Source organism: Haemaphysalis longicornis, unplaced genomic scaffold, assembly GCF_048455015.1.
Source record: "Haemaphysalis longicornis isolate Haplotype H1 unplaced genomic scaffold, Haemaphysalis longicornis Haplotype H1 scaffold_29, whole genome shotgun sequence".
Classification (NCBI taxonomy): domain Eukaryota; kingdom Metazoa; phylum Arthropoda; class Arachnida; order Ixodida; family Ixodidae; genus Haemaphysalis; species Haemaphysalis longicornis.
Genome location: NW_027526331.1, coordinates 1,730,868 through 2,019,225, shown reverse-complemented (window position 1 = coordinate 2,019,225; position 288,358 = coordinate 1,730,868). Strand labels below are relative to the sequence as shown.

The 288,358-nt window shown below is 49.0% G+C and overlaps 3 protein-coding genes across 10 annotated transcripts in view; 1 reads left to right on the top strand and 2 right to left on the bottom strand.

Annotated features, from left to right (window-relative positions):
- Window positions 1-4,235, bottom strand: part of LOC144173132 (uncharacterized) — a 10,201-nt gene extending 5,966 nt beyond the window's left edge. The window contains exons 1-2 of the mRNA XM_077701648.1: window positions 4,125-4,235; window positions 2,850-3,056 (exon numbers count right to left, since the gene is read on the bottom strand). Of these exons, the coding sequence (XP_077557774.1) occupies window positions 2,850-3,056 (207 nt within the window). The 5' untranslated portion in view covers window positions 4,125-4,235. The remainder of the gene's footprint in view (window positions 1-2,849; window positions 3,057-4,124) is intronic.
- A 78,909-nt stretch (window positions 4,236-83,144) lies between these two features.
- Faf (ubiquitin carboxyl-terminal hydrolase-like faf) lies at window positions 83,145-195,629 on the top strand. Of its 7 annotated transcripts, none has more exons than XM_077701627.1 (38): window positions 83,145-83,462; window positions 95,884-95,956; window positions 99,069-99,193; window positions 99,669-100,008; window positions 103,035-103,147; window positions 103,495-103,607; window positions 105,221-105,326; window positions 106,061-106,176; window positions 108,970-109,221; window positions 114,233-114,389; window positions 114,465-114,974; window positions 117,320-118,371; window positions 131,628-131,756; window positions 133,154-133,265; window positions 134,412-134,552; window positions 134,630-134,750; window positions 138,780-138,892; window positions 140,409-140,560; window positions 143,548-143,749; window positions 145,823-145,915; window positions 149,865-150,004; window positions 154,127-154,235; window positions 155,205-155,351; window positions 157,752-157,910; window positions 161,538-161,888; window positions 163,105-163,206; window positions 164,364-165,172; window positions 169,349-169,605; window positions 171,242-171,414; window positions 173,785-173,876; window positions 178,097-178,238; window positions 178,755-178,845; window positions 181,377-181,549; window positions 185,952-186,125; window positions 186,405-186,508; window positions 189,411-189,843; window positions 191,916-192,062; window positions 194,787-195,629. In XM_077701627.1, exons 3-38 carry the CDS (start codon window positions 99,119-99,121, stop codon window positions 195,168-195,170), a joined length of 7,884 nt encoding a protein of 2,627 aa, XP_077557753.1. In that variant the 5' UTR covers window positions 83,145-83,462; window positions 95,884-95,956; window positions 99,069-99,118; the 3' UTR covers window positions 195,171-195,629. The 7 variants fall into 7 exon arrangements, with proteins under 7 accessions (XP_077557753.1, XP_077557750.1, XP_077557752.1 ...); XM_077701624.1 differs by having other exon boundaries at window positions 99,666-100,008; XM_077701626.1 differs by having other exon boundaries at window positions 99,064-99,193.
- Window positions 195,630-202,186: 6,557 nt separating this feature from the next.
- LOC144173112 (polypeptide N-acetylgalactosaminyltransferase 11-like) lies at window positions 202,187-251,426 on the bottom strand. 2 transcript variants are annotated; one of them, XM_077701620.1, is made up of 14 exons: window positions 251,261-251,426; window positions 247,054-247,127; window positions 245,265-245,454; window positions 242,505-242,585; window positions 236,364-236,452; window positions 233,821-233,990; window positions 231,311-231,441; window positions 229,587-229,825; window positions 224,508-224,625; window positions 219,896-220,048; window positions 217,568-217,822; window positions 214,793-214,894; window positions 209,890-210,021; window positions 202,187-208,885 (listed from the first exon to the last, which is right to left on the bottom strand). In XM_077701620.1, the coding sequence occupies exons 2-14, from the start codon at window positions 247,056-247,058 to the stop codon at window positions 208,742-208,744; spliced, it is 1,809 nt and encodes a 602-aa protein (XP_077557746.1). In that variant the 5' UTR covers window positions 247,059-247,127; window positions 251,261-251,426; the 3' UTR covers window positions 202,187-208,741. The 2 variants fall into 2 exon arrangements, with proteins under 2 accessions (XP_077557746.1, XP_077557747.1); XM_077701621.1 differs by having other exon boundaries at window positions 245,265-245,427.
- Between the last annotated feature and the right edge of the window lie 36,932 nt (window positions 251,427-288,358).

Genomic DNA, 288,358 nt, shown 5'->3' with positions numbered 1-288,358 from the left:
GCTAATTTCTGGAACAGTGATTTCCTTGTTAATCATGTACCTGCAAGACCATTACGACACCATATGCGCTTCGATGTACCCAGATGCTTCACCCGATTTGGACGCTTCGTTAGAAAATATTATGTTCCCGCCACCTTCAATTCACTTCCTGATGCCATATTTGCTGTGCAATCACTACGTTCTTTGAAATTATTTATCCGTGGAAACCTGTTTTGAAATGTGGAATGCTTGCTTTCCTACGTGTTAGTTCAGTTTTATATTTTTTTCTAGTTACCGGCGGGTTTCAGTGCACTGATGTATACGCCTTCTGTTTCTGCCTCTGACTGCCGGGTACAGCCCGACAAGCCTTTCTGGCTTGGGCTGACCCGACAATAACTGTATTCTCACTATGGATCAATAAACAAATTTATTATTATTATTTATTATTCGTCAGCACGGATAAAACGTTCAAAAAGTAATACCACAGATCACTTCTCGATGCATTTTCAGTAAATCGAAAGTAGTTGTGCCATTGTACCGCAAAGGCGGCGTAGATGCCACCACGTTCCAGCCGTAATGAAGGTGTGTTACGTTGGACAAGTTGCTTAACATTGAGTTCGTTGTACAGCGCGTTACTACTCAAAGGCTCACAGATAAACTCCCCCCCACCAACTGGCAACAAGAGCAGATGAAGGGTAACGCATGCGTCCTGCCCATGAAGGGCCATTGTCTCGTGCCGCTCGCTGTATATTGAAAGGAAGACTCGAACGCCAGGAAACTAGGTTGTCTGAAATCAGGGTCCCTGAACTAGTGCACTTCTGTACGTAGAAATTCCCCAGTACGGGCGCTAAATAATTCGGTAGAATGAGTCACTCAACGTTCCGTCAGTTGCGACGGTGGCACAGCGCGCCCAGCACATAACATTAAAAAAAAAACTTTCTGTTACGTCCTGTGGTGCCCCTGAAGAGCTTTTTTTAACGCGAAAGTGTTTTATTCCGGGATTCACGAAGATTTCACTTTTGTCATATCCGTCACGGAAATGACGCCAGTATAACGAAGCAGGCGGCCTGTAAAGGGTGCATTGCTGCAGACAGAGTCTTCTTGTGGGGAAGCAACCTTCAGTACAAAAGAGTACGTTATACTTAGGGTTGTTCGTTTTCGGGTTCTATATTTTAACACGAAAGTGTTTTTGCCGGGATACACCAAGATTCAACTGGCGTCATATCCGTCACGGAAATGACGCCAGTACACCTTTGCCGAAGTGACCCGGAAGCAGGACGTCGCTCACCAACACACGCACAAGATAGCCGCCGACGCGAAAATCATGCTCAGCTGCAGACTTCGCTGCAGATTTCACTTTCGTGTTGTACCGCTTCCTATGACAGAGGAATCAACCACAGTTTTTTTCTTCTAGAGGCCACCGAGGCTCGCATGAAAAAAAAAAATAAACTCCCAATGTTCGAATTTCCAATGCGCATGCATTTCCCGCCGTTTCGCGGGGGTATGCGAGTGCACTTTTTTTCTTTGTGCGCCTGTGTAATCCTGAATTTGGGGCCGCAAATGAACAGAGCGGAATCCATGACGTAGGAATTTTCCGTTACATCAAAAATAGTACAGCGGCTTTTTCCAGGACAATATCTCATCCCTCCTTCAGAATATCTAGGGTTATGCCGTCGTCACCGGCAGCTTTTTCTCTTTTCATGACCTTGAGAGTCTGTCTCACCTCCTCTTTAGTTACTAGTGGCATCTCAGGAGTACCCCTGGTATAACGTCGCCGGCATACATACTGGTGTACAATCGTTTTGCCACCTTTACATTATCTCATTCAAGTTGCGCGTTACGTTACCCTGCTCGTCTCTGAGTGCGTACATCCTGTCTCTGCCGATTGCTGGCTTTCTCTTAGTTTCTTTCAAGCTTCCCCATATTTGCAGCGTTTGCTCGATGATTGCCATGTTCTATGCGCGAATTCCGTTTGTGTTACACCTGTTAATCAGTTTGGAGAGCTCGGCTTGTTCAATCTCATCTGCCGTACTTGACTCTTTCGGGTTATGGCGTTTGGCAATTATTTTTGTTTTTTAGTTAGTTTTCCAGTTTGTTACCCTATATGTTGCTTCTCCCACATGCTGCTGCTGATTCACTGAGCGATCTTAGGTTCGCATTTAGCCTGTGCGCACTGACCTTGTTGTGTTCGTGGTTACTGTTTTTCCCGTTCTCTGTAACCCCATGGTTACAGAAAACGGCTTTTTACAGATGCGTTTTTCATTGCAACGAAAAATAATCACAGAAAAAATCTTGCTGTGTCAAAACTAACCCAACAAAAATTATATAGCAATTCTCCGATAAGACGTCTCTATAACCATGTGGTTACAGAAAACGGCTTTTTACAGAAACGATTTTTTTCGCTAAGGAAAATGGCCACTGGAAAAAATCTTGCTCTGTCAAAACTAACAAGACAAAACTTTTACAGCAACTGCCCGCAAATACGACTCTATCCTTACGTCGCACTTAATTTATTCACATAATTAGTTCACAACAAAGGAGTAAGCGTTCCAAATTCCTGTCTGCTGTCATTATATGGGCTGCTACTCGGGGGAAACGGATAGACTCATCTTTGTCCCATGTTTGTCGAAAACTTGTAGTACTTCCAACTTTCATTGAGAAAGCACAAGGCCACACTCCATTGCATTAATAAATTTTACGCTACAAAGCCTGGCGTTCCGCTTTTGTTATGAATAAAATACTGTGAGAGGTGGAGATGAGTGCAAGTATCTTGGATAGCTTGTCCTTCCTAGTCCCAACGCCTAAAAAGAAATCCGACGTAGAATAAAGTTGGCAGCCGCTCCCGATTGAGTGACGCCTGCTGCGCTCACCGTGGGTTGCACGTGGGGCACTTGTCCCCGCTGGGACACCTGGGGTCTCGGAGTGCGGAGAGCCGCCTCGTAGCCGTAGTCATCGGCGCTGGCGGTGGCTTCCGACTCGACAACAGCATGTTGCACCGTTGGGGTGCGGGTGTCGCCAGTGTCACCAAGCAGAACGTCCGCGTTGTTCAAGAAAAGGCCTCCCGGCTTTACCTGCATCTAGGATTGGAGCCACCGACGCTGTTACCTTCTGTTTGGCCACATCCCCGGCTCCGCTGATAAGCACTATCGCTTTCGATTGACATGCGTATCCAGACACCAGAAATGTTCCCGCCATGTTCTCAAAGTCTCGCGTAAAGAGCCCGCTAGCAGTATTCAATGAAAAAAATCAAACGTGTAGTATATTAAATACATAAATACAAATATTCATAAATATAAATAAGTAAATAAATAAATCCATAAATAAACGCACTGCAGACCGCTGCGCCGAAAACAACGTTTCGCTGTTGATTAGCTTCGCCTGAACCGAGCTGAACCGAGTTTAATGGCTTGACGCCAGAGGAAATATCACAGGCTGAACCTCCAAATCGACGCCGCCGATTGTTTTGGCCACTAATACGGCATGCTTTTCGCAAGCGCAAGCGAAGCGAAAGGGCTACAGCATTCGGGCGGGTAAAACGTCCTAACGCAGATCTTTGAAAACAAAAAGTAAACGAACAGTAAAAACGTAGCAAAAAAAAAAAAAAAAAAACGCCGCACCACCGTGCATGCAGTTCCCGATGAAACAAAACCAGATGCTTCTGTGTCTTTGTAGTGAAACTGCACAAAAAACAAAGACGGAGTTTCCAAAGTCTAAACCAGCTCTGATGTGCTCCGCCGATATCAACATTGCGAGCAAATAACAAGCGTAGGCTGTTGCTCAAAGGGGTCAGAAGACAAGTAGGGCAGGCGTTCGGGAGAGACGCAGCACTGGCCAGCCTCTCTCACAAAGAACCTTCAAAAAAAAATTTAAGCGTGCCCCCGGCCTGCTAACGAACTACCTCCTCGTGGCAGCGCATAGCCTCCTTTACAACCCCTGGGAAACGCCGAGAGACGACGCTGTGTTTCAAACAAACCAAAGAAAAAAGTATGCGGCATCAGGACATTAGGCTTAGGCCTATGCTCTCTGAGTTCGAGAGATGATCTGCTGCAAAAGGAAGCCCAGCGCAAAACACAGGTTGGTCGCCTGGGTGCTGAATAATACAAACGCGATTCGATGGGAAACATTGTAAGGCTCTCTACCGTTACCTTGAAAGCTCGCGGAAGGCGTCGGGCAGGTCGACTTCGTTCTCGGGTGGCAAGAACGCCGGGGCCAAGTGACTTCGAGAGCCGCGAACGCTTTCGGGCACGTGCGCTGGCTTGCGCCTTTTATTTGTGGTGTTGGTAATCTTTCGTGTTGATGATAGTATATATCCCCTTTCTGACTCTTACTGGCTACACACTGATCACTACCACCCAATTTGATCTTTTTAATTATGGTTTTAATTTATACAATTAGATGTAATAGTGTTAAACAGTGACATCCTTTCGGAGGGCAAAAATTTCGGCTGCCTCATGAGGCGAAAACCTCAGTCTTGCGAGCAGCGCATGTCCAAGTGTAGAAGTGCAGCGCAAAGAAACCAAAACAACCGCGGTCCCCTTACCACTCCACGAGCGCACGCTACTCGCGGCCCCAAAACGCTCAAGGGGGGAGGGGGGGTCGTCAGCCTGTCTGATGTTCGAAAAATCTGTCGGAGTGACTCCCGCCATGTCTAGTGACAGAACGAGCATCGACATCGGCTGTATCGCCAGTTTCTGCACCGGCTAATGCGCGGCCATCGCATCTTGGGGAATTGCGGTTACTGAAGCAAAGCTTTAGTGTCCTCAGTGATGCCGCTGAACGCCGATACGCAGTGCAGGAAAAACAACTTTCTCTGAAGATGAAGATGAACGGTCGTGGATGAAGTGAAAGAGAACAAAATGGTTGATCCATCTTTCATAGGAATCGGTAAAACATGAAAGTGGGATGTGCTTTCACAGGAGCAGTGGAATGTTTATTGTGCATCGATATGAACTTGTCCATCCCTATTTATATTTCGTCTGTATGGAACCGCTAGACGCATCGACAATAGACCCTGGATTACACGCGTCTGAACATTGCATAAATTCGATTGAAAATTCAGGAGCTCGCAAACCATGCGAACGAAACCGTGCGAACGGCCAGAGTTATCATGGGCTCGAATCCTGCGCCGCCGCGTCAATGGAACTTCTTCTGGCGATGTCGTTTCCGTGACCGATTTGATGTCGGTGAGGTCACGGATAACCCGTCATGTGTGCATGTATAAATCCTTATTAAGAAAAGGGGTGGCCAGTGGCCTAAGAAGGGGGGGGGGTTGTTTGGAAGGAGGTGCAGGGCTCCTCTAGGCCCTAAATTCTTCGGGCTACGCCTGCCTTTTTGGCGAACTCCCGAAGGGACAGCAATCTCTCCTTGGCATGACTAGGATTCATGGGCGTAGTCCACTCTTCGTATTATGACACCTGCTGGGCGTGTCGGGCTCGGAGTTCGCGGAGGCCCCCACAGTCCCACAGGGGGTGTCGAATGTCCTGCTCGACTGTGGAGTCCTTGCAGTACGGGCAGGGGTACGGTGGGTCGATGAGAGCGGCGGAGCCATTGCGTCTGTCTGGATTACTACGTGCCGCCACTTTAACGTAGCAGCGCCACTTGTACGACACATTCCCGGTAAGGGCGGCCCCTGTTTGGGCCTTGTAGGTCAGAACTTGAGCCCCTCATGGTAAGCCCTTTGGAAGAGGGGGCTCGTTTTGGGGAGTCATGTCTCTCAGGTTTGTCTTCCTTCTTTTTCTCTCTTCTTCGACTAGACTGGCCGGGTCGACGTCAATCAGTGGTGGCACCGGGCGTTCGGGAAGCGAGTGGAGTGTAGAGTTTTGCGCGCTCGCCATCGCGCGAGCAATCTCGTTTCCGAGCCTACCCTCATGTCCCGGCACCCATTCGATGCATACCTGGACGTCGCGGTTGTTTTTTAGTGCTCTGCACTCCTTCTTAAAGGCACTGAACTGATTTGTAAACATTGCGGGATTACTAGCGCAAATTGCAGTCCGGAGTCCATAGGCCATGTTTTGACCACTCTGAGTGCGTTTATGCGAATTTATTTACTAGAAAAATCTATTCGAAAATGCTGTTTTCCTCTTTGCATCCTCGCCCATTTTCTGTGGCGTTTTCGTGTGACGTCAGGAGGAAAGGACTTGGCTTGACTGCGCTTCTGCACGGCTCGCCGACCTTCCGATAGAGTCAGTCGGCCCAGCGTTTAGTCCGCTGGCCGCCGACGGGTCGTCGCAATTCGTTCGCTCAGTTGGAACTAGGCCATGACACGTTTGTGAATGGAAGAATGTGCTTTTCTTTACTTTGTTAGTTTGTACACTGTATCAAGCTCCAAGACCCGGTCGCTCCCCACAAGCGCTGCACAAGCGACGCGCACATGCGGCGCTTCGCGGACTGGTACGCTAGTAGGAAAATCTAAGGCCACTTGAAGGCGGGTGTTACGACTGAGCCCGTCGCTGGGCTTCGTCTTATCACTCCTCCTCGGCTGTGCGGCGAAGCCACTACGTGCGCATTTCAAACAAGCCCCACCGTGTGGGTGACTCATGTTTTCACATCTCGACAAAACCCGGGTCAGACGCTTCGCTTTCGGCGCGTTTCAAACTTCGACGGTTGCCGGCCCGGCGAGGCACGTCTCAACGCGCTTCAAGGACACAGAGGCCCCGAGATCGCAGCGGAGTCCTCCTCTCTCCCCTCTCTCGGACTCAGCGTACGCCCCTACTACCGACTGCTCACGAACTCTGGAATGAGCGTTGTGTGTGTCTGTGACGTTCGTGCACAATCTAGAGGGAACGCTGTTTCGACCGTTAGCGCTTTGGGTATAAATAGACCCCGCTCAAGCGCTATAACCCATTCCTGTTTGAGCAGTGAATCCATGCTGTTACTCTGCTCGAGTCCTGTACTGTTACCTCGCCCGTCAGGGCACTGTTCTTTGGCTTTGGCTCACCTCTCACTATGAAGTAAATAGTTACGTTAGCCTACGGCTTCTAAATTTCTTCACGGCTGCAACAGCGGCTGGCCGCTCACATCAAACCACGCTACCACACGTATGTTGGAGGTGACGGAGCTCGGCTCGGTTCGGCCCACACGGTCGCAACACGGGAAAAGAGTCAGCGAAGTCAATATAGGTACTAAGGAAATAAAATCAACTGAAACTTTCACAGTACAGTGTAAAACTAGTGAGCAGGAAGCACTTTTTTGCGCTGGGTGAACAAGCACAGCGGTCAGCAGCACGACCACAAACCTGCGAACGCTTTTCCGTCTAAGAAATGCAATTGCTAGACGAGATATATTGTGTAAATTTGGGGACGCTTACTGCACGAGCGCTATACAACAGTCACCGAAGCTGCTTGAAATGCTAAAACTAAACAGAAGTGTAAACTGGATATACATTATGAATTACGAAAATCGCGCTAAGTGGACAAGCAGAGGAAGGAAAACAGACAATGCGCATCTGTTATACATTATATACCTTATATTTCCAATGCTGGCAGCAGTGGCCCGCTCAATTGTAAAGGTGTATATGTGCCTCGGTCTGTTAACTGTCGTTTGTGTAACCAGCCGGAGACAATTGATCACTGCTTTGTTTTATGTCGGGATGCCGTGTTTTTTTTTTATGCTCTGCAGCGGATTCTTAAAAAGGATATAGACATCACCCCCGAGTATACGATTCCTGCCAGTGATTAAAAACTGTTCCGAGCCATATGACCTTTTCGTGCTGATAGGATTGTTTAGCCTATGGAAATGTTGCATGATTGACCGCCATGCCGAGGAACCTCATGGAACTAAGTCAATTTTTCGTGAACAATCCGGCGCACCAGCAGCCGCCGGACTGGTTGCATCTTCTTGAGGCGTTTGTGTGCCTGCCTGATTTCCAAAATGTGTTAGTGAATGTACCGTTATTGTAGTTAGGGTGGGACTTTAAGCTATTCGGGCTAGTTTTCCATGCAATAAAGAAAAAAAAGTGGCCCGTGGCCGGGTGGTCTGGAGCACAAGATAAGTCATTTTGCAAGGCGCAAGTTCAAAACGCCGAAGGTACTTTGTTTTTGTTTTTTCTAGTTGTTGTTTTTTTCGGCCGATGTTTTCTATACTGAGTTCACCATTTTTGGGCCGTAATTTTCACTGCTCCACGAGCGAGTTCGTAGAACGCGCACAGACCCGAACTACCGTCAAGGTCGCAGAGAAGCACGCGCAAAAACGCTGAATCAGATTTACTCCCGAGTCCCGACGACGACCTGCACCAACGCAGCCCACTACAACGGTAAAAGAGCCATGGTGGCCGTGGTGACGGACGGGTGGAAGCATTTGACCAGTGCATCCATTCCAAGAGCCACGGCCACAGAAACTGAAGAACTTGCCATCGCTTTCGCCCTCACGCAAAACAACACCACGACCGTTGTCACAGACTCACAAGAGGCATGCCGTAGCTTCATGTCGGGATGGGTGTCACCCGTGACGCTATGCGCATCCTGAAAAGCAAGACGCCGGGCAGGAAGGTCGCAATTGTGTGGACACCGGCCCACTCCTTCTTGAGAGGCAATGAACACGCCCATCTCATGGCCCGAGATCTCGCCCACCAGGCTGCGGAGGAATGAATGAATGAATAAAGCTTTATTGTGAAACTACCAGCCAGGTTAGGTACCCTCAGTTCAGGGCACCTCTAACAAATTTCTTTACGAAATCAGCAAGGCGGCGTTGGTCGTTTAGGGCTGGTGATTGGAGTGCTGCTCTCCCTCCGGGGAACCGGCTGCATCCTTCGAAGATGTGGTCCTGTTTGAGGGCCTTGGAGCACTTTGGGTAGGTGGGGGTTCCTTCCGTTGTAGAGGGCCACTCTGGCTTCTGTTAAGAGAGTACCCATTTGCGCTTGCCTAAAAAGTACTTGTCCGTGTTTCGATAGTTGTGGATGTGGGCGAACGTACGGGATAGGGTCATCGTGGAGGTCTTGGAGAGTAATGGGTTTCGGGGGCGTAGGTTCCTGGGGCTGGCTGCGGTTGCAGGGAGCCCGGAGAGCGAGGAGCGCAATTATTAAATTGCTGCAGAAGAATTGCAAATCTAAACCACGGCCTGAAGGAAGCTGATCTACTAAAACTGCAGGAAGCTCTTTTATCTCCCGAATTAGATACGCGCTACCGTACTGCACTCTCACAAATCAACATCACGAGACGATGAACGCCCTCATTCGAAAGAGTACTAAATTTACTTTAAGTGTTCCTATCTGCACGGCGAACACCCACATAGAGAACACCGGGCTCTATGTTACGTCCACAATCAACTAATACGGCTCCGGAACACCCAACCAGGCAGAGAATTTTCAGGTTCTTTGGGGTTTTCCGCTCATCAGGCTACCATGGCAAACCTAGCCATTCCCCGCGAAGAGCATGCCCGCATCACTGTAGCACCCATCCCTAGCCACATGGCGGCTCGCAAAAACGACGAAAGACGCCACATCCGAGTCAAATATTTTTTTCAAAAAAGATCACTAAAGCCCTTGATTAAAAATATGCTTTCACGTACGCGGCATGTCACCCTACTAAAAACATCTGGGCCTGGGAAGTAAGTACATGCGAGGCTCGCTTCTCCTCCTCCGACATATGCCCCTGCCTTAATAGCACAGAAGCAGAATCCTACGTTATTGGAAAAGCCATTGTCCACCATGCATCCCCACACAGTCACCTTAACATCTATACTGACTCATAAGAAGCATGCACCCGCATACTACACAATAACATCCCACTTAGCGCACACAGCCTCTTTCAAATCATCAAAGGATACGTAAGGATTTACTGGGGTCCTGGTCATGCCGGGCTGCAGGGCAATGAAGGAGTCAACCAGGCAGCGGAGGAGACACCGGAACCTACTGCACTCACAACGTTCCACGAAATTACCCAGCAGTACAGGCTCAGTAGAAGAACATCCCCGGCACCACACCCAGAGCTCTCAAGGAACCAAGAAACCACACTCAGACTAATACAGACAAATACGTTTCCAAACCCAGTCAGGATGCACCTGTTATTTCCTACAGAATTCCAAGCGCAATGTAAATTCTGTGCTAGACCAGGCACTCAACGGCACATAATATGGGAGTGTGTCAAGAACCCAGACCTGCCAGCCCCTTTTCCTTCCTCTACCACAGAGCAGCGGGAGATACTGCTGTCCAGCTCCCTCCCTCAAGATCAACTACTGCTGGTCGAGAGGGCCAGTCGAGCAGGGACGGCACATGCATGTTACCTGAAATGAGGAACCACCCCACCTAGACTTAGCTCAATAAAAAAGTTTTGTCTCTCTCTCTCGTTGGCGTGCTGTTGCCATAAGCACCGACTGCTTGAGGGCAGCAGGCACAGGCCAGAATCAGCAGGCCATTGGCCTGGTGCGAACATGCTTTTTACAACGCAGGCATGAGTGAGGCAAGCTCAAATATGGGGGGAAAGCGCACAACATTTGAGCGTCTGCGGTGACGCGGAGGGCGTTCATCCACTGCGTGGGCCTCGGCTATTGATTGCTACAATTCCAAGCCGTCCTGGGAGGCTTATCTTAGGAATTTTACAGCCGACAACATGGCAGAAGCGCGAATGACGGTTATTGAGATATCTAGAATGCCCATCCAACGATAACGTCAGATCACAAGCATGTTGTTTTACAGAACCGAAACCGAAACTTGTTTGAATGGTAATCTTGGACATCGTCCAATCACGGTGCACCTCCTCCCGACGCCACAACCTTTTTCTTCTTTCGGGCTTTATAAAATAATTACTGACTTATCAACCGGATAAACGATGAAAAGTGTGTTAATTTGAGCAGTCTACGCAGCGCAAGCAAAAACGGGAGCTTGACAAATTCACTTCAGTGTCCCATTAATGAGGTGGCACATTGAACCATCGATGCTTGGTCCTTGAAGCTGTTTGATGGCTGACTTTTTGTCGTGCCGTCCGCAGTGAGCGTGCCGCCTCGGTGCGTACCACGAGTGTCACAATCCACAAGGCATGGAGCTCTAGTTGTGTGGTCGCAGGTTCGTGATATTTGTAGTCCTGTGACCCTCTGAATGACCCAAAGGGTGGGACCACTGCAAGGGTGGCCTCCTGTGTATCCTCATTCCAAGCGGTATCTATGTACACAGCAGTTGCTATGCACACAGCAGTTGCGTGAAGCTCGGGGTCAGTGGTGCTGCGTGCACGAGCCTACCGTTCCTTCGCGTGACGCTCCTTGTTGCGTCTTCGTGGCAGCGGTTTTGGCCGAGTAATGAGTTGTCCTCCCACGGTGGTGTCAAAGCGGTAGTGGGGCAGCACGGGAGGGACTCATTCATCAGCAAGGCGTATGATACGCCTGCCAGCATTCATTAAGGTTCGCCTCGAGGCATTGATGTATCTTCTGACAGCGAGCGTGGCCGCCAAGGAAGGCAGTCGGGCGTACCTATACGTCCTGAACTTTTGCGTGGCGTGGGAGGCCGTTGACCACCCGAAGGCAGTCTAGGTTCAAGATTTCTAGCTTGAGCATTGTGCCTTGGTTAGGTCAATGGCCATGGCTCCATAGCACGTTTTAGCTGTGAGGAGCGTGGTGACGAGCGTTGGCAGTACTTCGGTGCAACCACCGCCGAAGCGGCTCTCGAGCCTCTGTGCTACGTGTAGTGTCTATTTCCGCGACTATCGGAGCGGCGATAGCCATTCGTTGGGAGTGCCATTCTCGTGGAAGGAAATTTCCAGTAATCGATTCCAGCCATCTGTCGGTCGCGATTTGGCATTTCCATTTAGGGTAAGGTGGACCTGGGCACACTCAGCTTCAGAGCCCCGAATGACCGGACACTGCGTCTTGGTTGGAGACACTTTCATGCCAGTTGGTCTGAGGTATTCTCAGAGCGTGTCGAGGCCTGTTTCAACAGCAGTCGCGGTGGCTCCGTCGGTGGCACACTGCTGTGGAATGGCCCAGATGGTGACGTCATCCGCGTAGGCAGTGGAGCCGAAACCCGGTATCTTCCTGAGTGCCCGGGCGGTCTTAGCCATCGCAATGTTAAAGAGGGTAGGAGATATGATGACTCCTTGAGGTACTCCAACTGCGGCAGCATGAAATACCTTGGGCGAGATGACACCTGTTGTTGAAGCCGCAAACTCTAAGGTTCGACGTCTCAAGAAAGCTCATACGAAGTTCTGGATACGGGACTCGAACCTGTCTCAGCCAGAGCCTCAAGCAGGTAGTCGTGTCCGACCATATCGAAAGCCTTCTGAAGATCGACAGCCACCAAAAGCCCGGGAACATGGTGGAGCCGCCCATGTCTAAGCTTCAAAGCTGCCTTTATCAGGTGTATGCTGTCATAGGTGCACAGTGCCTTGCGAAACCCAGTCTGGCCAGGATCAAAGAAATCTGTTTTCACATATTCCAAATGGTGGTTGAGTCTACTAAGCAGTTTGCACAGAGTAGACGTGAGTACGATGGGTCGCAAGTTGCCTAGTCTGTCGGTAGGCTTCCCTGGTTTAGGAATAGCGTGAACTACAGAGTGGCGCCAGTTGTCATGCATGAAGCAGCTTGCCCAGGCCATGTTGAGCTCGCCCAGCAAGTTTTTTTGTCGTTCGTCCACGTTGCGTAGCATCGCCCAGTTGATTCCGTCCTTGCCTGGTGCACTTCTTGCGTTAAGTGACTCGAGTGCCGCTGCGAGCTCTGCAAGGGTAAACAGCGAGTCTGGGCCTTCCTCGGAAGCAATGTGCATTGGGTCATATCCAGAGTCTTCACCCTCTTCGCTACCGTACGTGGCCTCGGGAAACAATGTGGTTGCCAGGTTCTGTTCATACGTTGCCGGGTCCATGTCGAGTTTCAGGCGAAGGTTGGGACCTGTGTTCTTGGCTTTGGACTTGCCGCACATAGAACGAAATGTTTGCCACAGTCGATGTGCACTGGTCTTTTCACCGAAGGACGCACGGTGGTCTCACCACCTATCACGAGTCAGGTGTTTGGTGTAGCGCCTAGCTTCGGCTGTTTTGCGTCTTAGACGGATAAGGTCTTTATGTCTCTTTTCAATACGAATGAAAATGTTTTGCAGACGTTTCCGTGCTGCCCACAGGTTGGCAATGTGTTTATCCGGGGTAGGAAGCTCTGGGTCGATATCCAAGGTGCGTGTGTCAAGGGATACTGCCTTCTATAGTGCCTCAGTGACAGGCCGGTTGTCTTCGTACAGACTGAGCAGCGTCCTAAACTTGTCCCAGTCCACACTCCCCGTCCTTCTCCGCAAGTCGCGCTTTCGACCATTTGGGGTCACTTCAATCTAGATAGGATAGTGGTCAGAGAGTAGAGGGTCAGGGTTTGTCCTCCACTCTTTCACCAGCGAGCGGATAGACGTTCATGTGAGGTCTGAGGTCGTACAGCACCGCCCTCCGTGGAGGCCGTACCGGGTAGGATAGTCGAGGTCATTGGCCAAATCCATTCCGCAGCTTGCCATCATCTCGAAAAGTGCTGTTCCCCTGCTGTTCTCATACGTGTAACCCCAGGCTGGGTGTTTTGCGTTAAAATCCCCCGATACTAGGAAGTCATCCTGTGGGTGTGCTGTCTGGAGTCGGCGAATCCACATGTAGTCTTGCTGCTGCTCAGAGGGTCGTCTCCCTTGGCGGTAGCCACTAGTGGCTGGCCTTGCGTAGTAGGAAACCGCCACAAGCGGCCGTGAGCGAGATGGGATGAGGCACCTCACTGCACAACCTCTTGCAGCGAGTCACAAAAGGCAGACGTGTCGATAAGGGTGTAGATTATGTCATTGCGGACGAACACAGTGCACTGCGCCTAAACATGATGTGCGTCTTGTCCCGGGAGTTTATGCCCAATGCTAGGTATAAAATATCCCTTATATCCACATGTTGGGACTTCCTCGCTGCTTGCAGACGACACTGATCATCATTATTCATGCTGCTTTTCACGAGCTGTCGCATGCTCCCGTGGCTGCGCCGGCTCGCGCTCTTCTTCTGATTCCATTAAAGCCTCATCGTATCACGACGTGTCACTCCGCTTTCTGAGCATCGCGCCGCAGCTGGAGGACCCAGAGGTCCAACACCACAGATTCCAGGGATTTCCCCGCACGTTTACTGCAGAATCAGGAGAGATGGGCACCCAACAGTCTGTAAAATGTCATTCAGCTCCGAAGTGCACATTTGGAGAGAGCAACAATTCCACTGAAACACGTCGGGGGTTGCTGAGTCTGGCATAGAAAGTATTGGTGGAGGAGGTGGCATATACCATCGGCGATGGTGTCCTGCGAGTGGCTGTTACTGGCTGAGAACTTGGCCATGCTGTTGCATCGACTGAACATGGGCGACCATTGGCTGTAGTTGCTGCAGTAGTTGTTGCTGCTGCATTAGCAGTTGCTGTATTTGCTGGAGCTGTAACTGCTGCTGCGGTATCTGCTCCATGAAAGGTTTTATCAATGTCGGCAGTGCGGAGTCATCAGTAGACGAATCATCCGGTGACGACGGGTTTTTTTTAATCTTCCGGCGATTAGCGCCCCCCTGTTGGCTTTCCGGATGAGTGACCAAGAGATTGAGTCGTTCAAAGCTTCCCCGCCTGCTCTTGTTCCTTGATTCTTGTTTGTAACTCCCGTATTCGGCGTCGTCGCGTTTTGATGCGTTCTTGGTATTCGTCTTTGCTCGTCTGGATCTTCTGTAGAAAGTCAGCCTCCGCTTGTTCACACTCAAGCTCCAGCTTCGCAAGCTTGGCGGTTAGATCGTGTGGCGACTGTGTGTTCTGCCACGCACCAATACCAAATTGCTCACTGCGGCGTGGTGCTCGGCTGTCACAACTTCCTGAAGTTGCTGATGTTTTAAGTGCGAAGCACTTCTTAGTCGGGCCTACTCCTGCTTCCACCGCCGTCCTCCGTCCGCAGCCTAGCAACGGAGCTAGCTACCGTGCCTAGCAACGGCGCCGGATTTCCGACGCGTGAGGGCGCTCGCATAGCGCCTCCTCTCCCCCCTCGCCTACTCTCCTAAAGCCCCTTTACTACTCTCCAGCTCGCAACACCCTCTCTCGGCGCGCCAGCCAGGCCACTACACTATATAAAAAAAAACAGCATCCGGCGCCAGGTTTCGATCCGAGGACTTTGCGGCCGCAGCGCGACGCTCTACCGACTAAGCCACGGACGCTTTTTTTTTTCTTCTTTATTGCCTGCTTTGGCACATACAGAACACAGACATTCATTCACAGACAGCCGTCAACCTGACTTTGGTTGACGTCATGTGTTTAAAAGTCCCTTAGGTGTACCAACGATTCCATGTCTGCAAGACATTCGGGCGGATTCGACACATATTTTTGATTTTCCACGTATTCACTCATTGCCTCTCTAAAATACTGTCTCGCGCTTCGCGCATCGATGTCAGAGTACCTTGCGGCCATTCTTGCTTTCCAAATAGAGCTCAATCCAACAAGCATGATCAGGTCGTAAGGCATACCATCCTCGTTATCAACAGGCAAGTACCGTATGCCTTGGGCATCCACAGGCAGATCCTTTTTCAGAGTTCGTTGGAGCACATCCCACAGGAACACAGCATCCCAACAATCGATGAATACATGCTCAATAGTTTCAGCTTTTTTGCATATGATACAGTCAATTCCCCATGGAACGAACAAGTCTTTTTCTGCCATCCACGTCTTAACAGACAGGGTTCCAGTATGCAGTTTGAAGAAAAAAGTCTTTACGCTAGGGGGTACCTGCATACGCTTAACTCTTTTAAGCACATCTTTACCCCTACCTACTCTATAAATCAACCGGTACATTGGTTCAGGGAAGACTACATCACACACGTCTTTATACAACTTTTTCCTATTTACTTGACACAAGTATTCCCAAGAAAATCGAACAGCCAAGAAACGGCATGACAGTACAACTTCTCTCATAAAACCATGCAGGCCGCCAGGTATAACATTGGACGTGACTATAATATCCGGTAACGCTCTACCCAAGCGCAATTGACAGATAGTTCTTAACGTTGGGTCCTTAACATCGCGGAGAAACAAGAAACGGTTTACAATTTGACGTACAAACAAGTGTGCTAGTCCCAAACCTCCGTCCCTGACCCTACGAAACAGGTTTGTCCGGCTTGTCCGTTCCCAGTTTGACCCCCATATAAACACAGCGAATACACGATGCAGTCTTTGAACATTTGCTCGGGAACAGTGAAGAACCTGAAGGACATACCACAGTCTGCTTACAAAAAATAAGTTGCACACAGTCGTTCTTGAAAATATTGATAAGCTCCACCCTTTCCACTTTTCTGCCCTTTCTTTCATTACTTCGGCTTCCTTCCTCCAATACGGATCACTGTCTTTATAAAATTCCAAAGGCACACCTAAGTACTTTGCCGGTGTGCTGACCCAATTCATGTTAGCGAAGATGCTAGGGGTTGATGGCCAATTTCCATGCCAAAACCCCAGGCATTTTTTCCAGTTTACGGCACTCCCATTCGCCGCACAGGATCGTTCGCCGATTTCCACTACCGCATTGATGCTTTCGACATCTGAACAAAAAACAGCAATATCGTCCGCATAAGCTAAGAGTTTAACTTCTGCCCCATGCAGCCGAAATCCGTGTACGCTGTCGCTGCGTATAATACTTAAACGAAGTGATTCAATGTATAAACAAAAAAGTAACGGGCTAAGTGGGCATCCCTGGCGCACAGAGCGCTGTACTTCTATGCTTTCTCCCACAACCTTATTTACTATTAACCGCGTCTTGCAACACCTGTACGTCATGGCCACACCTTCCCGAATAACAGAGCCAACATTCACATAGTCTAAAATGCACAGCAATATTTCGTGGGGAACTCTGTCGAATGCTTTTTCTAAGTCTAGTTGAAGCATCGCTACGTTGGTTCCTGTTGCACCGCAGCATTCCAACACACAACGGGCTGTGTGGATATTCGTGGAGATTGTGCGTCCCCTAATACCACACGTTTGGTGTGGTTCCACAAGTTCTGTCATTACTGTTTGGAGCCTTTTAGCTAGTATCTTCATGAATATTTTATAGTCAACATTGGTTAAACTTATTGGCCTATATGATGTGGACTGACGCAGCATTGCGGGGTCCTCGGTTTTAGGAATAAGAACTGTGTGTGAAACGGTAAAGGACGTTGGCACAACATTAATATCGTAAGCCTCATTATACACATCTGTCAAACTTGGCGCTAATTCATTTCTTAAGGCCTTGTAAAAGGCTGCACTGAGGCCGTCAGGCCCAGGTGACTTTCCATGGTTCAGATCTTTAATTGCATTCATAACCTCCTCTATTGAAATTGGGAGTTCTAACAGTTCTTTTGTTTCATCCCTAAGTCTGGGCAAAAGATGAAGGTAATCATTTTTGAAGCGCTCAACATCAACTGGGCTATATGCGAACAATTTTTTGTAGTGTTGGAGAAAACAGTTTTCTATTTCGTATTTATCACTTGTAACAACCCCTTGCCATTCAACTTCAGCAATGTGATTTCGACGCGCATGCCACTTTTCGGTGCCAAGCGCTCTCTTTGTCGGCGCTTCATCGGCGATAATTCTTTCGGCCCTTGCCCGTACCATCGCTCCGCGATAGCGCTCAGTCTCGAGTGCATCTAGCTTCTGTTTCACTGTTCGTATCTCGGCCGTGAACTCGCCTGGCATTCGGCACTCTTCCCGCGTTAATTTTTCTAGATTCTCGCGCAAAATAGTTTCTTTCTTTCTCTCATCTCTTTTTATTGCTACCGATCGTTCTATCGCGTCGATTTTAGTTTGCTCTTTGAACATTTCCCATTTCACACCGGGCCTTATTTTGTTGTCAGCGTTATGTTTTTCTATACGCATCATTAAGTTGCTACTGAAAACTTCATCCTCTAATAATTTAGAATTCATCTTCCACAGATCCCAATTAAATTTTTTGTCTTGCTTGTTCGAACCTTTTATCGAAAATACGACCAGACAATGGTCACTAAACGTGACCGGCCGCACACAATAATCCGCCGCAGCGCGGCCGCAGCGCGACGCGCTACCGACTAAGCCACGGACGCCAGGCTGATATCAGCGTGAGTAACGCGCCTTATATCTTTAACGCATTCAAACTACGTCGTCAGCGGCGTGCGTTGGCGACTCAGCGGCGTTATAGCGGCTTGATAACTGCGTGGTGTACACGTGATACTACAAACCCGATGGAAGAGATGGAAGAGAAGGCGGCGAGGCGGTGGGCTGCGGGGGCCGAGCGCAAGCGCCGCAAGCGGGCCGACAACCGTGCATTCGCACTTTCACATTCTCCCCCTCGGGGAAATGCGGGGGAATTTTTAAATGCAGAGCATTTCAGTAACTCACGATATCACCCGCGTTGGCGTCCGTAGTCCGCGTCCGCATCGCTCCCCCTACACTATATAAAAAAATAATACTTGCCGGCGCCAGGTTTCGATCCTACGACTCTGCGGGCGGAACGCAAGGTGCACGGTACTCTACCAACTGAGCCACAAAGCCGACACAGAACGGAAGGTTACGAACGTGCCTTATATCCTTGACTCATTCTACCGTCGGCCAGAGGTGCGCCCTCTCCCCCGCGTCCTCCTCGCCTTCTCTCCACTCGCAATGCCCTCTCTCGCCGCGTTCGGTTCGGGCGCACAACAGGTGGGGACGTGCGCAACACCCTCTCTCGCCGCGTTAGGTTCGCGCGCAAGAACAGGTGGGGCGCTCGCATCGCGCTCTCTCGCCGCGGTCGGTTCGCGCTTAAACCACATATGTCGTTCGCGCGCGCTGCGGTCGCTAACATCTGTGGCGTGATCGTGACGTCAGCATCACGCGTTCGCGTGGTGGCGATTTCGGCGCTATAACACTCTCTCGCGAGGGGCATTGGATTGGATTGGATTGGGTTGGCTTGGATTGGCTTGGATTTGGATTGGATTGGATTAAAGTGGATTGTGTTGGATTGTGTTGCGTCATAGCCGCGCCACGTTGCGTCATAGCCGCTCCACGTTGCGTCATAGCCGCGGCAGGGGGTTCACGGCACGTTTCACCATCGACTTCATCGACAATGTCTACGCTGGAAGACAACAATTACAACAACAACAACCAATACGTAATCCATACAACTTGCAGGCGCGCCCCCCGCGGAAATGCTCTGCATTCGATCGTGCCCCTCGCGAGGGGGATGTTTTTTCGTACAGGCTCCCATAATCATCTGCCTGGTTTGAACCGCAGAGTTTCTCACGAAAATGTGGAGAGGAAACTCACAATGCCAACACGTGTCATCGTGGTACTTATAGGAAGAGTACAGATTTGTATTTTTTGGCGTCATGATTTGCTAGGCTTGTTATATTTTTACGCCGGTTCTTGCGTCCTGTTTCAGCGCCCTTTATCTCCCGCATCACTGAAGGAGTCGCTGCTCTCGGACGACGCAGAGACGGCGATCGTGCAGTTAGTGACGTCGTGACTGGAGCTGGACTTCGTGTTGGCGAGGGGTGTCGTCTGGCGGCTGCACGAAATCTCCTGCACGCCTGTGTTATTTACCCTTGATGACGGTCAGAAGCTGACGCGCGACGTGGACGATCTTTTCCGTGATCGTGAACGGGTTCCGGAATGCGAGTCGGCGTCCGCTAATTTGTCCGTCGATTGCCGTGACTGCGAAAGGCGACGATGGCTGTGCCCCTGGCGTTCTTGGATCTGCAATTGTTTTCTCTCCTCGTAGGCCTTGTTTTTGGGGTCGGTAGGATCGACAGCGAAGGGACCATTGGCCTTACACTGCTTGCAGTACTGTTTCTCGGGGGTACGGCTATATGGGAATTCCTCAATGTGCGACGCATTTCCACATCCAGAACAGACAGAGTGCTGGGCGGGGCAAGTGATGTTCTTGTTTCCCAGGCATGTGGCAACTTCGGCGTACGAGGGATCTTGGTTGATACTGTTCCACCTGTCGAGTCTGCCCCCGTATACGACGGTTCTGGGTGGCACTGTAGCGGCGAAGGTGATAAGTGCCGCGCCGCGGTGTCCCATGCCTTGTGCTGCTAGGATGTCATCAAGTTCACACTGCAACGCTGTCATAAGTGTGTCATTTGACTCGTCGGGCGTGCAGTTGAAGATGACCCCACTCGAGAATTGGTTGTTAGGAACTTGGTATGCTCTCACCGGCAATGTAGGTCGCGTGTTGAGCGGAATGGCCGACATGCGCAGTAGTCGTAGCGCCTGCGCCTCGTCGCTTGTTCCCACCAGAATGGTGTTGGACCGCCAGCATGTCTTCATATTGAGAAGTGGGAGTAGTTCCGTTTCTTGGGCGGCGCCGCTTATTCCCCTGTAGAGATCCGCGGGTGGTATCCTTGTCACGTCGACTTTCTCACGGGGCTCGGGGCTCGAGACACCAGCCTGCCAAGAAAAAGCTCGGTATTACCATGCCCATAAGCCCCACAACTAGTCACGTACAAGCAGGCTCATAACCCGGCATAAAACAATTTCGTGTTAAAATAAATACGTGTCTTATCTATGTGCTGATGCTTATTTTGCACAGCTTAGCTGGGCGTCTATTTTTATGGGTGAAATGCCTCCCAATTGTCTTCGCTTACGTTTTACCGCCTAGCGCAATCCATTCTCTATCAGCCAGCTCGCAGCGGCGACCATGGAGACAGCGGCAAGTTTGAAATATGATTGAGAAATTGGCATAGTGCATTAGAGGCTAACGCGTTGTTGTGGTTCGATCCCGCCCGGGCGCAGTGGCTAGCTGCTTTTCTGGTGAAGTCGAAAGCGAAAACGCCAGTGTTCCGAGACTTAGGCGCACGCCAAAGATCCCCAGGTGGTTCAAGTTAATCCGGAGCTCTCCACTACAGCGTGCCTTATATCTTATGTGTTTGTTCGGGGAGTTCAACGCCGAAAATTAGAATTGCTATTTACTTTGTTTATTCTCATTAGGAAACTTTTCTGTGCGTCAGTTGCGGGAAGGGCTGGTGACCGTGTCTGGCGAGCACTGTGAGGTTACCGAAATAAGGACGCGGAAGGGCGCTTGTGGCATGAATGTCCAACAATACGAAAGATCTACCGAGTCGAAAGCTCTAATCCGTCACGTGATCGGCGAGACGAATGATCCCCCGAGAAGAAAGGTCTAATCAGTCACGTGATCGGTGAGACGAAACATCCACCGAGACGGAAGGTCCAATCAGTCTCTAACTCCCCCGAAATATACCACAAAACTACATTCTCCTCATTTCACTTCATGCCAATAGCAATAAAGTTTTTGCTAAAGAAAAAATAGCCTTGACAAAAGCGCAATAGCGTTTGCATGAAAGTTAGAACGCTAAATAGCGCCCAATCGTATTACAAGACAAGTTGGCCTCATAGTAAACGTCATGCGATGTGCTTGGACGATACCCAAGATTTTAAACTTTATGTATACGCGGTTGCTTTTTGTCAATGTTATTGTTTTAGAGGAAACTTTAGTACTACTGGCAACAAGAACATGTATCGCAACGTTGTTGTTGGCGTTTATTTTTGAAGAGTTGTTCAAACCAGTTTCGGTTTTGGTTCCCCGCAGCAACATGCTTGGCGTCCAACGTTATCGCTGGTTGGATGTCGTTGTCGGCTGCATGAGGTTAGATAAGGCTGCCAGCCACGCTTAAAATCGTAACGTTCCCTCGCTGAGGCGTTCGCAGTGGCTGCACGCCCACCGCACAATCAGGGAAGCTCAACTGCGAGGCGCTTCTCCCTAAACTTCGAAGCTTGCCTTGCTCGTCTCTGTGTCGCAAGAGGCGCGTTACCAGCAGTCGGCGGATTCGGCACTTTGCCTGCAAGCTTCCGGTGATATGTCAACACCACGCCAACGAAAACTCGCCAGCGCGTCAGTGTCTGTCTGCACGCAGTCTCTGAACTAGCTCGCTCATAATGCAATGATGATTGCAGCGCAAAATGAATGCAGTAGAGAAAACATTACCTATACAAAGAGTAATCAACTGCCAAAAAAATAAATTCAGTTGGAGATTCGAACCTCCTGCTACGATGCACTGCATCTAGTGCTTCAGACCACTTGTCCATGCCACATTTTTTTTTCTTTTCTAATGAAAAACTTGCGGTTATTATGCAATACAAAAGTTGGCAGTTATCCAAGAAGGATAACACTACAACAGCTACAGTAAGACAGCAGTCAAAACTTCAGCAAGCAGACACGCGTGTCCAACACGTGCAGCCACTCTGGAGGGTAACTTTCCGCCGCATAGATGCTCTGCACCAACGCAGCCAGCTCCAAAAAAACGGACTTCGTTGGGCGGGGCGATTCCGCATGGCCGTCAGCCATGCGACACTTCTGCAAGATCCCGTCACAAAAAAATATTCCAGTAGTCTCTCAAAAAGGCAAGAACCGCATTGTGTAAGGGTCCATGCTCCTTCTCACAATTTGTTGCAAAACATAAAAAAAAGCAACGTATAATGGTTTCTAGTTTATATAAGCAGCAATTATCCGAGCAAGAGATAGACATTCTTTTCTCACGCAAGCATGTTTTCACTAAGAGTTGTGATGTAAGCAGCTTAAAGGAAATTTTTTTTGCGTCCGTCAAATCCCCACTAATATGTTATCACTAGAGACTGCGTTCTTCAGGCGGGAAGAAAGAGATCGCAAATGTGCGATTAATTGTGCTTCTGACCTCGGTGCTAGCTCACCCTGCGGAAAACGTGTTTCCCGTACCTTGTATTTACGCCTTACAAAAACAGTATTGATTGATTTTTTGGCTTATTAACTACATTATATTCGCTGAATCTTCTCCCTTAGATTTTCTACTAGCGTATACCAGTTGCGCGGGGAGCTTACAGCTCCCGTGAAGCGAACTCAGCGAAGCGTCGTAAGCCAATATACGTATTGCATGTGTGCTAGCTTAGAGATACCTTGACTTGTACTTTATACAAACTAGCACAATAAAGCCAGATTCTTCCGGGCACAATTTTTGTCATGGCTTAGTTTTAGCTGAGCGAATGAATTGCGACGACCCGCCGGAAGCCGGCCTGGGGTCGCAGCAGTAGGCGCAGTCAAGCTGAGCCTACAAGAGTAAGCGCCATACGAAACGTCATAGAAAATCGGTTAGGAAGATTGAGAGGTTAGGACAGCCTTTTAAAATGGGTGTTTCTGCTAAGAAAGTCGTGTAAACGCACCCAGAGTGGTCGAAACCTCGTCTAGGGACTCCAGACTACAATCTCCACAAGTAATCCCGCCATGTTTACAAATCACTTCACCGGCCCCTTTAAAAGGTGATGTGTATGGAACAACGTCACAGGTGGTCCGCATACGTTTGAGGTCATTGCTGTTGTTAAGGGTGCGTATTCCTGCTTTCCGACCAAAATCCGTTCTCAGGTCATATTTGAACCGCGTTAGAACGGTGGTTTGGGCTAGTTGGTGCATAGAGTTAATACAGTTGGTGCATACTAACTGAATTAAAAACAGCGCGAAAAGACCTAAAAAAAACAGCGCCGTGTGTCGTCGTTTCTTGTCCCGTCTTTTTTCGCTGTTTTGAATTCAGTTAGTCACATTTAAATGCTTGATGAATTTGGCGGGTATTCGTAACCCTCGGCCGACACCATGGCCAACACAAAGCGTGCAGGTATTGCCGTCCGCTAAACCGTCGAACACGCGCTCACGTCCCACAGACCGCTTAAAACGTGCCGCCGCAATCCTACCACAAATATGTGCCTTCGGCTTTTACAAGAAGTCGGCAAAAATGAATCGCGAAGCTTCGTCTTGGAGCTGCAATAAAGAACTCGACAGGCTTTCACCGAATCGCCGTCCCAACCGCGTAACAGTCGATCGCTGGGGAATTGAGTCCCGAGAACAACACTTTTGTAAAAGGGTGGCGTAAATACACTGCACTGTCGCCCTTGAGGGTCAATACGCCACCGTGATTTAACTTACTCAATCCCTTAAAAAAGTTGAACAATCACCGAAGAACCAAACTCAGACTTCCATGCGTTATTCATTCACTCTGGTGAGGCCAGCATTGCCCGCAGTCTTGCGCGGGATCAAAAGGCGACACAGTAAAATGGGGTAATTTGTGATATTTATGAATAGTTAGGATGCCGGTGTGCTGAGGGGAAGCTCCCTCGCAGGTTCATTTCGGGTATTCTGTGCCAATTGGGACCTTCCACAGTGCCAATAATTAGACGAGGGCGCTTGACAACGGCACAAAAACATCTATTCTTAAACCAAACACACACACACACACACGGCAGGCAATTACAACTCAAAGCTAGGCAACCTGTACATAACTCTAAGAAACACCAAATCTACAAAAAGCACATAGGAAAGTCCCCACGAACTGTCCTGGGAGATGAAGCGCTGTCCGCAGGGCGTCCTGGGTGCTGGTGACGATGCGAGGTGTGGCGTTGCGGGGTTATGACGACGGCGTCGCACACGCCGGAGCATCGACGAGTAATACGCACCGTTGTCCTCGTATACAAGGGTCTCACGATATGGCGCCATGCCTGTAGCAGTGGGCAGGATGCAACCGTGCACTGCCGGTCGCCGACGGGCAGCAGGCGGCGGGTCGCCCCAGGGATGGAGCACGCCAACGTTGCGCGCCTCCACGAGTCAGGAGTCGCGCCTCGGCTCCAGGATTCCAAAGCGCCACGTAGACCCCTCTCGAGCTCGGGCCCCGAAAACCCGTGGAGCTTCGAGTCTTCCCCCTGGACGTCGTGCTCCCCGAACCTGCTCCTTCCCGTCCACTCCTCCCGGCGTTCTCCTCTGTTCTCGCCTGGCCACCCCAGATCTCGCCTGGCAACCCTGGCCACCCGTGTAGCCACTTCCCGTTGGCGCACGCCAGCCCCTCTTGTTGCTTGCCACTTCTTTCTTGCCGGCACAGCCACGCAATCGCCGCACGAGTACTGCGTGGTGTTACGAATCAGCCCACCGCAACACTCCTCGGCTGTGTGGCGAAGCCTCCACTACGTGCGCCTTTCAAGCAGGCCCCCCTGTCGGTGACTCACGCTTGCAGCCAACAATTCAAACGCATCGCTACACGTCTGGATCGGTGGCGCCTCGCTATCGGCGTGGTCAAACTTCCGTGGCGTGTCGACGCAACACGCAGAGACTTAGGGCCGCATTCTGAGTTTCTCCTGCACTCCATTTGCTCCCTCCACTCGGCTGAGGGGAGAATTCCACAATGCTTATGCATGAGAAAATTGATTTCAAGGACCTCCTCCACTGGAGGCTCGAGTGGAGGAGGTACTCAGAATACCAGGGTTAGTATGCGCAACAGCTTCGACGTCCGAAGGACCCGGAATCTGTTGCAGAGACCTCCTTTCTCCCCTCTCTCGGACTCAGCGTGCGCCGCTACTACTGACCGCTTACGAACTCTGGAAAGAGCGTTGGGTGTGTCTGTGCCATTCCTGTCGTGTGCAGAATCTAGAGGGAACGCTTGTTTTGACCGTTGGCGCTTTGGGTATAAATAAGACCCCCCAAGCGCTGTAGTTCATTCCTGTTAGAGCAGTGAATCAATGCTGTCACTCTACTCGAGTCCTGTACTTTAACCTCGCCCGTCCGGGCATTGTTCTTTACTAAAGCTTCGGCCATGGTCAGCCCCAGGCCCAGACCAGGTAACCAATAAAATGCTCAGGAATCTAGATGACAGCTCTATCACCTTTCTCACGGGATTCTTTAACCATTATTGGCAATAAGGCTCCCTACCGCAATCGTGGAAACACGCTAAAATTACATTTATCCCCAAACCCGGAAAATCATTGGCATTAGAACATCTTAGACCAATTTCCCTTACGTCCTGTTTGGGGAAGCTCTTTGAACACATTATCCTCACGCGGCTAGTCTCCCACCTTCGAGGCTCCTAGTATCTCCCACACTCCATGATAGGGTTCCGTGCTGGCCTGTCCACACAAGATGTCCTCCTCCAAATTTCCCGAGAAATAATAACAACACAAAATAACCTGGACACGGCAGCTATCCTTGCCTTAGATCTGACTAAGGCATTTGATAATGTATCCCACGAAGCCATAATGAACGGACTGCAGTCTATTAATCCGGGAGCCCGCACGCATAACTACATACGTAGCTTTCTGTCTGGTCGAACTGCAATTATCCAAATAGGGGGTATTACCTCTGACACTGTTGAACTTCCATCCAAAGGAACCCCCCAAGGAGCGGTGCTCTCTCCTCTACTATTCAACCTGGCCATTCTATACATTCCCAATCGATTAGAACAAATTCCCGACCTCTGGTTTAGCCTATACGCCGATGACATCACCTTATGGGTCACGGGCGGCAGTTATTCGCACATAGAGGAGATTCTGCAGGCAGGTGCTCAGGTCGTAGTCGAAGAAGCTGGACGTTCAGGGCTTTCCTGCTCCCCTAATAAGTCAGAACTGCTCCTATTACCCCCAAAAAGAAATGGTAAAGTTTCTCCAGACAATAAAATTCAGATAGCGAACAAGCCCATCCCAGAGGTGCCTGTCCTGAAAATATTGGGGATGACTATTCAGCGAAATCGGGCTAACACACAATTTCTCCATAAATTGGAACAGCATGTCACCCAAACTACTGGGCTCATTAGGCGAATATCGAATCGTAGCAAGGGGCTCAAGGAGGCGGAGAGGATCCGACTTATCCAGGCATTTGTTATCAGTAGGATCACTTACTCACTCCCCTACTTGAACCCCAGTAAAAGTGAATTAGATAAAGTCAATCGCCTCATCCGCCGGGCATACACAGCTGCCCTTCACCTCCCTCTTAATACGTCTACTGCCAGACTCGAGGGACTTGGGATACATAACACGGCAGAGGAGCTCATCGAAGCCCATTTATCCAATCAGGTGGTCCGCCTATCAAAAACTCTCACTGGGCATCACATTCTCAAACAATTAGGAATAACCACTCTCGACGACCTTCAAGCGAAATCTCCACTCTCTAGCGACATTCATTCTAATCTCACCATTAGACCGATCCCCCGCAACATGCATCCTACTCACAACGCGAGTCGTAGAGAACAAAGGGTACGAGCTCTACGCAAACGTCTCCAGGTACGACCCGATGTAGTATATGTGGATGCTGCCGAATATAGACACTACAATGCCTACGCATACCCGATAACCCCCACTCACCTCCCTGACCGTTAACTCTCCCCACCCAGCCACGGCGGAAGAGGCGGCCCTTGCGTTAGCACTCTCAATGAGGCCGACCCCATCAATCATAATCTCTGATTCTAAAACGGCCGTTCAAAATTTCGCCAGCGGCCTAATATCCACGCTGGCCTTCAAAATTCTGCAACAAAATCCACTAAGTTCCCCAGTAGAGATTATCTGGACTCCGGCACACGCTGGTCTCGAGGGAAATGAGGCTGCCCACAATACGGCTCGAGGGCTTACGATCCGAGCCGGGGCCAGTCACGTTCCCTACCACGGGGCCAGATCTGCCGGGGACCCACTAGTCACGTACAATGAAATTACTACCCATTACCACCTCTCCCGCCGTAGATACCCTCCCGCCCATGTTCAACTCGACCTTTCCCAAGAACACGCGTGGCGTCTTCTGCAGACGAACACTTTTCCTAATCCCGCAAAACTGAACCTCATCCACCCCTCTATATACCCCTCCCCATAATGCCCTGCATGCGGTGCCCTCGCCACCCTTCCTCACATCCTGTAGGGATGTCCTAAAGACCCGTTTCCTTCAATTTCTTGTGAAGAGCAGTGGGAGAAGGTGCTGGGGTGCTCAGACCAAGAAGTTCAAACCGGTGTGGTCAACAGAGCTACCGAAGTCGCCACTCGGCTCAAGCTGGGGGCCACTACAGACCCTTAGACCAAACAGAACGCTCAATAAAGTGATCCTCTCAATCTCTCTTTTCTGGCTTCGGCCCATCTCTCGCCATGCAGTATACAAGTTACGTTTGCCTTCGGCTTCTGGTCTTCTTCGAGGCAGCAACATTGGCTGGCCGCTCGCTTCACCACGCTACCACACGCATGTCGGAGGCAACGGAGCTCGGCTCGGGTACGCCTTCCCGTGTGCAACAACGGGTTGTTAGCGGTGGGATGACAACGTCGCAACAACTGGTTGGCAGCGGTCGGATGGCAACTTCGTAACACCTGGAGCCAGCGGTGCGAGATCCAATACCACGGACGTCAAGGCGGCTTCGGACTTCGCAGAATTCACGGCTGTCAATGGTGAGTGCGGGGCTTTTCTTTAATGAGTTTTACCAGGCTTCTGAGGATAGCTGGTAGGGCATGTGTTTTTGCCGCGTGGGTTATTCGCGCAAAACATTTTTGGAGCAGTGGGAATGCAGTACTCTAGACCGGCCATGAATTTGAAGGCGTTGAAAAAACCGCAGTTGGAGCTTGCAAAAGAGTTGTGCTTGGATGTTTCGGACACGCTGAGAAAGCCAGAGCTGATACAGGCTATACTCGCTGACGATGAGGAGCTGTCAGAGTGCATTGAGGTGATCAATAACAGGGAGACCGCTAAACGTCAGGCTGCAGAGGCAGAACGCAAGGAAAAAAAGCGAGAACGAGAGCGACAGCATGAGCTGGAAATGAAGCGTCTAGAGGTCGAGGCGTCTCGATCTAGGCGTGAGAGTGACAGCAGCACGCAGTCTCCGGCGACTGAGCCACCTACGTTGCGAATGAGTGACCTAATGCGACCCTACAAGGTAGGAGAAGACATCGGTCTTTTTTTGGTCACCTTCGAGCGTACGTGCGAGAGGGCCCACTTTAGCCGAGACTCGGCCGCAAAAGCTGCTTACGCTTTTGCCAGGTGAGGCATCCGACGTGACGGACCGCTTGCCAAAGTAGGAGGCGGAGGACTACGAGAAAGTCAAGTCGAGCCTTCTGCGTGAGTACAGGCTGTCGGCAGAGGCGTTTCGCCAGAAATTCCGTGAAGCCGAGAAAGCTAAGGGCGAGTCGTACTCGGAGTTTGCCTATAAGCTGAGGGATAACATGGAAGAGTGGCTCAAAGATGCAAAGGCTTTCAGGGAGCACCACAAGGTAGTTGAATGCTTAGGTCTCGAACAGTGTTACCGCCGACTACGAACAGTGTTACCGCCGACTACCGGAGAACCTGAGACTATGGGTGCAAGATAGTCCAGAGGTAAATACTGTGGATCATGCAGCTCAGCTAGCGGACGAGTTCGTCGCACGTCGAGGTGCGCAGAGGCCGAAGACGGCCAAAAAGTGTTCAGGCCGAGGCCTGATAAGTTAGGGCCTAAAGGCAGAGCTCCCCAGGAAGACGGTGGAGATAGCAAAGTTGTTTTCTTGGATAGTGAATCTGGCCGCGAAAATGAAAAGAGAGCAGAGGCTGAGGAGCAGCGCAGAAAGAAAGCTTTTGAAGCGCGCAAACAGGCTGCGTGTTACAACTCCGGCGAGACGGGGCATTTCGCGGCGAGTTTCAAAAAAGGCAAGCTTGTCTTTCACGTGCTAGATCAGAGTGAGGACAGCAGGCAGTTTCTAGAGCCGTACGTACGTGAGCTCGTGGTCGACGGTAAACCATGCTGAGTTCTTCGCGACTCCGCGGCGACGGTAGACATGGTCCACCCTTCGTACATAGGCCTCCTGCGCTGCCCAGGGGGCGCTGCGCAAGCGGCTTCCGGGCAGTACTTCCGGGTAGTACAAAGCTGCGTGGGTCCCATAGGATTCCGTGTTGACAGAAGCAAAATGAGCTCGACGCTCCCGATTATTTTGCGACGTGGTCACCAGCTCATCCCTGACGCGTCCGATCTATTTCAGCGATCAACTTGGCATTAGGGGAAAAAGCTTTGCAGCGCTAAACACGTTTACAGCTCCGACGAAAGTGCCGGGACCGTGACGGCGTCTGCTACTCGCAGGTTCACCGATCGATGGTCGTAAGAAGTGAAATTTTAAGTAAAATTTCTAGTTTAAACTAATACTCTAGGTGACAAAGACTTCTCAAAAACAGCCGATCAAAAAGAAGAGTGACGCAATCGGTGATGATCGCGCTTTAAAAAGCCAGCGAGTCCGGCGGACCGCAGGCTCGCGGTGCGCCGCTCTAATTTGCGTACCTGCACACTATGCGTGCACTTTCGTTGAACAGTGCTCGTTTGCGTCGCCGTTACGAATACATGGTGCAGCGTTAGCTTGCCGTTTTGTTGCGTGTCTGAGTGACAAAATGCCGCGACCGTCAGAAGCGTGAAATCTGTTTCGCGATTCCGAAATTAGTGGCCGTAAAAAGTGGTCGGGCGAACTGAGAGGCCGCTCGCTTTCCTTGTTTTCTCTCACTTTACTTAATTATGCTCTTGCAGCATACATTGCCAGTTCGCACTTAATAGCCTAGAATGAGGGTCAGCAACGGCCGAGTTCCATGCAGCCGACACGGCGGAGGGCTGGACGGCAAATCAGAAGGGGGGGGGGGAGGAAGAGGAGGAGGAGGAGGGGGGCTTTGAATGCAAAGGGAAAAAATTCAGCGAATTTCTAATAATATTTGACAATACTCTGGCGAAGTGAAAACATGGGGGAGGGGGGGGGGGCAATTCAACTGGAGGACGCCAATTCTCTGTTCTTGTCTCGCTGTCTAACTCCATATTTGAAGTCAAAACTGTCGTGTCGCCGTTCAGATTCGACGACCCCTGCACTAGAAAACCAACACAGTCAGTGATGATCGTACGTAAATATTCGGGGCCCCGCGCCGTGTATGCGGCTGTGCTATGTTATGCTGTGCGTGTGATTTGGTGCGTGTTTTGCGTCCTTTAATAGCGCTTAATTTGTTTATTTAATTGGCGGTATTGCCCCACCTACTCGCTAGTATACATGTACCCTGCCGTTCGTAAATCGTGCGGTGTAAAACGTTGCGCAAGAATCATTTAGTTTGCGAAAATACGAAACAAAATTTCCACTCGTTTCAAAGGCGGTGCCAGGCCAGCAGTGTCAGCTGAGTCGGCTGCGCAATTCTTGCGTTCGCTTAAAGCTCCCGATGAAGCAACCTATTGCAGTTACCTCAGGATGTAAGATGAGCAGCGTTCCGTGTTAATGCTACTCGTGAACTTTCCTTTGTCGACCGCACACAAAAAGAAAAAAACTGTAACTGCCGTCAAGCAGTTAAACCACCCGATCTAGCGATACTGTCCCACGCCGCGACCACCGCGACAGCTCGCTCAAAAGAAAGCCGACAAATCGGCTTCTTTTCGCGGATATTATTTTGTTTAGCCTCTGCAGCTACTTTAAGGGCTATTTCATACAGTATGCAGTCATTTAAACACGCCGCAAAGCGCCACAACCAACTTTCACTCTGGCTTGTAATTGAAAACACATGGAGGGCGGCGAGGGTCGTCTGCTTTTGTACTACCCAGAGGCGTCGGCCGCTAGGGGCGCTGCATGTCGCCAAAACTCCAGCGCAGGAGGCCTATTGAACCAGATCAGCTGACGGGACAGAGTGTTTGGATGAAGCAGGCCGTAGCAGCACGAAACGTGCGCCTGCCGATTGCTGAAGTCCGTATCGGAGGTCCGTTTGGTGAACTTGTCACGCAGGCGGCGGTATCCTCACAACTTCTTCCCGAATAAAGGTACCTATTCTCGAACAGGTCGGGGTACGCGAGAAGGGGTACAATTTTGAGAAACTGCCGAGGAAAGAATCAGCTGGGCTCGCTGCGAAGGGCTCAAGTAAGGTTAGTGTCGCCACCTCTGAGAGAAATGGTGAGACTCAGAAAGGTAGCGAGGATTGTGCATTTCAGGAGGCTCACGACAGAGGGCAGCGTAAGTACACTGTTTGTAAGGCCCGTACTGTGAACGGAGATATCAGATATGTCACCGTTGTTGGCGTCGTGTTCGGAGTGCTCACGTTCACAGAAGGCCTTGAAAACGGCTACCGACCCGAACGCGTGCAGTTCGCACGTTCGCAGGCTAACGACGTTCCGCGGGAAAGCCTAAACCGTGACGTTAGCGAAAGGAGGCAACACGAGTTTGTTGAAACGAAAGGTGTTTCTCCGGACGCGAGTTCAGAACCGAGCTAGGCTGGGGCAGAGCCGGCAGTGAAGACACTGAAGGGTTTTCACGGTGCAGCTAAGCTTAACGACGACGCCGCAACTGAGCGAGTCGCTAGCGTTCCACCTCCAAACGACATACTCGATGTCGAGCAACGGCCAGCCGTGCACGTAGCGATTCCGGTGTCGCCTGGGGTTGAGCCGTCTTCTGAGACAAGGCCGCCCGTACCTAGATTCGCCTTGAAAGCCGGAAACGAGAGCGAAAACACCCTTCGGTGTTCACACCGACAGTGTCGCAAAAAAAGTGTGGCAAGAGCTCCTACGCGGGCCTGCCGAGTGGCAGCGCCGCACGCACGCTTTGCGCCGGGTCTCAGCGGACCTCGGAGCGGCCGAGAACGAAAGCGCACGCCTTGCTCGAGCGGTGGAAATTAGGGCAGTTTTCTCCGCGCGCTCGAGATAGTCTCGGTAAAAGGCCGATGTCCTCTCGACCGGTCGCAGCAGCTTTCAGAGAATGGGCGCACCTAAGATGCGATTCAAAAAGGGGAAAGCTCAGGGCAATGACGAGAGCTGAAATCGCAGCTCTCAGCACGAGAAGTGGCCTGTGGACACCTGACTTTCTCAATCGCATTCTTTTTCCTGAAACAGGTTTCGCCCTTTACGATTACGTTTTTTTGTGTGTGGGACATTTCCAATCACGCTGAATGTCACCTTTCAAGTTTGTGTGCTTGGCTAAAGTACTGCTGGGCTAAAATATAACTAGTGTAGTTAGTTATTCGCGTGTTTCATCGCAAATAAAAGCCTGGTAGAGCTTCAGTGTGGATTTGTCTTCGCACTTGCAGGCGATGCAGTTGCGTCTTCCTGTGTTGTCATGTTGCTTGCCTGACCAAGCCAGAGTCGTTCTTCCCCGCACGGGGCACCTTGAGCAATCTTGGTGACGGTATTGGCGATACCGTGGACCTCGAGCCCTCAAAAGTGAGCTGGAACCAACCGTGGCGATGTGTTTGATGGTGAAGGGTTGAAACCACGAACGGTGGCCGTCGGAGCCCAGGTCAAGCTCCGGTGGATGGGCTGCCTGTCTGTTTACCAGGCAGGGAGCTCCGGGACCTCTTCAGCTACCAGGGTAAGGCTGACGAAGAAAGTACCCCCGTCTCCCTGCTTTTATAATGTGCTGTATGTTATTATCTAAACCCCAACACAAACGTTATCGGCCCCCGAAAAGGGACCACACCGAAGTTTCTTTTCCCCCTCTTCCTAACTTGAGTTTTCCAAAAACAAACAACTACTCGCGCTTATTAGCGACAGAATCGGTTGACCAGTTGAACACTCTTGCTTCAAAGTCAGTATTTCTCGTCTACAAATTTCTTTAATGTGTCATTGGCGAATCATATAAAGCCGAAAAACAAAGAACCGCTGAAAACTTAGTTGAAGTCAGTAGCCAGGATCAGGCTGATAAACTTCTTGTAGAAACCCGCATTGCAGATCTGGACATCCGAGTCACGCCCCACCGTAGCTTAAACAGCTCCCAAGGCGTGATCTTCGAATATGAACTCTTGAAAGAAACTGAAGCTGACCTGCTGGAGGGCCTTTGTGGTCAGGGCGTAACTGGTGTCAGGCGTATAACCATACGTAGAGATGACAAACAACTACCCACGTAGCACCTCATCCTAACCTTCGACAGGTCGACCCTCCCCGAATGTGTCAACGCAGGCTTTATCCGATGCCCAGTCCGGCCTTACATTCCGAACCCGCGGCGCTGTTTCAAGTGCCAACGGTTCCGGAACGGCACAAACTCCTGCCGTGGCAGACTTACCTGTGCAAAATGCGCCCAGCACGACCATCCATCCGAGAACTGCAAAACTGAGAATTTCACCTGCGCAAACTGCCAGTGTCCCCACATTGCATACTCACGAAAATGCGAGAAATTGAAACAAGAAAAGCAAATCATCAGTGTGAAGGTCACGGAAAACATCACCTTCCCAGAGGCGCGAAAGACGTTTGCCTCTTTCCCCCTGGGGAGGTACGACGGCGCAGCTCGCCGGAGGGTGAAGCGACGTCTGGTTTCCACAGGGACCCAGTTCAGCCAGTCTGACCTGGTCCCTCCCCCGCCCCCCGCTGGGTTGCTTCAGGCAGCCCAACCCGTCACCACACCGCTTGCTGAGGCAGCAATGGTTGTGGTGGCAACCACTTCCCTTGGGACTGGTGCTGCTCCCGCCCCTGCCTCCCCGTCCTCCAGTGCGTTGGAGGGTGCCGAGGGGATGGACACCGGGTTCCCCGCATCGGCTCCCACCGCCACCGCAAGACCGTGCCACCTCTGGCGCCCTGACGCCCTCGGCGGTGGCGGGTCAAACGAAGGGCCCCCGAAGGGGGGCCAAGTCTGGGGGCCTGGTCCTTCGGGAACCCCGTTGACATCTAACAAGGAGATGGACGTCGGGCCATTCCTGCCTGCAACGCATCGCAAGGAGCGGCCTCCGACGTCCAAGCCTACAGAAAGGCCCCAAAAGCCAAATCCTACAGTACAGCCCCGAAAGACTTATGAATACACATACACACCGACTCCAGTAGCTCCTAAATCTCCATAATGGGAAGAGAAAATATTATTCAGTGGAACTGTAGAGGCCTCCTTAAAAATCTTGATGATGTCTATGAGATATTGCATTCGAACCAGCCAAGTGCTATGTGTCTTCAGGAAACACATTTGAATTCCAATCACACAAATTTCTTGAATAGTTACATGGCATTCAGAAAGGACAGGGATGGCTGCACACATTCTTCTGGTGGTGTGGCCATAATCGCCCGCAAATAGTTAGCATGCCACCCTGTCACTTTGAACACTGTCCTTGAGGCTGTAGCGATCTATCGTAGGGTTTAACGCGCCGACGCAACGCAGGCGATGAGGCGCGCCGTAGTGGAGGGCTCCGGATTAATTTTGACCACCTGGGGATCTTTAACATGCGCCGAAATCTCTGATGCGCCTCCATCAGAAAAGCGGCCGCCGCGGCCGTGAATCGAACCCGTGATCTCGTGCTCTTGAGGCTGTAGCAGTTCGCACAATAATACTTTTAAAAGGTTGATAACGGTATGCTCCATATACATTCCTACTTATCTTGCACTTTCGAGTTCTGACTTCGAGGCTCTGGTTGACCAGCTGCCCGAACCATACATCCTCACAGGCAACCTTAATGCACGCAGTTTTCTTTGGGGCTCTTCTCGCACGGATGTCCGAGGTCGCCTGATAGAGAAGTTTTTAACATCCTTTGGAGCATGCCTTTTCAACAAGAAACAGCCTACATATCATAACATAGGACACAACACATAGTCATATCTTGACTTGGCTATTGGTTCCGCAGTTCTCTTTCCTTGTCTTGAGTGGGGCGTGGGCACGTACCCATATGGTAGTGACCACTTCCCCACCTCGATAACATATATAGGTAAAAGCCCATGCAGTCGATCTTCCCACAATAGGTTTAATGAATCAAAAGCAAACTGGTGTACATTCACAGAAACATCTAAACTACACAACTCAACCATAAAACACCTACACGTGGAGGAAGCAGTCCAACTTATCACGGCGCACATCCTCGACGCCGCCGAAAAGTCCATTCCCCACGCCTCCGGTGCTTCGCGCAACCAAAGGAGGCCGTGGTGGAATGAGGACTGTAGGCGGGAGTGAGAGGACCAGAACAAGGCCTGGGGTGTCCTTCGCCGGTACCCCACGTCAGATAATCTCATTTCTTTTAAACGGGCAAAGGCTTTTGGGAAGCGAGTGCGTCGTGAGGCGAAAAAGGAGAGTTGGCGCACCTTTCTCACTTCCATCAACTCTTACACCGACACGTGGAAAGTATGAACACGAATACGAAAACTAAACGGACAACAGACACACGGCCTGCCCCTGGTTAGTACAACAGAGGACACACTGGAAGACCAGGCTAACACACTAACACACTCGCACAACACTTCCAGCATGTGTCCAGTTCAGCGCACTACACCAACACTTTCATAAAACACAAAACATCCTGTGAGAAGAAGTCCTTGCGAGATAGTAATAAGTCGACCTCATCTTATAACACCCCTTTCTCACTTCATGAGCTGAAGATCGCACTCAGTACTTGTAAACCTTCAGCTCCAGGCGCAGACAACATTACATACACTATGATACAACACTTACACACAGACACACTTGAAACCCTCCTTCACCTCCACAACAAAATATTTTTTTCGGGGCGCCTTCCAGGGTCTTGGAGGAAGGCCATCGTAGTGGCCTTTCTGGAAGAGGGGAAGGACCCTTCCTCTCCCGCAAGTTATGGTCCCATTGCCCTGACAAGGGGCCTGTGTAAGCTGCTCGAAAAGATGATTAACAGACGACTGGTGTACTTTTTGGAGTACAATGGTCTCCTCGACAGCTGCCAGGCAGGCTACACGGTGGGGCGATCCATCAACGATCAACTTGTGAGCCTTGAATTATACATAAAAGATGCGTTTCTACATAATCAATAATGCATGACTGTATTTCTCGATATCGAAAACGCATATGATATAGCATGGCGCCATGGCATTCTTGGAGATTTGAAATCTTTTGGAATATCGGGTAACATGTTTTATACTCTAGAAAGCTACCTGTCTGACAGAACATTTCGGGTGAGAGTAGGCTCTCCGCTTTCCCGGGTTCACGTACAAGAAAATGGTGTGCCTCAGGGGGGAGTTTTGAGCTGCAAATTGTTAATTGTGAAGATGAACTCACTGGGAAAGGCACTGCCACCAACAATCTCTTATTCTATGTATGTGGATAATGTGCAGATATCCTTCAAATCTTGTAATCTGTCCATCTGTGAACGCCAAGTGCAGCTTGGCGTTAATAAGCTTGCTCGCTGGGCAGATCAAAATGGCTTTAAACTTAACCCCACGAAAAGTACCTGCGTCATATTTTCAAAGAGGCGTGGGATCCAACCGGACCCTGACATTAAACTTAATGGTGACTCAATTCCTGTAAAGAAGGAACAAAAGATCTTAGGCGTAGTTCTAGACAAAAAACTCACGTTCATTCCTTACATTAAGCAACTGAAACATAAATGTTTAAAAACAATGAACATCCTGAAAGTCCTCTCGCACCAGTCCTATGGTTCGGACAAGCAGCTACTCCTACGAGCTTTTACCAGCTTGGTGGGGTCTCGCTTGGATTATGGGAATGTGGTTTATGGGTCGGCAACAAAAACAGCGCTGAAAATACTGGACCTGGTGCTGCACTTCGGGCTTCGCCTTGCGTCGGGTACATTTCGCCCTAGTCCCGTGCAGAGCCTGTATGTCGAATGCGACAAATGGTCGTTGGATCACCAGAGAACATACATGGATCTTTTATACGCGTTTAAGGTTTCATCGATGGCAAACCATCCTTTTAAACCTGTAATCTCTGATACAAATACGCCCCAACTTCTTTCAAATCGCCCATCTATTCCTGCTCCATTCTCACACCGTTCAAGAGATGAAGCTTCTAATCTTTGTGTCACTTTTTCAGACACCTGAAAATCATCACTTTTTGACCTTTTACCACCATGGAAGCTTCGGGATGTGTCGTGTTACATGTCCTTTGTAGCTATGGATAGAAAACGAGTGCCAACAACTGCAATTCTGCAGCATTTCTTGTTTCTGCGAGAGAAAAACAGGTGTGCAGAATTTTATAGCAACGCAACCAAAACTGCCCTTACCGTGTCGTGTGCCGCGCACGGACCCGATTTTAGGGTCTCCAAGACCCTGAACTCGCAAAGCAGCATTTTTACGGTAGAAACCCAAGGAATTTTGCTTGTTTTAAATCACATAGTCAAACATGAAATACCCAAGTCTATCATTTTCACAGACTGAGTGTTGTACGTGCATTATCATCCAACAAGTCTTCCAAAAACCACGTTCTTAATGTAGTGTATAAAACCATTATGTCAGCGTATGCATTAAATCTCGAGGTGGTCATGTGTTGGGTTCCAGGCCACTCTGGGATCGCTGGAAATGAGCCTGCGGTCAGACGGCCGCTGCTGGTGCACTTACAAATACACCGGACATAGCAACAGTACTCTACACTGACCTCAAGCCACACATCAGACAACACCTTCGCAAAACATGGCAAGAACTCCGGAATCAACGGACGGACAACAAACTACACACAGTAAAGCCACTCTTGAGACCGTACCCCACTGGCGCACACAAAAGACACACTGAAGTTGCCCTTGCTAGGTTACGGATAGGCCACACCCATGTAACACACTCCCACCTGCTCACATGATCTCCAAGACCCCTGTGTAGCGTGTGTTGAAAGGCCCTATCCGTAATCAATGTACCCCCATGCAAAGCACTTGACACAACACGACACAAACACTTCACCCAACTTTACAGACAACACATCCCGTTACACCCACCGTTTTTCCTCTCTTATGATCCTACATTTTCTGTCAAGCGCGTTTTTATATATTTAGCAGAAGTTAAATTTTTAGACTTCATTTCATACCACGCATGATCACAATCTGGCCTTATACACCAGCCATCCTCACTGTCTTTTACCAATTTTACTTTTGCTCTTGCTCATTGATTTTAGTCTTTTCGTTTGCACCTCTCATATATGACCACTCTTCTGGCGCTCTTTGCCCCAGTTTGCCTTGCGCCATTAACATCCAACCATCATCATCATAAGAGTCGTTCTTGGCAAGCCACTATTCGTCCAGTGACCGGCCCGGAGAAGCTCCAGCACGGTGTCTTATAGCCTAGTCCTGCAGTCGACCATCTGCGAGCACTTCTCTCCGACAGCATCCCTCCGGACAACGGTTGAAAACCCCTATCCATCAGGATCTCGGACCCCCGGCGGAGAAGCTGTTACGAATCAGCCCGCCGCAACTGGATCGGTGGCGCCTCGCTATCGGTGTGATTAAACTTCGGTGGCGTGCCGACGCAACACGCAGAGTCTTGTCCGAAAGACGCGGAAGCTGTTGCAGAGACCTCCTCTCTCACCTCTCTCGGACTCATTGGCGGATCCAGAGGGGGGGTCCGGAAGTCCTGACCCCTCCCTTAATTTTTTAATTTAAACCTCCAAGAAGATGACCACTCAGGTCGCAGAAAAAGGTTAATTGATGACTTGTTGTATTTCTTGTGTTTTTGCTTTCCCGAAATTTCAGTGAATAAATAAGGCTCCTCCTCCTCCTCCACCTGCTCATCATCATCATCATCATAACTGATAGGAGCTGACCCCCCTCTCAGAAAAACCCTGGATCCGCCCCTGCTCGGACTCAGCGTGCGCCGCTACTACCGACCGCTTACGAACTCTGGAAAGAGCGTTGTGTGTGTCTGTGCCGTTCGTGTCGTGTGCAGAATCTAGAGGGTACGCTTGTTTTGAGCGTTGGCGCATTGGGTATAAATAACATCCCCCAAGCGCTGTAGTTCATTCCTGTTAGAGCAGTGAATCAATGCTGCCACTCTGCTCGAGTCCTGTGCTGTAATCTCGCCCGTCTGGGCATTGCTCTTGTCTGGCTTCGGCCCATTTCTCGCCATGCAGTAAACAAGTTACGTTGTCCTTCGGCTTCTGGTCTTATTCGACGCAGCAACATTGGCTGGCCGCTCGCTTCACCACGCTTCCACACGCATGTCGGAGGCGACAGAGCTCGTCTCGGGTACGCCTTCCCGTACGCAACAGTGGGTATAGTTCCGCAAGGTTGTCGTAGTTGTCGTCGTCACAACAGGAACCTCACCTCGCACCCTGGTAGAAAGTGTGAAATTATCTGAATGGTACAAAGGAGACTTGTGCGCTCCCGCAAATACACCTAAATTATAAATAAAAAGGGCAAAGTCCACATATGAGCAAGTGAATATTCACAATTTTCATTTACACTTGCCTAAGTGCTGCACGTCTTCATTCGGCGTGAAGGAACTTGAGTTTGTTCGTAGGAAGGTATTATATTTAGATCGGCGATTGGCGCTTTCTTCCTGAGGAAAATTTAATAAATCTCGCACACCCGAACACACGCACACAAAGGCATAAAGGAGAACCAAGCGCATCCGCAAAAATGTTTGCTGTGGGCGTTCTTCCGTCGATACGACAGTGATAGCATATATCGCGTAAACTAGTCATTTCATCTTCGTTAAGCTGTTGTTCGGAAATAGCGTTCCTGACCACGTGGAAAGGCCAATGCCGGGAGTACATTTAAATTTACATTATCGTTTACTTAGGCGAAGTTATATACTCGCACGTGAAACGCAGACGTTCTCGCTATTAATTCGCTGACATGGGTAGTGAAGGTGATTGTAGAGTGCTTCGGACGTTCATACAATAGGAAAGAGCCTCAATGTCCAACGAGACGAAAGATCCACCGAGTCGGAAGGTCCAATCGGGCCTGACTGTCCAACGAGATGAAAGGTAGAACGAGATGGAATATCCACTGTTCGACCTTTCGTCTCGCTGGACCTTTAGACGCTGAATCCGGAAGGGGGGTGGGAGGAGGGCAAACTTCGATTAAGCGTCTAAAGGTCCAATGAGACGAAAGATCCAACGAGACGAAAGGTCCAACCGTGGATATTCCATCTCGGCGGATCTTTCATCTCGTTGGACATTTAGGCCCGATTGTACCTTTCGACTTGGTGGATCTTACGTCTCGTTGGACATTCAGGCTCGATGGACCTTCGACTCAGTCGATCCTTCGTCTCGTTGGACATTCAGGCTCGATTGGACCGTCCGTCTCGGTGGATCTGTCGTCTCGCTGATCACGTGACGGATTGGACCTTCCGGCTCAGTGTATCTTTTGCCTCGTTGGGCATTCAGGCCACAAGCGTGAAACTTCACTGCGCAGGAACGGCCCTTGCGGAAACCACGTATCCTTTTTTCGTGTGCGTCGTGACGTATTGTCCTCTTTTCCACGCTCAATTGTCGGTGCGGCGGATGCCAGCTTCAGGCGAGCGGATGCTTCATGAGCACGACCTAAAGTGGACAGCTAGCGCCCATGAAACTTCGTGCAGTAAGCGTAATAACGCTATCGCGTTAAAATGCCTTCGAACCAATGCATTTTTGCTTAGAAATGGGGCCCACTTTACGGCGATCAATGTAAACTTGGTCGGCTTACAAAGAACAAGCTTACACTGATAAGATCCCGGGGACTTCATATTACCACATAAGATAGCTTACATTGCCCGAGAAAGATGGCTTCCCAGTAATGCATTTGTGTTTAGCAGTGAAGGCAATTTTAAAAAGATAAACTTAGTATGCTTACAAGTGAGAAGCCTACGTCGATAAGGTTATAGGGCCTAAATACTTTGATATAAAATTGCCCTTCGATATAAAAGTGTCTCCATTTTGCCATGAAAGGTGTCTTTCCACAAAAGCATTTTTACTGCAAAGCAGTATATGTCTAACTCCCCCAGTTTTCATTCCGGTGTCATCAATTTACTCGGCGCCGCTGCGGGGCTCCTCCTCACCACCACGTACACGTCTTTCACCTTCGCCTCCTGTATTTTTACAATGCCAAATGCATCAGCCCGGACCGGCCAACCAAGCCCTCTCCTTCTGCTTCGGCCACTCGCTCCCAATCACTAGCCTTCCCAGCGGTTTAGTCACGTGACCGGGTCATTTAAGGCGACGCGTGGTGGAAAGTGGCAACGCTGGCAAAACGTGCTCCGCCGCGAGTCTGAGTTTTCTAACGCTGCAGGGAGCGCCCTTCCTTCAGCATTCTCAAGCATCTGTTGTCTTGGCAACCAGGCACAAGCCGCTCTCGAATTCAGTTACAGTCGGGCGATCCCGGTTCAGCTCGGGGCCCCACCTTGCGACATATGGGCACTGCAGGCACTCACTCCCATTGGGAAGCGGGCGATGCGTTTGGCATTGTAAAATACAGGAGGCGATGCTTTCACAACTATTACTGCAAAGCAGTATATGTCTAACTCCCCCGGGTTTCATTCTGGTGTCATGGATATACTCGACGCCGCTTCGGGGCTCCTCCTCACCACCGCTTACACGTCTTTCACAACCATTTTTCCCCTCGCCTCCACCGATGCCCCTTTGGAAAGTTGCGCAGTCGGCAGCTAACAGCGGTTATCAGATGATTGCGAAAAATAAACAGAAGCACGGATGGGCGCAAAAAATGCACTGACCATTACTATACTCCCTAATATGAACTTTGCGCGCAGCGCGAGCAGAAGTTTTTTCGGTCACGGTGCATTTCTGCTGCGTCTCAGGAAGTGTTCGCGTGATCAGCGAACGCACGGCGGTGTGCGATACCCTGCTGCTACCACGTAGCGCGCCCCCGCCGCCGGCCAGAATGCTGCAAATCGTGTTTGAACCTCCCGCACAAATGTCACGTGGTTCGGATTAGCCCCGCACAAGGGAGCAGCGAGCATGTTGTTGCAAATCGTGTTTGAACCTCCCGCACGAATTTCACGGCGTTTGAATCAGCGGAGAATGGAACAGCGTCTGCGGAAAGTGTCAGGGGGAAGGCGCTCCCTGGTAGCGACTCATGAGAGATGTGTGAGCGAAAGGCAGTGAGAGCGATTACGCCGTAGCCGCAGGGGTGGTGCTCCACCTCACCCTTCGCTAGACGCTCCTCACCGTTTTCTTTCTTTCGTCGCTGCTGCGTTCACTCAAACGGTTACGCGGACATAAACAGAAACCGCTCCCGCGAAGCCCAGGTAACGGCTGCCAAAGGGCTGGCCCTAACACTACCGAAACCCGCCGTCACCATTTACGCTAAAATTGCACATCGCCACGTAGCTGCGAATCCCTCCCGATTGAAGAGAAACTTGCCAAGTTGGAAAGCCGGCGTGAGCCCATATTTCTTTTTCAATTTGGAAGGCCTTCCAAGCGACATTTTCACCGGTGTTTTTCATGCGCAATCACCCGTTGCCGGTTTTGCGTGCACGGTTTGCGGGTGGAAAAGGGAGGCGTGCACACACAGTTAGGCTTCATGCCGCTACCGATTAAATTCTGGTTGTGCTGGTAGGAGATTTAGATATCGAAGTTACATGGCTCAGTGGGCTTAGTCGGCTGTCCTCCTTAATCGAGTGGTTCCGGTGTGGGTTGATGAGTTACTCAGACAACTTACACAGACAGTAAGATGCCTACGAGGGGGAAGGGAAACGGGCAGCCACATGTTTGTACACGAGAATGGAGCTCAAGGGCTTCCAGGTTTTGAATCGTCATGGGACGGATGCATGCCGTTCGTTTGGAGGAAGAAGAGCAAGAACTGAAGCGTTGGCCCGAATACAAGCGCGAACGGAGGCAAAAACAACGAAAAGCTGCTGGCACCGGCGTTACCGCCTTATGTTCAGCTCGTCGAGTAGCGGCGAATCCCTCTCGGATGAACAGCAATTTGCCCGCTTGGAACGCGCGCGTGAGCCAATATCACTTCTTCAGAGTTTCAGGACATATTTTAGACCGCAAGATTTGTTGACGGGCTAGCTGGTCTGATACTTGAACAGCCATGAGGATTGCCCGGAACGACGACACGAAGAGGAGACAACAGGACGAGCGCATCTTGTCTCCATCTCGTCCTGTTGTCGCTCGTCCTGTTGTCTCCTCTTCGTGTCATCGTTCTGCGCAATCCTCATGGCTGTTCAAATTTTAGACCGCGTCTGTCACTTCTAAACACGCTCACATGAACGGTTGCTGGTTTATGCGTGCGCAGGTTTATAGAGGTGAATAGTGGGAGAGATGGGGACGTGCACGCGCAGCTGTAGGTTTCATGCCCGTACTGATGGATGGCATGTCCGTTGTGCTTGTGCGAGGTTTAAACGCGGACGCTAAACGGCCAAATGGGACCTTTGGCCAAACGGCCAAATGGCATGGGGGGGGGGGGGGGGGGGACACAGGCAGCTCCATGTTTGTCTGCAAGAACAAAGCCTGGATCCTTCAGAGGTTCATTCAGCAAATTAGCTAGCAAGTCTGCTCCATCGCAAATTACAAAAAACGTGCTTTGTTTCGTGCACTCCGTGGACTGCGTCCTGCTTTGCAGGTCATCCTTCTTTAAAGAGTGGAAGGGCACTAATTTTTTGCTTAGAAGTGAAGCCGGCATTAAGAAGATCGGTGTAAGCCTGGTCCTTGTAGGATGGGTATCCCACATTTAGTCTTGCATAGTGAAGTATACTCACAAAGAAAAATATAGGTGAACTGGGCCCGATAACAGCGACGCCAGTGTAATTGTCGATGGCGTGCAGATACTCACGCGGCGTCCAACGAGCGCGCCCGAGAGACAGCACGCAAGCGACGTGCTAGGACCGACGTTGCATACCATTGCCGTGAGTCAGAGAAAGTCGTAAAGCGCGTTGGGCGCCCAAGTGCCAACTTGTAAGCGGTTAAGAGCGCGTACGCTAGGTTCTTAAGATACTTTCTCGACTGTTATTTTGGCTCAACCTGTAACCTGTGCGACAGACAGTGATGTGCGAGAGTGTGCGACAGACAGACGGGTGACACAAACTTCAGAGTGGTCTTGAAGAAAGACATAAGCAAAATGTTACTTTGATTGTTACGGCCTTCATCTGGAGTGCCTGATAAATAAAAAGTGGCGCTTGTAACCAACTGCAGTCAAATTCATTAACGAATTTCTCACATTTACGAACATTTTTGAAATCCCCGCCAGATTGCCTATATTTTCACTGTAAAAATATTTAAGAACTACAATTTTCACTATAACGGATATTTCAGAATAACGCAAGTAATTTATTTCCTCCTTTACAGTCGAAGAACATAGGTATTACGTTCCGGTAAACTAACAGCGCTGCAAATCTTGCGTGAAATAGAAACCACCGTTTCTACGTGCGTTCCCCCAAGTGGAGTAGCTATCATCACCCCCATGCCGAGTGCCAATCGCTATACGCTACCCCAAAACTCCAGAGAGACAGAGGTCTGGTGCGACGTTTATTGCATACGTCCAAACGCTAGAATGTCCCACACAGCATCATGATGATTATGCACAGGAGTGAAGAGGAGGAAGAGCAGGCATAAGAAGTAGTGCTGATGATTATACAAAATGAATCATGTATTAGTGCGCCAGAAGCGAACACCAAACGTCGGCCAACTGGCCTCAATTGTATCGTGTGTCCACAGGAGCCGCCAGACATTACGTGGTAAGGCACGACAACGCATTAAATTTAAACAATGTGACGTCACTGTTTAGTGAGAAGTAATCATAGTTACAGCGCGAATAACTGTATCCACCGTCTGAATACATGGACCATACCACAACTCAATAAAACCAAGGATGCCAAGAGGTGTACGAAGAAGAAATTCCATGAAGTGTACTTGACCGCTTCTCTCCGGTGACACTGTGAAGGGCACTTAACCCTGATCGCCTCAATGAGAAGGTTTCTCGACCTCAGGGTCGTACGGGGCCGCCTCCGAGCGATGCGTCAGCGCCTTGCGCACGTTCTCGTCATTGAGAGCTTCGTTCCACACGGCCAAGTCCCACACTGCTCGGATCAGCGTGGAGAGGTCGGAAGTGTCCCGGAAGCGGAAGAAGACGAGCCAGCCGTCCAAAAACGAGTGCGCCTCCGAGCGCCTCCAAGACACCCGGCTGCTCAGGTCTACATGACCCAAGCCGGCCACGAGCGCCAGGTCCCCGGTCACGAAGTCTTCCCCCTCAGACCAGCGGGAAGTGGGCAAGAGAGACGAGGCCCTCAGGAGGTCGCGTACGATGGGCACGTTCATAATGATAACGCGCCCCAGGCAGTGCTGGCGCCGTCGAGGCAGCTTCGCCAACGACCGATTCGAGACAAGCTCGTGGCTCCAGGCCCATCCCGGACGTCGAGAAGTGCGCGGCCTCAGGGTGCAGTGAAGAAGGCGGCCCGTCGGTTCTACGTTCTCCACGAGGTGCTGCATCAGCGCGAAGGGCTCTACCAGCGTGTCGTCGTCCATCTTGATGACGTAAAGAGTTCGGGTGCAGTGCTGCCGAACCCAGCGCATAGCTAACAGAAGCTTGCTCGACCCGCTGGCTTGTTTACTACGCCGAAGCAGCACGGCGTCTCCGAGCGCGTCGGCTTCGATGTGTGCCCAGGCGGCTTCAGCTGGCGGGTCATCCGGCGTGCGATCAACGAGAAAGAGCGCCGTCCAGTTGAAGAAGCGCTTGCCGTCTTCACCAAACAGGGAGTCCCGTAGGGCCGCGCGGCGCCTCCAGTGGCGCGCATTGGAGTAAATAATAAAGATCACGCTGAGTGGATACGCGCACTCCCCGCGTACAGCCCAGCCAACAGCCAAGTCGGCGCCTTCGAGAGGGAGGCTCCGTTGGGGCACCGAGGGACCACGGGCGGGTGGCGCTTGCGCTGCTGCTTCTCGATTCCTCGCGTAAAGGGTGACGGCCGTGAAGGCGGAAACAAGCGAAAGCCAGTGTAACCTTCTGCGTATGGGGTGTCGAGCGGTCATTGATAGCCATGCCATCTTGGTTGGATTTCTCCTTCCTGACGACGTATTAATCGAAGGATACATCTTCAATCCTAGCCTGCTTGAGTGCAGATGGAAGATTATCGCAGGAGAGGGAAGCGCAACCAGGAACTATTCACCGGAGTGGAGGGCAGGAGATGAAGGCCATGACGATGACGATTAAAATGATGTTAATGATGATAATGGCGCATCTGAGAACGCGATGAAGACGTACGCTGAGCTCCAGCAAAATTCCCTTGGAGTGGTTATTCCTGTTGAGAAGGCCTGCAGCACCCTGTGAGTGATTCAAGCATGGCTATCACGTGCCAGCTCTGACAAGCGTTTGAAATGAAATTAAAAATCTACCAATTGTGGTTGCAGGTGATGCAGCGGCACTTGACCTGTGGTGATCGTAGGAGGGAGACCTCCGCAGTAATTCTGTTCATTGTAAAATGTTTCCACCGTTGATTATAAACAACACAACCGCGTGCTTACCGCGTCACCAGATGAGAGAGAAGAAGAGAAAGCCTTTAATGACAAAGCTGACTGTTTTCCCATCATTTACAGTCACCTACACGCTCATCTGCTCACCACAGCTCACATTTCCCAAGAATACCAGGGAGGCTACATGGAGGAACACATATGAGAACCTAGGCAGTGATCATTATATTCTAACTACCACAGTTCGTACCGGTCCCACCCGAGCGCAAGACCGGCCACTCAAGGTTAACTGGGACACCTTTCGACAGCTTCAAATGGTAGAACCCCGGCGGCGTGATTCCATACGCTTCGCTGCACAGAGCACCCACGTGACATGCGAGATGTCACTGCGCGTGCTATTCTTTTGAGCGCCGGCTAAAACGATCCCTCCGTTCGGCCTCTGTGGCCTTGATGTAGAGTACTGAGTTCTGGCGCTGAAGGCTTGAGTTCGAGCCCAGCAGGTCTATTTCTTAGTTTTTTTCCTCCATTGCCTCACTTTTTTTTTCTAAATATAATTTTTTTTCTAAACTCAAATGTACGGGTGGTTTTTGTTAATAATAGTGATTTGGTATGTTTTAGGTCGCTTTAGTTTTGGGGCGCAGCCAATGACGACGTTTAATTACCGTTCTGCATCGCACAAACAGACATGTCACGTTGGTGCTCTGTGCAGCGAAGCGTTTAGAAATACGCAACCCGGCGCCGAGGTCACCAGTATACAACAGATAGAAGACTGGATAGGTGAACTTCAGGAACATGTTCGTATCGCCACCGGCAGCATTCCGGAGGAGGCGGAATATAACAGGCGGACGCTAGGCTATTGCACCTGTGCGAAGCAAAATAAGGTATTCAGGCCTGCCTCCAGAAACAGAAACTCAATCGCTCCTTACGTCGCCGCTTGTCCACACTCAATCTGGATATTGAAGATCACGTCACCCGCCTCCCCCGCAGAACTGGGAAACCACCTGCGACCGCATGAGCCCGCAGATGGGCGTCACCCGGACTTGACACACCTTATCTCCTCGACCCAGAGAAGAACAAGATAACTCAGCGTAATAATCTTCGAGCTCTCCCCCAGTCATGTGATGGCAGGGACTATGAGCTACTTCGGGACCTGCACAAACGGTATATTACATCTGGCACCCACCCTCTGTGCCCCCCCCCCCATACCGGCGTTATGAATCCGGACATCGACCGCGCCATCACGATAGCGGAGGAGCGGGTGGCTATGCGTGAACTGCGTGTCAAGTCTTCCCCGGGCCCTGATGGGGTTACCAATATGACGCTCAGGAACCTGCATGGAGCTCCATTGAAGCTCTCGCAAGCTACTTTATTCATTGCTGGGAAACGGGAACTATCCCGCTGACTGGAAGACTGCAAATATAACGCTTATCACAAAGCCAGGGAAGCAGCTATACAGCTTGGAAACCTCCGGCCTCTCTCCCTCACCACGTGTGCGGGCAAATTGTTCGAACATGTAATATTAAGGCGGCTCAACAATTACATAAAGTCCTGCCAACTCTTCCCACATACAATGATCCGCTTCCGCTCGAAGTTATCCTCGCAAGACGTAATGCTTTGCCTTAAGCACCATATCATTGATAACCAGGGATTCTCACATTTCGACAACCAGGCCATTGTAGCTTAGGACCTTAGGAGAGCTTTCGACAACGTTCGTCATGAGGCCATCCTTCACACCCTAGCCGCTCTCGGGGTCGGAAAGCGGGTATACAATTACGTTCGAGACTTCCTCTCCAATCACACCGCTAAATTAACTGTCGGTGGTATTGAATCTCCGGTCATTAACACCGATAGTAAAGGCACCCCTGAAGGCTCGGTTTTGTCACCTTTTCTTTTTAACGTGCCTATGATCAACCTCCTTTCCCAGCTTGCCTCTCTGCCCGGCCTGCACCACAGCATTTATGCAGATTGTATCACTTTTTTTTGGCTCGGGGCCGCGACAGCGAGATAGAGCACATTATGCAAGAAGCCATCAACACCCTTACTGTCTACGTTATCCAACGGATAACGTTACCCCGCAAAAATCTGAGTTCTTGTATACCAACTTCATCTGCGAGGCTACAGCCGTGTGAGAACACCACCTAGTATTCAACTACATGGCGGGGCTCATCCAATCCCAAGGGGGACATGCCTCAGAGTGTTTGGCCTACGCATGCAAGCGAATGGCTCCAACACAGAAACTATTCGGGCACTTCAATCAAGTACGCAGCAGATAGCCCGGCTCATGTCCCGGATAGCCAACCGTCACCATGGTATGAATGAAGCGAACTTACTGCGCCTGGTGCAAGCCTTCCTCATTAGCCACATCACCTACGTAGCTTCATTGCCGGATCTCAAGAAAACTGAGAGAGACATGCTAGACTGCATTATCCGCTGAGCCTATAAACAGGCCCTAGGAATCCCTATCGCAGCTTCTACGGAACGCTTCCAATGGGCGTCCACAACTCTCTCGGTGAACTTGTGGAAGCGCAACGCATTGCGCAACCTTAACGCCTCACCGGGAGCACGATCGGCCGCTACATTGTGCAACAGCTAAACACCATGTGTCTCACACAGCAAGAAGGCAACGTAACGCTAACGGACGATCAGAGGACGCATATACACGTGCCCCCTTTCCCTCGAAATATGCGCCCCGAGCACAACGTCGAACGCCGCCTTGCACGAGCGCAAGCCTTAAAACGCCGCCTGCTTAATGAGGAACGCGTAATCTACGTCGATGCGGCCGACAACCCAGACGGGGAAGCCATGGCTATCGCAGTCGTTGACCGAAATGGTAACTCTGTCGTCTCTGGATCAATCGACACAATTCACCCGGAAACTGGGGAAGAAATGGCGCTCTCTTCTACATCTGCCAATATAATAGTCCGGGACTCCAAAACAGCTGTCCGAAACTTCGCTATGGGTAGAATCTCCCCAGAAGTTCCACGCGCACTTCGCGGATACGAGGGTTCCTACTTAGGTCATGTCCAACTTATATGGACGCCAGCCTATATAAGTTGGACATGACGTACTCGTTTCCTCTGCCGGGAAACGAGTACGCTCATGAGGTGGCCCGAGGGTTTAGCTGCCGGGACCACCTCGACTCTTCCGAGCATGTGCTCAACACAAAGGGCAGGTACAGGCTAGTCACATATAAGGAAATAACCAATCACTACCGTTTAGGCCGCCTAAAAATACCCGGCGCCACATCGCTCCCTCACTAGGTTGCGATCTGTGGCATGGAGGCTTTTACAGTCTAACACATTCCCCAACCCCGCCACCTACAACCTCCTGTATCCCGACCTCTATAAAGACTCCTGCCTCGAAAGCTAACCTCCATCATATCATTCCTGCCCACAGCACCCAGTTCGTACAACACCCACATCACCTAGATTTATCATAAATAATCTGGAGCAGTGGGAGGCAATGGTGCTCAGCTCCGACGAGGAGTCCCAACTACGAGCCGTCCGACTGGCTGAGGATGCCGCTAGGGCCCACGGGCTCCTGGCCGCCATCTAACGGGAAAGCACCCGTGGAACATCCCATTCTGCCCCTCTCCTCATCTAGGTTTAAGCACAATCAAGTTTATTCACTCACTCACTCATTCCCCCGCACGCGTTTTCCCTCTCGGGAAACCCGTACGGCGGCTGTGAAGAGACCATAAAAGCTAATGGCCTGGGTTTGGAGAGGGAGAGCACGCTTGCGCAAGTGCGTCGTTCTCCACACATGTGTTTCGCCCATTAAGCGGGTCTTGTGGATTCGGATAGATCAACATGCTGGACAGGAACAGCCCGAGGATATCACGCAGGTCGCACATTCACGTCAAGGTTTGTTGGACGGCGTCCAGGCACACCATGTCAGCTTCCTCGGCAGTGTTCGACAGTAAAATCCTGTTCACGATGTCGGTTGGCGGATGCTTGAGCGGAGAATGTTCGGATAGGCTCACTTTGACCTTCCACACGCCGCCTTCGTACTACATCCTCCGCTGCCCGTTCAACTTGACGATCAACTTGTTCTAGCCACAGGCCACAAGCCTCGTTGAGGCCATGCCCGTGCTTCTCGTCCCGGGGCCCTAGGAAGCTCTCTCGGATCATACAGTAGCACAAGAAGCGGAAAGCGGGTGGTGTCAGCTTTAAACTATAGCGAGGTTGATTATGTTTGGAAGCCTTTTTGACTGTGGTCGAAGCGAGTTCCGAAGTTCCGGGGTGGCCGGTCTCGGGCGCAGAACTCTCGTTAGTGATGTCGACGAGACTTGATCCAAGCACATCTGGGGCAAACGGTCCTTCGCACAGATAAGGCATCGTCTTTGCTTTGAGGGCGATCCTGGCGCTCGATCTCAAGGGAGCTTTTGACCACGTAACCCACGACAGCATAGTCCGTAACCTGCGAGACACAGGGTGCGGAGGGCGAACGTTCAAGTACGTCCGAGACTTTCTCGTAATAGAACGGCAAAGATTAAGATCGGTGACGAAACGTCGCGGCCGATAGCGCTGGGAGACAGGGGCACTCCGCAAGGGTCGGTCCTATCGCCCCTGCTGTTCAACCTGGCGCTACTCCCGCTCCCAGCCCTGCTCCAAGGCATAGAGGGCATTGACCATGACATCACCGTGTGGACGTCTAGAGCGGGGTCGGAGAGTTGGATGGAAGATACCCTTCAAAGAGCGGCCGACACCGCACACGACTATGCAAAGACATGCGGTCTCGACTGCTCAGCAAAAAAATCACAGCTCCTAATCATAAAACCCCGAAGAAAGAAAGAAGAGCAAGAGAAGGTGCGTATTACCATAGACGGGACGAACATAACGCCGGCCACGCAAGCCCAAATCCTGGGAGTGATCTTCCAGAACAACGGCAAGGTGGCAGCAGCGCTAAGCACGATCAAGACGACCACGGAACAGGTCACGAACAGGATACGAAGGGTCACAAACAGGAGAAGAGGATCGAAGGAAGACGACGCGCTCACGCAGGTCCAGGCCTTTGGGACGTACCGCGCATCGTGTCCGCAGCGCCGTACCTAGAGCTTCTCAAGAAAGACAGAGATCAACTGAACGCGATCTTGCGCAAAGCAACAAAGGTGGCGCTAGGTATCCCGCACCACTCGTCCACCGAGAAGCTGCTAGGCATGGCCAAACACAACACGGTGGAAGAATTGGTAGAAGCCCATCTGTCTACCCAGAGAGTGCGGCTCAGCCAACCTCGGCGGGCCGAATAGTACTGACCAAGCTAGGCTGGCAAGAGGCCGACTACAAGGAAATGGGACCTTTACCCAAGCTTTGGGCTCAGAAAATCGAAAGCAAACCCTCGCCCAGAAACATGAGACCGTGTCGCAACGACGGGCGCAGAGGGGCCAGGGTCAAGGCCCTCATCGAAATGCTAAGACAAGCGGAAGAACAAGAAGACGCAACGGGGGTCACCCACTACGGACGCCTCTCTACCCGAGTTTTCGACACGAGCCGCGATATCGGTCACGACGCAATACGTGCGCATCTGTCAAAACGGCGTTCCCGGAAGAAGCGAAAGAGGCGGCAATAGCCTTGGCGCTCACGCTGCCTAACGCGAGCAAAATAATCACGGACTCGCCAAAAACCGTATGCTAACTACAGAAAAGGGCAGGTGTCTCTGACGGCACTCAGAATACTAGAGGGAGGAATACACCGCATACCCGAGCAGAAAGTCGTACTGATATGGACACCGGCTCACTCAGGGCTGGAGGGCAACGAACTCGCCCACCAGCTTTGCCCGAGAACTTGAACATCGTGCAGATAGCACGAGCCGCAGGCCATAACGACCTACAAGGACATCACCAGCCACTACAGGGAAGGCAGAAGGCGGTACCCTGACCCGCACAAATCGCTCAGCAGAGCACAGCAAACGATCTATAGGTAAATACAAGCAGGATCCTTTCCGCACCTCTATCTCCAAAGCAGAATGTACCCCGAGAGATATGAGAAAGAGTGTAGCTTCTGTGGGCAATTGGGCACGCTCCGGCACGTCATCAGAGAGTGCGATTTCACCGAGACCATCCCCCCACCCCTTACCCAACCCTCCACCACCCTTCCCATACCCCTTAACGAGCGATGGGAGACCTTGCTTACCAGCCCCGCCTTGGAAGACCAGCTCGTCCTGATCTCCAGGGGCCAGGCAGCCGAGGAAGCATATGGGTTCCGTGAAGAGGGAACCACCCCATCCGGCACGTAGTCGCCGCAATTTTGTTTGGCTGAATAAAGTTGTTCTCTCTCTCTCTCTCTCTCTCTCTCTCTTGACCAGAAACACACCCAATTAGGGAAGTATTTCACGCTGGAAGTGTTGCATAATTTCTTCTTTTTTTTAGATGGTTCTTTCCGAAAAATTTGGTCGTACTGTGTTCGCCTTGTTTACTGCTTTTGTGCTCTTGCTCGCACACATTTATATAAACAAATTTGTATGTACACATTTGTTCCCTTTTTATACCTAGCAATGGGGTTGTATACCCACATCCCCCCCCCCTATGTAATGCCCTGACGGGCTTTTAGGGAACTGAAATAAATAAATAAATAAATAAATACATAAATAAAATATTTGGTGAACGTATTCCGGTGTTATAACAACTTCCAAGACATTAAACTGGTCACCTACCTGGTACGGAATGTGGTACAACTGACGGAAGGGGGGAGGCAAGTTTTTATGTTATGAGCACTCCCAGCCTGAGGCGTCACGTATAACGAGGCTCCCCGTTATACGTGAACGCACTCCAACGAGGATGCCATTCGTTGAACGTATGACGAGTTCAACGAATGGCATCCTCGGCATAGTTGGAGGTACAGCTAAAGTTGGTAGATAACGAATCAAAACAATGGATTCAGAAGTTGAAATATCAGGTTTTGCGCGTCTAATTTCCGTCTGGGCTACTAGGCCCACCGTTGTGGAAGGTTGCGGAATAATATTGTCACGAAGCCAAGGACGACGCAGTTGTCTTGAATTAGAAACAAGTTTATTGGAGCGAACTTGTGCTCCCCTAACAACTCAAAAGAATACAAAGGCGGCGAAGCAGCGGTCAACAAAGTGACTAGCACAGGCGAGTGTCATCGAATGAATGCCGCGGCGTCTGCTCTGCAGGCTTTTATCTTTCGGCGCAAGTCTTTCCGGAACCGTCGATTCACATCCAGAACATTCCCAGTAAACGCAAAACGTCCTGAGGACGTCCTCAAATGGTCTAAACGTCCTGGGTCCTTTACTGGGCGTCCAGGGGACATCCACAGGGTTAGATATTGTAAATGATCCCTCAGTAGTCCATCCTAGAGCTGATTTTGGACCACAATAGATTGCGAATGATCCATAAATGATCCGTTGTACTTCTTCTTTTGGATCACAATCCGTATGGACGTCTGACGCTGCCGTTACCATGGAGGAAAGGCTATTATACACTCGTATCCCTAGCAAAAATTCTGATAGAAACTTGTATTAGTCTTATACGTTTTTGTATTGGGTGTATAAGACGTGTATTATATACAAATACAAATAGATCTGATAGACCGTTCTATTAGTTTGTAGGAGTCTAATACGTAGAGATGTATTGGTTTAAATAAAAATGGACCCACAAAGTGCGATTTCGTGAATTTTATTTTTTCCCGAAAATCACGCGACAAAAGGTTGAAATGAAAGCCCTTAAGCAATAAAATTTATTTGGTATGACATTTTGAAGCGTATTGGTCAGTTTAAATCTCCGTAAATCTCTAACCAAATTATTATGTAAAATAGGTCAACATTTTTTTTTTCGCTCCTAAAAATTGCGCTGCTAGCAGACATGAAGGAAAGACTTCAACGAAGTCAAGCCAAGCCATGCCATGGCCTTCGTTAGGTAGCCAATATGGCGACAAACATCGAAGTGTGGTTGGCGTGTGTGAACGTTCAGGAAGAAGACGGCTAGAAGCAAACAGCTTGTAGCGTTATTTCACATCAGACGCGTGTGCAGCTCGTCATCGAGAAGTGTTGGAGATGTGTCTAACGCTCGCATAACCTTGGCAAGTATGAACCAGGCCGCCGCGCAACCCATCTTGGACCCGTCACCTCGCCGCTTCGAACATCTTTGCTCCTTCTGCTATGCTGTGTAACGAACGCCTGACATGGAAGAAAGCGCGTGCGCATCACGTCATCGAGAAGTGTTGGAGATGTGTAGCGCCCGCCACACATTTACAAATACAATCTGGGCCGCCGCCCGACCCATCTTTGACCCGTCACCTCGCCGCTGTGGACATTTTTGTTGATTCTCAAGGGAATGCCTCACGACGAAGAGATTCCTTTCTAATCGCGTGTTGCGGAAGGGTGAATGCCGTTTTGAAGTTGCATCACAATGGGAATGGTGTTCAATCGGCCATTAATGCGCTCGATGTGTGCCTATGACTGGACCGTGCAGGTTTGACTTGAGCTTTTTTGATTGCATGCTGCAGCTATTTTGTGGATTCGCATTGCAATTTATTTGTTCGTTCTTAATCAGGTTACGAAAGTATGCATCGTTAATATATTCAGCCAGGTTTATGTCAGCCAGAGGAATTTGCCTGTGTACAGGGGGGGATTAAAAGAAATCGAACGGAGCGCACAGCCTCCTACTCATGCCACACCGTCTGGCTGCGCTGTCAGTAAACGGCGCGCATGCGTAAGTCTTTCAGAGTGTTTTAGAGTGTGGCCTACTGTTAGTGGAAATGCTTGATAAAGAAGGGACGCCGCCCATTTATTTTGAGGCGTCTTCTTATGCTCTGTCGCCACTGAGCATATTGTTATCTACTACATTCAGGAGCCAAACTCGCAGCAGGCTGATTGCAGCTAGCATGATGTCCTTGAACGATCACCCTACTCAGTGGCGACGCAGCGTGAAAACGCCTCTCAATAAACGATCGGGGTCGCGTCTTGATCAAGCATTTCCCATAAATATAGGCTACACCCTCAAACGCTCTCAAAGAAATGCGTATGCGCGCAGTTTACTGACTTAGCAGCCAGACGGTGCAGCATGCGTCGGAATCTGTGTGCTCCGCTGTTCGCATTTCTTTTAATCCCCCCTGTACCCTGATAATAAAATGTGTTGCCATGTTTCATTGCTTTGTTTGAACTTGCCACTGGTTCTGATAGGACTAGTACACTCTGGTAGACCTACCAGACTAATACACACTGATAGATCTAATAGACGTACGAATACAGACTGGTAGGTCTATTAGCGGCAATAAGTATGTACGTGTATTAGAATTTGTGTCAGAATTTCGCCAATAAAAGAAAAACAGTTATAAGTTTATCAGGTTTTTTTTTTCAAAATTAGCCAAGTCCACTTTGGGTGGAATCTAGAAAAACGTCGTTTTTTTGCTCCCAAAATAACGGTGGCAACTGCTGAAATAATTTTTTGCTATGGTGTAGCAGCAAAAAAGGATGAAGTTGAACAGCACAGGGACGGGACTAAGGGCAGAGGCGACGAACACAGGCGCCTCTGCTCTTAGTCCCGTCCCTGCACTGTTCAACTTAATGCAATGAACCAACTAGCCCAGTTACAAACCCTCCTAAAGTAAAGGATCTTATTTGAGCACTGAAATTGAAATGTGGCTGCATTACTTCCCTCAATGGTAAGTACTTGTAAAGTTCGGATCTGGCACACATTGATGTGACATGCAGGATTTGACCCATTTAGGATGAAAAGTTGTTAATTGCACAGGTCTTTCCGAGTGAATAACGGCTGGAAACATATCACTTAAGGGCTTTTTAAAGTAACCTGCACAAAAGTAGTAATATGACTGTCATTTTTCAGCGGCAATGCCTTGCTGCTCTGGAACTGAGGTCACTGGGTGTCGAGAGCACGATTGATGCGGACAGAAGAAGTGTCTTCTTGGCAACATCCGCACTCTTCCTGTTCAACAGCTGCCATTTCTCTGTCTTGGAATATCCTCAAAAAGTCGGAAAAGTACTTCAACTCTTCATGCAGCTGCCATGATTCTTCAAAGCTTTTAGAGAAGTCCCGTGACGCCTTTCACCTTCAGGGGGCTTACGTTGTGCTCGTACAAGCCACGCCTCTCTGGGGCACCTGAAAGATTCTTCCCTTTGCCTGAAACTGAAAAAAAATTTGACACCGAGAACTGGTAATGTGGTTCTGCTCGAACTTCCAGGTTTCGTTTGTTGGGGTTCAGCTAGCATATATACTCCGCTTTAGTTTTCTTGGGTTACCCGTGCCGTCTTCTCAGATGCAGTGTTTTTGCCTCCCTTCCTAGCACGGCTTCCCCAGGTTCTACTGTAATCATTTAGGATGTGCCTGATTTCTGTAGTGAGGCCTGTTGCATTAGCTTGTGAAAAAAAGACCGAGAAAAAAGAACATTAGTTTGTGTCCTGGAAGTGTACGAAAATTGTCCAGCGGCATCATTTTGACGACGTTCTGAGGATGTACGCTGGACGGACAAACGGACCCCGATTGGACTGGCTGAGGATAAGATATGGACAACCTGAGGATGCTGAAATGTCCAGAGCCGGACATCCTGAGGATTTACCCAGGTTTGTTTTGCGTTATCTGGGTTGTAGATCACAGAGGATTATTCTGGGCTAGTTAGGGCGAAACAGTCTGCTTATCTGAATGTGATAGGCCGTGCGGCATAAAAGTAAAGAATGTAAGACGCGCTTCGTTTGGAACGCAGATAACACAGCCGGGCGTGGCCCGGCAGTAAAAAACAAACAATAAATAAACAAACCCATACATGGTTCGCGGCATTACCCCCCCTCTAAGAGTGCATCGACCCGATGCTAAAATAAAACACAGTCCGAACGCACAACAACAAAAAAGTCCGTCATCTTGCATAGTAAGGCTTCAAGCGAACCACGTGGACGACTTCGGGCCGCGTGCGTCGTCGTGATGTTCCGGAATCACCATCGGGAATCACCTCATAGGTAAGTTGGCCGACACGTCGTAGAATCTGGTAGGGTCCGAAATACCGTCGCAGAAGCTTCTCACTTAGTCCGCGTCGACGGATGGGAGTCCAAACCCACACACGATCCCCTGGTTGGTACTCGGCGTCTCGGCGTCGGAGGTTGTAGCGGCCGGCATCCACCAGCTGCTGGTCCGTTATACGAATTCGAGCGAGCTGGCGGGCCTCCTCCGCACGTTGAAGGTATCCTTGGACGTCGGCGTTGAGGTCGTCGTCTTCTACATGCGGAAGCATGGCGTCGAGCATCGTAGTCGGCCGTCCTCCGTAGACAAGCTCGAACGGTGTCATCTGCGTAGTTTCCTGCGTCGCTGTATTGTATACGCAAACGTGACATACGGGAGGACTTCGTCCCAAGTCTTATGTTCAACGTCGACGTACATGGACAGCATATCCGCAATCGTCTTGTTCAGACGTTCCGTTAGTCCGTTCGTTTGGGGGTGGTACGCCGTCGTTCTTCGGTGATCCGTGTTGCTGTAGCGTAAGATTCCTTGCATCAGCTCCGCGGTAAAGGCCGTTCCGCGATCCGTGATTACGACTTCAGGGGCTCCATGTCGCAGCACAACCTGGTTTATAAAGAAGTTGGCGACTTCTTGTGCTGTCCCCCTCGGAAGAGCGGCGGTCTCTGCGTAGCGCGTCATGTAGTCTGTCGCTACGACAATCCACTTGTTCTCTGATCGTGACGTAGGGAACGGGCCTAGAAGGTCCATTCCAATCTGTTGAAAGGGCCTCGACGGGACGGCGATCGGTTGCAGAAGTCCGGCGGGTCTTGTCGGCGGCGTTTTTCGTCGCTGGCAGTCACGGCAACTCCGAACGTAGTGGGTGACGTCAGATGTAAGGCGGGGCCAGAAGTACTTCGCCTTAATTTTTGCAATAGTGCGAGCTGTGCCGAGATGTCCGGAAGACGGGTCGTCGTGGGACGCTTCCAAAATTTCGTCACGAAGGTCTGCGGGGATGACAAGCAGATAATTCGTTCTCGTTGCGGGGCTGAAATTCTTCTTCACGAGGACGGAGTTTTTGAGGCTGAATGCTGGTAAGTTCCGATTGAACGCTCTAGGCACGGCAACGTTTCGTCCTTCGAGGTAGTCGATCATTACGCGCAAGTCGGGGTCGGCACGCTGCTGGGCGGCAAGGTCGCTCTCAGTAACAACTCCGAAGAACGTGCTGTCTTCATCGGAGTCTTGTGGTGGTGGGTCGACAGGGGTGCGGGACAAGCAGTCGGCGTCGGAGTGTTTCCTGCCGGATTTGTAGACGATTGTAACGTCGAACTCTTGCAGGCGCAAACTCCACCGCCCAAGACGGCCAGAAGGGTCCTTCAAATTGGCGAGCCAACACAGCGCATGGTGGTCTGTCACAACCTTGAATGGTCTACCATACACGTATGGGCGAAATTTTGAAATGGCCCATATGATAGCCAGGCACTGTTTCTCAGTGGCAGAGTAGTTTTCCTCCTCCTTCGATAGACCACGGCTGGCATAGGCGATTACCTTTTCGCAACCGCTTTGCTTTTGGACGAGGACAGCACCCAAGCCTATATCACTGGCGTCCGTGTGCATTTCCGTTTCGGCGTTTTCGTCGAAATGAGCGAGCACAGGCGGGCTTTGCAGGCGTTTTTGCAGCTCGCAGAATGCTTTTTCTTGGCCGTTTTTCCAGCTGAAAGGGGTGCTATCTTTCGTCAAGCGCGTGAGTGGCTCTGCAATGCGTGCGAAGTTTGCGACGAAGCGCCGGTAGTATGCGCACAGTCCGAGAAATATTCGCACGCCCTTCTTGTCTTTTGGCCTTGGGAAGTTCGCAATGGCTGAAGTTTTTGCCGGGTCAGGTAGGACTCCTGCGGCGTTGACGACGTGGCCCAAGAACTTGAGTTCCTCGTACACGAAACGGCACTTTTCAGGCTTCAGCGTTAACCCCGATGTACGAATGGCCTCGAGTACAGATTCCAACCTTGCGAGGTGTTCGTCGAAAGTTCGGGCGAATACCACAACGTCGTCGAGGTATACGAGGCAAGTGTGCCACTTCAGGCCGGCTAGCACAGTGTCCATGACTCTTTGGAACGTTGCTGGCGCCGTGCACAGCCCAAAAGGCATCACCTTGAACTCGTATAGACCATCCGGGGTTATAAATGCAGTCTTCTCTCGGTCTCTCTCGTCCACTTAAATTTGCCTGTAGCCGGTCTTCAGATCCATCGATGAGAAGTACTTCGCATGGCAGAGGTGGTCGAGGGCGTCGTCGATTCGTGGCAGGGGGTACACGTCCTTTTTGGTGATTTTGTTCAATCGCCGGTAATCAACGCAGAACCTTAATGTGCCGTCTTTTTTCTTCACGAGTACGACCGGCGCTGCCCAGGGGCTTTTCGATGGCTGTATAATGTCGTCGCTGAGCATGTCGTCGACTTGAGTCCGGATGGCTTCCCTCTCGTGTGCAGAGACGCGGTACGGTGATTGTCGGGTGGGTCGGGTTCCATCTTCGGTTATTATTCGGTGTTTCGCTAGAGGTGTCTGACGTAGTTTTGAGTTCGACGAAAAACATTCGCTGTAGCAACGCAGCAAAGCCAATAATTTGTTCCGTTGTTCTTGGGGTAGCGCCGGATTCACGTCGAAGGGCTGTGGAAGCTTGAAGGTGTCTTCGGGCGTGCGTTCAAAGTCGGCGACCGCGATCACGTCACTTGCGTCTTGCGTTTCTTCGAGGAACGCAATGGCAGCGCCCTTGTTTCGATGCTGGTACTCCTCGGTGAAATTAGTGACCAAAACGTGGGATTTGCATTGTTTAAAGCGCGCAATGCCTCTTGCGACGGAGACACCGCGGTTGAGAAGCAACCTTTGGTCACTCTCTACGACAGCGTTCGATGTCAGGAGCAACATCCTCACAGTGGACGGCGATCATCAAGCTTGCGCGGGGTGGCAGGGTGACGTGATCGTCGGCGATCCTTACCGTAGCACGGTGGTCGGGGTTCGGTGGCGGCGTCGTGGAGTGATCACAGGAAAAAGTTATCGACTTGGTCTGCAGATCAATTATTGCGCCGTTGTCCGTCAAAAAGTCAATTCCGAGAATTACGTCGCGGGAGCAGTTAGGTAAAATGACAAACGCAGCAGGGTACGTAGTGCAGTCTATGGTGACGCGTGATGTGCACGTTCCACTTGGCGTTACGAGATGGCCTCCTGCTGTGCGTATGTGCGGACCGTCCCATCTTGTCGTAACTTTCTTCAGTTTAGACGCGAATGACCCGCTCATCACCGAGTAGTCGGCTCCCGTGTTGATGAGGGCGACTACGTCAAAGCCGTCGATGGACAACTGGACGTCAGACGCTGCCTTCCTCGAGTTCCGGGTTCGTCGGGGCGTCGCATCTCGGCGTGTGCGGTTGGTTGGTTGGTTGGTTGCCTCCCACCATGGCACATACCCACGCGGGGGATTGGCCAAGAAGTGTTGTGCCTAATCAGGATGTGACCTATATTATTTTAGATCCCAAAATTTAGAAAAGGAAATACCAAACAATTTTTTAAATGTGTATAATATTGTCAAGAGGGCCGTGACATGTGGGATGGTACAATAATGCTGGCTAACCTACCTTACCATCTAAGAAACACAGCCAAATCCTGGTATGACACCAACGAGCACACGTTGACCAGCTGGGACGTTTGCAAAGAAAAGATGCGGAAAATATTTGGCAGCCCCGTGGGTCGCCAGCTCGCCGCACGTCAACAGCTCGCTTCGCGCGCCCAGTCCGCCACTGAATCGTATATCACGTATATACACGATGTTTTGGCCCTCTGCGCAAAGGTTGATCCCGAAATGTCGGAAGCCGACAAGGTAGGCCACGTCCTTAAAGGCATTGCAGATGACGCCTTCCATCTGCTGATGTGTAAGGATGCCGCTACAATCGACGCCATTCTTAACGAATGCCGACGCTTCCAGGAGGCCAAATGCCGCCGTATTGCCCACCAGTTTACTCGGCTGCCTCACACGGCGGCAACGTCGTCGTGTCAAGATGTGTCGGTGCCACCACGCACAACGCTGACGCCTAGCACGGAGGCCCAGACTGAGAGCCTGACGAAAATAGTACGCCGTGAGATCGAGGCTATGGCTCCAATCGCTCAGCACTGCGCGCACGACCGGAACGGCCCCACGATTTCTCTCATCCAAGCCGTCGTTAGAGACGAGATCACGTCCCTGGGCCTTCACTCAGTTTGTGCCTTGGGACGCCAGGATCCCTGCGACGGCTTCCGTACCCCTTCGCCCCGTACTGATGTCCCGCCGCGCTACGACGTTCTACCGCGCTACCGACGACGCAGTCCTGGTGAATGGAGAACAGCCGATGACCGCCCCATCTGTTTCAACTGCCATCGCGTTGGACACGTCGCCCGTTACTGCCGCAGCAGCTGGTCGCCATTTAGCCGTCAACGGTTTCCCGAGAACAGCTACTCCGACGACTACCCTCGACGTTTTCCGCCACGTCCTCAGCAGCCCTTCGCACCCGACAACACACGACGCAACCTATCTAGCCGCTCGCCGTCACCTCAGCGTCGCCAGTCGCGTTCGCCGCAGCCCCGCCGCCAGACTCCGCCGCCCACTTTCTCGGCCTCCCTCTCGGAAAACTAGCCAGTGCAGCTCCCGGAGGTGATGCTGCATTAACGACCCGGCCTGCAAATCCTCTGTTGACTTCGGTTTCAAGACCCAATTTGATAGATGTTCACGTTGACGGGGTTCGTGTTAGTGCTTTAGTCGACACAGGTGCCAATATTTCAGTCATGAGTTCGAATCTTCGCCGCACTCTTCGGAAAGTTATGACGCCCACGATATGCCGTGCTGTACGAGTCGCCAACGGAGGAACGACCACCGTAGCCGGAATGTGTACCGCCCGCGTCGCAATTGCCGGACACGACATCCCTGTCTTGTTCACCGTCATGGACACATGTCCTTACGACATAATATTCGGACTGGACTTTCTTACGGAACACGCCGCCCTCATTGACTGCGCCGCCGGGGTTTTACGTCTTGAGCTGCCCACAACACCCCTTGATGACACCACGCCCACTTACCGGCTTTGCGGCGCCGAACATGCTCGATTAGCTCCCAAGGCCATGACCTACGTGCGTTTATCGTCGTGCCCGCCAGTTCCAGATGGTGACTACCTTGTCTCGCCCGTCACCGATATACTCCTTGAACGCAACGTGACCCTTCCTTATACAGTCGTGACTGTCGCGAAGAACGAAATTGGCCTCCCATTTTTGAACTTCGGTTTCTCCACCCAAGTCCTTCCCCGTGGAATGTCGCTTGCTACACTGATCCCCTTGGCTGAATGCGAAATTTCCGTGGTGACAACTAACGACTCTGAATCCTCTACGGATAGCCAACGGGACATTTCACGAACTACCGCTGATTTTATGGACATGATAGCGCCGGACCTTCCACCTCCGGATGCCCATCAGCTCCGTTGTCTCCTAGCGTCATATCGGGACATTTTCGACTTGGACAACCGTCCGTTGGGCCAGACTTCCCATGTGACACATCGCATAAACACTGGTGATGCGACCCCTATCCGCCGACGTCCATATCGTGTCTCCCACGCCGAACGTACCGTCATTCAGCAGGAAGTCGAGAAGATGTTGCGGAAAGATGTTATTGAGCAGTCTTCTAGTCCATGGGCGTCTCCAGTCGTGCTGGTCAAAAAGAAAGACGGCTCATGGCGATTCTGTGTTGATTACAGACATTTAAACAAAATAACCAAGAAGGACGTTTATCCACTTCCTCGAATTGACGACGCCCTCGACTGCTTGCACGGCGCGTCGTATTTCTCGTCCATTGACCTGAGATCAGGGTACTGGCAAATTGCAGTCGACGCCATGGACCGCGAAAAGACCGCTTTTGTAACACCAGACGGACTGTACCAATTTAAGGTCATGCCGTTCGGGCTCTGCAATGCGCCAGCCACATTCGAAAGGATGATGGACTCTCTTCTCCAGGGATTTAAATGGACGACATGCTTATGCTACCTGGATGACGTTATCGTCTTTTCTCCCACGTTTGAGACACACTTGCATCGCCTTTCCGACATCCTGGCAGTTTTTCGCAGAGCTGGACTTCAGCTAAATTCGTCAAAGTGCCACTTCGGTTGTCGCCAAATAAAGATCCTTGGGCACCTCGTCGACGCTACCGGAGTCCAACCTGATCCAGACAAAATACGAGCCGTAAACGACTTCCCTGCTCCTCGATCGGTGAAAGAAGTTCGAAGCTTTGTGGGGCTCTGCTCCTACTTTCGGCGCTTCGTCAAGAACTTCGCTGAAATTGCCAGGCCCCTCACGGATCTGCTTCGGCACGATAACCCGTTTTCCTGGGGCCCTGAGCAAGCTTCCGCTTTTTCAACACTCGTCAATCATCTCACTAATCCACCTATTCTGGCGCACTTTGACCCTTCCGCTCCGACCGAAGTCCACACGGACGCGAGTGGACACGGCATAGGTGCTGTACTGGTTCAGAAACACGCCGGTCTCGAACGAGTGATAGCGTATGCCAGTCGCCTTTTGTCACCTTCCGAGAGGAACTACTCGATCACCGAGCGCGAATGCCTGGCTCTTGTATGGGCCGTGAACAAATTCCGCCCATATTTATACGGAAGGCCTTTTTCTGCGGTAACTGACCACCATGCCCTATGCTGGCTTGCTTCCTTGAAAGATCCCACTGGTCGTCTTGGTCGCTGGGCTTTACGCCTTCAGGAGTTTGACTACTCCGTGGCCTACAAGTCTGGTAGGCTCCACAGCGACGCCGACTGCCTGTCGCGTCAACCGGTCGACCAACCTGATACAGCTGACAACGACCTTGATTCTTGTGTCCTTGCACTAACTGACTTTCTCAACATCGCCGACCACCAGCGTCGCGACCAATCATTACAGTCGATCATTGCACGTCTCACCACCATGCCGTCAGACCCTGCATTGAACGCGTTTTTGCTCCGCGACGGCGTGCTGTTCCGCCGGAACTTTCGCGCAGACGGCCCTGACGAGCTTCTCGTTGTTCCTGAACACCTCCGATCGGACGTCCTCCATCAGCTGCACGACGAGCCGACGGCTGGCCACCTTGGCGTCGCACGAACTTACGACCGTGTACGTAAGCGATTTTACTGGCCCGGACTCTACCGATCAGTCCGCCGCTACGTAACGGCATGTGACCTGTGCCAGCGTCGGAAAACCCCTTCTTTGAGCCCAGCCGGACTGCTCCAACCGATAGAGATTCCTTCCGAACCTTTCTTTCGGGTCGGTTTGGACCTGCTCGGCCCTTTTCCTCTCTCTCGTTCGGGAAATCGCTGGATCGCTGTTGCGACCGATTACGCGACCCGCTACGCTATTACGCGTGCTCTCCCCACCAGTTGTGCCACCGACGTTGCTGATTTCTTGCTTCACAACGTCATCCTACAACACGGTGCTCCCCGTCAGCTCCTTACCGACCGTGGCCGGTACTTCCTGTCTCGGGTTGTTGACGACCTCCTCCGCTCTTGCCACACGAAGCACAAGCTGACCACCGCCTACCATCCCCAGACTAATGGCTTGACGGAAAGGCTTAACAAGACCATCACCGACATGCTCGCGATGTACGTTTCCGCAGACCATCTGGATTGGGACGTCACTTTGCCGTATGTTACATTCGCATACAACTCATCCCGCCATGACACCGCCGGTTATTCACCGTTCTTTCTTCTCTACGGCCGTGAACCCTCTCTTCCCTTAGATACCCTACTTCCTGGTGCGACACCTCTGGCTACCGAATATGCCCGCGATGCTGTCGCTCACGCTGATGTCGCCCGCCAGGTTGCCCGTGCCAAGCTCGCGGCTTCCCAGTCTTCCCAGAAACACCGCTATGATGAGCAACACCGCACCGCCCACTTTACGCCCGGCTCCTTGGTTCTTGTCAGCACCCCTTGCCGCCGCATTGGTCTCTCCGAGAAACTGCTGCCTCGCTTCAAAGGCCCCTATCGGATTAAGCGTATGGTCACACCTGTGACGTACGAAATTGTTCCCGCCGCTCCTTCCTCACCGTCACTGGACCCATCAGCTCAACTCGTCCACGTCGGCCGCCTCAAGGCGTATTACTCAGCGGCCCCACCTGTTCTCTGACCCTCGATTTCAATAAGCACCGAGACGGCGTTTCCCCGCCGGAGGGGGGTCATGTCACGGCCCTCTTGACATTTCACATGGCAATGCACTGGATCACCTGGTGGTCAATCCATCGTACATTTCATCTATGGGTACGTGCCGCATCAGTGGGTCGCGCAAGGCAAGCCGAAGCGAAGACGAAGAGGTCGCGCAGCGACAGAAAAGAATTTCATTCATTTTAAACATCCTCTGTTGATTGGCCGATCCCCTGATTGGGTATGTGCCACACCTAAAGGCGCAACAACAACAACAACAACAACAACAGACTGGCTCGAGCTACGCTGGTATCCTCGGCTTCGGACTATACGCCTCATTCTTTGAAAATAGATCGCTTTTAAGCACAGCGTGTAAATAGCCCGCATCTGCCTCGTAACAATATGAAAGTAGATTCAGGAAGAAAAATGAGGTATGTGTGAATGTTTAGCTGGCTAGCAGGAAAACCTGCCTGTCGCCACAACATAAGAATGAAGGGCAGACACAACATCCCTGTGGCAGACTCCTAGGGCGGAAGCGTGTAGACGGTCGGGCACTGCGCGTCGTCGTTGTCGTCGTCTTATCAGCGGCAGTCTCGGTCATGTCGGGTACGCGTCTCGCCGTGTAGTTGTCGTCGTTGTCGGGAGTCTCGTCAAGGTCCTGTCGGGTGGTCGGGATGAGGACATGTCGTGAATCACGGTGTTCGGTGCGTCCTTGCGTCGTTGGAGGGTTTTCGTTTTTCCGCCGTTGTGCAACTTCACCTCCAGAAGTTGCTGAAGGGAAGAAGACGACGACCAGGCGCGGCAACGCACCTCGCATCGGCTCCGCATGTTATAACCAATTTCGCAGTGCTAATTGATTCCTCCGACGGATTAATATCACCATTCGACGCAGCTTCGTCAGGAGCATCGACCGATACCACTCTTGGTCAGGTGCAGTGATTCTTTAACGATTTGTGGGAGTTCAACGGATTCCGGCGTGGTCGCCTCGCTAAGCCTAAGATAGGCTTGGCTCGGGTACGGCCTCAGGCGCGCCGGGAGCGGCCGCCGAGCTACGAGGATGGCATCTACCGCCGCCGACACGGCTGCCATGGATATTGGCGACTCTTCAGCCAGCGGTGAAGATCTACAGCCAACGAATGTGCTACTCAACCACGACATCGGGCGCACGGCCGTCGCAGCCAGCGGCACCGAACTCCTGCCGACCGACACCGAGGGCTGGCAAGCCGCCGGCAAGCGCCTGCGGCAGCGAGTCCCCACCACGGCAAGCGGTGAGCCTACCGGTTCTCAAGTGAACCCTACACCCAGCCGCGCGCCATACGCGAAAAGAGTAGCTGCACGAATTAGTAGAGCGGCCCGCATGCCCCGGGCATTGCCGCGGGAGGAGAGTAAGATTGTGTTACGACCACGTGGCGGCCTCAACGTAGCTCGCACGGAGGCGTCGAGGATAATGACGGCCATCTTTGCGGCGGCAGGTACTGCACTGCAAGAGTCTAAGGACGACACTATCTGTGCTAACGTAGCCCAGAATATCATCGTGGTTAGCACCCCGAGTGAGACCAGGGCTAACAAGTACGCAAGCATACGGCGCCTATGCGTCGGCGAGAGAGAGCACGAGGTGTGCGCATACTTATCGGCTCCAAATATGGCACGGCCAAGGGAGTAATCCGCGGCATCGCACTTACGGACACGTACCAAGACCTACAGAAGAACATTGTGAATGAGGCCAACCCGCTGGCACTGGACGCGCACAGGATTGGCAATACGACTACAGTAATAGTGGTGTTCGAAGGAACCAAGGTCCCAAACTGCGTCAAGTACGGAGCAATCCTAGTCAAGTGCAGCCTGTACCGCCAGCACTACGAGGTGTGTAGGTGCTGCGGAAAGATAGGTCATCGAACGGATGTGTGCCCCTTCCCGGAGACCAAAGTGTGTTATGCTTGTAACGCGCCGAATCCAGGCCCCGACCACAAAGGCGAATGTAAGCCACGATGTAAACTATGCAACGGCCCACACCCCACCGGGGCGACGGGGTGCAAGAACCGGTTCAAGGTCCCGTACGTGGTCACGCGCCGCCGGTGGGAACGAAAGCACGTGGAGCAGCAGCAGCGAGCATTAGGCTTAGCGGATTTTCCGCAGCTGCGGACGAGGGAACACGTGAGAGCGCCGGCGCAGATGCCGGCGCAAGCGAAGGAGCCAGCTGCGAACAGGCGCAGCCGCTCACGTCATCGCAGCAGCAGCCGCCGCCGCTCCAATAGCCGGCGCCGCAGCGCCAGTCGAAAGGGTCGGTAAGCACGATCGAAGGAGCGTGTCGCGTGGGCCGACATAATCACGCCGCAGACTCCCAAGCCGGCGCCCTCTAAGCTGCAACCTAGCCCACAGATGATGGCACTAAGGAACGAGAACGAGCGCCTGAAGAAGCGTATCGCCGAACAGGACGCGCGAATGTACGAGATGAACAGGAAGCTCAACTTGCTGATATCCGCCCAGCAAAGACCACAGCCACCAGTGCAAGAGGCACCCGCCGTCGTGGAGATGGTGGAAGGGGAACTAGAGGTGGACGAGTCGGAATCCCAGGCCAAGCGACGAGCAACGGACTCACCCACAGACGGCAAACGAATGACGGCCCTACAAAGACTAGAAGAGCGCTTCAACAGACATGAGGAACGATTCACCAGGTTCGAGGAATCCACCAACAGGCGCCTGGCGGCGCTAGAAGCCACAACGGCAAACATCAACGCCCGCCTCACGAAACTCGAGCAAACGTGCCAGGCAATGCAGGCCAGTATCCAGGCGATCCAGGAGTCGCTGTTACAAATGCAGGCAGCAATCGCAAGACTCAGCGCCGGACCTCACCACCCGCAACCCAGTCAACGACCAACATGGCCAGAGCAACATTAGCCCCCAATCAAGAACTGGTGATTTGGCAATGGAACTCGAACGGATTTCACAGCAAACGGGCATCCCTACAGCAGTACATCGGACAGCTACCCCGTCAACCGGACGTTATACTGCTGCAGGAAACACACAGCGAAACCCCTCCGACATTGCCGGGGTACCGCTCCCACGCCAGCCCGCCAAGCGCGAGGACAGTTGGGAGGGGCGCAGGCCAGGGAGTGTGTACCCTAGTGAAGAAGGGCATCACCTATATCGAGCACGCATTACTCAGCAACAGCGCCATCGAGCACTGCGCAGTGGAGATCGTCACGGGCAGAAGAAGGAAGGAGAGCACCTTCGTGGTCAACACGTACAGCAACCCTAAGCACTACCAGCAGAAGTTCCGGACCTTCGTTCACAAGGCGAATCAGCTGGCCAAGGACAACACCACGCTGCTCTGCGGAGATTTCAACGCACCCCACACGGACCTGGGCTACCCCAAGACGACCGCTAAGGGACGCACCCTACTCGAGGACGCTGCGGACGCGGGCTATCAACTGCTCAACGACCCGGCAGCGCACACTCGCCACGGCACGTCGGTGCAGCGGGACACCAACCCCGACCTAACCTTTTGCAAGGATTCCGGCAAGGGTGCCGGGACGCGGTGGAGGAACACCGGCGAGACGCTGGGAAGCGACCATTGCATCCTGGAAATCACCGTGCCGCTGAAGTCCAAGGCGCCGACGCCCAGAACACAAGGCATCACCGACTGGAACGCGTACCGCGAAGCTCTGGGAGGCATTCCGGAACACATCGAAGACATCGACAAGTGGACGCAAGCCCTCAACGAAGCAGTCCGATCGGCCACCACCAAAATCGAGCTGGACGACTCCGCACCCCAGGCTGACAGCCGGCTCGCACACCTCCTGGAGGCGAGGAACTCCATACGAGACAGATGGAAGAAGCAGCGCAGCAACCGAAAGCTTCGCAAGAGAGTGGCACTGCTCAACCGGGAGATAGAGAAACACTGCGCCGTCCTGTGCCGCCAGCAGTGGCACGCGGTCTGCCAAGAGGCCGACGGGCTGATCTGCTCGCCTGCAAAGTCGGAGCTCCTAATTCTGCCACCCAACGGAAGGTGCAAGGGTACAACCCCGGACATCACCCTGAGAACGCGGGACGGCACGGCCATCCCACACGTTAAGACCCTGAGGGTCCTCGGCCTCCACATAGACGCGCTCAGGCACAACGGCCTCGCAATCAGGAAGCTGGAAACTAAGATGGAAACGGCCACTAGACTCATCCGGAGAGTGTCCACCAGGCATGCGGGGATGAAGGAAGCAAGTCTGCTCCCGCTCGTCCAGTCATTCGCAGTCAGTCACGTAGCCTATGTAGCGGCTTTCCACAACTGAAAGGCGGCGGAGAGCAAAAAGCTCGACGCCATCATCCGCAAGGCGTATAAGGCGACACTCGGGCTATACACGCACACCAGCACGGACAAGCTCCTCGAGCTGGGAGTTCACAACACTCTTGACGAGATAGCCGAGGCCCAGCGCACGGCACAGCTAACGAGACTAAGGCAAACGAGAGCGGGACGCGCGATTCTACAGCGGCTCGGGCACCAGGGACAAGGAACGCAGGACGGCGCGGAGCGAGCCTCGCTCCCGCGGGACCTGCTCCGCAACCTCCACGTGCCACCCATCCCCCGGCACATGCATCCTGAGCACAATCAGGAACGACGGCTCGCCAGAGCCAAGGCACTCACGGCGACACACGCCACGGACACCGGAGCATATTACGTGGACGTAGCCAAGTACCCGGACCGGCCCAACACGTACGCCGCGGCGGTGGTAGCAGCCACCACCGGGGCGCTGTACACGGCCGGCAGCGTCAGGGCCAAGAGCACGGACCAGGCCGAAGAGATGGCGATCGCATTAGCCCTTGCGAACCCAGAGTGCACCACAGTCATCAGTGACGCTAGACAGGCGATCTCGCACTACGCTACGAATAGTGTCTCCCTCAGTGTTGTGAGGGTGTGCGGGGCCCTACTCCCCAGACGATCAGCGGTGACTATTAAGTGGTTCCCGGCGCACGCCGGCCCGTTGAGCACGGGCGAGAACCGCAACGAGGAGGCGGACCGGGCGGCGCGCGCGTTCACCAGCCGCGGCACGAACCCGAGCCCCCAACTTGCGGCGGCGGAAGACGACGAGGTGGTGCCACTCACCACCTACAAGGACACCCTGGAGTGGTACCGGACTAACCGCCGGACGCTACCCCCGCCCCACCCTAAGCTAACGCGACGCGAAGCAGTGGTGTTTAGGCAGCTGTAAACACGTGCGCTGATGACTCCAGTAATAGCTAAACACATATGCCCGGAGGTGTACCCCAGTGATGTGTGTGTGATGTGCAAGAAGGACAGGGCCACGGCGGCCCACATCCTGTGGGACTGCAGAAGATACCCGAGCGAGGCCAGTGCAGCAGAGACGTTCCCGCCGTACCTTGTCAGTGCGGCGGCGTGCAAAGGCTACGTCATACAACACATGGCCGTCCAGCAAGTGTCGGACGCCCTCGAGCTTCAACGCCCGAAAGTGTCACCCCACCCGGGGGTAGGCATGAGTAGGTGACGGAAGCCGAGTGGCCGGCTGACACGACGTGAGGCCGCGTCGCGTTTGCAGGACAAATAAAGATGTTTTCTCTCTCTCTCTCTCTCTCCAGAAGTTGCTGCTTTTAGTTTCCCCCCCCCGTGGGCTGGGGGACCTTCCACGTGCGAACTCAGCATTGCTACGGCGGTTCGGCGACTGGTATGGGTAGGGCGACGGCGAACGGTTGAAACGGGCGGGTCCACGGCTGGTGTTGGAAAGGTATTCGTCGATCTCAGATGGGCGCTGGCCGGGTAGGGGGCGTGGTGCGTCGACGGAGAACCCTCGCAAACCGAGCCTCTTGTAGGGGCAGCGACGGTAGATGTGGTTGGCCTCTCCGCAGTGGTAGCACAGCGGACGATTGTCGGGCGTTCGCCAGACGTCGGTCTTCCTTGGGACGGGGGGTTGCACCGCAGGTGGTCGGGTCGGCGACAGGGGACGACGGTACGGAGCCTCGCGACGATAGGGCGCAGGTGGGGGAGGGCGACGGACAGCAGCCGCGTAGGCCATGGCTTGCGGCTCGCGAGGTGCTTCTGGCGTCGTTGAAGTTCCCAGCGCTTGGTGGACTTCTTCTCTAATGACGTCGGTAAGGGAAGAGACTTGTGGTTGCGGCGGCGTTGGGAGCAGTTTCCGCAGTTCCTCTCTCACTATTTCGCGAATAGCCTCGCGTAGGCTATCTGCGGGAATGCGCATGCTCTCGACGCAATTCGTATTGGCCGCGCCAATAAAGCTGCGGTCATACTGCTTAGCGCGCATTTCCAGGGCTTTCTCAATGGTGCTGGCTTCGGTCACGAATTCGGCGACGTTTTTGGGTGGGTTGCGGACAAGTCCAGCAAACAGTTCCTCTTTCACACCGCGCATTAAGAAGCGTAGCTTCTTTTCTTTCGTCATTTCATACTGTCCCACTACAGGCACACACGAAGAATATACCCCCCGCCCCACCCCTCGCTCCCAACACACCACGCCACCCTTTATCGCCGCCTGCAAACTGAAACCTTCTATAATCACCCCATCCTACACCACATCTCGCCGTCCCTTTTCCCCTACAACTGCCCGCACTGTCACATACCTCTCACGACTTACCACCTTGTTTTCTCTTGTCCTCACCACCCTAACCCCATCCCATCCCCCAACCCTGAGCAGTGGGAGTCCGAGCTGACCAGCTCAGCACCAGAGCGACAGCAAGCCCTGGTGCAACCAGCTCTGGACGCAGCTCGGACTCGCGGCCTCCTGGACTTGGGAGGCTGAGCACATCGTGGTGTGCACAATAAACGTTTATTCCTCCTCCTCCTCATTTCGGGGTCCGCGCGGCGAAATAGTTGCTTCATCTCCTCAACGAAGATCACGACCCCTTCGTTGGGGTGCTGCGTTCGAGTTTCAAGCAAAAGCGCTGCGCGTTCTTTTCTGACCACGGTAGTAAAGGTCTTAGTGAACTCGCTTTTGAGCTGAGCCCAGTTTGTCAAGGAGCTCTCGTGATTCTCGAACCAAGTGCGAGCCGAATCTTCCAAGTAAAAGAAAACATGGCGGAACGTTTCTGCGTCGTCCCACCTGTTGAATTTCCGGACGCGCTCAAGTTTCTCCAACCATTCATCTGGGTCTTCTGAGGGGACTCCTCGGAATGATGGCGGTTTCCGTGGCTGCTGCAGAACGACGGGAGGATTGGCTTGATTGACCATGGTGCTGGTGGCGACGTCTTTCTTCTTCGCTTTCTCCTGTAGTAGGCGGAACTCAGGTGGTAAATCTTGCTGGCGGGGGCTGGCTCTTGTTGGACTGGCTTGGCGGCTTCCAGAGGTTGAAGTGGGCATGAAGGGTGCGTACCCAGCACCTCCACCAGATGTCACGAAGCCAAGGACGACGCAGTTGTCTTGTACTAGAAACAAGTTTATTGGAGCGAACTTGTGCTCCCCTAACAACTCAAAAGAATACAAAGGCGGCGAAGCAGCGGTCAACAAAGTGACTAGCACAGGCGAGTGTCGTCGAATGAATGCCGCGGCGTCTGCTCTGCAGGCTTTTATATTTCGGCGCAAGTCTTTCTGGAACCGTCGATTCACATCCAGAGCATTGTAGATCACAGAGGATTATTCTGGGCTAGTTAGGGCGAAACAGTCTGCTTAGCTGAATGTGATAGCCCGTGCGGCATAAAAGTAAAGAATGTAAGACGCGCTTCATTTGGAACGCAGATAACACAGCCGGGCGTGGCCCGGCAGTAAAAAACAAACAATAAACAAACCCATACATGGTTCGCGGCAATATTTAGACCACCTACTACTGGTTAACTCCAGCCGGAAATCTCGACAGATAGGTGTTTTTCGTCTTTAGCCTTGAAAGCAGACTGCAATGAGAATTCTGACTATTTGAAATCCTTATTTCCGTATATACTTTGACTAAAAAGACTGCAAGATGCAAAATATGACGGCTGAAATACGCGCATGCACACTGCAAGCGACCGGCAAGAATCGGCGATTTCACAACCGCGGTGATCTGAGGAGAGCGGCCATTACAACCAGGCTGAAATGGCGTTGTAGCCGGCGAGAGAGAGAGAGATAAACTTTATTTTGAGGAAGTGGCTCGAGGAGAATCGAAGTCCTATTGGTGGTGGCAGGTAACGGGCTGAAGGCCCGCCCCGTCCTGGTCGTCTTCTCCTTGGCTTAGGTTGGTGGTCCCGTGGTGGCCGTTGGCTGGTGCCTTCCGGCGACCTCTTCCGCCCTCTTGACCAGGCGGACCTGTAGGTCCGGGTCGGGGCTGCGAAGCGAGGCCTCCCACCTCTCCTCAGAGGGGATTTCGGGGAAAGGGTCCTGGGGGCATGCCCACATGATGTGGGCCAGGTTGGCATGGGCGCCACATAAGGGGCACGCCGAGGTTGGATAGTGGCTGGGGTGGACATGGGTCATGGTGGCCGGATTGGGAAAGACTCCCGTCTGGAGTTGGCGCCAGATGTGACTTTGCTGTAATGTCAGGGATTTGTCCGCCCGAGGATAGATCCGGCGGGAGAGGAGATAGTAGGTGGTAATATCGTGAAAACCGATCAGACGGCCCCGCGCGGACCGGGCTCCGTGGTAAGGATACGGGTTCGGCCCTCCCCGGATAGTAAATCCTCGGGCTAGGTCATGGGCCTCCTCGTCATCCTCGTTTCCCTCGAGCCCAGAATGCGCGGGGGTCCAGATCAGTTGTACTGGGGATTGCGGGGGGTTCCTGGGCAAAATTTTGAGCGCCGTTGGGGATATGCGACCAGCGGCAAAATTTTGGAGAGCAGTTTTAGAATCTGTAATGATTGTTGCGATTGTGGGGTGAGTGAAAGGGCGGGCGCTATTGCTGCCTCTTCCGCCGGTTCTGGGATGGGCGTCCGGATTGTTATAGAATCGAGAATGCTGGTGTTGGGGTAATTTTGTACGGCGATTGCGGTGAAAGCCTCCTTGTGTCTGTACTCTGCTGCATCGACGTACACGACTTGCGGATCATTTTTATACTTCTTGTGCAGGGCGCGGGCTCGTTGTTTCCTGCGCTCGGAGTGGGACGTGGGGTGCATGTTGCGGGGAAGCGGTTTGGCTACAATATGAGAGTGAATACTTGGGGGAACTGTTTTCGCGTCCTGATATAGTGAGTGATATCCTATTCCTAGTTTGCTGATTATGTGTCTCCCTGTGGGTGTGCGAGCGAGGCGTTCGTACTGTCCCATTAGGTGGGCTTCAACTAGTTCGCTGGCCTTGCTGTGAAGGCCTAACCCTTCCAGTTTGGCAGTAGACGTGCCGGGGGAAGACGTAGTGCTGCCTTGGAGGCGCGTCTAATGAGGACATCAATTTTGTTCGTTTCGGCAGCTGTTAGTTTAAGGTATGGAATCGAGTAAATTATTCTGCTCAGGACGAAGGCTTGGATTAGGCGAACCCTGTTCTGCTCGGTCAAACCTGAGTTCCTATTGGCGACCCTTTTGAGCAAACCAATGGTTTGGTTTATATGCCGTTCTATTGTTTGAATAAATTTGTGATTTAGTCTAGTGGATTGTATGTGCAGCCCTGGGACTCTGACGTCCGGGACGTCCGGGATCTCTCTACCTTCAATATGGAGATTGATGCTGGAGTAAAGCCGTTTTTTCTGGTTCGGGGGAATAACAAGTAGCTCAGACTTTGCCGGAGAGCAGGCCAAACCCGCTCTCCTGGCCTCCTCCACCACTACTTCTATGCCTCTTTGCAGTGTTTCTTCAATGTGCCCATCACTCCCCCGGTTCATCCAGAGGGTGATATCGTCTGCGTAGAGGCTGTGGTAGAGGTGGGGGATCCGTGCTAATTTCTTCGGTATGTCTATGATTGCAAGGTTAAAGAGTAATGGTGACAGTACGGCTCCTTGCGGAGTGCCATGACTGCCTAGCGGGAATGTATCTGAGACAAGGCTGTCTAGATGTATGGCGGCTGTCCGGTTTGACAAAAAGTCCCTGATGTAATTGTAGGTTCTCTCACCCGGATTGACCGATCCCAGACCCGACATTATGGCCTCGTGCGAGACGTTGTCAAATGCTTTTGTCAGGTCCAGGGCCAGTATCACCGATGTGTCTAGGCCGGTGGATGGTTTGATAATTTGTTCTGATAGCTGTATGAATATATATTGAGTTAAGAGACCAGGTCTGAAGCCAATCATTGTGTGGGGGAATTGTTCCGTGTCGTTTATGTGTGTTGTGAGCCGGGCTAGGATTACGTGTTCCATGAGTCTTGATAAGCACGACGTGAGGGAAATGTGGTGGAGGTGTTCGATTTTGAGGTAGCGGCGGTCAGGCCGTCAGCTCAAAAGCAAGGCGGCGCGCAAGCCCTACGCGCGCACCGGGCAGCGCCCACAACGGTGCTCGACCGGTTCCGAGGTTTCGGACCAGGTGCTAGTCACCTCCCGAGGCCTCCAGGTCGCTGCGGCCCTGTGGGCAGCCGCCACCGCCCCATGAGGGGAAGCTCTTTAAATAAATGTTATCTCTCTCTTTCTCTCTCTCTCTCTCTCTCTCTCTCTCTCTCTCTCTCTCTCCAGCAGCCTCGCTGGCCAGATAACGAGGTATCCGGCGGGCCAAAACGTCACATGCGCTAAATGGTTGTCTGCACAATCCTCTGGCAGTTGCAGCGTTATCTGCTACGGAGCTGTTTGAAACGCTTTTGACTGATTAATAGACGTGTCAAGGGGTTACCACTCATGTCCCAGTTGATATGATGGTAAGCACTGCACGTTCACGATAATTTGGCCAAAGTGAAATTTCGGTGCAGTTGGCCTTTAATGCGAATGACATCCGCCGAGGATGAGAAACGAACCCCGGAGTTAGCGTGAACATGCGCGCCGCCTTCCCGCCTAGGCACCACAGCGCGTTCAAAATTCCGGTTTCAAATCGGAAGTTTCAGTGGTGCACAGGCTAATGTTTTACTATTGAAATCGTGCTTCGTAAAAAAAACTGTTTTTTTTTTTTTTTGCAATACCACTCGTTAATAGCAAAGGCACATTAACGGCTCGTTTCTAATTCCTCTTTCCGTAGCTGGACATTTTTTGCTGTTTTACGTTACGTGTCACTGAAAGTAGGCCAGACGCTCGGAAACTTTGGTGCTATCTATGCGAGATTTTTTTTATGTCCGACAAGGGGACGATAACCCGCAAATGGCCCGATAGATGTTCCAGTCTCTTATGGGTTAATGCGGGAGTGCTCGCAAATCCTGAAATGAATTTTTTTTTTGCTGGTGCAGCTTGGAATGCGACGCGACTCAGTACAGTTCATACGTTTCAACAACTTAAGGACTGAGTATACTGATCAAAAATAGCTCAGGTTTAACACTTGTAAACCAAGGTATCACGGGTGAAGACAAGGGCTATGCACGCAGTGTTTCGTGAAAGTTGCCTTTTGTAGCGTGAGCTACACTGACCGAGGTTGAGCAGTTTCCCGTGGCTCCTGGCGAGCCGTGCTATGCATGCGCGAGGAGCAGTGACGTCTCACGGTGCTGTTACGAATCGGCCAGCGCCGCAGTACTTCCCCGCATCACTCCTCGGCTGTGCGGCGAAGCCACTGTGCGCCTTTTAAAACACGCGCCACCATGTCGGTGACAAGTTGCGACAAGCCGCGTCAGACGCTTCGCTTTGGTCGCATTTCAAAACTTCGGCGGCTACCGGCGAGGCTCGTCTCCACGCTCTTCAAGGAAACAGAGGCCCTGCGAACTCAGCGAAGTCCTCCTCTCTCCCCTCTCCCGGACTCAACGCGCGCCGAGGCTATGAACGGCTTACGAACTCTGGAAAGAGCGTTGTGTGTGTCTGTGACGTTCGTGGCGTGTTCCAGCTTGTTGGCGTTTTGACCGTTATCGCTTTTGGGTATAAATAGAGCTGCCCAAGCGTTGTAACTCATTCCTGTTTGAGCAGTTAATCGATGTTGTCGCTCTGCTCGAGTCCTGTATTGTAACCTCGCCCGTCGGGGCATTGTTCTTTGGCTTCGGCTCACCTCTCGCTATGAAGTAAACAGTTACGTTAGCCTACGGCTTCTGGACTTCTTCACGGCTGCAACAGCGGCTGGCCGTTCGCATCATACACGCTACCACTCGTATGTCGGAGGCCACGGAGCTCGGATCGGGTGTCCCCACTCGGTCGCAACAGTGCACACCTGGCGCGCCGGAGCCGGCGCCGCCGCGACTGGACTGGATTGGATTGCATTGGATTAAATTGGATTGGATTGTAAAACTTTTAGCAGCAGTAAGCATGCTAATCAGCTAATCCTAGACAATGAGGAAACCTAAGAGTAACCAGCTGAACCTTAGCTCACGCTATTATATCCTGGCATAGCCAAGCTAAGCCGCTGCTATTTTTTTTTTCTTAGATTTCGCGGCCTGCCGTCTAGCCTTATCCACCGGATTCATGTTTCCGCTTGCGCTGGATGGCACGTACACACAGCCCAGACGGCGCGCCATCGCTGGTGGGACTGAGGGGACAAACGCCGGCGAAGCAGCCGTTGCACCCTCACCCGTTGTAGCTAAGTTGCGAGGCTCCGAGCAAGCGAAGCGATAAGAAAGAGAGGTGCAGCTTGCACGCCGGCAGCTGAACGTCACTCGAGAGGCGATAAATGGCCTTGAAAGGTGCATCTTAGTAGAGCTTTCGCTCAAGCTTCCACGCTCAGTTTATAGTGTCCGCTGCCCTGTGTCCGCGCCAAGTATCACCCGTGAACGATGAATCGAGATTCTGTGAAGCATAAGGAAAATCGAGCGCTACAATCGAGGACAGAAAAAACGAAGAACGACGAGACAGTGAAGCATGACTGATCCGTCCTTCACCCTACGAAACAATGTTAGATATTGTTACGCTTCAACGCGCCGCTATCCTCTGCGCGCGTGCTGCAAGCACTGCAAGTTTTGTGTCAAGCTCCGGTGCTGTGTAAGAAAGCCTGCCTTCCTCACACAGGCTACGATTTTCAGTAGAATGGCAGCCGCGTTGGCGCCTCGCTGTCAGGGACTCAACCTCGGCGGCTGCAAATTACATAGTGACTTCGCTGTGTGGGAGAGATGTATCAGGTGCATATTTTTGTTTTTTTTTAAGTTCGCTTTCCTAATTTTTTTCTATTTTTGTATTTCTGTTTCTTTTTAAGTTCCGTTCATTCACCTTAATTCGCGTTATTAATCACTAATCAGTGGGTTAACTCCTCCGATTTCGCCAATTATGCATTCTTGTGCACACGCAGGGCGTTACAAGGTAGGGTCGGGGTAGTGGGGTACTCGGCAAAGAATGATAGAAGAGAAAGGGAGAGAAGGAAACAACATTTATTCGCCCAACATGGTTTTCAAGGAAAGGAGACGGAGCGCCTTCACCCCCTCAGCTACGCAGGCGTTCTCGGCCATCCAGACATTCCGGATTTGTACGCATTAAAGGAAAGGTAGGTGGCTTTTTCTCACTCCAGAAAACCGCGAGCTCTCGCAGCTGGTCGGGCCCGTGTGACCAGGTGTTCTTGACCCCCAAGCCGTAAGCGTGTCAGCTTGCACTCCCATTGGGGCCTTGTGTAGTAAGGGCATTTCCACGCAAGGTGGCATGTGGTGCAGGGAGTTTAACGAAAGGGGCACTTGTAGGGGTGTCGGCTCGAAGAGGTGTGGTAGCGATTGCTGGTGCTGAAGCTATTTCCCGTTTGGAGCCTGCGCCAAAGGTGGGCGTCGTGAGCGTTCTAGAGACGGGGTAGGCTGGCGATACTGGAGACGGCTGCGTGGGTAGTTGTGGGGAATGTAGGTACAGCAAGAGGGAAGGGGCGGAATCAAAGGGAGTACGGCCGAGTCGTCTACCCTCGCTGGGATCGAATTCCCGGGAAAGGCTGTCGCGGGCAGCAGTATGCGCGGCCTCATTCCCTGGGAGAGAGGCGTGCCCCGACGTCCACACAATTTGTATGTAGGGGAAGGGTGAAGGGTTGAATTGTCTGCAGAAGCTCGAAGGCTGGGTGGATATGCAGCAGTTAATTACGACATGATTGTTGGCAGGGAAGAGCGGCGATATTATTGAGCAGACGCTGATGTCAGGGGCTTCGCTACGCGGAGGCCATCCCTAGTCCGGTATTCATTTGCTTAGACTGGAAGTCCGCGCTCGAGTCGCCTGGTTGAGCTGTACATACGGGTCGGGGTTGGCCAGAGAATCCCTCTACTGCTTGAAGGAGGGATTGGGGAGGGGGAGCAAATCTTGGGTGCGTTGGCAAGCCCATACCAGGCGGGGGACATAACGCACTGAGGGAAGGCCGTTGAGAGGGGAAGACAAGGTGGAGGCGGGTGGGATAGGAGTAGGTGCTTGCCCGGGGTCGCCGTTAAACTATATCTTCCTCCCGGGAGAGGCGACAGTGTGTTGATGGGACGCTGCAGACAGTTTGCCGGTATTGTAATGCCCGCGGGCACCTCTGCGTACCCCGTCAGCTGATAGGACCAATCCTGTACGGGTGGTGATTGGTCATCGCGCCGGAAAGGGCTCGGAGTACCATATCGCGGTCAAATACCTGGGGCTCCTAATCGACTGCCGGCTGACCTGGATCCCAGCGGTGAGGGCCCTCCAGCAGCGCACGGTGGGAGTCCAGCGGGGTGTGCGGAGGCTGCTGGCACGAGGCCAGGTCTGCTCGCACTCCGTGGCCCTGCGAGTGTTTCATGAAATGGAGTCCTCGGCCGCCTTGTATGCTCTGGTATACAAGGTACACTGGTACACTGGTATACCCGCAGCCACTGCGGTGGAAGGAGCTGGAGATGGACCAGCGCCGGGCCTTACGCCTCTGCCTGGGCCTACCGAGCACGTTCCCGGCTGCGGCTACTTACACAGAGGCCGGCACCTGGACCATCCAGATGCGGGCCCTGCAGACCGGGCTACACGACATCCACCGCCTGCATAGCACACCGGACGGGGCAGCCCTTCTGCAGCGCTACCGTAGCCGCCCCTACTCGCAGATGGGCATGCTGGCGTCCATCTACGAGGGTCACATTGAGCTGCCGTAGCTTCCTCCCCCCCCCCCCTCGAGACACCACCACCTGGCACCGGGCGAGCTCTTCGCATCAGCACCACACTCCCGGGGATTCGCAACAAGCGGTCAACACCAACCCAGGCTACACATCAGGAGGTTGCTGCCCTGCTGCAGGACGAGACGACCGGCCTTCTGCAGCTCTACACAGACGGCTCCGTGCAACCGTCCATGGGCAGAGCTGGAGCCGCCTGCACGGCAATGGAGCTTGGCACCAGTCGTGTGTGCTGCCTGTCCTTCCCCGCCTCCTCCACCCATGCAGCGCTGGCTGGGCTGCACCTTGCTGCCGACCTGCTCCTGGAGAAGGGCAACCAGATTCAGGGGGCCGCGCGTCATCTTCACCGACTCCTGGCCCGCCCTCTTGCGACTGCGAGCGGCGGACCAGCCATCGAGCTCCAGCGGCTACGTGGCGCGGTCGCTGGCGGCGAAGTTTACCTGGTGGAGTCCCGCGGCTGTGACTTGCGGCTCCACTGGTTGCCATCTCATTTCGGAATCACCGGCTGACGCCCTGGGCAGAGGTGCTGCTCGACAGGATGGGGTCCCTGCAGGGACCTGAGGCCCTTCCTGGCGCGGGAGGTGGAGACGATGCACCCGGACCCCAGAGCCATCAGCGGTCAAGCTCCACAGGTCCTGCCTGGCCGCATGCATCAGCAGGGACGCCTGATTCATATTCCTCATGCGGCTCGACTTCTGCGACGTGGCAGCCCGCTTGCACCGACAAGGCCGCCGGTCGGCGCCCACATGTGCTGACTGCCCAGAGCCCGACACCCTGGAGCACCTGCTCTGCTCCTGCCGCCAGCACGATGCCCCGCGAGCAGAGCTTCGGGTCGCACTGCAGCGTCTCGGGCTGCCCAGCCACACCCTGATGGGCCTGCTTTTCCCGACAGGCCCCAACTCCATCCGGCGGGAAGCATTCCGACTTCTCCTGGCCTTCATCGAGGAGACCAACCTCATACTACGGCTGTAGCCCGACGCCTGCCGGCCAGACTTACGCACTCGTTATCTCTTTCTTTCTCTCTCTCCCTCTTTCTCTGTCCCCATTTGTTCTCACCTATCCCCTTTCATTCCCCCTCTTCCCTTCCCCCGGACTGGGTTGTATGCTGGTGAACTCCCAAATAAGTTCAAAATATCCCCAGTCCACTTCTTTTCCTATTTCTATATCAATAAAGCACTCACTTTCTCACTCACTCACCTACTCACTCACTCACTCACTCACTCACTCACTCGGTACCATATCGCGAGCGGTCTTTGTGGGGCGTCCCCGAATGAGAGACATGAAATAATGACCGCTATCTAAAATCCTCAACTCAAATTTATTGTGCGGTATTCATAAGCATAATATTTAAATACGTAAATGATAGACGCGCTTCTCATTTGCACATTTGTAGGATCTTCTTCGCTGATGTTTTAGCCGGTATTTTATTCAAAAAGCTACATTCTAAGCATCTGTACTGCTGTAGAGGTTATTAATTAATAGCATGCAACTGTTTAACGAAGACGGTGCAAAGGCCCACTGCAGCGACATGATGACAGCTGTTTGAGTCCGTACCACGCGGGAGAGGTGATGCCCGCTCTACGAGCACCGACCAGCATTTCCACAGCTGTCAGTGGCCGCTGTGTGTGATGAATTGAGGGATTTGTCAGGGAGTGGCAAGGGAAGCCGTTTGATGCACTGGCCTCAGTCCGCCTTCGAAGCCTGCTGCAGTAGGGGAACGTTTCACGTTCAAGGGGAACGAGAACGTACTTACACGGTCACTATAGGTGAGGCCGGCTTCGGCGGGCCCTGATCGTGTGTACATCGCCTCCTGTATGGTGTGTACCAGGACACTCCTGGAAAGCCTTTCCGGCTGCGGTCATGCGCCGTACGTGGTGGTGTCGAATGACAATCCGCAATTTCGCTTGGTGGTGGCTTCTAGTTTCTGGAACAGTACGAGCACCGTACGGCTACTCCAACTCTACGAATAAGATCGCTTCCTGTTAAGTTATTGATGCCAACGTTCCTGAACTTTTAGCATCATCGGTAAAGACCACAAATTCTGATTTGTGCGCAAGAAAATAAAGACGAACAGCTGTTCGCTCTCGTTGAGACCTGGCTCTCGCGTTAGTCACTCCAGCCCATAAAGTTTTGTATGAAACCATTCACTCCACTGCCAACTCTGGTTATGGTCTCTAAAGAACCAGAAAATCTGCCTCGGAATACCCAGGCCTCTTTGGAGTCGTATCGATCGAGGTGAATCAGCGACGCTGCACTCAATTAAAGTACGCGCGCTAGTGAACAAGAACGAAACAAATAAACGGGGCTGTTGCTTTTCACCATGAGCATAAATCTCGCGTAAATATAAATAATACGGCGGCCTTTACGAAGTGCCCGTCGGCCGCGCTCCTCAACAGCTGTCACGAAGCTGGCCGGCGAAGCCTGAAAGCGGGCGGGCCGCAGCCATTTCCCAAATGGCGTCTGGCCACAGCGTCCGTCTGGCTACCAGGGGCGGTTGAGCGAAAAAAAAGCCTTCTCTGGGCGACGGCAACCCTGACGATACTTTGCGAGATCTGGAATTTCCGATCAGGCCTACGTCCCGTGCCCGGCGTCCCTGTGAGTTGTGCCCGTGTGTCCCTGAAGAGGCAGCCGCCGCACAGCTAAGGACGCGACCGACAGTGTCAGTGACGCTACCGTGCGCCTCCCCCGCCGCGGCAACGGGCGAGCGGCCGTCGGCGGCCGCGATCGAGCGGCAGCTAGCGGCGCGGCTGACGGCAGCGCAAGGCTGACAAGCAGGAGGCAGCTGATACCGCTGGTAAGGGCCTTCTCTCGCTCGGCTGCGGCTCTCGGCGGAGCACGGGACCGAGCGTAGCTGGCAGCCGACCCGTGCGAAGAGCGAGCCCCGGCGAATGAAGTGAACACACCCCAGCCCAAGCCGGCCGTCGACGCTCACCGCCGCCACATCAGGAGGCCTGTCATTTGCCGTCGGGAGTGCGTGCCGTGCGTGCTGGTAACGCGAGCTGACGTAATGATCACCGTTTGTATGGCGCTGGGGCAGAATCCGTTGGGCGGACATGTCCGCACCAGGCGTGTTTGGCCGACCGCGGTCTAATCGCATTACCATTGACGGCGCAACACCGGCGCGGGGGCGTCTTGGCTCGTGAGCGATCCGCGGGGCCCCCCCAAGCTCGTGAGCACAAAAGCTGCGAAACAGCCTGGCACGCGAGTGAGCCACGGCTGCAGGCATTTCTGCGGGCCCGCCGGTGCCGGGGGTGCTTGTTGTGAACCGCCGACGGTGATTGCAATCTTTCCTGGCGTATCGTTGTAGAAACACCGCGGTATCTCTTAATATAACTACAACCCTTTCATCTCTAGGCAGAGTCGTACCGTGTGCAGTATCAGTGTGCATTTTAACGTCGGATGTGTCTGTAATGGTGCTTTTTAGCTCGCTGGCAGTCGCTATTCGCCCGGAGCCGCACGACATTGGCAGCTCCGCTTGTGTTCGTGTCGAGCGTGTGTAGCGTAAGTCTTTGCGGTGACATTGGCTCGTTGAATGAAACTTTCGGATGGGTCGCATTGCAGTACGGATTGCTAAACTACTATTGAACGGGGCGTGGGATCGCTAATTGAAACTGCGATAAGGGCTGTTTTACGAGTCAGACTTTTTATCATCTTTGTGATTCTCGTAGCTGCCTAAGATAGGTCGATGGGGTATCGTCTGCGCAAGATGTGGCCGAAAGTTGCAGCGGGCTGTGCACGCATAGCAGTGCTGACTTGGCAAAGGGTAATGTAGGGAATTCCTGTTTCTTGGTTGGACTGCTGCATGTTTTGAGCAGTGCTTTGTGTTTGTTGCAGCCTTGTGTACTCAAAGGCTCACAGTTCAGAGCACCCTTGAGGTCAGAGGTCAAGAGAAATGCATCCCAGTAGCCTTTGCAGCTCAGTCTTGCCGCTGTTTTGGATAATCAGTCTCGCCTTAGTTGTGAAAACTCTGATGGCTGCGTCCTTAGAAAGGGGTATCTTGGAGGCAGGCGCAGTTGTTGCTCTTCTGTTGATAAACTTTCACGGCTGTGGCCAAATTTAGTTGAACATGTCCGACAGTCTACAAAGCCCTTTAAAAGCACTGTTGGTGTGAAAAAAACTATTACAAACAATCTGCAATGCTTTATTCTGTGTTTCCTTCACTTGGTGTGTGGGTCGAATGTTGTACTCTGCGGTCAGCTGCTACGAAAATCCAAGTTCAAGTTTTGCTTTAGGTTTAGGGCCTCTTTGTAGCGGTAAGAAAATATGGAATGGTACTAACGGATTGCTTCTCATTGCACGGCTGCAAGTAACGCTGCCAGATCTTGCTCAGTGTAAACAGGGGTGAAGCAAGAGCAGCACTAGTGTCTCGTGGAACCCAGTGCAACCCACTCAGTGTAGGTGTTATTGGAGGATGAAGCTGACTTGCAGGAACCAGGCCCAGTGTGCGAGCAAGGGCTGAGTTATGCATGTTGTGACTGCTTTTACTAGTGATAGCATTGCTGAATCTCAGAGTAGTGGGGGTTGCCCGCAAACTTAAATGTTTCGCCCATACTTTTCGAGGCATGTTATGGGTAGTGTTACTGTAGTTGAGGTGTGAATCTGCCTCTGTAAATGTTTCAGTTGTACTAGGAGTGGCACTGAGTTGTTTGCAGGTAGTACGAATTCGAACGAGGTTGTCATTGCGCTAAGTGTATTTGGTCAAGCACGTAAACAGGGAGGGCAGGCTTCGCACTGTGGTCTCCTGTTGGAATGTAGTGTCGGGCGACATATCTCGCAACAAACCTAAAATGAAACCGAGGGGTGGCTGGAGGACTTCAATTCATCACTAGGCCCTTGGAACAGGATTTAATTTGCGTTGTGAGGAGCATGTGTGTGCGTGTGTACATAGACATACACAAATGCTCATTTAAATGTGCGTGTGTATAATGCGTAAAATACGTACATGTATCTGTGTGTACTCTGTGTGTGAATCAGCTTCATTTATATTTGGTGTCTTCCTGGGGGATTCTTTCAAAAGCTTACGTAACTTTGCGAATGATGCTCAAGAAGAGTGGTCTTCTTTTTCAAGCAAACATTGCTTTCCCTCGGTTCCCAAGTTTCACCAACTCTGCAGACTATTTGAGAGAATGGCAAACAATGTACGGATAATTCCCTGTGCCTAATACGAAAGGTCAAAACCACAGAGAACGCCTGCGGATTGCAGGGGGCATTTTTTCGTTCCTTCATGGCTAACACCAGCAGCCTTGTCTTATTTGTATTCTGTTCTTCCCACCATTTCTTCTTTCTTGAGTTTGCTGGATTTTCGCTCTTGGCGAGTAATTCATTTTCTTGTTATTTAGTCGGTACCAACTTTCCCTATGGCATTTACGGAGCTTAGTCGTACCTACTTGTCATTGCAATTGTTCTGTATTTGGAAGAACACGCACAAAAAAGAATGAAGCAATTTAGGCTTCACATCATCAAAAAGGAATTATGAGGCCTTGGCATTTCCTCTATAATACATGATATGTGTTTCTAACCCTGAGGGGCGACTTGGGGACTCCTACTCTAGGGGTCTGCTTTTAGTGGTCTGTTTTTTTTCCTAGGAGGCTCTTCAATGGCTTGTTTTTTGCCCGTAAGGGAAATAGGCATTGATTGTATGCCTTTGTTTTTAGTGAGACGTGTAGGCAGTGGTCCCTATTGGGGAGTACTTTCTTAACGCGCTCCGGCCCACATTAATTCCCGGTTTTTCTTTCTTGTGACTTGGGTTTCAGCCAGGTAGCAGTCCAGGATAATGTCAGTCGATTAGTTGTACATCTATTATCTCATTACCTGTTATTAAGGGTTGTTTCACTGCCTGGCTGTGTGCCATGCACTTGATTTCATGGTGCTTATCTTAAAACCTGCTAGTAGGCCTCCATGCTTGACATTGCAAATTATTTTTTTGAAGTGTCATCTCAAGGATAGTGATCACTTTGATATTGTTGCGTAGTTGGTACGTTTGGGGCCCCAACGATTGATGTAGAGCAACAATGAATGAAAATGGACTTTGAAATTAGATGGAAAGGCAGCCACTGGGAGCGAGAGTGCACAGAGGAGGACGAGAGTAAACGCGCATCACGTGATGGAAGGCATGCAATACGTCAGTAGTCAAGAACAATGCAAGGTCCCTGTGCTAGATAAACTTGATTGGAGCAAAGTTGTGCTCCACAAAGCTAGAGCAATAGCGCAAATGTTGAAAAAGCTGTCAACAAAGCGACGTGCTCGTATGTCAGCAATGAAGCAGTCAACAAAGTAGTGCAGTAGCATTGAAATAGCGCAAATGTTGAAAAAGCAGTCAACAAAGCACTTGAATGTCAGCGAATCAAATACTGTGGCATTATGTCCGCGTGGTTTTGTCCAGAGGCAGTGTTTTTCCAGAAACATTCAATCAGGTCAAGAACATTGTCAAAGAGGATCAGTCTAGGTGAAGGCCGAATAAATTATGCTATTTCCCTCCCAGACAAGATAGCCGGGCCGGGCCTAGTGATCTAAGGAACAAACGGGTGCCCCACTTTGAGCATGGGATAAGATAATCTTGCATGGTGAAGCGCTGGGAACAAAAGATACGCAAAATGATAAAGCATGATTCGCTCAATGCTGCCCGTCAGTTCGTATTTCTGACATTTCTCAACCTAGCTTCTTATATTAGGCAAGCCACATAAGCTAGCCGGGAGTAACTTTGGAGTGGTCATGCCTCCCAGACCTTCTCCACTTCCATGTCTTGTTTAGGCATGGTCGCTTGCATGTGAACTCCCCTTGCGAGCCACGCGTGGGGCGCTCTTCCCACAATACCACGCGTGATTTGGGAGTGAGGACACCGGAGGACAGACTGTCGTTGGTCTCTCACCGACAGTCTTGCTCCCAGAGCAACTTCCTTTCCACCAGCCCAGTTGTAATGCACTCGCTGATTTGGCAAGGTCCCTGCTGGCAGACTTCGTTGGGTCTGGTTGCCCGGGGTACCTCATCCCTGCGCCTAGAGTGACAGGTACCCGAGTCTGAGCGAGGAGAGTGCTGTGACAGTTGTACCTCTCTTGCAATCCTGCCACTTTTAGATGCGAAGCATCTCGTGCTCGGGGCTGTGTCCCTCCCTCCCTACCTCGTTGTCGTTGTCCGCCGTCCGCACTCTACTGTGCATGCGTGTCTCTTCAGCCCCGTCAGCGCAGTCCACTATAAAAAGAAATGGTTAGGCGGCACCCGGTATCGATCCCACGACTCTCTGGCCGCAACGGGAGGTACGTGGCACTCTGCCCACTGCGTTACAAACCGAGACGGGAGCATGTGCTACTAACGCGCCTTATGTCCTTCACTCATTCCAACTACGTCAAGAAGCTACTGATACAACGAAGGCACGCGAAGCTGAACGTCAACGGAAACGACGAACTGAAAACTAATGGGAACTTCAGTCGCCCCCATGGCTGCTTCACATACTACTCAGGGTTCCCCTATGGGAAGATGGTGTAATTTTTGTTATTGAAGCTTTGAAGTCTTGTCTAATGTGGATAAGCACTCAGACCTTTGCTGGGGTCTTTAGACACCGCTATGCTGCTATTATGGCTTGTTAGCTCTTGCTCTAGCATAGCTAGTCAAGTTCGTTTCCTTGAGATCCTGTAAGCTAGTCCACCATGCACTCTATGTGTTATCCTGATAAGAAATGTGTGGGTTCCGTCATGAAGTGCCGTGCGTACGAGATTTCGGTGCACAATAAAGATCCCCAGGTGGTCAAAATTAATCCGGAGCCCTCCACTATGGCGCACCTCATTGTCTGCGTTGTATCGGCCCCTTTAATCAATCAAATCAGTCATGAAGTGCTATGTCTTTGCTTTTGTATCTCAGTTTATCAGTCGCCCTTGCCTGTGGTGTTGTTGGCTTCTGCAGATTTTTTAACTACTTTGTGATGTGAATGGGATTGATCAAGTAACGTTTTCCTACTTCTAGCTTGCTTTCTAGGTTGATGGAAGTGCTGTTTCAGTCATCCTGTGTAACATTGTTTTAGGAAATAACTTGAATGCTATGGACAATGGTTGTATGAGCTTACAGTTTATTTCTTTGGAATTACTTTTTGGGGGTTAAATTTATTTTGAGGGTTTTACAAGCATTTATGTACTTCAGAGAGGAAAAGCAATAAATGAAGCCCTGATACTATATGATACCATATAATATAGAAAGGTATCACAGTAGCTTATTCAAAAATTTAAACTGTGTCGGGCCACATAGGGGAGCAGTTCCAATCAGTGAATTTTTCTGGAGAAAAAGATGAACGTGGGTAATTGGGCTGCAGTGAAGCATTTTCTCGTTGCCATGTCATTGCCAGTCATTGCCATGCGGGCAACTAAGGGCGCTGGTTTTCCGTACTTCAGTGATTGCTAAATCTAATTTCTACCAATACAAAGGTTGTGTTTAGTATCTTCTTTTGTCAGTGATTCCTTGAGCTTGTTTTTTTTTTCTTTTAAATTTCGAAAGCTTGAATGTCTCTTACCGTTTCCCTTAAAGGAGTACTGACACGAAATTTTCATGTTACGTTTTTTTCGCTGCTATGCGCGCCTACCAGCCCACTAATCATAGAATGACAGATTAGACAGTCGAGCGCAGCGTAAACATTCATTTACGGCGTCGTTTATTCGGGCCAGTTTCGGTTTCGACAAAAAAATGCCGAGCGGCCGCCATGACAGGATATATCACATGGCGTCACCATTCTTGCCGTATCGCTGCCTCTATGGAAGCGCGAGCGAGCGAGCGCACGCGCGCGCCCAGACCGACCGAGGTCTTCGCCGTCCCCACAGGCCCGGGCAGCATGACGTCAGTCCCAAAACCATGACGTGTACACACGCCCGAGCAGCGCGCGCCAACCACAGCCAGCGCGTCGGCTTCGTCACGGGAGCCCCGACGTCGGCAGTTTGGGGCATGTAGCAGATGATGTCACGTCGGCCCGCTCTGGGCTTTCTCGTGCGGGCGCAGATTAAAATGGATTTTAAATATGTTCCGCTGAACGGTTGCTGTTGAAACTTGCTGGGAGATATCTCCTGATAAAAAGGAAGCGTTTTACATAGTTATCTCAGCTTTGAAATTTCGTGTCAGTACTCCTTTAAGCTCATGCTAGAGGTACGTGAATATAAATTCTAGACTATAAACAAATGTAAATATGAAATTTGACTGGCAATCAAACATTACTGAATGAAAATATTTTAAGCTTTGTTTGTATGAAGTTTCTCTATGGGATCGAATCAGTTTTCTCTCAAGGAACAGCGAACTTGCTGCAATGCGACGTTTCTTACATAATTGGATTTTCATGTAGTTCTGCTTCTGTGAAAACATTACAAAGAGTCATAAGAAAGATTGCGAGATGGGAAACGTGAGACATCTAGAAAATAGGTGAACATTATTGCAAAAACAATATGAACTGCCTTGCATGCCTTGAATGTAGAGAAACTCCTAGTACCCGAGATGTGTGCTTACTTGAGCTGATACCTTGTTGGAGGCATGTTAGGCTAACGCTTGCCTTCTAAATCATTGTGGTTAAGTCTGTGGACGAGACTTCCTTTTTGGTCCGGATATGGTGGAGAGGGAAGGGACATGCGGCTTTTAACTTTCAAAAAGCTTTTGTGCAGAAGTGTTTCACAACGCTAACATTAACGCCACTGTCTGCCCATTTGCCAGCACCTTGTGGGCTCCCGCTCCTTGTTCTGCTGCAGTGACAAACCGGTTTTTGATAACGGACTCGAGATACCACTCATCAAGACAGTGATGCATGCATGTACAGGACAAATTTTCACTGGGAGCTGAGTACATATAAGATGATAAAGTAATTCTTGCAATTTCTTTTTCTCGTACCTGGGTTGCAATACGCTTGTGCCAGCTAGTTTTTTTTTAAAAGGACCTTTCAGCTCTTTTCAAAATCTGAAATGCTTTCAGAGCAAAATCTACAAGTGCATCAGATACTTTAAATAAGGAGTCACAAAAGGCATCCGTAAAATATACTGCTTTAGGCCCATTGGGTAACTCGGAAAATATTTTTCTCTTTTTCTCGGTCTGGGCGCCGTGTGCGTGCCCAAACGGTATCATTCGAGGGATGTTTGGGTTTATGTCGCATTCGGTAGCGACATTAAAGAAAATCGCAGTAAAAGTAAGGCGTGAACTGGGAAGCCTACCTGTCGCGGCAAGCCAATCACGCCGTTCCACTCTGTGCTGGTGATAACTGCAGCTTTTGCAGTGCTGCGGCGTCCCTTTAATGCCTGTTAGGCTTTTCAACATAGCTCCAGTGTCGCGTGGAGAAGCCAGCCCAAAAGCCACAGTGTTGATCGAAAGAGTCGGTCAGTCATCTGGCTGTGCTCAACTGCTACCTTGCAAACTACTGCACGTGTTGCATCACACTGCTGCTGTCTCATTCGGGAGAATGTAAATTTTTTTTACCTATTTCACTTTGTTGTTGTGTTTGTACAGAGGCTATACAGGATCAATATTTATGTAATCTTCTAGACATCGACGTGTAGTCTTGCGAGTCTACAGTTGTAGCTAATGTTGGAAAGTCGGTGGAGAGGGGACGGTGCAATGGAAACAGCACTTTAAATCAGCCTTAAAAACTTGGAACACAGCCTTCGCATTCTGGACTTTAATCTGGTGAAATATAACTATTCAGCGTCCCTTTAACGCTGTCAGTGTAATTGAAGTAGAGGTATGTTTTTGCATTTTCGTCGAGCCATGTCACTGTTACACTCGCAGGATTTCTGCTTCCATTAAAAAAATGTTTGGATAGAGAAAATACTTGACATGCAATGCATCACCCCGTGGGAAGTTTTGACCCTGAAACAGTTAAACGAGTGTTAAAACTTGGCTTCGTTAGTTCAAACAGTATCTTCATGGTTTTGCACGGAACTGTGAAACCAAGGGACGGAAGAAATATGCATGGGGTGCCTTGGTAGGTGTAATTGTATATGCAGCCATGATAGAGGGCTAGGAGCTTTGTGTTCAATAACTGTCAAGAGACCAGCACAGTCTCTCTGAAGTTGTGGAGTGCTTGCTTAGAAAAAGTGCGTAGGAGAGCTTACTTTTGGGATGCTTTAGGTACAAATAAATGAGTGACCAAGAGCAGCTTCACATTTGTGGACAAAATGAAGGGCAAGTAATGACTGAGGTTTTGAGTTGGATTAGTATAGTAGCAGGGTTAAAGATGTTAAGTCATGTCAATAGTTCATGAGAACAGCCTTTATCTTAGATAAAAGAATAGAAAAAGGGTTAGAAAAATACAGCTACCTTATTTTCCAGTGTATAACCCCCAAGCAATACCTGACCTATCATAAATGTTGACTTGGGGTTGCAGGCAACATACAAAATTTTGCCCTGAAGTGCCACTTCACCTCACTGTGTGTCACGCTGTGATGAATGCGTCGTCACAGTCGTCATTGCATCTTTTCCCGTGCTCTATTCTAGCCAGTTTACTCCCAAAAGCAAAAAGGAATTTGAGTTCAGTTCAGGGTTACTGTTCGTACTTGAACATGGCGGTATCCTATCTTTATCATGCATGCTTTTCTGTTTGGTTTAAAGGTTAGGTGATATGTTTATTGTATGAGTATAAACATAATGTTATTGTACCACGGCAGTCCTTTTGTGTAAAGACAGACAGCTTTCATTACGGGGTCATTTGTGGGGATGGTTTGTAGGGACGATTTTTTTGTACTGTGTGGATGTGACATGAAGGTACTGATTATGTGTAAAAGTGGCTTATACTAGAGAAAATACGGTAAGTCAGGGCAGATCTGTAGCGTTGTACAAAAGAGGTGAAGTACATTTGGGAAGCACATATTTATAACAGATGTAACGTGACCATGTCACAAGGAGGAACGAAAAATGTATATACACAGCACTTGCTTCTGTCGCTTGCCTTCAGGCAGAAATATGTTTCGTTACGGCACACCGTGTAAGAAAACTGACGTGCGATGTAAACTGAAAACATCTTGGAAAAGAATGTGCAAGATTCTATGTGCAGGAATGGAAATTCAAATTAGTGAATTAAAGAACGCACTCAGCTGGCATGTTATACAGTGAAATTGCGTAACACAGGAATTGCTTAAATTCAGTGGCTGCTTAAATTAAAGGAAAAAAACACGAGGAGTGCTTTGTATTTTATATACACTATTTCAGCAAGTGCGCTCTGGTTCAGCGGAGCTCTTCTTACACGGAACTGATTTTGCTGGTCTCGTGTGGTTTCTGTTACGAGATTAGAAAGAGGAAGTGGGGCAAAGCTTGTGATGTGGAGCTGGGTTCCAAGAACGGATGTGACAGAGAGGCAGTGATTGCCTGTAGAGGCAATCACTGCCTCTTCACTTCACTACAATAATACACTTGACTAAAAAATACAGTTCAATAAAGTACACTTCACTACACTTCAGTCTAAACTTCACTAACATAAGCTATGTAATCACAAAAAAAGGAAATGGCCACGCGACACCTTAGCTACAAATCCCTCATGGAACTTGACGTATTAGGGGCAGCACGTTGTGATTGGTTGAGGCCATGAAATTCAATGCAAATTAAGCAGGATTTATAAGCTTGCAGGACAAGCTGTTGGCACTTAAATTTAGTCTTGTCCTTTTTATAGCTGTAAGAATGGTGGCTTAAACGATGAAAGTTCGAACAAACATGGTAACATAGAAGCATGAGTGCATACAGTGTGCACTGTGGCAGCCAAACCTGCACTGCCATTGGGCGCATTGGGCTTGTCTGACGCGACACTGGTCCGTTGGCGTAAGTGACATTGCCACTCAAGGGGGCACATGGGTCTTTGGGACCGAAAAATTGCCCAAAAAAGCATCTTTTTAGCTATCACTTTTCTCTTGGTTTGCACAGTTTTTCCTCCGACAATTCCGTACTTAGAACACTACCAGGTACTTATAAAAGCCATAGAGGCCCGATTTCAACAATGAAATAATTTTTCCATAATTCTCCACTTTTTTGCCACCAGTGGTGTTGCAGTGATAGGAAATTCTCGAGAGGTACATCCCAGCGTGTAGTGCAGCTGGAAAGATCATTTCTTTTGCACTGTGAAGCTGAATGTTTAAGCCATCCAATAAGGGAAGCAGATTTTGCATTTTGTGTTTTAGTAGTTGTTTAATTAGCATTGTTTTTAATTTGTTAGAAGGAGTCCTTCAAACCTAGAAGTTAGAATTGATGTAAACTTGTATTGTATCGCAAAACAAAACAAAAAAAACTTCTTCCCGCATTTTCTTCTGCACAACTTCTGGTATCTCTCTTCATGCCTTGCAGGTAATCTTTTGTTGAGTAGTTCTCAAAAACAGCTGTTTTCAAAAACAACCAAGGAAGATTTTTAATTAACTTGGAATCTAATGAACTCACATAAAAACTAATTGGATATTTTAAATCATCTAAAAGAACTGAGCAAGCCCATGAAGTTTCATCAAAATTGGTTTGGCAAAAAAACGTTTCTAAGACCACTGTGCCCCCCCCCCCCTTAAGTGACCCTGTGTATTGAGCATAGCCAATCTTTTATGTACGATTACTATAAACTGCAGCAAAAGTAAGCCAGGTATAAGTCCGGTCAGAAAAAGAGCAAGTGCGGACAGTGGTCTCAGTGGTATTGTAGCACCACCTATGAAGGTGGCCAGTAAACAAATGACAACCAAAGACACCTTTCGTGGTGTTCGCAGCAGCCTTAGCCAACATTCTAACTTCCGTTTTGGTTACCTTCCCTGGGCACATCCTCGCTGATGTAATGAAACACACGATTTAGCGGGAGAATTAAAATTTCGGCTAAAAACGTTAAATTTGTGAGGTAATAAAGCATGGTTTGCTGCAGGAGAAGTGCTGGGGGCACTACAAACATCAAGTCTTTTGAATGAAACAAACTGCATGGCTCCTTCAACCATTCCACAAATAACGTCTAGATTCCATTGATGTTTACAGTTTGGATGACTCACTACCACAGGTGTGACTTGAGTAGGCAAGTGGGCTTCCTGACTATTTCTGATGGATAATTCATGTTCCCTGTCTCTATCGCTAGTGCAACAGCCCATCTGGCAAGCGTAAGTTCTTTAGGAGGTAGTGGGATTTGGTAGACAACACTAACAGCACAACTGACATAGCGATTTCAGTGTTTTTTCCGACAGCCTTCCTTCTTATGTTCACTCGGTACGTGTGAGCTCAAGCGCACAAATTTACGCTGGGCTGAAATGGCAACGGTGGTCCCGTTGTGGTATCATGTGCGTTTTTTGCAGACCGCAGTTGTCTTTGGGCTTCTTCACTCCGTTCACATTTTTTAAGAACGTTTTGGCCACAGCGGCAATGACAGTGCCAGGGAGGCAGGTGTAATGTAGCCCGCGAATTGATTCGTGAAACGGCGGTGGCTCAGTGGCTAAGGCGTTGCGCTGCTGAGCACGAGGTCGCGGGTTCGATTCCCGGCCGCGGCGGCCGCTCTTCTGATGGAGGCGAAAAGCAAAAACGCCCGTGTGTACGAGATTTCGGCGCACGTTAAAGATCCCCAGGTGGTCAAAATTAATCCGGAGCCCTCCACTACGGCGCGCCTCATCGCCTGCGTTGCGTCGGCGCGTTAAAACCCCACAATCAATCGATTCGTGAAACGTTCCTGCATCTTGTCACTGCACAATTTTTGTAATGCTGATGCTAGAGTGAGTAAAGCAGGTGCCCTCTTTAGTGTTTTGGAATGTGCCGATTCAAAGGGTAGCAGTTCATTCTGCACATGTGGATTATTTAAGGGAGTTATGCACCTAACGTGTGGGGTGTACAAAGCGTTTTTGTACTCGCCATGAGATTCGATGCTGGTATTCCACTGAAGCGTTGCCCTGAACACATGTTTTGGTTGAACAGACTTGTGTCATAATTCTCCTACTGGGATGCTAGTGAGTCGGTTGGCAGGAGGGGGGGGGGATCTGAATTTGTGAATTTTTTTTGTGCAAATGTTTTCAACTGCTTTACTGTTTGTTCCTTGCGTGATTTTGTTTGGTGCGCCAGCAGTAAAGATTGTTCAGCTGTGGCAGGAAAAGAAGTGTAGCAGGAAAAATGAATTACAACTCGGACAGGGCTGAACAAGCATTGCAGCCGGTGGCCTTCCTGGCTGATTTACCATTTGAGCAGTCAGGAAATGCGGTTGCCGTGGCTGCACAAAAAGTTGCCTTGCGCATTTAGCTAATGACTGACCCCTCTCCCCTTTTGTGTTGTTGTTGCAGGCACGCAGTCTTCAGGGCACGACGACCGGCATGGCGGCCAGCTGAGCTCGTGTGGGGCTTTGCCGCACACCAAGTGGGTCCCGCTTTGCTTTCTTTCCCCGTTGGTGCGGCCAGGCACTAACCGCACTCCGTGTGTGTGTATAGCCAACTCTGTGCTGCACTGAGGAAGGTGGGGTGCGGAAAGACGAGCTGCCGACAGTTGGTCTCTCTCATTTGCCTGTTCAGAGCAGTTCTGAGCAGTCGAATCAACAGTTGGGCTAGTTGGCTGTTGTACATGAATAAACAGCGCTTGAAAACGAGGACTTTAAAGGAGGGGACACACGACCATGCTGGCAGTGTTGAGCAGTTCCTGGGCAGTCAAAAAGTGGGGAATATGTTGTTGGTAAAGTTGGCACTCAGCTGTGGAACACATTACAGCACTGTCGGTGCACGTTAAAGATCCCCAGGTGGTCAAAATTAATCCGAAGCCCTCCACTACGGCGCGCCCCATCGCCTGAGTTGCGTTGGCGCGCTAAACCCTACAATCAATCAATCACTGTAGAACGTATTACAACGCTTCTCCCGTGTCGTCTCGTAGTCTTCATCTACCTTCGTGCTGTAATGTGTTCCACAGTCCAAAACTGCTCTTACAATATAAAGTCTATGGGAAAATAAAATACAGAGCTACTTTGGAGCAGTTCTCAGCATTGCCAAAGTGGCAAGTAAAGGAGGCCTAGTGTGTGGCCCATTAACAGCCCTCCTCATAGCTTGACGTTGGCTGTACTTTACCAATGCCCCCCCCCCCCCCCCTCCCCTCCCCCGTGAAGTTTATGGAATGGAATGCAAAACGTTGTGAGAGTGGCACTGCCTAGGTGCGCCACACGTGGAAGTGCTTTTTGGCTGAAAAGTCGGTAGTCGGTCCAGGAGACAAGATGCTTGTTCAAGCCACGCTTATTTGCCGTATTGTCACACGTATAGCCCGCCTCTGCATATAACCCGCACCCGCACTTTCTGTCATCGAATAAAGAAAAATATATCCCCATGTATTGATCGCAAGTTTCTACGTAAAAGGATGGAACAAAGCTACTACTCAGGCAACATTACACATTTTTAATGCAAAAGAACTTTACTTAGCTGATTACGTAACTTGATGACTTGCTGCATATTTTTTCAGTTGGTATATTGTTGAGCTGTGTGTGCAAAATATGCACTGTAAACTGGATAACAGTGGCTTGGTCACTGTTACTGCTGTGGGGGGCATCACAGCCCAATGCACATTGCAGTGAAGCTGCGCCAAAGGAAATATCTCGCACATAATCCGCACCTCTACTTCACCCTTGAAATTTTTGCAATTTTGGTGCGGGTTTTATGCGGGTTTTATGAGGGAACTCGTTGAACTGTGAATGGGTTTGTAACGACTTAGTGAACATTCTGTATTAGGTTCCGTATGTGCCAATTCAGTGGAGACAGAAGTAGGACAACAAATGCAGATGTTATAGTCTAGAACATATTCACAGAGACACCTGTGCACTTGTGGCGAAACTGCTTGCGTTCGAATTAACAGGCTTTTTTATACACAGACTTCTGTGGCGCTGGACCAATACGTACAGTTCACATTATCCATAAATTCAAAATTATTGGAGTTTGATTTAATGAGCTTTTACTGTATATGATACATACATATACTTTATGGCAGTGAACTCGTGCTCCAGAATAATCTCTAGCGAAAGCACAAATATCAAAGCAGCAGTTGCGAAAGCGACATCTAGCATCGAGCATTGGTTGTCTGTATGTGTTCGTTTGGGAGTGCAGTGCTTTCCGAGAATACCCGACCTGACTGAGAACATTGTCGATCAAACAAGAACAGTCTATGCGAGTGAAGACTGGGTTGCACTCTTTCCTGTGAAATGAAGTCGGTAGGCACAGCTTAATGCCAGAAGAAACAAACGGGGGCCCCCGTTTTTGGCACGGGATAAGACAACTCTTCGTGGCCAGGCAGTTGCAACAAAACACAAAACAATTCACTAAGCATGAACTGCGCCAATGCTTACACATACACACACATGCACGCACACACTCACGTGCGCACACATTACACATTTATTTATACACACGCGCGATGTATTGTACAGTCATGCACAGTGTTGTTGCAGTTCACTTTGTGAATACGAGGGGTGAAAGATAGGCAGAAGTGAAGCACGCATGAATGTAGCAGGTGAGAGCTCTGGGGGCCCTTTGCAGCTTTGAAAGAAGTGGGAGAGAGAGAGAGAATAAACTTTATTTAATGAGAGGAGTCAAGCGGGCAGTTCCCTCAGTTCAGGACCCCGTTGGAGCGTCCAGCTGCCTCAGCCCGGTGGATAAGCCGAAGCTGCTCTTCGAGGCTAGAGCTGGCGGCTTGAGGCTGTTGCCACGCGGGATTCGGAGAGAAGGTCCCCACGTTTACTGCAGGGAGTTTTACAACCGTACGTGCACTGAAAATGCAGTATTGCAGTTCTTTTGCCCTTTGGAGTTCGCATTCTTTTTTCCTTAGCCAGAGCCATGTTTGCAGCACCCACGGTTTTCATGTTATGGAAGGCAGCCTTGATTCTTAGAGCTTTCGGCGGAATGTTATGCAGAATGTGGCTGTGAATTTGGATGTTAATTGTGCCTTTCCGTCATAGTGAAAATTTTAGAATTTCAGGGCAGTTTACAGGTGCAGTTACTGTATTAGTACGTGCTACACGAAGACACTTTGATGTACAAAAACGACTCTTGGCTGTACAGCTTCCTCAGCTCTTTCAAGGCAATATGGTGCAGAAAAGTACGGAGCTTTCATATTGTAGCAACAAACTCAAGCTTGAGTCCTGCTCTGTGATGAGTAAAGGTATTATTTACAGGGTGAATTTGTGCCCGCGGTCAGTGGTGATGCCACAGGTAGAACAAGCATCCAAAGGCTTCGTCTGCAGTAACTCCCCGCACCTCAAATGAGAAATAGCCTTGTAGACCAAGTGGGGAATTACACCTACAACATTAGGTAGTTGGGACAATGTACTTTTGAATCTACTATTATAGGGGTGCAGGTTATATGTAGGGGCAGGTTATGCGAGTGAAAATATAGTACTTGTCAGTATACAGATGAAGAGAAATCCGTGTCTATGAGCTGGATAGAGCTGTTCGTGATGGAGTGGTGGTGACACCCTCCTCCTCCTTTGTGCTGCGCAGAGCAGGGCCAGCAGCAGCAGCCTGTTGGGGTCCTGATGGGGTGGCCCCCGCGGCTATGACCGTCGAAGGAAGCCCCCTGGGTGGGGGTGACCAGGACCCCCCTCCCGCCGCCAACGCCAGCAACCATGAGGTGAGCGAGCCCCTGCCTCCCCCGTCTCTTTTGGGGCCGTTGGTCAGACAGATCAGCAGCGTTGGTCTTCTAATATTATTGCACATCTTCAGCTGTCAACGGGACAACTTACAACTTACTCACCGGGACAGGGTACAAATGACAACTTGGTAGACAGCCTGGTCTACAGTAGGGGTTTGTTTGGCCTTGACTCTCTCGAGCTTAAATGTTGGACCTAGCGTGGACTGTGGGCACTTTGCTCGCTTGGTCTCAGTGAGGTTGTATGTTCAGCCACCCCGTAATTTCACTTGTGCGGCAGTGACCAGTAGGCTGGTCAGCTTCCTCTGTGGTGCCAGGCTATCCACGAAGCCATTTGGTCTGCACAAGTACTTCGTGAACCAGTTTTTTTGTCCGTCTAGTTTACTCCACTGCTTGAAAGCGCATGTCTGATGACGAGTGATGTCTGTGCGCTTTCCCCTCTCCCCCTTTGCAGCAGCAGGAGCAGCAGCAACCGCAGCCACCGCCCCTCCCGCCGCCCGCGGCAGTGGAGGAAGGTGGCAGCAGCGAGCCCACTCCCCCTCCTCCTCCTCCTCCACCCTCGCTGCTGGCCCCCGCGGAGCCCCTCCCTCCTCCCGGAGGGGGGCCCGGGGAGCAGCCTCCCGCCCCTCCTGCCCCTCCGGTGGAGGAAGAGGAGGAGGGGGAAGAGGAGGAGTTCCCCCTGACGGAGCTGGCGCGGCTGGACGAGATGATCAACCGGCCGCGCTGGGTCATCCCGGTGCTGGCCAAGGGGGAGCTCGAGGTGCTCCTCGAGGCCTCCATACGCCTCTGCAGGCAGGGTGGGTGCTCTGCTCTCTCTCTACCCCCTCTCCCTTTCTCACTACTCAATAATCCATCCCCGCCAGCTTTATGATGTACCAATAACGTCAGGAAAGGACACCCCGGTTCCATAGCTTGCACTCTTGCTTGGCTGAGCACATTTTCCGCAAAGCAATTTCCCTTCTCTGTTCACAATACAAAGTCTGTCTGCTGCAGAGACTAGTTGCAGACAACCCCGTGTCAACTCGCCTGGGACTCAACTGCAGTAGGGGGCCAGCATACTGTGTTACAAGTGGAACGCCCGTCTGGGGATTGTGCACTGCACAGACAGAGTGGGGGCATGACACAAGTACAGTAGAACCTCGTTGATACGTTCCTGGTTCCTGTGATTTCCCAGCTACTAAGCTGTCAATTGTGAGCACTAAAAATGCCCCATAGTACTACGTTTCTTCCCGGCCAGTACGTTTTTCTCTTGTCATGTTTTTTTTTTACGTACCAACTAGGTTCTACTGTATAGCTGTGGGAGAAAAAATGCATGGGAGGGCACAAGTGCATCAAATGGCAGGTTGACTCTAAAGAAAGCTTGTGAAAAGCATGGCTGAGGCCAAGAGTGTAAGTGGGACACTGTGGCCGCAAGTGGGCAGGATATGGAGCGTTGGGGGGGACGTTGGCGTGAGGCCCAAAGAAGAGTCACACTGGGAGCCTCGTGTCCTTTACTTCGGAAAGAATCAGTGGACGCATTCAGGTAGCACATTTAATATACACAGTGCATTTCTGGGGTGTAAGTTAGAGCAGAGTGCACTGTGTATATTACGTTGACTCTGACTTTGGTCGACTCTGACTATAGGTTGACTTTGAAGTGGAAAAAGGTGACAAAAAGTAATTTGGCGGAGAAGCGCACTTTATTTTCAACGACCGTCCATAGTACGCTAACCGGAGTAACTCATCTGATCTGTCAGAGTCACGGCGTCCCACAGAGTCGTGTTCAGTGCCATCGAGCGCATTGTTCATGGAGCCTTTTCTCAACGCTCGTCCAACCACATCGTCGGAAAAGCGACTGCCAAGAGGAGGACACCCAGCTGGATATGGTTGTGAGGAATCTCTTCCGGGGGTTGCACGTTGGCAACTTATCTTTCTGGCTTCACCATTACTTTGTGCTGTTCCTCCGAACGCCAAACTGGTGCTGGCTTGCCATATTCTCGTTCTTTTCGGCGGTCTGCATCGCTTTTGTCTTAGACGTAGCACTAAGCTGGCATAGAGTTCCACCACTTACCTCGGAGCGGGCGTATACTGGTTTATATGGTAACTTGAATAATAATTCTGCCAATGATCGCTATATAAAACGAAGGGTGACTTTTGTATGGATCTTTTTTGGAAGAAAACTTTACCTATATGCTGGTTTATATGGTAATTTGATTAATACTTCTGCCAATAATCGCTATACAAAACGAAGGGTGACTTTTGTGTGGATTTTTTTTTATGAAAACTTTACCTGTATACTGGTATATATGGTAACTTGATTAATAATAACAGCATGCCAGAGGTGTGTTGTGGTTGGGGGTCAGATGTGCTCGGGTCACCACATAACTGATGTGTTGTCAGGTGTAAACAGTACATGTTATGCGAATCTTTCAGCAAACCATTTCTTGTGCTTGGTACAGTACTCTGCATCAGGGTTCGTTGTTACGGTAGTTAGCAGTGACCATTTTCATGTTGGAGGCAAAAAATGAGAACGCTCGTGTGTTGGGATTTCGGTGCAGGTCAGAGATGTCTGGGGGTCTAAATGTATCGGTAACCCTCCTCTGTGGCGCTACACAACCACGTTTGCTTGCACAAGCATTTGAAACCCATAAAGGGACCCTACAGCAATTACCATGGACTACTCGGTTTGTTCCTTCTCAACTTGACTGCCGACAACGCGACGAAAGCTGCGCGCTCTCTCCCGGAGAGGGGGCGGCTCGCGGTGTTCTTTTCGGCGACCTTCGATGTATCAATAGACCCCTCCACAATGTGGAGGGGTTTATTTTTGTCTGGGGCCACAAAAAGGCAGGCAAGCGCGCGCTCAGGCTGCTAGGGCGTTTTTGAAGTGATGATAGTTTGTTGTCGAGTGGTCTCGTTGAAAGGGGAGTATTGAGTTCTTCAATCAAACTCTGCACGCACTCAGAACACGAAAGAAACTCCAAAACTGTGTGTACAGGTTCAGACATAGAAGAAGTTGGTACACAGTGCCAACGACGGCGGATCGTCACAGGAAATGCGAGAAATGAGCCGCGAAGTTGACCAGCGACAGCCAACAGGACAGCCATGGCCACAATGATGTCGTTTAGGCCATGCCAGGGATGGTGATGAGAAAAATTAAAAAAATTCCCCCGCATTTCCCCGAGGGGGAGAATGTGAAAGTGCGAATGCACGGTTGTCGGCCCGCTTGCGGCGCTTGCGCTCGGCCCCCGCAGCCCACCGCCTCGCCGCCTTCTCTTCCATCTCTTCCATCGGGTTTGTAGTATCACGTGTACACCACGCAGTTATCAAGCCGCTATAACGCCGCTGAGTCGCCAACGCACGCCGCTGACGACGTAGTTTGAATGCGTTAAAGATATAAGGCGCGTCACTGACACTGATATCAGCGTCGCGTCCGTGGCTTGGTCGGTAGAGCGTCGCGCTGCGGCCGCAAAGTCCTCGGATCGCAACCTGGCGCCGGATGCTGTTTCTTTTTTTTTAAATATAGAGGAGCACTGCGGACGCCAACGCCGCCGCCGCCGCCGCCGGCGGTGGATGGTTTGGGGTCGCTTATAAAGTGCATTCGCACTTAAAAGAGGGCGATTGGTTTTTGTACGTCTTTCACAGTGATTTGCGTGCTCACCGCTTCACGTGCACGTGTAATATTTGGCTCGTGTATTCCTGGTAGTGTAATGTAAATGTCGCGCAGGTTTACTTGCGCTGCTCAGAGAGGGTTTGCAGGGTCCCTTTAAACATCAATCCTGGCTTCCTTGTGTCTGCTATTGAGATTCCCCCCCCCCCCCCCCCTTTTTTATTCTGCCCCCTGCAGGGCGGGACGTCCACAGTGAGCCGTGTCAGCGGTTTTTCCGGGAAGGGCTCACCATCTCGTTTACCAAAATTCTCACGGATGAAGCAGTCAGCGGCTGGAAGTTTGACATCCACGTGAGTTCTGGGGGAACTCCTCTCCCCTCCTTGGTCGCGCCTTATTTCGCCTCCTTTGACACAAAGCATCAGACTGGCGTTGGTGCCAGGTTCGTATTGGTGCCGTTAGTACCCCATGTGCTAAGTTTCTTGCCCATGCAAATGTGCGTGATGGACATCGTTTTTGTTTTTTTTCGGGTACATTCTCATTGTTGTAGCAGGAAGGGCATGCTTAGTCTTTGTCAGAAAGAAGATGCTTGAGTATGTATTTTTGCTAATGAAACGATGCCTAAGTGGTCTTTGTTTGTCAAACAAGGAAGTGGTGTTGCCCTGTTCGACCCGGAGTGTGTGTGTGCGTGCATGTGCAGCGCTGCATCATGAAGAACTGCGAGCGGCTCATTGAGCTGTGCGTGATAAAGCTGAACCAGGACTGGTTCCCCCTGCTCGACCTGCTGGCCATGGTGCTCAATCCGCACAACAAGTGAGTGGCCCTCCCTCCCCTTCCTTCCCCCTCTGTGGCCTGCGGCCCTGAGCCCGGAGGTCGCACCAGGATTGCATTTTCGAAAAGAATGCGCAGTGAATAACGGCTTTTGTTTGAATGGTTTAGAATTAAAGCGAATTACGGAAGCTACAATCAGAAGTTACAACCGTTTGAAGTTTGGGCTTTGAAAGTGGGAACCGGAAAAACCAATTTTGCCTTCCAGGCCCCAGCTTCAAATGGGCGTAACTTCTTCTACAGACCAGATAGAATGATAATGTTAGTCTTATTGCACTCCTTGATTTGTGCACAGTTCTCTAATACCTTGTTCGGCTGCGTCATTCTAGCAGTATTTATACAAAAACTGTCAAGAAATCAAATATAAGAATCCAAATAAATTTGAATGTAGTCATTTTACTCAAAAACGAAATTTTATATACCGTATTTACTCACGTAATGACATCAGGCGGGAAAATATTTCAACAGATTTTTAAAAGTTTAAATTTCATAGGACAAAGCTGCTAAGAGAGCGCTATCAGAGCCTTACCATTTTTGTAAAAACATGTAGGTAATTATGTAATCAAATTTCTTTCTTATTTTCAACATGCTAGTGGCCCCCTACTCGCCATGGAGCTGTCCTCACTCAAGTCGCTCACAGCTTCACATTTGTTGTTGGCCCGCCGCGCACGATTTTCTGCGCCGTCAAGGCATTCCAAAACTTTTTTTCCAACACCGGAAAACTTCTTTTCCTTGGGGCCACGAAACACACGGGGGATCCTTGTTCATCACCCAAAAATGTCTCGCACACAGTGGGTCAACACTGAAGTGCCACCCAGCCACGTGGTTTCCATGTGCATCAACGCATGCTCCACCACCGTCAGTTTAAAACCGGCTGTGTAGCTCATGTACTAGCCCATCGTACTGCGCACTCCAGGAGCACAAAAAAAGGTTGGGAACACAGCTGAACAAAAAACCACGGAGCGTAACCGCAGGAGAGCGAAAGCAGAGGAGTGCGGAGTACGTTTAGTGCTTTGTTTGCACGCCGCTAGAACTAACCAGTAGAGCAAAGAGCACGGAAGGAGTGCAGAGTACGTTTTCTGCTGTGTTCGCACGCCGCAACGTTTTCATGGCACAAGGTTCGTTTTGTGTGTTGAGAAGGTGGTGCTACGCAAGCACACAATTTTTAAATTGTGAGCCACGGCATTCGCGCTCACGTCTCCGGCTACCGTTGAGATTTCGTTTTGTTGGAATGCGTTTTTAGCATTTCTGCGCGTACTGTAGTGTGATATCAAGTTGCTGCGATCGTCTGTGGCATCAGCAACCATGCTTAGATAAAAGCATATTCTCGCTGCATTTTCTATTCAAAGTGACAAAAAAAGAAATTCTCAAGAACAAAAGTGGGGGGGAGGGTTCATTACGCAAGTGGGTTCATAACACGAGTAAATATGGTGTACAATCAGAATGAAAAGCTACATATGTCCTCGCATTTTTATCATCGTAACTCTGAAAATAACGTTTTTGATCAGAGACCCATGTGCCCCCTTTAAACTTGGTTGTTTGTGCTTACATGCGTGCTTGTTTTTGTTTTGTCCCGTTCCCCTCAACACCACCGCCAGGTTTCATTCGTACAACGGCACCCGGCCGTCCGACTCGGTGCCCCCCGGTTCCCAGATCTTTGACGAGGACGTCTATGCCCGCCCCACCGACACCAGGACACCCAAGGTACGCAAACTGGGTGGCAGGCAGCAGGGCTAGGCTAGCAAGCATGGTGCCAGTGGGTGCAAGTACTCCCCAAGTACGTTGTCATCAACTTGTGTACCGTGCACGTTTGGCAGCGCTGGGCCAGACTGGGAGGGAGGCTGCCTTGCCTTCCCAGTCATGCATTGCAGAGGTAAGGCCGGTATTATGTATGCGCAGGTAAGAAGTGCAGAAGCGCGGATAAATTCAACTAAAGCAACAAAACTTGGCTGCACAGTAATGCTCACTATATTTCCGCTGTTTTAACATGTGCTTGATCAATATGCACAGTTAATTTCTACGACCGTAAAAACAGAAGGTGGCGGAGATTTTTGCATCGAGGTAAGGTGCTACTGGAAGCTGGAACATTGCTTATTGCTGTAGGAGAGCTCAAATGAGTCAGTGTTCTGAAATCGCACCACAGAGTATCAATTGTATACCCCCCTCAATCTGGGTTCGAAAATTGCGGAAAGAAAATGCAACTGTGATTGCACTGCAGTGTCGGTAACATTAGGCACTCGCTAGGGGGCTTTTCACTCTTTTGCGAGCATATTCGCAAAATATTGTAAATATTCAAGGGACCGTACACTCGATATTCCATTGACGAACCGGATTGTTTGGTGACTGAAAGTTTGATTCACTCATGCCTACTTTTTTGTGGTCCGAGCTCAATGGGGCCTTGGTTGAGGGAAGGCAATGGTGGGATGTGTCTTTTTCAGGGCTGGGTGGTGGACCTGATCAACCGGTTCGGCGAGCTGGGCGGCTTCTCCATTCTGCTGGAGCGCTTCCGCTCGGGGCCCCCGCTCTCCGTGGCAGTCATTGCCGCACTCATCAGGTGGGTGGAGCTGCTGCTGCTGCTGCTGCTGCTGCTGTTGTTGGGTGGGAGGGAAAGGGGTTATGTGTTGAGTCTGGTTGCGCTTATGGCTGCGCTTAGTGCATTCGCTTTACCCCGTGTTTTTTTTCTTAACATTATTGTACATTTCTGGGTGTGCAATCGTTGAACGCTTGTCGCGGGCTTTTCACGTCTTCTTAGCTCTTTTACGTGAGCCCCTTCCCTCTGCAATGCTTGTATGCCCTAAGGGTAAAATAGATAAATAAATAATGCTGTAGTTTTGTTGTGAGAGCGGCTGAAATGAATAATGCATTGCTCCCCACAATAAATGCTACACTGCACTACAATGCATAAGACACTACGATGTATAGACACTAAAATTCACTTTATTGATACGTAAAAAAAAAAAAAAAAAACGTGAGGGAGAAATGTACTATGTGGGAAAACGTACTAGCCGGAAAGAAACGTACTACGGGGAATTTTTAGTGTGTATTATTGAGAGCGTCCTAACCGGGAAACCGTATGAACCGAGACCGTGTTAACGTGGTTCTACTGTACAAAGAATGCAATGCTGCAAACACACTTGAAATCGAACCATTATTACTGACTTCATAGCCAAATAAAGTGCAGTGTCTGTAGTGTGGCAGCTGAGCAGTAAAAAAAAAAAAAGCAAAAGGAAATGAAGTTTTTTATATTTAAAATAATCTGCTTGCAGCGTTGCAATCCCTACACACCGAGCTTAATTTTTTAAAGAGAATTGTAACACTAGCTGTTCTAGGTCTCGAGATAATGGCACATAAAAATGGGCTAGGTGGTAAAAAACAGTTTTTAGAAAACAAGGAAAGAAGACTTGGAATGTAGGCAGCCATGATGACTTTGCAGTGCGACAGCTCGGTAGGTGTTAATAATTGGATCGTTGCTTCGGAACGTGTATACGCCTCGAGCGCGGCCTATAGGGGCGCCACTGAAATCCCCCTAGCGGCCCGTTTCGAAAGCAGGCGCGGGAGTCCGCGCCCCGCTCCCCACTGCCGCCGCTGCTTTTGAGGCACGTTCACGACTGAGATTTACCATTTGTGGGCGTTTGAAATTCATGTTTGTGTGGAGCAGTCACTCTGTTCGCAAATGGGGTGTGTTTACGAGAGTGTAAATGTTTCCGACGCGATCTTAGTGTGGTATTTTCGGTCTGTATAAGCGCCAGGTGTGTGTCACAGGCTGAGGCCAGCGTCGCGGAACCGGCGTATGATGGAGCCGATTGTAGTTACACTGACCTGAATTTACTAGCCGTGTCTCCGTAACCACCGGTCCCTCAGATGTTCATGCTACGGCTATACACTACGATTTAAATCGGTTTTGTGCGCTTACATAATCAGCGGAGCACTCATACCTGACCGCACACCAGTTACGTTTGCCAATATTATACCTCAGATATTGATCACCACCATTTACAAGCCACTCTGTGATAAATTCGGGAATATTCAACAAAAGTACGATGGAAAATGCATAATTATACTCAGGGATCTGCACACGACAGAGTCGTCTTGTCGTGAGGTGCGCGCCCGCAAGCTTTCATCTGCTACATATATCCTCTGCGATCAGCGCGGAGACGGGCTTACAATATAATCCGCGTCCGTGACTAAATGCTTCTTCGAAATATCGTCATATGGCACAGGGAGCCTGCAGAATAAACCAGAAACTGAAATCAGAGGGCCTTATCACATACCACACTCTTCCAACGACACATTTCATCGCTTGTTGAACAGCCTACCCTGTATACTTCCAAAAATGCGTCAGCCGTACGATCAGCTCTTCGTTGAAGTAGAAAAACAAAAGGAAAGTGAACGCGAGATTTATGTGTGGGATTACTAAAACGTTCATTGCTTGATTCCGCTCCGCATTTGTACACGGCGTCCCCCTCCCCGCCCCCCCCCCCCCCCCCCCCCCCCCCCCCCCCACCGATTTCTCGCGAAATAGCAGTGCATTTCGCGTATAGTTGGTTCCGCTGAAACCTACCTGGCTTAAGTTTAGACGAACGTCTTTAGCATGCCAGAAGCTGCACTGTTTTTTTTTTTTTTTCATTTCCGTTAGAGCTATTATGTTTCTAAATTTCGCATTGGCACAGCATTTATTTTTCTGTGGTTTAATTTCCTTGGTTCTTGCTATATGGCGTGTATGGGCACATATTTAACGACGCACAGGCTTGGAAAATATTTTACATTTTCGCATGGTTTATATTCTTATAAAAGGCATAAGTTATTGTCCGGGATTGGGTAATCACATCCCCGAAACATATTTTTCTGCGGCGTATATATGCGAAACGAAGCCGCATTCGTTGTCCACGCTGCAAAATGAAGCCAACCTCTCATTGTGCCAGTATCAGGTCTAAACGAGGCGTCAGTAGAATTCATTTGTGCCTGATGTTTTGGAGGTGACAAGGGTGATATGTTGCTGCCGTCGCCGACGCCCGGAAGAGCGGCGACGAAGCGCGCAGAACCGCGTCCCCGGGTAGCTCTTCCAGGCGATCGCGTACTCTACGAAGACGCAGCTGCTTTTTAAGTGACCTAAACGTACTCTTTGCCTATAGTCGTTACCATAACAAGTTTTTTTTAGGGAGCGGAAAGGCGAAAAGAAGCGAAATAGAACCAAAACACTGCACGAACCCCTATCAGTCACGCAGCGCAAATCCCGTCAACGCCGCGGAGAAGCGGCGGCAGGCGGCGCAGCGATCGCGAAGCTCGAGGCGTATAGACTGGGAACGGAGACATAGTGAGTGAGGTTGGTCGTCTTGTGCATGTGCAGGCCGTTTGGGCTGTGCCATAGCCTGCTGACGGTGAACACGGTGGAGCGATACCTGATGCCCATCGTGCACATGGTGCCGGCCTTCCTGGAGCGGCTCTCGGACGAGGAGCTCAAGCGCGAGGCCAAGAACGAGAGCAAGAACGACGCCCTGGCGGCCATCGTGCGCGCCCTGCGCTCCCTGGCCGCCATGGTGCCCCGCCAGGAGGAGACCGTGCGCTCGCTCGAGATGTTCCGCCTGCGCATGATCCTCAGGTTGGTGGTCAAGGGGGGCTTGTCTTTCCCGTGTTTCTTTTTTGTTGTTGTTGTTGTTGTTGTGGTTGTGCTTTCGAGGGCCCGAAAAAATACTGGCCACATTCGTCGCACTTGCTTGGAGTCCTTGCGGTCTTCCTTCCTTTGCTCATGCACTGTCATATACTTCGCTGCAATACATACACTCGATGTGGCAAAGCCAACTTTACAAAAAGTCTTTGTCAGCTTGGTTGGCTCCACTGCTATACACGATTGCATTGCTGGGAAGAAGCTTTTGGGGCAGGATAAGCAGTCTTGCATCAAAATATGGAGGGCTTAAAAAAACTTGCTGAGCTAGTTGGTTCATGCTAACTGGAAAGAATAAAAGCGGGCGCAAAGCGGACGAAGACGAAGTAGACACAAAACACGGGCTTGTACGAGTTTTGTCTCTACTTCGTCTGCGTCCGCTTTGCACCCGCTTTTATTCTTTCCAGTGTAGAGGGCCTCTGGCCTTTTATTACATACCCCTATATGAGTGCGTTGCGTCATGTTTGTGGTGGTTAGAGGTGTACGAATGCTTATGCATCAATCAAGTAGGCACATGCAATGAGAGCGAGGAACAGGGTAATTTTATTGGGAGACCTCTGGTTACTGTTGTTGCTTGCTTGCGGTGTGTGCAGCACTCCTAGTGCAAACGCATTTGCAGCAAGTTCCCACCGTGGCTGTGATAACAAACCAGTCATGGTGTCTCTTTGACATCATCACAAATACCAAATGGCATTGATTTTGGCTCTACAACGCAAGACCCATATTTCAAAACCTTCATTGCTTGGTCAGGGTCGTTGGTTTGGCTTTTCTGCGTGGCGCCGAAGCTGCGCAGAAAGGAACTCTTGCAGATAGCCCCTGCTCAGGGGTGAGACAGCTGCGCATATTGCGCAGTTTTGATACAAATTTGTTTTCCTGCGCCAGGCTGCTCCAAAAGCTTGAAAATCGCAAAAATTGCGCCAAACTGCTCCAAAACAGTCTGAGAGCCAAGGATTTTAACGCTCCCGTCAGTCTCAGTGGGGAAAAATGCTTACTGACGGCATAATTTTTCAGCACCCCCAAGGTGATGCTGTTTGTAAAGGTTTGGTTGATTGATCATTCAATAAAACACCGCATGAAACTGCCTCAGAGAGTTTCTTTTTTTTTTTCGAAAGTCTCGTTAGGTTGCACATGTTACATTCTGCGAGTTTTAAAGTTTCCCTATCGAAAACCATTCCAAAGTCCTGTAGAAAAAATGCTTATGCGTACTGAGGCGACAAACTACTTGTGCAAGTTGACGAAAAAACGGCAATTTTTGGAGCGCCTTATCTCCGGAACGACATCAGCGAAAGTATAAAGGAGGCCATGCATCAGCGTTCAGCGGGCGCCGCCATCTTGGTCTGGGGAAGATTGGAAAACATGGCCACCGGGCGAAGCAGTTGCTCAGGCTGAGTGCTCTTCGCCGATTTGTACCGTGGTTTTGGTTATGGGGGTGGCTGGGTTTACATTTAGTCGTTTGATCTGTTGCGCGACTCGAAAGACGGGAGTTCATCAAAAACAACGTGGTGCTGGCGAATTCGCCGTGTTTCGGCGTTGAGTGTGAGGCGCGGTGCGTGCTTGAAGTGAAATTTCGCACTCGTTGCGGTGTTATAAAATGCTGATTTATGGCTGCCTCTGACAGCAAGCTTGCGAGCGGCGGGAATGGGACGATAGACGCTGCAGAAGTGGCGGCGCAGGCTACATCGCCGCAAAATATTCAAGCAGTGTCTGAGGACGGGCTATTATTGCACGCTAGTAATAATGGTTCATCTATCTGAAGTGAAATTTGGAGCCAAGGGGGAGGTGGCTGAACATACCAACGTTACTCAAATTACGATCGTAGTGAACGTGTACCTTGGGGATTGAAATGGGGAGAGGGGGGGGGGGGGGGGTGCGACGACTGTCACCTCGCTTTGCGCAACTTTTGCCGTGGCTCTACACTTGTGCGTAAAGCCGGGTCTGGGATTGCAAAAATAATAATTTAGGCATTCACATGATAATATTAATGCCTTGGAGTTGCTTAGTTTTTTAATTCGATATTCTCAACGGCGCTCCACGCTATCTATGCATAGAGCATAGAAATTTGAAAATGGTTTGTAAAAATGTCATACCAATTGTGATACTCTGACAGAAAAACTTTATTGATAGCTGTTTCAGAGTTATGTACGTTCAAAACCAATTAAAAGGTGCACTTCCCTCCACCCCCCCCCCCGATTTGCCAGAAATTTGTTTTTTTAGGCTCCTAAGGTGACATAATAAATCTCGTTCTTCTGCTCCAAATCAAGGTTCTCCTGCTCCAAAATTGAGATTTTGCTGCTCCGAAAACTGCTCCCAAATCTGGTTCAGCTGTCTCACCCCTGCCTGCTGGGCCCAGACATAGGAAGAGCAGCTAGAACAATGCTGTGCAGTGTGCCGGCTTTGTGTTCCCTTCTGCAAAGCTCCTGGCTGAACTTGTCAGCAACTTTTGCGACTGGAGTTGCAGGGGGTGGGACCCACATATGAGCGCGTATGGAAATTGTGATCTGAGAGCAGTTTAGAGCAGTCCGTGGACAGTAGTAAGTGAAGTTACAGCATCCGTAAACAGCTTATCTCTCGCTGAAAAATTTCGCAGTTGCAGAAGCTGCTTGTGAGGATTGGGGGTGCGGTGTAGCCGAGTAAATGCGGTATATTTGAACGGAATAGTTAAATATTTTACCTGTTGCACCCCATGCACTTTGATGACATATTCTGGAAACAGAGGTACTACACGGTACCTTTTAAAGGGGCCCTGAAAGGCGTTTTGAGCACACTAAATGAAGTAGCGCAATCGTTAGATTGGGTCGTCAAGTTCATCTGGGCCAAGTATTACTCTTTTACACGCAGCGGAAAGCTCACACTTTTGTTGCAAAGTTTGTCTCTTTTTTCTGACCCTTTCCTTCGTGTTTTTGGACGCCGCCATCTTCACATGTCTACATCATTCATTCCCAGATGTTCATCATGAGCTAGACATCCTGCTATTGGGCGGCTTTTTCACGCATTTCCGGCAAAGAGATGAGTCGTCTGCTCAGCGTCGGCTCGCCGGCTGATCTGCCAGCGGAGTGTCGGAGTGCTTGGACATTTTACGACAAACGAAACAAGTGTAAACAAACGCTTAACCATTCGTATTGAAGGCAACACGGCCATAACACGACATGCATATTCTCTTACCTGAGCACGTTTCATAAAGAAAGCGTTGAAGCCCCGTGGCACTTCTTTCGTGCAATCGCAGAGAACGCCCTGAGCCGAATGCCCGGGTTTGACGGATACATTTTATTCCACTTCAAAACAATCCAGAGATGCGTTTCGAACGAACACAACGTCACAACATGCGTTGCAAGTCTGAACCGCGATTGACAGACGATGGGTTGCCTCCTCCTGCCCGTCGTAAATTCGGCACTCACCTCGCGCGCGGTTGCGGGGACGAACAGCAAGTCACTTAACTCTGGCGCGCAAGCCAAGATGGCTTTTAGCCACGCACACTGCACATACCCCATGCGAGGTTGAGTCGTGCGTCGCTCGAGAAAGATAATCCAGACCATGGGAAGCACTATCCACCCGCAGAAGCACAACGTCGCATTTCATCGCGAAACAAAGGTGTCCACAGCACACACACCATCGCCTCCTGTAATGCCAAACGCATCTCACACTTCCCAATGGGAGTGAGTGGTACGCCTGCGGTGCCCACATGTCGCGAGGTGGGGCCCCGAGCTGAACCGGGATCACGCAACCGTAACTGACTTCTGGGGAGGTTTGTGCCTTGTTGCCAAGGCAACCGATGTTTGAGATTGTCAAAGAAATGGCGCTCGCTCCAGCACTAGAAAGCTCAGAGCCGCGCCGGAGCATGTTTTGCCAACGTTGCCGCTCTCCACCACGCGTCGCCCCAAGCTGAACTGGTCCAGAGCCTTCTATAGTTGTATAGAAGGCTCTGAACTGGTCACATGATTGAAGCGTTTTGTGCACGGGTTCTGTATCGGTTTAAAATGTCTTTTTCACATGCCACCGGCAGGAATTACCACCACCGCAAAATAAGACCCGGCACCAGCGGGGCCACATCTGATACGGCGCTTTTTGGATAAACAGTGCGCGGTGCATGAGGGGCATGAGGGACCGAGCGCACGATCGTCCTCGAGCGGCTGCGAGTTCGCCGCCGATTAAAAGTCACGTGCTGCCCTGCAGCAACGCACACCGCGAAAGGGCAAGGCCAGGCCACCGCACAAATGCGGCCAGATTTTTCGTTCGCTTTTCCAGCCTTGAGCGGAGTGAGGGATTCTAGGTGTCAACAAAGCTTGCCCGTAGCAGATGGCAGTATGAGCAGCGCGATAGCGGAAGTACGTCACCGCCGAGGAGCGCAGCATCACGGGAGGGAAGGCTGGCGCGCAGTCAACAGCGGAGAGTAAGTTGAAAGAAGGAAGAAACGCGGCGCGACGATAATGCGCAGTTTTTGATTTACGATTTCTCAGCTAATACTCATCGCTTTAACAAAATTCTTGCGGGAGGAGATTGCTAATACATTGTCTTATTTGGTTACATGTACATCCATGCATCGGCGGAAGGTATTTCAAGACCCCTTTAAATGCAGTTTATACATATGCAGTGTAATGCCCGGTAGAGAAACTTGTAGTCAACGAAAACCTTTATTATGTCATGGTGGCACAATAGCACAATTTGCAATGAGGACAGGAAGGAAGGAAACAGTGAAGAAAAAGAACACAGTGCTCATCCTGTTTTCTTCCTTTCTGTCTACATTACAAATTGTGCTGTTGTGCCACCATGATCAACATTCACCAACTCGCCGAGCTGTCCATACTTCTGCTCTTAATTATAGAAGCCCACACAACTTTGAAGTCTTTAGAAAGGCGATATCCTTGTCACAACATGTGAGGATTTGAAGGTTGTGGTAGCACTGTGAGGAGACGACAAAGTACTGTCTGTTGCTGCTGCTGCCCCGTTGCAGGCTTCTGCAGATCTCGTCGTTCAATGGCAAGATGAACGCCCTGAACGAAGTTAACAAGGTGATCGCCAACGTGTCCTACTACGCCCACCGGCACGCCGCCGCGGGGGGCGGGGGCGGCGCGGACGAGGAGGAGTGGCTCACGGCCGAGCGCATGGCGGTGAGTTCAGTGCCTCCTTCTCCTCTTCCTGGGCTTGAGGAACCGTTCCGTACTTGAACCGCCCATGACTCGCAGGAGTGGATCAAGGAGAACAAGGTGCTGCAGATCGTGCTGCGCGACAGCCTGCACCAGCCCCAGTACGTGGAGAAGCTGGAGAAGATTGTGCGCTTTGTGATCAAGGAGAAGGCGCTGACGCTGGGCGACCTAGACGACCTGTGGGCGGCGCAGAGCGGCAAGCACGAGGCCATCGTGCAGAACGTGCACGAGCTGCTGGCTAAGCTGGCGTGGGACTTCTCGGCCGAGCAGCTGGACCACCTGTTCGGCTGCTTCCAGGCGAGCTGGGCGTGCGCGGCCAAGCGGCAGCGCGAGAAGCTCCTCGAGCTGATCCGCCGCCTGGCCGAGGACGACAAGGAGGGCCTCATGGCCCACAAGGTCCTGCAGCTGCTCTGGAGCCTCGCCCACAGCCGCCAGGTGCCCACCGACACCATGGAGCTGGCCCTCAGCTTCCATGTCAAGATCCTCGACTACTCCTGCTCCCAGGACCGCGACGCCCAGAAGGCCCACTGGCTCGACCGATGCGTCCAGGTACGCCCCAGGGGCCCGCTTTGAGGCCTCTCCTGTTCGCGGTTTTAGGCCGCTCAGCACTGCTGCATGGCAGCTCCACGTTTTGTTTGCCTTTGGGATTTCTATTCCAAGAGCACTTTTGCGCTGCCTAGGAACTGCTCAGGGCTGCTGTGGACAGGCGAATAGAAGGGACCATTTGTTTGCAGAAATGGGTTTGAAACCGTCAGGGAAAATATGGTGAGGAGAGAGAGTTATCACAGCAACGGAATGTTTTCTTCTGGCCCCGCAAGTGTTCTTGGGGTTTATACATTTAGCCTTCCCCCTTCAAACCACAAAATGGTTGGACCGCATTGTAACAAAACGGGCTGTAACAAAGTGGTGGATGAGTTGAAGGAATCATGGTTACCCTAAGTAGTATTGGTAGTGCATTATACAGTGCTTACAGCAAAGTACAGAATCAACTCGACTGTAACGCAACCCCATGCTTGTAATGCAAGGGCAACTTTTTACTGTGGCCGAAAAAAGAAAATTAGGCTGTTATGCCTCGCTTCTTTGCGTGTTAATATTCGCTGGTTGAGGCGCCAAGCACATTTGCTGCTCGTACGACCGCATGTTGAAATGGACCTGCTTGCCTACTGCGCAGTGGTTCATGTGTCGTGTCGGTCATCACGAGAATGTGGTTTTAATCCTGGCCTTGGCCATCACTCTTGCTTTTTGTGGGTCTATTGAGAGGCCATTGCGCGACAACCAAGTCATTGCATGCAGTTTTCTTGTAACAAAATTACCGTTCTTCTGTACAGTCGAACCCGACAATATCGAACCTGTTTACATTGAATTATCCTTTATATCGAACTATTTCTGGTTATATATAAAAAAGTGCACTTATATCGAACAAAAATAGCAGTGACTGCTGATATGTTGAGCCCCAAATGACGCAGAAGTTGGCTTCCCAAGTTGGCTTTCTCTCAGGGCGGAGGAGAAATTCTGTTTGTACACCAGTGGTTTAGCCCGGTCGCTCTTGAGCAGTAGTGGGTGGGTCTTTCTCCTCCTTCCCTTCGCTCTCCCTATTGTGACTGCGACTGCACCACAGTGCCGTGCAGGGTGAGCCGTCGTCACCCCCGTTGCGAAAAGTGATCCTGGCCTGCTCGGCATACTTTTTTTTTCTTACGTTGTGTTTGCGGCGTTCGCGCATTTGCGGGCTTTTTTCCAAAGGGTAGTTGTGGTGGGTAGCGCTAGTGTCACTAAATAAAGGCTTATTTAGTGGCTCTAGCTAGCGGGAAGCGTCAGAATTTGCCTTTCACCGTGAAGCAGGCAATCGTAAATCAAGTCGAACTTGGTGAGGAGATGGCCGTCCCTGTGATGCATGAGATTCCCAAGAACACCTTCTCGAAGTAGGTTCTGGGCAGATGCCACTAAAGAAACCGCCTGAAATGGCATCAAACCCTGAGGAGTGCAACAAAGTTGCTGCCGGTGTTGCGAAAGTGTGGAGGGAGCTGTCGGAATTTCCAGACGCCATTGGCGGATCAATGGTCGGCGAGTTTGTGAGTGTGGATGAAGGTGTCGCGACCACGGGAGAGTTTGGAAGACTAAATTACTGACATGTACCGAGGGCAAGTGAAAGTGGGTGCAACGAGGAAAGCAACGATGATTCTTTGCCTACAACCTCCAAAGTGATTGGTGCACTCGCACTAGTCCGGCGCTTCTTTGCAAATTCGAAAGGTTGCAGCTCAGCTGCCCCGACTCTTCACAAAATGTGGAGAAGTGTGTGTACTGTGTCAGGCAGCAAGGTTGTTCAAGCAGAAGATACAGGTCTATTTCATGCGAAAGTACGGCAGTTTCATCAATAAAGTGTTCTTATAAATGGTATGTGCTTTTATGACTTCCAATTCCTTAGCTTGCTTATACAGAATTATCCGCTATGTCAAACTGATAGGTGTTTTATTGCGAGTTCGATATAACTGTTTGACTCTCTTGTGAGGAAGACTGCGTCGCGTCGATATTGAAAAACTGCTCAGTCTAGAAGCAGTTATTGGTAAATCATTGACAAAAATGTTTAACAATAGCGGGGACAAAATTGAACCCTGTGGCACTCCAGATTTCAAGAACAGCTTTTTACTAAGAGAGTATGTATGTAGGGTTACAACTTGACTCTTATTGTGAGTATTGTGAGCACTCTTTACTACACCGCCAGCGGTGGTTATGAAGAGCACCGTGTGGGAGAACTCCGGAGAACAGTACCTGCACTTTGTCTTTGTCTGTACAGAATCGTCAGCCGTCCCTGCATATGAGGGTTACAATAAGTGCCACTACGGACCCCCGGTCTCTCAGTGTTGTTGACAATGTTGTCCTTTTTTTTGCTGGCGCAGGAGCTTCGCCAGGACCCCCAGTGGGCGCTGCCTGCACTGCGCCATATGCAGGAGGTGGCCGGCCTGTACTCGGAGGCGCCCCTGGGGCCCGCGGGGGGCTCGTCCTCGTCGGGGGCACGGGGGGGCGCCGGTGTCGGGGGCGGGGGCTCGTCGTCGTCGGGGGCGCCCGGCGCGCAGGCCCTGTACCGGCACGAGGTGATCAACCGGCTGCAGCAGCAGCACTCGCTCGTCGTGCTGGTGGCCGACGGCCTGTCGGCCTACATGGCGCGCGCCCAGCGGCTGGTGGCGGAGCGGCCGGACCCGACGCGCGTCTACGCCGACTCGCGCTACTCGCACGTGCAGCAGGTGCAGGAGCGGCTCAAGTTCCTGCGCTTCCTGCTCAAGGACGGCCAGCTGTGGCTGTGCGCGGCGCAGGCCAAGCAGATCTGGCACTGCCTGGCGGAGAACGCGGCCTACCCAACGGACCGGGAGGCCTGCTTCCGCTGGTTCTCCAAGCTGATGGGCGACGAGCCCGACCTGGACCCCGAGATCAACCAGGAGTTCTTCGAGCAGAATGTGCTGCAGCTGGACCCCGCGCTGCTGACGGAGAGCGGCCTGCGCTGCTTCGAGCGCTTCTTCCGGGCGGTGAACTGCCGCCAGGGGCGGCTGCTGCTGCGGCGGCGCACGCACCTGCTCGAGGACCCCGAGCTGCTGGGCACGGACTACCTGTGGCGGGTGGTGATGCACGCCAGCGACCCCGTGGCCGACCGGGCCATCGAGCTGCTGCGCGAGACCTTCACCAACCTGGGGCCCCGGCTGCAGGGCTCGCGCACCGACATCCACGAGGACATGGTGCAGCAGTGCATGGACCGGCTCAAGGCCGCCTACGACACCGCCTGCGCGCTCGTCACGGGCAGGGGGGAGGGAGGGGAAGGGGGCGACAACGGGAACAATAGCCCGGACGTGCGGGAGTGCGGCACGCGCATGGTGCGGGCGCTGCGGGTGCTCTCGGAGTACGTGGCCCAGTGCGACGGAGACTACCCCCACGACCGGGCCATCCTGCCTATGTCTCGGTGAGTGGCTGGTGGGCTCGGTGGGGGCAAATGAAATGAACAAGGGGACCAGATAATGAAGTTGGGGGCTGGTCTCGAAGTGGTTTGTGTAACGAGTGCAGTTCTGTTGCATGCTGTGGTGTGCACTTTGAAGTGATCATATTCTCGGGACAAAGTAAGGAAGGACAGATAGACAAATAACAACATTCTTCAATGAAGCACCAGCAAAAACAGCAGTCGACCCTTTCTCGAGAAATTCGGAAAGCACTCAAGAGCAAGGGTAAAGAAGCAAGCTAGCAAGCGAGCAAGTTGGCAGTCGTTGCATGGGACAGGCATAATCTACCTTTCCTCGGTCATGCCCCAGTTTTGGCATGGGGTCAAATGTGTGTATGGGCATAAAACCGATCACTGTATTTACTCAATTCTAACATTCCCCCGACTCCCTTGCACATGTTTTTCTACTGGAAAAAGCTAAATGCGAAAATTTGCCTCTGAGAACTATCCATTAAACGGGCCCTGAAAGAGGTTTTGCCAATACCGTATTTCCGCGCGTATTACCCTCCCCTGCATGTAATCCACACCTCCACTTTCAGCTCGCCGGAAAAGGCAAAAAATCATCGCGTATTGCCCGCACATTTGGTACAGGAAAGGCTGCACCAAAGCTACTGCTCAAGCAACACATCACATACTATGTAGACAGAAAAAGCGTATATTTAGGAAGTAAAATACACTGACTGCAAGGCGGAAATCACAATTCACTCAGTGTTGCAGCTCTCGCTAGAGCTATCACTTGAGCCGCAGTTGTTGCTGTTGTACACAAGGTCATCTTCGCGGCACACCGCACATTGCAGTGAAGCTGCACTAAAAGAAAAACTCCGCGTATTATCCGCCCCCCTATTTTGTGAGTGAAATTTTCGCATTTTCGGTGCGGGTTATATGCGCGAAAATACGGTAAATGGGTGTTCACATTTTCAGGTAAATCACTGTCCCAGTAATCACCTCCTTCAAGAATTTTGTTAGAGTAATGAGTATTAGTGCAGATGTTGCAAATCAAAACATTGCATTATTGCCTGTGCTGCGATCCACCCTCGTTTCGTCCACCTCCTCGCCCCGTGTGGGCGTGACTGCCCATGATGCCTCACCTCTCAGTGACGTCTGCAAGAACATCCGGTTGTGGGTGTCGTCTGCTACGGCGATATTCTGCGTCCCAGCATCGCTATGGGATGGGGCCATCTCACTTTCAGTGTTCTGTTTTGCGCTGTTTTTTCTTTTATCATTATACTTATCAATCCCGCACTCCCCTCGTGGCTGGAAAAGCTGGCGGAAGGAAGGGGGCGGGACTTTTACACTTCGACACCACGCCGGAAGACCACGCAAAAAGAGAACGGCCCTGTAACCGCACTTTCGTGGCGATGACATGTCTTGGTACATATTCGAGTCTAAAATGACTAAAGAATCACCTCAAAATTTGCTAGAGTGAGCACGTACATGTGTTCCGAACGAACATCGGTTTATAGAGTGCTTAATTGGCCGCTCGTTCGTTCCAGTGTAGAGCTTGATCGTGTTCTGGGGAAGCCATGCACGCGTGTACACAGGCAGTTGTAATATTCCATTCCGCCATTCCATTCGGTTGTAAACCTTTATAACCGTCACAAACAAGCAGCCAAAAGGTTGCACGGTACGGCACAGGGACTTTTTAGAGCGCGTCATGCATTCCATTTCCCCCTTCCCGTTTACTTTCTGGGAAACTTCTATGCGACTATGCATTTATAACCTACTATACAAGTATGCCATAACAGATATTTCGAGCGGTCTTTGAAGAGTAACGTGAGTTTCGGGGCCGTGCGCGGCTCCCTCTTTGTTCGACTGTGCGTATGATTGCACAAAGCAATTATTCCACCCTCACTGTTTCTCCGGGTGGCCTGGAGCCCTTTTTATCTCTATAAAGGCTGTTCGTTCATATTTTTACGTGCTCAGTGCTGCTTATTGCGTTATGTGGAGGGTTTGGTTGCCGGCCGCGGCCCTATATTCCCCCCCCTTCTCCCCCTCCTCCCCCACACTCACCCCCAGGCCTACCTTGTGTCTTGTTTAAGTGGATGGAAGGAGGTTGTGTTTGCTCTATCTAAAGACATACCAATTTTTCAAAATACACACATTGGTATTTCTTCCTACGAAAGTACAATTGCCTTTTATAACAAAGCACAAGCTTAAAACTGAACAAATTGTGCCAGTTACTTAAACGATGCATTCATGTTTGGTATGGTAGTTCCACAGTTCAACTAGAAAGTTCTCTTTTGGATTCACGAATACGATTTGCAAACTGTGCCACTTAACCCTTTGAGGGTAGAATTTTTTCGCCAAATGCGACCCCTTAGGGTCGATTTTTTTTATTGCTGATTTAAATTCTTCAGATGAATCTATTCCAAGAAAAAATTATAGTAATTTTTTTAGGGTGACCATAAAGTGACAAAAAAATCGCTTATGTTGTTGCATATTTGTGGCTTATTCGTGACTAACACAAGAAAAATTCTAAATAAAAACGAGAGAGTAACAAGCCGGCGCCTTTTGAGTGAATCAAAATCAGATAGACATCACTTTCGCAGGCGCAAAAAGTGGGAAGCGCCCGGAGGCAAATACTGAAACCAGCCGCTGCGCGCGTGTGGCCAGATGCAGGAGCGATGGGCGGTGCACCGCTCATAAAATACAAAAAAGGAGAAAAGAGCCTTATCAGTTTCGCAGGCGACCTTGGTCTGTGGCGCAAAAAGCGAGAGGCACCCGGGTGCCAGGTGGGCGATACCTAGCGCGCCCCCTCGTTAGCAGATGCGCAAACGATAGCCGGCGCACCGCTGAAGTAAATCATAAAAAAATAAAAAGAAGAGCCATTGGCGCAGGAAAAGAAAAGCTGACGTATTTCCGAAGTGTGGCAGCACATGCCAAGCAAGAGAAGTTGGCGAAAAAGGCGCGCTTTTTAAAAATACAAGCAATGCCGTACATGTACACCGTTGACCATTTTGAAAGTTTGCCGATGCCGTACATGTACGGCCGTGACCCTCAAAGGGTTAAAAAAAAAATGCACAGGCAAAAAAAAAAGGGAAAAGCAAGACACTGCTGAGATTTGAATCGGCGACTTTAATTAAGTGAACGAGAGGCTTTCGCCCACTGCGTTGCAACATAACTGGAGATGGCGCGGAAATAACCTGCATGCTAGATTGAGGCCCACCCTTTGTGTCATATCTGTTTTCTACCTGATTTCAAGAATTTCCGGCTGGTCAACTGGACATTTCTTGAATAACAGTCTGGGCTATAAGGTTCCATGAAGCCCTCACCATAGCAGGTCTCCAGCAACAGCACTGTTTCGGGGAGATAAGTGATTGCAGATATGTGCCTGGCTGTGACTGCGATTTTGCCCCGCGGGAATAGTGCTTACCGTATTTTTGTTTTGCGTTTTACACTAAAAACTTTAGTCGATGTTGATTCTGCTCTTAATTAACTGAGCTTGTATTTTCTGCAAGCGTTGCCGGTCGCACGAGAATATGCAGTTTGCAACTCTGGGAAATGAATTGTCGCCAAAGCAAACGGCTGAAGCGTTTTAAACCGAAACAGGGATCACGTTAGTGCTAGTGTTAAGTTGTATGAGCTTCATGGACTTTATGGGCTTCATGGACACTCTATGAACTAACAGAACAGAGCTGTATTCAATTGGCGGTGAGATCTTTGAGTGGCGCCCCCTGGCTCTGACGTCGGCTTAGGGATTCGCGCCGCTGTCGTCTGCTACACTCCGCTTGTGAGGGGCAACAGTGCCTGGGCTCGAAATCGCCCGCTTCGTTGCTGTAGTGCGTTAAAAAGCGTATTTCTAGCGACTCAGTTATTTTGCCAGCTTCTGACGCATCTTAATAATTTGAAGCTGTATCCCCCACAAGTTTGCAACACACGAAGAGATAGAGAACAACTTTCTTCAGAGTATCGGTCAGAAGATCGTGTGTAACTCGTCCTTTCTTGCTTATTCGCGAGGATCAGCGATCAGAGCTTCTTGATAAGTATTCAAAATGCGTAGGCTTCCCTGCAGTGTTTTGAGATGCTCCTATGAAGACTCAACAGTCTAATACAACGTACCAAGCAGCGGCCTCTACACGCTCATCGCACAGCAGGAAATAAAACGGCTTTCTTCTGTTTCTTTGGTTGTGTTCTTGTATCGGATTAATGTTTCTTGCTTTTTTTTTCTGCCCAACACATTAATTTTTTCTGCTCCATCACCAACTGCTTATTAGGAGGCTTCGGGATGTTTGGGAGCCTCACAAAGGTCGTGTGGATATTTCCTTCATTTTGTATGGCATACATTCCCTTCTTCACAAATTGGCTTTCATTACGGCTGCGTGCAAGAAGGTGCATATCCGCAGCGTGCTTTGTTTATTCACATGCAAATACAATTAGAAGGTTTGTGCGACGCCACCGCGATCGCGCCCTAAACAACGTCGTCCATGCAGTACTCGAAAGTGCCTTTTGTGCTCCGAATTTCTATCGTAATTATATCGTTATCATAACGAATTGACTCTCAACTCGAACAATGATGACATGATTACGGTGTTGAAGGCATGATATACTCGCTAACTAACGTAATAAGTAGTATACCTGCATATATTACAAGACTCGACACCGAAGAAGAATTCCAAGTAGCTCTTTATTGCTTTACAAAAAACCCTTCCAGGCGCGAAGAACAAATCCTATTCTACTCGGGATGGCGTTCTATGATTTGAAGAAAATTACTTTTACTCTCTTGTCCTGAACTGAGGACCCGGCCCACTAACCAGATAGATTTAATTGTTAAACAGAGTTTCCCCCTCCTCCTCTTACCCCTCCTCCTCCTTTTGAGTGCAGTATTCCTATAACGCATACCCGAATATCGGGAAGATATGGCTGTGCAAAATGTTCCGAAATATCCCTCCAGGTCTTAACAAATATATATGTGTTACTATAAATTTAACGAAGACGTGACTCGTTTTGCTCAATAAACCTCCATACTGGTTAGATGCCTGGTATAGAATCAGCACGCGCGTATATACACACTCGGTTATTTGGAACTCAACCTGCAGTTTTTGCAGTCTATAGTGCATGTCGGCAAACATTCATGCCTTGACAACGTAAAGTGATGTGACAAAACGCGTTCGAGCGTTCGGCAAGGTTGCAAAAACTGTTTTACCTTACATATGATTACCGGGAATCGTGATGCCATCTGCCAAAGCCGACAGCCCTGAAAGCCTAGAATTTGTTTTGGTCTTCCATTTTCGCTGTTGTCGGTTATTAGCAGCTGACTGTTCCTTTTGTTCGAATGCTTACATGAGAAGCTGACGCCTAGCTCCGACTCTTCACGCTCCGCACAGGACCGGCTTCGCAAGGAATGGGGTGGCACCGGCAATGTTTCTCCCGTAGCGGTATCCAAAACTATACTTTAATTGACACCATGAGCTAGTGTATGCGATTTTAAGCCTATTATTATGATAAAAAGTTACCCACACGCCAATTCTGGTGCGGACAAGCATCAGACGTTGATTGAGCGCAAAGAAACAGCAGGGAGAGCGATCCTGAGTGAAGCAGACGACAAATGCGAGAATCCCTAAGCTGACGTCACGGACGCGCGCTTCGCAGCGCCGCCTGTGTTCGCGCTCACCGCCAATACGGCACGAATATTGTTGGAGCGCAGTTTTTACTTCTCGATAACAAAGTAGTGGTAACAGAGTAAAAAACATAAATATGGGCGAACACGATATTGTTAAGCGTGCTGCAAGAAGCGCTAATTAACCAAAGGTGCCACCGTGACCCGTTGACGCTGAGTAGATGACACTTCTCTTCGCCGGAAGTGAGAGAAAGGGCCACCCAATGCAATATTTCTGCCTCGTGATGCACATGGGAGAATGAATGACGTACATATAAGAAGATGGAAGAGCCCAAAAACATGCAGGAAAGGGTAGAAACGCGACAACAAACTTTGCAATGAAAGTATAAGCTTTTCGCTGCACGTAAAAATGTTATATACTTGGCACAGATGACGTTGACCACCCAACCTAACGATTGCACTATTAATTTAGTGTGCTCAAAATACCTTTGAGGTCTCTTTAAAGAGGCCCTAAAAAGGGTTGTGTGGACTGCTATTTTACGCATGCAAGTGTTGGAGGACTATCCAAGGAACCTACTCCCGCAAAAAGGTTTAAAAGTGCTAAGTACTCACTTAAGAGGGCTCTCGCTGTTTTATCCCACCTCAATTCACTGTTGGTGCTACAAGCTCACCAGTTTTAAGCAAGACCACAGGCCGTTGTTGCTCCAAGATATGTGCAGTCATTGGCCAAACTCGGCAATATGGCATGTTTATATATGCATTTTTAGCATCTGGTGTGCATGCTTTGCCGACTAATGGTTGTGCGTGGTCACTTTCCTTCTCATGCTCGCCGCGCCCACATGTGGGCATTAGTCTTAGAATAGGGTAACCCAGCATTTGAGGGGAAAGATTGGGGGTACCCTAAACACTGCAGGCGTAGCCACGGCAATTCTTGAAGATTTCCACCACTGACTAGCGGGGGGTTGCATGAACAGGGCTCTTCGTGGCCAGTTCACATGTGTTAATTCAGCTTGAGATCCCAGCAGTTATTCAATCGCTGCTTTCACTAGCAGCACGAATGACTATCCGCAGCGCAATTTTTCACCACACTATCATCCCTTTTACTGCATGTGTAATTTTGTTTTTGGTGATGATGAGTTCCATTCTGGCAGGCAGTGACAAGCTTTCGCTGCTGCAGCTTATGTCCACCCATTCGTGCACATCACCCGCCGTGCGAACAGCTGCTTGCACCAGTGGCACGTGGAGTGTTTCTGCCTGCAGAAAACACTCAATGCTTTGCAGTGTTGTCCGTTTCTTGTGACAGAACTCGGCCAAGGTCGTGCAACAGATGGCTGAGACCCCCGGCATTAGTCACTGTGGAGAGTCGCTCGCGCAGACATCTGCCCAAACTTCCCAACGGAAACGCACCCTGTGGCATTCTATTGTATAATATAGTGGCCGACTATTTTTTCAGACTCCAAAAATGAATTGCTGCATATTCCGGACTTTCCCAAGGAACCACCAGTTGTTGCACAGGAGTAATATATATGAACAATGAATATTTCGGACAAAATAAAGCCGAAAGTTTCATTTTCCGGACAAAAGTTTTCGTGACAGAGCCACGGTGTGACTCCAGGACGCCGCCATTTTGAATTTTAAGCCACCTGACTAGCTTCGGATTGGATGGGGATTGGCTTGACTCCCGCCGGGGTTACAAAATTTGATCTTGGAGGCCATAATTTTGCATCTATACTCGGTGACAACTTAAGAACGGCACCGGAAAGTGCCACTGTGCCTTATCACCGTAGCCGGATGTTTCTCCGCGCGGTGCAAGTAGGGCGTTCCTGGGAATATTTTGAACATGGCGTGAGCCATTGCTGTGATTTTTCGGAGGTAATATGCTTATAAACGACTCCAGTGACGACAAACAAACTGCGTGAGACAAGGCAGACGATATCCCACTTTCATAGCAAACACCTTTCAAAATGCGCGTGCACTGACGTCACGGGTCCGGCGCTTTGGCGGAGTGATACACTACATGAGGTGGTGCCGTTCTTGAGTTGTAACCGAGTGTAGTCTGCAGCGGAAGCCATGGCAAAAGCTTGGAACGGGTCATACGTGGTGGGATTCGCAGCTGCTTCAGTCCCATGTAAATGAAAGAAAATGCGTTTTTGCAACTCGTGGATTTTTCAGACTGCTCTTTTATTCGGACAATTTTTCGTCCCCCTCCAGGGCTGAAAAATTGGTTGGCTACTGTAATGCCTGTGAAATCACCACTCGCAAGAAGTACTTGGGTGTTTTCTGAGTTTTTTTTACAGCAAAGCCTTGGTTTTCACTTATAGGGGGCATGGATAAATCAGCTTAGATTGGACATTTTTTGCGCCTAAGGGCTAGCGTATTGTATTTCCTTCTGTGTGACGATTGAGCCAGTGTTTTTTTTTCGTCCTGCTTGAAGGGCTTCCGTAGCAACATTTTCGCTGTTGTGTTTCACGTCTAAGCACACACGTATCACTGGGTTGTTGTGTGTGCTTAAGGGGGTGCACAGCCATAGATGCCTCACGCCCAATGTGACCTGACGGCTGTCCTGAGTGGTTTGGGTTGGTGTGTTACACAGACGGTAGGATGCCCAGGACATGAAAGGGAAACGGAGAGCCCCATGCTTGTCTGCCAGAATAAAGCACGAGTCCTAAGTTTTATTGAGCTAATTAAATTAGCTTGGATGCATGCTCAATCACAAATTACAAACAAACATGTTTTGTTTTGTTTAGTCGTTGGACTGCTCTCAGCTTCACTGGCCATCCTTCTCCTCCTCCACAGAGTGGAAGGGCACTGATGTTTGTTTAGTCTTTTCAAGCTCCAAAGGTTTGTTCATGCAAAAAATTATTGTGGGAGGATAATTTTTAGATGATTCATTTATTAAATGAACTCAGTATTGCAGTCAAATCTGTTTTATGGAATTTTATGTATAATTTTTAGCTGATTTCCGATCTAATTTTTGTGCCTAGCGTGTTTCTTCAGAATCAGTTTTGTTTGGCACATTACAATGAACGATGTTATTACCAAAATCATACTAAACCTTACAAGTTAGGGTCTATTTGCTGCTACCTATATTAATCAGCAAACTTAATAGGAACCGACTGTAGTAGTGAAGCATAAGGGCTGTTACTTATTTCGCAGTAAACATCGTAGTCATCAGCACGCATGTGAGCAAGAACAGTCCCAGAACTGGGCCCTGTGGCACACCTTAGTAAGCATCGAGGGTTAGCAGCGAGAAATAAACATTTAACATTGCATTAAAACATAGTACCTTGTTGCACTAGTGCATCAAGTGCTGTGCATAATTTAACTCTTAATGAAGACACTCATTCAATATGTGTCTTTATTGGGTTGATCATAACTAACCCGATAGAGTAAATTCTGTTATACATCAAAAAGAAAAATGCTGAACTAAAAATACAGAATAAAGAAATCTCAGAGTGAACCACACATTAAAAGTATTGGTGTTTTTTCACCAGCATCTGGCCTCACCTGGCTGTCTTGTCTGTTTTCGAAGTGAAGAGCGTGTTCCCTTCTCTTGCGTTTGTTCACCACACAGGGTATCTAATTTGATAGGAAGAGTGTGTCGTCCTGTGGTCACTGAACTAGAATGTTCGTCTTTGATCTCCCATGTTCTGGATCTATGTCGATGCCTCCAGGAATAATCACATGGAAAGGGCAAATGCTGTGGCATTCGATTCGCTGACACCCATCTGTGCATGCAATGTTGAATGCGCTTTTGGCATTTGTGTATTTTTTAAGTTCTTTGTGGAGCACAAGTTCACTCCAAGAAATTTTTGTTCTTTGAAGAAACCTGCATCGTCCTTGGTTATGGGACAGTATTTGTGTTTCACGGCAACAAGCCAAACACTGAGGTAGTTATGCGGTATATGTATTGAACACAAAAATGCTGGGGTGAAAAATACACATAGAACGTAGCATTAACCATTTGAGGGTCGAATTTTTTCGCCAAATGCGTCCCCCCAGGGTCGATTTTTTTTTATTGCCGATTTGAATTCTTCGGATGAATCTATTTTGAGAAAAAATTATAATTTTTTTTAGTGTGACCATAAAGTGACAAAAGAAATTGTTGATGTTGTTATATATATGTGGCTGATTCATGAGTAACACAAGAAAAATTCTAAATAAAAATGAGAGTAACAAGCCGGTGCCTTTTGAGTTAATCAAATTCAGATAGACATCAGTTTCGCGGGCGCAAAAAGCGGGAAGCGCCCGGAGGACGATACCAAAATCAGCCGCAGCGCGCGCGCGGGTGCTCGCGTGCGCGCGGCCGGATGCGGGAGCAATAGATGGCGCACCGCTCATAAAATACAAAAAAAAAGGAGAAAAGAGCCTTGTCAGTTTTGCAGGCGACCTTGGTCTGTGGCAGGTGCAAGAAGCGAGAGGCGCCCGGGCGCGAGGTGGGCGATACTTAGCGCGCCCCCCTGTTAGCGGATGCGCAAACGAGAGCCGGCGCGTCGCTGAAGTAAATCATAAAAAAATAAAAAGAAGAACCACCGGCGCAAGAAAAAAATTTGACGTATTTCCGAAGTGTGGCAGCACATGCCAAGCAAGAGAAGTTGGCGAAAAGGCGCGCTTTTTAAAGGTACCAGCAGTGCCGTACATGTATGTCATTGACCATTTTGAAACTGTTTGCCGATGCCGTACATGTACGGCTGTGACCCTCAAAGGGTTAACAGCCGACTACGCGTCACTTAAATTGAACTCTGAACACCTACAACTGTTTCCAAAACGCACTTGCCTCCTTACATTCCAATGGTGGTCTTGTCAGCAATGCACTGTCAGTGAATTCGAAGTGACGCGTCATCAGTGCCATCTTTCCTGTGGTATGGGGACGGGGAGTGGGAACTTTTAAAGAGCCTTCATCTTTTTATTATTATTTCTTTTTCCTGCGGGCAGATATGTCTTTTTTGCTTTTATTTCTGAACACTGACAACGTGGCTGTGTAGGCATCAAAGCGCGGCCATCATCTTGATTTTCTTGCACTTATGATGGAGAGACATCAGCATGGCTACTGGCATTTACAGTGTCTAACACTTTTGGAAAGAAAAGCCAGAAACAATGTGCATAAGAACGAAGCGGTGCCCATTTTTCTGATAGCAACAATATAAATTAACGACGCTGCACTTTGCTGCTGTGGTTTTGGTTTTGTGTGCATCGGTGGCATTTATGGAAGCAGCAGAACATGTTTATGCACCTCCAAAGACTGAAGGCATCCAAGATGTCTCAGGTGCAACGCATGTTCCTGTTCACCGTGGGGCAGGGGAGACTTTTGTTTAGGAATGATTCCACATATAAGACAGTATTAGTTGGGCGCATGCAGCAGCTCTGCGCACGCAAAGAACTTGCGGAGGTGCGAGAGGCGCATGCGCAGTACGTAAACGGGAGCCGCGCACTCTGCGTGTGCCCGCAAGTTTTGGATTCTTGTGTTGCGGGCTTTGCGGGCCGTGCGCGAAGCCCTTCCTGTCCTCTTTCTGGTCTCTCCCGCCTGTGAACGAAAAGAACAAAGGAACGGCGTCTCCCGACAACCACATGTTTCGTTCGCCAATCTGGCGTGCAGTGGCGCTGCGTGACACACAAAGCGCGCATTTCGGCGCTACTGGTTTATCCATGCACCAACTTCTGCGTGCGGTCAACTAAAACTGGTTCTTCGCGAGAACTTCGCTGCGCGCGCTGTGCTGCCCGTATGTGCGCGCGCAACTCTCTGCGTACGCTCCACTAAAACTGTCTATTTAGTGCATTTGGGGTAAAAATATGGTCTGTGCTAGTTTGTCGGTATCTAACCATGGGATGTGTCAAAGTAATTGTGACGCATATATTGCTTTTTGTTCTAAGTACATTTCATTACGTAAGGACATGGAGTATGACATTATCTTCTGACCATTCCTTTTGTCGGTGCCCTTTTTTTGGCTGCCTCCCTGTCACTCCAACGCCTGTGCAAGGGGCCATGGTTTCAGGTGCCTCTTTGATGCACAGCATGTCAGAGTTTCTCAGTAGAATAGACCAGTTGCAAAGCTCCGCTTCAGAATCCAGGCTCTCTGAGCAGCATCCTGTCAAGTGTCCCCTAGATGCGGGACACCAAGGGGACAAAAACTGAACTTTGCTAAAAGTCTACCTCATAGCACAACTTGATAAAATAGAGCTTGCCTTTCAAATTAGCGAACTTTAAATGAGGCGACTTATGTTTCCACGGTTTGTTTTAACACAAAAGTGTTTTATGCCGGGATCCACCAAGGTCTGACTGACGTCATACCCGTCACGGAAATGACATCGCCAAAAAAACGCGACTGCGCCAGGATTTGAGCCGGGTGCTCCGTCGCTGCAATGGGAGGTGCCAGGCGCTTTACCGACGCCGCTACGAGCGGAAGCGCAGGCAGCTGTACGAACGCGTCATGTATCTTTCTGCGCCATATATCTTTTCATATATATAACCTCCTCTATTTCGATGGTGCTGCCGTCTAAGAGAGGTGAAGCGAAGTAGTGCATCATGATGCTAATGAGCGCCGACATTTGGCACCAGCTGAGCTCCTCGCAGCGCAACCGTCTGCCGTATGCTCCATGGAGCAGTGACGCAGTGGTCGCACATGTGCGAAAGTGACGCGCCAGCAGGTTGCCGCTCGCCAAGCACACCCACAAGACAGCGCCGCAAATCATTCTGTTTCGCTGCAGCGGACCATGAACTCACCAAACGATTCGCTGGCAACCCGTTCGGCTTCGTACACATGTTTTGCGAGCGCGTGTGGTTTCATTCGGGTTTACGCAGTGCTCCGGCGCGTGCAATCTAGTGTCTAATGTTGATGTATAACAGTGTCATACTGACGAAATATAAATAGCGATGTGCAAGTTCATGTCGATGCAGAATAAACATTCAACTGATCCTGTGAAGGCACATTTCACTTTCGTGTTCTACCGATTCCTATGAAAGAGGGATCAACCACATTTGTTTTCTTTTATGACTTACAGCAGCAGCCGCAAGCACTTGAGTGCTACTTAAAGGGGTCATGAAGGGAAAATGCATTTGTCTTTGCTTAATTTTGTCTGCTTGAACGGCTTTTTAAAAACAAATCCCAAATATTCTCACAATTCATTGCTTCTGGAATTTAGGAGGCGCCTTTGAAATGTTTGTTTAGAGGTGTATCGCAAGCGACCATGCGTGCATCGTCACTCGGCAGCACAACTAGCAGTGGTGTCATAATAAGAACATTCGGGAGTTAAACAGTTTTTGTATATATTGTTCTGTACTGCTGCAAAAACGATATTTTAAAAATAACGCATCCTTTATTCGTTGCCATAATGTTTTCTGTCGACGTGACCGGTGACTGACTGCTTCGGTTGTGTGGCAACCATTGTAGCAGAACTCAGACCTACTGGCTGGCTGTTTGTAGTCATTTACTCTGCCGAATTTCACGTTGTTTTGCCAAATTATCTTCGGAATCTTGCCTTTTTGTATCAAATGGCACAAAACCGCTCAAGCAAAAAAAAAATAATAAACGTGCCCCGCGTGCGATTCAAACTGTGGGGAACTTCGCTACTGCTGTATTATAAATTCAGTTACTGTGACAGCATATGGGGCGGTGGTGCAAGCAGAGGTGGTGGTAGGACGGCACAGTTACGCGCTCTTCTGGTGCAGGGCGCACCGGGGTCGTCACCTCGTGTTGACGGTGCGCTTCCCGAGCCAGGGGCGCCAAGTGGACGACCTCGAGCTGCTGGCTCACACCAACGACACCTTGGGGGCAGTGCGGCGGCAGATCTACAACAGGTGATGATGGCCCCTCTTCTCCTCTTTTGTTCCGGGGTCGCCTTCTTTGCCAGATGCCAGGGCTTCAGGCACAACCGAGAGGCAGGGGCTCAGTTCTAATTGAAAGCCCCGAACTGCGCACTGGGGGTTGACGTGCTGTTGTTGCAGTGTTCAGACTGCGAGGGAATGCCATGGGAACTGAAGTGAGCAGATACCGTTGAGAACAGCCAAGTCAAACTTCATGATGATGGTTGGATGTTTGTGGTGCAAGGCCAACTAGGGCAAAAAGCGCCAAGACTGATAAAGTCAAACTTCAAGTAATTTAATGATGCGGTAAAGAAGAACACATCTGCTATCAGCGTTCACAGTATCCTGGTTAAACAAACAGAGAAATTGGTGGTACAGTCAAACCTCATTATAACATAGCAGTATTGGTACAGCAACTAAGTTTGTTATATCCGATATTTGTTGTAACAGTACAGGTAAAAATCAGCTCTAACGAATCGAAAATCTGGCTCGTGCAAAAATACTTGATACAGAAATGCATTTTTTAGGCCTTGAATCCACTATAAACAAGGTAACAGCTACCTTTCCCTTTGTTGCATTTCAACCTCAATGAACCGGAACATGAGTGCATGAAATTGCAAAAGAACAAAGTTCACTTGACGAAACAGGCCTGCGTCCTTATTTATTTGATGAAGGATGTGATCTTTGTCTGGTGGCTACTCACAGCACTGAGCAGGATGAAGTTTTCCACAGTCTCCACGAACAAAAGGGCCTTTATACTTCTGCAGTTCCGGACGAAGGGGGCCTTTTTTTTAAGTAGCTTCTCAGACTCCTGGTCAAATATTTCTTCATTATATCCGATATCGCGCACGGCTCTCACAGTTTGAGTTTCGCTACAAAAGAAAAAGTATCATTGAAACGAAGCGCGACCAACCAAACTTTGTATTTAGTTCGCTATAGCTGATAATTCACTATATCAGTGTTCGTTATAATGAGGCTCAACTGTATGCAAGTTTGGTTCGGTTTGCACAAAGTGAACTTGGTTCTTTTGAAATAACCAACCAAGTGTGAGTTCATGACACAGTGGAGCCAGTGAATCAAGGATCTCGGGTGTTAGTGGATGACCAGCATTGCAGCACTGGGTAACTTTGATTTCATGCTTTTCCCACGTCACACACTGGCTGTTGCACTACTGCGACCATAACAGTACACGACAGTACAGTCGGACAATGAGTCTGCTGTAGTAGAGTATGCAGTGGAGTTGACAGTGAGGCTTGAGAATTGCTGTACAATTGCTTGTTACCAGCATTTTGTTTTGGTTTATTATTGTAGCTGAAAAGACTCTCGGGGGAGGTATCGTTTGAGGAGTAACGCCCGTTGTCACTCCCCCCCTTCCCCCTCTCTCACTCCAGGGTGAAGGTGAACAATGCGAGCATGAAGTTGGACCTGTTCCTCAACACGGAGCTCTTGGACCCGGTGGACGACAAGAAGCTCCTCGGACAGCTACCCATCAAGGACAAGGCCGTGCGTATAGGGGCCTTGCTTGCTTGGCGCTCTCATTCTAGGTTGTTCAGCACTGGTGGAGGGGCTATAGAAGCCTCTGAGAGGGGCAGCTTTGCTTATACCCCTGCTACACTAGTGTCCGAATGACATTTGGACCGTATGTCATTTGACTCAAATGCCAAGTTGTGCTGCTTCACTGGAATTAGAAATGCCATTTGGCTCTAATGACATTCGAGCCAAGTGAGCACTCAGAGAGATATTTGGGACTCTCAAATGCCATTTCTAGCGCTCTTGCGCACAGCGTTCTATGTCGGCATAAACAAATACGTTACTGGTGTACCTAAAACCAACAAAATATTCTTAATTGTGGGACTTTGTTTTTTACTTCTCCTTCACTTAAACCGTGATATCAAGGTGTGATAATTCCGTACTCTCAGCATCAGTGCGAGCAAGCGACAAACCAGTGTGGCCAGACAACACAAAACAGCACAAAAAAACCTCAATTGTGATTCAGAATTAAGCAAAAATCTGCAAAAGCTTACGTTATTTATAATGTGATATCATTGTAACGCCAAAGACTGCTGGTAAATTTGATTGTTGCATTATTGTGTGAAAACAGAACTCGGCAGCACCAGCGCCACGCAGCACGGTGAGCGATTGTTAAAGCTTTCAAATACCATGGAAATTGTAGTGGAGCACGGCGGATTCTGAATGGCATTCGAAGCCCCTCATTCGAGTCAAATGCCATTCGGCTCGAATGACATTCGAACGCAAGTGTAGCAGGGGTGCTAGTGACAGCTTTTTGGAGGAAAGGATGAGGAGCTCACAGAGCCCTCTGGGGGCAGGCTGCTGACTTTGGCTAGGTGCATGTGACTATACTCTTTGGAAAGCTGTCGCACTGAACATTCCGGCTTTTGGCTCAACCTGATGCTGCCATTATCTTGAAGTTCTTAATACAGAGCATCATCTCAAAGCCAGTGGAGAGAAGATGCACAAGCACATGAAGGGTGATCCTAACATACTGTGCAGCTACAGCTACTAGTCAGGCCTGTGTGCATCTTGAGTGAAGGGGTGACGCTCTCTTAAACCCTCCGGATGAGAAAGTGGCTCTTTGTGGTCTGTGTTGATTGGGGGAACGCGAAGATGTGTCCTCCACCTCACACGCAGGTGCTGCAGGCCAAGCTGAGCCAGCTGAACACGCAGCTACCCTCGTCGCCCGAGTCGAGCTCGGACAGCTCGGTAGGCTCGCCCCAGCACCAGTACGACGGGGGCCCCCACGCAGAGGCGGAGGCCTGCCTACCTGGGGTGGTGAGTGCACACGGGCGGTCGTGACCTCTCTGGGGTCGCGGTCGTGACCCCTCTCCCTCTTTCTCCCTGTGGCGCAGCTGATGTCGAAGCAGCCGAGGTACTGCCAGTTCCTGTTCAAGATTGCCGACCTGGGCAGCGCGCTGCACATGCCCGAACTCAGGGACAGTGCCCTGGGGCTGCTCAAGCTGCTGCCGGCCGGTCAGTGGGGGCATTTGCCCTCTCTCCTCTCTATCTCTCTTCCTCTCTCTCTGCGCTTACTTGCGCCTGAGGCAAGCCCTGGCGGAGTTGAACTTGGTCTAAAGGATTAAGCTTGTGCGAATATTTGAGCGCTTCGAATAGTTAAACGAATATTAAAGTATTCACATTCGCTTCATCCCGAATTCAAAATTTCCAATATTTTGAGGTATTTTGGGTTAACGAAGATCAAAACTGTGTTCAAGCACTATGAAGAGTTTCGGTTTCGTTAGGCAAGCTGCAGTGCCATTGACGTCAGGCCTACATCTTGACTACATGTGGAGCCAAGACAAGCTAAGCCACATTGAGAGTGTTGTTGTAGCAATCTTAACGTGCGCACGTTCGTCAAGGTAGTCAAGGCTTCCGTTTCATTGTTTCAAGCAATGAAATGGTAACGGAACAATTTGTTTGTTTGCCGTGTGGCACATGTGCAGTGAGCAGGTGTTGATCGCATGCCGGGCTTGAACTTCAGTGGGCATCATGCTTCAATCAGTCAAGTGACATGGCCAATGCGTCCACGGGGGCCAACCCGATATGAAACTTATTTGTGAAGATGTCGCCAGGCCCGGAAGCTCACTGCCTCGGTGACGGGAAGCTCAGTGACACCTGGCAACTATTCGAATTTGCTTCGAAAGTATTCGACCCTGAGGACTGTTCACTTCGAATTCACTTCGAACTAAAATATCACCATTCGCACAAGCTTATAAAGGATGCCATAGAAAGGAAGGCGAGCATTTGTTGGGCGGTGTGCAAGTTTGTATGAGTTGCGCGAACAGCTGAGGCCGCTCTGGGGTTGCAAGTTGGGGCACCCACCTAAGTACAAAACCCTCACAGGGTTGGAATTATTCTCTCTCTCTCTCTCTCCTTGTGCGGTGGCCCACATCACATGGCAACGAGAGCTGAAAGGGGTGTGGATTTGAAGAGCCAGTCGTGAATCACTCGTTCTTTGGTGACAGAGTTCCTTTTTTTCTTCTTTTTTCGTCATAGAAACTTTTTGTGCACCTCCAGTGCCAAACAGGGATACGAGATGCGTATTGGGAATGCTTTCCTGCTCTCCAAAAAAGTACAACAACCTATAAGTAAAGGCTATTAGGGTAAGGGTTTTTTTTTTTTTTTTTTAAATGGGGAGACCTAGTCTTCAGAGTAAAAGGATTGCCAAGAAATCAGTTTTATGTACTGTTTTTATTTGTAATCTACGAGTTCTCATGAAAGAAACTCTGATGGCATGTGAGCCCTTTTTGCGCTTTATCATCACTAGCAGGGACAGTGTTGTTTACCAAGCAAGTAAAAGCTGCCCTCCAGCTTGGCTAGATTGGCCTTGTCTTCTGCCCAGAGCAGTGGAGCCCTCTGTGGGCCTAGGATCGAAACACATTATGCAGGGCTTGAAAGGGCCATGAACACGAAATGCGAGTTTGTTTCGTTCGAAAGATTGCCTCGTAAGAATAACACGGACACCACTTTTAACACAAACATCATGCAAATAAGCTTTTTAATGAGGAAAGCAGAGAATAAGCATGCGACACCGTAGCTACAAATCCTGCACTGAACTTATGACGTATTATGGGCAGCTTGTTGCAATTGGCTGAGGCCGACAAAATCCAACGCAAAGTAAACAGGGATTATAAGCTTGCGGAACGAGCTATTTGTGCTTAAATTTAGTGCAGTCCACTTTTCTTTTTTTTTTACAGTAAGAATGGTGGTGGCAAACAATGGAAGTTACGAATGAACGCGTAAACATAGAAGCACCAGTGCGTACTGCGTGCGCTATGCTGGTTATAGCTGCACAGCAGTCCGGCTCATTAGGGGTTGCCACATACGACACTGGCCAATTAGCATAAACGACATTGTCTTATGTGACTCTTGTCGAGCATACCCAGTGTTTCATGAAACGATTGCTGTCAACCATAACAAAAAAAAAAATCCAGGTACTAATCCAGTTAAGAACAATGCGAGTGCGGACAGTGGTCCTGAGTGGTATCGTAGCGCCATCTGGGAGGACGGATGGGAAACGTGGCAACAATACACGTTTCACCGTTTGCTTCAGCCCTAGTCAACATACAAGCAATCGTTTCAAGTACCTGCCTTGAATACGTCATCGCTGACACTGTTGCAAATCGTAGAGGAAGAAGATGTGGCTCCTGGCTCTTAGAGCACGAGTATCATCATCATTGTAGGTCTGTCATCGCCATTAAAAGGGACATGAAGATAAAACACAAGTTTGGTTCATTCAAAAGGCGGCTTCGTTAGAATCATACTGACACCACTTTTAACATAACTTCGCTCAAATAAGCTACATAATTAGGAAAAAAGGGAATGGCCATGCGACCCACTAGCTCATTTCCCGCAACAGAACCTATGATGTCATACGTGGCAGCTCTGCGGTTGGCGGAGGCCGGCAAAAGCAAACGCAAATTAGGCAGGGCTTATAAGCTTGCCGAAAGAGCTATTTGCGCTTAAATTTAGAGCACATTTTTTTTTGAAGCCCTAAGAATGGTGGGACAAACAGTGGAAGTTACGAAAGCACACGTAAACGTAGAAGTACCGATTGTACTGCTGTTGGTACAGTGCGCACTATGCTTCGTTTAGATGCACTGCACTGCGGGGCTTTGGGGTTGTTTCAGACGACACTGGCCGATTGACTTAAGCCTCGATGTCTTATAATGACCGTATTTGTCGAGCGAGCACCATGTTTCACGAAACGATTGTCTCCCTGAGCAAAACAAGCGAGGTACAAATGCGTTCACAAATACGTTCACAAACCAAAGGCAGAAATCGGCTTGCCACGGTGTGGTGGCGTCATCTAGGTTCGCTAACGGTAAACAAGGCCCTGTGATGTCATTGCAGACCACGAAAAGCACGATTTAGCGGGAAAATCAAAATTTTCACTTAAATTAATTAATTTCTCAGTGAATAAAGCATCGTTTGTGGCCGGACAAGCGCTGGGGGTGCTATAAGACACAAACAAAATCTTTGGAACAAAACAAACTTGCATTTTGTCTGCATGGCCCCTTTAGGAGTGAAGCGTTGCACACATGTAAGTGGCCTCTTGACACTGTTTTTAGAAAGTGCAATCCTGTTTTTAAACAATATTTATGTATCCTACTGGGCAGCGCAAAAAGCTGGTTGCATTGTAGTTCAGTGTCAAGGGGCGGCCTTTATGGCAATACGTTGCCAGCAAAACCACTTTGTCATATGGTACTTTAAGTGGTTATTTGATGTTAACAATCACTGGCCAGTTGCTTGCTAACGTATTACCACTCGTCAAGCCGCAGAAACTTTCCAGTCTCGAACAAAGTTTTCTATTGCAAACATTTTAGTTAGATGACTGGTTCTGGACTGCTCTGCCTGAAATATTTTTTCATGCCAACCTCACTCGGGTGGTGTTTTACTTGAGTCAGCATTCTGTTTGGCCTCTTGAAGTCCATTCATTTGAAACTGTAGAAGTGGTGTGTGAGGGCTAAGGTTTTCATGGCGTTTCACGAAGGCCCCTTTCTAGGGAGAGAGCAGTAGGTCCTGATTTTTACCCAACCAGCCAAACCGCTTTCGCTCACTTACTAGTCAGAGTCACTGTCAGTAATTACGATAAAAATCAGTTTAACTGATTTGTAAACATTGACGAGGTGATGTTTAAACTGTGTCTCGAACCTTGGAAGGCTACGCAGTAGATTTAACAACATGTCAGCCACGTTTGCACCCCACTGTGACGCAAATATTTAGTGAGCCAGTTTCAGAAGGGATTTGCAAGGCATGACAGCAAGTGACATGCTTGAACTTTTCATGCTGTCCTCAAGAAAATCAAGATATTCTGCTCTTTTGCTAGAGGGCAGCCATTTCGGAACACTCTCAAGACAATAGCTGTGTGTTAGGCTGGGTTACCCTGTGTTGGAAGGTGTAGCGGTGGAGGTGATTTCAGCATAGTGCCTTGTGTTGTTGTTGTGGTGTCGCACTCGCCGAGGTTGAGTGTGCGGTGTGTGTGTGTCCCGGGATGTGCAGATGTGCAGACGGTGGAGCGGCTCCGCGAAATCTGTGTCCACCGCGGGGATCCAGCGGCCCTGGAGTCTCTGCTCCAGTCACTGTCACCCACCGAGCTGCTCTACCACCTCGAGGTGGGTGGCCAATCTCGGTGGCAGATTTTCCCGAAGCCGGGAGACGCAGGGTGTGAGAGTGAGCCTCAATTACGGTTACTCTACAGTGGCCAGAACAGAGGCTAGCGGCCACTCCTTCTCGTGTTTTGATTTTTTTTCTTAAGAAAAGAAAATGCATGTTTACGAGGACTTTCAGTCCATATTTGCTTGCAGTGGTTGCTGGCATTGGTGTGCTCTGAAGATTTTGTAAGGGGCTAGGCACACTTAGAGCTTGTACCAGTAAGTGTGAAGTCTGAGTTGGAGGGTAGACAAGTTGGACATAATGCTTATGGTTGGCGTTACAATTTGTCGTTAACTTTAAAAAGATTGATGTCCTGCACAAAGACTGAAGGGATAGCCCACAATTAGGTGCGACTGTTTTGTACAGTAATTTATGTCGGAAGCAACCTGGTTGTGCAGAAGTGCTTCTTGTGAAGCTGTGGTGAGCACTGTAATCTCTAATTTTTTTCTGGTGTTTCTTGAGTGTATTTTAGCGACCTCATTTCAGATGTTCTCTGTTAGACACCTATTCTACCAGAGCTCCAATGGCATTGTGAACCTATTCGAACCAAATGTCATCCAACTAAAATTGGAATGTTATGTCGCTCACGTAGGTTTTTCAACAGCGTTCAGTTCGAATTCGTTTCTAGGCGAATGGTTGTTGCTGAAGGTATTCAAGGCTCTATTGTGCGTTCAACACGCAGGTGTTAGTTGCCTCATCCCAGTGCCTTCATGTAGCTCTTGGAAAATTAATACTGTAAACAGAACAGTGAGTTAATATGGCCAGTTGTTTAACAAGTGTACCGCAAAATTTATTCTTCCTGAACTGTAAATACTGTTGCAAGCTTTACTGACATTATGCTTTCCATCCCAGCAAGCAGAGAACAACCATTCTGAAAGTAATTCGTTATTTCTGAAGAAGAGAAAGAGAGAGAGAAAGGAAGAAAGAAAGAAAGAACAACAACCAAATCACATTTATCACTGATCATAAGTATGGATGGTGAAGTCTTTGTTGCGAGAGTCTACTACGGCTTTAAATGTAACCATACAGCGTGAAAATGGAAATCGACAGCAACAGCAGCATCACCACAGTGTGGTGAGTGAATGTTGAAGCTTTCAACTTGGACCAAAATTGTAGTGGAGCATGGCGGGTTCTGGGTGGCCCTTGAGTTGGATGACCTTCAGTTTGACCCGCCGCGGGGGCTCAGTGGCTAAGGCGTTGCGCTGCTGAGCATGAGGACTCGGGTTCGATTCCCGGCCGCGGCGGCCGCTTTTCTGATGGGGGCTAAAAGCAAAAACGCCCGTGTGGACGAGATTTCGGCGCTTGTTAAAGATTCCCAGGCGGCCAAAATTAATCCGGAGCCCTCCACAATGGCACGCCTCATCGCCTGTGAAGTTTCGGCGCGTTAAAACCCCACAAGCAAAAAAAAAAAAATAAAAAAATAAAAAACAACGTTCGGTTCGATAGACCCAACGTCCCTTGTGTGATGCCGTGCAGGTGGCCTACTCGCTGCTGCTGCCCGCCCTGGCGCCCTGCTCCAAGGAGGCCCAGGAGTTCCAGGCAGGCTTTGTGCGCAGCGGGGGCGTGGCCGTGGTGCTCCGCATGCTGGGACGCCCGGACGGGGCCGGCTTCGACCCCGCCAGTCGAGGGTGGGTGCTGTCGGTGGGCGGATGCGGGTGCAACCGCTTTGCGAGCGATGCGGTTTTTTTTGCTGAAGGACAGTCCAATGATTAGGCAACGCGCTTTCCCACCCGTCTTATATCTGGGAATGAGTGAATGTGAAGCGGATGACGATTTTCTAAGTATAACTTTGGAGTGAATACAGTTGAACCCCTTTATAAGAGACACATACCGGGGAGTAGTTTCTGTCTCTTATATGAGAGGTCTCTTATAAGCAGGGAACCATGTTTTCACTAACCGATCAACCCCTAGTTCAGTGTGGGCACTTGTAGGACTAAAAGAAGCTCAAAAGAATGCTACAGCATGTTGCAGAGGGTTCATTCTAATTTATGTTTTGCCCCCAGAATTTATGGAATAGTTCTGAATCTTTGTTTCATGACTGTATTTACACTGTTTTTTACAACGGCTTCTACAAGCTTTCTCTTCTTTCACTGTCTGTGGAATATGAAGAATCGTAGACGTATAGTTCATAAGCCTGATGAACAGCCAGAGCGCACAGCGTCTTCCACTGTGTACTCTGGCTGTTCATCAGAATAGCGGGACTCGACATCTGCTACGCTTCTTGATTGGGTGCTACGTGATTGGGAGAGCCCACTGCACACTCCCTTTATTCTTGGCTTGTGCAGAAGCCCACACGCACGGTCGCGCTTGTACGCATGGCGGTAAGCTTTAACCGCTTCCTGTACATTGCATTTCCATTGGCAGGGCTTCTCGTCATTGTTTCATAGTTGACTGAACCACCCTGCATTCGCTGAAGCTATGATAAATAGCAACTACGGGCGTCTGTCGTCCCCTTCGATTCCACAACGGATGCAACTGCAGTTAGTGACTGGTGGCACCGCATCTAAAGTTAGAATGCCGGTTACAGGCGAGATTGCTGACCAGAAGTCAAGGATGACTTGTCCCTTACAACCAACCGTCTTCTACATCTGATGTCTGTTATAAAAGAGGTCGATTCAGTGGTAAAGATAGGGCATCCAACCATGTGGGTGAATAGTGTCTCTTGTACCCGATTGTCTCTTACATCCACGCCTTTTATAACGAGGCTCAACTGTAGCTGCAAGAAACAGTAACCGGCAGCAACAGCCATGAGCAGTGCCATGAAAAACATGTGCAATGGTCGATGAACTTGTATAAATGCAAAACGATTTCAAGGCTCTGGTTTTAGGGTATAAAGGCTTGCTGTGCATTAGCTGTACAAAGTGGGATGCAGTCGAGTCCACTTATAACGATACCGTTTATAACAATATATCGGATATAACGATGAACAGCTATGGCACCGTCAACTTTTGTATTCTTTCTATGGTAAAATAAACCGCTTATTACAATGCCCCAACGATTGAATCCGGTTATATTGTGCACCAAAAGTGCAACAGTGATGACTCTAACGGCGCGGTTGCGCAGCCTACTCAGCTAGTGTCTTCGTAGGAGGCCAAGGACATTGACCTCAGCTATAGGTGAAGCACCTATAGATGCTCTTGGAAAAGATTCACACGCTAGCTTCACACCTGCTTGCCAGTTTCAGACGCGGCTAACAAAGGTGACCGACTGTGGCTTCTTTTCTGCAATTTAAGAGTAGTGCGACCTTGCCATATGGCATGCGAATAAAATGTTTTGAGCTCTCATCTGTCTTTTTATTTCGCAACCCGCTTATAACAATTATCGGATATAACGATTGGATTTCCTTGGCACTTGGATATTGTTATAAGTGGACTAGACTGTAGTAGCTCCTAATTGGATTTGGAGTTGACTGCATGCAGATGCACAGAGTGTAAGTGGTAGTGAAAAACTTTCAGTTCCTACAGTTTTCCAGTGTGCCAGCTACAGTTTTTTTACGTTAGGCTTCTGTACGTGTCACAAAAAACAGCTCCACGTGTTATGCATCGAAACCTGAGCTGTGGCATTTGCATTTCCTCTACCAGTTGTGCCCTATTCAGTTTTTGTTTTGTTTTTTTAATCGTTGTGGTGCACTTAGTGCGTGCCTAGATGATATCATAGTTCAGATGAAGAAAATGAAATGGAATTGGGCAGGCTACATAGCCTGCCCAAGTCCATTTATTTTTCCTGATGAGCATAATGACAGCTGGTGGGCAAATAGGGTAACAGAGTGGATACCAAGAGGTTGGTCTAGAAGAAGGGGAAGACCCATAACTCAATGGAGGGAAGAAATAAGGTCATTCGGGGGCAAAGATTGGACTGGAGCAGTTCAGGACAGAAGTGGCTGGAGGTCAGTGGGAGAGGCCTTTGTCCTGCAGTGGACCTGAGTAGGCTGATGATGATGATAAATGTGTAAAACTAATGAACCTGAATGTCAGCTAGTATAGTAGGTAAGTGCCCGCATGTATTTTGCGTTACAAATAAATCCACCCTGCATATTGGCATTGAAAACTTCAGGTCGTTTCCCCCTGTGCACAAGAAACGGTTACCAGTTTCGTCTGCAAAAATGCAGCTAAAATGGGCACTGTCTTGAACTTCTCCACAGGAAAATTGCATTGTTTGTGTTCTATATTGCGAGGGAAGTTTGCCCAGGCTCCAATATTTTTGAGGATTGAATCCCCTTGGCTTCATAGCTTTGGTGGGGAGCTTTTTAGCCTGTATTTTTAGTAAAGCAACACATATTGGTTGTGCAGCAGTAACTGAGAGATGACTGTGCACAAATGCTACAAAGTTTGGTTTTGATGGTCCCAGAGGGGATCCAAAACAGTGATTATTCCTCTCAAAAGCGTCTAAAGGGAAAAAAAGAAAGCCTCTTTTGCACTCCAGACATGTTCCAGAGCTGCCTCTTTCCCACTCCAGAAATTGCTCCGAATCCATAGCAGGCCTGATGACCACCAAAGCTGCCTTTTCAGCATCCTGGTAAAGAAAAAAGCACGCAAAGAGAGAGAAGGGAGAGGACGAAATGGTGGGGCACTGTAAGACATCTTCCCCCCTTGCCCTCCCGTGGCTGTGGCGGCAGGCGCGGCTGGCTGCTGTTGCTGAAGCTGAGCAAGCTGCTGCTGACGGTGGTGGCCCACTGCCTGGCGCAGCAGCAGGCCCCCTCCTCCTCGCCCCCCGAGGGGCTGGCCCAGGCCCTGAAGCACGTGCCCAGCACGGGGCCCGAGGGCACCCTGCACACCGTCGGCCTGCGCCTCGCCCCGGTCCTGCTCCTCCGACAGCAGGTGAGGGTTCTGGCGTTGCGCGCCCTGACGACGCTGACGACGCTCGGGTCGGTGAGGCAAATGCGTTTCTGGGTGCATATCAAGTTAAAATTTTGATTCTCCCGCCAAATTGTGTGCTTTCGTGACATCTACGATAATGTCATATGTGCTGGGGACAGCCTTGTTTACTGTTAAGCAACCTAGATGGCGCCACCATGCTGCAGCGGGCCCTTTTCTGCCTTTGCTTTGTTTTTGACCATATTTGTACCTGGCTCGTTTTTGTTCAGGTAGAAAATATTTGTTTCGTGAAACATGGTGCTCGCTCGACTAATACGGTCACGCAAGACGCCGTCACTTGCACCAATCAGCCAGTGCCCCTCGAGACAACCCCAAAGTGCTGCAGTGCTGTGCAGCTTAAACAAGCATAGTGCGCGGAGTACCAACAGCAGTGCGCACCGGTACTTCTATGTTTACGTGTACTTTTGTAACTTCCACTGTTTACTCCACCATTCTTACTGCTATGTGTACAAAGAATGTGCTCTAAATTTGAGCCCAAATAGCTCATTCAGCAAGTTTATAAGCTCTGCCTAATTTGCATTTCCTTTTGCCGGCCTCAGCCAATCACAGAGCTGGCACATATGATATCATAGATTCTGTTGCGGGAAATGAGCTAGTGGGTTGCATGGCCATTCCCTTTTTTTCCTGATTATGTAGCTTATTTCAGCAAAGTTTACGTTAAAAGTATGGTCACTATGATTTTAATTTCACTATAATTTTAATGAACCAAACTTGTGTTTTGTCTGCATGGCCCCTTTAATGTGGCTGTTGGGGTGTCTTTTATTGTCAGTCCAGTGAGCGTCAAGTCGTTACAATATTGTCCACAGGATTACAAATTGATTTTACGAGACTGTTTCTGTGCTTCATGTTCTCATTGCATGTAAGTCACTCGAAACACTTAAACAGACTAAGTAAAGCTGTAGACTGGGCTAGTTGGTAATTCATAGTGAACAAATGTAGCGCAGCTGAAACACAAGGGACGAAAAAAAAAAACGACTGTGTTAGCAAACCGTCGGTTGCATTATCTGACCGTGAATTACATTTTCTGCAATGTGATGCTATACGCAACAGGCCACTGTGATTGTGAAGATGTTTGGCGTGTCTTTGGTGTACTCGATCTTTCTTTGTCAGTATTTTTTTTGTTTTTGTTTTCTACGTCTTTTTTGTTCCTGCTAAGGCTAAGCATATATATTTGCCATCTTGTGAATAAAGAATCAGTTGGAAGTGAGCGCTCATTCATGCGTATTCTTTCCGTCCCTTGTGTTTCTGCTGCGCTACATTTGTTCACTTAAACAGACACTCCGCCAGTTTATACACACAACACATACCATTACACCTGGCGTACTTTCTCCCGGATAAAGAAATAATCAATTACAAAAAAGTTTTAGACTACTGGGCTGAGGTTTATTTTTTAGGGAAAATTTCGGATCACACATAACCACAGCTTGTCCATCAGTAATCAGGACAGTGCTGAGGTACTTCCCGTGACACTCAGGGACTTTATCGTTTTTTGGTTGGCAAAACCTCTCTGCGAAGGACCCTGATTCTGTTCTTTTTGTGCTTGCTTTTCCTCCTGCACGTGCCGGCGTTGCACTGCCACTTTTTTTTCGGTTACTACCGAAAAAACCAACCCAAAGAGTGTTCCTAACTAAATGAACGCGAGCGCTGCTGGTTAATTACGTATATTTTGCCTCAAATGTACCTGCAGTTTTCTTTGCGCTAAACAAAGAGGCGATGTGTGACAAGCACCAGTGATTCACGAGTTTCAAACGCTTAGGACTATATGAACAGCTTGGCTTTCGAAGCCTCTGTTCTTTGGCGCGATGACAGCTATTACGACGGTATGCCGTGGGGCTCTACTTGGGTCCAGTGAGTGAGCTTTGACGACGAGGCAAGCCCGTGAAGTGCTCTGCATTTAAAAGTACTTTGTATGAGCGTGGGGTCGATTAGTGTGTCGGTGAGTGGGATTTTCGTAACGGAGAGACATGGCAGACATTCCAAAAAGAAGGGACGGCTTTTTCGTTTTCCCTGTTTCAGGGCACGAACCACCTTCCAGACCTGGGCACCATCCGGGCGGTGATCAAGCTGGCCTGGTCCTCCGCGGGCCTCTCCTCAGGACCCACAGGCGAGGTCGGTTCGAGCCCCTCTCCTCCTCCTTCTCCTCCCTGCTGAACCGTCCAGCTGGTGTTGTAAAGTGCAAATTAGTAGGGGTGTGCGAATATTCGAAACTTCGATTATGCGATTCGAATTTTTTGGTATTCGATTCGATTCGAACGACACTTTTATTGTTCGAAATATTCGAACCACCCAAAAGTAAAAAAAAAAAATAAATTCAGAGTGTGTCTCAGCAGCAAAGTCGCGAAGCATATACACGGCGAACGGTACGTGCTTTCGCAGACTGTATCGGTGTTTATTCGTAGTTACAGTGGACTATCGATGATACGATTCCGGGGGTGCGAATTTCGGGATGATATGAATTTCCGAAAAGTTCCGACGAAATTGCATTGTTTGCAATGGGAAAAATTTCGTCTGTTACGAACGTACCTGCGCGGCCCGGCGGAAGATACGAACGAGCCGGCGAGGCACCCGACTGCCGAACGAGCAAGTGACGGCTCTCGCTCCCCTGTTTGTCACTCTTTCTCCAGAAACGGCTGGGCTGTTGTTTTCTGCTCGTGGAAACACTCTGCGCACGCCCAAGGCGCGCTGACACCGCCGCGAAACCACCCCCACGCTGCACGCGGCGCGGCCGGCGGCGTCAACATGGCGTCGGCTCCAGCCGCGAAGTGGCGCGAGCGCTCGAGCGACCGCTTCTAACCGCTCTTTAAAATGCGGCTCAAGGGAGACACGAAGTTGCTTGTGCGGTAAAGGAGCTGATAATGCATGCGAAAGCGGTACTACAAAACATCATCCGCGCCGCTAGTGAAAGCGCCCATAAAATATTTGCTGGGGTGCTAAGCCTAACCATCTCCGGCGGAGCCAAGCCGGCTGTCTCGATCTCATCGCAAGTAGTCAGGCTCCTCCATTCTGCTGCGCGCGTTGTGCGACATTTTCTGGCCGAGGTAGGCGCTACCGCGGGCGCGAAATCGTCGATGCGGGCGTGAAAATACAGCGCTCGCAGAGCCGAGGCGAGCGAATCGCGTGCAAAAACGCACCATGCTGTTCACGCCGTTGGTTCACGCTTGGCTGTTGCGGCGCGTAGCGAGCTTGGGCACAGCCAGTGAGGAGATGAGCGCGAAGCTTTACGAAGCTCCAGAAAGGACTGCTTTGCGACACGGGGGTTAAAAAAAGCAGAAAAAAATCACGAATTTCTTCATGCGAAAGTAAGAAAAGAAATAAAAGAAAACTTTTTTCAGCGCTAAACTTTTTGGTCTGTGTTGGTTCATACGAATTTCGGATGATACGCATATTTTTCGCAGTCCCGCGAGATTAGTATCATCAAGATTTTACTGTATCAGCGCGCAGCAATGTGCACGGGCTCGGGCATGCCAGCTACTAGTGTCTCAAGTGAGCGGCTGTTTTCGGTATCTGGTAAAGTCGTGACAAGCAGGAGGTTGTCACTGCTCCCCGCGAACATGTCGAGCAGTTAACCTTTCTTCATGTTAACATTTAAGTGAGTGCAGACCTTAACCTGTTGAGTGAAATGGTATTGTGTAATTCCTCATTTTACTTTGTGTGATTTCTTGTGCAAAAAAGTTGCAGTTTTTGTGTCTTAGATGGTGAAAACTTTTATTTTACAAAAAACAATAAGTATTCGTATTCGAAAAATATTCGAAAAATATTCGATTCGATTCGAACTTTGTTTTTATTATTCGAATTCGCTTCGAAATTAAAAAATTGATATTCGCACACCCCTACAAATTAGTCATTGGGTGCCACGAGTTTGCATTCGAGTAGTGTGTGCAGTTGTCGTTAGCTCTCATAGTGGAGGTTTTAGGAGGAGCCACAGTGCTGGCATGGTTCATACCTGCCAGCTCTTGCGAATTTTCCGTAAAATGTACGAATTCGGACAAATCTTACTTACGATTTCACGAATCTTGCGTGAAATTTTACTGATTTTCAAAAAAAAGTACGAAGAGCTATTAAAACGACACTGTGGTACCTTGTGCTGCGTGCCCGAGATGGCAATACGTGCTCTTGTCGTATCAGGTACTCGCTGCCGTCTCGGCCAGCCTGTTTATAGCAGGTTGGGACTTGCGTGTTTTCGTCACTCTTTCTATGACAGCCGCGTCTGATGCAGTACGACCTATGGTACGACAGTGATAGTTGCTTCTCAGTGGAATGGCGGGCTCAGAGCCGTGACAGTACTACCACGTGTTTTTGAAACCCTACACGTCAGAATTCGCTTCTCCTTCCCAGTGGAGGGGTGGCTCATCACTGTTCAAGACGGACGGTTTTCAGTTATGGTTGTGAAAACGGGTGGACGCTTGTCGCAGATCGTAAATCTTTTTAGACATAAAAAAAAATGATGATTGCTATTGGTTTCCCCTTTGAAGCGGGGTGTTGACATGTCATCTTACCAAAAAGGACTAATATTACCATGTTTTACGCTCTTGGTTTAATACTAGACTGCTTAGGGCAGGCACTAAAGCTTATTACGCCCGAAATACTTTCTTTTCCCTGTTACAGGTGGTAACTGTCCTAGGCAATATTCCCCTCTCTGCTTTTTGTCCACCACCATTCTAATCTTCTTTTCGTCCCCTCGACAGCTTTGAAGTTAACTTCCTCTCTGATACCCAGTATTCTGGAAGCCCAGTATTCCCTTCATGTACCGTATAATGCGGAATATAGGTCGAGATTTTTTACAGAAAAATTTGCCGAAAAGTCACCCCTCGACCTATATTGCAGTCACTGGCAGTTGTCATCTGGCGGCCGGGAAGCCCATCGAGCCCATCCAAACCCCAAAGGCACCATCGCCACCACCATCAATCGCACGCGACGCCATCTTTGTTTTGTTGCTTCTCTCGCTGTCGGCGAATGTGTGCGTGCAATTTTCTTCTTGCTCAAAATGAGTTTAGGCACTTGGCGCCAGTTTACAGCAGCATTTAAAAGAAAAGTTGGTGGTTTTCCAAGGCCAATGACGTGTCCGCCTTGCGCCAGTTCGGTATCACCAAAAGAAGCGTTGCTAGCGGCATTAGCTGAAGGGGCACCTCTCAGTATGCAACGCTCGGAAGGCCTCGTTTCATGGGCGCTGCTCTGTGCACCTGTGCTGCTGTACAAAGGGGCAAATTTTGTCCGCTAGCGTCGTGCGATGTCTCTACGAATGGATACCCCAAGACGTTTGTTGACCGCCTGCACAGACTGGCTGTCGTTCCGGTCTGCACACGAGTGTCCCATGCTTTGCGCTCGCTTCACGATGACATCATCTTGCGAGTGTTTAAGAAGTGCTGCATAAGCAATTCCCTGGACTGCAACGAGGACGACAGCGAGCCAGACAGTTTTAAATGAGTAATCTGAGATGAAACAAGTTATAGTCTCAATAAAACAATTGTTGGTACCTAATTATTTTTTTTTTGCATTTTTCGGCTACAAGGTAAGGGGGTCGACCTATATTCCGCCTCGACCTATATTCCGCATTATACGGTAGATTTGGATGGATACCGTCACGTTCTAACACTATGTGCCGCATAGTTTCTGTTTCTTTTCCGCAGACCACGCATACCCCATCATTTTGTGAATACTTCCCCACAAAACTCTTAGTTCGCAGGCAACCTGCTCTAGTCTCAAAAAGCAAAGCACTGCCCTGGGAATTATCATAGAAATTTTCCTTTCTGATGTTTAATTTCTCAGCCCTGTACATCTTTAACTTTAAGTGTGCTCCTCCCCCCCTTCCCCTTCCCCCTTGGGGTCTGTGGGTTTTACGAATTTCTAAGTCACCAGGGGTTGGCAGGTATGCACCATATTCTCTCACCTGTGCAAAGCCGGTGGCAGTGCAGCTGGCACCAAATGTCCCTTATTGGGGACGGAGGATACTTCTCTCGAAGGAAACGGGAAGATTGAGAAGTGGACACGGCAGAGGGAGGCCAACCTTGTGCAGCGGCAGGAAAGAAGGGACCCATGAGCGCGCCCTGTGCATGTGCAGGCGGACGAGGAGCTGTGCCAGGAGGCCCTGGAGCTGCTCTCGCTGGCCCTGAGCCTGCAGCCGGGGGCGCTGCAGCAGCTGCTGCAGGAGCCCAGCTGGGCGCACTTCGTCCTCGACCTGCTCCTCCACTGCCCACACAGGTGAGCTGCTTCCTTCCTTCCTTTCCCCGTCGTGGAGGGAGGAGGAAAGAGTGTCGACGAGCGCTTCCTGGCTGCCTGTTTGTTGCTTTCGGGGCAGTATTTTTTTGGGGTATCTTCAGCGGTGTGCAGGCTGGTTGAAAAGGATGGCAGGCAGTCCAGTGGCTGGAAGATGGTACGGAACGTGCGCGAAAAGAAAGAGGGGGTTGGCCACAGCATGTGGCACACGTGGCTGGTTGCTGCACACTCCGGGACCACCAGGCATTCTAGCTGGTGCTCGGCAGTAGTGACCGAGGGTTACCTGAAATTTGGAGGCGAATTCCACGATAACTGGAGGGCATCTGCGCGAAAATTGAACATGGTTGCTGAAGTTTTACTCTTAGTTGTGCAATAGGATCGTTATACTTCGCCAGCACACAAAATTAGAAAGAAAAAGTGCACTTGCTTTGTATTTTCAAATAGCGCAAAATAACCGAAGTACCAGAGATCATTTGGCAAGGGTGTGGGAAGGAAGAGGGGGGGAGGGGGAGGACTTATATGGGTGGGGTGCTTTCATGGTATTTTATGCTAAGGGCTACTTGATTGATTGTAGGGTTAAACACACCGACACAACGCAGGCGATGAGGCGCACCGCAGTGGAGGGCTCCGGATAAATTTTGACTACCTGGGTATGTTTAACGTGTGCTGAAATCTCATACACGCGGCGTCACGCGGCGTTTTCACTTTTCGCCTCCATCAGAAAAGCGGCTGCTGCTGGTGGGAATCGAACCCGCATCCTCAAGGGCTACTGAAGCTTAGGCCTTCTTCTCCACCAGCGAACTACAGTACCTAATTGCAGTAGCCAAGTGCAGTGTTGCTTGCAGTTCTCTTTCTTGCTTCTGCATTGTAACGTTTACTGCTTGTAAGGCTGAATGGTGGGTGCCAACCGGTTTGCCTGGACTACAGAAGGCGGTAGCAGAACAGCCATGTAGTACGCTAACAGAGGTGTTCACCCTTGAAAGTTGGTGTGCCAAAAGACACCGTCGTGCGTACATCGTAAGCTGTGCAACTGTTGCTCCTCTGACTGCACGTGTCAACCGTGTTTGTGGTTTTGTCGGAAAGAGCAAGTTAGCGCAAAGAACGAATGTCCAATTCTGCGTGAAAATGGGTAAATCTGCTGCGGAGATTTTACAGTGGTGTTGCAAAGAGTCACACGAGCCGTTTTGAGTGGCACGCATGGTGCGAGAGCAGAATGAACATCGCTGAGAGATGGGGAAACATCACGGAAACTGCAGACAGGCTTCACCCTCGAAAATTCCGAAGCCGTTTAGGAATGTGTGTGGGAGGATTGCCGGGGAACAGTCCGCAACGTTGTTACCGTCGTCAGCGTGTAGCATGAAACAGTCGAGGCAATTTTTGTGTGGATTTTTGATACGCGCCTTGTCACTGCCAGCTTTGTTGCTCATGTGCTGACTTGTGAGCGAAGAAAAAGTGCACTGAAGTCTGCCAAGAACTGTGCAAACATGTGGTGGTTGGTCTGTCCATCGAGGATCGCCAGAGGTGCGATGAAGAATAAGTTTACGGGTGCGATTTGAAGCAAAGCAAAAGTCTCCACAGCGATCTCTTCAACCGAATGAGACGAGGCAGGTTTGCAGCTCAACCAAGTGTGTGCGTTCGTTGTTTTTGTCAACGGCACCGTGCATCAAGAATTCGACCCTCCCTGCCGGAGCATGGTAGCAAGTTCTACTGCCAGGTTTCAAAGGATTTACTATGGCAGGCATTTGGTGGAAGCTACTGTTTCTGGGTCGCACCAAAAATGGGATGCCCCTCAATGACAGTGCAGCCTGCCCTGTTCATGTGCGAGTTTATTTCCCAAAACATTGTTTCGTTTGCGCACCCGTCCTACTCGCCAGTTGTAGTTCCTGTGGGCTTTGCCCTCCCCCAAAAGATGAATGAACATCCAGCTCAAAGGTCCTCGCTTTGACACCACTGCGGGGATGCAGCATGAACGACAGAAGGTGCTTGATGGACTTCGAAAAGGGGAGGACTTTGAGAACACATTTCAGCAATGGCTGGAACAGTGGGGTGTTGTGGTGTGGGCAACAGTATTATTTTGAAGGTGGTAGTATGTATATGTATTTGTAGATTGGTTATTAAGCACCTCGCTGTTAACACAACTATTCTCTAAACTTTCGGTACTACTTTGTACGGGCTGTGTGAACAGGCCAAGCTATGTGTAGTGATATGGTGTTGTGTTTCATAAGCAGTGTATCAATACAGTCACACCTCAATGCAATGAACTTCAATGTAATGAAATACTTAATTTTCTTTAGCTTCAAGTGTATGCACACCATGTATTTTCCACCTCTGTGTAACAAAGTCCCATTTGCCTTTTCCCGCTGAGTTTATTCCGCAGGCAATGGAAGGGGGCTACTCACTGTACATTTGTGCGCGCGCGGTGCTTCTCTGTTAAAGGAGCCATGAAGAGAAAACAAAAGTTTGTTTTATTCGAAAGATTAGGTGTTTCATAGTACCCCAAGCGCTTTCCCGGAAGCAAATGATGCATTATTCACTGAGAAATAAGGCAATTTAAGCCAAAATTTTAAATCTCCCGCTAAAATTGAACATTCCGTGACGTGTACAATGGCGTCATAGAGCCGGTCCATGAAACAGATACTTAGTATGTCGACTCCATATAGCACCCACACGCGGGAGTCGATCGAGACGGCGGCCATTTTAGAAATACTAGTAAAACCTAGTGCACCCGCAGCCCTAGTCATGGAATCGCCTGATCCGGAGAACAAAACTCTCGCCGAGGAGCTCGGGCTTACATTTAACAACCTCACACCACAAAAACGCTCAATGCTTCTGAGTGCACGAGCGGCAAGAGTTGTGGGATACGCGGTGGACGGGAAAGCGACCATTCCGCGATAGCCAACAGACGAACGCCCAGCCGTCGGCACCGCTGCCTCGTCAGCCCCGTCGCGACGGACGAATATAGACTGGTACGTATGTGCCGTGTTTTGATTACGGTTAATAATAGTTCAATTTCAGTAGCAGTATCACTTATGCCAGTTGGCCGGTGTCGTGTATGGAAAGCCGTTCGCGCGAGCTCTCTGCTTCGACCAGAAAGATACGAGCGTTAATGCGCGGTGTTTACGGCATTTTTTTCCCCAAGGTCAGAGCGATTTGACGAAGTCGGCGACGAGCGCCAGCAGGTCCCAGGAGTGAGCTAACGTAAGGGTCCCTGCCGTAACTGAACAAACTGAAGTTTTCAGTGGTTGTAAACTGGAAACGAGCTCGTAACGACAGCAGCAAGCCAACACCATTCGAAACTTACGCGACGACTGGCACTATCTCGTCGCTTCTTGCTGTTCCTTACTCCCCTCGTTTCTATTTTTACCTTTGCTGGTTGGCGATATGACGGACAACCTCCTGCGAAGGGATTACGATACGAAGCAAAATCGCGGCTGTGCGTGCTGGAACGGTTCGTTGGCCCCGAAGAGCCTCGAACCCGAAAATTCGTCTGCGCGACGGCGAGATGTCGAGCTCGGCCGGCGCGCTAGTTTCGTACGCATTGGCGCACACGCTTGCGAGTTCGTTCTGACCTTCAACCGTTTACTCCACCGTTCTTTGTCATAAAAAGAATGTGCAGTATGTTTCACGGGCATTTAGCTCGCTATGCAAACTGTAAGCCCTGCCTAACATGCGTTTGCTTTTGCCAGCCTCCGCCAATCGCAGAGCTTAGCCCATGTGACGGCATAGGTTCTGTTGCGGGAAATGAGCTGGTGGGTCGCATGACCATTCCCGTTTTTCCTAATTATGTAGCTTATTTGAGCGAAGTTTGCGTTATAAGTGGTGTCGTTATGGTTCTAACGAGGCAATCTTTCGAATGAACCAAACTTGTGTTTTCTCTTCATGGCTCCTTTAATGTGTTGAAACAGAAGGTGTCGTCAAAAAGGGCCGTACCTTCATCTTGCAACGCCGAGATGTCCCTAACAAGGCCATCGGTGCAAGACCCAGAGTGTCCCAGCATGATTGGAAAGCTGCCCGTGCAGCGTTACAGGAATGTGGGACGAGGGTGTTGCGGGGCTGCCCTGCGGACGCACTGGGGCAGTAAGCAGTGTGGGTGTGGTGTGCGCGCAGGTCGATCCGCCAGTGTGCGGCTGACCAGCTGTGCCTGATTGCGACCAAGTGCAGTGCCAGCCAGCACTGCCTGCTCTTCCTGGTCGAGCTGCTGTTTGCCCAGCTGCCCGTGAGTAGCGACTACTGCACCGTAGTAGTGCATTTTCGCGCGTATAAGCCGCACACCCCCTTGTAAAAATGCGTCAGGTTTAATTAACTCTTCTAAACCTAGCTATCACGAGTGAAGAAAAAGACTGTGCACATGGGGTTTTATGAAAGTTTGCCTTTGCTTGCGACTTCACAGACTGCCATCTAGCTATATTTACTGTATGATTGGACTCGGCCTTTTGCTCACACACTGACCAAGCGACAGCAGGGCAGCAGTTTCACCCTCACCTAGTCACATGGTACCACAGCGACGAGGCTCCGAGCAAGTGAAACGTTGAGAAAAAAAGGTGCAGGTGGTGTGCCGGTGGCTTTAGGTCACTTGCAACGCGATCAAGGACGCTTAAAGATGGAGTGTAGTAGAGCTTCTGCTCTAAAAAAGAACAACTTCATTGCGCAATTGATCGAGGAAGGAAACGTTTGTCTTACAAAAAGAAGATCGCTCGTTATGTCTTATTGACTTGAATTGCAAACACATTGGGGTTCATTAGGCTTCATCACAGTCTGGAACTCCTGGTCAATTAAAAAAATGAAGTGCAATCAAAACTCAGCACAACTCTTTTGCAAGTTTATAGTCTTGAAACAAATTCAAACAGCCCAAAAAAGGGATATGGGCAAAGGGGTAAAAACATAGACAGAGACAAGTGCTGAACTTCAATGATTATTTTTGAAGCGTCCAAGCAATTTTATATCCTAAAAATCAACAGAAAAAGAAATTGTGCTGCTCTTTGCTGATCTTTAGGACATAAGAGTGCTTTGGCGCTGAAGGTTGTGCCCTTTTTCTCTTGATGCTTTATTTTTGTGCTTGGAAAATTCCACGCCACCAAGTGTCCGTCTCTCTTCTTTCACTGTTGTTGGTTTGAGGGGGTGTTGATAAGGAACACTTGAGGTCCTCCTCCTCCCACCCCCCAAATGATGGTGATGATGTGTGCAGCGCCTGGAGGGTTCGGGCGGCGGGGGCAGCAGCAGCCCTGAGCTCTTTGGCCTGCTGTGCCGGCTGCTGGGGGCGGCCTACCAGTGCCCGCTGCCCCAGCTGCAGCAGCTGCTCGCCGACGAGATCACCTGGCTCAAGCGCATACGGGTAGGCCACCTCTTGTTGCGATTAGAATCGGAGAGCGTTGGCTGTAGTCTGTGTAGTGGCCATTCGGAACTCGGCAGGTAGCGTTTGGGGCGCTTGCATTGGCATCATCAGCTTGGGTGTGCCCCAAGGATGCCCTCTGTTTGCGCTCTTCTTCGTGTGGCCCCCAGAGACTTGGGCTAGTTGTTGGAGGGGGGCGCAAATATGTGCCAGATGAATTAGTTGCAGCAGGGAAAGTTGGAAATCTTTCATTTTTGATTGTAGCACCAAACAAGCACGAGCGTCCGTCCTTGTCTTTTCTCTCCTTTGTGTTGTTTGGTAGTGCAATCAAAGATGGATTAATTAGTTTGCAGCGTAAGTATGTTCTGTGTAGAATCTATTTTGTTCTATTCTAGTGACATTTATTCTATGAAAAAATGTTGCTAACATGAAAGGGATGCTAAAGGTACATTTTCAAGGTGCATTAAATGGAAAAATATTGAATCAAATTATAAACCAGAATCAAATAGGGCCGGTTTGTAACAGGAAATTGAGTCGTGCTGCTATTTGGCATATTTTTCTTTTTTTCTGCAACCACCCTGGAACCTTGCCCTGTGGCGTAATGATAGATCGCCTTGTTGAGTACATTTGTGGCCAGTTTCGGGGTACAAGCCATCACGAGATTCGTGTCTATTTATGTACAGAGGTTTGCAATGCTGGAAGGTCTGTGTCTGCCAGTGTTTTGGGAAACTTGTCGCGTGCATGGGAAAGGTTAGGGCATTTGTGTTTGCCAACTATTTCCACCCATTCTGCTTCTTGCCCTCTGTGTGGACGCAGTTAATGGAACGGGAAAGACAACTCATCACTTTGCGGAAAAAGAAACCTGGTTCACAGCAAATGTAAATTTGTTTTGGAGTTTAGATTGTCATACCCTGCTACTCAGTCACAACTCAGCTACATGAGAATACACAAGCGATGCCTTCCTCTATTCCACTTGGGCTCCCATCTTCTTTTCTTCCCAGTGATGCTGTGTCTACCTTGTAGCTTGGCATTTCCTGTTGTTGCCACCGTCACATCGCCCTCGTAATGTGTGTTTAAATTTCTTATTTTGTAGATGTAAATGAGTAGCAGAACATCTTTAGTTATGTTCGTGGTCATCATTTCTGAGTACCGTACTAAATGATTTTAGCATTTGAAATTTTGGGGGCTTGACCCAGAATGAACATGGGCAAGGATGGCGGGGGGCTTATATGCAGGCGAAGTATGGCAGATTGATGCCGCAGGTCTAGGCAGTGAGGATCCCGTAGAGGAGGACGACTGCTTCCTCCTCCTCTACATTTCTTCATAATGTCCTACCAAAGCCACAAAACTAGCTAGTTCTGCAATGTTTAGTTTGCCCGACTCCTTGCCCGACTTCCAGAAAATAAATATTTCTCGAGTTTGAAGGTGAAAGCACTATGGCTTCTGTTACAATGTCAACTAACAAGCAGTGTCTACACACGGGCCGGTGGTTTTTGTGTTTGTGCTGGCCTAGCGCAGCCACGGGTGGCTACGGCCAGGAAAAAGCAAAGTTAAGTTAGTTCATTTTGAGTAAACGAATGTCTCGGACAGTTTGGCTCTGTTCTTCCTTCTTCGCGGGCCTAATGGCCTTCTTCGGTTCGTGGTAACCAACTGCCCGGCCATCCCAACTTCTATCAGCTTCCCCTGGCAATATTTGTCACAGACCTTCTTCACTGCATCGTATTTCCGTCTCTTTAGGCGTGAATTACGTCGGCAGTCAGGCTACACAGTACAGCTTCCCCAGAATCAAAGCTATCCGTGGCCTGGGTGCACTTGTTTTCTTCTTGACGTGTCTTGTTTGTCTTACGTGCCATCACAGGTTCTCCTTTCTGTGATGGCACATGGAGGAGGGGCTTGACGTGCTGAAGCAGCACCTTGGCTGCGAGGTGCATATCATAGTGGAGGGCTGTACAAAAATTTGGACTGCCCGGGGTGGGGAAGGGAAAAGGCCACTGTTTCCTTTTTGTAGTGGAAAATTTGTTGTAGTGGAAAATATCTTGTAGTGGAGAATCTTGTAGTGGAAAATTTTTTGTTGTGGGAAGTCTTTTGCAGTGGGAAATCTTGTAAAAAACCTTTTGTAGCAGAAAATCTCTTGTAGCAGAACTCTTGTACTGGAAAATCTTTTGCAGCGGAAAATCTGTTGTAGCAGAAAATCTTGTAGTGGAAAATCTTTTGTAGTGGAAAATTTTGTTGCAGGAAGTCTTTTGTAGCAGGAAATCTTGTAGCAGAAAATATTGTAGTGGAAAATCTTTTGCAGTAGAAAATCTCTTGTAGTGGAAAATCTCGTAGTGGAAAATCTTTTGTAGCGGGAAATCTTGTAGCGGGAAGTGCGCCCGAGTGTCGCACATGTTTGCGGGTGTGCAGGAGCGGGTACAGGAGAGTGGCCCGCTGTCCCCGGCCGAGGAGTCGCTGCTGGAGGGCCACCTGGGCGTGGCCCGCGAGCTGGTCTGCCTGCTGTCCCCGTCCGAGAAGTACCACATTGGCTCGGACCCGGCCAACGTCACCTCGGGGAACCTCGTCAAGGTGAGGGGGCGGGGGCGGGCAGGAGGTTTCATACTGATATGCACCAGGGGGAAATCTGGCGCTAGGGTCTGGGTTGGCCGCGCTCTAGCGAGCATGCTGTCATGTGCCAGGTAGGCATGTTCCACTGGTCCTTGGCGTCGTGGCTCACCAACAGGTTCAATTGTTGTTGCCTGTGGCTGCAAGAAAGGAAACACGCGGTATTATTGTAAAAAGTTATCTAAAGTTGCTTTGCCACTGCTAAAGTGGAGCTCCAAAAGATTTGTTTGTCAGGGATTACTTAAAAGCTTTGCATGCAAGATGAACGGCGGAAAAAAATGTTACTCTTTTTTTGTTAATTTTGGCTTCGGGAGAGAAAAGAAGCCATCTGTACAGCCAAGCCAGGTAGGAAAGGAACACTGCTAGCTGCTACTATGGTGGTGCCCACAACAACATGCAGTGGCAGCACCAGATTTACCACTAGTATATATTATCTATTTATTTTTATTTAAGAACATACTGCAGGCCATTGGCATGAAAGTATAGGAGCAGGGGGTAAATGCAGTGTTTCTTGCAGAAATAGCGTACTAGTGGAAGGGAGTGAATGTGAACATCTTCGACAGAACTCTGTCTGGTTGGGTTAAACTTAAGAGGCAAATACACCAACCAAGGGCGTTTATTGAAAGCGGTCCCAACGTTTCGGAGCCAACTCGGCTCCTTCATCAGGGGTGACTATGTACGACAAGAAGCAGCGGTTAGATAGGTGTCTTCTTCTTTTTCTTTTTTCTTACTGGATTCTTGCCCTTGCGCGTCGGAGGCCGTGGGCGTAGATGGTGGGAAGGGCTCCGAGGGATCTGTTCAGGCCTTGTCGGTTCCCTTGTATGTGCCAGGACTCAAGCAGTAATCTTTGTGAGTAATTCGTTTCGGTGCCAATCACCTGCGCGCCGTCAAAGTTAATCCAGTGGTCAGCTTTTTCGCAGTGCTCGGCCAATGCACTGCGCTGAGTGTCGGACTTGCGAACGTCGTTTTTGTGTTGGCGGTGTGAAAGGGAGAAAGTGTGGAAGGGAGACTGGTGGTGTGACTGTGTGGCAGAAGGGGCATTGTGGGGATAGTGGAGATTTTTATTATTGGCTTCGTTGTTGCCCTAACTTGACTCGGGAGTTTTTTAGTAGCTGTAGAGGTGTGCTGGAAGAAAGGCTCGTTTAGCTGTTCAGTGATTTAGCAGAAGAAATTTTGGTTTGTGACTCTGGTGGACCGTGCTAGTGGACACATTTAGCCTTGCTATGTATGAAATTGTAGTTTATAGATTGCACTTCCAAACATATACATAACAGCAGTTTTTTGAAAGGTACAATTATTTACAGTTTATTGGTGAAATATTTAGAAAAATAAATGCATAAAAAAAGTTTACACACAACGTATATAAGCAATTCCTAAAAATTATTTTGGGAATTCTAAGATATACAAATTGTTCCTTTGTTCCTTGGTTATGATCCAACATATAAATCAACACTGTACACCAATTTTTCGATCTTTGTGGACCCGTAAACCTAGCGGAACTGACGGCTGTGCCACTCTGCAAAGCCACTGCAGGGTAAGTCAGTATCTCTTGAATATGCATCCAAGCATACTATTTTGTGTTCTCTCACAAAATCCTGATCACTTCAGTGGTAAAAAACAAGAAAAAAAATCCAACGCTTTTGGGAAGCGTTGCGCATCACTTCGCAGCACTAATCTGACACGAGCCCCAGGCTACCTTGAAGGTGATAACGCAATACGATGTGGTGCATTTGGCAAAATATCCCCATCGTACGCTGTCCAGAACCTACACAACAAGGTAAAACCGGCACGTTTTGTTTATAAATACAGCTTGACGTCAAAACGAACCTACCTGGCAGCACCTGTCAAAGTCTGAGGCATTTTAATGTGAGCGTCTTCATTGGAACTGCTGCTGAAGTCCCTGCCACAGCTGTCCACTTTTGCGGAGCGCTCTGTGAAGCGAACGCCATTTTCACACAACTCGCCACTATCACAGGTTCAAATTTCACTCTCAGCGCCGTCTCCGCACGCGAAAAGCCAACAAAACATACTGAAATTGAAAAAGGAGTTGTCAAAAAATAAGCCAGATGGTGTTAGCTGCCCACAAGGCGCCGTTTTTAGCTTTTGTGGGACATTTGAAATCATCAGAACTCCATGTCCGATGGCCTATGGCACCGTAAGGAAAGAGTTAAAAGGGGCCAGGCATGTAGCATATGCATTCACGCTGGCGGCAACAAGTTAGATTGTCTTGGGGTTCTGGAGGTGCACCTCTTTTTTTTTTACATAAGCTCGTTTCCTTGAGGCGATGAGGGTAAGAAAATGTGGCAGCTCGAATGCATCACAGAAACAAAGAACAGAGGGGGCAGCCATAGCTGGGTAGTGACAGCGCAAGCAAGCTGAAACAAAATACATTTTAATACGTGTCAAAACAAATGCTTGGGTTAATTTGGAGATTTTTTTTTCATCATCATTATTATTATTATTATTATTATTTTCACTACTTCAATTTGTGTGTGTCTTGTCGCTTGTTTGTTTCTTGCTATATGTTTCTTGTATTTTGTTTTCATGTAACTACCCGTGCGCCAGCACTCAGGCCTCTGGCTGTTCCTGGGCACGTAAATAAACATGATTGATTGATTGATTGATTGATTGATTGATTGATTGATTGATTGATTATTATTATTATTATTATTATTATTATCGTCATTCAGAGCATGTGTGAAACTAAGGCCTTAATTTCATTAACAGAGTATAATGAATTAACATTATGGGCAGTAATGACCTCAGCAATCAATCCTTAAACACCTGCTATCGCACTTTCCGTCATAACTTGTGCAGAGCTGGCTACAACATCATAAAAGAGTATGTCAAAGCTGAGACTTTTGACAAGGTATAACATATTGCCAGGAACCATGCCTCTTGATTTTTCTACTTATGTTTTGTTAGCAGTGCCTTGTTTCTCCTGGCTAGCTTAGCGCGTGTTCTAAGCGAAACGTGTGTTTCTTTCTTTTGTATGCCACACCTGCAGTCTTGTTTTGATAGGACAACGGGTGTTGTCTGCCAAGATTGTTCTCGTTTAATCGGAAATATTCTCACTCTAAATCGGTGTTACTGGAAGCAAGAGCACAACAGGTAAATGTGTGGAAGACAAGCGCCGCAACATTCAATTTGCCGATGCTTGTCCGTGCACATTAGTGTGTTGGCCGCTTCTCCGCTGCTTGTGTTTTCTTCTAAGTTTTCGCGGAGGACAAGTTCGCTCCAATAAATGTTCGTTTCTACAAGCACCTTGCTCTCTTCTTTGCTGTGTGGCAATACAGTACCAGAGTGATTTTTCGGACCTGGAGGAGAACGAAAAATAGTCCGAATAAAGGAGCAGTCCGAAAAATTCGTGAGTCATTACTTCTATGGAACAACTGGCGGTTCCTCAAGAAGTCCGAAATATCCAGCAAGTCCGAATTTTCGGAGTCTGAAAAAGCAGTCGGCTACTGTATTGCGTCGCCAGCGATCGCAGCCGCTGTTTTTCTGAAGTGGATTTTTTGTGCGATTAGACCTAAAGTCTTCCCGCCCTCCTGTGTGATGGCAACGTTGCTGCCGGTGTCGGTTGTTGTGCAGGAGCTGCTGGAGGACTTTGCGTTCCCAGCGTCGCGGGTGGAGGCGGCGCTGCGGGCGGGCGGCTCGGGGGACGGGGGCGGCACCTCGGCGGTGGCTGTGTGCCCCGGACCCGAGGCCCTGCGCGCCGCCCTGGACCTGGTGGTGGCGCTGTGCACCCAGTGCCCCGAGAACCTGGGCCAGTGCGCGGCCCTGCTCTCAGACATGTTCTACGCCGAGGGGGGCGGCGCAGGGGGGGAGGGGCCCCCCACCGAGTGGGAGTACCTGCCCCCCGTGGGGCCCCGCCCACGGGGGGGCTTCGTGGGGCTCAAGAATGCCGGCGCCACCTGCTACATGAACTCCGTGCTGCAGCAGGTACGGGCTGAGCTCCGCCTTGGCTGTTCACTGGGGCTGCTTCCGTAAATGACGGGATGCAGCACTAGTGGCAGCAGTGGAAATCCCCTGCTGGACGTGGGGGGCTCTTTTATTGTAGGAAAGAGTCGAGGACTGGGCCAGTTGGTACAGGTTTATGGTGGTACAACAGCACAAACTGATGGGACAGAAAGAAGGAAACAACAACACGAGTGCTGACACGAGCGTTGTTTCCTTTGCTCCCAGTGTCCCTCCCCCCCCCCAGTGTCCCAGTTCACCCAGTGTCCCAGTATGAATTGGTATTGTACAGAGGGCAACACATTTGTCTATAACACAGGTTTCGTACTTATAGCCTTATCTTGCCTCGGCTGAAAAGCATTTGAAGAAAACTATTGGGTCATTCTGAAGTCTTAGCCATATATTTTGACCTCAACGTTTTTTGTGACAAGCTTGAGTCTGCAGTTTTGAGAAGTAACTAGTTGAAGTTGAACTCAGTGTTATAGACAAGGGTGTTGCGCACTGTACAATAACTCTTCACTTGACTGACAGTTCATTCAGTGTAATCTGGTGTAGCCGTGTTGAAAACCTTCTCAATTGGTGGACTTTTCAGCAGACTTGCAGTTCTTCAACGGTAATGCCTCCCTGGTGTTTCCTCTTCTCCCCTTAATGTTAGAACCTCTCAGATTAGTTGTGATCAGTGAGTAGCCATCAATTCTTTGTGGTCGTTGTTCTCCCTAAACATTGTGTCTTGTAGGAGTGTCACATCCCAGTGTCTGCAATAGCTGCTGTGCTGGGCTGCAGCAAGGGGCCTCACCTTCTGGCCTCATTCAGGCACTCGGGAAGAAAAAATGGTGCAGGAAGGAAAAGTGGGGCAGATATGACGTTCTGAAATAGCTAGCAAACTTTGGAAATCTTTCTCACTTCTTCAAATCTTCAAATGGTCCACCCACAGGGAGCATGGCACTGATTTGAAATGCTAAGCAGGTAACAAGACTACACTGAGTGTACAGTTTAAGTTATTTCTGCTCTGACGCATCGTCGGAGTCCATCGGCCCTGTACAAAAATGATGGCAAATGCCTTTCCTTTGAAATGCAAAGAATGGGCTTGTTTTTTCTGTATCAGAAAAGTATTGTATTGTTTTTTGAAATGTGTCGGGAGCTTTGCGGAACGAGTACGTGTGGCCTGGAACGTTCTTCCCCTTCCCTTTGCCTCCCGCAGCTGTACATGATCGACAGCATCAGGGAAGGCATCCTGGCTGTGGAAGGGGCTGCCACAGATCCCAACGAAGACTTCTCCGGCGAGGAGAGGCCTGAGCACGAGGTGGGAAGCCCATTAGAAGAGTGCAAGCGGGGGTTGTGAGTGTGCAGAGTGCGCGTAAGTAGAATGTATGATGTCTGCCCTCAGTCATGTAACGGTTCCAGTGTAGTGCAGCCAGTGTGGTGTCACATGGACTGGCCTGACTGCACCTACCCCCACTGTGGCCAGTGTCGACCAAGAAACGTAGCCCTCTTGTTACAGCACTCTGTCCAAGTATGCTGTGGAGCGATTTTTCCCAGCGAGAAAGGGAGTAATGTGACAAGGGCAAGTTTGTGTGTTTTTTTTTTTTTTTTTTTTTTTTTTGTAGAGGAAATTGCTCGCCTTCGTTGTGCCAGAAAGCATCTTTTGTGGCCCACAAGTGGCCGATTCAATCGATCAATAGGGAGCCCCCTGAAAGTACGCGACTAATAAATGGAAGGAGGCACGTGGAAAAGGGCCCAAAAGCCAAGTATGAAACGCGATGCTTTTTGCAGCTTTTAATCTTCAAATTACTGCTGTAGTTACTTTCGTCTTACACTTTGTGAAGAACTGGCGCACATGTTTACTGTGTGCATTGCGGCAACAGTGGTGTTGTCGCGTTGGGCAGCTACTGCCTCGTGTCATGAGGGGAAGCTTGCCTTGTGTGCAACACGCATTAGGACGTAGCCGCCAGAAACATTTGTAACTACCTGTATATGCTTTTTATAACCATAATTTCACTTTAAAAGCATAAACAACTCGATCTCAAAAGCAGTTAATAAATTAGGTTGTGTCCTCGTATGTACAAACTGGACCACCGTTTCCTAACCATTGCTACAGTAGAATACGTATGCACATACGTATTATTGTGATCTGTACTCCTTAAGATAACAGCTTTAGTTTTGCTTTAATAAACATTTTAACTAGACAGAAAAGGTACACCAAGAATACCTACTTGACGCATGCCGTAGAACGCCAAGGTGTCCATCTTGCTCTCTTGTTTTAATAAAGCGTTTAGTGAGGCATTCTCAATATGGCAGCATCGTTCTGTAGAGTGGGAAATGCGAATGCTGGCTGAGGGGTTCAAGTGGGGATGACGACAATTGTAACTCACAGAAATGCTCTTAAAAGTCGCGTGCACAATTGTACACGTCGTGTCGCAAAGGGTGAATTGATTGACGGCAAGTGTCCGGTGGCCGCAGGAGGCCGGGGGCCTGGTGCGTGGTGGCGGATGCGAAGAGGAGGGGGAGCAGCGGCGGGACTACCACCTGGGGGTGCTGAAGCAGGTGCAGGCGGTGTTTGGCCACCTGGCGGCCTCGCAGCTGCAGTACTACGTGCCCCGGGGCTTCTGGCGCCACTTCAAGCTGTGGGGGGAGCCCGTGAACCTGCGGGAGCAGCACGACGCCCTGGAGTTCTTCAACTCGCTGGTGGACTCGCTGGACGAGGCGCTCAAGGCCCTGGGGGCCCCCTGCCTGCTGGCCAAGGCCCTCGGGGGCACCTTCGCCGACCAGAAGATCTGCCGGGGCTGCCCGCACCGGTACTCGCGCGAGGAGTCCTTCACCACGCTCAACATCGACATCCGCAACCACTCGAACCTGCTCGACTCGCTCGAGCAGTACGTCAAGGGCGACCTGCTCGAGGGCGCCAACGCCTACCACTGCGACCGGTGCAACAAGAAGGTGGACACGGTCAAGCGGCTGTGCATCAAGAAGCTGCCGCCCATACTGGCCATCCAGCTGAAGCGCTTCGACTACGACTGGGAGCGCGAGTGCGCCATCAAGTTCAACGACTACTTCGAGTTCCCTCGCGAGCTGGACATGGAGCCATACACAGTGCGCGGACTCGCCCGCATGGAGGGCGAGCTCATGGAGGGCGAGAACAACGGAGGGGGAGGGCCGGAGGACGAGATTGGGCGCGGGGGTGGGGGCGGCACCCGCTACCGCCTGACGGGCATTGTTGTGCACAGCGGGCAGGCGTCCGGGGGACACTACTACTCGTACATCCTCTACAGGTGAGCCAAGAGTCCGCTTTGTGCCCTCTGCTGTTCGTACATGTTCCCGCACCCCCCCCCAAAGAAAGGGCGATTAGCCAAAGATACGACACTTGCCTATGAGCAGAAATGTTTGTGCAGATACGACACCTGCCTAAGAGAAGAAATCGATATCTGTAGATTACACTTTAGGAGGAGAGAGTGGGGATCTTCGATTATCAACCCTGTACTTGACGTGGACTGTCTGTGAGACGTAGCCTGGTACTCATTTTTCACACAGATTCCTTTGGTGGTGAGGAGAGCCCTTAGACTACCTGCGGACTGTTTGCAATGAGTCCAAACTCGATAATCCAAGAACCCTAGTGTTGACAAGTGTTGCACCATGCAGGTGCATTGAGTGGAATGTAGGGGGAAAATATGCTGAAGAAAGCTTTGTGGGCAGCGCTGAATCAATTCAGCAAAGCGTTGCAGAGTTGCTTTCGATAAAACTCGGCCTCATTTCATTTGACAGGTGTGGCCGCAAAGGCTGTCTGCAGAAATTGTCAGGTGTTGCGGATACAAACTTTTTTTTTTTCTATCTGTGGTTGAGCTGCTGGCTACAAGTGCGGGGTTATGAAATTTTGTGTGGTGAACGGAACACAAGGAAAAGAGGTAGCGTATGCAGTACAAGTTAATCCTGTTGCAACAAACTCCACTTCCACAAAATTTCTAGTACAGTCAAATCCCGCGACAACGAAATTGACGGGACATGCGAAAAATTTCGTTGAAGCGAAAATTCGTTGAGGCGAAATCTGCCCCAACACACCACGGAAGGGCAAGAAAAACTGCCCCGGATGTTACCGCATCATTGGCAGCATTATACAATGTTTAGAAAAAGGAGTGACGCGCAATAACGTGGTGTTTATTTGGGTAACAAAGATACCAATGGTTATCTGTTTTTTACCTGCACGCAAAGAGTGCGTGAGGGGAGGGGTGAAGAAATGCAGGCGCAAAACATACTGCTGTATAACAAGGCCTGTCCACCGAGTTAATTACTTTCAGATAGCTGCTAGCCCGTCAGATGCTTGTGGAAGCCCTATCTCGCTTGTGGCAGGAGCAGTGCCCATTATCTTATCCTCTTGACTGAACACAGCAGCAACCGACCTTGGCAGGCAAGTCGCGTGCGCTTGCATTTAATGCGACCATGCGCTCGCAACTAAGATGAGGACACCGGTTCAAGGCTAAACACGAAAGCATTATTTTTGCTTTTAACTTTGAAGAATTGCAGAAGGAAAACTGCAAGGACAGCTGCTCACAGTGCATACCTGATGGCACCGCGCCAGCAGCAGGGCACATTCACACGATACGGATTGGCTGTAGCCCCGGCTTGGCGAACCGGGCCTGCGCCTCATGTAAAGGCAGCCAGCCACATTGTTATCACCAGCAAACAATGGCGTCCACCTATGAGTTTGTTTTTGTTTTGGGTGGTAAAGTATAGAATGGTTCAAACGGGCCTCAAAATGTGAGGCAAAAAAACGGGTCAAACCGCTTAGGGGCGCAGCTTAATGTTACCCCTCGGTCGTAGCAAAGCAGATACAGTACATGGATAGAGTACATATTCTGGCTAATAATTTAGTGGCATTATCAGTCCAAGGCTAAAATAAAACATATGAACTTTATATTTATGAATTGCGTAGGTTACAGCCAGCCAATTATTTTTGTTGAACTACGTCTGGGTGTGTGGCGAAACGGTGTGGTTCGGCTCTGTAGCCTTGTCTGCATTGCCACAGAACTTTGTCCCCGAATGTAGTCAGTTACAAGTTAGTGAAAAAAAGTAACTACTCATTGGTAATGCGTTACTAGTAAGTAGTTACTGCCCAAGACTTCCCTTAACGTGGTGTGGCGCTGGCTCGCCTATGGCTGCTGTAGTGCAAGCTTTTCCTTTGCAACGTATTGTTAACACTTGCCATGTGCTTCTGAAGAAGTGCCTCACCTTGGCACCTGTGATTATGGTTCGCCCGTGTTTTTACGTCATAATGTTCATGCTTGCGAAGTGCTAGCTTCAGAGTTATGTAGTGGCTCGGTGACTGGACTACTGTGAATTAGAGTTCAGAAAGGTGTTTTCGGGTTGTAAAAAGAACATTGGGACTCCCGAACATTTGGAGTAGCTTTTTTTTTTTTTTTTTTTGCACAAGAAACCTGTAAACAATAGGGACCTGTAACAAAAAAAAATATTTGATATTTGATTCCATGTTCATCTTTCTTTTTTGCTAATTCGATTCGATATTTGATTCGAAAGCTACTGTTTGGTATTTGCACACCCCCACTTGTGCGCTTAGTGCTTTTAAGTGAAGTGCTGAAGTTTCCCAAATAATTTCAAGAGTGTGAGTAAGCGCGAAATGAACAAGGACGAACGAAGTGAACGGGACACGGCACTTCATTCGTCCTTGTTCATTTTGCGCTTACTTACACGATGAATGCCCAACTCGCCCAAGAAGCCACTCTGATGATTTCAAGAGTCATTTTTTATAGCTCTTGGGGAAGACACTGCTCAATATTTTTTTTACTGGCAATACTTTGCCTTACAGCGGAAGATAAGGTGTTTGTGTATCAGTACACATGCATTTTAGGGGCAAAGCCCTTAGGAGCTCGGGCTGTCGGCGTCTCCTGTTGTCATCATTGTTTCATGTAGTCACGGTACTAAAACACGGGGCACTTGTTTTCCAATGCCTCGTGCTACAGTCTAATCCCGCTACAACGAAGTCCGCTTCAACGAAATTTTCGCTTCAACGAAATATTTCCAATTCCCCGTCAGTTAGCCATAGAAGTCAATCCAACAAAGTCCTCGCCACAACGAACCACTTGTCTGGCTTGCTTTCGCTTCAACGAAATTTTCGATGAATTGAGCTGGGTTTGAACAATTATTTTACAATAAAATAAGCATAGCGCCAGCTATCTGTAACTTTTTAAACATTCAGGACGCTTAGTTTCACCGAAAACATGCACGGTGCGCCCACACTGCCATCCAAAACAACACAAACTAATAGGTGGACGCCATTGTTTGATGGTGATAATGATGTGGCGGCCGTCTTTACATGAGGCGCAAGCCAGGTTCGTCGAGCCGGAGCTATGTATAGCCAATCCGTATCCAGTTAAAACACCGTGGTTGAAATCACGCGAATGTGCTCTGCTGCTGGCGCAGCGCCGTCATGTATGTGTAGCGAGCAGCTGTCCTTGCAGTTTTCCTTCTACAATACTTCAGTCAAAAGCAAAAATAATGTTTTCGTGTTTAGTCTTGAACCTGCGTCATCCTATCTTAGTCGCAAGCGCACGGTCGCTTTAAATGCAAGCGCGGTCGGCTTGCCTGCCAAGGTCAGTTGCTGCCATGCCTAGTCAGAGGATAAGATAACGGCACTGCCTGCTACAAGCGAGACGGGGCTTCCAACCGCCTAGCAGCTATCTGCAAGTAATCAGCTCGGGAGAAACGCCTTGTGGAACAGCAATACGCCTTTTTGTTTGCCGGCATTTCTTCGTTTCTTCACCTCTCCCCTCCTCCGCAGTATCGTGCTCTTTGCGTGCTGGTAAAAAAACAGATAGTGATTGGTATGTTTGTTTATCTGAATAAACACGACGTTACTGCGCGTCACTCCTTTTTCTAAACATTGTATTATGCTGCCAGTGATGTGGAAGTATCCATGGCTATTTTTCTTGCCCTTCCGTGCTGTGTTGGGGCAGATTTCGCCTCAACGAATTTTCGTTGCAACGAAATTTTTCGCACGTCTGGTCAATTTCGTTGTAGCGGGATTCGACTGTAGAACGTTTCATCTCTGTGGGCAAAAACGCACACTAAAATAACACACCGGGACACTCGTTTTCCAATGCCTCAAGCTAGAACACTTCATGCTTCAAAGACACGAGATTTTCACAGCAAAGCTGTATACCTCTACCCCCCAAAGGTCTCATCTCCGTGGGCAAGAACGCCGTGGCGCCAAGAATACGCTTATGCCCTGCATGCTTCGCCCCTCCCCGAGTTTCATGTTGGTGGACATGGCCCGGGATTTTTTAGAGAGTAAACTTCAGTTGTGACGGTAATCCCGGGTGCTTGCCCCTCCCCTCTTTCTGTCTTTTCTCACCGCAATGAAGTTTCATCCCAACAAACTTTTCCTCGTGAATTTCATTGCGGCAGGGGTTGACTCCACTTTCAAACGGTGGCCGCAGGCACCCCGGGGGCGTGTACCGGTGGTACAAGTTTGACGACGGCGAGGTGTCCGAGTGCCGCATGGAGGAGGAGGAGGAGATGAAGAACCAGTGCTTTGGGGGCGAGTACATGGGCGAGGTGTTTGACCACATGCTCAAGCGCATGTCGTACCGGCGCCAGAAGCGCTGGTGGAACGCCTACATCCTCTTCTACCAGCGGGCCCAGCCCCTGTTGGCCGACGGGATGGCCGACCTCAGCCTGCAGGACACTGGCAAGGGTGAGTCCTGCGGGGCTGGGACGTCTCTCACACCTGTGCTGGGCGGCCACTACATTGAACTGAGCGGTGGTTGGGTGCTGCAATGCGGCTACCTTTAAAGGGACGCTGAAGGCAACCAGCAAGTTCATTTCAAACAAAAGTCTGACCTTTCCATAGCCATTTTAGCATTGATTTGGTGCCAAAAGATGCCTTAATTGCCGAGAAATTGCTAATTAAACTCTGAACAAACGTGACGCAAACAGCGGCTGCAGCCGCTGTTTGCGTCACGATAAAGTGGAAGCAAGCAAGGCAACGGTGATGAATAACAGCATAGAAGCAACGGAATACAATGCTACCACGTACCAAGCGGTTTCGGGCTTTCCAGAACGTCCAAAGTCTCTCGGCAAACAGCCTCTATTTTGAGGCATGGCTGAACAATCAACTAAGTGGAGAAAACTTCAAAGTGCCTCTAACTTTAATGGCTTCTTCTTGCTGGACCTAATTTTATGGATTGCCAGGACTCGGGCTTGGGATGCAGCCTTTGTTTGCGTGTGGCCCTTACACAAGTATACCCCTTGCAAGCTGTTGAAAAGTTGGAGGAAGTTGTCAGAGAATGGATGCCACCAGCCTTTTCTGGTGCAGGTGACAGTGATGGCACGAGTGCAAGGTGGTGGCTGAGGCAGGCAGTATTTGCGAGACCTCCCCCTACTTTTTGCTTTTTTAAGTGCAGAGCACTTTAGGGACTCGCCTTGTCGTTGTAGCTTACTAGCTGCACCCAAGTAGACCCACACGGCATTCCGTCGTCGTGGCGAAACCCAGAGGCTTTGAAAGCCAAGCGGTTTATATAGTCATAAGCGTGCGAAACTCGTGAACCGCTGGCGCTTCTCATACATCACTCCGTTGGTTAACGCAAAGAAAGCTGTACGTACATTTGAGGCAAAATATACGTGACTAACCGGCAGTGCCCGTGTTCATTTAGTTAGGAACACTTGTTGGGTTTGTTTTAGATGCGACTGCATCTCATTCACTCGCCTTGTCCCTCCATACGGCGTTGTTGTTGTCTGTCCACACCCCTCCTCCATTCTCCTCGCCGCGCGAGCTGTGCTCTCCGCCGCTCACCCCCTCTCCTTTCCCATAGCGAACACTCTCTCGCGAGGGGCATTGGATTGGATTCGATTGGGTTGGCTTGGCTTGACTTAGATTTGGATTGGATTGGATTAAAGTGGACTGTGTTGGATTGTGTTGCGTCATAGCCACGGCAGGGGGTTCACGGCACGTTTCATGCGATGGGAGAATCAACCTAACGGAAACAACAACGGAACCCCCTATGCGTCGCATCTACACAGGGTTTCCCGCGAGAGGAGGTGGGAGAAATTTTTTAAGATAGCAAGCAAAAAAAAAGGGGAAGTGCAACACTGGCACGTGCGGGAGGAAAAGCAAGCACAAAAAGAATAGAACTCCCGCTGGCGCAGTTTCAGGCAAAAGGTGCGCGAGCACTGCGAAGGTGGGAAATTTGAATTGCATTGGGTGGTAGCAGTGAGCGGGTAACAGCGCTACAGCCCATTATGGCGAATCACTGCTCTGAACTTCCGACAGCTTTCACGTTGAGTGGAACGGCTTTAATTTTTTTCTCTCTCTCGCCCCCTTGTACGTGCAGTGAACGGAGTGATGCCGCGGATGCCGGCGGCCATCGAGCGCAGCGTGTGGCGGCAGAACATCAAGTTCCTGCACACGCGTAACCAGTTCAGCCCCGAGTACTTCCAGTTCTGCAAGAAGCTGGTCAGCTGCAACACCCCCTTTGTGGCCCTGGCACCAGACCAAGACCGGCTGGTCAGTCGTTGTCTCACCCACGGTCACGGTCGCCTAGAGGAGACAGGAGGGGGGGAAGGGGGGGGGGGGGGGGTAGGACAACTCTCAGTGCAAGGGCATCAGTTGCCTCTGTATCCAGTGTAAGCACAACATGGCACACAAAATGGTGGACAGCACAAAGAGCATTTAGGTACAGTAATTGAGTTTTTGAAAAGAAAGGGGGTAAATTTGGGTCTAGAGTACTTTGAAAGTTCCATCAGTCTTTTTGGATGGGCCATTTGCATGGTAATTAAAAAACAAACACACCTTTAGGCAGTTGTAGCAGCAGCATTCATTGTTCAGAAGTTTGGGTTAGCTGGAAATTTATTTTCAACAGGAAAGGCGCTGTGGTGTTGTTTATCGGTTGTTCGTGCATTTCGGCGTGCTTGGGAATATGTTGCATAAAATACATTTTGTGTGTACGTAAGCCTCCAGGTAGCCGAATCAACAGTAGCTAAAATTACACATGTGCAAAGGAACAAAAGGCCTTTTTTCCGCTGCCGTTAACTAGTACCAGTTTTGAATTCCAATTTAGCAGTGCCACTCTGTGTTCCCACTTTTACGTACTTTATGCCAGCTTAGTGGAAGGACTAGATTGACCGTCTTGTATTCTTATCTTGCGTTGAAAGGTTTTGCCTGGTAAGAGCAACATTGGAGTGGAAGGTTATACAGGAGCTAACTATTCTACGTGCTTTTTAATACGTAACATCCTTTGCCACATACCCCCACAGCTGGGACTGTGTAACGCCCTGCATTTCCACAAAAATGCAGATTTGGCGGAAGTTCCACCTTTACTTGTTGTGGTAGCGTAAATGGGGATCATTGGTCTGACAGAATATTGAAAAACAAAAAATAAGGAAAGTAGAAAAAATGAATTTTATCAAGAATGATCTGAGAAAATAAAAAATATGCATGTTATACATCTCCCCCCCCAAAACTGGAGTACAGTGTAGACCATTTATAGCGTAACCGCTTATAGTGCGGGACCGAATGTAACGTGGGTTTTCCTGGCCACTGGTAAGCCTTCCATAGAGCTCGATGGATAAGCACACCACTTAAAATGTGGTTGGCAGAAACACAATACCGTTTATAGTGCAGGTTTTTGGCGGGTCTGCTGATTGACCGGCGCAGTTGGGCCATCGGCTCAAGAGAAAGAAAAAAAAAAAAAAGACGGAATCAGCCATTCAACTCAGTGCTGCACTCCACGCTCTCCTCTATAACTTCGGCATACAAAAAGAAAAAAAATAGGCACCCTTTCGTTCGCGTATTCCGTTTGCACTCGCGTGATAACCACAACTGCCCTCGCTTGACGCACTTCGGAAGATAATGAGCGCCTCTCCCCTACCGCACTCGGTAAGTTATAATTATAACATTGTGCAGATAAGCAACTGCCTCTTTCCCTTTTTCGAACATCTTGAAATAGCGAGCCGTGACACCATGGGTTTCCACTACATGTACGTGGTAGTGGCAAGCAACTGCCTTTGGCATCACGAACGCAAGGTGGGGTTGAAAAAAAAAAAAATCCCGCTTGCGTCTTTATCACATTGTCCCACGGTATTCGTTCAGTTCATAGACCATAAGAAACGCTGCCATGCTCCTTTAAAACACAAACACAAAGGAAGTTAAAGCCACGCACGCCGCTTGTAAGGCCCTGCAGCTGTGGCTGATATGAAGAAAAAAAAAAGACGAAATAAAGACCATTCCTCTGTTTTTAAGTGACGCGTGTTTCAGTGATGGTAAGCAAAGAATTACTTGAGAGCTAGGTTGCAAGGTGGTTGGATTCGCACATGTGTTGTTTCTGGTGCGGTACCGCTTATAGTGTGGATTTTTGCGGCTCCTGCGATGTACGTTATAAGTGGTCTACACTGTACAAATGAAAAAAGCCCACAGACGAAAGTTGGAAATACGAATATAAAATAGTGCGAACGTACCAACTCTGCAATACGCCTTACATCTTCGAGGAAAAAAAAAACTATTAAAGGCACTTCATCGCTCGAACGGTATAAATTTACATCATTGGTGAAAAGAAACAAAAGGAAACTTCAAAAGAATATAATACCACGTCTTTCGCTACTCATACCCATATTCGGCTGTAAAGAACTGGACAGGCGGCATAAAAAGGGTACACATTAGTTGACAATTCTCTAAATTTCTTCATTTTTTTTTTTTTTTCTAGCAGAGAGTGGGAATTTGGTTGAGAAAGAACACGATGCGTTCTTGTCGAACACCAAATGCTTCTTCTTGTCGTAGAAGTATCATCAAAGCTGAGCTTTACAGGCTATATTGAGTGAATGCCTGGGTGTGAAATGATCCTACCCGGTGGTGGTAATGGTGGTGGTGGTGTCTGTGCAGTCCCCTGAGGCGGAGGAGCTGGCCATGGTGAGCGTGCAGCTGGCCTCCAAGTTCCTCTTCCAGACCGCCTTCCACACCAAGAAGACTCTCAGGTGAGCCCTTCTTCGGGGACGATCTTTCGCGTCCCTTTTTTCAACAGCACTTGCAGCTGGAGTGTGTCTCATACGCTGCAGCGGATCAGTGGCTAAGGCGTTGTGCTTCAGAGCCCAAAGATGCGGGTTCAGTCCTAGCCATGGAGGCTGCCTTTCTCTGTCACGATTTGCCCCGCATTCGTGAACGTGGGCGGGTTGCGGTACCCTCCAGCCGAGTGACAACCCGCCGCCTGCTGGTGGTGACGGTGACCAACCGCGAGCTGCTGTGCTCGTCGGTGTTTATTGGCTAGCCAAACACAATGTTGCCCACCAAGCCTGGCGGTGCCACCAAACCTAGCGGCCAATGAAGGTTAGGGTCAGGGGCGCCACGTATTTGTCACATTCTGCCTAAGGCGAAAAAGTGGAAACGCTTGTGTGTCGAGATTTTGGTGCACATTGAAGATCCCCGGGCAGCCAAAATTAATTTGGAGCCCTCCATTGCGGCACACTTCAGAGCCCAGGTTAAACTTCAGCGCATTAAACCCCACAGTAATCGTCATCATCATGAAGTTGTCTGCACAGAGAGGAAACCCTTGCATAGGTGTGGTGTAAAAAAATTGGCTTCAATCCACACTGTGAAGGTGGTTGGAGTGCAAAGCTGTAAATGACACCCGCAACGATTACTCATGCAGCATCACTTGAATTCACACACGTGGCCCTACAAAGAGTGAAACCAGAGATTCTGCCAGCCGTTACCTAAGGTTTGCGTGTGCGGCGTCCTGAACGCAGCAGCGACGGCAGAAAGAAAATGGAGAAGAGCGTCTGGTGAAGGGTGAGGAGGAGGGTGGCACATGCGGCTATGCTGTCATCTCTCTCACTGCCTCCCCCCTCACTCTTGTTTCATGTGTCGCTGCCAAGGAGCGCCCTCCCCCACCCCAGACACTGAATCCAAACCACTGCCTGTCTTCCCGTCTCCATGTGGAGACTTGGCTTAGCTTAGCTTAGACGGGCTCTTACTCCGTTTCTCGGTGTGGGCCCAGATTTGATCCCTGGCAGTGCCAATAGTTTGTGTAGCCAGACGCCAGTGATAGCCTGGGATGTTTGTTTGTGTAGCCAGTAGTAGCCTGAAAGTTTTCTGCTTATGCGGACATGAAAATTTCCTTGGCTGGTTAGAGGTATACTGCTTTGCAGTAATAGGGCAGTTTGAAAAATTGCAGTTCCTTGAGAAGACGCACAGACCGGTGCACACGTGAAAGCTGTGAAGCATTTGCTAGGCACAGTAGAGGAACACCGTGTATAAGCACCCCGTCAGTAGTGCTCTTGGAAAAAGAAATTGCATACTTGTCGAGCTAGCAGCTTTCATTAATCTTAACATTCCCCCTGTTTGAAAATAATTTTTGTATTTTAATTTCTCACTGCTCATGGGCCACTGCCATGCTTTGAGAACGTTTGCCTATGTATTCCATCTTTTCTAATCAGATAAACAGTTGTTAGCACTTGTGCACTTCGTTTCGTTACTCTGTCTCGTCATTTTGCGCTGTTTTGTTCGCATATGTACCAACTTGCCCTACTACCTCAAACCTTCCTGTGGTGTAAAATAGCGCAGTGCAAGCAGGGTTGGCCGTATGTCATATAGCGAACATAGGAAAACCAACCAAACTGTTTTCATTCAAATGTCTGTTATAACCAAGTGTCTCTTGTAACAGAGTCTCTTGTAACGAGGTTTTACCGTACTGTGTGATCTGACTGAATAGAGGAAGGAATGAAGCTATGGGTGATCTGGACTGGACAAGCAATCACCCTTCCTGGAGACGGACAGAACTGCGGGATTTACCCTCTGGCCGGGCTGGCCAACCTTGGCTGCCACCACCAAGGTTGAATGGGAGAATGAAAGAGGCAGGGTGCTGGGCTGCTATATATATATGGAATGATAGGTTTGATTACCAATTGCAGAGGCTGTAATTCTGATTTGGGCAGGATATGAGGACAATCTTGTTCACGAGATTTGACTGTACTTGCTGTCACAGGGACTGTCTGCCCTGGGTCTTTCACGTTAACGAGGGTTTTGTGTCACCATTTGATGATTGACATGCAACGTGTGACAGTGCATGGTTGTACAACATCTCTTTACAAAACAGTTGACTTTCATGGAGCAAAGACCCTGTCCCCGAAAATTGCGTCAGGTGAACCGAAATATCACCTGTTCTCTAGTCTGATTGAGGGCTGTTGTTTTCCAGCAGTTAGGAAATGCGATGATAAAACAGGGTTTTTGCGAGAACAAGTGTATTGCAAAGGGAGTGCTTAGCACTAAAAGTGCTGTATTTTTGCGCGTGTAACCCGCACCAAAAATGCGAAAATTTCAGGGGGAAGTAGAGGTGCGGATTGTATGGAGCTATTTCCTTTGGTGCAGCTTCGCCGCAATGCGCATTGGGCTGTGATGCCCCTGCAGCAGTAATAGTGACTAAGCCACTGTTATCCCCTTGACAGTGCTTATTTTGCACACACATCTCAACAATATACCAGCTGAAAAAATGTATGCAGCAAGTCGTCTAGTTACATAGTCAGTTAGGTAAGTTCTTTTGCATAAACAAATGGGTAATATTGCCTAAGCAGTAGCTTTGGCCAGTCCTTTTATCTATAAAATATGCGGGAAATATGCGGGGATATAGTTTTTTTTTTATTCGTCGATGGAAAGTGGGGGTGCGGTTTATATGCAGGGGCATGTCATACGCGCGAAAATACGGTATCATCACAAATTGCCACATAAAAATTCATCTTAAACACTGTGGTGATGGTGCTGCTACAATGTCACTAACTGTTGACCTCGCCATGAGCACGTGTTGCACCGACTATGCGGAATGGCTAAGGCTTCACCAGGTGAAAAATAAAGCGGTACTTTTGAGGAAACTGGTGGCAGCAGAGAGGAAGTCCTTGAAAGACCAAGTGACACCGTTTGAGGCATTGATTTATATTCGAGCACAGAAGGACTCATTAGTTCAGGCACAAAACCAGAAGCAGCATGAATGAGGTTATGAGCGGCTGTGTAGAGCTTGTTGAAAAGAACTGGGCTCTCGGGCATATTGTTAAAACATCTTGGGTGGCCCAACAAGAGAGTGCAAATCATTGTTCAGTTGCCTGCTATGGGTGGCTTCGAAAAAAGTGACGATGACACCGATAGGATTGCCTGGGTGAGTTTGTTCATATTGATTTGAGAGAGTTCGTTCATAAGCATTGTGTCCGTGTTTTCTCCTCTACCATCCGTGGTTCATTAAAGCAAGAGCTTTCTTTGTAAGACCGATGGCATCCTTTCAACAAACTAATGCATTTCTTCACAGACTGGTTGGTTGACTGAAAAGCTCCGGTAAGATCTCTGGACACACACCGTGTGTGTGAAACTGGGCTTGCATTGTGTCAGAATGGTTACTTGAAAATCGGGGAAAAAACAAATGGTTCTAGAAAAGACAATGCTGTATTTTTGCGGGTATAACCCACCCCCGCATATAATCCGCACCCCCACTTTCAGCCCGCCGGAAAAGAAAAGAAACCCTTGTGTATTGACTGCACATTTGATACAGGAAAGGCTACACCAAAGCTGCTGCTCAAGCAACACATCACATACTATGCAGACAGAAAAAGCGTATATTTAGCAAGTAGAGTATACACTGACCTCGAGGCGAAAGTCACAATTCACTAATAAAATTCAGTTGTTAGAGTGCACTGGTCGTTGTTTTTTTCTTCCTTGTCCTTGTATGTTTTGCGCAATCACTGCCATGGAAGGCTTCGTCAGTGTTACTGCGTAGGGGCTTCACGGCACAACGCGCATTGCTGTGAAGCTGCACTACAGGAAAAACCGCACGTATTATCGGCACCCCTACGTTGCCACTGAAATTTCCACATTTTTGGTGCGGATTATACGCACAAAAATATGGTACACGCTTCGATCATGAAAAAAACGAGTACAGTGGTATGCCTTTATCTCGTAAACCACGTATCGGTGTATGCATTTAGATCGTTCATGGATGTGCTTGCCTGGTGCGCGAAAAATCGTCACGTGGGTTTGTTCTTTGTGATTTGGGTCTTCGAAAGTTTGATGATCGATTGGGTGCACTTTCGATGCAGTTTTGATGCGAAAAAAGCTTTCGTACTTCTTCTCTCAACTTTCTTTGGGAAGGGGCGGTGAAGTTTTTTGTTCAGGCTGAAATTTGCAGTCAGTGTGACGCCGCCCGTCGTTCCTTGCGCAGGGGCTCTGCGTCGGACTGGTACGAGGTGCTGTGCGTGCACCTGCGGCACTCGCGGCACGTGCGGCTGTGGTTTGCCAACCAGGTGCTGTTTGCGCACCCACACCGGCTGGCCCAGTACCTGCTCGAGTGCCCCACCACCGAGGTGAGCGAGGGGCCCCTTTCCGTCTGACGGGGGTGGAAGATTGGGAGCGTGCGGGTGTGGAGGCCGCTTGGGGGCTCTCTCGCTTCTAGCAACTCCTCTCACATGACATTCCGTTTCCCGGTGGGTACAAGCCAGGCACCCCCTACTGCTTCGCTTGGAACACTGCCTGTATTCTTTTGAGGAACTGCTGAAAGAACTCCACTGTCTGGACTCAATAGCCTAAAACTAGAGTCTTGGGTTTGGAGCGAATGGCCTGGGTTTCAAACCCCAGCAATGCAGAATTTTTTTTGGAAGACCCATGATTTCTTTTTGTTTACTTTGAATGTTCTCTTAGCTTAATTGTGCGCGTTCTTTTGTTAACATGGGTGCTTTGGTATATGTTCGGTCAGTTTGAGAGTGGGACGCCGCATAAGAACATCTGTGATTGGCGTTCTGCGTCAAACCAGAAGTGCCGGGCTTGTACTGATATTGGAACGTAGTGTCGCTCTCCTCACACCCCTCCCCCCACGTTTGCAGGTGCGCAGTGCCTTTGCCAAGATTGTGGTGTTCTTGGCGCACGCCTCGGCCAGGGATGGGCCGTGCAGCCCGCTCTACTCAACCCCCGCACGTGAGTTGTTCCCTCCATGCTTGGCCAATGTTTGGGTGTTTGCCGGCCTCTGATTTGGCCCTCATTTTCGAGTTTATTTGAGCTAATCGGACGCTTTCTAATCAAATAAAGAGCAATCACAGTGCAGTGACGAGGCAAGTTTTTGAAGTGTCAGGTTGGGAGAGCGAGTAAAGCTTTCTGTGCTAGAGCAGGAAATCTGAACTCAGCAGACCTTCTGCTCTTGCCACTGAAGTCATTCAAATACCTATCTTATGTGCGCTTCTGCGTATCTGGCTTTCCCACGTGGCCGCAGTGTTGCGCAAAACGCTGACTTTGAAGCACGTTTCATGTGAAGTCAGATGTAGGGCATCAAAGAGGATCAGAGAACAGGCACCGCCCCAGACGAGTGAGAGGGGAGTTTCTTGCAACCTAGCAGCTATCTGCGAGTAATCAGCTGGGCAGGTGTGTCTTGCCGTGAAGAAATACAGTCCAGCCTGCTTATAACGAATACACCGGGAAACGGAAATTTGTCCGTTATATCCGTTTTTCGCTATATCTGGACATAAAATCTATGTATTCAAATGGGAATGGAAATGAAGATTGGTTCTTCATAACTGGGATTTCGTTAAAACTGGGTGCGCTATAAGTGGGCTATATGGAATGGTTTTTTTTTTTTCATTTTGTTTTCTCTATAAAAAGGGAAGGGGTGGAGTTGATGCAAGCCCTTACGTGCAGGTAAAAACAGTAAAAAGGTTAATGACCACTGGTTTGTTTGTTACCTTAGTGAATGAGGCATGTTTGCGCGGTACTCCTTCGTTTGTAATGGAGACTGAAAGGTTGCGTTAAGCAGTCAAGTGTGGAGGGAACAATTAACCTTTCTTGCTTCTGTTTGGGTGCCACATTTCGGTGTTGCTTACATGGAGGGGCAGGTCATATGTGTGAAAATATGGCAGCAACTTCTAAAAAAAGAATTTTTTAACACCACTGTGACCTTTTCAGGCCTATATCTAGTTGGCTTTATGCACTGTACAGATGGTACTCGACCAGTATGCATCATTATTAGAGCCCCTAGCTTTCCGCAATTCCGCAATTCCGCGAAAAATCGCGGAATTAAAGTATTTTCACGGAATTCCAAAAAAAACCGTTAAAAGTGTGGCGCTATGTACCCAAAACGATATATTCGGTGAAATGTGGCGGAAAAGTGATATTTTCTATTAGTAATAGCAAAATGGTTTCTATTAATTGTCTGCAACGTTTTTGCTGTTAAAAATTTAAATTTGCATCTGTGTATTCCTATTTTATCAAATAATAAAAGTGGCTAGGTGGCGCAGCCTCCACCCGAATCAAGGGGCTTAGCCATAACCACAGAAAAAGAACATCGCACACGACAAGGCCCGTCTGATTGAAAACAAATGAAGGGTGCAATGAGTAAAGCGGCTAGCAAGGCGCTAGTATACTTGGAGAACTCTGACACTTGGAAGTTCTTGAAGAGTGTGAGGTGCTTGGATCCCCAGCAAGTTGGGTGTCTCTCAGAGAAGAGATCAGAGTTTGGGGCCGTTCCTGGATTTATAGCCCTAGCTGCTAAATGGCAAGTGTACCTGAAGTCTGCCCAAGACCTCAAGTCTAGTGACAGGGACTTGGCACCATTTCTTTCTAAACAAGAAAAGCCAGGTGAAGATTTTGATGTCCTGGCTTTCTGGGCTAGGATGGAACACCTGACTCCAACACTTTCTTCCATTGCCCTTAAATACCTGTCGGTGCCAATCAACTCTGTTGACGCAGAAAAGTCATTCAGTCACTATGGTGACATCGTTCCTCACAAGTACCGTTCTCTTGGTGAAGAAAGTGCAAAGCATCACCAGATGCTCAGCCACAACAGCTTCCTTCAGTTGTAAATAAAATCTACCGTGTTAGGAGTCTGAAGTGTCTAATAAATGAACTGTTACATGTACCTTATGTCGTTTCAATGTTTTCACGGAATTTTGCAGATTCCCCTATCTAGAATCGCAGAATTTGAAATTTTCCACCGCAAAAACTAAGGGGCTCTAATCATTATCATCATTCAAAATGAGCATATTGTTTGGGGAATTAAGTTTGGGTTGCTATCGTTGTGTAAAAAAAAAACAAATCACTTTCTGCTTGGGAAGGGTAAGTGCCATAATGTGCGAGTGAGATCATTGCGCTTTTAAATATAGTACTGAACAGACTTTCAGTTTCCTCTAAGATAACTTAGAGATAGATGACCAAACGTTGGAGGACTTGACAGTTCCGTTATCATCCTTCCTATGGACCTGCACCTGCTTCACATCACCCTGGGCTCCTGCACACTTATTCTTGTACCTTGTAAATTTCTGCAATTGGAGGTAGATAACGGGAGACATCTGGTTGCTTTAGGGTTCTAACAAGGTTGCCCCGGAAGAAAATAACTTTTTTTCTTGAGCAGGACATTTTGTAGCAAGGAGAGTGTGTTTGGTTCCCACACTCTGCGGTGCGCCGTCGGTCCATGTGGTGGTGCTGACGAGAGCGACGCTTGTGTTTCCCCCCCTTCCCAGTGGCAAGCGACGGGGCGTATGCGGCCCTGCTGTCGGACCCGACGGCCACCCTGTCGGACCACCTGCTGCTGGCGGTGCTCTCGCTGTGCAACAAGGAGGTCTCCGAGCACGGCCGGCACCTTGCCCAGTATTTCGGATTCTTCTACATGTACGCCTGCTACGGGGTGGCCGAGGTGAGTCCCCCTTGGAGGAGGAAGGACCGCCGAGTACAGTCTTGAGAAAAAGTTTACGGGCCGTGTAAGGACCGCATGGATGACATTACATGTCAAGGAGTAACGGGGACTTGTAGAGGGGTGGGAAACCAGCGTCTCTTGTAGTCAAGGTTCGAGTCATAGCCTATGTGCATACCGGCCAACTCTTGCGAATTTCTCCTAAAATGTACGAATTTGGACACATCTTAAGGGGGGAGGTGGGGATCGGAGCAAACTTTTTTATTTTTTGACATAGAGTAATGAAATTTGGTAGACACATTGGAAAACACCCCAAATGGTGAATTTTGAAATTTAAAAATGATACCTTCAGTAGTTTTTGTGTTACAGAGGTGTACATGTTGACCGCTCGTGGAAAGCCGAGCAAGGTATTGACATATGGTAGGAAGTTCAGAATACTTTTAAATTGTAGTCAAAAGAACACTACAGGGTATGACATTCTTCGAATTTTTTTTACACCCTTCATTTTTTTTACAGAAAACATTATTTTCACCTGTAACCAGTAGTATACTGCTGACTTGGCCGTAGATGTCACTTAAAAAAATATCTAGGCCCTAAAATGAAAATCCGAGAATGTCATACCCTGCAGAACTCTTCAAGGATTGAAATAAAACAAACAGTGTCGAAATCCGCCCAGTGGTTGCCATGCTATCCTTTCCACGAGCAACGAAGAACTTGTAAAACGCACTTTTGAGAGAACGGCTCTTGAAGTTTACGAAGACTTCACGATTTTTCGAACTGCACCAGCAGCATAGTCCTTGCTGTCCTTGCTTGGGGACAACCTCAAAGACCTTTGCCCTTCGATTTGGTGCATCTGGGAGGCCTTCCTGGCCAATTGAAGGTTTTCATGTGCAGGCCTTCAGATGGCAGAAGCACCAGTTTTACACCTAGTGTACCACAAAGTTTGCTATGGGCTACTAGGGTACCTAAACTTTACTTGATGTATGCCTAATGCATAACTGTCTCCAAAATGAAGAGTGAGGCATGGTTTCGTTTTATATTAGTAATATTCCAGCAGACTTTCAGCAGATTTCTGGGTTTCATAACATTGCCAAAGCTACAGCTTAGTACATGAGGCTGTTCGGTGTCAAAAAGTTATATCTGGGCATCACAAGCATACGATGAGCTATTTGAAAGCAGAGTATAGATTTTTTACACAATTACAACATTGATTATTATTAGCATACCATGCTCTTCACCTTCAGGAGAATCAATCATTGCAAGATAGACAACGGAACATTGCAAACATTGCGAAAATAGAAAACCCAATAAAAACATCGAATTGTGAATGCTGCACCCTTACGGCGTCTTTTCTAATTTATTTAACACTGAAAATATTATTTTGTAATCCCAGATTTCGTTGTACGAACTAGTTTAGAGCCACGGCAAAAGTTTCTCAAATAAGCTAGGTGACGGTTCATTGCACCCCCCCCCCCCCCCCCCCCCCCCCGCCCTACAATCCCCTACGCGCGCGTTCCCCACGATCGTAATTTAGGTAACCTTGATATGGTTGATAACTTCGCTTTTCCCATTAAATTTCACTTCCCGTACATCAATTATTATTACTCGCGTGCAATAGCAACCGATCCCGCAATCGGCCGCTGCCCGAACACGTCGCGCCAATGCAGCGCGCGCCGCAACTTCTGGCGAGTCGGTCATTCCATTCCCGAAGCTCGCGAGCACACTGTGCAACACAGCAATAACTCAGCGTTTTATAACATCGCAATGCTCACAATGCGTCCAAAAGTTCGCTTCACGAACCGCAATTGTAGGCGCACGCACCGCGCTTCCCACTCAAGGACAGACCACGGCGACGTCGCGGGCACGTTTTCGATGCGTCTTTCGAGCCGCGCACCTCCCTATTTGGCGCACGATCTCAACATTATCGCCGCGATAACAGTAATGTCACTGTTCAGTACCGCAACAGATAAAACGAGTAAACTGCTACCAAGTCGACCGGGAAACCTTGAAAACATCGGGAGCGCAGTGCGCGTAAAATGCGCAGCAGCCCGGCGGCCATGTTTTTGCTGGCATGGCGGCGCCCAATCAGGAGAGCCGTATCTAAAAACGCGGCCGGACAGCCAATCGCGTGTTACCATCTATCGGTTGCTTCGTTTCACTATCTTTCTCTTTCTGCCGTTTGTGCGTTTGTGAGCGAGCGATGACAAAAGGAGCGACCGGAAAACGAAAGTTAAAGAGTCGGCCGATCTAACGCGACCAAGATGGCGGCGCCCGGTAGCGTCGTTCCGGAGATACAGCGCTGCGAAAATTGCCGTGTTTTCGTCAATTTGAGGAAATATTTTGCCACCTCAGCCGATATAAATATTTTTCTTTGGCACTTCGCGATCGTTTGCGGCGGGGAAACTTTGTGAACGCATAGAATATAAAACGTGCAATCCGAAAATGTGAGTTCCGAAAAAACGATTTTTTGGTCACTTTCCGAAATCTGATCCCCGCGTCCCCCCTTAAGATTTTACGAATCTTGCGGTAAATTTTACGGATTTTCGAAAAGAGCGGGAACATCATCTATTGAAATGCCACTGTGGTACCTCGCGCCACGTGCACGAGAGGGCAATACGTGCTCTTGTCATCACCCGCTGTCTTCTTTGGATAGGCCATGCCTCAATATCAAGTACTCGCTGCCGTCTCGGCCAGCCTGTTTATAGCAGGTTAGGACTAGCGTGTTTTCGTCACTCTCTCTGTGACAGCCGCGTCTGATGCAGTACGACCTGTGGTACGACAGTGAGTGTTGCTTCACAGTAGAATGGTGGGCGCAAAGCCGCGACAGTACTACCATGTGTATTTGAAATCCTACACGTCGAAATTCGCCTTTCCTGCCCAGTGGAGTAGTGGCTCATTACTGTTAAAGACTGACAGTTTTCAGTTGTAGCTGCAAAAACGTGAGGACGCTTGTCCCAGAACATAAACCCTTTTAAACTTAAAAGAACTTAAAAGAAGAAAAAAAAAATTAATGTGTGCTGCCCACCCTTACCCCGTGGGTCTGCGGGTTTTACGAATTTCGAAGTCATCAGGTTGGCAGGTATGTGTGTGCTTTCGCCACACATACCTGCAATGGCAAGGGAGTACAATGGCACGGACGCGGAAACGAACATACTACCGCCCCATCTCGTGCGTGCGGTGCGCGAGACGGACAAGGACGCACAGAAAGCCGCCGCGCAGTTTGCGCTGGCGGCGATCACACTCCAGCAGTCGCGGCCGGCACCCCCCTCCTAGCGAGGGAGTGAGAGCCACCGTGACCTTTTAGCAGGCAAATAAAGATGTTGTTCCCCCCCCCCTCTTCATTTTCCATTCTCTGTTGAAAAGTTCACATGGAAAAAAAGAAATTAACAACACTGTGGGAGTGCTGCCCTCTGGGAAGCACATGTCACTGAGTCGGTTAGTGCAGTTGAAAGGGGCCATGAAGAGAAAATACAACTGCGTTTAATTAGAAGGAGCTAGTGTTTGGTAACTCACTCAGCTCTAATCGAGCCACGAAAAACATCCTTCTTTTTTTAACCGAAAAAGTGCAAAAAATATTGAAAAACTTCCACATATTGTGCTACAGTGACGGAATATGGGCATGAGTGAGCAAATACGGGCCAGCGCTAAAACATGGGTATCAGTGTGTTTGTTAATTGCACGTTAGCATTCAAGTAATCTGATCAAACGGAACTGGAGGCCCCACTGCAAACTTTGGTGGCACCAGTGGCAGGGAACCATTTATGCTCATTTCAAACACCAAAGTTTAATGAGCTGTGAAAATTAATTTCAAGGGGTGCATAAAAAAAAAACAATTCTCTTATTGCACTCACTAGGGTTCACAGTATTGGAAAATGTAAAGATTGTACTTTTATGGGTAACACTGCTTTGTCTAATAATGTGCCTCCAAAAATGGCTAATTATCCCTAAATATCTTGGTATATAATTGACTAAAAAATAATGCGATATTTGAAATCAGTGGGGAAAAAGCAGCTAGACTGCCAGGTTTCGCAGAGCTTACTTGACAATTAGAAGAAGCTGTTTTAAGAGCCGTGTCCCCCTGTTTGTTTGAAGACTATTTGAAGACTATTTTTTGAAGAGCTAGACTATTTGTTTGAAGTTTACAATAAAATTTGTAGCATAGGTATCAGGACAAAGCAGACTCTTTAAAGAACCAAACTTGTATTTTGTATTCCGTCTTCATGGATCCTTCAACAGGTCCAACAATTAGGCCCGAAATTAGAGACATTGTGTTCAGGTGAACGGGCGGATTGGTCTGAGCAGGGTTACAGAGGCCAGGTGAAGGTGTTGCTGTTGATTGATGGGGGTGCCAGTTGTGTGTGCTCAGCTCCCCTTCTCCCCTGTGGGTGTGCGTGTGCCTGTGCAGCGGCTGCAGCTGCTGCGGCTGAACGTGCTGGGCACCCTGATGCTGGTGGCCCTGGACGAGGGGCCCGGTCCCCCGATCAAGTACCAGTACGCTGACCTGAGCAAGCTGTACCAGCTGGTGTCCCTGCTGGTGCGCTGCTGCGACGTCTCCTCCAAGACCCACTCCTGCCTGGCGGTGAGGCCCGAGATCTCTTTACGAGCACCGCAACGATCCCTTTCTTCGGGGAGGGCCATTGGGTACATTTGTGCACGGCTCGAGGTTCAGTGCATCCAATCCTCTAAATCGATGGCTGTCGTACTTAACTTGAAAGGATTTTGATGCAAAAGAATCAAGCTCCAGGTTTGGGGGCAGCGGCAGTGAGAAGGAAGACTCGATTGCTCATAACAGTTGAACCCCGAAGAGACAGCTTGCCAGCTGGCGGCGTGTTGATCGCCTTGTGGTGCTCCTTTGCAGAACGCTGTGCCCCTGCCCAACCCGCACATGGGCGACCAGCTGTGCCAGGAGTACCTCATGCCCATCCAGCCCCAGGTGGCCGCCTGCCTCTACAACAAGACCAGGTACGCTGCACTGTGGCGGGGTGGGGAAGCCCGCTCTGTCCCTATCCTTTGTGCCGCTGTGCTGTGCTGGGAGCTGGCTTACCGTGGTAAAACGGGGGACTTTTGAAGGTTGTTTAATGCATTAGCAGACTGTGGTTAGCCTTCAACCGCTCTGCGCCGACATCATGCTGTTGTTGGTTGTTGGCCACCGTCTGCGGCCAACCATACAGCTCAACATTTTGAGGGAACACCTGACGCTTATTCATTTGGTCTCCAACTTCAAAATGACTACACTCAAACCTGGGCATATCAAAACAGGATATATGGAATTATTGCATATATCAAACAGTCTAAGCATCCCCTTGGGAATCTGTGCAAAAGTATTAGTGCTTTCGTACGCGTGTACCGAACTCCCAATCACGAACTCGTTCTATATATCGAACGCCGCTCCACAAGTGCCTCTGCGAGTGCGCACTTCTGCTGATCGGGTTGTGGCGATGATGATGATGGCTTCTTTTGCTCACTACTGTGCACTGCATTTCCTTCTCAGAGCACTATCATGGGGATAGCTGCATAGTAATTAAAATGTAAAGAGTGATTTGGTGCAAGAGGCAAAGGGGGAGGTGAAGGTGACCAGAGACGTTGTGACCCAGTGGTGGCTATCCTGATGCAGGGAGACAGGTGCAGTGTTGTGCGTGTTTGCTTTGTTTGCAGCACCGTGTCTTTGGAGCCATGGTGGCGAGGAAACGAAAATCATTAGGATTTAGGGATGGAGGCGGACATCATTTGATGGGTGGAGGCCAGTGAAAAGAAGTCGTTTGCAGAGGCATTCGACAATGCTCGCAGCACTTTTGAGCACATGACTGCACAGCAAAGCTGAGATAAGATGAAGGCAGTGTAGCGCAGCCATTCTGGAGCATGTCTGTCGTGTTCCTGTCGTCTGTCGTGTTCTTGCAGCTGGTTCGGCAAAGTGACTTCGTTGCGGCTCCAGACGAGAGGTGTTTGGACACTGAAGGTGACGGCGCATAGTGCCTCGAGAGTGAATTTAATTAAGGCTGTCAGCATTCTCATGCACCATCCTGAATGCACAACAGCACGCGAGTTCGTAAGTGGTGATGACGATGTGCCGGCTGTGGCAGATTGCAACGGTGCCAAAAAAGCGGACTCTACTAGCAGCCTTGGTGACTTTCCCAATCACCTACCATAGCTGAGCTTGCGTCAGTGTTCAGCGTAATTTGTTGCTGTGGTAGTGCTGTAGGTGGTTCTGGGCTTTGTTGTTGGGATGGCGCCAGTTTGTTGAACTTTATGACGCAGAAGAAAAAGTGATTGAAGCTCATGCACTTTTTTCATCCTGTGTTTTATATTTTCCGTGCTTTGAGGAACAAATTGCTAAGCTACCGCTTATTGTGATCTCGGAAAGCTCTTGATGATCTGCGCAGTTATCGGGTAAGCTTCCGATGGGCATATTTTATATTTTGAATACAGTCTAGTCCGCTTATAACAATATCCAAGTGCCAAGGAAATCCCATCGTTATATCTGGTCGTTGTTATAAGTGGGTTGCGAGAAAAAGAGACCAATACGTTTTATTTGCATGCAAGCAAGGTCGTACTGCTGCTACTTGGCAAAAAAGCACTGACAATTACTACACTCCCTGATGTGAAATTTGTGCGCAGCACGAGGTGCAATCTTCTCAGTCACGGCGCATATATGCTGCGTCTCGGGAAGTGATGGCGTGATTAGTGAACACACGGTGGTGTGGGATCCTGTGCTTTTCTCTCGCAGTGCGTCGTCGCCAGCAGCGAGCACGTTGTTGTAAATCATGTTTGAACCTCTTGTGCAAATTTCACATGGTTCAGGTCAGCCACACATAGAAGAGCAGCATCTGGCGAAAGAGTGAGGGGGACGCAGTTAGGGAGGTGACATGTGTGCCGCCCTCCCCCTCACACTTTTGCCAGTAGCTCAGCATACTACCCTCCCCCTCGTTTCTTTGTCTTCGCTTGCTCAGTTACAACGCTATCGCCATCGCCGCCGCCAAGCCACAGCTTTGATTGCTTCACACGAAGCTGGCGTACATCTTTTTCAAGAGCATCTCTAGGTGCTTCACCTAGCTGAATGAAAGGTCCTCGGCGGAAACAAAATCCCTGAGGGACTGTATCATGCGTTGGGCCTCCTGCGAAGACACTACCTGAGAGGGCTGCGCAACCGTGTCGTCAGAGTCGTCACCGTCACCGCGATCCGCAGCACGTATCTGCGCAACGATCGCCTCTTCGGTGAGGCACTTGGACGTTTCCAAAACATCAGCCCTGACGTCTCTTCTGCAGAAGAAGGGAGACAGTTGAAGAGGCACCCAGTCAAGTTCAAAGCGGTGCGCACGCAACACAACAGGTGAACACGTGCGAGCAGGCGCGGGGACGATGCCAAAGCGGTGGCGCCAGGAGGGGGGTTCGGAAGGAGAACTGGTCTCCTCCTCCGTTCCACTTCTTCATAAGCGGCGCAGTCAGCTTGTTTTCCGAAGGGTGGAAGGGATGCATTGCGGCTCACTGCGCTTGCTCGCATTTCTGGAGCACGCTGTAACTGGATCCAATCGTTACATCCGATATCGCCTCACTGGAGCATTGCAATAAGTAATTTATTTTACCATAAAACACATACAAGAGTGGACAGTGCCGTAGTTGTTCATCGTTATATCCAATATATTGTTATAAATGGTATCGTAAGTGGGCTCGACTGTACTCGATATATCTATTTCGCGATCTCCTTGAAGTTCGATATATTCGGGTTTGAGTGTATATTGTCTGGTTAACTTTTCCGGCAGTCCTGCTCTTCCCCTAGCGAAATGAGACGGATATGAGTGCTGCAGTGGCATCGAACTGAGTGATGACGTGGGGACATTGTTCCTCCCCCCACTCTTATGATGCGCAGCTACGTGAAGAAGGTGATCGAGGACGCGAGCGGGGCGGAGGAGACCCTGCGGCTGCTGCAGTTCTGCTCGTGGGAGAACCCGCAGTTCTCGTCGGCCGTGCTGGGCGAGCTGCTGTGGCAGGTGGCCTACACGTACACCTATGAGCTGCGGCCCTTCGTGGACCTGCTGCTGGCCGTGCTGCTGCTGGAGGACTCGTGGCAGGCGCACCGCATCCACAACGCGCTGCGGGGCATCCCCGACGACCGGGAGGGCCTGTTCGACACCATCCAGCGCTCCAAGGGCCACTACCAGAAGCGCGCCTACCAGTGCGTCAAGTGCCTGGTGGCCCTGTTCGACTCGTGCCCGGCCGCCGCCCACATGCTGCACACCAGCGGCGAGCTCAAGCGCAAGTGGGCCGCCGCCGTCGACTGGCTCAACGACGAGCTCGAGCGGGTACGGGGGCTCTGTTCTTCCTGTCCTCCTCCTTTTCTCTTCTCCTTGAGGGGAAGAAGCAGAAAGAGTGCTTGATGGCTGAGCTAAACAACTGCGGAGTGTCCCCCTCTCTTCTTGTCTCGTGGTTTTGGCATTTTCTGTTCGTGTTGACTTGCACGTTCTCCTCCAGTTCGGCCGGGAGGAAGGAAGCAATAGGGAGGTGAGGAAAAAAAAAGAAAGAAAAGAAATCTCGGAAAGCAATTGAAGCACGTTGTCTTTGATGTGTCGGCGGCGTGCTTTTCGGAAATCGCTGCACCATCTCTTGAGTTGTCACGGGAAGGGTGCACTGCTGGAGCACTTTTGGAGCTGTAACCGTAGCAGTGTTGTCCCATTGGCAGCTTCTGCTTCTCTGTGCCTAGCAGGAAGTAACACATGCACGTTGGGAGCGGCCTGTCAATCGGGGCGTGCCACATTGGTTGTGCCCTCACTACTTGTGCCACAGGGGGAAGGGCATGGCGGTGCGGGCAGTTTCAAGGCGTTCGTTCGTTCAGTGCCTTCCTTGCCAGAGAGGTGCCGGCTTACCATCAACTACCTGTCGCCTGGTGCCTATTTTATTTATTTCGAATCGGTTTTTTATTTATTTGTCGGTTTTGTGCGGGTTTTGTCCTCAATCTTTTTTTTATACAGTTAAACCTCGATGTAACGAAGTCGGTAAAATTCGTAATTTACTTCGTTACATTGAAATTTTGCTACATTGAAATTCGCGGTTTTAATGAAGTGTTCATCCCGTGAAGCATTTCCTGCAAAATAAAACGTGGCGCGCATACACGGCTAGCGCACTGTTTCTGTTTCTATCGGTGCTTAATCGTCTACGCGGGCATTAGAGTGAACCGCATGGAGCGTTTCCTCCCCGCAAAAACGCGCCCCGCATGCCGCAGGCGCGCTGACACAGCCGCGCAGACAACCCGCGCGATGTATCTCCAGCGAGCGCTTCCGCTCGCTGAAACGCAACTCGAGGGGAAAACGAGAGGGGCATGCGAGAAAAAAAAGGCGGATAACGTGGGCGAAATTTTCATTGTAAAGCGTCATACGCGCCGCTTACGAAAGCGCCCATCAAATATCCTCGGCATCCCCGAGCGCTTCGAAGCTCCCGCCATAGGGTGCGCGCCTCCCCAATCGCGGACGCGGGTGTGAAAAAAACGTGCGCACAAGGCTCATAAAGCTTCACAAATGCTTGCTGGGACGATGAAACCCAACTAGCATGAGCGAACTCGAACGAAGGGCAAAGCGGCGGCATGCGGCGGCGGCGGCCCCGCAAGAGGCGATTAGGCTTACCACCGCGGAGGATGTTTGGTGGGCGCTTTCGTAAAAGGCGCGCATGACGTTTTACTATGGTTTTACTGTGAAAATTTCGGCCACGTTATCCGCGTTTCTTTCTCGTGTGCCCCTCTCGTTTGCCCATTGAGTTGCGTTTCAGCGAGCGGTTATAAGCGGTCGCTGCAGCTACCCCGCATCGCGCGGGTGGTCTCCGCGACTGCGTCAGCGCGCATATGGCTTGCGGGGCGCGTTTTTGCGGTGAGAAAACGCCCCATGCCGTTCACGCTGATGTCCGCGTAGACGATTAAGCTCCGACAGAAACAGTGCGCCACCCGTGTATGCACGCCACACAGTTTGTAAGCAAGGGGCTCGCTCAGACTCCGCGGCTCGCTGCATCCGCGGCATCGGGCGGCCCGTGTTGCCGTTCGCGTTTTATTGAGATCCCATTTCGGCGCTTGCGTCTCCCAAAATATACATCTACAACTTAAATTTCGTGCCTAGTTCTCCGTGAAACTTCGTTACATTGAAGTTTCGGCAAACGGGACTTCGTTACACAGAGGGTGAAAATACATGGTGTGCATACACTTGAAGTTACGAAAAATTCCGTGGTTCGTTACATCGAGGGTTTCGTTACATTGAAGTTCGTTACATCGAGGTTTAACTGTATATAGATTTGTTTTTACATACAAATAGCTTAGAGGTGAGAAATTTGGTGAGAATAAATGGCTCGGCGGTTGCGTGATCTGAGCTTGGGCCAATGAACGTTGACGTCGCAGCGCCCGTACGGAGCAGGCAGCCAGTACGGCTACAGCCAGTGGTCCCCGCCGGCGCAGTCCAACGAGACGTCCAATGGCTACTTCCTGGAGCGGTCACACAGTGCCCGGCTCACCCTGTCGCGGGCCATCCAGCTCTGCCCAGAAGAGGTGAGCGCTGCTGCCGTCGCTGTGGTTAATTAATTAAACTAACGGTGGACAGCTCGCCGTCATGCCTTTTCCCCCGCTATTACTATTGTCAGCGTATGATATGACACCCACGAGATTTGCGTCGCTCTGTATGCAGTGTTTTTCTGCCTTTCGCTCATTCTTGTCCGCATTTAGCACTGTGCTGTGACCAGTAGACCGTACGCGGAATTCGAGAGCTGGCTTTGTGCCACGCTCGAAGAACAGGTGCCTTGTCTCGGCACACGCTTCACATTTGTCCAATTTAACCCTTTCAGACGCTATGTACACAACTGTGTACATTTCAGTCCTGCAGTTATTTACAAAAAGAAATGCCAAAGCTGAAAGTTTTCTCTAGTTCAGCATAATTGTGTATCCTTTTTTTACAATGAAGATTTTAGGGCCATCTGGCAGCTAGTGAGATTACTGATAGCGTAAACAAACTAAATGGCGATGCACGCGATGGCTTTAGTGGGTGAGCTTTTTCAACTCTCTCCTCGTTTTCTCAAAACACTTGCAGCCCTAAAAAAAATATGGAAACAGTGCATATCACACAAATATATACGTATGTGGAAATATTCATCGCTACTTGACGCTCCTAACCTCTGTGATGATATGTACACAATTCTGTACATGACTGCAAAAAAAATACTAAGATTGTGTGGGGGCAGTAACCTGCCAATTAATCTTATTTGGTGAGACACAAAGCACACAGACAACAAAAAAAATTTTGCAGGAGCAAATAGCGAGCGGCGTCTGAAAGGGTTAAAGACCTACAAAAAAAAAAGCAAAAATGCCTGTGTGTACGAGATTTCAGCACACATTAAAGTTCCCCAGGTGGTCGAAATTAATACTGAGCCCTCCACTACAGCGCGCCTCATCGCCTGCGTTGCATCGGTGCATTAAACCCTACAATCAATCAATAAAGAGCTACAAAACTGGCTAAGGCTTGAATTCGGGCAGGTTGGTTACATGGCGGGTTGATGAACCAGTGCAGGGTTGGGGACGATAGAAAGAGGGGACCACAAGCTGACAAGTCATGGGGTGTTGTAGAAAGAAAAATGGCAGACGAGGATTTGTGCCTTCATTTGTGCAAATGCATGATGCTGTTTCGTCACTGACGCTTATCTTTACGTTGCCCCTGTCACCGTGGTCACAACTTTGGTGCAGTGGCATGCAGCTCGCAAGATTCATTCGTTTGTTTGTTTTAATTGCTTTATGAATTAATTAATGCATAATTAGTTGATTCATTAATTTCAGAATACTGTAGATCCTATAGGGGCAGGCATATCAGTGAAGTTCAGGGCCATGCAAACCAACAAATAATCACGCAGGTAATATGAGAGCTACGGATCACGCCTTATCAGAATGAACAGCACTCCAACGATCATATTCTGTATGGTGCATGTTCGCATCTTTTCGATACTGGCCTTATTGCCTTGGCTAATGCCATTCTGGGGCAAGGTTTACAATGAGGCAAAACTGCGGTGTCCTTTTACTAACCTGGTAACAGATAAAAGGAGTAAAAGTTGCCGGGGACATTTACGTCTAGATCTTGAGACAATAGCGTTACTTTGTTGTCGAGGGAGTGTTCTGGAACGAAGCTGCTGCACTCTCCACTTGCGCTCTCCAAGCCCTGAACATCGGCTAAAAGAGTGAGACTAGCAGCAATGGTTTTATATGCCACAGTGCACGAACAAAATTGCTCATTGACTTTGCAAAACTGCCATCGAGCCACCCTGCAGTGCATTGTGTGGGCAGGTAGATACGTAGCTCTCGTTGCTGTGTTTAGTTAGCCTGGTTAGCTGCCGGCTTCATCTGTAACTTCTTGTTGCCGCAAAGATTAAGACGTGAGAATTCTCCTGCCAACGCCTCCTACATAAGTAAGAGCAAGGAAGGCCTTGGATGACCTTTCTTGCTGCTGCATTTTCGATAAAATGATCATGGTTGTATATTGCTACTGGTAGTTCGTAACCCCTGCTGTGAGAACGACTTATAATTGGTCTAACTACCATGAATTAGCATGGAGGCTTTCTATTTGCCTAGAAGACCACTTCCATTTGCACGCCGCTTCGCGTTTGCACTTGCTTGAGTGCATATGGCATTTTGTTGTGTATGGCAACTCATTGTTACTAAGTGCTAGTGGTAAACTGGCTTCTAAGCGTGTCTGTACCACAATACCAGATGCTTACAAGGATTCCTTAGTGTGATTCATCACTGTAATTGCAGGAAGAAATGGGAGAGATGTGTATAATTTTGTACTGATAGGTCAGTTAACAATGTAGCTTATAGGCAGGAAAATGTGGCGCTCTACTGCACACCAATCAGGAATCGCCAATCTTGAGCGTGGTTTTCACCAGATCAATTGTGGGTGTTACAAATGGATGGACAAGGAGCCAGTGCCACTGGTAGCGGTAAGAAGGACTGTTCGCTTTGCCTGACTTGCCATCTCTTAGTGTCCCTCGTGCCGATCAAGGGGCTTAATACGCAGACCGGTGCATTAGTGAACCGTAACCCTGCACAAATTGGGCCTCTTTGGTTCACAGTTTCAAGCTCAGGCAAAATAGTTTGCAGATAGGTTGAGGATTCTCCAAACCGTAGAAGTGTGTGTGAAAAACGAATGCCAGACTGCTTCTCGAGGAGTCCGAGAGGGATAACTGCAGAGCCCCATCACCGCTAAGCATGGTGTCCTCACCCCCTCCCTCACAGGAGCCCGAGGAACACGAGCTGCCAGAAGATGCCGCTGAGAACAGCTCTTCGGCGGCAGGCAGCGCGCCCGTACCCATCGCCGCCGTTCCCGTCGTCGCCGCCGCCATGCCCGTTGCTGCCGCCGTGCCCGTCGCAGAGCCCCCCCTGGGCGTCGCCCACAGTGCCCCCTCGGGAGGGCACCATGCGTTTGCACCTCCCGCCGTCGGGGGCAGCCCTGCCAGCGCCCCTCCCCCCGTACCGCCACCCAACCCGAACCTGGTGCGATACTTCGACCAGGCGGCCGATCAGTTGCCTCCGCCCGACGGCAAAGAGGCCCTTCCCGGCACCAGCAGCAGCAGCTCCGAGGCACCGGTGCGGCCACCGTCGACCGCCGACGACACCTGAGGCTGCCGTGCGGGAGGAGCAGGAGGAGGAGAAGCAGCAAGACACGCCGCAAGACGACAGCCCGGGGCAACGACACGATATTGTTATTTTTTTAGCAGAGTCAACTTTTTGTAGTGGGACAGCGTTGCGTTGCTCTTTCCGTTTGGCGCTCTTTGCTAGGAGGAAGTGAACTGGTGGTGCCCCCATGGCGGCGGCGATGGTTGCCCTGTGTTTTTCTTTTTTTTTCCCTTCCCGCCCGCTTCTTCTTTGTCGCCCCCCACCCCTGGATTTGTACAAACGGTTCTTGTGTTGACGCTAGGCAGCCTGTTGTGTGTGCGAGACTGTGCGTTCGCCGCCCAATGTGATAGAGGATTGGGCCAGCAGCAGGGGGAAGCAAGACGTCCGCGCTGGGCTGGAATCGCCGCCTTCTGTTCGCCTGTTTTTCGTCTTGTTTCTGAATAAAAATGCAAAAAATTGTTACTCTTCTCTCCTCTCCACAATGCTGCGAGATGTAGTGCACACCAAGGGTTTTCTCGTACTCGAAAATATCAAAGCCCCACTCGGAGTGTGCTGCGACTGACCTTGGCAGCTGGTGCTTTGATAAATATAAGGAAATGCTTTAGGAGAGTGAGTTTTCACGAAATAGTTTTTGTTAGAGTTGCGCGAATAGATAAGCTATCAATTAAATCAAATGGTGTTGAGGTAGAAAAAATCTTAAGGTACAGTGGAACCTTGCTGATACGTCCCCGGTCTTGCGACGACCCGCTCCTTACGACGGGATCACTGCAGCCCTGGCAAACTCCAGGTGCACACGGTCTGCTTCATACAACGGACCCTGGCGGGGATAAACTGGCTTTTTTTTCCATCTTCTACACCTCTTCGTCGCCTCGTCCCAACCTTTCTTTATTCTTAACCTTCATTTCACGCTGCTTGATGTGCGAAGGTTCGCAGGCGGGCCAGACCACTTGTTGAACAGACGCAAGCGAGCAGACAAGTACTGGCAGGCAGGAGTTAACCATTGCGCCAATCGTAACAAGTCAAAGTCCAGACAAGTGGCCGACATGACTGTGAAGTCGAAGCTACCATCGAGCTGATGAATAGTATAAAAATGCATACGACGCAGCCCAACACCCACTTTCCTCGCCTGCTCAATTCACATGTGTTCTTTTCGCGACGCTCTCTCCCCCCCTCTCTCTGCTGTCTGCTTATCAGCGTCTTTCAAAGCCGCGTTGTCAGTCCGCTTCTTTGGCACCTCTTTTCTTCACCGTTTTGTACTATTGGTCGTTTTGCTTGGCCTTGGCAGGTTCACACTCGCACCTTTTTCCCTATCAATTTGCTGGAGCCAGTTGGCCTTATCTCGTGTGCGCGAGAGGCTGGCGGGCTATAAATTTAGCACGTGTTGCATGGCTGACAGGCTAGTGCTGACGCCGTGAAGGAGAGGGGGTACAAAACAGGCGTTTGATTTTGCGGTTTGAATAAATTTTTTTGCCCACCTGTCATGTGAGACTGTCTGCTAGGCTGGCACTTACCGTACCCCAGTCACGACAGTTTCACGCGCTCCCTTGAAAGTCGTGTTATCGGGGTTCCACTGTACTACAAGATTATGCTTGCAGTCAAAATATATACTGATCCCCCTCTGCCAGTCCTTTGACAGGAGAGTACAGTGGCGCGCGGTCATCCTCTTAGGGCTGCAGGGTTGACTCCCGCACCTCGCTGGAATGGATTGGACTGGATTAAAATGGATCAAGTAAAGGAATAGGTACGTTTGGGAGAAAAGAAAACTCAAGAGAGGCTCCTAGTATCCCAGACGCATTGCAAAAATGTGGCAGTGATGATCTCGTTTTTAGGCGGTCCATGGATAGCATTGCTTCATTTTTTAGCGCTACGAAGCCTAAATCTCAAGTAAATTCCTGAAAATTTTTACGCCGCTTCAACGGAGCTATGTGTGTGGACAAAACTAGCGACAGTGAAAGAGAGTACGGCTGATATCCAACAAATGTCACAATGTCGGCAGGTCCCTTTGGCAGTCATGTGACACAACGTGCCTGATCAGCTGCCCTTTGAACTGCAGCAGCGGCGAAGGTAAAGCACAGCAAAGGATATTGGGAAAGGGTAGTGGGATTTGTGGACATCCTGACTTGGTGCGAATGGCTTACGAAGGGCGACGTCGGGGCCTCTTCTGAGTATTCTTCCCTCCGTAGTTTGTGCGTTTAGAATTCATACAGCACAATCTCGCAACTGAGATGTGCTCGTATAAATAAGAGTTTGGGTGTTATAAACAGGGCCTGCATTTGGATTGGAGAAGTGGTCGTGTTGCCAGTTTCGGCTTTTAAGGCTGCAGTCTTTCTTTGGCTACACAAACATGAAAATTTTGGGCTCCCTATCACTTGTTTCAACTGCTTGCTGTCCAACCAAGAAACTGGCCGCGAATCTGCTTGCTTCAGTGCACATGAACTGCTGCCACGTCTGGTACATCTCCACATTCTGGGCAAACAAAACCTTGGGCATATCTGGTGCAAAATACAACAAACGCCTGTTAAAACAAACTTAAAGGGACCTTGAAAGTTTGTACTATCAAATTTGTCTTAAGGGGCTGTTTCATTTTTGCACCATGCATGCCACAAGAAAGCAAAGAATTGTTTGTGTTAATTATGAAATTTATCATAACAGACTTCATCTTAACGATAGTGTGTGTATAAGCACACAACCAATACTATGAGCATTCTTTTGACTAAATATAATTTCTAGCTTGATTTTTACGGTGCATTAAAATGGCTTTGAAGAGAGGCAAGATAAAAGGTGAGAATAGATTTATGAACATAGGTATATAAGAGGTGGCACCGAAGCAGTGTGAATGCAGAAAAATTGAATTTAATAAGCTTTCATTGGAATCAATAATGACAGGAGCGAAAGGGGAGGGAGTCTCGGGGGTGAGGGGGGCAAAGGATATTTTTCTGTTGATATTTGCAGAAGAGCTAGAGGATGCACGACCAATTTTCTTTATAGTGTCCACGCTTGTGGAGAGGCAGAAGAAGAAAGGTTGCCAGAAAAGCGCTTGCGTCGACAGCAATTTGCTGAGTGGACGCAAAACACGTTCAAAACGTCATCATTGCATGAAAAAGCACTTTCAAATGACAAGTTTCCTGAACAACTTTCTTTTCACACAATGCCTAGCTAGACCACACCAAGTTGGTCCAAGAAGGATGAAGTGAATAGAAAAACTCCCACCTCCCCTCGCGCGAACCCCTGTGTAGATGCGACGCATAGGGGGTTCACGTTGCAGCGTTGGACAGCGGAGGTACGGCGCTGGAACGATGGAGCGGAGCGGCGCAGGCACCGCGTTTTATACCGCGCATAACGGTGAGGGGACGCGCTGGCGCCAGTGCATCTGCCGCCGCTATGACGCAACACAATCCAACACAATCCACTTTAATCCAATCCAAATACAATCCGAGCCAATCAATTCGAATCCAATCCAATGCCCCTCGCGAGAGAGTGTTCGCTATTGGAGAGGAGAGGGGGTTAGCGGCGAGGAGAATGGGGGAGGGGTGGACGCCGACAACAACGCCGGATGCAGGGACAAGGTGAGTGAATGAGATGCAGTCGCATCTAAAAACATACTGCCAATTCTCATAACTGAGTGGTGTACTACAGCAAAAATATTGCAAGCACTAACAGATCGGTCTGAGAAAAGCAATGAAATACAATCCTAATTTTGGAGTAATTCATACCCGTACAAAATTTGCTGTGCAAACTCTTTGGTGCCAGATACTGACGACCACCAAAGTAAAGAAGACATATTTTAAGTATGTTTATTTGTCACCTGGCCCTTGTTGCTTTTGCTCTGCTCTTTTGGAGATTGCCACATGGCGATAACGAAAGAAATTGATGCAGCTTGCACTAGTAGTGCAAGGCTGGAGAAACAGCTGAAGCTGGCGGCGAGGCCTCTACCTTCGTCAGAGACCTGGCTGTTGAACTTCACGTGGATTTCCGAACTTGCCGCTGAGAGTTCTCCATGACTGGCAGGCCCCGATCGTTTTGTCCACAGGCTTTCACATCTTTCCCAAAGTGGACCGCATTAGCATATGCTAGAGCCGCAGCAACCAGCTTCGCGAACTGGGCATCTGTGCTCCCCCTTTCAGGCGCGACCACATGTGAACTGGCGAGGAGAGATATAACGCCACAAATGCTGGGCAGAGTGTTCTTGAAGGTCGAGCTGGCCGATGCCGGGCGCTCTTCAGGAGGCGCATGCTCACGTGTGTTCGGTATTTTTTCTTGTTTTTCTTTCTTCTCGTTTTTGTTTGTTTGTTTGTTTTTGTTTTGCGAGCTTTGCACATGGCGAAAGCCCGCGTGCAAGCCTGCGCGACGCCGGGCGCTCTGCACATGCTCACGTACGCTCAGCTTGGCTGAGTTTTCTTGTAACGCTCGACAGCGGAACTGAAAGCTTAAACAGCTCTGCTGTTAAAAGTTAGCATTGTGGTAGGTGCTTGGTTTTACGCGTTACTCCTACCCAATCACATTGGAGCAAACTGCACGGTCATTCCCACCATGCAATGGGTTCTAGCAACCGCAGCACCTAAAGCAATGCGCAGCCATCACCTCCAACTTTTTGCTTACAGAAAGCGTCCTGTTTCTGTGGCACAGCAGACTGCAGGCTTGCTTGAAAATGAAGGGGTCCATGGTTAGAAAAAGTCCTTTTCTACAGTTCTAGAACATGTGTGAATTGAGGAGTCCACCTACGTTATCAGATCCGTCAACATACACACCATTGTGTTGTTCATCGAAGTTGCTGTCTGTCTACTACTCTACAGGTGGTGCCACTTTGTGTAGGGGGGCCGAGCAACCCATGACCAAACCAACTAGGCAAAGAATTTCGCGTGAAAAAAGGGAAGCATAGAAGCTGCTGAATACTGCCAGGTTGGTTCCACCATGCACTGCGTCGTATTTGTAGCCCAAATCTGACAGACCTTCGCGAAATTTTAATTTCCCATTCTTCCAGAACTCGTTGATAATGGCAGTGATAATGTTACACCTTGATCAGTTGGCAGAGCATTTGCATCCAACGTAGAGTCCCAAGTCCAAGTTGTACGTAGTAGTATTGCAAAACATTAGACTAATTCAATAGTGCTACAAGATTTGATACTGCTTTATATTTGATTTGTGTAGAAACGAATGCCGGATGGTTCCCGAAAGAACTTCTTCGACCTACTATTTGAGACTACCAAACATTAACCCATCCTTGGCATTTTGCTTTGCAGGAACCTTGGCAGGAAAATCGTACAGCGTCTTTAGTGCAGCAACAGAATTATATTACCCATTGAACCACCATTTCTTATGGAACCGGAAGGAATGGGAAACGTACTGCTGTGCTGCTGCCTTTTAATTCCCATATTTGCAGATTACCAACTAATGTATCTCAAAATGTTCACCAGCTTGTTTGCTGCACATGGACTGTCTGCACTAAAGACCTGTTCGCTTAGTTAGATGGCTATCCAGGAAAAAGTGCAAGTTAGATGCGCGCGCATGTGCAATACCTTGCCCTGGTTAACACAAGCACTATCACTCACTTAAGTGGCATGACATGATGCGTATTTCACGCACTTTCTAAATGGATGTCCGGTGCAACCTTGATAGAGAGGAAGTGATTCCCCACCCATAAGTGGTGTCACTTCCAAAAATGTCGGCGCCAGTGCTGTGAATTGCAGTGAAGTAGTGGTTGTGGTGCGGAAAAACTTCAACCTTGCAGGGGAAAAAAAAAGAGAGGGAGAGACTTGAATAAGCAGAGATTGCCTGTAAACACTCAACCACAAATTCCAGGAGAGAGAGAGAGAGTAAACGTGTTTATTGCGAAAAGCAATGAGGAGGAGTTCTCAGCCCAAGACTCCTTGAGCTTTCCCACCCTCAACAGCCCCCAACACCAGCAAGTGCTGATCATTGAAGTCGGAGCTGGTCAGAGCTCTCTCTCCCAAAGCTCGTAAGAAGAAAGCAAGGAATTGCGCGAATGTAGTGGGGCGTGGGCACAGCCCCCTATCATGTGAAAGAGCGTCCCGGGGACTTCGCAGAAGCGGCATAGCGGGAAATATGCAGCGGGGTGCAATATAGGGCATTTAGCGGGATGGGGAAAAGTATTCATCTGGAGTGCACGGAGCTGCTGTTCCTCCTTAATAAAGTTCTTTGTCTCTTTGTCTGTCTGTCTGCTGTTCCTCCTTTTTTGTTAGCTGCTTATGTGGTTCTGGATAGGTGATACGTTCTAACTTTTAGTTTTGAGTTATTTTGTGATATGTGATCAAAAGGGTTTGGCCTGTCCTGCTTGCTTCCTGGACGCTGGCCGATTATTTGGTGCCTTTTCTGGTGAATTTGCCCGCAGGAAAAGTTACGGCACGCTTTCTGCAAATCTGTGATTAATTTGGCTGTCGTTTGCATTATGTCGAGAGTGATGGCCGCTTCTTCCACTTGTAAGGGGTTGTATCCGGGTGGGTTTAGGCTGCTCCCTGTGCTTGTGACTCCCAGGACCCTCCCTGTGCTTGTGACTCCCAGCCTCAATCTTTGGTTCGAAAGATGGCTTTCATGAGGCCGTCGGTTGAATTGTGCAGGCCGAGCTTTAATAGCTTGCCGGTGGCCGTGCTGACAGGAAGTCCGATAGTTTATTTGCAGGCCTTTCAAATGATAACATCCAGCTTTTCAGTTTCTGTCTTGATGAGAAGTGCATAAGATACTGCGTATGTAATTCTTGAGATAATGAACGCTAGGACGAGGCAAAGACAAAGCACAGTGATGTCAGAGCACACGGAGTCATTCAGCCAATAATGGCTGCAGTGCTGCAAAGCTTGCCAAACATTTACAGCTTCCGTTATAATAGACACAGCTTCTACAGTGGTGGAGGAGTTAAAAAAACCAGCATTCAAAACATACATCCAGTTGTTTGGTTTATCGCTGTATCCCACTGCGTGACGATGATGACAGTTGCGTTTCATTATGTTTAATCTTGTTCTTTCGCTTGTGATGGCTAGCAGATGAAGAGGTCTTGAAACAGCAGGTACTAAAGGGGAAGTGGCATTTATTCAACAGCCCCTCACAGGTACAAAATCTCCACACATATCACACACAACACACGCACCGGTCCCCATGAGTCTACGAAACTGCAAAAACTACGTGGGCGAACATGCTGCAATGCTGTGGATCACTGCAGTGTATTGTCACACTTTAACATCGTACAGTCTGCTGCACTACAATGTGGCGCATGGTTGGGCAAACTTGTCACAGCTATTGCGTGCAGTGTTCAGACCTGAGCATGGCATGACTTGCGTAAAGCTAAACTACGCACGAGGGAAGTGAGAAAAATGTGAGGGTGTTCGCCCTCTTGAGAATGTTGGCAGGGGTTGCCTTGCTCAGCACGTTGGCGCAACACACATCGCCAATGTAGTTCACCGACATATCAGAGGCAGGTGTGGGGACAGGTGATGTCTTCTTTTCATTTCGCCATTTTCATGCTGTCAATCACTACTTACAGCCTCATGGAGCATTGATATGTGTGACTATTGCTGGCTTTCACGTGTGCTATCGCTGGACACAACATGGTAACCATACCGAGAAAGGATGGCATAGATCAGCGCAAGAACAAAAAACCACCATTGAAACATTATTTTGTAAATTAAAAATTATGATTCAATGAACAAATCTAAATCAATCAAATCCTTCTCTTGCTCGACTTACAGAATTTTGGCTTCCATAATCATCACTTCATGGGGTTTCGCCTTCACAAACATCGAAACATCGCACTAATGTGCCTTCATGGCAGTTCGGTGAACTGACTACGACCCAGTTTAGTCAGGACAGCAGGCTCTTTGATTGCTGTAATAGACATCCACATCAGCATAGAAAATTTTTGACGACACAAGCTGTTTGCTATTACGAAATTATTTTCCTCGAAGTCTGTATCACGAAGGCCCTAGCGTCCACATTCATCGTTCAACAGTTGCTTCTCGCCTTAGCAGAAATCGTCACACAGTGCGAAACACAAGTACACAACATTTGTAACAAATTAACAGCACATTTGGGAGAAAGAAGAGCTGCTGATAAGCCAGGGTGTCCCACAAGGTGCTACGCTGTTGCCAGTGAAATTCGAATTGGAACTCAATATGTCGAAATTGTGCCTGGATTATGAGGCATGCCATTGTTGAAAGCAACTGATACATTTAGGGCCACCAGGGGTTCCTTAAGGCTTGCTGACAATTTGCACATGGGCATTTCTGCACTTCGCCCCCATCAGAAATACAGCTTCTGTGTTCAGGTATTGAAACTTTGTGGCACAATACTAGTGTGATGTTAGTGTCACGATAGTAGTGGTGTTATGTAGTGTCGAGATATTAGTGTCACAGTATTCGAGTAGTAAATAAGCTATACTATTCAGAGTAATTTGCACGCAACACGTAAAGAAAACTGAGTGGCAGTGATAGGAAGTCCTATGGCAAAGCAAAACTGAAAAAAAGTAAACAGACTCAGATCACACATTTCTTTTTGCAGGCTGCACAAGTTTCAACTTGTTGGTGTCATCACATCCTTCTTCCCTTGCCTGACGACGCTATGTCGAATGATTGACTGCATTCACCTCATGCACAGAGGTGCCATTCTATGCCCAACCATGTGCATTTCAAGAGCATCATTTCAGTTAACCAGCCGGAAGAAAAGATTACACTTGTGCTGCCAGTTATGGAGGACAGGGGCTTCGTTGATTGATTGATTGTGGGCGTTTAACGCGCCGACGCTATACAGGCGATGAGGCGCGCCGTAGTGGAAGCCTCCGGATTAATTTTGACCACCTGGGGATGTGCGCCGAAATCTCGAACAAATGGGCATTTTCGCTTTTCGCCTCCATCAGAAAAGCGGCCGCCGCAGCTGGGAATCAAACCTGCGTCCTTGAGCTCAGCAGCACAACACCATAGCCACTGAGCCACCGCGGCGGGTGACAGGGGTTTCACAATGAGTGCATTCACTGTGCACAGCGCTATTACATGCTGCTCACTGCAATGGTGAGCAGCAAGCACTCTCCTGTTACCATGCACAAAGAGGCAACAACACAAACAACTCAACGACACCGGCTCAAAAAATCACCAAACTAAATTTACGAAATTACTTTCTGCATAATGTCTGCTCGATTAGAAGATGCCTAATCGTCGTGCCGCAGTGACGGCGCCTTAAATTCCTGCCCACTGTGTGTGGGTATGCAATCAGCAAATTATACAGGATTTGTGGAAACTGCTGTAAGTAAAAAAAAAAAAAATTAAAAGCAGGAATGCAACAACGAAAAAGCATCTAAAATGACTTCGACAAAGGTCTGTATATGTCGAACACCACTGGTATAGTATAAGGAAGACCTCTGCTTTGAATGCAAGACGGTGGGAAGAAAAAACACTCAAGAAGGCTACCAGGTACAAAACGACGGTCTGTGGACGCGGTGAGTGTGGTTATTCTAGCAGCACATTACCAGACATGGACAGCGCTCCTCTTTGCCCCAAGCTAGATTGATGGTGACTGAACGGGGCAAAGAAGGTGAAGCTGAACAAGACTTCTGCACAAAGAAGATCATGCATCTAGTCATGCCGATTTCGACTCCTTGCCGCACAAAACCCATGGTTCAACACCACCTGTGACTCGGGTACCTGCTGTAGTCTAACAAACCTCCCGTTAATAGCATTTTCATCGCATGCACCGAAATTCGAGTTTTCCCAGTTTGAGTTTATTTATTCCCCTAAACAGTTTTGTCTTACTGCCAGAAAAAAAAAAAAAAAAAATCAACCATTACGAATAAAGTTTGGGACTCCGGCACTGTGACTGAACACCCCTTTTTTATATTGGGCAACTCAACTGCATACAACATTTTCAAGACCATGAAGGTAGTTCTCAGTTCCAAAAAATAAGGAAATGGAGCAACAGTTGCCGCAGTAAGTGCTAAGAATATTTCACAATTACAACCCTAAGTAGACGGAATGGTGTTGCCTAGTTTCTCGTTTATTATTAAAAACAGCCATGGAATTCATAGTGGCTTTTCAACACCACACAGCTTGAAAAAAAAAAAACGTAACCGAGACTGCTTTGTTTACAACCAAGTTACTTCATGTGACAGTAATGCTAATCCACAAACCTGCTGTGAGCCAGCAGTAAAACATGTCTTCTCAAAAAGCTCAAATCATGCCTTCCAAATGAGTACGAACGAGCAAAAAAACAAAAAAGAAAGAAAACGAAATAGTAAAAGTACGAAAAAAACCGAAGTCAGGAAGCAGCAGAAACTTGAACAAAACCTTGAACAGTTTTAGCACTTATCGGTATATTCTACCGATGAGACGTCACATACCTCAGCCAAACACACACACATTCACTTCCTTTGTGATGTGTCAAATCAAGACATTCACGACCTAACAGGTACACTTCACTGCCAGGTATGCGGCAGCCATCCAAACAACATACACATACACACAGACTGGGAATGCCCCAGGGCTTAATGCTGTCTCCCACACTATTCAAGTTTCCCAGCATCACTCTGTAATTCTGAAATCACACACACGAGGCAGCCAAACAGCACTCTGCCAAGAGTCAGCAAGCAATATGTATACGCACTAGTCGGTCACTCATACTCAGTATTTTGTAAGCACTATGTCGACATGAACCACACTACATATATAGGGAAGACACACACAAAAAAGCACTCGTGTTGAAGAGATCTCCAGAGCATACTGCTGCTCTTCTTGTCAAGCACATCAAAGGAATCCAAAGACCACTCATGCTCCAGCTTCAGCCAACACAGTAGCTGACCCCTGCTCCCCCCTCTTCCTCTCTATCCCTCCCCTTTATTGCATTCCTGGCACCCAAGAATGGAATTGCATTCCTTTTTTTGCATTCAAGATGCAACTGCACCCAAGACAAAAAGCAAATGTTCCTTTGGTGTGCTTGTTTAACAAGGCAAGCACAAACAGCTCCTGCAAGCCAACACGTAGCAATGTTCAGAGAGTTCAGGAAGTTCCTTTGCATTGCTCAGGTGCGGAAAAAAACTTGCTCCAGCATTTTTTTTTCGAGAGAGGAACACAAACGTAGTCTTTCCTGTGTGCAATGCTCATGTTTTCACACACAGGCAGAATGGTTTAAATTCCCAAGAAATGCTTTCTAAGTAGTCGCTAGGTTCCCAACTCCTTCCATTGCAAACGGTTCTGCTGAAGGGGCAGTAAAGGCTATTGAATAATTCTGTGTTTTCACCAAAAAGAGATCACGCTTTCGGTAGCTCTTTCGGATTGTGTTTGAAAGCAAATGATTCCCTCAGCATTAGGAAACAAAGAATCAAAGCTGGCTTTTGTCCTTCCCATGTCCCTCTCATTTTTACCGTGACTTGAAAGAGCATGTCCCAAGGTTAACCCAGCAGAGCTAAGTGGCCAGATCTTAACAGATCTGAACAGCAGTGAGCAAGTTGAGCAAGCCAGTGCAGGGTTGTCATCTTCGAGAAAACAGTTATACTAAAAAGTATGCGTCTATCGACTGGGTTAGTGCATCAAGACAAAACACTTGACCAAAACTTCAGCTTTCAAACATTGGCAAACAGGCAATGCCTGAAAGCCGAAGTTTCCATCTTTTTAGTAGTTTCACTAGTTTCTATCTTTTTACTACATAGTTACTAGTTTCAGATTTACGTGTCCTAACCCCGCGCTCCTTTTCAGAAGAATGCTTACACAAGCTCCATCACTTTCACTCAAACATTCACAATCTGTGGCGTCACAAATTGTAACGCAGAAAAACTAACCACTTAGTGCCAATGTGGCCAGTTTCGAGCCTTTGGTATTTTTCTGCTTTACCTAAACAACCGCTTGTACCCGTAAATGGTATAGTATAAATCCACATTCTTGAACTATTAACTTACCAATATAAATTAACCTGTTTTCCCTTGGAGTGCCTTTAAGGTTATGCAGGACGCTTAAGTAATACAAACCCGGTGCATGTACAACTAGGCACTACACATGGATTACATCACAGCCATCACAAATGACCTGTGCCATTGCTTGCTGTTGCCGACTGGCGGAAACAGGTAATGGAAGTCCTCATTAAGCATGAAGTAAAAGTAACAGCTTAAGTGCATGGCACGACTTGGTGGACTATTTCTTGGTGAAAGCCGAGCTGTCTACTTCAGGGATGGAGTAGAGAGAGGTGGGGGGAGAGGCAGATAGAAGGCGGGTATACAAAGGTATATTAACTGAACTAGAGCCTGAAACAGGTGCCCTGCATTGACACAAATGCCATACCACTAGGTTTGAGACAGTTCATCAATGCATGGCACAAGCTGAACACAAAATGAGTTTAATACCTTCGACCTAATTTAACCTGTTTCGGTATTTGCTTTCAAGAATGCAAGCCTTGAAAAAGCAAGCTCAAATGCATACGTTATAGAAAACTCTACAGCCATTCCATGGAGAGGGGCTGACATTTCTGCTGCTCCAACCAAGTTGTCTCAAGACTCACAGTGACAAACTTTGCATTCACCACTATGTTTCCCTGGAGCTGAGTCCACTCATTTTCACTTTCATGTATGCAGCAGTTTACGTCAGCTCCAAAAGCATCTACAAGCCGTGTGTAGGGGGAGATTCCTGCAAGTAGTCCTTGGTTTGGCAGCTTGGTGTGGTCAGATGGGCCACGATTGCAGCTCTGTCACTCACAGATGCTATCACTGTCACAGCCTACAAAATTACTGGTCAGCTTAAAAGCAACTTTGCAGCTTTTTACAATATCCTCTCACTGGTTAGTGAGAAAAAGGGAAAGGGTTGAATGTAACGATTTTGCCCGGATCACTGCGGAACTGTGAGTGCGTCCTGGTCGGAGTTGACTTGAAAAGGCAAAATATCAAATCTTTGTGGGTGGAGGGTTCACAGACCCGAAAAATGCTGTTGTGGAGCCTTATTCGAGAACCCCTGAGTTATTATATCACCTAAATTACGAACGCACAACATTGTAACTGAAGCACACAAACCAAACGTCCTTTATGCACTTCTGAGTAATTTCACTGCACTACGTTGAAAGCGGATTATTTCCAGCAAAAGTGGTTAAACATTAAACCTGTGAAACTCTGCTACAAAGTGCTACACGAATGTTCCTAAAATTCTGTTTCTTTCAACATAGTTTCGTTCCACACATGTGAGCGCGTGTATCTGTGATTGAAAAATTTCGCATCAGCCCAATCATATTACGCAGTACACGACACTGTGAATGAGAACACATGCAGGCATTTCAAGTTGGAAATACACGTGCTTGCTGACCAAGCCTTCTGGCACTCACCTCGCTATCACACCTGAGAGGGCACTGACTCTTTGCCCAAATGTGCAGATGCTAAGCTCAAAGGGCCTGAGATTCGAAGACACAATCGAAGACACTAACAAGGAAACAAAGACATGAGTGCCCCTTACAAAGGGGATACAGCAGCACATTGCAAAAATTGCCTTGAGATTCACAAGTCATGAGCTTTGGGGAAGCTCCACGTTGCACCGAACCACGCTGCTGCAGTCATGGAGGCAGTGCACGGGTCACCGGGGTCATCCTCACTGAACGGTCGTTGTTCAGAGTCAGTGCTGCTTGGCCAGGCGGAAGTCCCAACGGCGCACCACCCGGTCGTCGTCGCACATCTCGAGCGTGACGTGCTCGCCCGAGCGGGCCTTCTTGGCGCCCAGACAGAGTCCCGCAGCCAGGTTGTACAGGGCAGTGCTCCTCTGCGAAGCAGAACGGGCACAGCCGTCGTCAGGCAAGCACACAGGACCAGTCTTGGGCAGTAACTAGTTACTCGTAACGTGTTACCGGTCACTAGTTACTATTTTCAGTAACTTGTAACTGTAGCTAGTTACTTTTAAGTTAGAGGAACTTGTAACTGTAACACTGTTACTTTTTTACACGGTAACTGTAACAGGAAATGCCGTTAAAATTACTTCTTTTTCTTATAAACATTATCCAGCAGCACCACTCGTAAAAATCGGTGTACTGCTCGCTTTCCACATTTTTGGATTGACTTTCTTCTTTCCCACACACCCTCTCCCCCTTTAACCGTTCAAAGACAGGGCTGCCCTCGCAGTTCAGGTGAGGCGGTCGCTAGTGGTATCTTACCTGCAGAAGACCGATGTTGGAAATCGGTCTTTAAGGTTACTTTTTAAAACTTTTCCTTCATCTTGAGCCGAGCAAGAACAAGAAAGAAAAAAAAAGACAACAGAAATTGGCAATTATGCCTCCGTCGTGGAAGAAGCTGGGCTGTCCTTGTAAAGAAAGACCACCACAGAGGGACCCTCCGAGCATGGGGCACCCATAATGACACCACGGGAGCATCAACAAAAAAGTTGATACAACCCGATGATTGTTTGGGATTGAGTGTAGCCCCTTGAGGTTCCGTTCGTGTGGGATTTTACCACGTTCTCTTATGACTACCCGCATACCTTCACCCGTTCCTATTAAATAAACTATATAATTTGGTTTGTGATCTATTACTAAGTTTTATACAGTGATGGAAAAGTAACGAGGTTACTTTTTCACAGTAACTGGAACTGTAACAAGTTACAACTGTGACAGAGTTGCTTTTTTGGCTTAGGCAACTGTAGCTGTAACACTGTTACTTTTGGAGAATGTCTCGTGAGATAGCTTGTGAGAATGCCTTGCGAGATAGCAGTACATGCGTGAATAAATGCAAGGTGAGCATGGCTGGAAGTGTGCGAACAACAGGGGGACTCACGTTGGAGGAGTGTCGCCAGTCCTGCGCCCCGCCCATCTCGTGGCACTTGGCGAGCCGCGGGTACTCCCCGCCCCCGTCCAGGCACAGCAGCTGCGCCAGCCGCAGCTCGTGCTGCGCCGTCTCGTACCACAGCTGCGCAATCATTAGGCGGGGCACGGTTGGGCCCCGTCCACACACACACCAGAATCGGAGTGATTGAAGATGCGAGCCACGCATCTTCAATCACACAAGTATCACAGCAGAAAAGAAGACAAAAAACGGTAGGGTTGAGAAAACATTCGAAACTTCTGAATAGTATTGAACTAAATAATGCAATGTTCCATTCTTATTAGAATCCAACGGCACTATTTGAAAAGTCTCGGAGCAATGGTGAAGAATTTGAACTCCTTAAAAACGCAAATGGGCATTTCCCGCAATGTTTGGTGAGGTGCGGCCAATCTGCCAGAGGAGGAAGGTGCTTTTTAAGTGCAGAGCACTTTAAGGGCTGACCTTGTCGTCGTAGCTCGCTCGCTGGACCCAACTAGAGCCCCACAGTGTTCCGTTGTAGTGGCTGTCATTGCGGTGCAACCCAGAGGCTTCGAAAGCCAAGCAGTTTATGTAGTCATAAGTGTTTGAAACTTGTGAACCGCTGGCGCTTGTCATACATCTTCCCGTTGTTTAGCGCAAAGAAAACTGCAGGTACATTTGAGACAAACAATACGCAATTAACTGGCAGCGCCCGCGTTCACTTAGTTCGGAACACTCATTGGGTTGGTTTTTACGATAGCAAGCAAAAAAAAGTGTCAGTGCAACGCCGGCATGTGCAGGAGGAGAAATAAGCACGCACGCACGCACGCACGCACGCACGCACGCACGCACGCACGCACGCACGCACGCACAAAAAACTCCCCCTGGCACAGTTTCAGGCTGGGGTTTGCGCGAGCACTGCGAAGGCGGGAAATTTGAAATGCGTTGAACAATCCTCCGTTGAATTCATTGGGAGAGGAATGAGACAGGGCGACGAACAGCGTGATGGGTGGTAAGAGTGAGCGGATAACGGCGCCACAGCCCATTATGGCGGATCACTGCTCTGCACTTCCGACAGCTTTCACATTGAGTGGAACGGCGTCGATTTTTTTAGAAGCGCCTCTTACCTCCTTGGCATTGCGTCAACCCTGCCCCAATGTTTCTTAATAAGACAGGGGAAGCACTTTTATTAGAAGCAAAGGCTTCATGGCAGGCCGCAAGCTGTCCTGGTCACCACTCTCTAGATAAGAAAGCCCAGCTACACACAGTCCCAATCCGAGTTCCCGGTTTTCTGTGCAAGCGATGTGCATAGATGTTCTTTTTTTAACATTTGTAATGTTCCTCTTTTTTTTTTTTTTGTAATGGGACATAAGAAAAAACAATTACCTTGTCTAGCACCGCACCCCTGGACACCAAGATAAAGCTTTCGTGACAATAAGGGCATTGACACTGTGGCACCTGCCAAGCTGGTTTTCCAACCAACCCTGCTTGTTTGTTACTACGCACTTGCACCAGTTTTGACCTCAACTCTTTTCGTACATTTATATTAGACATGAAACTTCCTTCATAAAACCTAGATTTTTATTTACGATTGTTGTGCATGTGTGCGGGGACATTTGCAGAGCAAGCGCTTTTTCAAAATAAAATCCACGCGCTGCTATTACTGGGAAAAGGACCTATTAGCAAGTGCAAAGCAGTTATGATACAACCACACCATGAAGGCATGCTGACATAGGATATACACAGGTTTCACACCACAAAATGGCTTTACCTTAGGCCTGGCTTACCGCACCACCAGTATTTCCCACAAGACTAGACTGTACATAGCAGCAGCAAGTGGTTCTTGATTAAGGGCGCCAAACACCAAGAAGCAGCGAGGCTTTCTCCAAGTTTCCCCTTTGTGACTACCAAACAGTATGGTCAAATATTCCACTTAATTATTGTTATTACTATTACCAGAATCAATGCGGAAATGCAGGAAAACAGTTGACACAGTCATAGGATTCAATGATATTACATACAGGCATCTTTACACTATTCTTGTTTATAAATCGCTAAACCCTTTGCACTGAAATTATGCACGAAGTCCTCGATGTATGGTCCATTTTGTTTAAAACTAACACACGCATTTGCAATGTTTAAATTTTTAGCAATGGATTAAAAATCAGTTCCTCCATGTCAATACTACACCTAAAATCCCCAAAATGACTTAGGCTGCACCCACGGGTGAAAACAAGCTTTTCTTAAAGAAGCCATGAAGACAAAATACAAGTTGGGTTTATTAGAAAGACTGCTTAGTCCCGATAACAATGATACCAATATCATCGCAATCTTCGAACAAATAACGTAGATATTGAAGAAAACGTGTGAAACAGTCGCAACCCCGTAGCCAATTTCCCGCAACTTTTCTATGACATCACGGAACCTTGCTTGTGCGATTGGCGGCCTCCTAACTGACCTGTTGCGACGACACATGACCGGACATCTGTAATGGGGCCTCTAGTTCCATTTGACCGCATCACTGAATGCTAACGTGCAGTTCATTATGTTTTATTTTTGGCCTGTATGACGTCATTCTTGCTCATAACACATCACCGCGGCGCAAAATTTGAAAGTTTTTAAATACTTCTCGCTTTTTTTTCGTTCAAAACACATCTTTTGTGGCTGTAATGGAGCTGAGTGAGATACTGAATCCTAGTTCTTTCAAATTAAATGAAGTTGTATTTTCTCTTCATGGCTCCTTTAAAATACAAAACTAGGGAAATACAGTTGCCTGCATTTGCACAGAAAAAATACACCCCAAACAACCTTTTTACAAAGGTTGAGTGCATTCAAGCCAGCCATTCTGCAAAAACAACTTTTTGAAGATGCCCATCTGCTGTTGCAACACCCTGTACATATTCAGTTAAACCTCCTTATAACGAAGTCGTACTTGGAGGCGCAAATTTCGTTAAATCGCGAATTTTGTAAAATCGAGGTTTCAATTTTGCAGTTCATTTAACCAGTTACTGAGGTTTCAAAATCTTGCTGATTACCCGGAAACAAATGCTATGTAGTTACCTCTCCACTTAAAGAGAAATTTTCACTAAAACTGGTCGCGAGAATCGTGTGAGTTAAGAGTTTTAACACTTAATTATTAAGCAATGGAATTCCGATAGCCGACGATAGTTGATGTGTCGTTGTAAAACCGGTGCTTTTTCCTCAACGCCTCATTAAATATGATAGTAAACCTCATTAGGTTTGCACTTTGCTTTTTTTTTTTTTTTTTCCATTTTGGTCACTACTAAACGCCGCTGTTAGTCAAGTGAACCCGCGTCCATGCCCCGTGAACTTCACCTCGGCGAGGTGCTGGTTCAAAGTTACGGCTCTTTTCGTCCATTCAGTGGTAGGGTTAGGCGCGGCATTGAGGGGTGCGGGGGGCCGACAGTGGACAGGGTCTATGAAACTTTTGAAAGACTTTTTTATGTGCAAAAGCTCTGTAGTATCGGCGCGTGATGCAACCACGACACTCGAGATAAAGCCATGATCGTGAGTTGAGCGAAGTACTCACGGACCACTTCCCACCCCCCCTCCTTCCCTTCCCCACAACACCCCCAATCCCCAACCCCTTGAGCAATGGGAGACCTTGTTGACCAGCCCCGCCCTGCCAACTCAGCTCGCACTGACAGACAGGGGCCAGGAGCTGCTGGGAACATATGGGTCCTGGCACCATCCCGTATGGTGCCAGCGTGCACCATCGATTTCTTTTTGGGCTCAGTAAAAGTTGATTCCTCCTCCTCCTCCCTGTGTAGAGCAGCGCTTACGTGCTCCCGATAAAGTGGAGGGCTTACATTAAATATCTTCCGGCCAAATTCGATTAAGCAATTACTTTTATGCCCACTGAGACCTAAAGAAACCGATTTCTCTGCACCGCAGCTGTCTAATGAACACGGGTGAAGCGAAGATGACCCCGTTCAAAGAGAGCATTTTATTGCCACCAGCACTCGATGTTCAGGCCGTAGTGATGAAGTCCGTAAGCAGTGCTTGGCGTTTCTTGACCAGGGTGTGCTTTATGTGGCGTTTGTATGCTGACAGCGCTAACAAGGCTCGTTCTTAATTAAACGTTCGCGTGCACCTGCGTGCCTCTGCAGAACGTCGATAGCATCCATCACTTCGATGACTGTCGGTTCCTCAGGCTCTTGTTTGGAACATTTTTCTTTTCCTTGGAATGCTACTGCTGCTTACAAGACTCACCTAATGATGTACGAAAAAAATATTCATGTGGTTATCAGCGAGCACAACCTAGAGCAGTGGCACCATGAGCAAGGAGACGTATATTGAAATAGGCTTCGGCAGCCTAAGCATAGAGGGCACTGGCATAGGCAACAATGGAGATGTCAAAATGGTGGACGCACTATTAAGCCGTCCACCGCTAGCGGTTTGAGCAGCTTCTTTCGTCACTTTTAATTGTTGTCGACCGTAGCTTTTATCGTTTTTCTTTCATTTTAGCGTTTTTCAGAGTTAATCCGGTTACTGAATGCTTCGAATGTAGGCTCTGAGAGGCAAAATAAAACGTGCCTCGACCGTAATTTCGTTCTTCCTTTCTCGCCATGACTTCGTTAAATCGGAATCGCCGCACGAAATTACTTCGTAAAATCGAGATAAAAATACATGCATTTAGCAAAATTTTGATAGAAAACTTGAAAACATTCGTTATATCGCGAATTTCGTTAAATCGGGGTTCGTTATATCGAGGTTCAACTGTATGACAACGTGCGGAATGACAGCAGAGAAATGATTCTCAAGGACCATTATTAGCTCTCGCAATATACATGATAGCAGAAACCCTGAGGAGGAGTAGGAGGAGGAGGAGGAAGACGGGATTGGTATTTGCAGTCAACTGGAGAAGAGGTCCCACCTGTCGCTTGATGTTGGCGCACTCCTGGAGCAGGAACACGGTGCCCTTGGTGGTGACGTCGTCCTCCGACTCCACGCACAGCCCCGTGCCAGACAGCTGCAACTGAAATCACCCCACCACCATCGCTCTCTTTCAAACCGGAAGGCCGACCGACTGGCCTGTTCAATCTCGAGCACGAAGCATAGTACTAACTAGACCAACTAGATCAATCTTCAATGAAGTGGCCATGTCCCGTTATAATTTTTTGACAGAGCTGGTGTATTACACTGCAAGATTCACAATAATAAGATGCGAGGCATAACAGTTAATCCAGTAAAAAGTTGGTTTACTCATCCTCAAAGTTTTGTTTTGGCATTTGTATAGGCCGCTGTTTCTAGCAGAAAAAAGCATTTTGGAGCATACTGTAATTAGCACAACATTTCTTGGCGATATATAAAAAAAAATCCAGTGAAGGAAATGCCGCCTGCCGAATGCTAGGAATAATTGAAGGTGTTCAATTAAGGACCATGGAACATACTACAAACTGACATTGCTGCAGTGAATGCCCCTCACACATTTTTGGTAAGTCAAAGAGAGTGCAGCTCAACAGACAAAGTTTATGTGCCGGTAGCTTCTCGCACAGACTGCATGCCAATAATACTTGTCTGTCACTAAGCCTTAAAGGAGTACTGACACGAAATTTCAAAGCTGAGATAACTATGTAAAACGCTTCCTTTTTATCAGGAGATATCTCCCAGCAAGTTTCAACAGCAACCGTTCAGCGAAACATATTTAAAATCCATTTTAATCTTCGCCCGCACGAGAAAGCCCAGAGCGGGCCGACGTGACATCATCTGCTACGTGCCCCAAACTGCCGACGTCGGGGCTCCCGTGACGAAGCCGACGCGCTGGCTGTGGTTGGCGCGCGCTGCTCGGGAGTGTGTACACGTCATGGTTTTGGGACTGACGTCATGCTGCCCGGGCCTGTGGGGACGGCGAAAACCTCGGCCGGTCTGGGCGCGCGCGTGCGCTCGCTCGCGCGCGCTTCCAGAGAGGCAGCGATACGGCAAGAATGGTGACGCAATGTGATACATGCTGTCATGGCGGTCGCTCGGCGTTTTTTTGTCGAAACCGAAACTGGAACGAATAAACGACGCCGTAAATGAATGTTTACGCCGCGCTCGACCGTCTAATCTGTCATTCTATGATTAGTGGGCTAGTAGGCACGCATAGCAGCGAAAAAAACGTAACATAAAAATTTCGTGTCAGTACTCCTTTAAAGGGGGAATGAAGACAAATTAAGGACAACTTTGTGCAGCGTGAAAGCGCTAGCCATTGGCAACTGATTCAGCTCCATTCCAACCACGAAAGATGCTTCTCTTAACAAAAGACAACGCAGGAAATACTTAAAGCATTCCAATTTCATGCTACGGCGACACAATATGGGCCAGCAATATGAACATAGTCATCAGTGTTTCAACTGTATGTTAGCATTCAAGTGACTCTATCAAACGGAACTACAGGCCCCACCACAATCGTCTAGTGATGCTTTTTGGCAGTGGCTTAGGCCGACAGCTGCCAACTGCACGAGCAATATTCTATGACGTCATAGAGCTGTCGCCAGAGAGTGGCTTGGGAGTCGCCATTGCTTCGTCTGCTTTCCTCAATATCTCCATTATTTGTTTGAAGTATGCAGTAAAACTGGACTCACTGGGGTTGGGACAAAACAGGCTTTTTAACCCTTTCGCTGTCACTGACGTACCGGTATATTTTTGCATTTCCCCCCCACAGTGTCACTGATGAACCGGTACGTCCTCCATTGTGCGGTCAAAAACTCGCACCATAGCACAAAGCTGGCACACTTGGACTGCTCGCGCCATCTGTCGAATCCTTCTAGTAGCTCGTATTTTCACTCGTACGTTCTCTAACAACGGTATATTGAAGAGTACGGAGCGATCGCGCCCACCCCTCGTTTCTGGGGGTAGGGTCGCTCCACGCGCTGCACTCTGTCGGGATGAGTGACCATGCGGCACATGTGAGATCCCGTACAGGTGCAAAGGTTGTGGTGCCATCCGCAACGGGTTTCTAGGTTTTTTATTACTATTATTCTTTTCCCGTGTCTGCCACAGTGCGCAGGTTAGCCCAGCGCGCCGTTGCATCTCCAATAGACCAAAACATGACTCAATCGCAGCTTTTGCTCGCTCACCACGCCTTCATTTGCCGCTGCCAGCAGCAAACGAAGTTGGTATGTCGATGTTGTATCCCCTTTTTATCTCTATCTGCCATTATGATTTCACAACGCGTCATTTCTGTGGGTTGTGCGGGCTGCTGAAAGTGCTCCCTTCATGCACACGGTTACTTCCGGATGGCTGACCGCGCGGGGCCTTCGACTGCAGACAGGAGCAATAATTCTTCCGATTCCGACCGGATACAAGCCGAGCTCGGATGCACGTTCTGAGAATTTCTCATCCGAGGAAGAGGTGTGAGTTCCACAGTGTCAGATTCTGATGCTGAAACGGTGGGGTCGTTGTCCCGGAAGCGTGCGCGGCAAATTGAAAATATCTGGAAGAAAGGTGACTTCTCACCCGCACTCTTTCCTTTCAACGCATTACGTTACGGACGCTATCATATTCAAATAAATCACTATGTTCCTTCCCTGATATTCTGGAAACCAAACTGACACTGGGGGTGCGCCACGGCCAGAAACACCCGACAGTGAAAGGGTTGAAGACTACCTGCCCCAACAGCCTTTGTGAGAGTGATGGCTCGGTACAAGCGGTGGTGCGGCCTCCCTACCCTGAAGCGGCCGACGAAGGTGGGCATCTTGCGGCGCAGGGCCTCAGCATTCCTGGGTGGGGAGAACTTCTTCTTCTTCTTCTTGGCCTTGGGCTCCTGCGCCTCCTCCTCCTTGGGCGTCTTGAGCTCCGGGTATACGTTGCGCATGTACCAGTCGAAGGAGCGGCAGCCTAAGCGCTTGCGGAGCGCCTGCCGCGCCGACACGTCCCCGTACCACTGGTTGCGGGCGTCCCTCCGTGTCTGCAGGTAGTACGTCTGCAAGAAGACCAGACCGGAAGGGGGAGTCGGCACAAGGGGCCTACACAACCTGGGTTCATGGTGATTTAGACCCTGTTGTAGTGGCAACAAACAGCTGGCTGATGAAGACAAGGCCGTGCCTGTTGTCAGAATATCTGTACGCTGAAAATGTGCAATAAAAGGCAAAGTAGGAGTTTTTTTAGAAACTTGAGATTTCAGTTAGGGGTTCCCAAATTTATCGTCAGCCTTCGATGTAACAACGATAAATTGAAATAACAGATACCTCACCTCACCTCACGGCAGAACGTTCTAAATATAGTAACTTAGATAAGTTCTTAACCCACCTGCCGTGTAAGACCATCCACTAGGGCGCCATTTACACGCACCCAGATCATACGACACCCCGGTCATACGACATTTTCGCTTAGTCCCTTGAAAGTTGTATAATCAGGGTTCTACTGTACTTGTAATTTGTAAAGTTTCATAGCTGATGGAGACAAACTGCTTCTGACAATGACAGGTCATTTTGTTGCACAGGGAGAGGTGTTTCATGATCCCTCAACGTCCATGATTCCTGGGAAGGTATTCTCGTAACTGTCCCTTTTGAAAACGTCCCTTTTGCGTTCCTTTCATCGTGACGTACTTCCGGTTAAGCAGTGGGCCTTTGATTCAAATACCGTAACTTTTCTCGCAAACGCATTTTAAAGAACTAAAACCATATCAGAGTATCTTTTATGTGTTTACTTGAATGTATTTTGAAAAACTAAATGCGGTGAAATTTTTTTTTGTTACGACGTTGAAAGGGGAGGAACGTCCAAAGATGGCAGCTGCAGTCAGCTGTTTCCTTGTGACAGTGAAGTGTAAACAATGCTGCAGCTACTCAATTTTTTGCGGTTGGACTCCGTTTTGAGGTCGGTGACAATGCCCATGCATGAAGATAACCGTCCAGTTACGTATTTTGGCATCGACGCACTTGTGGCATGCCGACGCGGGCTTTTCCAAGGACCTGGAACTGTGCTTTACGTCGTTGACATTTTTGTGGTGCTCTACGAGTGAAAAAATGCGTAAGAGGGGAGGATTTTCATTTCTTAATGACGTATCTGTTCTGCGAGAAGTCTACGAACGTTAAGCTGGTATGTGTATGCGTAAAGTACCAATAAAAGGTTATAGACATCATGCGGAGTGCTTGTGTAATTTTGGTCGTCTGCTCGACAGCTATCAAGCTCGCAGACGATCCTTTATTTCACTGTGTGATGGCGGCGTATGATGCACAGGCTCACGGAGGGCTGCGACAGCGATATCGTTTCTTCATTACCGGCCACTGACTGAAAGCCACTGGTAGCGAACAAAACGAAGGGCGCATAACACTTGGTCCTCAACGCTGAGCCCGCACGTCCACCGACCAAGTTCGTCCCGGAGCTCGTCGCACAGCCACCGCACGGTCCTCTTTGAGAGGCGGAAATGCTGGCGGCATGCTTCTCGGGGCATATCGAACGCGTCTACATTGCTTCTCGACCGCTTGTCCCGCCGGCGAGCCAACAACAAGGCGATAATCGGCACATGCATGACTGCTTTCAAAAACAAAAACCGTCTGTTTGAAATTCAAATCGCCTGTTCGAAGAAGCCGCGGTCAAACGCAGTAGGTCTGCTGCGCTTGCGTTACGTCACATCCGGTTGTTTGCTTTTAGCCGATCAGGGCTCATTCAAAAGGGACACTTTTGAAAGGGACACAAAAGGGACAAAACACGACAATACCGCCCCTGGAGTCTACTTTTAGCTCACATGCTCGAGTGAAGCAATGCACGACTATCAGGCAAGCAAGCAACATTTTTTTTAGCCCCTGCAGTAGTGCAGAAGAACAGAACGTGTATAACCACAGCCCTTTCCAAGAACTCTGAACAGTTACCAGCAACCCGTACTCGTCAAGTGCTGCCCACTCGGAGTGCCTCAGTTGCTTTCCGAACTGTTTCTGGCCACTGACAGAAGCATCACACTAGGTCTACTTATCATAGCCTCTATCCCACACACCCCTCATCCTTCTTCTCCACCCTCGACAATGTCATCGACCGTGCGGAAGAAAGTGAGCCCTGCCTTGTACTCGTCCATCCAGACGTGGGCCACCCTTAGCGAGTTCTTGGTCAGGGTGTCCTCTCCACTCGGTGAGCCGTAGGGGCGTCGCCGGCGGAACACGTGGCCCACCCGCGAGCACGGCAGGATCTCCAGCCGACCACCGCACATCCAGATCTGCACCAGTCGCAGACGCCGCCACATCAGCATCACGGTCACAGCACTGCTGTGTGACACAGGTATGCTGCCCAGAGTGTTTGATCCATATCGCATAATAGGCAGTATTCACCCAGACGTCTAGTCCGCCCACGACAGATGACAAGCCATACCTTGCTCCAGCCCACTCCACTGAAAGTGTTCAACAGGCCTCTTCTAGTATACAAAAGAAAGCAACCAGAGGTGTTACGTCTCACCTATGGCTGCAGAAACATGTTCAACTGGTGCCTGGCAGAGTGCTAATTGGCTCCTTCTTTTGCACATGTGAAGCTTGGTAGGAGCAGGGGTGAGACAGCCCAAACAGATTTGGGAGCAGTTTTCGGAGCAGCAAAATTTCGATTTGGGAGCAGAAGAATCTTGATTTGGAGCAGTTAGGGACATTTAATACATCGTCTTGCGAGCTTAAAAAATCATTATTTCAGCAATTTGCAGGGTCAAGTGCACATTTCAATCAGTTTTGAATACACAGAACACTCAAACAGCCTCACCTGAAAGAATTTTTAAGAGCATCACAAAGTACTAACTGCACTACCTTTTTCCTGACTGGTGATATTGTGTTGCGCCTGCACGCAACACTGACAACAAAACTGCCGTTAACATTAGAGAGTTTTAGCAGCCCGTATGTTCTGTTGGTTACTTTGTTACCGGGTTGACCAAACCGGTCTGCGCCTGCGCGCGCGGAAGGGCGAGGATGCGGGGGAACTAATCCCCCTACGGCTACGAATGCCCAAGTGCCCAGACGAGTCCCGGTAAGCACGGTTAACTACGTACACGACGGAACAGACGGACTGCTAAAACTCTTATCAAATTTAAGGGCTCCACAATTGTGCCGTTTTTTTTTTTTTTGCTGTTTTAATGCTAAAATTATTATTTTTGTAATCCCAGGCTGTGTTGTACGAACGACTGTAGTCACGGCAACAGTTGAGCAGCTTCGAACTAACGGTCGCATAGCCAAACCAGCTTACCCGTTTCAGTCCCCGGGGCGCAGGTTCACCCTATGGTCATTTGAGTAGCGTTAATGTTTAGCCACCTAGATTTTGGCATTAAATTTCACTTTGCATACATCAAGTGTTATAGTCGCGTTCTATGGCAACCGTGTAGTCTTGCAGCTATTGGGCGCGCTGCCTGAACAGGTCGCGGCGCCGCAGCACAGCCCGCAACTTTCGTGTCGACCGTTCCATCCCAGAGGCTCGCGATCACGCTTCGAAGCACAGCAACACCTCAACATTTTACAACAGCACAACAAGCCAAAAAATTCACTTCACGAACCCGATTATAGACGCGCGCACCGCGTTTCGCACTCAAGGACAAACCACGCCGAAGTCGTAGGCCCCACATTTCAATGAACTTTTTTTCGAGCCGCCCAACTTCCCGTAATCTGGCACCAATCTCAAACCATATCCTTGCGTTAACGTCACTGTTCAGAGCCACAACAGATAGAATGAATAGACTGGAACTCAGCTGATAGCGTAAAATAAACCAGGGAAAATATCGGCGATACGCACTGAGCACGTTGGTAGCAGCCAGATCAGGCGGCGGCCATGTTTGTTGCCACAACGATGCCTAATCGAGAAGGCCGTTTCTGCGAACCCGGACGGAAAGCGAATAGAGTTTTGGAAGCTATCGCTTGCTTCGTTTCAGTCTTTCTATTGACTATTTGTGCCATTTCTGTGTTTGCGATTGACCGACGATAAAAGCGGTGACCGGGATGGGGAGGCTTTTGTCCCCGCCGAAACTGACATGAGCATCAAAATCCGTGTCGTTGAGGCTCTTCTGGAGCAGTTTGGCGCAATTTTCGCCACTTTCGTGCTTTTGGAGCAGCTTGGCGCAGGAAAATGGAATTGTATCAGAAAGGCGCAATATGCGCAGCTGTCTCACCCCTGTAGGAGGAATTTCCATGCTACCGGAAGTTCCACTGTTGCAAAAGATATTAGCACGGCCAAGCCTTCACCATGAGAATCCTGCCCCATAAAGTGCTGGACACATGTACGATTGGTACACGCGATTCGCATGCGACTGATCGTTACGACTGTCACCACGACTAGTCGTACGCGTGAATTTGAGACACCTGACCCGATGCGCGCATGCGATGCGTCGTCGGCGTCGCTCCGCCCACCGTTTTTGCTCCATGGTCAACTACGACGATCGCTGAGCTGAATTTGTAGATTTCGCGCGTTTCATCGCAAAAAATGGATAAAGCAGGCAATCGTGAAGCATTTCCTGCCTTCGGAAACAGTTCGCGCACACGCCGGCCGCGCCTGCCAGCTCAGACACTCAGCGGCTCGAACCGGCGCAGACCACGGTAGCAACCGCTTGTCGCTGCTCTTCTGAATCAATCTGATCGTTAAAATGAAGTTCCACATGAGAGAAAGTAGGTGTTAGTGTGGTGAAAAATTGTGCTAGGGATTGTTATTAGGGCTTATTTTAAAAGCGGCGATCAGATATCTGCCGCGATGCAAGCCTACGCTGACCGGCCGCAGCGGCCGCGGCGCGCGGCGGGCGGTGCGCCGAACGGTCGAGAGATGGCAATACCTGCGCGGAAGCATCGAAACAGGCTACGCAGATGTTCAACTACGACGATCGCTGAGCTGAATTTGTAGATTCCGCGCAATTGTTCGCAAGAAATGGATGAAGCAGGCAATCGCGAAGCGTTTTCTGCCTTCGGAAACAGTCCGCGCACACGCCAGTCGCGCCTGCCAGCTCGGCACACTCAGCGGCTCGAACCGGCGCAGACCACAGTAGCAACCGCGCTTGTCGCTGCTCTTCTGAATCAATCTGATCGCTAAAAAGAAGTAGCTTATGCGAGAAAAGGGATGATAGTGTGGTGAAAAGTTGTGTTACGGATTGTCATTCGCAGTTACACAGATAGCGGCGATCAAATATCCGCCAGGATGCTAAGCCTAAAGTTCCCAACACCCGAGCCGACCAGAGCAACCCACGCCAGTTGCGGGGGGGTTGGGGCTCAGCGGGCTCTCATTGGCTGTGGCCTCACGACGATTGCAACGATGGCACGACTGCACCTGGCTTGCCAGACGCACGTCGTGAGCCTCCTCCGACCAGCGATCGACGCCAAAACGGGTCCTAACGATCAATCGTAACGATCAGTTGCATGCGAATCGCGTGCACCAGTCGTGCATGTGTTCAGCGCTTAACTCTTCCCATACCATGGGAAGAACTGCACATTTCAATTATGTTTCAGTAAGTACTTTCCTTTTACATGAGGAATGTTAGGTAAAAATAACACAATGCAATCTAGACATTTGTAACAATACCAAAAATCAAATGGAATGTCCCTTATATCAACCACATCAGGCAAAAAGAAAAAACGCCAGCTACTTTTACAGTACTTGATGGCTTTTACTAAGCATTTAATGAACTCAAAGCAAGAGGCTGCACTGAACAAGCAGCGCGAACGCCTTCTTCAATGTGGAGTTAAAACCAATGCCACCCAAAAAAGTGGAAACCTTCCACGTCATCTTTGTGTTCTTGTGAAATGACTGGCAGATCTCTTCTTGCCACAGTCATGACTTGCTTATGTTCAGTGATTAACAAATCATCACGTTTTGATGTGTTTCGCACACCAAAGTTGCACCTGGGCAGTGAGGCATGCCGTACGGAAGGCTACAAATTAATTTAAACCACCTGGGGGTCATTAATGAGCCCCAAAACCTCGACACACTGGTGTTTTTGTTTTTTGCTTTCGCAAGAAAAATGTCCACAGCGGCCAAGATCGAACTTGCCTTCTCCTGCCCAGCAGCACAATATTTCAGCCACGGATCCACCCCCATGGTACGTCTCAGCAATTAACACGTACCAAAAGTGCATGCTTGATTCGATTGTAGTATAGGAAGCACAAGGTTGCTCCCTTCACAGTTAGTGTGGCCATAGAGAAGGAACTACTTGACAGTTTTTATTATTCTTTCTTTTTTTGTCCAACCACATTTTACAGATCATTAAACTTGGGTGTTTGAAACGGGCATTCAAAATGGTTCCTTGCCACTGGTGCCACCAGGGTTCAATGAGCTGTAAAATTAGCTCCAAGCGATGCATCAGAAAACCGATTCTCTTATTGCACTCACCAGAGTTCATTAGCATTAGAAAATATAAAGATTAGAGTTTTATCGCAAACACTGTTTTGTCTACTGTTCCTCCAAAAATGACTAATAATCCCTAATTATCTTGGTAACGAACTGTCTGACTCAAAAAATAGTGGCATATTTGAAATGAGTGGGAAAAAAAGCAGCAAGACTGGCAAGTTTCACAGCGTTTACTTAGAAATTAAAAGACAGCTGCTTTGGGAGTTGTGTCCCGAGGAGGCATGTGCGGGCCAAATATAAACGCAGTCACTGCTGAGGCTGGTAGCATGTGCCACTGAAACTCTAAGCCTAGTGCACAGCGGTGCGAGCAGGCAGCCCCTCACCCGAAAGGAGATCTCGAGGTTCTCGCCACCCCAGATGTCCATGCCGTCGTCGTACTCCCCCAGCTCGTGGAAGTAGCGCCGGTCCATGGCAAACAGGCCACCCGCCATGGTCGGTGACCTGCTTGCCGCAATGGGGGAAAAAACAAGAAACCAAGGGGGCTTCATGTCAGCGTTCTCCTCAACAACTACAGGGCCCAGACAACATCAGTTCACAGGAATAAGACTATACGGAATTCCTCATCGCAGCTAGTGCCTGGTGTAACAATGTGTGAGAAGTACATTTCAGAAGCTTGGACTTTGACTTTGACAAGTTCCTCGCAAAAATTGGCCGTGTATCTGCTCCTTTCGTTGCATATGTCGACAAAAGACAACAGTCTTTCATCTACATCTGCCAACTAAACATCTCCCTTCGCTTTTGCACTCACGTCTCATGCAATTCCTCTCCCGTCTCGTTCTTCACAAGATAACACGCTTGAGGTTTACTCAAGTCAGTTTAAATTGACTGCGTTCCACAGCTCCAGGCTGGGTGCCTTGATGCCAGCGCTGCTGCATGGCAGAATTGCACGTGAATCGAGGCGCCGTACTTCATCGTTTATAGAACCATGTTTCCCTTCTCCACGTGCATTCCAAACAGAATGTGGTACCTATCTAGTGAAACCTTTCATTACTGTTGCCGTTTGACTTTTTAAATGCCGCCAGAAGCTACAGTGGCATCAGTGATAGCAGGCGAGGGAGTGAATTTTTTTTTTCTGCAGTGGATGTAGTACTTCATTTAAATCAAGCATCCATGAATTTTTATAAAGGAACACTGCAAATACCATTCATGTATTGATTTTCTCCCTCATATTTTCATAATGTTTTGTTCTTGTTCAACAATGTAGACAAGTATGAACATTGCCACCGGACTTGGACGTTTAGATTTGGCTGTGGGTATATAAGACTACTGTGCAACTTCTGTTTCACTTTGGCCGGGAGGCTGAATCGACTCACAGGCAGACAGACAGACCAGAATTTTCGCGTTCAAGTAGCCCAAGACTACTGTCTTTAAAAGGCTGAGACACCTCGTCCTGTTTAAAGCTTTTGTTTTTGGCTCATGGTAAGACAGCCGCGTCGAACGAATCAGGGTGTTTTGACTGCAGTCTTCCAGGAAGCATCTCTACAAGTGGTAGCAAAAGAAGGTTGAGTGCAAAGCATACTGTGTGTCTATTTATGCTGCAGCACAGTCCTTTGCGCAAATGTGCCATGGGACCAGACATGTCGTCAGTAAAACCAGAACTGACATGGTGGGAGGTAAACAGGATGCAATGCCTCACTCTCAGACAACATATACTAGCCACGTGATACGTATTCCTTATAATACCATATTTATTCGAATCTAGGCCGGCCCAGATTCCAAGCCGACCCCGAAAGTCCGAAGCCTTGGAAAAAAAAAAACTTACCTCAAATGTAGGCTGAACAAAAAGGCGAAGTCAGCGTTAACAAAAAGAAAACACGTTTATTGAACATGAAGATGCTGTGCTGGAACTCAGTTTCTCTTCAAAATCACTGGGCAACTTCTGGGCGATTGAGGTTCGACGACGGAGGCTAAAGTGGAAGCGCTTCATGAATTTCTGTAGCCAGCCCCGTCTGGCTTTGAAGTATGCCCGTGATAAGCCTCGTTCCCTTGAAAGCTCCCTTGTTTTTGCCTGGAGCACTTCCGCCGTTGCTGGAAGGGCAGCTGCTTGCTGCGTCCGGATGAAGTCAGCCAATGCCATCTCCATTTTGTGGTGACGGCTTTCTCGTGGTCTGGTGAATGCCACCTTCGTTGCGGTGCACGCAAATATCCTCTCCCGTTGCGTCCTTCAACGGCGGACATTTTTTTCATCCACGCCCAAGTCCCGCCCGGCTTGAACGTTTGACGACAACTCCGCGGCTAAAACAACTTTTCTTTTAAAAGCGGCACTATAACGGCACCTCTTGTTTGGTGCCATTGCGCTGTCAAAACCAAACGCCACACCGCACACAGGCCACTATCCGCACGGTTCAAAATGGCGGCATCACCCCCAGCTATAGCCCCTTATGACTGGCTCATCTAATAATGACTACAATACTTTCTTTTCTGGGTGGCGCTAGCTGCGTGCCACTTCCCTCAATTTTACTTGGAAATCGGCGCGTTTCAAAATCCCCGAATCCAAGCCGACCCTGGAATTTGACATATCAGTATTTAAAAAAACTATCGGCTTAGATTCGAATAAATACGGTATCCACACAAAAATGTATTCTTTATAACACTCCGAGAATGAATTTGAAGGCTGATGCTTTGCAGCAAGACCAAACTTCTTGCTGCACCACCACAACTTATTAAAGGGACCCTACAGCTCTTACCATCGACTACTCAAAATGTTTTTTGGGGTAAAGTCTATTGTCCCAGCAATCTCCTCCCTCAAGAATTATGAAAATCCTTTCACTATCACCTAAACTATGCGCGGTGAGAAATCGCGTATAATTGTTTCCTTTCAACTTGACCGCGTACAACATGACGAAAGCTGCGCACTCTCTCCCGGAGAGCGGGGCGGCTCACGGCGTTCTCTTTGGCGGCTTTCGAGACATCACAGGCCGGGGAGGTATCTCCTTTTCTCCGCAACGTGGAGGGATCTATTTCCGTTCTGGTGCCACAAAAAGGCAGGCGTGGGTGCCTCCTCACAAGTGCGGGCTGGGACTGGTAGGGCGTTTTTGAAGCAATAAACGTTTGTTTGTCAAGTGGTCTTGTTGAAAAGGGAGTGTTGAGTTCATCACTCAAACTCTGTGCGCACTCAAAGCACAAAAGAAACGTCAAAACGGCGCACACAGGTTCAGGCATTGGAGAGGTTAGTACACAGTGCCGACGACGGCGGATCATCACAGGAAATGCAAGTTGATCAGCGAAGCTGACCAGCGACAGCCAATAGGACAGCCACGGCCTCAATGGCATCGTTTAGGCATGTCAGGGGTGCATAATGAGAAAAATTTAAGAGAGCGCGGTTGGTTTTTCCACGTCTTTCACAGCGATTTGCGCGCTCATTGCTCCACGTGCACATGTTATATTTGGCTCAAGTATTCCTGGCAGTGTAATCTAAACATCGCGCAGGTTTACTTTCACTGATCAAAGATTGTTGCAGGGCCCCTTTAAGGGGGAGAGGGAGAAAATAAGGTGGGAGAAAGAGAAAATGTGGGGAGAGGAGTTTGACGGTACAATGACAGCTTCGTAGCCTCGTCCAAGGCTTCCATAAATGATCCATAGACCCCGTTTGAAGATCACTAATCTAAACAATGTGTGTTCTCAACATTTAGCGTTTAGTTAAAGGGACCCTAAAGGTTGAATAAAATTTTGTTTTAACTGAAAGATGGCACGTTTCGTAACTATCTCAGTTTTTGTTCAATGAACACCGATGCGTTATTTGCTGAGAAATAAGCAAATAAAACTGGCATTTCTCTCACCTGAAAGCATGATAGCTGACGGAGTACTGAGGGAAGCAGCCTGCCTCACAGTGTATAAAGGCTGTAGTCTGTGTTTTGAGATATGGTGAGCTCAAGGAAAGCCTTGATTTGCATTTATTCCACCCGCTCAACCACTTAGGAACTGTTTATTTCAGGAAAACATCTAATCATGCTTCTACAATGAGCTCTCGCCGTTTGCCACTTTTGCGACGTCACAAACCGTGGTACCCAAAAGCGTACGGGGTGTCGTCCCCTGTTTTCACGTTTCCGGCATTTTCTGCCTTATTAAACAACTACTAGTTGCCAGAATGGTGTATTTAGATTCTCGAGACAGTAATCCATCGATACAAGCCAACCCATTTCCAGGTTTTAGGGCCCCTTTAAGACAACTTCTGTTTTCATTCCTACAACATGTGCATGTCTGCACACAATGCAAGTTCCCAGGGCGGTCACATGTTGTGTGAATCGCAATATAACAGCATCCCCAGTAGGCAATGTACCCTAGGCAACCATGCTATCTCTAGGCAACCATGCTATCCCGCCACCAATCTTATTAGAAGGAGCCATTAAGACAAAATACAAGTTGGATTTATTGGAAAGACTGCTTAGTCCCGATAACAATGATAACAATATCATCGCAATCTTCAAACAAATAACGGAGATATGAAAGAAAACGTGTGAAGCAGTGGCGACCCCTAGCCGATTTCCCGCAACTTTTCTATCACGTCACGGAACCTTGTTTGTGCGATTGGCGGCCCCCTAACTGACCTGTCACAACGACACATAACTGGACGTCTGTAATGGGGCCTCTATTTCCATTTGACCACATCACTTGGATGCTAACGTGCGGTTAACGCACTGAAAATTATGTTTTATTGTTGGCCCGTATGACGTCATTCTTGCTCATAACACGTCATTGTGGCGCAAAATTTGAAAGCTTTTAAATACTTCTTGCTTTTTTTTTCGTTAAAAAACATCTTTTGTGGCTGTAATGGAGCTGAGTGAGATACTGAATCCTAGTTCTTTCAAGTTCAACGAAGTTGTATTTTCTCTTCATGGCTCCTTTAAGGAACAACGTGGTGGCGCTAAGAGAACGTGGTGGCGCTAAAAGAAGACCCTGAAGGGTGACGACAAAGCCCACCATCAAGCACAGGTCTGCTCATATTTTAGCGCCACCGTATTATTCCCCCTTCACACACTCAAACCACGACCCAGTATATTTATTTATTGATTCAAAAATACCCCTAAAGGCCCTCACTCGGAGGGTATTACATAGGGGGCTGGATACATTGAAAATGAACAATGCAAACAAGACTAACAGCATGTTAATAGGCAAAGGAAGTAAATACAAGTGGGTGCAAGGCAAAAATAAAAAAAAGAGAAAAAAAAAACCTGGAAAAGACTCTTACACAAACCTACAAAAGCATTTTTTAGTGAAGTTAACATACTAAGTAAGTGCGTAAAAGTTCTTCGAATTTGGTCAGATCGGTTACAGTTACAGAAGGATCGGATCGGTTACAGTAGGGCATTCCAATCAACAATTGTGCGAGGTATGATGATTGTGAATATCTAGAAGTGTCTCAAAGCAGCGACTGTCTCAGCCGTCTCAAAGCAGCAACTCACGGGATGGGGTCGATCTCGTGCGCCCCCCGCGCCCGGGCCGGCGGGGACTCCCACTTGAAGTGGAGGCCCCAGTTAAAGCCCCCGCGCACGATGGGCGAGGCGCTGTACTCGAAGGTGTCCGCGTTAATGATGTCGATGATGGGGCAGGCGACCGTGCGCCGGTCGGACCCGATGCGCTTCAGCAGGGGCTCCAGCCAGCCCACGTTCACCTCGCAGTGGCTGTCCAGGAACACCAGCACCTGGCACCAGCACGCACGCATTCAAAAGACCGCTCCTACACACTACTCTCCCCCAACTTCACAACACGACTCGATCACACCGTCGTAACTTGATTCGTCCAAGCTGTGAACATATTAGCAAGTCGTGTTTAGAACGAACATGCTTCTAGGCAAGTCACTGAAGGTCATGACAGGGTAAGCTTGCCCAAGAAATAAAATGGGAGAGACAACTTATGCAACACTGGCTCTGACACTGGCCTTCAAGCACATCATCAACCAAGAAAATTGGAGCGGAAAAACCAAAATTCATTCCTTACATTTGATACCTCGAAATTACTGACGGTTTGGTTACAACTTAAACTGAGGCATCTTCAGTTAAAATAGATAATACCAAATGAAGCTGGGCAGGGTCCATTTTAGAAAACTTAAACTGAAAAGAGGTCAGAGTTGACAGCTGAGTACGGACAGAAAATTTTCTTTAAAAATTTACTCTTGTTTCCTCTTTTTTCTCTCCTCAAAATACTCAAAAAAACCATCCATTTCAATTGCACGGAAAGAGTTGGGAGCAAGTGAGCTAGCTCCTAGACTTTCTACTTCTGGTTGCGTTTTTATAGCACTCTTACTTGTAAACTTCCTTGTAAAACAGCGCAAAAAATAGACACAGGACAGACGCAGAATAGACAGGACAAGCGCTCACTTCGACTACTTTTTTTTTTTTTTTTGCACTCAGCTGTATACTGAACAGTCTACTATCACATTTTGATAGAACGACAAAGAAATGCCGCCTTATCTCCACACACACAAAGCGATGTGTTGCTGACACAGTTATCCTCTCCCTTTATGGGCTGGGGCTGTTGGCATCTCCTGTTGTCGTCGTAATCGTCGCCTTCGTAATTGCCGTCTCATGCAGTCACAGTGCTAAAACACCTATAAATTCGTTTACGCTTCGCACTAGAACGTAACACGTACTAAAAAACCACTGGGACACTAATTTATGCCTCACTCTGGAACACTTTGTAACGCATACTAAGAAAACACTGGGACACTCGCATACGCCTCGCACTAGAGAGCTTCGTGCTTCAAAGACAAGAGGCTTTTACAGCCAAGCTGTATACCTCTACCCCCAACGGTTTCATCATCTCCGTGGGCAAAAACGTCAAGACGTCAAGAATACACTTATACACTGCATGCTTCGCCCCTCCCAAGGTTTCATGTTAGTGGAGATGGCCCGGGATTTTTATTATGACATGGCTCCATCCACTGTAGGATGAAGGCCTACACTAAAGATTTCTAGCCACCTCAATCATGAGTGAGACAAGCGCTTCTTTGCCCCATATTTTCTAGTTACCCTCCATAATGTCATTCCAGATTAATTCCCAGAAGATGTACACCGAAGCGTTTGATTCAAAAGAAAATCCAAATGCCCTGAACCTAGCTTGAGTTACACTGGCCGGCTTTCCGTCTGCGACCCGACTGTGGGCCCGGGAAGGTCAACGATGCACTGACCTCCCCGGAGGCGTTGCGTGCCCCGTGCATGCGGGCGCGGATGAGGCCCTCGCGTGCGGGGGTGCGGATGAGGCGCACGTGTGAGGGCAGCTCCGAGGCCACGTACTGCGCCAGCCGGGTGCCCAGCTCAGCTGCAAGGTGGGGGGAGATGGCGCTCGTGACACATGCTCAGCGGTGAGGGGAGCACAGTGTCAGATTGAGCGTTCAGTAAATAAACGAGTAAATAAATCAATCGATCGATCAACCATTCAATCAGTCAATCTTTCATTTTCCCTTGGGAGGAGCTGTGGTTTTTCAAGGGGGCACATGGGTCTTTGATCAAAAACTTTATTTTTAGAGTTATGATGATAAAAATTGGAAGATACGTGCAGTTTCTCATTCTGATTGCAGATATAAAATTTGTTTCTGTGTGAAACGACTACATTCAGATTTATTCGGATTTTTATATTTGTTTCTTGACAGCCTTTGTAAAGAAACTACTGGAATGATGCAGCAGAACAAGGGACCAGTGAACTGCGCACAAATCAAGGAGTGCAATGAGACTAACGTCATCATTCTATCTGGTCTTTGGCAAAAGTCACGACCATTTGAAATTTGGGCTTGGAAGGCAAAACTGGTTTTTCTGGTTCCCACCTTCCAAGCCCTTCCAAGCATGATGTAGCATTAAAGAAGTATTTGATAAGTATTACAAGCAGAGACCATGGGGCTTTTACTAGGGGTGTGCGAATGCCGAATAGTAACTTTTGACTTGAATATCAAATCGAATTCGGAAAAAAACCGTATATCGAATCGAATATCAAATATCAATTTTGTTCTTACAGGCCTCAATTTTTTATAGGTTTTGTTTTTGTGCAAAAGCAGAAGCTACTTTGCATGTTCGGGAGACATGACATTCTTTTTCAACCTGGAGAACGCACTTTTCAACTCGCATTGGTGGCACTCTAGGAATCCGGAGTGGGCATGATACACGTGGTGGGAGGAAAAAAAAATTACACCATCTCCCCGAAGGAAACTATGTGGTGATGCAAAGCATGGGGATTCCGTGTAGGTTCCACACCGGAGCAGAACCGGCGCAGGTGGTGTCTCGGAGCAGACTGAACGCCACGCAGCGCGCGCACCTGCTTTTATACAGCTGGACGAGAGGAGAATGGAGGAGAGACGCGCATGCGCAGTGGGGATGTGGACAGCGCAACAACAAGGCAGGGACATAGCCCCGACCATGAGATGGCTCCTGGAGCGACAGTGTCGCCGGTGTCTTCCTGGGCCGGCACGAGACAAGCACGCTTCCCCTTTAAGGGCTCCTGGAGCGACAGTGTTGCCGGTGTCTTCCTGAGCTGGCACGAGACGAGCCAAGCGGCGAGGAGGAGAGCGGCGTTATCACAGCTGGCAAGGAGAGGGGGAGGAGAGGTGGACGCCGGACAACGGAGGGACAAGGCGAGCTCAAAAGATGCTTTGCATCTTTTTTTAAAAAAAAGGAACGACTTGCACTGGAGTTGCTGTACTGTAATCATAGGCAACGACTATTCAGAGCCTCGTAACTCCAAAGTGAGCACTTGACGTGAAAGCAATCATGGACCACGATAAGGTACTTCTTCGGAATCACATAAGCAGCGTGAAGCGTGAATATATGTAGCGGAAGGAATGCTCGCGCTATAGTCACCTTAGACAAGCCAGCACTATCCACTGTGGTCTAAAAAACAAGTAAACACGCAGTAACCTTCCACCAACTGTATTAAAAACAGCCATAACCGCTTTTCATTTTAAATTAATGGAAGCGCTGTCAAAACGGCGGCAGCCTTTATCGTAAGCTGCCCTAACATGTAAACATCCGGTCGCACGATTCAAAATGGTGACCAGAGTCGACGGCGACGGCTCGAAAAAAGATCTTATCGACGCAATCGCAGATTACTCCATGCAGCGGGATAAAATTTACGGCCTCTGCAAGGCGCGCTCATCGAAAGCGCGATTAGGATGAAACTTACTGAGTAGACGGTGTAGCAGCAGTGCGTTAGCGTGCGCCGACTTGTCTCGCTTTCGCAAAGCCAGGGAACGTTCGGAAACTCCACTCGACTATTCGAAAAACCGAATAGTAGATATTCGATGCGCGAATTGAGTATTCAAATATGTGAGTATTCACACACCCCTAGCTTTTAGATTTAGAGCACCTGGACCGCTGAAGTGCCCCGACAAACTTGTTCTTCCCATTGCATGTAGAGGAGTATGTCATTCAGTAAGCTGATACTCCTCTGCTAAACAAGACATCAGAGCACAAAAAATTTATGAAGACTTACAAAAACACACAGGACAGCTGCCCGTCCTTTGTGTCTTTTGCAAGTCTCCATGAACTTTTCACGCTGCTATGTCTTATTCAGCAAAATTTGGAGGTAAACATTACAGCAATACGGCGGTCCACATCAAGCAAAAGTGAACAGCAAGTGAGATGAGCCGAGAAGATGATTAGCACCCCCATATGACCAGAAGGGGAGAAAGCTCAAAGGGAGGCTCCTCACGCAGCGTGCTGTTGTCGTCGACAAGGATGAGCTCGTGCAGGAGCGCCCGGGGGGAGCGCTCCAGCACCGTGTGCACCGTACGCAGCAGGGCCGACCAGGCCTCGTTGTAGAAGCACACCACCACGCTCGCTGTCGGCAGCGACCACTCCACAAATTCCTGCTGCCGGCACCTGCACGGGCGGTTAGCATGTCAGGAGAGAGAAGGGAGTCGAGATCGTGCTCATGCATACCGTTATTACACGATCGTAGGTCCCCCCCACATTGCAGGTTGAGAAAAGAAAATGGCCGCGTATATGCTCCTTCTGTTGCAAATGTCGACGAAAAATGTTAGTCAACTGGCTTCCCTGCAAAGTAAATGCCTCCCTTCTTGTTCCCACTCACCTCTCATGCTGTTCTCTCCCATGTCATTCCTCTTAAGATAACACGCCAGAGGTTTGCTCAAGTCAGTTTAAATTGACTGTGTTCCACTGCTCAGGTCGGGTGCCTCGATACCAGCGCTGCCGTACGGCAAAGACGCGCGTGAATCGAGGCACCCTACTACAACATTTATGAAGCCACATTGCCCTGCTCCACGTGCATTACAAGTGGAACGTGGAACCTATCTAGTGGAACCTTTCATTGCTGTTGCCATTATTTTTCTTAAATGCCGCCAGGATCTATAGTAGCGCGGGCAACAGCAGGCGGCGGTTTTCTACAGTTGATGTAGTATTTCATTTGCTATCGCAAAAACGAAGCATCCATGAATTCTGTAATAAAGGAACACAGCAAATATCACTGATGTATTGATTTTCTGCCTTATATTTGCGTAATCTCCTGTTCTTGTTCCAACAGTGATGACAAGTATGAACACTGACACTGGACTTCGACGCTTAGATTTGGCTGCGGGTATGTAAGACTATTGCGCAGCTTCTGTTTTACTTTGGCCAGGTGGCTGAATCGAGTCACAGACAGACCGACAGACAGACCGAAATTTCTGCATTTAAGTAGCCCAGGAAAGACTACCGTGTTTAAAAGACAGAACCCATGAGCACATTACACAATCAAATTATACTAGTTAACTGGCCTGCAGCTCGCCCTCACTAGTGTCTTCACTAGTGCTGCTGCTATGGTCCCACAGCACGTCATCGTCCAGCGTGAGCCCAGGAAGACTGTGATCCCAGTAAGAGCACAAAAAAAAAAAGCATTGCGAACGAGCATTGAGAATAACTACTATATGCAATAGGTGGAGTCTGAAAGTGAACGCACGGTTGCAACTATGCCGCTGTGCCACCGATTTCTTGTTTCACTTGCTGTTGCCGGTGGTACAAGTTCCAGTTTCTATTCTAGGACGACCCCCAAACTTCAGATTTTCAAATTTCGAAAAATGGGTCGACCTACAATCATGTAAATACGGCAAGTTACACTCCCATTCTGCATACCTCAGTATGTGCATTGCAATTGTTTACTTTGATTGAACTTGCCACTGGCGCTAACAGGAGTAACAGACATTGTATTAGGTTAGTAACACTAGATGGACACCAATAGACCTATTAGACTAATACACACTAAAACACCTACTAGACTGATTGGTCTATTGGTGGCAAAGTTAATACGGTATTAGCTTTTGTATAAGAATTTTTCCTAGGGGAGGCGAGCGCATCGTCAGTGGCAGCAATAACAACACCTTGCACCAAACGTAAGCTTTCTCCGTTGTGTTTTGTGCACGAGAGAATATGACGAGTGCTCATCTACAGCAGAAAATCCACTGTCCTCATAACTGTTAATTCTTCAATAATTGGGAGGTAAGCCTTGTTTATAATTCTTTTGATTTCAAATGCTGTCATGCCAATATACGAGAAAACAGCTCAGAGATGACGCAGCATCCTTTGACGATTGTAGTGCTTGCCTCTCTACATCGCTGATTCCCTGCATATTTTCCTTTTTGTACTGTAGCCACTGGTTAACTTCCTTACTTTACCCCCAAAAAACTTATTCTGTGTTCTAAGCAGAAAAAATTGAAGCTGAGGCCACCACTGCTGCCTTCAGTTATGGATGCTGTTGGAATTCCGCGAATCAAGCCTTACAAAACATCAGAAGTGAAATGTAAAAAAGTGACCAATCAGTCTACACCCTTTCCTCTGTTCTGATCATTATGTACATGTCACGTATGTGACTATCTTTGCATGAATACTGGCTTAAATGCTATCCCGCAAAGAAGCTTTTCGATGGGGCTATGCTGAATGTCGCCTTCTTGGCCGCTTAGGTAAGCCAGAACAGGTTCCTGATAAGTGCGCAAGTGCTTGCAGCACATGTGCTTGCATGCATACGAATGCATTGCTATCACCTCCTGTCATTATATTTCACCGTCTTACCATTTTTTCACAACGAAAAATTAACCCTTATTTCTCACTGCTCAGTTCACGTACCGCTCATGCAATCTTGCAACTTGGGGAAACAACCAATCCAAGAGATAAGACTTTGTACAAATGACCGGCAGCACAGTGACGCAACTGCGCCAAGTGCCCGGCCAGTGCCCGGCCAACAAACATGCGGGCAGCACTCACTGTGGGTTGCGGGTGTCAGGCAGCGGCCGCACCTTTCCCAGCCTATTGCTGATGAGCACGTTGAAGGCATGCTGGTGGTAGCCCTCCACCTGCACATTAGCACCCATCAGTGCAGGGTGCCAACCCTTTTTATCAAACCTCCTTCCACGTTACTACAGGCATCGTCCACAGCGCAGCAATTTCTCGAAAGCAAACTACAGTAAAACCTCGTTAATTCGGATCTCAAGGGAGTGACAAAAATGTTTGAATTATCCGGATGTCGATTTAGCGAATGAAAAGCGAAAGCGCGCATTTTCTATTCTTTTATTCCGTACCTTTACTTTGAGAAGAAGTTTGTGATGCTTGTTTGCTTTTTTGCGGACAGCTGAGCGAAAAGGACTAGTAGTTTGCGGGCACGCGGCAATCCCTCTAGCGCAAGTGCATCACCTGGAACATCGTAGCAAAACTCCTCTAGAGCAACGAGAGCGCCCACGCCAACTTCCTTGGCAAAGATAGGAAACTAGCTGGTGCTGTCTTTCAACGACCATCCACAACTCATGGCGCAACTGTTTCTAGAAGAGGTGTTGCCTTCATTACAACAGCATCTCCTACTGTACGTTTTCTAAAAAAAAAGCGGTTTTCCTTGGCCTCCGCGATCAACTTCGACAGTGCACCGTTGCTGTCAATGGATGGCGAGCGATGGCAACGGATGGCCCTCCATCATGGCAGAACTGGTCCCTGGTCGCTGTCGCTCTAAAATTGCGTGAAGGTCGTCGTGACGGTAACAATGCCTGCTCTGAAAACTCGTTTAAGTTGCACCGTCCTTGACTTGCCTCCAGTCTGAATTAACCGGTGCGTGTGCAATTTTGAGTCGAATTAGCGAATGCTTGTTGCCATAGGGCTATGTACATTTTTGAAGGGAGGGTGTGGGAATGACGAATTATCCGAATTTCCGAATGAACAGGGGCCAAATTTATGATATTCTACTGTATTGCCTTACCACACTTATTAGTGAGGAGAATTCTCTTTCAGGAGCAGTTTCATTTTCTTTCGAAGCAGTGGAATATGAATTTCTGATGAAAATTCAGGCCTATGCAGTGAAATGTGACATGGAATCACGAGATAAGTGTTATGACTAGGGCAGCAAGGCAAACTAGCAGTGGCAGCAGTAGTAGTATAGGTACTAACATGGCGGAAGGGCACCTAGGCAGAAGAGAGCCAAAACCGCTTATTTGTGGTCTTCATAGTGTAAGAGGACAGAAATGTGAATCCTATGGGTGTGATGTGTGTAAGTGTTAGTACAAGTACATATTTATATAAGCCTTTCATCTAAAGCATGAAGATGGTCATGATGGTAGCTGACAATGACGATAGGCCCCAGGAAACTCACAAAATGCTCCCTGCTCAAGCAAAAGCCGTGATGGTCTGGGAAAATATGAGGGTACTGTCAGTACCACCCTCATGTCTGAGGGGGCCTGAAGTTGTACACGGCACAAAATGAGTTAAAAAAAAAAAAACGTTTCTTTCCTCAAGGCAATGCACAAGATGTTTTGTTGGGGACATCAGTTTGTTTGCTACTGAGGGGAGCAAAGAAATTCAATGAGCATGGAAATCAGGAAAGTGTCGCCGCCTTTCACTGTCCAAGGCTGTGTTCACTTAACAAAAAAATTCCCCCGCATTTCCCCGAGGGGGAGAATGTGAAAGTGCGAATGCACGGTTGTCGGCCCGCTTGCGGCGCTTGCGCTCGGCCCCCGCAGCCCACCGCCTCGCCGCCTTCTCTTCCATCTCTTCCATCGGGTTTTTAGTATCACGTGTACACCACGCAGTTATCAAGCCGCTATAACGCCGCTGAGTCGCCAACGCACGCCGCTGACGACGTAGTTTGAATGCGTTAAAGATATAAGGCGCGTTCTGACACCGATATCAGCGTCGCGTCCGTGGCTTATTCGGTAGAGCGTCGGGCTGCGGCCCGAAAGTCCTCGGATCGAAACCTGGCACCAGATGCTGTTTCTTTATTAAATATAGAGGAGCACTGCGGACGCCGACGCCGCCGACCCCGGCAGTGGATGGTTTGGGGTCGCTTATAAAGTGCATTCGCACTTAAAACGTAGAGCATAGACAGCCAATCACCGCACTCACCACATACTGGTGTCTAATGTCTTATGAGTGTCTAATGTGCGTGGCCTATCTTCAGCCTGCACCGTTACTGCAGACATTACTGCACCAAGTAATGTCTTAAAGTTAATTCTGTTTGTTTACAGAGTACATCCCTATTTCTGGTTTTACCATGCATAATGTTCCGTGTATTCGTTCATTCTTTCGGGCCAGCATTTGCAGTGTTCCTTCCATTCTTGTGGCCTCAATAACTGGCCCATTCAGAATACTACAGTATTATTTAACGGTTAACTTAATTTGAGGCATACGCAGACATTGTATTTTTAAACCCTTTCGCTGTCACTGATGTACCGGTACGTTTTCGCATTTCTCCTCCGCCGTGTCACTGACGTATCAGTACTTCTCCATTGTGCATTCAAAAGTTAGCGCCATAGCGCAAAGCAGGCACTCCTGGACTGTTCGTGCCATCTGTCAAATCTTTCTAGTAGGTCGTATTTTCACTCGCTAGCTCTCAACACCGGTATATTGCAGAGTACGGAGCAACCGTGCCCACCTTTCATTGCTGGGGGGGCTTGGTCGCTCTGCGCGCTGTACTCTGTCGGTTTGAGTGACCGTGCGGCACGGCACGCATGCGATTACGGGTGCAAGGGTTGTTATGCCATCCACAATGGGTTTCTAGGTTTGTTTTATTCTGTTCCTGCGTCCCCTACAGCACGCCAGGTTAGCCCAGTGCACCATTGCCTCTCCAATAGACCAAAACATGACTCAATCGCGCCTTTCGCTGGCTCATTGCTGTGCGTTGTGCAGGCTGCTGAAAGTGCTCCCTCCGTAAGTGTGGTTACTTTCGGATTGCTGACCGCGCGGGGGCCTTTGACTGCAGACAGGAGCAATGGTTCTTCCGATTCCGATCCGATTACGAGCTGACAGTTTCTCATCCGAGGAAGGGGTGTGAGTTTTGAAGCGTCAGATTCTGACATTCCAGAAGCGTGCACAGTAAAGTAAAAATATCTGGAAGAAAGGCGATTTCTCATCGTTGCTGTTTCCTTTCGATGCATTACATTCCGGACGCTATCATAGTCAAATAAATCACTATGTTCCTTTCCTGTTATTTCGGAAACCATGCTGACACTGGGCGTGCATCACAGCCAGAAACACCCGACAGTGAAAGGGTCAAAGCACGATTTAGGACAGTCTTTTTGTAAGGTTTTCCAGAGCACTTAGCTATGACCACACTTATAAAGTCTGAAGAGATAATCAATTGTGGTGTTTTCGTCTCGATAATAAATGCATTGTACAGTGATAAAATCCTCCTTGCCCCCGGTATGAAAATACCGATATCTGCGTTCATTCTCTGCTTAATGTCTAAAGTGGAACCATGAGCAGCATACGATACAGAGTAAATAGACCTCGGGATGCGTGTAAAAAGCTGTATACACACATTTGTTCTCAAGTATAAAGAAATGCTGCACAAACGTTCTCCTCGGCACATGTTTTTTGTCAATTTCCATAAACAACACATCACAGGTAACCAGAGACAAATCCCAAAAGGGCTAAGCAAACGCTTGCAGCTGTTAAGTAGGTGTTACTGACACAGACCCCTAGTATTTCCACCCACATGCCAACTTGGAGCGGGAAAGGCATACGAATCGATTGCCAATTAAAAAACGAAATCACGACCAATGTGTCATTGATGATATACAGTGGAACCCCGATAATACGACTTTCAAGGGACCGCACGAAAACATCCTATGATCGGGGTATGGGTAAATGCTGCTCTAGTAGACAGTCTCACGTGAAAGGTGGGCTAAGAACTTATTTAAACTACTATATTTAGTGCATTATCACATGATTTGCGAACCTTTAGCTAGAATTCTGTTTCTTAAAAGAAAAAGAAGAACGCCAATTTTGCGCCCCGCCCCTCCAGAGTGTCTGCGCTACCCTGGCAGCCCTGCGCTTTGCGCACGCGAGATGAGCCGGAAAGGTCGGCGCAGCCGAGCAAATTGACAGGGTAAAATGCGAGAGCGTAAAACTGCCAAGGCCAATCGAAACAAACGATAGTACAAGGCAGCAATGGAAAAAAAGTGGCAAAGGAAGGAGCAGAGCGACAACGTGGCTTTGAATGACACTGATGAGCAGAGGGCACAGAGAGGGGGGAGAGAGCGTTGTGAAAGGAAGAAACTTGGATCGAGCGAGCGAGGAAAGTGGGTGCTCGGTCATCGCCATGGGGCTGCGTTGTATGTATTTTCACGTTCGTCAGCTCAATGGCATCTTCGAATTCACGGTCCGCTGGCCACCTGCAGTTACACTTCTCGCGGTTGCCGTGTTGGCATTTTTCTGCCGCACGGGGCCGTCGAAGGTTAACTCCCGTCCGCCAGTACCAGTCCACTTGCGAACATGTTCAGCAAGTGGTCTGGCCTGCCTGCGGACTTTTGCACATTGAGCAGCATCAAACAGGGGTTAAGAATAAAGAAAGGTTGAGACAAGGCGGCGAAGCGGTGTAAAAGATGGAAAAACGCCGGTTTATACCTGCCAGGGCCCATCGTATGAAGCAGACCGCGTCCAACCGAGCGTTGCGTATTTGGGGGTTTTGTTTTTATGGGGAGTTTGCCGGGACCGCGGTGGTCTGTCATAAGAACCGGGTCGTTGTAAGACCAGGGGACATATTATTCGGGTTCCATTGTATTTCCATGGACACTGTGCTATGTCCCCTTGACAGCCCACATCATGGCCATGCAGGTGCGCTGGTTTTCTAGGCAGCACTGATCATATGCCCAACATGCAAACTGTGGATAGGGCTCGTCCAGAAAGCTCCAGATGCAAGGCGGAGCACTACGCAAAGCACACTGTTGCAGTCACGGCAACGACCGTGGGTTGGCCTTGTCTCTGTAAATTCTCAGCCTGGTTTTTTGCACATCATCTTCACAGGGGGTCACCAGATGAAAGCTTTGTTTGAAACAGTGCTTCACTACATGATTCTACATGCAAACAACATCCAAAACGAAAAGCTGTGGAGTGCAGCGCACACAGGCTACTTATTTTTTTATTACGAAAATAGTTAGGGATGCCTTGTTTAGATATTGCAATGTCTAGAACACTCTTTACCTGTCCTGTGACCTCCTCAAACTGGGAAGTAGTGCATGTTCAGAACTCTATGGCCACCATGGTGTTCGGTTGCCTGTACAGAATTTGATACTGTGCTGAGGAACTCCAGCTGCATGAGGAGCCCCAGCCAAGGTGCTGATTTAATAGGCTCTTGTTAGCGAACAGGGCACATTGAAAGCACACATAATGAAGCTAATCCTTACTCAGTTCGAATGTGTTTCCGGTTGCTCAGCAAACAACAAAGTAATCTTAGGACTCTTCCTTTATTCCTTTCTTTTTTAGGTTCCTTCAGATATCTTCGATGTTTCAGTAAACCTGCCTTTCCACAGTACCGCACAACATTCTTTAGCATGCCAAGCAATCAACATACCGGATTTACTCGATTTTAAGCACCCCTTTTGTTTCATGATCGTGATGCCCAAAGTGAGGGGGGTGTTTAGATTTAAAAAACCTAAATTACTCCTCCCCCCCCCCCTTCCACGCCACTTTTTTTCCCAGCTGTGTCTTGACGAGATGGGTGCAAGGAATAATGTTTTATTTGGCAAACATTCAAAAGAAAAATAGGTACAGACAGTGAACCCACCATTTACGTCTAATACTCAGTCAGCTTCACTACCATACGAGCCCACTGTGCCACTTGGGCCGCTGCTCTCAGTATCCCCCACTACGTATTCCTCTGATACGTTGAAGTGGTTTTTAATTGAAAACTTCATAAATAACTTGGCCGCAACGTCATCCTGGCCCACTTCCACGCGTCTGAAATCCACCTTGTGATGGTTGCTTAGAAAAGGGGGTGCTTAGATTCGCATGCAAACTTTTTTCCAAATTTTTTTTCCCGAAAGTCGGGGAGGGTGCTTAGAAAGAGGAGGTGCTTAGAATTGCGTAAATACGGTAGTTTGGCATTTCTTCACAGGCACAAGGGAACAAAAAGAGCTTGACCGTCACCTTGATCCGCTGGTCCTCAGCGCTACGGATGACTCCCAGCCGCGATGCATCTTGAACCGCAGCCGGGCCTCCCGCCAAGGCCTAGTGCAAAAAAGAAAACCAGACAGGTCAGTGCACTGTGGATGACAGGCACCCGTATCCATTTCCCGTAACAGTATCCACACGCAGCCACATCCAAATCCATTCACGCGTGAGAAGGCTCTTTTGTAGGGACAATTACTGACATTCAACATCAGCGTTTCAAGCAACATTAATTGGACTGCTGAAATATACGAACCTCTACCTATCGAAACTTGCAATTTAACTAAGTTTCTGGCTGCAAGTAGGACTTCAATGTATGGAGATTCAACTGTCGTGGAAAACAATTAGGGTATTGCCATCAGTTAGAAGTAAGAGGAGACAGAACAAGCAGACCAAGCAAAGCTGTAACGAGGCGGAGCTCGGACAAATATAAAACGCCACGAGGACGCCAAATACCCACTCCGGAATAACTTACAATTCTAAATTGACTGTGCTCGAATTATCGGGATAGCATTGTAATAGCCTGGGCAGGAAAGTAAACTGAGAAAACAAAGTAATGTACATTGTGAGGGTAGCTAATGAGACGTATTAAACCATTTGTAGAGTATACAGGACAAGACAAAGAAAAAGAAGCATGAAAATTGTACGGAAACTCCTGCGAAGAATTATCCAAGAATCCATATGCACTCTGACTACACCCATCATACGCATAGTCCCTAAGGTCTTTTTTACATGGCTCATTTACTGTCATCAGCATACACTGCAATACATAAAATCAACATGGAGAAGCCAACTACCCGAAGACCAACTAACCATATAGTGAGTATGACTGCTTTACACTGGGAGCCTTTAAAGGAGCCATGAAGAGAAAATGCAACTTCGTGTAATTTGGAAGAACTAGGGTTCAGTATCTCACTCAGCTCCATCAGAGCCCCAAAAGATGTTTTTTAACGAAAAAAAGCAAGAAGTATTTAAAAACTTCCAAATTTTGCGCCACAGTGACATGTTATGAGCAAGAATGACGTCATACGGGCCAACAATAAAACATAATTTTCAGTGCGTTAACTGCACGTTAGCATTCAAGTGATGCGGTCAAATGGAACTAGAGGCCCCATTACAGACGTCCAGTCATGTGTCGTCGGGACAGGTCAGTTAGGCGGCCACCAATCGCACAGACAAGGTTCCGTGATGACATAGAAAAGTTGCGGGAAACTGGCTCGGGGGTCGCGACTGCTTCACACGTTTTCTTTAATATCTCCGTTATTTGTATGAAGATTGCGATGATATTGGTATCATTGTTATCGGGACTCAGCAGTCTTTCTAATAAACCCAACTTGTATTTTGCCTTCATGGCTCCTTTAAACATGGCTTCAATATTAGGCACAAATGCATCACTAGGAAGACATTGCTCGAGGGGCTATATACCCGCCTTGCATGAAAATGTCACAAGATGCCTGCGATTGCTCATGAAGGAACACAGACCGTGGGAGATAAGATTAGCAATGCCACGTAACCAGCATCAAGAAGGAAGAAGCTGTTAGGGACTGGCTCTGCCATCAAGTTTCGGGGAACGACTAAAATAAGGAACCGTCATCAGCTGCACCTACTCGACACTAGCACAGTGTTTTCCATCCTGAAAATATTGTAAATACTTGTATTAGAATGTTTTCCCACTAGCAATATCAAGCCTCTTTTTTGAAATACCCATGACTCCATATACACCCACAAAGCACATTGTCGCACATGTTACAGACCGACCAATTTTGTCTGTCTACACACACTGCAGGGCAAAGGCCTCTCCATAGATCTCCCATTATCCCGGTCCTCCACTAAGCGCGACCAATTTATCCCCGCTAACTTCTTGATCTCATCTGCCCACCTAACTTTTTGCTGCCCCCTGCCATGCTTGCCTTCTCTAGGGATCCACTCTGTTACCCTTCATGACAAACAGTTATCTTGCCTTCGCATAACATGCCCTGCCCAAACCAGTGCCTTCTTCTTAATTTCCACTAATATGTCCTCAAAACACGTTTGTTCCTTGGCCTACTCCACTCTCTTCTTCTCCCTTAATGTTACACCTATCATCTTCCGTTCCATAGCTTGCTGAGTCGTCCTCAATTTAAGTTGAACCCTCTTAGTGAATCTCCAAGTTTCTGCCCCGTAGGTGAGTACCGCTAAGATGGAGCTGTCATACACTTTCCTCTTCAGGGACAACGGTAGGCTGCCATTCGTTATCTGAGAATGCCTGCTAAATGCACTCCACCCCATTCTTATCCTAATTATCTCTGCCTCATGGTTGGGATCCGGGGTCACTACTTGGTAGAATGCTTATGCATTAAGAAAACAGTACAAGCTCCTTTGATGTTGGCAGCTGCAGGCACAGTCGCACATAGAACCATGTGCGAGGCGGGCATTCTTCCAATTAAGGTTGACTGATCCGAAAAGTATTTCCTCAGGCCACATTGGACTCACAGCCTCTCTGGCCAAGTATTGAGATGGAAAACTGAAAGCCCAAACAGCTTCACACTGGAGCAACTTCAGATTAAGGTACTCTCGGGGGGCAAATGTTTTTGCCAACAGCCGCGCATCTTGAACAAAACAATAAGACTCGAACGTAAGCACCATTCTTCAACCACGGTAACGGGGCAACCCAAGCACCAGAATCAATCGCTTCCATTCACTCACTTTCTTTGCTGGGTAAAGTGAGAGAGAGCGGGAAGGAAAGCAGGTGACGCCCACCTGGTGGACTGGTGGGCGGGTGGCCGGTCGGAGGTGCAGCCGCTGAGCGCCGCTCTGCCGCGACCGCAGCCGTGGGTGGTGGCCGGGTTCCTCGAGCAATGGCAGCAGCACCAGCACCGACACCCCACTGATCACCACAATCACCACCAGGCAGCACCACAGCCTGGGGGGGTGCACACGAAAACGGAACCTATCTTTGAGTGGAAACTGTTCCCGCGGTGAGGCTGAAAGTCCGCTTTTGTAGCAGAGCAAGTTACAGTTGTGAGCAAAAATTTATGGTACACGAGAGCGCCAAATTGGGAGATGCCTCTTTTCCATTGCTGTTCGGTTTTCTGTATGTAAGGGCAATCCCCGCACGCCTGCATTACTTTAAACAGACGTGTATTGGCTGCCAGGCTACAATGCACAAGAGATAACCTCTCAAACTGGTGCTCTCGTCATCCAACATTTCCCTCATGACTCCACAGGCTCTAGGCTGGTTTATCAGCATGACAAACACTGCCAAATTAGCCATTCGCACAATGCCAAGGTAAGCAGGAGAGCCTGGGAGCCACATACCCCATCATATGATAAGAGGGCCACATATGGCACCAAAATAAAAAAGGAAGAATCTTAAAAACAGAGGAACACAAGGAGCTTAAATGGCACCATAACATCAGAGAAAGCCCCACCACCTCTCATTTTGAAATTTCCAGCCGGGAAAGTATTAGACAACGAACAAGATTTACCTGCACAACGATGTGGTGTCCATAGAAATAATGAAGAAGTTTTTGATCAAGAAGAATGAGCTGTTTACAACTGTTCTCCTCGGGAGCAAGCTCGAATCTTTGAAACGAGGTAACAAGTGCCCTTTTTTTTAACGCTTCCCCCAACTCCTTAATTCTTCATTAATTTTTCGTGTCTGTTTTTGCGTTATACCTTTCTTTTTGTGGGGTGGAAATACTATAGTACCGTTTGTTAGCAAATGTTGGCCCCAAAAGAGGCAACAATGAATTCAGGCGAGCTTGAATTGCCTGACTGGTACAGTTGAGGGTGCCATCGCAACAAACCCTCCTCCTCTCCACCCCACTCTCCCTCCCTCTTCGCTTGGAGCTGTCGCTCCTCTGCCCCAGGTGACGGCTGTTGGCGCGCCAATCGCAGGTGCTGCCTTCTTTCTGAGAGAGGTCATCACTCTCACAAGTGGCGCAGCGGATCAAGCCATACTCCAAGCCAATCGGGGGCGCTCGCTGCGCACATCTTTCAGCAGTCAGTTCATCGACGGCTGCCGCGTGGGTAGGCCACACTTGATCCGCCCTCCCAAAGGGCGGGAAGCCATGCAAGAATGCAAACATAAACATGACCATTAACATGCGAGTGCTCGTCAAGACAATCCCTAGCTTCGGCCAGTAGAAAGCCAGGCAAAACGACGACGACGGGTTCGGCAAGCAGAACCAGAAGCCAAACGGCAACGGCAAGCAGATTTTCTGCAATTATTAGGTCAAGCTCAGCAGAAGGAAAGGGTTGCATTGTGGTTGGTCACGAGTTTTGAATTTTGATTTGACAGAATTGGTTTGTTATCATTGGAGTCACGCTTTGCATGCACCCCTGTTTCAGGCAGAGAAGGGGTGTCAGCGAAGCTTTGATGACCTTTCTGTTATTTATACGCACCTTCCCCTCTTGGATTCTGTAAACTGCGAAGTACCAAACCATTCAAAGTACATAGAGTAGGCAAAGCATGGGGATTAAATGTAGACTTTCTCAAGCCCATGCACACACAGTAATAAATGCAGATTTCAGGGCCACTCCTAACCTCATTGTCTTCAAGAAGAGGCTATCAGGAGGTCCCGGGGCCTTCAGTCATGTAGCCTGCTTTGGAAGAGACATCTGCAGCACAAAAATGCCATTTGGTTACCACTTGAGGTAGGAAATTCGTGATTAGGTCACTCCAATGAGTTCTGTTGCTGTTCTCATGGTGGGCTGCACAAATAAAAACTTGTGGAGTTCTCAAATAGAGGAGCACTTGCAGAAGGATAAAATTACACAGTAAAGATTTGCGGTTTAAATATTTATGGAAGGGATCATGAAGCCAGAAGAATACACGTTGGTTAATTGAAACGATTGCTATGTCAAAATAACAGTCATGGAAATTATACCACAAACTTCACAAATTAAGCTAAATACTAAGGAAAACAAATTGAAGGGCAGCATAGTGGACAAATACTTGAGGAATACTTTAAACCAACACCCACTTGCTCAAATCCTAATTCTTTTGCAGCATGTTCTTAAGAGAAAACAGACGAAATGGTGGTGATTCACCAGCCAAATGTAGAAAGCAAGATTATCCTAGAAAACAATGCCGCAACTCTGTCATGTGTAAATCATGTAGATCTTATCATGTGTACACACTCTCGCAGTCACACGATAAAAATTTCTTGGTAAAAAACACTGCTCTCCAGGGCGACAGTGAAGTTGAGTGAGTTATCAAAGGCTAGTGCTTTCAACTTAAACGGGGTCGTATGTTGCCCTCATGGTTCCGCTGACACGACCATGCTCAAAACTTAAGACTAACTGTGCAGCACGCTTGACCTCTTGTTATCTTTACTGGCGTCCCACAATTCAGAATTTTTTTGGGCAGGTCCAGTAGGTGGAAACATTTATTTTTAAAACTGGAAACACAGTCTGGGCTGTGTATTTGAACAAAGCTTCGGAAGAATGACCTGGTGATCTATTGAACTGTAAAGGCATCTGCCGCGGTAGCTCAGTGGCCAAGGCATTGTGCTGCTGAGCGCGAGGATGCGGGTTCGATTCCCAGCCGCGGTGGCCGCTTTTCTGATGGAGGCAAAAAGCAAAAACACACGTGTGTTTGAGATTTCGGCGCACGTCAAAGATCCCCAGGTGCTCAAAATTAATCCGGAGCCTTCCACTACAGCACGCCTCATCGCCTGCATTGTGTCAGCGCGTTAAACCCTACAATCAATTAAAACTGTAAAGGCCCGTTCACACTTGTGACGAATGTGATGGGAATTCTGTCACTTTATCACGCGACGATCGTTTTTGTCAAATGGTTGGGACCAATTTTTGTCGCAAAAAAGCGACAGAATTCTTGTTGCTTTCACTCACTTTCGTCGCAAGTATAAACAGGCCTTTACTTGGGCTTTTTTTCTTGCACAAGCAGTGTAATTGGCATTGGCCACGACCCCATATCTTCTATGAAGAGCAAACATCCAAAGTGCTCACCCTATAGCATAACCCACTTGCTATACATAAACCTATACTTTACCGCATACGTTAACCCACTTAGCATCTGATCTTTCTTCCTCAATATAAGTGTTAGAACGAACTACATGTTAACAACAACACAAGTAAAAATACATTGAACACACTGCTGCAGGGTGCCTTTGTAAAGCAAGATTAGCAGTGTCCAAAACTGTTCAGGGCGCAAGATATACACGAAAAGGGAAACAACACGTATGTTTCATGTACCGAAAGACTGACACTTATCCTGTCAGCAGAACAACAGATAAAAACCAAGTAGGATTCTAGTTTTTAGAATTTGCTTATGTGGCTGAACACAAAGAGCTTCTGTTTTTAAACTAGTGTTGTAAACATTTCTGTTCGCCCCTTGTACTCCATGCCAGCAGTTTTTTCAAAATGAGACTACCACTGACTACACGAAGAACTGATATGCTGCACCATTTATAATCCCTCCCCCTTTCTCCATGCCCAAAGTATAAATTAAGTTCTTCATTCGTTCACCCACCCATGTTGCCCAACAAGTACGTGTGCCCTGACCACATGCTTGTGTCTCCATCAAGCAAAAACACAAGTGAGGCCTTACAAACCCCTTTACAACTGCTGAAGCCTTTTCTAGCATGTATGTGTCTAAACAAGATGGCAATGCATTAAAACCAACAACCACACTACTTTGTTAAGTGTTTGTCATCGAGATTTTGGGGCAAACAGTTTGACAACAAACAAAAAAAACAACACAGGTGCTAACTTGCAACCCTGGCTTTCAAAAATGCCAAAGGTGCCTTCACACATGCAGACCAAGTCCTTTGTATTAACAGATGCTTTCCATACAGACAGATGAGGAAGCTAACTATGCTATACTCTGTGGCTTCAGAGATAAGAGAAAACACTTCTTTTTAATGCAAAATCCACCGTCTCTTATGCGATCAGGTTTTTCAGCCTCACATAAGGTTGTTACTTGGAAGTGCAAGCAGGCGGTGCATTGGATGTTTTAAACATCCATAATGTCGCATAACTATGCCTACAAACTCTAAAAACTAGAATCCTACTTGGCTTTTATCTGTTGCAGTGTACAGGTGCTGTCAGAAGTAATTGAAGCACAGGAGCTGTGGCCGAACTGCATAGGAGCGCCGTGTAGCTGCTTAGGCGGTAAACTAAAGGAGTAAAACACGCATGCGTGCCTACCAACGCCGATAGCCCCTATATACTTCTCAACCCACTCCTTTTAACGCGGCTGCGAGCGTTGTTCGCAGAATGCTTGTCTTGGCGATGGCACTGATGGCAGACCCACCTAAAAGTATTAGAAAATACAAATTGTCACTTCCGATCCCTGCGATTTCGACGCTTCTCCAGCAGCTCTTGTGCGCTGAAAGTGTGTGAGCGACGCTGCTAGATACCGCATCTGATATCAGCGCCGTCGCCGAGACCAGTATGCTGTGAATATCGCTCGAAGAAGCGTTAAAATAAGTGGGTTGAGAAGTATAGATGGGCTATCACCGTCGGCAGGCGCGTATGCGTGTTCTGCTGCTTTTGTTTACAGCCGGTGCAGCTACACGGCGTTCCTATGCGGCTTGGTCACAGCTCCCGTGCTCCAATTACTTTTGACGGCACCTGTACCTATAAATGCAGAAGCATTCTTTGGCTGCTGACCCCCCAAAATCTGCCTGTCTTTCACAATGCGTGACTTCATGCACTCCACAGGCATACATGGGCCATATGAATGGCCATTGTACACATTGCACCAGGCCACAGCACATCGGGTTACGTGATTTTGAAGAAGTTTGTGGGACAATGTGATGCGGAGCGGACGTGTGTCTAATTGTGTGATGCCACTTAAGAGAGAGCAGCTCATGGAAGAAATGAGCGTGTCTTCCAAATACACTCCTGGTATGAGGGTACATGTGGAGATGCGAAGCCGGGAAGAATGCTTGTGCAGCGCTATCTGACAGTTCCCGTATTCAGTTCCCACTTTTCACTTCAGTATCAATTGTGAAAACTATGCCTGCTCATCATAATAATCAGCCAGTGTACCTTAATTTCACACTACCCTATTTTAATGTGCCCTTCTTGAGAGCGTCTTGCCACACGCGGCTTTCTGGGCGTCTGTGGTTCCTTTCACTACATCTGACCTGCCCAACACTCATGATCAACCGCAGTATACTGGTTTTATAGTTATTAACCGCAGCTTCTTCGGTGACGTGCAATGTAGCTGATATATTAGCACCCTTGGAAAGTAATCTCCAAATAACTGCTCCATAATTTTGGTACAGTCTCTTACTCGCTAAAGTACGGAAACTGTCTGCATGTGCAAGTGAGTTTTGAACTGCGCAAAATTCGCGGGCACGGTCCACGGCTGTTGGCATTACTAAAGAAGTCACGGACGAACCATGGGGGCTGGCCGTACCAAATGCTTAAAACTCGTGAGAGTTTTCACAGATTTGCTCTGCGTCAGTGACGCCACCTGCTAATCTCATTCCTGGCGCTCATTGTGGTCCCGTGCGCGTTGTGGTTTCGACGTCAGGTAGCTTTAGAGGACAGGCCGGTATTTTGGTTCATTTGTCGGACTTCGTGAGCGACAATTTGACCCGGCTTCGTTCCCAGCGACATCGCCGAGCGATTCAGTAGCTCGAGCTGCAACAATCGTTGATCTTTGCCACTGCGATACCCGAAGAACGGAACGTCAATTCTTCGGGTATTTTCCCTCCCACACGATCACACTCGAGCGGCGCAACGAGCCGCTAGCCAGCGCTTTCCGCACGACGCACCTGCGGCCATATCGCTGGCTCTGAAAACCAGCCAGAAGACGCTGCCTATGCACCACGACCGAGAGGTCTCAGGAGCTGTTGGCGGCACACCAAAGTCGGTTTTAGATCACACTTGCGAAGCACCACGGGCACAACCCACAACACAGCGGCGTGACGGCACATAGCCGGATACGTCGATGGCCGGAATACCGGATTACCGCACGGCCGGACGGGCGGACTATTCCGACGGCTGATTTGCCGACGTCTTTAATGGCGCGCGATTCGAAACTTCCCAAGTGTGCAAAAGCCCAAAAGTGGATTCCCAAGTCGAATGAACAAGTTTACGACAGTTCAAAACAAGAACACGTAAGTACTCATTTTGATGTAGTGACTGCTAAAGAATTGCAGTGCCCGAACGTGCCTTTTCATTATGGGGCATCTTCGATTATTAGTATCGACCATCCGTGGGATGTCGACAGGGTGAGGGCTTATTAGAAGAACCAAATATGGTGGGTGATATCGCCTTAGAATGGCGATATTGAGGCTGTGTGGCGCCTAGGTGTTGACAGAAGGGCGTAGCATCGTGGGGAAGTTCCAGGGGCATGGCAATTGCGTTGGTGATCTGACAGAATCACCTTATCTGAGTATCTGCGCTGAAGCTTCTCAAGAGCCACTACTAATGCAAATAACACGATTCGGGAAATTAGAGTACAGTCAGGAATGAATAACATACACATGCTGACGTCTGGCGCTGGAGACACATAAAACGTCAGCATGGCCTCCGCTACGACGGTTCGACGAAGACCCACCTTAAAAAATCCCGGGCCATCTCCGCTAAGAAGAAAACTGGGGCCGGGCGAAGCATGCAGTGTATAAGTGTATTCTTGGTGCCATGGCGCTTTCTCCCACGGAGATAAAACCGTTGGGGGGTAGAGGCATACAGCTTTGCTAGAAGCACGAAGCGTTCTAGCGTGAGGCGTCAGAAAACGAGTGTCCCAGTGTGTTCTTTTAGTACGCGTTACGTTATAGCGCGAGGCGTCAACGAGTGCCCCGGTGTTTTAGTACGGTCACTACATCGACGATGACATGAGACGACGACATGACATTGATTGATTGTAGGGTTTAACGCGCCGACGCAACGCAGGCGATGAGGCGCGCCGTAGTGGAGGGCTCCGGATTAATTTTGACCACCTGGGGATCTTTATCGTGCGCCGAAATCTCGCACACACGGGCGTTTTTGCTTTTCGCTTCCATCAGAAAAGCGACCGCCGCGGCCGGGAATGGAACCCGCGACCTCGTGCTCGACAGCGCAACGCCTTAGCCACTGAGCCACCGCGGCGGGTACGACATGAGACGCCGACAGCCCGAGCCCCTAAGGGGATTCGCCCCTAATAGTTCGGCAAGCCAGCGGACTACGGCCTATCGAGGCACGGAGAATGAATGCCGACACCAGCCCTTTGGGCACTTATCGATTCCTCCATAACTATTATAACACGTCGATTCCTCCATAGCTATTGTATAATTACACTGCGTATACACTATTGTATAATTACACTCGATTCCTCCATAGCTATTGTATAATTATGTATAATTACACTGCGAAGTACAAGAAATACCCTACTCTACCCCTCGTAAGAAATCAAAAGCAAAAAAAAAACAATGTTCGTTTGTTAGCATAGCTCGTTTCCATATACAGTGCAGTTGTGCTACCCACGTCTAGCTGTGGTGCGTGAAACGTCAGAACTTTTAAAATTGGAGACTGCATTGGTGTGGCGAAAAGGGTGTTGACCGACTGCGCCCCTGGTTTTCTGTAGGGTGTTGAAAGGGTATGAAATAGGTATTCAGTTGCAAAAATAAAAATTACCCCACCTTCCCGCGAGGGGAACCCTGTGGAGATGCGACGCATCTTGGGGGTTCACTTCGTGTTTCCGTTGGGTTGATTCTCTAATTGCGTGAAACGTGTGAGGAACGCGTATGATGTATTCTTTATTTCTTTGGCCGGTGCTGGAACGACCGCGGCTATGACGCAACGTGGCGCGGCTATGACGCAACACAATCCACTTTAATCCAATCCAATCCAAGCCAAGACAACCCAATCGAATCCAATCAAATGCCCCTCGCGAGAGAGTGTTCGCTATCGGAGAGGAGAGGGGGTGAGCGGCGGAGAGCGCAGCTCCCGCGGCGAGGAGAATGGGGGAGGGGTGTGGACGGACAACCACAAGGCCGTATGGAGGGACAAGGCGAGTGAATGAAATGCAGTCGCATCTAAAAACAAACAGCGGAGCGGGGGTCGACCTAGCTTCTTCCGGTGTTGCTAAGTTTTGCTAGGTTTTACTAGGCTTTGCTAAGTTTTGTTAGCTTTTTCTTGCTAGAATATAGGGTAAGCACTGAGTGGTGAGGCCTAGTTTAGCCGGATCCTACAAGGGTGTTCCAGTATGTCCCCCACACTGACAGCGGATTTCAGGGGGGAACAAACTGGGTCGACCCGCAGCTTCGCTTTTTCCTCATCCTTACACCGCTAGTGCAAGCTTCGCCATTTCCTTTTTTTTTTTTTTGCGTTTTGTATCCCCAAAAGACTAGTGCCTTCAAAATGGTATACAGTAGCCCACTGATTTTTCGGACCTGGAGGGGAACGATAAATAGTCTGAATAAAAGAGCAGTCCGAAAAGTCCGTGTGTCGCAAGAACGAACTTTATTTAATTTAAACAGGACTGAAGAAATCGCGAATGGTTCGTTGCCCTAAATTCCTCCTTCGTACAAGAACGTCTGCTTGCATCTCTGCAAGCGTCGCGTTTTCTCTGGAAACATCGGACAACAACGCCAAGTGTTGGCAATGTCTTGCGTTGGCGGTTGCGGGCGGTCGGGAGTGTCTTCTTCGGAGTCAGAGTCGTTTTGCAGCGTCGCGGTCACTTTGCGCACGATGTTGTCGCCCGTTAGCTCCGCGCACAGCACTAACGTTGCTGTCCCCTGCACCAAACTCAAGCCAAGCCAATCAGTCCGGAGTCAAGCCAATCCCCACCCAATCCGAAGCTAGCCAGGTGGTTAGGATTCAAAATGGCATCGGAGTCGCACCATGGCTGTGCCGCGAAAATTTCGTTCGGAAAATCCAACTTTTGGCGTTATTTTGTCCGAAATATCCGTTATTCATATACTTTAATCCTATGGGGCAATTGGCGGTTCCTCGGTAAAGTCCATAATATCCAGCAAGTCCGCATTTTTGGAATGCGAAGAAACGGCGAGCTACTGTAGTAAGAGAAGCGCATCGTACAGGCTCGAAAGCTAGATTCCCTGTTATAATATCCTACATGCGGTGGTGCACCCTTTACAGGCACCGCAGATCTGTTCTTGGTCTTTTTTGCTAACACCACCGGACCTAGCACAAGATTAAACAGCTCCTCTGGTAATAAATAATGCCATTTCATGTTGTTTTAAACATCGTGAGGTGCAAAACATCCCTCCGGTTGTAGAAAATGTTCAGTTTACCCGTGTAAACGAGAATGACATAGAGTGAAATGTCGTTAAACCGTACCCGCATAAGCCATAGTTTCGGTTTATACGTAGTTAAGCCGAATCCCCTACTCTGTTTCCCTTTAACCTAATGTATTCGGATAAGCCGTAGTGCCGGTTTGTACCTAGTTTCTTCGCGTCGCCGCTAAGTACGGTTTAACGAGGTTCCACTGTACCTCCAAAAGCGGAGGTCTTTTACACTCTTTGTCTTAGTTGGCGGTCTTTCACACCCTTTTTCTTATTTTCGAGAACCGTAATTAGTAGCTTTACACCCTTGTGGGGAAAATAGCGTTGATAATGAACACCCATTTTTTTTTGGGGGGGGGGGGGGGGTGGGGGGTTGAAATGGGAAGGAATAGGCTTTTGGTAATTAATAAAATTCTATGACTTATTTAACATAATAGCTACCTCACGATTAAAAAGTTTTTGCAAATCCGCTTGCTGACTTGTATATGCTCATATTAAAAGCATAATTTAAAAATTAGCGCTGAAATATCTGATTTTTGCGGCAAGCCCACCGGCTCTATCGGAGGACTTGCCTCTTCTGACTACAAAAGCACGAAGAGCGGATATATTTTTAAGTATGCACTCGCTATTCCCATGCATACCGTTAGTTTTCTTGCTCAATTCATTTGTGGTCCAAGTGTGACTTCTGCGTGTTGAGTGTGTCTGTATTGCGCGCTCAGCTTGGCTCAGCCGATCCACGTTGCCACACGTATACCTGCACTGCCCACACCCTTATCTTGGAAGGTTAAATGAGCACTGAGACGTATTTTTGGCGTTGTTATAACACAGTTCGCTTCCTTTACACAACAGAATACCCTAGATGAAATACGAGCGGCCTACGACGCGTGGAACCTACTTCAATTTGATATAATTTATCGCACCGTCGGAACAGCACGCGGAGCGGTGCGCAGCAAATGGACATCAGCGTGACATCACTCCGCAAGAGGGAAAAGAAGTGGCGTAACGTCCGCCTCCAATGCTCGTCAGAAACTCGTGACGTCACTTCACGCGCGCGGCCCGGTGAGCTGCGATTGGGCGCTTGCGCGTTCGCGAAGCGATACAACTAGTCACAGCCACAGGCATAACCACTGCCCAGAACGACACTCTTACCAAAAATAAACTTCCACACGCGGGAAAATAGCCGATAATAAAGCCCATTATCGTAACAGAAGCCGCCATCAGGCCTTTTATTGAAAGCAGTCATCAAATTTCCACCGCAATGCTAGGCCGAACACCTTCAGACAGCTCATCCGCTCAGCTACGGCAGCGGGGCGGTGGGGTGTTTTGACGTACGCACAAAACGGCGAGGTCATTCTGTGATTCTGTCACACGCGCCCTCCGGGTTGGAAGCGCGGGAAATCAAAACGGACGATTTTCAGGCCATTCAATGTAATTAATTATCGGGCTTTCTATACCTTTTTCGGCCAAAAAGAAGGGTGTAAAAAAGTTTTGTGTGTAGATGAAACGTACTCCAATTTAGTAAGACATGTTGTTGGGTGAGTTGGTTTGTATTACGGGAATAAGAATTTAGCGCCATTCGCCGTCCATTCGCCGTCCTTGTCTTTTGCTGCGCTGAATTCTTATACCCCTTCCAATTTAGGCCGGAAGTATGACTGATATGCGAGTTTTTCAATAGCGCGCGATGCGGATCTGAGATTGCGATGGAAAAAACCAGGAGTGCGTGACACGTGTGCGCATTTTGTTTTTTATAGGAGTAACCCATGATAATGACGATGTCAAGTGAACGCCTAGATACTTATAGCAGTCGGTTCGAGTTATTTCAGTTAAGTTTATATGGTATATATGAGCCCTGTAGCTTCGGCCGAATAAAGGTCTTTTCTACTCTAGTGATCTGTAATGCTGCGCTTACGAAAAAAGGACATACATTGGCACTTGTTACGGCTGAGAGACATAAGCCATTCTTCACACATGAAACGATAGCATCTATATATGTATTCGTGAAGGTCAATAAAATCGCTAGTATTATGAATGGTGTTGTATATGACTCAGTCATCTGCAAAAAGTCGAAGTCTGGTTTTTGTGCTAGATGGAAATTCACTAATATAAATTAAAAACAACAGGGGAATAAGCCTGCTCCCTGGGGGACGCCGGATGTAACTTGAGCAATGGGAGAGTCATGAGAGTTAGCGAATGTGTACTGTACGCGACCTTTCAGGAAACGTTCAATCCAAGTAAACAGTGTTGAGGAAATTCCAAGGGTGGATAATTTCGCAAGGAGGTGATTGTGTCGAACACAGTCGAAAGCCATCGAGAAGTCGAGAAAGATGGCGTCAGTTTTTAGGTGATCATCCATGTGTTGTAAGATATCATGAGTAAATTCTGATAGCTTATTTGCACATGATAATAGCTTTCTATAACCATGCTGGCGTGAGTAAAAAATGTTTCGATTCTAGGTAGTTCTAGGTGTTGCTATGATGTGTTCTAGAACCTTAAAAGGGATTCTGGTTACTGACATAGGACTAAAATTTGATGCCTTTGATCGATCCTCACACTTATGGACGGGAGTGATTTGAGCCTGTTTCCAGTCGTAGAAGACTTCACCAATACTGATTGATTGCTCGAAGAGTAAACTTAGTATTGCGCTTGACAGGGAAGTAGTGTTTTTAAGCAATTCGCTGCTGATTTGGTCGCAAACAGCCGAAGACGATAATGCTAGGGAGCTCACTAGCTTAGCTGTCCCATCAGGCATTGCGGTCAGGCATTTCGTACATCAGGCATTGCGGTCACCGATGGTTGTGGTAATTCGGTTTATTGCGGGCGAGAAAACTAATGTGAAAAAATAGTTAAGGGCTGTATCAAATTTTTCGGTTTCAATTAGCTTGTTGTCGTCGTCTGGTAGCTGGAGCTGCGTTTGGCGAGGAGATCATTTGAAAGAATGTGTGAGAGTTAGGCTGGGGGATTGATAAGAGATCAGTTGAAAAAAAATTGTCTTTAGAGGATTTCGGTTCCTGCCAAGCTCCAGGCCTATTAGTAAGCTTTGCTTTCCGATAATGACATTCTTTTTTTTTCTTTTTAAGTAGACGTTTCAGGCTTTAGGCTTTAGGTAAACCACTGGTTATTTTGTCGGTATTTACAGGGATAGTAGGCATAGTAGTAGTAGAAACTTTTACTGTGTCCGTGATGGGGTCAAAAAAGAAAGCGACGAAGGAAAAGGTGGTGATATCTTTATTTTTTAAGTTTACCATCATGTCTTTGTATCATTCCTAAATTGCGTTAACTGAGTGGGCAGAGCATTACGGTCGAAAATTTTCGTAGAAGAGTTCATGCAGTTTGCGCTTGAATACGTTAAAGTTGGCATTTTTATAATCGGTGATTAATTTTTGCGCGGGGGCTTTCTTTTTATAGGCAAGGAAATGCCGATATGAAGTAGGCTGTGGCATCAGTCGTGCAGATTTAAAAGAAAATGGTATTGCGATTTTTAGCTGAAAATAGCCAGCCAAAGGTGTTTTGGTGAAACAATTTTAGCTATATTTTGAGATTTAGCAGCTAAAAAGTTTCCGTGTGGAGCTGTTGTCAAGAATAAAACTGCAGCACGGTTAGCCTCGCTTACCAGGCTTTGCGAAACTGCCTTTGTAGGTGCGTATTTTTCCTGTGGTGCTGAATGAAAGGAAATTTCCGACTCCTCTTTATTCGGAAACAGGTCGTTTACCCTGTTCATAAAACACATCTCGTGCTTTCTTTTTCCGGTACGCGGAGTATCCATTTTTACTTCAGTAGGCTATCAGTATGTTTATAATTATTTGGGTTTTCTTTGGCTCTCAAAATTGTTAACATCACGTTCCTCACAATCATCTCAGTTCTATTTTCCCCTTAGTTTTAATTCGGAACTTTTTTATCAAATCTGATTTGGCCAATCCCCCAGAGTGAGCACGCGCCGTTGATTTCTTGGTACCAACCAACCAACCAGTCATCATCATCGCCATAATAATCGTCGTCGTCATAACCTCCGGTTGCTGGCCTAGCTGGCTGGGCCCTAGCTGGCTGAACTCGACCAGGCAATTGCCTGCGTCGAGTTCATGCGTCAGTTCAGGATGGCGCGATCGCCTGCGTCGTTGACTGCACCGCCCGCAAGCCGTAGAGAAGCGCCTCTGCCATCCTCTCGAAGAGTTCCCGGCCCCAAGGACGGGGCCGTGCCCCTACTGATGCCACGTCGAATTTCCAGGTGCCGCATCACCGTCCCCGGTTGCTCGTGCTGCAGAGGTTCCCGGATGCTCAATGCTCACTTACTCGGCAATTGGCTGCACATATCGAGTTCACGGTAATCCTAGCCGGAAGGCTTACCTGCGTCGTTGTCCACAGCGCTTACAAACCAAACAGTCGCACCGCGACTGTCCTTTTGGAGACTGCATGGCCACAACGGCCTGGCCCTGTCCCAGCCTCTTCGCCGCGTCAGGTTGTCAGCTGGCGCTGCAGCGGTACTCGACCGTGCACTAAAACTGGTTCATTTGCTCGTTGGCTGCGTTGACGGTGTTCACGGTAATTCTGTCCGGCGCGTCTACCTGCACCCGTTGTCTACAGCGCCCGCCGCAAACCGGCCACACGAGCCGCCGCAGTCCTCTCGGAGAAAGCCCGGCCCCAACGGCATGAGGCTGCGCCCATCTTCTGCCACCTGAGCGGGGCGCGGTTAATAGCTCCGACACATTGTACGAGCAGCTAACTTTCCAGGGTGCGTCTTCGTTCGCTCTTGGATCTCTGAACTGTGCCAACGGACACACCCCATCCGGGTCCACAAGGTGAACCAGAGCATCCCCCCTATCAAGCGCCTGGTGGTCTCGTCGAGCGTCTATTAACGTGTCTGTGCGCACGATCCCCCTGGTCGAAATGGTTCGATGTGTTTCCACTACACATCTATCCGTCTTTCTAACGCACTTTATACAGGCTATGACTCAGCAAGGCCTGCTGTTCTTCCTTGCCGTCGCTTCGAACAAAGGCATTTCGCTGGCGGGCTGTTTCTGCAAGCAGTTCAAGATGCCGCTAAGGAAATGAGGCAACCAGCCGGACTAATACCCAAACGGCGCGAATCGTATACCACCTAGCCGCCACTTGTGCGAAAGAGCGACAATGGGCCGTTTTCTATGACCAGGGCCCAAAGGAGTGAGGAACGCACGCCTTGAGTAATTACCAACTCGTTCCTTACAGGGCGAGAATGGGGTGTGGATGGTGGAGTATCACCAGCGAGAGACTCCCTGAGGTGCGTCATCGACGTGCTCGTATGCATCGACGGGTTCTAGGAAGCTGTGGGACGACCAACTACCAGCTTGTAGGTGTGGACAGTCTTTACCAGGTCGTAGGGTCCTCATCACTGACAACACGGCGTTCCTTGTATCCGGCTTCAGAGGAATAAATGACGATGCATTCGCGACCGTGAAACAACTAAAGCCTTCACGCCGGAAGTGGAAGAATAAAGTTTTGTCTCTTTGCTCCAACCGGCGTTTCGGGTGCAGCATAAACGTATACGCGATGCAGTTGCGCCTTCTTGTAGGTTCAAACGCTTCTTGAGCATGTGTGTGGTAGACAAAGTAGGTATACGATTCATGTCAACTTTAAGCCTAAAGTGGAGAGAGAGAGAGAATAAACTGTATTGACCTGAGCTCGTCTTTAACGTGAGAAGTTGGTGGTCGTTGTTATCAGCCCAAAGACGACCGAGGCGGCCCTTGCGATCAGGCAGGTCTGTACCTCCCTGTCATGGAATGCCAGTGCTTGTTCAAAAGGCCTCATACGGTAATCACAAAAAGCGAAGCGGTGACCGGCGGGAATATCTCCGAAGGCATCCCCGTTATTGCAGATAAAACGCGGCTAACTAGTTTCTACCGCGAGGGGATGCGTATCTGTAACGAAAGGTACATAGTAAATGCGTACGAGGCCTGACCGCCGACTATTCAAACCAAACATCCTCGCCAGCTGGGTGTAAATAGCCGGCTAAATAAATATTTATAAAAAAAAAAACTCAGAGGGTTTTTCCACGGCAGTCATGCGGTAAGGGGGGCCAAATACGGCAGAGCAGGGGTAAGGGGGGTAAGCAAAAAAAAAAAAAAAGGAAACTTGAGGCCATATAGCCAACACACTGTGGTGGTGGCAAAAGCATTTATTTGAGCTTGAGGTGAAAAGGAAGGGGAAGTGAAGAAACAGTAAGGCAGTCACTGACCAAGTCAAAAAAGTAAAAAGACGTTTGTAGTCAAGGGTTCGACGAAAGTTCGTCTGGTCAGGCATTGTTTGAAGAAACAGTAAGGCAGTCACTGACCAAGTCAAAAAAGTAAAAAGACGTTTCGGAACCCGTACGGGTTCCTTGTTCACAAGGGGAAGTGGTCAGCCTCCAATGTCCGGGAGGCCGCGAGCCCGCGCCGATTCCAGAGCTCGTTTCACCAGGGCGAGTTGCTGCTCCGGTGCCGAGCTGGTCAGAGTGGACTCCCGCTGCTCAAGGGTGGGGGAATGAAGGGGGGTTGGGTGATGCGGGCATGAGAAGGCTAGGTAAGAGGAAGGTCACACGCTTGGCAGTTGTGGGGGAAGAGGGATAGGGAGCTGTTTGAGAGAATCGTGTGATTATAGGAAGTTTCTGTCTGAAGGCGGCGATAGACATAGCTTCACGGGGGGGGGGGGGGGTGTAAGGGAAAGGTGGGGAGGAGGGTACCTTCTTCTGTTGTTTGTGTAGTGGGAAAGGATGGAGCTATAGGTAGAGTCGAGCGGTGTTAAGGTGGTGCTTGCGTAATATGGACGTCCTGTGGTGTCTAGCCTTGCAGAGGGGAGTGCCCGGTTGTGGAGAGCGCGGGCTGCGGCATGGGCCGCTTTATTCCCAGCAAGACCAGAGTGGCCAGGGGCCCAAACTATTGTTATTTCTATTTCTTCGGGGAGACAGTGAAAAATGGGAAGAGCTTGAGGGGGTGCCAGGCCAGCTTGATACCACCGGCATGCTTGCTGAGAATCGGTGATAATGGTCAGGCAGGGCTGTTTTTGGTGGGTGGTGGTCGCGTGAGCGACGGCGAGTGCCTCTGCTGTGGGAACTGGTAGCTGCTTGTAGGCGGCTGCAGTGGCGAGATGGCCGGTAGAGTCCAGGGTGACGAGGACGGTGTGTGAACCGTTGGGAGTATGTGTGATATCTGTGTAGCGCGTTTGGGCGTCGGTTCCATACTGCCCTGTGAGCATTCTGACAAGAGCTTCTCGCCTTCCCTATTGAACGTTGGATGCATATGATTTGGGATTGGCTTAAGCCGCTGGCGAATGTGAAGAGGGATGCGTTGAAGTTCGTGAGTTGCAGACGGGGTGGACCGGCCGATGGTGCGAAGCACGTTCCTGCCCGTGGGAGTTAGGGCCAACCGTTGTGGCTGTGAGGCTCGTTGGGCTTCCAGAATTTCGCTGATGGTATTATGCAGCCCACGTTGAAGCAGAGGTAAGTTTAGGGAGGCGAAAGGCAGATTTGTAAGTTTTGCGGATTAGGGCGTCCAGCTTGCTGGTTTCTTGGGGTCTGAGATTCACGAATGGGGTTCCGTAGGTGAGACGGTTGACCATGAGGGCTTGGACTAGACGGCAAGTGTCTGGCTCTTTTAGACCGTATGCAGATCCCCGGATTCGGCGTATGAGGTGGATGAGCTTGAAGACTGTTCGGTGCAGTTGGGGGAGTAGGGAAGAGCTTGAACCATGCCAGTGGAAGGGAACGCCTAATATCCTGAGCGTGGTAACTTGAGGGATAAAGGAGCCACTTATGGTGACGTGTGGGTCAGGGGTGGGCGCAGCCGGGAGGCCTCTTGTGCGGGCGCTGAGGACCAGTAGGGCGGATTTAGATGGCTCGCAGGTCATTCCCCTGGGCTGAAGGTAAACAGTAGTGGTGTCGACCGCTTGTTGAAGGATGTCCTGTTGTTCACCGCTAGAGCCTTGGGTGGTCCAGAGAGTCAGATCGTCAGCGTAGAATGCGTTGCGGAGACCAGGAACGGCTAGCAGTTTGTCGGGGAGGTGAAGCAGAACTATATTAAAGAGAAGAGGCGAGGTAACCGATCCTTGTGGTGTGCCCTTTGCCGGGGTGTGGAAAGTAGGCAAAACCAGAGGGCCGAGTCGGAGTGTAGCTGTTCTTTTCTCAAGGAAGGCTTTTACGAAGCGAAAGGTATTTACGCCACAGTTCGTGGTACTGAGGTTTTCCACTATGGCTTTGTGGGTGACGTTGTCGAATGCACCCTTGACGTCGAGTGTTAAGATTGTTTTGGGGAAGGTGCGGCTTAGGTGGTCGACCACCTGTTCCTTGAGCTGCAGAAGGACGTCTTGAGTAGATAGGTGTTGCCGAAAACCAAACATTGTGAAAGGATAGAGGTTGTGGTCTTTCAGGTATGCGGTGAGGCGCTAATGTACTAGGTGTTCAAAGAGTTTACCGATGCATGAGGTCAGGGAGATTGGTCGAAGAGTAGTCGGCGTCAGTGGCTTGTTGGGTTTTGGGATTAGTATGATGTCTGAGTGTCGCCACTGCTCAGGTAGAGTTCCTTGCTGCCAGTGATAATTGTAAACTTCAAGGAGGTCTTGGAGCGTGTCATCGTCGAGATTGCGGATAGTGCGGTAGGTAGGTAATATGGTCCTTTCCTGGGGTGGCGTTGCGGGTAAGGCTGGCCAGGACAGTGAGAAGTTCACTGAAGGTAAAGGTGGCGTGTAGTGCTTTGTATCGGGGACGGGTGGGTAGGTAGTAGGATCGCCAAAAAGATGGTCACGGATCGGCTTGAGGAGTTCTTGAGTAGGGAGAGCGCTGTTGCGGATTAGTTGATGCATTCTATGGTTTGTGTATTTCTTAGTATTGGTGTTGTCGAGAAGGGAACGGAGGAAATGCCACGTTTTCTTTGCGTGGAGAGTGCCTCGGAGCTGATTGCAGAAGGAGTGCCAATTTTGTCGTTGGAGATCGGCGGCATATGTTTGCGCCTGCTGGGTTAGGAGGGCTACGCGCTTTTTAAGTTTACGATTATGCTTCTGCTGTTTCCAGCGTTTAGTAAGACTGCGACGCGTGTCCCGAATGTGCATAAAGTGGGGGTCGACTGCCGGGGTGCTGTCAGTAAGTGCAATTTCTTGGGTGTGCTTTTTAACGAAGTGTTCGAGGGCCTGGGTCCAGTCACTTAAATTTTGGCTTATTGCAGGGAGAGTCGTTGGATCTTCACGGAAGGCGGACCAGTTAGTCAGGCGTGCGGTGCCTGTCCGGGTCGTTATATTTTTGGTTGGAAAGCGAAGAGAGAGGAGATGATGGTCACTGCCGAGTGTTTCCTCGAGACGGGACCATTGAATCCTGGAGATGTTTTTAGTGAATGATAAATCAGGTGTGGTGTCTCTGGTGACAGTGTTGCCGGTGCGGGTTGGAAGGGTGAGGTCGTTTTGGAGGATCAACTGGTGATTCGGGAAAGAGAAATATAAATAAGATTGTCAGAACATCCTTCAATAAAAAAAAATATCCTGCAAAACTGATAAACAATCCACCCAACAGCAAAACAGCAAACAATCCACCCAACAGCAAGAAGGAAGACACAAAGATCAAGTATGTGGGAGGTGACACTATAACCCAGAAATATTAGAAATAATCCGCATTTAGTTGTTAACGTAATATATATATATATATATAAATAAATATATATATATATATATATATATATATATATATATATATATATATATATATATATATATATATATTGCCGCGAACCATACATTGGGTTTGTTTATTTGTGTTTTGCTTTTACCGCCCGGCTGCGCCGGTCTGTGTTATCTCTGCGCCAAGGGAAGTGCGTGTTCCATTCTTTCTTTCTGTGCCGCATGTGTTATCTGTTGTGATAGGGAGAGCATTCCGATCTAACGTGAACAGCCCAGAATAATCTTCTTGGATCTACTATGTTCTCGATGCGAATCGACGTTTCGAGAACCACGCGCGCCAAAAGATAAAAAGCCTGCAGTGCGGACGCCGGGGCATTCGATTCGACGACACTCGCCTGTGCAAGTCACTTTGTTGACCGCTGCTTCGCCGCCTCTGTATTCTTTTGAGTTGTTAGGGGAGCACAAGTTCGCTCCAATAAACGTGGTTCTCATTCAACACAACTGCATCGTCCTTGTCTTCGTGACATCTGGTGGAGGTGCTGGGTACGCACCCTTCATGCCCACTACAACCTGGAAAAGCCGCCAAGCCAGTCCAACAAGAGCCAGCCCCCGCCTGCAAGATTTACCGCCCGAGTTCGGTTTGATGCCAGAAGGGCCCAAGAAAAGGAACGCTGCAACCAACACCATGGTGCAAGAAACAACGTCGCCAATCGTCCTGCAGCAGCCCCGGGAACCGCCATCGTTCCGAGGAGCCCCCGCAGAAGACCCAGAAGAATGGTTGGAGAAACTGGAGCGCGTCCGGAAATTCAACAGGTGGGACGACGCAGAAACGTTCCGGCACGTTTTCTTTTACTTGGAAGATTCGGCTCGCACTTGGTTCGAGAACCACGAGAGCTCCTTGACAAACTGGGCTCAGTTCAAAAGCGAGTTTACTAAGACCTTCACTACCGTCGTGCGGAAAGAAAGAGCCGCCCTTTTGTTGGAAACGCGCACGCAACACCCCAACGAAGGTGTCGTGATCTTCGTTGAGGAGATGAAGCAGCTATTTCGCCGCGCGGACCCCGAAATGACGGAAGAAAAGAAGTTGCGCTTCTTAATCCGCGGAGTGAAGGAGGAACTGTTTGCTGGACTTGTCCGAAATCCGCCCAAAACCGTCGCCGAATTCGTGACCGAAGCCAGCACCATTGAGAAAGCCCTCGAAATGCGTGCTAAGCAGTATGACCGCAACTTTGTTGGCGCGGCCAATGCGAACGACTTTGGCAGCACGCGGATCCCGGCCGACAGCCTACGCGAGACTATCCGCGCAATAGTGAGAGAGGAGCTGCGGAAACTTCTCCCAACGCCGCCGCAGCCCCAAGTCGCTTCCCTCACCGACGTGATTAGAGAGGAAGTGCAACAAGCGTTGGGAACTTCTACGCCATCCGAGGTACCCCGAGAGCCACAAGCTATGACATACTCCGCGACTGTTCGTCGACCCCGCCCTCCTCTAACACGCCGTCAAGAGGCCCCGCCGTACCGCCGCCCACTGTCACCCGCCCGACCCCCGGTAGCCCGAAACCAGACGCCGAGGAAGACGGACGTATGGCGAACTCCCGATAACCGTCCTCTGTGCTACCACTGCGGAGAGGCCGACCACATTTACCGTCGCTGCCCATACAAGAGACTCGGACTGCGTGGTTTCTCCGTCGACGCACCTCGCCCTCTCCCTGGCCAACGACCACGTGAGATCGACGAGTATCTATCTGAAACCAGCCGTGGCCCAGCGCGTTTCAACCGTTCGCCGTCGCCCTACCCCTACCAATCGCCGAACCGCCGTAGCAGCGCTGACTTCGCCCGTGGAAGGTCCCCCAGCCCACGCGGGGGAAACTAAAGGCGGCAACTTCTGGAGGTGAAGTTGCTCTACGGCGAAAAACTAGAAACCCTCCAACGACGCAAGGACGCGCTGAAGACAGTGATTCACGACATGCCCTCATCCCGACGACCCGACCTAACCCTGACGAGACTCCCGAACACGACGACAGCTACACGGCGCGACGCGTACCCGACCTGACCGAGACGTCCGTTGAGAAGACGACGACAACGACGATGCACAGTGCCCGACCATCAACACGTACAAGCAGAGATACGACGCCCCGACGAACCCGGAACTCGAGGACGACTGCATCTGACGTCAAGGTGTCCATCGACGGCTTTGACGTAGTCGCCCTCGTAGACACGGGAGCTGACTATTCGGTAATGAGCGGACCATTTGCGTCTAAACTGAAGAAAGTTATGACCAGATGGGACGGTCCGCACATACGCACAGCAGGAGGCCACCTCGTGACGGCAAGTGGAACGTGCACATCGCGCGTCACCATAGACGGCACAACGTACCCTGCGGCGTTCGTCGTTCTGCCTAACTGCTCCCGCGACGTGATTCTTGGAATGGACTTTTTGACGGACAACGGCGCAATAATTGATCTGCAGACCAAGTCGATAACATTTTCCTCCAATCACTCCACGACGCCGCAGCCGAACCCCGATCACCGTGCTGCTGTCAGGATCGCCGACGATCACATCACCCTGCCACCCCGCGCAAGCTTGATGATCGCCGTCTACTGTGAGGATGCTGCTTCTGACATCGACGCTATCGTAGAGAGTGATCGAAGGTTGCTTCTCGACCGCGGTGTCTCCGTCGCAAGAGGCATTGCGCAATTTAAGCAACGCCAATCTCACGTTTTGGTCACTAATTTCACCGAAGAGTACCAGCATTTAAACAAGGGAGCTGCAATTGCGTTCCTCGAAGAAACGCAAGAAGCAAGTGATGTGATCGCAGTCGCCGACTTTGAACGCACACCCGTAGAAACATTCAAGCTCCCGCAGCCATTCGACGTGAATCCGGCGCTACCGCAAGAACAACGGAAAAAATTATTGGCTTTGCTGCGTCGCTATAGCGAATGTTTTTCGTCGAGCGCAAAACTACGTCAGACCCCTCTAGCGAAGCACCGAATAATAACCGAAGATGGAGCCCGACCTACCCGACAGTCACCGTACCGCGTCTCTTCACACGAACGGGAAGCCATCCGGACTCAAGTCGACGACATGCTGAGCGATGACATTATACAGCCATCGAAAAGCCCCTGGGCTGCGCCCGTCGTACTCGTAAAGAAAAAAGACGGCACATTAAGGTTTTGCGTTGACTACCGGCGACTGAATAAAATCACGAAAAAGGACGTGTACCCCCTCCCCCGAATCGACGACGCCCTCGACCACCTCTGCCACGCGAAGTACTTCTCACCGATGGACCTGAAGACCGGCTACTGGCAAATTGAAGTGGACGAGAGAGACCGAGAGAGACCGAGAGAAGACTGCATTTATAACCCCAGACGACCTATACGAGTTCAAGGTGATGCCGTTTGGGCTGTGCACAGCACCAGCGACGTTTCAAAGAGTCATGGACACTGTGCTAGCTGGCCTTAAGTGGCACACCTGCCTCGTATACCTCGACGACGTAGTGGTATTCGCCCGGACTTTCGACGAACACCTTGCAAGGTTGGAGTCTGTACTCGAGGCCATTCGTACATCGGGGTTGACGCTGAAGCCTGAAAAGTGCCGTTTCGCATACGGGGAACTCAAGTTCTTGGGCCACGTCGTCAACGCCGCGGGAGTCCTACCTGACCCGGCAAAAACTTCAGCCATTGCGAACTTCCCAAGGCCGAAAGCAAGAAGGGCGTGCGGAGATTTCTCGGGCTGTGCGCATACTACCGGCGCTTCGTCGCAAACTTCGCACGCATTGCAGAGCCACTCACGCGCTTGACGAAAGATAGCACCCCTTTCAGCTGGGAAAACGACCAAGAAAAAGCATTCGGCGAGCTGCAAAAACGCCTGCAAAGCCCGCCAGTGCTCGCTCATTTCGACGGAAATGCCGAAACGGAAATGCATACGGACGCCAGTGATATAGGCTTGGGTGCCGTCCTTGTCCAAAAGCAAAGCGGCTGCGAAAGGGTAATCGCCTATGCTAGCCGTGGTCTGTCGAAGGAGGAGAAAAACTATTCTGCCTCTGAGAAAGAGTGCCTGGCTATTATATGGGCGATTTCAAAATTTCGCCCATACGTGTATGGAAGGCCATTCAAGGTTGTAACAGACCACCATGCGCTGTGTTGGCTCGCCAATTTGAAGGACCCCTCTGGCCGTCTTGGGCGGTGGAGCTTGCGCCTGCAGGAGTTCGACGTTGCAGTCGTTTAGAAATCCGGCAGGAAACACTCCGACGCCGACTGCCTGTCCCGCGCCCCCGTCGACCCACCACCACAAGCCTCTGATGAAGACAGCGCGTTCTTCGGGATCGTGACGGAGAGTGACCTAGCCGCCCAGCAGCGTGCCGACCCCGACTTACGCGTCATAATCGAGTACCTCGAGGGATGCAACGTTGCCGTTTCTAGGACCTTCAAACGCAGCTTACCAGCATTCAGCCTGAGAAACTCCGTCCTTGTGAAGAAGAATTTCAGCCCCGGAACAAGAGCGAATTACCTTCTCGTCATCCCCGCGGACCTTCGTGACGAAATTTTGGAAGCGTGCCACGACGACCCGTCTTCCGGACATCTGGGCACAGCCCGCACTATTGGAAAAATCAAGGCGAGGTACTACTGGCCCGGCCTTACCTCTGACGTCACCAACTACGTCCGGAGCTGCCGTGACTGCCAGCGACGAAAAACGCCGCCGACAAGACCCGCCGGACTTCTGCAACCGATCGCCGTCCCATCGAGACCATTTCAACAGATTGGAATGGACCTTTCAGGCCCGTTCGCTATGTCACGATCACAGAACAAGAGGATTGTCGTAGCGACAGACTACACGACGCGCTACGCAGAGACCGCCGCTCTTCCGAGGGGGACTGCACAAGAAGTGGCGAAGTTCTTTATAAGCCAAGTTGTGCTGCGACATGGAGCCCCGGAAGTCCTAATCACAGACCGCGGAACGGCATTTACTGCGGAGCTGATGCAAGGAGTATTACGCTACAGCAACACGGATCACCGAAGAACGACGGCGTACCACCCCCAAACGAACGGACTAACAGAACGTCTGAACAAGACAATCGCAGATATGCTGTCAATGTACGTTGACGTTGAACATAAGACTTGGGACGAAGTGCTCCCGTATGTCACGTTTGCGTACAACACGGCTATCCAGGAGACGACACAGCTGACGCCGTTCGAGCTTGTCTACGGTAGAAGGCCGACTACGATGCTCGACGGCATGCTTCCGCACGTAGAAGACGACGACCTCAATGCCGACGTCCACGGATATCTTCAACGTGCGGAGGAGGCCCGCCAGCTCGCTCGAGTTCGTATAACGGACCAGCAGCTGGTGGATGCGGGCCGCTACAACCTCCGACGCCGAGACGCCGAGTACCAACCAGGGGATCGTGTGTGGGTTTGGACTCCCATCCGACGACGCGGACTCAGTGAGAAGCTCCTGCGACGGTATTTCGGACCCTGCCAGATTCTACGACGTGTTGGCCAACTTACCTACGAAGTGATCCCCGATGGTGACTCCGGCACATCACGACGACGCACGCGGCCTGAAGTCGTCCACGTGGTTCGCTTAAAACCTTTCTACAGACGATGACGAACTTTTATTTTCATTTGTTCGGACTGTCGCTTATGTTAGCATCGGGTCGATGCACTCTTAGAGGGGGGGTAATGCCGCGAACCATACGTTGGGTTTGTTTATTTGTGTTTTGCTTTTACCGCCCGGCTGCCCCGGTCTGCGTTATCTCTGCGCCAAGGGAAGCGCGTGTTCCATTCTTTCTTTCTGTGCCGCATGTGTTATCTGTTGTGATAGGGAGAGCGTTCCGATCTAACGTGAACAGCCCAGAATAATCTTCTTGGATCTACTATGTTCTCGATGCGAATCGACGTTTCGAGAACCACGCGCGCCAAAAGATAAAAAGCCTGCAGTGCGGACGCCGGGGCATTCGATTCGACGACACTCGCCTGTGCAAGTCACTTTGTTGACCGCTGCTTCGCCGCCTCTGTATTCTTTTGAGTTGTTAGGGGAGCACAAGTTCGCTCCAATAAACGTGGTTCTCATTCAACACAACTGCATCGTCCTTGTCTTCGTGACAATATATAGGAGCGATGCGTCAGGAAGGTCATTCCAGTGTGTTATGTCACGAAGCAAACCCGATGAATTTAAGACAAGTGTTTTTCCATAGATGCTCCTAAATCTGAATTGGTTGTGTAAGCGTGATGACATGCATAGGGAGCGGGGAAGATATCAAGATGAAGATAGGGATTTATGACTTATGGAGCAAGCGTGGAGGTCGTCAAAACTTTCATCCCCAGTCGGTGCCGCATTAAAGAAAAGCTCAGCCGCAGAACATCCTCCACCGTCACTGAGCTAGCAGCTGTCAGAGCAGCGCTTCTTTACATAAGCGGAAGTCCTGCTCGGCGGTGGGTAAGTCTTTACGAATCGCGGCCAGCCTTGCAACTACTAAATAAGACGCCTTATTGTCGCAACAAACTTGTCTGTGATATGAACGAAATATTTTCAAGTGCGGTGTGCGAAGGACATAAAACTTTTCTTCAGTGGTTGCCAGCTCATTCTGGTACAACGGGCAACAAGGTATCTGATGCGGCCGCCGGAGAAGCCCACGAACTCAACTACACCTTTGGGGAGAGAGAGAGAGAGAGAGAGAGAGAGAGCAATTTATTGAGCATTTATATACGTGGGGATTGCTCCTTAGACCAGATGTCCAAGTGTCGACACTGTTGGAATCCCGTTTTCCAACGAGGATAGCAAAGCAGCTCCAATATACCTAGGATGGCAACTGCAGCTGCCGGATTGGCAGGATCCTCTGAGAAAGTATGCGGCTCTTCATGTGATAGACCCTCAGTGCGAATTCCGGCATCCGCGGGGTCTGCCAAAGCGCGCTGAAGGCGTGCTACACCGGCTGCGACTTAACGTTGCATCCACCCGAAGCTTCTTGTTTAAGCTGCGCTGGGTAGAGTCGCCATTGTGTACAGTGTGCTCTACTTCCGAGAACATTAAGCACATTTTAAGCCACTGCCCACGATATGCTCGTTAGCGGCCAACAGTCCTCTAGAACTCTCACACTTTCTTGGACCCTGGCGAAATCGTGATGAGGCAGTGCCGGGAACAAAACCCTGCTTACTTCTCTTGCGGAAACAGGGCGTTCTCTGAAACAGAATCAGAGAGTTCTGTGAACTCTTTGAAAATATACATTTTATATATGCGTGCATCTCCCCTCCCCCTCCTCTTTCTTTTTGTTTCTTTTCTTTTTTTCTGTCTATTTTTCCTTTTCGTCTCACTGTATTCACCCCCTCTCGAGTAGCAAGCCCTACCATTAGTGAGGCTGACCTCTTCAGCTTTTATTAAAGGCTCTCTCTCTCTCTCTCTCGCTCTTGTCGCAACGCACAGGACTGAACTGCCGCCGAGGGAAACGCCTGCTGTCACACCGTTCACCCCGCTGTGGTGCCTGGCAACGCGTGAGATTAATCTCCATGTACCGGGCACTCCATGGAAAGAATGCCGACTTGCCACCACTGGCCTCAAACGGCTTTCCATCCTATTACCGCACGCGCAACACAATGACCAGAAACACATATGCAGGTGCTTCTGTAACGTCATTGACCTCGGCAGGTAAGGTGGTCATATACTATCAGAATTAACCAAAATTCGATTCCGTGTCGCCTACGCCACCAGCTCTACGGCTACTGAACTTGCAGCCATCCTTGAGGCTTAATGCACCATTGAGCTGCTCCCCAAAAATGGGCTATTCTTTTCGATTCCAAAGGCGCACTGCAAATAATGCGAGCAGTCCTGCGCTATGATCCTCTCCACCAACTGGTGACAGAAATTTGAGGATTATTAAACCAGGCCGTCATAAATAGCCATAGTATTTTATTTAAGTGGTTGCCAAGTCACTGTGGAATAACCGACAACGTTGTGGCTGCTGCAGCGGCCCGGACAGGCCACGATTGTGAAAGCACCATCTTGCTTCCACTCTCAAGGACCGATGCCGCTAGGGTGCTTCTTCAGTTCGCGCATAACGCCTCTATTAGACAACAGAATACACTGGACGCCGTGCATCCACGCCTCCACAACCAGGACCCTCTACTCCAGCGCCGTTTTCCACCGCGCACACGCCAACAACCACCACGCATACGCCATGCATCGACCTAACACTTACACGTCTCTCTGAAGTTGTAATATCGATTCCTCCAAATCAGACAAAGAATTGTCTGTTCCTGTAAGGGGGACTCACCTAACCGTATTCCTATGAGACTTACTAATCCATGACCCACAGGCTTACAAAACATCGTGCACAAATGCGATAGGTTTTACAAATTCATGAAAATGTTCCTAACAGCCTAGTTTGCTTCTTTGAGAAATATTATTTCTTTACTGGGATAAAAAATAAACAAGAAACGTATTTTGGTTTGCAGAAGGGTTTGCTGACGGGCCAGTTGGTACAACAACAACAACAACAACGAACATTTATTAAAAGGGATGGCTCAAGGCCACATGGGGAAGAGGAGGGAGGGGAGATGAAGACCTCAATAGTGTCCCAACATGGAGGAGTCCAGAACGAACCGCCAAAGTGCGGATAAAGTCTGTTTGATGCGGCCCTTCGGACGGATCCAGTCCTCGTAAGCGAGTACCCAGGCAGGCCGATGTGTCTCACGTGGCCCTACGAGACCTATGCAGTCCCATACAAGGTGATGGATGGTTGGCTTCAGTGACTGGCCACATGCGTAGCAGACGTGCGAAAGCTTACCAGTTGGTACATTGTAACTATAAAAAAAACAGCACAAACGACAGGACGAAGGAAGGGATGACAGTACCACAGGCGCTGTAGTTCTGTCATCCCTTCCTTCGTCCTATGGTGCCCTGTCGTTTGCGGTGTTTTTGTTATCATTTTGGTTTATCCTGTTTTCACTAGATGGCGCTAGCTGTCTAGCAAGCGGGAGTTTTTTTTTAATTTTGTGCAGGAGTGACATACCTCTAAAATAGGCAAAATAGGCCGTTGTGAACATTGATATATATTTGTAAAGCTTTTCGTGTTGGTGCGCGATGTTTTTTAAGTCCGTGGGTCATCCGTGGCCCATAGGAATGTTAGCGGGTGAAGTGATCTCTCACCTGAGAAGAATCTGGTCGTCCTCGATGAAGCCCCGCTTCTCCAGTTCTGCGGACACAAACTGTTTGTGGAAAATTGCAATCCAGTTGTTACTAACTCCTGCAGGTCTAAACAAGCGGTCCCCACTCTCAGCGGGTGGTGTCCTGCGATGCTCCACTTTCTCAGGTCCCCGTGGATGAAGGATGCCGAACCTCATTCGGAGATTGAAAGGCCACCCAAGGAACTGATCGATTTTCCCTTTGTGCAGTTGGAAGCGGAAAGATAAACTTCCGCCTTCAGCTAAGCGGATGCCTACCGACACTCGGTAGCTGCGCAGGTAAACCGGCTCCACCATTGCGCACGTGACGCCTCCTAGTTCGTGCGCTCCCTGCTTTAGTGACGCGTATTCCCTACAGGTCCACGTGTGCGTTGTAGCCACGGGCATGATCGATGGGAAATGGACCAACACGTTTCGGGTGTCTTCGCTGAGGCTGCTTTTGGCCCAAGCAATTTGAGACGCGTTCTGCGCCAAGTTGTCGGTATGCGCTCCTGCAGGTTTGAGCGAGTTCTGCATCTGTCCTTTTTCTCCCGCATTGGCTTTACACAATAGTGCAGCATTCCGATCGCACTGCGATTCCATAGCCAGTGAACGTCGATCAAGATCCGCCTCTGTTTCGCGGTGCATGTCTACCATTGCTCTTCTAAATGCGGTGAACTGCTCAGCCAGTTCGGTTCCATCACTTCGTGATTGTGAAGTCTCAGGTATACTTTTGTTAAGAGCTTCATTTTCTTCCACAAAGCTGTTATAGAAAGTCTCTTGTTTGGCAAGGACATTGCGCATGAACTCAGCAAGGACGTCGTTTTGTTTCGTCAGTTGAATTTGGATTTCGCCAGGACCGTCTTGGAATATCCTTGCTTGTAGGTTTATCTCGTGCATTTCTCCGTCACCTGAAGGTGATGACGGAGACAGTGATGTTTAAAGCCTGGCTAATTTGTTTCGTCTGAGCTTCATTCGATGCTATGGCCATTGAGCTGACAACAGATACTTGCTGAACTGAGTCTTTCGCTTCCTCGGAGGATGTCCTGCTGAGAGGTTCTGGTTCTTAGAAAAGGGTTTGTTTTTGTTGGATTGCAGCTGCGCTGGATACCCTCGGGGCGTCACAGTGAGACTCAAGATGTGTGCACACGTCGGTGGCAAGGATTTCAGAGGCGCAATCTAGGACACCTGGCCTAGTGGTGCTCACACTCGCAGGGAAAGTGCGTGGAAATGTATGCAGCAGCCGTGACGACATTGCATCCGTTGGTTTGGTTCCAGCATAAAACCTGCACCAAAGAAAAACGAGGTTAGGCTATTGAACAGACATTTTTAATGAAGGTAGTCTCTGAGACAACACTGAATTTTAAGTGAAATAGCGGTGTTAACGGCGTGAGACTTGACTTTGACTTCCGAAGCAAAAAGAGACATCATGGCTACGATCCCAAGCCAGCGTGTTAGAAGCGAGCCCCATGGTATTAGGTGGTATGGTCTTCTACTTCAGAGGTGATAGTAGGGGTTTAGAGTGCAAGATTTCCTGCATGTTTTGGAGCAGGTTCCTAGGCGCATGGTGCCTAGGCGCATGTTTTGAAGCATAGGCGCATGGACGGGTGCGGAGTTGCGGGGAACGCGCTGTAAGATGTTTGCAACCGTGTGCGACTCTGCGCGGGACTACGCCTTCGATGAAACAACGAAATTTACAGATTTCAGAGTATTGGCGACCAAGAGGTTTGATACGGAGCTACAATGCCTAAAGCTAGAAAAAAAAAAAAAATTGGCGCCAATCCATTCGGTGAATGTGGTTGGAAAGCAAAGCTGGAAACGGCACCCACAACGATTACCCATGCGACATCACATAAATTCACTCACGTCGCTCTACAAATCGTGAAACCAGAGAGAAGTGAAATGTACTTAACCACACCCTGTATTACTTCAAAGCGATATTCTTGCTCAGGTTAAATTATTGCATGAGGAATGAACGGTGGTTGGTTGAGTTGTATTGGTGTAGCACATCAGTGGAAACTTTTTTTATAAAATAAAAGCTCAAACCCGGTGTCAGACGATCTCACTTCTCCGTCTTTGCGGTAGCGGACAGAGGCGATGAGATCGGTGGCATAGACGGTGGAGGATGAGGATGAGGAGGAGGAGGAGGAAAAACTTCTATTAGGACTTATGAACGGCCCAAATTGCGGTCCAGGGCAGTGGTTCCTTCTTCACTGTAGCCCATATTCAGTCGGCGCCGCCTATGCCCTGTCCACCAGTTGAAGCTGGGTAGGTAGAGAGGGGCTGGATAGCAGCACCATTGCTCTTGTTAGGTAGTTGACAAAAGGAGAGGAGGTGCTCAGGGCTAAAGTTGCACACCCCGATTATGTGGCAGAGTGTTCCTACTTATGAGCAAAATTTACATGCAACGTCTTAGCGATTCGGATGCATTAAGTGAACACGCGTCCGGTGTGGGAAGAAGCTGGATTATATGAGCCGTAGGGTAGTTTGTTCTTCTATGGAAAGTTCATGGTAAGCCAAAGGTAGAGCCTGCCTCAGATAGCGATAATTCTGGTTTATGTCCCTAAACTAGACAAGCCGGTGACTGTCCTCGTGCAGCTGCATAGCACGGGGGGGGGGGGGGGGTGAAAGTGCAGGCTTGGTGCGCGTATTCGTTGCCCTCCATGGAAGCGTGAGCAGGTGTCCAGATGAGCTGAATGGAACACTTTGCGGAGTGGTTTTTTAGCACACACAGTGCAGGTCGGGATACCAAACCCGACAGGTAGTTCCGTTAGTCTTGTTGGGAATTTGTGACTACTTTACAAACCCCTGGTTGAGAGCCAAGGCGATGGCTTTCTCTTCTGCTGCCATCATGTCTTCGGTCTTGAGTGAGGCACAGCAAGGAGGTTGGTTCTGGAGGTAGACACGATGACGACGTACTGCTGCACTCTATGTTTGGAGGCGTCTGTGTAGATAACTGCATGATCCCCACCGCGGGTGGTGTTGAGCGCTTGAGCCCGTGCTTGTCGGTGACCCTCGTCGTCTGAGGGGTTCATACTTCTAAGCAAAGGGAGCATATTTTTTTCTTGTCGCCAAAAGCCCAGGAGTACATCAAGCGGAGTGATATTCTGTGCTGCCCAGCCAATCTGGTGAAAGATTCGGCAACCCGCCGCAGTTCTGCTCATTCGGAGCTTCTGGATAGAAAGATGACCACCTCTCAGCTTTTTAGAGCCCCGTGCTAAGCAGCCTCTCTGGCCGCCCTCATGGGAAGACAAATGGCTTGCTCAACCGCCATTCTAATCATTATATAAAGCATCTTTATGTCCTCCGTGCCGAGAAGAAGACAGGGGGTTGACGTAAGTGATTTTGGAGAAGACGAAAGCTAATCGAAAGGTGTCGGATTCCTTGAGGCCTCACTTCTTGGTGGTAACTCGCCGGATCATGTGTATGATTTATTAATGTTGTGTTTGACGCACTGCAAGGATATGTTACTCTTAGTGTTGTCCTGAAGATGTAGGATCAGGATTTTGATGCTGGGGCATGGATTGATGGCCTGGCCATCAAGGAGTATTTGAATGTGTTTCTTGAGGTATCGTCTGGCGTGAGGGCGGACGACAAGGAACTGATATTTTTTTACGCGAACACTGGAAGCCACAGGCCCATTGGCGTCGTACTAGAAGTGAGACGCCATGGGTTACTGTGTGCTTCGTTTAATCGCTATCGCGTAGCATTTAGCGAGAATGCAGGGGTTAAAGCCGTAGATGTGCTTAGTCAGTGCACCACTTGTCTTCCCCGTCTCCGCGTGGGCTCGTAGCTAAATCGGTAAGACTACGGGCTCTCAGCTTGCCAGGCGCATCCGCGGCGAGCGCGCCTAAGACCTTGCCTCCTTCTTACCGCCGCCAGGAAAAGAAGCCCACAAACGGTTCTTTTAAGAACCAAATCCACCTTGTTTCGTGGTGAGCGTTTGCGCGAAGCACGCCAACCCCATTTCTGCCTCTCTCTGCTGCTGTATTTTGCACTGCGTGTTCGCACAACGAAAAAAGGTGAGTGTTGTGGGGTTTTTTAGTTTGCGTCCCTCATAAAAATCTTTACCGAGATTTAATAAACTTGTTATAGATATTGCTCAAAAGAATCCTATAAACATTTTGTCAACATTCTATAGAATATTTCTATTGAGTTTCCATTACAAATTGGCCACCGCGTTTCAATTAAAAGTCTATAGAGCCAAGTCAGTAGGCCTTATCGGTTCTGAATGTAGTTTCTTATGAGTTTCTTATGGGGTTTTTATAAAAAATATTCAATAGGTTTTCTATGCAATTCTTACTGAGTACAGTCGCAACAGCCTTTTGCGTGGAAATCAGGTTTGAATACAGTTTCTGACGGATTTTTATTAAATTTATGGCAATTAATTTTTTATAAAATTTCTATTGAGTATAGTCGTAACATCGTGTTGCGTGTAAATAAAGTTTGAATAGAATTTTTGATGAGTTCTTATTAAATTTGCCTGGACTAGCTTTCTTAAAATTATTATTGAGTATGGTCGTATCAACCTGTTGCGTCTGAGTAAGCTTTGAGTACAGTTTCTGACGGGTTTCTATTAAATTTATCTCAGTTAGATTTCTACAAAATTCTTATTGTGCCTAGTCATCACAACCTGTTGCATATGAGCTAGGTCTGAACAGAATGTCTGATGCGTTTTTATTAAATTTATCTCTATTACCTTTCTATAAAATTCTTATTGAGTATAGTCGTAATATCCTGTTGCCTGTGAGTCAGGTTTTCTGGCAAGTTTTAACAGAGGAGCTTTGCGGGGGCTCGAACTCTCTGGCGGTGATGTCCGCCATCCCAGGCGCCACCGCTCCCAAGTGCTCCCAAGTCGAAGTGATGGGACGTCCATCGCGCGATCTCGGTTGATGAGGCGGGGAAGGCGGCGCTATAGCACCCCACATGTATGCACCGATAAGCTACCAGACCTCCGTGGGTGGGCTATAGAAACGCAATACAGAGTCTATTGAAACTCAACATAATGAAGGTAATAAGATTCTTGTTGCGTGTTCGTTATAAAAAGTTTATTGCCTGTCTAATGACCCCAGTCCACACATACGGAGTTCAAACGACTTGATAGAAAGGTAATACAAAGTTTGTTAAAACTCAATATAGTGAAGGCAATAAAATTCCTGTTGCATTTTTGCAATAAAAAGTGCATTGATTTTATATTGGCCGCAGTTTTTAAGATGGGAGATTTGGTTCACTCTATAAAAACTCAATATGAAGTGTATTAAAACTCAATGTCTTGAAGGCAATAAAATGTTGGTCGAGGTTTTGCAATACAAAGTTTGTTGACTTTTTAATGAGCATAGTCTATAAACGATGAGTTTTAATTGACTTTTCATTGACTCTATAGAAACACAATAGGGGGTCTATTAAAACTCAGCGTCCATTTTCATGAGGGTTGGTTTGTTACTCTGTTAGTTCCGGGTTCGATCCCTGGGGGTTCAGTAGATTCTTTTATTTCTTTCCGGGAGTTTTCTGGTGACACCAACGGTCGCGAAAGAACCCTTGGGGGGTAGAGGTAGAAAACTTTGCTTTAAAATTATCTGCCGGACAAGACGCCGTCGAAAACGTTCAGTCGTTTGTGAATTGGCTCCGTACGCTGGGCAACGCCCCCGTGGCTACTTATGAGTGCTCGCAGTCCGTTTTGAAGAGTGGAGTGCGCGAAGAGCTCTTGACCTATCAACTGCGCACCCAGTGTTTAAACAGGTTACGCGACCCCGTTCCAACTTTCTCGCTGTCGCGCGACCCAACGACCATTGACGAAGCAGTCGAAGCGGCCGTAATACAGCATCGAAGGCGCCCCTCTTACTGCTTTGGGAAAACAGGGTTCAATGTTATTCGGTTGCGAGAAATTGCGGACAATCAGGCCACACCAGCGCGGAAAAAGGAATTTAGTGCAGCATGCCCAACGGTGGGCCACGTCGCTATCACTGGCGGCTTTCACGAAACAGTATCATGCTGCGAGACACCTGTAGCGCTAGGAAGACGTAACATTACCACGACATTCTTTGTTTGCACGGAAAAATCTATGCTACTAGTGCCCCGTTTCACAGAATAAAACATCCTCTCTGAGACAGAGAGGATGTTTTATTCTGTGAATTTTATACAAACAGGCGGTATCAACGTGCTCATCCCTAACCTCGTAGTTTGCGATGAGCACCTTGACAAGGGGAGTTTGTGGCCGATCCGGTGGGTCAGCCGGAGAGTCAGCACCCCGTCCGCAACAAGGTAAACCCCCTTTCACCGTGGATAGAGGTGTTTATTCCAAGACTCAAACGTGGAGTGCCAATAGAATTCAAGTGATTGAGTCACGCTTCCAATGGAGGGTGCTATAAAAGCTGTGTTGCTGTAGTCCTCTTTAATGAACTTTTACAGAGCCTGCAATAGCGCATCGTGCGGGAGAATGTGCAACAAGCGGTTGATGTCTACGATGCAGTTGTTTCCCCCCGTCCCCGAGGCAGTTGTTTCTATATAGTGTAGCCCACCAGAGGAATATCATTAGGAATGACAAACGGGTCAGTATTAGACTATGTAGACAGCGAAGTCTGGGGACATCTACAAATTCTCTGCTGCCAAGTGCCTTTCTCAGAATTAGTCAATCAAAAATTCTTCTTGGCAGCAAATGACATGTGTATACATGAAGGTCTTTTGATCCTCCGGCATATGCTTTCACCTTTTGTCATTTCAAGTTTGCGAACACCGCTAAAGCCCGCTGTTTGATTTGCCTGCTTGGAGATCAGGGAATCAAAGTTCTTTTCCACAGCTGGGAAGACACTACGATCCCCCCCCCCCCCCACCCCCGCCCCCCACGAAAGAAAAATACGTCAAAATTATCTCCTGCATCAGCAAGGGCCAATCTAACATTCTTGAACACTAGCCGGTATGCAAAGCATTTTGTAGTTTTTTTTTTCTCCGGGATCGACCCATTGTTTGTATCCAACCACGAACCTGAATGCGAATTTGGATGCATGTTAGTGGCTTTTCAACCTCAGGTGCCGGCTGGTGTAATCACGATAACCCTTAGTTCCGAGTTGCGTAATCTATTGCGTCTCCGAGGAACTTTGGTGAACTATACTCGACCACCGTTGCCCGCCGTACGGAAACCGTGTGGTCAAGGCCGCACGGTACTTGTATTCATGAAGACACAAGCAGAACGAACTTAGAATCATTTGCCGATTGGAACAACCCCCGGCCGTTTAAAAGTGCATACCGAGATGAAATGCAGAACAGTATTCGGGAGTGTACAGTGCAAATAAGCGAATGAAAATGACATTTAGAAATTCGTAAGGAACAACTCGAAAGTGAATACCAACAAAATAAGGGTGTCATGAAACACATAGCGGAGAGGGGCGAAAAGATACGAAGCAGTGCAGGGAATTTGATACGGTGTAATGAATCGGGATTGAATTTGAGAACTGCGTTATCTGCCTAAGCCAGACAGAGTGAAACCCAGCGGTAAACCAAACAATGATAGCCCGTTTGGCCTTAGGTGGTCACAGGACACCGTCGAACGAAGCAGTGCAGCGAGATATGGTGGCGGCATTCTCGTACTTCCGACAAGCACAAAGTGCAGCATTCACCGACCTGAGGTAAAGCATCACTGATCGCCTTAAGTGATGGGCTAAAGACTTTCGGTATAGATGAGAACTGGCGATACGCAGCGGCGAAACAAAAAACGAAGACTGGAAGGGCTGCTACGAAATATGTAAACAACATTGATGGAACAGTGGCATCCATGGTGCCTCTAAAAAGATGGTACAGGAGACCAACATGACCAACTGGATGGCAAATGTAATCGCTAAAGTCGTAGAGATGTATACAGGGCACTTTTAGATGCGACGCTGAGAGGAGCATCTCTTGCCGGCGGCCCTGTCCTTTCTGCGTCGTCGTTGTCCGCGTCCGCACAGCTGCGTCTCTCCTCCGCTCACCCCCTCTTCTCTCGCCGTGACAGCGCGCCCTCTCCCCCCACATCTGTGGCGCGCGCGCGTGTTTCCGTCTCCAAAACGCCGTAACGCCAAAACTTCCGGTGACGTCACACAAAAATACAAAACAAAAAACAAATACGCAGAAGCCGTCTATGCATTAAGTAGTAATAAGGATAATCATAAAAAGTAAAAATATTGCTGCGCGTGTAAGCATTTGCATCGAAACGTTTCACGCATTAACGAAAGTGGGGCGGATGCGCCACGAGCGCCTACTAGGGGTAGAAAGCACCCGTAAAAAAAAAAAAAAAAAGAAACAATGGCGTTTTCTGATGTGTGCGATTTGTCCACGAAGTTTGTGTAGGAACTGTTACGAATGTAGTGCATCATAAGGCTCTAAAGTCGTCTGCGCCGTGTGTGTCTTGCCAAGTCGTCATTTGTACGTGAGGAAGTCGTGGTGGGCTGTTTTTACTGGGAGCGTCGTCACCTATCTCCTGCCGAGAACGTCCTGGCTTCATTTGTTGCTGGTGTGTTGTGTGTCTGTGTAAAATCTCCCTGATGGAATTTGAGTGGCTCTGTTCTACGACAGCAGTGGTGACAAGCTACAAGGGTTCTTTTTCTGGCTGTGAACATGGGCTCACCCGACGTTAAACGTGAGGCCTACGTAGCTGGTGTTACAACTTACATTCTAGTTCACTCTACTGACAACGGAAGGTATCCTTTACGGAGTGGTTTCGCAGGTTGCTCTGGGGGTGGTAGTACAATCGGAGCAACGATGCGTTTTTATCCTGTACACAATCGTCTGAGACTGCGTATCTTACAAACAAAGCAGTATGAATGAGCGCGAATATTGTTCAGGTAATCAAATGCGCTGGCGTTATATAGAGTGTTTCATGACTGCTATGGACTATGGTTGTTTGTAAGCATAAGTAGTTATGTCGGCTGTACAGATACACTGCACTGCACATCGTGTGTGTGTGTGTGTGTGTGTGTGTGTGTGTGTGTGTGTGTGTGTGTGTGTGTGTGTGTGCGCGCGCGCGCGTACGCATATTACAGAGGTGATACCACATGTTGGCATCGACGGATAATATGGCGGCACCTGGTGCTTCTGCGGGCCACTACATCTTTCCCTCCCGGGGAACAAACAATCATTAGACTAGACAGTCCTGTCTGAACAAATCACCAATACGGTCACCGTTTGTGTGCGGTGGTACAGCGCGTGAAGACTCAAGTTGATCTGCGGATGAACTCGCAGATTGTGTTTGTGGCGGACCCCCAGGTGCAGTGATCCAAGTCTTCAATGGTGCAGCTCTACTTTGGTAGTCCGTCAACGGGGGCATGTTGTACGTGCAAGAGTGGTCTTTAGTTTCTTGCCCTGGTGATGCCTCTTTTGGTACCGCTGATAGCTGTGAAGCGTTCCAAGTTCTACCGTCTTCCCGATAGAAGGACCAGCGGCCAATTTTTTTGAGGATCTTTAATAGTGGTCCATAACTTGGAGCCAGGAACTGGTCCAGGAACTGGTTTCTTCACTCGTATGTAGGTGCCAACTTGGAACTTGGGGACTCTTGCAGCTCGCTGTTGTTCAGCGTATGCCTTACTTTTTCGTTCACACTCTGCGACTCTTTTTCCGAGCGGACTCATCTCCCGTGAAGGATTTGTGCTGAAGTTAGCTGTTAGCTAACCAATGACGTCCAAAGAAGTTCTCATGTGTCGGCCATGTAGAAGAACGGCCTTGGAGAGACCGGTGGTGCTGCGAGGGGTGGCTCTGTATACTCCCAAGTACTCAGTCACGGTTTCCTTCACTGGACGCTGCTCCAGCAGAGCCAGTTGAAAGTATGACTTCAGTACACGATCAAATCTCAACGAGATCACTTGCCTGTGGGTTGTACACGGCAGAAAAGATGTGGTTGATTCCACGGTCTTCAAGGAAGGACTAAAATTCCCTTGATGTGAAGTCGACCGTGAACAGACACTATTTCAGTAGGGTAACCCTCACGTACGAAGAGTGCTAGAAGCAACTTCGTCACCGTGTGAGTGGTAACGTCAGTGCAAAAAGCCACTTCTGGCCATTTTGAAAAATAATCAACTACTGAAATGGCAAATCGGTAGTCTCCAGGTGCACGCTGAAAAGGAGCAACAACGTCAATAGCTATCTTGTCTCAAGGTTTGTCAGGAAGAGGAATTGGCTGAAGTGGTGTGGGTGAGATCTTGGCACTTTTTTCCGCGTGATGACAAATGGAACTGCGGATAGCTGTTTCATCATGTTTGCCTAACCCTGGCCATCATACTTCTCTCATAGGCATTGTTTGGTTTTCACGATACGAGGGTGGGATTTGTGAACCAGCTGGACAAAAGTCGCTGTGAGTTTGACAGGAACTACGATGCGCTTAGTACGGAAGAGCATGCCATCAACTGCTGTCAACTCCTTTTGGACTTCATAGTATGGAGTCAGCTTAGGTGCCCGATTCTTGCGGGGCGGCCACGATGTCTGCACGTAACGGGAAACTTCTCGGAGAGTGTTATCCTCCACTGTCGCTTGTCTCAGTTCATCTTGATGTACAGACGTCACCAGAGACTATTTCTTCAGACTCGCGTGGTTTCGTGGTGGGCGGTGACAACTTGTTTGAGTGCTGTGGATGCATTTTGGGGCCTTGTGTCAACGTTTTACTTGGTTTGTGTCAATGTTTGGCCATAGTAAGGCAGTGTAATTCTGTGCCCACAATCTGGAGACCAAAAGCTTGTACGGCATCAATACCCAGAAGTGATGTTTCACCTTTGGTAATGTGGAAGGTCACTACAGCTGTTTCCGATTTGTGCACAGTGAGGGCAGGGAACTGTCCACGCACAGGAATTTTTCGACGTGAAAAATCCAGTAATGTTGGTTGCGATTTCTTCAGCTCAACTTGGTCTCTGAATAGGTTTTGAAAGCTTTGTTCTTTCATTATCGACACAGCTGAGCCAGTGTCCACTAAAAATTTTATGATGCGCCGGGGTGATGCCAGAGAAACAGGTTGAACCCCGACATAAAAGTAGACACCCGTACGCTTAATTATCAGTGTGAACAGTAAGAATGTTCATGACTCTCAGCGTCTTCCTCTGGAACAATTTCGGCGACTCAGGCCGGGCGTCTTCCACGCCCGCGACGCAAACTTCGACAGTACTGTTGAAAGTGACCTTGAGGTGGCCACACGTGAAGCAGGTTCAACCGCTGGCTACGGAGGTAGACAGTTGTCAGTTTTGTGCGCCGCAATTTCCACACGCGGCTGTGTTTCCGGAGTACGGGATGACAGCGCCACTACATAGGGCACTACAGTAGTATTCTTTACAAGTTATGAAAAAGGAACCAAAGACATTGCTGGATTTGGACCCCGTCATTGCAGAAATCTGAAAGTATGTGGCCCCGCGGCATTACTTGATGTGTTTTTGATAAACTGATTTTAAAAATCCACATACACGCAGTGTTTTATTATGCCTGCTACGCTGCTGGTTCGTTGTTCCCGTTGCTAATGAAGGTGGCATCAAAGGGGCCGACTAAGGGTGTACTGATCTCAAATTGCCGTTATTTTGTTGGCAGTGTTGGATTCTGTCTGAAGTGTTGTCAGCTATTAAAGTTATTTTGGAATTGTGCAGTGCATTTCTGAGGAATGAACCCAGCAATTTATCTTTCCTTTATTTTTCTTCAGAGTTTGTAGAATGACCTTCGTGAGCAATAAAAATGTGCTTTTGAAATTTTGAAATTGTGCTTCATAGTGATGGCGGGAGTTTCATGATTACATTTTGGTGCTTGTGCAGTTTAACAGTAGAGTATAAATTTTTCCAAAGGAGTTTACAAAGTGTATTGGCAAACAGTCAGGTGTCCAGCGTCCCCTTACAACGATAGAGCCATTATTCTACCAAGTGGGACAATTTTTTCAGAGACTTCCCATAAATATAAAGTTTGTTTAGATTCAACACCTCTTCCATACACTTGGAAGTTATTATTGTTCTAGCAACTATGACGAGTTGGAGGGGCTTCAGAGTGCTGTGTCACTGATTTTCAAGCATGCACAGTTGCATCTGTTTATGCAGCTGCGGTAAGAATAGAAAATGATGCGGCATATCAGAATATTTCAGGACCTAAGTGCTTCATGTTGCTGCATTTCAAGAATATTCTGGCTGTACAGCTGCAGTAAGAATAGGAACCAGTTGCCCAGCAGGTTGCAATGGTTTGATGTCAGTCCTTCGAGGTGCTAATGTTGCTCCTTTGCAGAGGTGGGCGTTGCTTCTGAGTAGAAGGCTACGGCAAGAATTGCAGACTTATGTAGTACACTGGAATGGATTCATGTGAGGCCCTCGGGCTGTAAAGCCGCTGCTTCTCAAGCGCACCTCGTTTACAGCCATGAAGCCGCGGTGAGAGAACATGCCAGAGACTGTGAAGTTGGTGCTTCTCACGAACACAAGTGTAATTTTTGTATAGGACCCACACCTCCACCATGACCTTTGCCAGCTCTCCCAGTATTGGCGTTTTCAATGTGCGTGCACAGCCTGGACAGCTTTCATGGTGCGGAAAACACTACTCGAACACTGCGCCATGAAATAATTTTCTTTATGTTGTGCGACGGCTTATGAAGATACGGCATCACTTTCACCTTGTTTTCATCGGGCATCTGCACTTTCGTTTTGCCTTTTAAACTTGATACGGAGGCAGTCTGCAACCGCCTTAAGCACTGGTGTTAGAAAACCCTCTGCAGAAAACCCTATGAGTCTGGCGGTCAATGTGTTCCTGGATTACGTGGACACAACTTTTCTGCAGTGCACTGCAGAAACGTAATGTGGCTATGCCTCATCAGCGATGGCTCAGAGGTACTGCACTCGCCTCATATGGGGGAAGTACTGGGTTCGAATCTGCACACCGCCAGGCACCCACTGGTTTCTTTAATGGGTACAGGTGTCCCTGGTCAAGTGCGGACCTTTGAAAGGATAACTCACGCCTGGAAAGCTGCCTTTACCCGTGCGAGGGGCTTCCGACCTTTGTCAATCTGGTGGGGCCCCGGCCTTCTACAACACCGCATTGCCGATGGGAGGGAGAGTCTGGCGGCAAGTCCTACCACAGGCGGTTACTGAGTAGAGTGTGCAGCGTAGCTGTGGAAGTCGCCATGTGCATTCGTGTGCCTTGGTGGTGCCGGGCACCTATTGAGAAAATAGGTACAAGCCTGGTGCTCGGCCCTTGTTACCACTAGAAGATGCTCCTGGCGTGTGACTACACTTGAAAAGTTGACCCAGCTTGTACAGGAAATCACCTCTATGCAATGAGGTGGCTGGAAAGTGCAATTTCTTTTTTGGTTTGTGTCCCCACACGATTGATCAAATCAATATAAGAAAAAGGGACTGCTAGCTCACATCTTCACCTCAAAAATTGCAATTAATAGGACAAAAAGTCTACGCAAATTGTAGCGAAAACTGGAAAGCGGCAATAAAGTACATAAGTAGTTTACTGAAACACTGGCACTGTCGCCAGTTACTGAAATTTTAGAAATTGGAGCTGAGCTGGTGGTAGATAGTGGCATTGGAGCTGTAGAGAATAAGTGAAAAAAGTTTTGTCAATTGCACCTGCATGATTTCGGTGACACAGGTTTTGGGAATTACATTCTGAGATGTAGGCGATAATTTATATTTTAAGCACCTGCAATGCAGCCTACTAGGGAATGGTGCTATGAGATGCCCCATACCCTACACTGAACCAACAAAGTGACGTGACTCTGGTCTCTGAACCACTGTTAGATGGTACAGACAATAAACAAAACCGTTCGCGAATGACAGTCAACAGGTGCAGTTTAATTTTAACGCTCTCTTTATCTACTTTTGCTGCCAACCTTCCAATTTTGACACATACGCGTTCTGGGGAAATAGAAATTTCGAGAAATGTGAGCACGGCCCCTGCAAAAATGGTCCCAACTCAGATGCTGCAGTATTATTCCAATATTATTCCTGCGATTATATCACCGTTTGTTAGCGGGCTGAGAAAGAAATCGTGCAATGTACTTTCCGCCCTTGCATTTCAGAAATACAATACCCAGAACTACAACTTTTTTGGAGGCTGTGTTTGTGTTTTTGTTCGTGAACTTCGATTTCGAGAAAGCCCTTGCTTATATCGTTCCGTCCAGGCGGAACGCCAAACAGCGTTCCCGGCTCACAACTCCCAGTGAAGGCAGTCTGTGTGCATTTTTACCATACCGCTACCGCTCACTGTTAATTAGTAAATACCCTCAATAAAAACATCGCTAATTACAGCTTCGGCGACGGGCCTCGGGGCAAGCAACCGCACTGAAATGGTCCATGTGAAAAGCTTGGCATACTGCTGAAAAACAATGCGATCACAACCATTGTCACTCGAGAATGTAAACACAAGCAGCGCGCCATCGCCTCCTGTACGATAATCGCGCTCGCCCGCTGTTTATTATTATTATTTTTTTATAACTGCTACAGACACACAACACACCAGCAACAAATGAAGCCAGGACGTTCTCGGCAGGAGATAGGTGACGACGCTCCGAGTGAAAACAGCCCACCACGACTTCCTCACGTACAAATGACGACTTGGCAAGACACACACGGCGCAGACGACTTTAGAGCCTTATCGGCCTTATGATGCACTACATTCGTAACAGTTCCTACACAAACTTCGTGGACAAATCGCACACATCAAAAGACGCCATTGTTTCTTTTTCTTTTTTTTTTTACGGGTGCTTTGTACCACTAGTAGGCGCTCGTGGCGCATCCGCCCCACTTTCGTTAATACGTGAAACGTTTCGATGCAAATGCTTACACGCGCAGCAATATTTTTACTTTTTATGATTATCCTTATTACTACTTAATGCATAGACGGCTTCTGCGTATTTGTTTTTTGTTTTGTATTTTTGTGTGACGTCACCGGAAGTTTTGGCGTTACG

Coding starts and splice junctions, on each gene's coding strand:
- Faf (XM_077701624.1), top strand. CDS start 99,119: ATGACCGTCGAAGGAAGCCCCCTGGGTGGGGGTGACCAGGACCCCCCT. Junction 165,173..169,348: donor TACTCGTACATCCTCTACAG/GTGAGCCAAGAG, acceptor CGGTGGCCGCAG/GCACCCCGGGGGCGTGTACC. Junction 186,509..189,410: donor TGCCTCTACAACAAGACCAG/GTACGCTGCACT, acceptor TATGATGCGCAG/CTACGTGAAGAAGGTGATCG.
- LOC144173112 (XM_077701620.1), bottom strand. Junction 236,453..242,504: donor CTGAGGACCAGCGGATCAAG/GTGACGGTCAAG, acceptor GCTAATGTGCAG/GTGGAGGGCTACCACCAGCA. Junction 229,826..231,310: donor CACGCAACGCCTCCGGGGAG/GTCAGTGCATCG, acceptor TGCTGGTGCCAG/GTGCTGGTGTTCCTGGACAG.